The 247,533-nt window shown below is 45.7% G+C and overlaps 5 protein-coding genes across 8 annotated transcripts in view; 1 reads left to right on the top strand and 4 right to left on the bottom strand.

The window, feature by feature from the left end:
• LOC137327775 (centrosome-associated protein CEP250-like) overlaps nt 1–36,648 on the bottom strand; it is an 86,621-nt gene extending 49,973 nt beyond the window's left edge. Inside the window, exons 1-17 of the mRNA XM_067993582.1 lie at nt 36,418–36,648; nt 33,247–33,397; nt 31,129–31,239; nt 25,845–25,909; nt 24,156–24,348; nt 19,872–20,002; nt 18,006–18,221; nt 13,519–13,590; nt 13,337–13,425; nt 11,512–11,690; nt 10,339–10,497; nt 9,296–9,452; nt 8,812–8,935; nt 7,152–7,301; nt 6,023–6,094; nt 2,666–5,085; nt 1,305–1,425 (exon numbers count right to left, since the gene is read on the bottom strand). Of these exons, the coding sequence (XP_067849683.1) occupies nt 1,305–1,425; nt 2,666–5,085; nt 6,023–6,094; nt 7,152–7,301; nt 8,812–8,935; nt 9,296–9,452; nt 10,339–10,497; nt 11,512–11,690; nt 13,337–13,425; nt 13,519–13,590; nt 18,006–18,221; nt 19,872–20,002; nt 24,156–24,348; nt 25,845–25,909; nt 31,129–31,239; nt 33,247–33,351 (4,364 nt within the window). The 5' untranslated portion in view covers nt 33,352–33,397; nt 36,418–36,648. The remainder of the gene's footprint in view (nt 1–1,304; nt 1,426–2,665; nt 5,086–6,022; nt 6,095–7,151; nt 7,302–8,811; nt 8,936–9,295; nt 9,453–10,338; nt 10,498–11,511; nt 11,691–13,336; nt 13,426–13,518; nt 13,591–18,005; nt 18,222–19,871; nt 20,003–24,155; nt 24,349–25,844; nt 25,910–31,128; nt 31,240–33,246; nt 33,398–36,417) is intronic.
• Nucleotides 36,649–53,585: 16,937 nt separating this feature from the next.
• Nucleotides 53,586–135,720, bottom strand: gtf2h1 (general transcription factor IIH, polypeptide 1). Its single transcript, XM_067993766.1, has 16 exons — nt 135,603–135,720; nt 113,989–114,059; nt 110,967–111,143; nt 107,279–107,480; nt 105,502–105,664; nt 100,569–100,662; nt 100,247–100,396; nt 99,545–99,624; nt 96,445–96,566; nt 94,389–94,476; nt 90,278–90,366; nt 72,376–72,493; nt 68,947–69,037; nt 62,449–62,564; nt 58,047–58,139; nt 53,586–54,166 (listed from the first exon to the last, which is right to left on the bottom strand). Exons 3-16 carry the CDS (start codon nt 111,118–111,120, stop codon nt 54,080–54,082), a joined length of 1,647 nt encoding a protein of 548 aa, XP_067849867.1. The 5' UTR covers nt 111,121–111,143; nt 113,989–114,059; nt 135,603–135,720; the 3' UTR covers nt 53,586–54,079.
• A 13,824-nt stretch (nt 135,721–149,544) lies between these two features.
• On the top strand, nt 149,545–169,564 carry LOC137327877 (L-lactate dehydrogenase A chain). Its single transcript, XM_067993765.1, has 8 exons — nt 149,545–149,622; nt 158,484–158,617; nt 159,236–159,353; nt 159,793–159,966; nt 162,404–162,577; nt 166,259–166,376; nt 168,703–168,826; nt 169,004–169,564. Exons 2-8 carry the CDS (start codon nt 158,489–158,491, stop codon nt 169,166–169,168), a joined length of 1,002 nt encoding a protein of 333 aa, XP_067849866.1. The 5' UTR covers nt 149,545–149,622; nt 158,484–158,488; the 3' UTR covers nt 169,169–169,564.
• Nucleotides 169,565–176,347: 6,783 nt separating this feature from the next.
• tsg101a (tumor susceptibility 101a) lies at nt 176,348–216,299 on the bottom strand. Its single transcript, XM_067993763.1, has 10 exons — nt 216,156–216,299; nt 210,440–210,524; nt 202,891–202,956; nt 201,592–201,755; nt 196,118–196,244; nt 189,111–189,174; nt 187,652–187,755; nt 183,382–183,584; nt 182,295–182,534; nt 176,348–177,030 (listed from the first exon to the last, which is right to left on the bottom strand). Exons 1-10 carry the CDS (start codon nt 216,195–216,197, stop codon nt 176,941–176,943), a joined length of 1,185 nt encoding a protein of 394 aa, XP_067849864.1. The 5' UTR covers nt 216,198–216,299; the 3' UTR covers nt 176,348–176,940.
• A 5,526-nt stretch (nt 216,300–221,825) lies between these two features.
• uevld (UEV and lactate/malate dehyrogenase domains) lies at nt 221,826–245,663 on the bottom strand. 4 transcript variants are annotated; one of them, XM_067993760.1, is made up of 12 exons: nt 245,577–245,610; nt 243,403–243,569; nt 243,121–243,224; nt 240,748–240,911; nt 239,930–240,065; nt 236,168–236,286; nt 232,722–232,827; nt 231,919–232,089; nt 231,340–231,513; nt 226,075–226,168; nt 225,316–225,439; nt 221,826–223,738 (listed from the first exon to the last, which is right to left on the bottom strand). In XM_067993760.1, exons 4-12 carry the CDS (start codon nt 240,883–240,885, stop codon nt 223,574–223,576), a joined length of 1,227 nt encoding a protein of 408 aa, XP_067849861.1. In that variant the 5' UTR covers nt 240,886–240,911; nt 243,121–243,224; nt 243,403–243,569; nt 245,577–245,610; the 3' UTR covers nt 221,826–223,573. The 4 variants fall into 4 exon arrangements, with proteins under 4 accessions (XP_067849861.1, XP_067849862.1, XP_067849863.1 ...); XM_067993761.1 differs by having other exon boundaries at nt 243,125–243,224; XM_067993762.1 differs by having other exon boundaries at nt 243,504–243,569; nt 245,577–245,591.
• Between the last annotated feature and the right edge of the window lie 1,870 nt (nt 245,664–247,533).

The raw sequence follows: 247,533 nt of genomic DNA, 5'->3' as shown, positions 1-247,533 counted from the left end.
TATAGGGTAGATGTAGAGAAGATGTTTCCACTTGTGGGGGAGACCAGAACTAGGAGCCATAAATATAAGATAGTCACTAATAAATCCAATAGAGAATTCAGGAGAAACTTCTTTACCCAGAGAGTAATTAGAATGTGGAACTGGCTACCACAAGGAGTAGTTGAGTGACTAGCATAGGTGCCTTCAAGGGGAAGCTAGATAAACACATGAGTGAGAAAGGAATAGAAGAATATGTTGATAGGGTTAGATGAAGTAGGGAGGGAGGAGGCTCATGTGCAGCATAAAACCCACCGGCATGGACCTGTTGGGCCAAACGGCCTGTTTCTGTGCTGTAGATTCTATGTAATCCAATTCCCTTTTGAAAGTTATTATTGAATCTGCTTCCATCACCCTTTCAGGCAGTGCATTCCAGATCATCATAATTCGCTGCGTAAAAAAAATCTGTCCTTATCTTGGCTCTGGTTCTTTTGCTAATTACCTTAAATCTGTGTCCTCTGGTTACCGACCCTACTGCCATTGGAAACAGTTTCTCCTTATTTACTCTATCAAAACCACTCATGATTTTGAACACTTCTATTAAATCTCCTCTTAACCTTCTCTGTTCTAAGGCAAACAATCCCAGCTTCTCCAGTCTCTCCACATAACTGAAGTGCCTCATCCCTGGCACCATTCTAGTAAATCTCTTCTGCACCCTCTCTAAGGCCTTGACATCCTTCCTAAAGTGTGATGCCCAGAATTGGAAACAATAGTCCAGCTGGGGCCTAACCAGTGATTTACAAAGGTTTAGTATAACTTCCTAGTTTTTGTACTCTATGCCTCTATTTATAAAGCCAAAGATCTCAACTTGTCCTGCCACCTTTAAAGATTTGTGTACATACTTCCCCAGGTCTCTCTGTTCTTGCACCCCCTTTAAAATTGTACCATTTAGTTTATATTGCCTTGTTTTCTTTTGCTGGGGATCAAGAAAAGGATTGAGAACAGCACTGAAACCCAGCTGAGTCAACATTCCACAGCCAGAAATCTAACGGAGTAGGAAGTCTGCAAAAGGTTACGAAAGAAAGGGAGTGAGCTGTGAACAGACCCCAGATATATTATGAATACTAATGCAGGGACATCTTACCTCAATCCTAACAAAGTTTAAATCAGTCAAGTCTTGGAAGAGGGAAGTAGGAGGCAATGGAGGCTTGGGAAGGTGGGAAAGACGGGACCAGACTAACACTCCCAAACTGCAGGGAGAGCTGGGCTAGAGCAATATTCTCACACTGCTGCAAGGATGATTAATGGCGTACAGGGTGCAGGCTTACCTGGCTGCATGTGCCAGTAGACAAGAACTCGCTGACTGCTTCTGATCACCCAGTAATTTCAGCACTTTTCGCAGATCCCCATCCTTAATGACACTGGTGATTCGGTCCGACTGGGTTATCTCTGAAACAGACATCAATCAAATCAGAGTCAAGACACGCCTAGAGTCCGCCCTAGCCCCAGTCACAGGACCCGCATCAAACCAGTTCATTACAACACCTGCCCTTCCAGCACCCAGCATCAGTCACAGGACCCGCATCAAACCAGTTCATTACAACATCTGCCCTTCCAGCACCTGCATCAAACCAGTTCATCACAGCACCTGTACTCAACACCTGCCCCAATCCTAGCCACTCCAGGTCACGACCAGCCAGCTCCAATCATAGCCCTGACCCTGGGCCACTCCATTCATAGTCTGGGCTCCAGGCATACCCCTCGTCACCAGTCACAGTGCAAGTCCTCCTTCCACCACCACCACTGTTACAATGCCAGCTAGCATCACATCTACAAGTCAGTCCACTTTCTGTCATCAGTTGTGATTCTGGACATTTATACATATAGGTAATGCCGACATACAGCAGTCAAGAACTCTAAGGCAGACCGTTTGAACTAGATTTCAGCCAATTCTTTCTACGACTGATGGTTTTCTTTTCCTTTTTCTGCCCTTTTCTCTCAGTGGTGGGCATCACTGTCAAACACAATCCTGTCTTCATCAAATATCTGCATGCAAACATTTCCATCACTGGTTGCTGACTGACAATCAGGAGCAGGAACTTTGACTGATTTTCCTGTCCCTAACCCAGGGCACCAACTGGGTCAATTGTAGCCCCGTACTGTGGCCCAAGCTAAAATCAGCTAACTTAACATACAAAAGCATTTCCAGCAAAGGTTGAACCCAGGAACCCTCCTGGTCTGTACGGCTCAACTACTCACTGGATAAGCTTACCAAGCCTCAACTAGTATTTTTAACCAAAATAAATCTAGCAGTGTCCACTGGACACGAAGTCAGTGTAGGGATCAAAGTCAATATGTGCCTTTGATTCCAACTGAGTTCAGATCGCAACCAGGTCAGGAGACAGCAAATGGAGGCTCAGGCAAAAGCAAAATACTGCAAATCTGAAATAAAAACAGGTCAGTGGAGGCTCAGCAATGACCTAATCAGTAGTGGCGAGAAGGAATTATTCATCCAGACTGCTCCCCTATGGTCTGTGTGATCACACTACATGGATCAACAGGTGGCTGGGGCACAGAGCACAGAATAAGGAAGGGTGTAAGTGAGTGAGAGCGAGAGAGAGAAAACCAGCTAAGGAAAAGGAAGGACAGGTATGAAATCAGTGTGTACAAACCAGCAGTTTGCGGTTACCTTGTAGTCCCAGGATGAATGTCTGCCACACCAGAGGACTGGCCTGGTAGTGAGCTGTGATGCAGCACTTCACTCGCATTAAATCTAACAGGAAGAAATAATTCCGCAAATAAAGACAGGCCTGAGTAGCAGTGCTATCTGCAGGCAATTCTGTTGCTGTGGATATATCCTCTGTCACGCTTTCAAATATTCCCAGCTCAAAGCACAAAGTGGTCAGTTGCATCATATCCTTGAAGAGATCTGCTGGTATGCTGCAGACAGGGAATGTCACAAATGGCACATTGGACATCTCAGCTGAAACCGGCTCATCATCTACCAGCAGGGCCTTGAGAGTGGCTCCCTCCTCCACCATTTCTTCTCCATGGCTTAGGGCTTGCCCCTCCTCCTGCTCCTGAAGGTCAAATAGTGCTGACCCTTCCTTCTGCTCTTGAAGGCCAATTGAGTCTGAATCCACCTCTTGGTCTTGATGGCTTGGCAGGGATGTTGGCTGTTCCTGCTCCTGCTCTTCTCGATGACAGAGTGGTGTTGACCCCTCCTCCACCTCTGGTTCCTCCTCACCCTCTTGATGGCCAAATGTTGCTAACCCCTCCTCCTCTCGATCAAGGAGCGCTCCTGTCTGCTGCTCCTCTCGATCAAGGAGCGCTCCCGTCTGCTCCTCCTCTCGATCAAGGAGCGCTCCCGTCTGCTCCTCCTCTCGATCAAGGAGCGCTCCTGTCTGCTGCTCCTCTCGATCAAGGAGCGCTCCCGTCTGCTCCTCTCGATCAAGGAGCGCTCCTGTCTGCTGCTCCTCTCGATCAAGGAGCGCTCCTGTCTGCTGCTCCTCTCGATCAAGGAGCGCTCCCGTCTGCTCCTCCTCTCGATCAAGGAGCGCTCCTGTCTGCTGCTCCTCTCGATCAAGGAGCGCTCCCGTCTGCTCCTCCTCTCGATCAAGGAGCGCTCCTGTCTGCTGCTCCTCTCGATCAAGGAGCGCTCCCGTCTGCTCCTCCTCTCGATCAAGGAGCGCTCCCGTCTGCTCCTCCTCTCGATCAAGGAGCGCTCCTGTCTGCTCCTCTCGATCAAGGAGCGCTCCCGTCTGCTCCTCCTCTCGATCAAGGAGCGCTCCCGTCTGCTCCTCCTCTCGATCAAGGAGCGCTCCCGTCTGCTCCTCCTCTCGATCAAGGAGCGCTCCCGTCTGCTCCTCCTCTCGATCAAGGAGCGCTCCCGTCTGCTCCTCCTCTCGATCAAGGAGCGCTCCCGTCTGCTCCTCCTCTCGATCAAGGAGCGCTCCCGTCTGCTGCTCCTCCTCTCGATCAAGGAGCGCTCCTGTCTGCTCCTCTCGATCAAGGAGCGCTCCCGTCTGCTCCTCCTCTCGATCAAGGAGCGCTCCCGTCTGCTCCTCTCGATCAAGGAGCGCTCCTGTCTGCTGCTCCTCTCGATCAAGGAGCGCTCCTGTCTGCTGCTCCTCTCGATCAAGGAGCGCTCCTGTCTGCTGCTCCTCTCGATCAAGGAGCGCTCCTGTCTGCTGCTCCTCTCGATCAAGGAGCGCTCCTGTCTGCTCCTCCTCTCGATCAAGGAGCGCTCCTGTCTGCTCCTCCTCTCGATCAAGGAGCGCTCCCGTCTGCTCCTCCTCTCGATCAAGGAGCGCTCCTGTCTGCTCCTCCTCTCGATCAAGGAGCGCTCCTGTCTGCTCCTCCTCTCGATCAAGGAGCGCTCCTGTCTGCTCCTCCTCTCGATCAAGGAGCGCTCCCGTCTGCTCCTCCTCTCGATCAAGGAGCGCTCCTGTCTGCTCCTCCTCTCGATCAAGGAGCGCTCCTGTCTGCTCCTCCTCTCGATCAAGGAGCGCTCCTGTCTGCTCCTCTCGATCAAGGAGCGCTCCCGTCTGCTCCTCCTCTCGATCAAGGAGCGCTCCCGTCTGCTGCTCCTCTCGATCAAGGAGCACTCCCGTCTGCTCCTCCTCTCGATCAAGGAGCGCTCCTGTCTGCTCCTCTCGATCAAGGAGCGCTCCTGTCTGCTGCTCCTCTCGATCAAGGAGCGCTCCTGTCTGCTCCTCCTCTCGATCAAGGAGCGCTCCTGTCTGCTCCTCCTCTCGATCAAGGAGCGCTCCTGTCTGCTCCTCCTCTCGATCAAGGAGCGCTCCTGTCTGCTCCTCCTCTCGGTCAAGGAGCGCTCCCGTCTGCTCCTCTCGATCAAGGAGCGCTCCCGTCTGCTCCTCTCGATCAAGGAGCGCTCCCGTCTGCTCCTCTCGATCAAGGAGCGCTCCTGTCTGCTCCTCCTCTCGGTCAAGGAGACCTAGTGACCCTTCCTCTGAGGTGCCAGTGACAGTCACAGTTTGAATTTTCACCTTGAAGTGAAATGTTTTCTCCAAATGAGGGAGCCAGCATCGTAGTGCTTCCTTCAGAAGGGGCGTCTCAAACAAAACAAGGGGGTCCTGTAGTTTAAGTCTGTAAAACAAAGGACAACCCTCAACTCAAACTAGTCATAGAACAGCCTGCCTGCTCCAATCACAGATACAAGTATTATTGATCCAAGTGGTTACACATTAATCAAGTTAGACTCGAAACATAAGTGACACTAAATTCTTAATCAATCAGATTCATATTAAATCGATTAAATTTAATACATTTCAGTGCTAATAAATACAGAACAGAAAGTCCCAGGTTCAAATTGTGGTCTGTGGCAAATTAACTGATCTCAGTCAAGGCAGCAGTAGGGGTGCTACATTGTCTTTAGTGTCCTTGGGGTCGAGCTATTTTCTGGGGGTGGGGGCGGGGGTGAAAACGGTCAAGGTTCCCACTCCTGATCACTATCCTGTAACTCATGTTAGAAAGTGAGTATCATGAATATCAGATGATAGAATCAGCCTCAGCCGCGATGCCTCCCTCAGATTAAAGTCTGCTGATGCTCCCTGTCTATGTTAACACACAAGAAAGGCTACTTGGCCAAGGTATTATCCATGGAACTATACTCCAGGGCCTCTGGAGAGAAAATTGTAGTGGGAAAAACAGAAATGCACTAATTTATGCACACAGCACTGGCACTTTGAATCTACTGCCTCATATCTTACCTGGTCATGGTCGATGGGGCAGTGTAGAGGGGGGTTTACTCTGCTTCTAACGGTGCTATATCAGTCCTGGGAGTGATTGATGGGGCAGTGTAGAGGGGGGTTTACTCTGCTTCTATCGGTGCTATATCAGTCCTGGGAGTGATTTACAGAGCAGGGTAGAGTGTAATTTACTTTCCATTCAATCCGTCCTTTAACTCACTTGATGCTGACAATGGGTGCCCAAAATGGAAAGTGTTCTATTCCTTAGCGCTCACTTGAGCATATAACAGTCACAAAAAAAATGAACGAAGAGAAATACTCTCGTTCACACTCACACAGCCTCTGCTGTTGCCAGTCTCAGCTCCTGCAGTTTGTCGTCCTCCTGTGACTTGCCATCAGTGCTCAATCTGTGCAGATCAAAGAGCAAATCATTGTTATAATTAACATCCATCACCACAATCAGACAGGTTTAACCCTTACACTTTTGGCCTTGCCCTGATTGTTCGAGCACGCCCTCCCTCCCACCCTCCCCCCCTCAACCTCTGACTCATGGGTTTCATTCAACAATTACCCTTTTAAATTTAAATCATTTTTCCAAACTGAAGGGTCAAACGATTACAACAAACTTTTGTTTTCTGGGTTTTGTGAACGGCTTTCAGGACCATGGGTGGATCTGAAGCTATAAAAAGAGTGTCAGCTGTGCAGAGAGCCAAATAGATGAGAGAGATGGTGGAGGCCCCCTCCCTGATGGTAAAGGGGCCACCTGCTGCAGTACTAATGGCAGAGACCAAAGATCTGTGGTTCGATCTCCAGCCCGTGCTGAATTAGCTGATCACAGTTGGGGCACCACAACCAGCTTCATTTATCTCGCTCGGGGGGGGAGAGAAAGAGGAAGAGAAATCAGTCATAATTCAACAAGAAACATTTACATGGCGACTTTAATGTAGTAAAACGTCCCAAAGCGCTTCACAGGAGTGTAAACAAACAAAATTTGACACCGAGTCACATAAAGAGATATTAGGACAGGAGACCAAAAAAGAGTGGCCAAAGAGGTATGTTTTAAAGAGGAGAGAGAGGTGGAGTGATAGTATTATGATCCATGCTGGGAAGTGATCATGAGGGGTGGTTGGGAGAGCACCAGATCAAGCTTAGCTCTGATGTTTCCAATGGAAAGGATATCCTGCCAACACTCGAGGTCTATACTCACGTGGAGAGTGGCCAACCTGGAAACACGCTCCTGCAAGTTGAGGAAAGGTTAAAAAAGAAGATAGAAATCCTGACTTGTAGTAAAACCACAACCAGGATTGATTTCTGAGCCTGAGAGCTAGGGAAGAATAAGCATTTTGCAGAGTAGTAACTTTGTGACCAAACAGGTCTTAGGAAAAGGTTCTGGTTTCAGATCGATATTAGCAAACACATTTTATGTCAGACAGTAGGCTTTCATGAGAAAAATGGTTCTCTTACTCAGGCTCCAGGCCCTGTGAACATGCTGCTGGAGTGACCGCAATCTCACACTGTGGCTCGCCGTCTTTTATTTCTGGTTTGAACCGGAGGTCAGAGTTGGGATGAAGTGTGCCGATAGTTTCTTTTGTTTTCCTGACAAAACTGGAGACACTGTAAAACAGGCCAAAGGGTTGAAGAGACAAATATACACGGTGTTACTTCTTTAGAGGCACAGACGCTTTCGTGCACAAGGCGTGCACCTTGACACAGGCATGCACGTCACAAGGTGTCCTGCTCAGTCGTTCATATGGGCCTCAATTTGTCAGATATGTACACCCCAGGTACCCAGTCGCAAACACATGTATACCTGCAGTACCCATTCCAACACGATGCTGCCCACAAGACCCATAGAGACACAAAGTCCCATGCTCCAACACACAAACACACGCAGGGCAGCCAGCCAGACATGTTGCTGAGTTTATACCCGGATAGAATGCTTACTGTGCTGGCTCTCAACAACGGTCACAAGATAGGTTTGGATGAAGGCGGCTCTTCGGCCCATTTGATCTCATCCTTCCCAAACGCCAACCCTACTTTATTTCCCCCAAGACAGTGACTAGTTGTTTTTCACATGAATCAAATAGCTTGGCATCAAACATCTACCTGACAGCCCATTCCAGCTGTTACCACCCTGTACGTAAAGAAATACTCCTTGCATTTTTGCTAAGCTTGTTCCCCACAACCTTGAAGTTGTGCCCTCTCTTTCTGCTGTCTGGCACGACTCAAAGTACTCTACTGGGTTTACTGCCCTGTCCTGGTAAGTATCTTACATACCTCTAAAAATTTCCTCAAGACAGTCCCAGATATTCATTGTTCTCTGAAAGCAGACATGCAAGGGAGTATGTGCACAATGCATTTGAGCTCAACATGGGGGATGTGATCCATCAGTGCCCGTCAGTGAGGGCACAATCTTTCAGAAGGCTGAAAGGAGGAAATAATCCATCAGAAGCCCGAGAGCCCGACACGTGGGGGCAGCCCGCCAGTGCCCGACACGTGGGGGCAGCCCGCCAGCGCCCGACACGTGGGGGTGCCACATCTCCTTAGCAAAAGGAGCAGGCAGCGCTGCCACTATCTGCATAAGGGTGCTTCTATCTAATGGGTCTGAGTCCGTGGGAACCTTCAAAATTGAAGAGAATTTAAAATGGAAATTAACAAATATATTGAATTCATGAATGAAGTGCAGTGAACACAAAACAAGAGATGAGTTTTTTTTGCCAATGTTTCACCCTCCTCCTCCTCTCCTAACTCCTGCTTGGGGTACAGTTCCCCAGACACCAGTCACCTTCTTGTACACTGTCCAATCTTCACGTGCGAGACTAGATAGCAAGTGCCAGTGGGCTATTTGACCGTGGAGACAGCACAGCAGAGGCCAATCGGTCCTCGTCCAACATCGCACATATGAACGTTCCAGTAGCGGTCACTGGCTGATGTTTCTCCCTACCTAGCTCAGTTGCACTAAAACAAAACGCCCTAACTGCTACCTACCCTCCCAGGAGGTAAAGATGAGGAATCAATCCCAGGGTCTGGTGCTCACATGATTCAGCTAGGAGTAATTGCGTTTATCGGTGTCTCATGTCAACATCTGCGCTAGTTTTGGTGTCACAACGATCGTTAAGGTTACCTTTCCTTCATAGCCTGTAAAGAGACTCGTGGAGATGTGGAGCGGAATGACAATGGAAGATGGAATGGAATCAATGTCTCACTCCGATCACCTTCAATATTCAAAGAAGAATGGGAGACATTGTCTAATAAATGGAAACAGAAACAAAACATCAATGGATGACCACACAGGGAAGAAATACCTCCCATTTGGCACAGGTCCCAGCCATATACCATATAAAGTTCTATAATACATTTCAACTTAAATCAAGATTGCAACAAACAAATGTTCCAGGTGGCATATCCCTTAATCTGCTGTCAAGGTGGATTTAGGGCCAACGTTTGTTGGCAGTGCATGTTTCTGTTGAACTGACAAATCCCCTGATTTTCTATGTGGCATTTCTCAGCAGCACTGTCTCAATTTAACTAAATCAAGCAGAGTTCCAGCAAAGCTCAGATTTAGCCGCAGTTTAATTCTCCTCCTCAAGGGCATCATCTATCCTTACCCTGTTCACCTTGCTCTTCCTCCTGTGCTGAAGCAAATTCCCTCAGCCTCTCCTCTTCAGACAGATGGCTATGCAATGAGCCAGAGTCCTCATCCGACTGGCTCCCTCGACGACTAATCACGCGATAAATGCCCGAATCTAGGACATTAAAACTCTCCTGAAGGAAAGCAAGCATCAGAATTAAAACCCTGAGATGCTGCTCCATCTGGTATTTCGAGTTACATTGCAGAGACTTCACTCGTGTTGGCATAAAGCAGCTCTAAACCTCAGGCTCGAGAGCACGTTCCCCCTCCCCACCTCCTCAACTCTCACAAACAAAAAGGGAGACACCATCAACCAAGGCACCACGAAGGTACTCTCCCAGCAGGGAGACACCCCTCCGCCCCCCCCCCCCCCACCCAGCCTCAAAACATCACTGTCGTTGGGTAACATTGAAAAAGAGATGAGCAGAGAGGGGACAGCGTCAAACCGAAAGGGAGAGGCAGATGGTTACAATTTTCTTTTTTTTGTCTCCCCACATTCCCCCCTCTCTTCCCCCCCCCTCCCCCACCAAAGACATTGACTCCTTGCTGGGGTACAGTTCCATAGGCATTGGTACAACATTCAAGTGGCCGCATTTTCTGCGTGAAAGGTAGACGATGCACGTCAACAGGCTGTTCAACTCTGAGGTGCAGCACTGCCGAGCCCAATCCTGAAATTCACAAACAGCCATTTTCCAATAGAAGTCACTCAGTAACAATCACTAGCAGGAAGTCAGGCCAATTATTCCCCTCAATAGCTCAGGAGGTCTGCTAACTCGCCAAAGGCGGGGAATTAAGCCAGTATCACACTAGGTGCATTTATCCACCAAGTCAGTTCTGAAACTGTGACAGAAAGTTCTGAAAAGAGCTAAGGTTGACCCTCAGCAGGATGGGTCCAGGGCTTATCACTAACCTCACACGACCTTCTACACAGACCATCACCCCCACCCGAGATCCAGCAATCTTGACGTATCTTCCACTCGAACACTGCACTAGGGTGAACAGTCATCACAAACCACATACGTGAGAGGAAAAGCTGCTCCTGCGACTGCTGCAGGCCGAGTCAAAGGGCTCCAACTTCAACACCACCTCCTCCAACCGGGCAACAAGGTGGCTGTGTGTGGCAGCATCCAGCTGTGTCTTCAGATGTTCCAGTCTGTCCACAGGCAACAGCTTGCGGGTCTGAGGAGACAAGCACTAACAATGAGGCCAATCACCACAACACAACACGGCTCATATTTAAAGCTGCATCTTTGGCGGCCATTCCACCACGTGACTCTTTAATTACTCACCTCCTTAAACACTGCCATCCTCTGGGTCTGTATATTTTATAACTTCCAAAAGCAGTCTCATCCTTGTAATAGTGACCATATTACACCATAACCTTCACCTCCCATTTAACAGTGACTATATGACTTTATACCTTCATTCCCACATGCAATAGGGACTGCATTACACTGTGCCTCCATTCTCTTTCCTCCCCCCCCCCCAACCACGTAAGGGTTACCACATCATACAGAGCCCCCCATGCAACTGTGGCGCATATGAAGGACATTTAGGACTGAGATGAGGAGAAGTTTCTTCACTCAGAGGGTGGTGAACCTGTGGAATTCTCTACCACAGAAGGCTGTGGAGGCCAAGTCACTGAATATATTTATGGAGGAGCTGGATAGATTTCTAGACACAAAAGACATCAAGGGGTACGGGGAGAGAGCGGGAATATGGTATTGAGATAGAGGATCAGCCATGATCATATTGAATGGCGGAGCAGGCGTGAAGGGCCAAATGGCCTACTCCTGCTCCTATTTTCTATATATTACACCCTTACTCCCCATCCACATGTAATAGGGACACATTACCCTGTAACTCCTATGTAACAACTACATTACGTTGGAACCAAGAATTAAAGTGGGTTCCTCCTCCAATACAACAGTGTTCACCAAGACACCAACCAAGCAGAAGAACCCTTGAGCGTGCATGGTAAGAAACCCCTCCAAGTGCCAACAACCCCTCAACCTGCAGCCTCTGGGAATATTTAGTTCAAAACCTGTTACTTTTTCCAGGATTTCCACGTTAATCCTTTTTTAAAATGGCTCTTTAAAATTGGTTGAGGAGCTCAGAAACGTCAAGCGTTACAGACACGTTGCTAGCCCACGGTATCTGATTTCAACTGTAATGCCGGCAGCAGATGCTCACCCTGCTCGCAGTAACAGAGTGCTGGTAGAGGCAGCAAACTTGTGCAGCCAGTGTCCACATGTCCCGCCGAAGCAGACGCTCTGCGCACCGCTCGCCTGACAGCAGGCACAGGTGGGTTAGCCGCCCATCGCCGTGGAGACAGAACAGTTCATTCTTGTAGACAGCTACATTCTGCACATCTGGAATAAAAAAAGCGAGGACAAATCACAGACCAACAGGGAGCCCAGAGTCACAGGAAACTTGCTGAGCCTCTCACGATAAAGAGCAGCTCAGGTGTATTAGATTCACAGAGACATGTCAACGTCAATATTTGTGTGCTCTCAGGCTCAGCAAAAATGTCCAAACTCCACACCCAATGCAGGCTGAGCTTGTGCGGGGGGCTCTCAAACATCAGCACCCCTAACATTTAGCTCCCAAGTTCTAGTAATTAGGTACTAGGTTCTTCCAATTGACAAGGTCGAAGGTCCCCACCATCCCTACTCAAGTAATCCCCTGCGAGGGACAGCTCATTAATAGGCTTCAGTGTACCGGGCTACTAACTGGATACCAACACTGTTAGGAAATCATAGGAACGGCACATTGCTGGCCCTATGAACAAGGTTTGGCCACTCCCCCTACACCTAGCCTTTATTGGCAGCCCTCAGGAAACTTCAACTCTGCTAACATTGACAGGAACTACCTCCTCTGTAGGTATCACAGAGCAGGAGCAACACAGGGTACTACTGTGATCATGCTCCATGTTACAAGTAAGGCTACAGACATTGGAACAGTCCAGTCAAGAGGCTTCCCTCCATCATTGGGAGTAGGATCCTCCCAGATGAGTGGTAATGTATACTTTACTGCATCAGGAAATAGAGGCAGGTAGAACATAACTTACATGCATCGTATTCGGCTGGTTGATTCAGTGTGGAGCTGACTAGGACTAAGTCCCAACCTTCCAGTTAATACTGGCTCAAGTAGTCCAAATAGATAAGTACGGAGCAGAAAGAGACCACTCGATGCTAGAAGTCCCACCAATGCAGAGCAGCAATCAACAAAGCTAACAGGATGGTGAACTGTATAGCCAAAACAGAAGGCGACTGAGGGGTGATCTTATAGAGGCATATTGTTAAGGATATAGAAAAAGCTAACCAATAATATTACTGCAAATTAAACTATTTGTCACTATACTGTGACTCCTGCTGACAAGTGTGTGTGTGTGTGTGTGTGTGTGTGTGTGTGTGTACGTACATCAGGTGATGACAGGACTGACTCAACTATGTAGCCTCCACAGTTGAATGGCCTGCCAACACTTACTGCCTGAGCCCAGATCTCAAGAATGCCCACACTGGGTGGCTCCTAGTACAAGTGAACGGTGCCCCAGCAAGACTTGGGGAGAGGAAGGGATGAATGGTAAGAATTTAGATCAAAAAACAAAAGAAATGCAAAACAAAAACAGCATCGAAAGGCAACCGTTTAGAGCCTTCCCGCCATTGTATACCGAGGGGCTGCAATCAGGGAAAAACCCCCCTGGGCAGAATGTAAAATTCAAATTGCTGCAATGTACCTGTAATGAATCTGTAAGCAATAATCTGTATTGAGTATAATGCAATGAGACACCCCAGAGTGTGATGAACTGTAATTATGTACAATGTGTTCACTGAACTGCACTTGATGTAACCGGCAAATTGTATAATCTGTATTGTGTATGTTTGGAATGTGATATGACAACTGTTTTGTATGTATTTTGCGACAAATTTTATGAATAAAGTATATTTTTTGAAAAAAAAACAGCATCACAATGCTGAACAAAAGCAATTGTGCAACCCCCAGCTCAATATCTCACCTTTCAGCTCACTCCAGAGCAGCACCTGAACACTCTGCGGAATAAACACATAGATCCCTCGGTCTGTCCAGCTCAGAACATAATTCTCACTGTGGGAGGGAGACATTTGAAAATTAAAATGTTACCGTTGTTGTCCAATAATTATTCAGCAGTCTGTGAAACTTCTATTCTCTGCATCTCACCTCAAACACAAGAGCCTGGGAAAAGAGATGGATTGTGGAGAACAGGCAATCATGTTGTAGTGGAGCTCAGATCTGGAAAGGAAATGAAATGAAATGTTTTGCTGATTAAGTACCAAAGTGCAAATAAAAATGAACAGCAATAACAGCACACATTGCAATCAGTACCTTGTGTACTTTACAGGGCAAACGTGCCATTGGAGGCAACCCTGCAAACAACTGAAGAGACAACTGGGCGGGGGGCTTGCTGGAGCACCTGCAAAAGTTAGGTTGGGTCAGCCATTTTGTGTTGGCCACAGCAATGAGTTTCACTGATATTATATCGAGTCCACAGCACAGAAACAGCCCCATTCGGCCTAGCTGGCCCATGCCAGCATTTATGCTCCACACGAGCCTCCTCCCTTCCTACTTAATCTAACCCTATCAGCATACCCTTCTATTCCTTTCTCCCTCATGTGTTTATCCAGCTTCCTCTTAAATGTATCTATACTGTTCGCCTCAACTACTCCTTGTGGTAGCACGTTCCACATTCTTACCACTCTTTGGGTACAGAAGTTTCTCCTGAATTCCCTATTGGATTTATTAGCGACCATCTTATACTTATGACTTCTAGTTTTGGACTCCCCACAAGTGGAAACATTTTCTCTACATCTACCCTATCAAACCCTTTCATAATCTTAAAGACCTGTGTCAGGTCTCCCCTCAGCCTTCGAGAACCCCAGCCTGTTCAGCCTTTCCTCTCAGTTCTGCTATCATCCTTGCACATTCTCCAATGCCTCTATATCCCTTTTACAATATGGAGACCAGAACTGTTCGTAGTGCTCCAGTGTGATCTAACAAGGTTCTATCCAAGTTTAACATAACTTCTCTGCCTTTCAATTCTATCCCTCTAAAAATGAACCCCAGTGCTTGGTTTGTCTTTTTTATGGCTTTATTAACCTGCGTCGCTACTTTTAGTGATTTGTACATCTGTATCCGCAGATCCCTTCTCGGGATGTGTAGGATGCTAGACTGACAGTGTCCAACAATGCACACACAAATTTCACATTCACAGTGTCCGTTTATTGTTGAATCTGTTCCTCAGTGTAAATGGGACAGATTGAGTACCAAGAGAATTGGATATTATGAGCTGCTTTCAATAGAAACAGTTCTGTGATATAAATGGAATGACAGACCTAGTAACTAAAGGGAACTCAGTAGACGTTATATATTGTTGCACAGGAGAATGATCCACAAAGTCAGAGGCACAGCTTCTGGAGTAGAACAGAAATTGTCTCAATCACAGAAAGTACAGTGAGTTGCATCAGACAAACAAGATGTCTTGGGGGTCAGCATTAGGGCCGTCATTGTTAAGGTGGTAGACAAATGATTTGGAAGTCGGGACAGAAACAAAACTGTGCAAGACTGATTTTATATTACATGACCCTTGCTAGTCCTGATGCACACCTCTCATACAGCAAGCTGGAACCTAAGAGTAACTTTGCTAGGATTCACCAAGGTTGGGGGCCAGGAAAATCAGGTAAAAACCTTGGCAAGTTTAATTTTGGGTTGCAGCTTTTATATTGTGCAAGACCAACGCATCAGGACCTGGAAGCACCAGCAAGCGTCTTGGGGCTCTATAAAAGCTTAAGTTTGCTAACAATGTAAAGTTGAGGTGGAGGGGATGGGCTGCAAATAGGGAACAAGCAGACCAAAAGCAGAGTAATGTAATGTGGACACTTGCAAGGTGATGAAGCTGTGAAAGGTCAATAAACGATGAAAGGTAGCAGATTACAGGACACAATACAGGGGAGATAGCTGAGGGTACCAGCAGATGACTCGGAAGACCTTTGGAGCATATAGCCAGAGGTATAGAACACAAATCGCAAGGGTAATAATTAGCTTGTAAAGAGCACTTGTTTGGCCTCCACCAAAATCCTGGAACTCCCTTCCTAACAGCACTGTGAGAGAATCTTCACCACACGGACTGCAGGGGTTCAAGAAGGCGGCTCACCATCACCTTCTCAAGGGCAATTAGGGCTGGGCAATAAATGCTGGCCTCGCCAGCGACGCCCACATCCCATGAACGAATATAAAAAAAAGCTTTGTGCACCATACATACTGCAGTGGTTTTAGAGGGTATAAGAGGAGGGCAACTAAACTCATGCCATGGATTGGGAACCTAACCTATGAGGGAAAAAAATTGCTAGGGGATGTCGTATCAAAGTTTAACATTTAACAGGTGTAGGTCAACTAAATCCTAATAATTCTTTGGCATAACCACAGACTCTAAACTGGGGGCACAGACTTAAGCTCAGAATAGGAAAGGTGAACAGACAGTTTGGATTTAAATGCTTCACCAAGGGTGAAAAATGTGTCGAACAAACTGCTCAGGGAGACAACAGAGCCAGATAGCTTTTGTTAATTAAAAGGGTGCTGGATAGCTTGGCAAATGAACTGAATATCTTCTGAACTTCACAGTGGTTATTTATGGACTTGTACATTTCTCTGTTCCTATATCTAAGTGACACAAGCAGCAGGCAGAGCACACAGGACCAGTGAACACTGCAGTGCAGTAACAGGAGTACCAGATTGGACACACATGGAACGAACAGCAATGAGAATATTGCACCTCAACGAGACAAACACTAGAGTGAACACACATTAAAAGAAATGGGTGAGGAAATTGCAGATGCATGAGTCATCATTTTCCAAAGCTAACTAGATTCAGGAATTGTGCTTTTGGATTGGAAACTTGCAAATGTCACTATTATTTAAGAAGGGAGGGAGAGAGAAATAAGCTAACTACAGACCTGTCAGTTTAATATCAATTGTGGGGAAGTTACTGGAATCTATCAGACAGAATGACTGAGCACTTGGATAGGTATCAGTTGATCAAAGAGAGTCAGCATGGATTTGTGAAGGATAGGTCATGCCTGACTAATCTAGTTGAATTTTTTGAGGAGGATAGGGAAGTGTCTATGGACGTTGTCTATAAGGACTTCCAGAAGGCATCTGATAATGTTCCGCAGAAGAGATTATGAACAAAAATGAGAATTGGGGGTAATCTTGTGACATGGGTTCGTAATTGGTTGGGAGGCAGGAGACAGATAGCAGGGATAAAGGGTACATTCTCTGATTGGCGGGATGTGACAAGATGTGTTCCCCAGGGATCTGTACTGGGGCCTCAACTTTTTTTTTTATATATATATATATATATATATATATATATATATATATTAATATTTTTTAAAACTTAGATGAAGGAACAGAGAGTTGTATATCCAAGTTTGCAGATGACACTAATTTAGAAGGTACAGTAAATTGTGTGGATGAGAGCAGGAAGTTACAAAGGAACATAGACAGACTAAGTGAGTGGGCAAAAACTATGGATGATGTGGGGAAGTGTGAGGTTATCCACTTTGAATCAGAGAAAGACAAAATGGAATATTTCCTCAATGGCAAAAAGACTAGGAGCTGTGGAGGAGCAATGGGATTTAGATGTCAGTGTACATAAATCACAAAAAGCTAGTGCACAGGTACAAAAAGTTATCAAAAAGGCAAATGGAATGTTTGCCTTTATAGTAAGGGGTTTGGATTTCAAAAGTGAGGAAGCGATACTTCAGTTGAACAGAGCCTTGGTCAGACCCCATCTGGAGAACTGCGTTCAGTTTTGACACCAAACCTCAGGAAAGATATATTTGATTTGGAAGGGGTACCGCGCAGATTCACCATAACGATGCATTCGCTTGAGTTTAGAAGGTTGAGAGTTGATCTGATCGAGGTCTTTAAAATGATTAAGGGATTCAATCGGGTATTTATAGAGAATCTATTCCTTCAGGTGGGGGAATCCAAAACAAGGGGGCACAATCTTAAAATTACAGCTAGGACAGTCAGGACGCACTTTTTCCATACAAAAGGGTAGCAGAAATCCGAAACACTCTCCCTCAAAAGGCTGTGGATCCTGGGTCAATTGAAATTTTCAAGACCGAGAGCAATAGCTTTTTGTTCGATAAGGGTATCTGGATATGGAACAATGGCGGGTAAATGGAGTTGAGGTACAGATCAGCTGTGATCTATATGAATGGCAGAAAAGGCTCCAACGGCTGAACAGTCTACTCCTGTTCCTATGTTTCTATAGGGAACACCCGAAAGAAATGGCAGGCAGTGAAGGAGACACACAACACTGTGCCTGTGAGAACATCGGGACTTTCAGTATTGGCAGCGAGTAAATGAGACAGACAACAGCATATGGTGAGTAATGACAGGGAGCATGGGAGACATACTACAGCGTGCCAGTAGAAATGTCTAAAATAATCGGCCAGAGTGGTAGAGGCACAGATTTTAGGGGCATTCAAAACACAGCTGGATGCCTGGCTAAGACAGCTAGAATACTTGAGGGATGAGCTTTGGAGGGCTGAATGGCCTTTTCTCAGCCATAACATTTATTATGTTCTTATAAGCAATGATAGCGAATGAAGGAGACACATGCCAGACATGCAACTGGATACCTGTAAGTGATGATGGGAAGTGGAGGAGATGCCAATAACTGTTTGAATTGGTGCGTGCTCAACACCTCCCCCTCAAAGTTCACCTCCCACATCCGTGAACCAGGGCGTGCACAGAATATCAGTGGCTGCAGGGATCCAACGTTCTTTGCTCCTGGTAAGAAACAGGCTCCGAATTCTCCATCTCGCTCCTTGTTCCCAATTTTCCAGAACTTCTCTCTGCCATGCAAGAAAAATTGATAAAGTAGACCTGATTATGCCAATCTCTTCACAGTTTTATTGACTGTATAATGATTGTAGATATTACCCATCCAGTAAGGTTACAAGCCCTCAGCCGGTGCACAATCAGTTTATATCAGCACCACTCTTACTTAAACTGTCTCCTCCTCCTTATTTCACTGGCACTGCGAATTTAATAGAGCTTTCTCTTTCTTCCCCTACTTGTAGAGTGAAAGCAAGACAATACTATGGAGATAGAACTATTCCAGCATCCAAAGTGGTAGGGAAAGGCCTGCGTTAAAAGTAAGGCTTCTCCAGAGAGAGAAAACTGGAATTACCAGCACCTTGCATACACGAGTCAGATCAAGGCCCTGAATAGGAGAAATGGTGGGAAGTCATGATCTCACGCAAGGATCTGACACTGAACACAGGAGAGTTGGTCAGTCCCGTGTCCGTCTGACAAAGTAAAAGAGCAACACAGTCTCAACTGCTTATGAAAAATATCTTCAGAATTTTAATAAATTGATAATATCTATTATTTTTGGCTGAAGCCATAAACTCTTAGCCATAAGATACAGTTTGAGTTTCTCTTCCAATGAACCACCTTAAGCAACTGGCAATATAGTGTGACCATCACAGCTGGAATAATCTACATAAAACATTGGTTAAATACATAGCCCTGCAGACAAGGAAGTTTGCAGGTTCAATTCCTGGTCTGTGATGAGTGAACTGATCTCAGCTCAGGCAACAGGAAAGTTACAATTGGCCTCAGTGTCCTTGATTTGGGGAAGTTGGCGGGGGGGGGGGGGGGGGGGGGGCGTGGAGGGGGGTGGAGGGAGACACGGAAGAACACTGGTTAAGTTTTTCGCTCTTGAACATTAACCTGTTAACCTTGCTGAAAAGTGCAGTTACCTATGTAGACCAGGTATGGACATGATCAGACTGATGTGATTCCCTCCAAGGTTAAATAACCTCCAACATTATCCATGTAGGTTCAGACGTGAAGAATGGATGAAGTACTGAAGGGTGGTTGGTGCTCATATCCTAGCAAGAATTGGCACCGCCTGGAGGGAAAATTGGGTGGAGGGGTACAGGTGGGAAAAAGTTTTTTTGTTGTTTTTTTTTAAAAAAGAAAAGGACCATAAGGAGTGAGCAGGATGGTTGTAATACACTGAAGCATTGCCTCTTTCTCTTCTTTCCCCAGCAGATAATAGAAATTGGTGGATAATCGAGATCCCCCAAGTTAATGTACACTGCCCAACTATTCCGCAATTTCCCTCCTACTCACCGGCAATACTCATCTCTATTACTCCTGCTGGCAAGATCAACAGGCGCCACAACAGTTGATTAATCAGATGATCTGCATCTCCCCCATGCACCCCCTGCAACTCCAGCCAGCAGACCTGCCATATACTAGAGAGAGGCAGCAAAAACTGCAACCCCCAGAAGCAGAGATGAAGGTGGCATGAGCTCACCTCCAGCAATCTTATCAGCTTCCATAGCACTGATCCCAGCAGAGCTTCCGACTTTAAAATCAACAGAGCTGATAAGCAGGCAGGTTCCATGCTAAGAACATGAGAGAAGTCAACTAGCCCAAAATCACAGCGCAGATAATCAAGGTCCCAATGTGTGAGAAATACTGGCAAATACCTGTCGGTGTCACACAGATAGCAGCGAGTGAGAGAAGAGACCAGTAGCCTGCCCTCCAGATAGTCAAGCTGCACCACTCGCGAGTCCACTGTTGTAATCACCTGAACTGGAAACATCACAAATGCAGCAGCCTGAGACAGAATGAGAAAACAATCAATAAAGTGGCTCAGCATAGCCCATGCAACAGCAAGTCTGTGCACTCTTGCATCCTCCGAGTCCTGGCTCCATTTATCATGAACTTAAATTGCAGAGTAAATTCCTGGACTAACAGCCTTTCCTTTTCTCATCTCCAGCCTCTCTCTTGGCTTATTTTATTTGTACTACTATTTTATTAGTACTACTACTATTGGTACATCTATTTTATTGGTACTGCTGTAGTGATCGCTACTCTGCACTCTTGCATCCTCCGAGTCCTGGCTCCATTTATCATGAAGGTAAGAGAGGAGGAGGAGTTGCGTTCTTGATTAGGGAGAACATCACGGCAGTAGTGAGAGGGGATATATCCGAGGGTTCGCCCACTGAGTCTATATGGGTAGAACTGAAAAATAAGAAGGGAGAGATCACTTTGAGAGGATTGTACTACAGACCCCCAAATAGTCAACGGGAAATTGAGGAGCAAATATGTAAGGAGATTACAGACAGCTGCAAGAAAAATAGGGTGGTAATAGTAGGGGACTTTAACTTTCCCAACATTGACTGGGACAGCCATAGCATTAGGGGCTTGGATGGAGAGAAATTTGTTGAGTGTATTCAGGAGGAATTTCTCATTCAGTATGTGGATGGCCCGACTAGAGAGGGGGCAAAACTTGACCTCCTCTTGGGAAATAAGGAAGGGCAGGTGACAGAAGTGTTAGTGAGGGATCACTTTGGGACCAGTGATCATAATTTCATTAGTTTTAAGATAGCTATGGAGAATGATAGGTCTGGCCCACAAGTTAAAATTCTAAATTGGGGAAAGGCCAATTTTGATGGTATTAGACAGGAACTTTCAGAAGTTGATTGGGAGAGTCTGTTGGCAGGCAAAGGGACGTCTTGTAAGTGAGAGGCTTTCAAAAGTGTGTTAACCAGGGTTCAGGGTAAGCACATTCCTTATAAAGTGAAGGGCAAGGCTGGTAGAAGTAGGGAACCTTGGATGACTCGGGAGGTTGAGGCCCTAGTCAAAAAGAAGAAGGAGGCATATGACATGCATAGACAGCTGGGATCAAGTGGATCCCTTGAAGAGTATAGAGATTGCTGGAGTAGAGTTAAGAGAGAAATCAGGAGGGCAAAAAGGGGACATGAGATTGCTTTGGCAGATAAGGCAAAGGAGAATCCAAAGAGCTTCTACAAATACATAAAGGGCAAAAGAGTAACTAGGGAGAGAGTAGGGCCTCTTAAGGATCAACAAGGTCATCTATGTGCGGAACCACAAGAGATGGGTGAAATCCTAAATGAATATTTCACATCGGTATTTACGGTTGAGAAAGGCATGAATGTTAGGGAACTTGGGGAAATAAATAGTGATGTCTTGAGGAGTGTACATATTACAGAGAGGGAGGTGCTGGAAGTCTTAACGCGCATCAAGGTAGATAAATCTCCGGGACCTGATGAAATGTATCCCAGGACGTTATGGGAGTTAGGGAGGAAATTGCGGGTCCCCTAGCAGAGATATTTGAATCATCGACAGCTACAGGTGAGGTGCCTGAAGATTGGAGGGTAGCAAATGTTGTGCCTTTGTTTAAGAAGGGCGGCAGGGAAAAGCCTGGGAACTACAGACCGGTGAGCCTGACATCTGTAGTGGGTAAGTTGTTAGAGGGTATTCTGAGAGACAGGATCTACTGGCATTTGGAGAGGCAGGGACTGATTAGGAACAGTCAGCATGGTTTTGTGAGAGGAAAATCATGTCTCACGAATTTGATTGAGTTTTTTGAAGGGGTAAACAAGAAGATAGATGAGGGCTGTGCAGTAGACGTGGTCTACATGGACTTTAGCAAAGCCTTTGACAAGGTACCGCATGGTAGGTTGTTACACAAGGTTAAATCTCATGGGATCCAAGGTGAGGTAGCCAATTGGATACAAAATTGGCTTGACGACAGAAGACAGAGGGTGGTTGTAGAGGGTTGTTTTTCAAACTGGAGGCCTGTGACCAGCGGTGTGCCTCAGGGATCGGTGCTGGGTCCACTGTTATTTGTTATTTATATTAATGATTTGGATGAGAATTTAGGAGGCATGGTTAGTAAGTTTGCAGATGACACCAAGATTGGTGGCATTGTGGACAGTGAAGAAGGTTATCTAGGATTGCAACGGGACCTTGATAAATTGGGCCAGTGGGCCGGTGAATGGCAGATGGAGTTTAATTTAGATAAATGTGAGGTGATGCATTTTGGTAGATCGAATCGGGCCAGGACCTACTCCGTTAATGGTAGGGCGTTGGGGAGAGTTATAGAACAAAGAGATCTAGGAGTACAGGTTCATAGCTCCTTGAAAGTGGAGTCACAGGTGGATAGGGTGGTGAAGAAGGCATTCGGCATGCTTGGTTTCATTGGTTAGAACATTGAATACAGGAGTTGGGATGTCTTGTTGAAGTTGTACAGGACATTAGTAAGGCCACACTTGGAATACTGTGTACAGTTCTGGTCACCCTATTATAGAGAGGATATTATTAAACTAGAAAGAGTGCAGAAAAGATTTACTAGGATGCTACCGGGACTTGATGGTTTGACTTATAGGGAGAGGTTAGATAGACTGGGACTTTTTTCCCTGGAGAGTAGGAGGTTTAGGGGTGATCTTATAGAAGTCTATAAAATAATGAGGGGCATAGATAAGGTAGATAGTCAAAATCTTTTCCCAAAGGTAGGGGAGTCTATAACGAGGGGACATAGATTTAAGGTGAGAGGGGAGAGATACAAAAGGGTCCAGAGGGGCAATTTTTTCACTCAAAGGGTGGTGAGTGTCTGGAACGAGCTGCCAGAGGCAGTAGTAGAGGCGGGTACAATTTTGTCTTTTAAAAAGCATTTGGACAGTTACATGGGTAAGATGGGTATAGAGGGATATGGGCCAAGTGCAGGCAATTGGGACTAGCTTAGTGGTATAAACTGGGCGACATGGACATGTTGGGCCGAAGGGCCTGTTTCCATGTTGTAACTTCTATGATTCTATCTCTTATTCTAACTCATTCTTTCCCAGAAACAAATTATGTAAAACCTCTCTCTGTCTTCCCTTCTTCTTACTGACTTTTAAGACTCAAGCTTGGCATTGCCTAATCGCCACTTCTTCATTACCTCATTGTTTCTTCAATTATATTCTTTTCCACCTTGGTAGTGTCCTACACTCTGTGCCTTGGCCCTTCACCTAGGTGTCTCAATTTTAAAAAAGGCCCATAATTCAAGCGGAGAATAACAGCAACATTACAGATCACACTGACCAACAGTCTACACTACATTAATAACAATGCGCACACATCCTTGCAAATTCCCTCCACACACACTGGCACAGGCAAGGCAACTGCCCTGTGGAAACACTTGTCCACATTCACTACACATACACCCATCTTCATAACTGTCTATTAATCAGAGAAACCACAGCTGTCATGTGCCAATCACTATCCCATCCATTAACACATGGCCCAGTCGAGACTGAGCCTAATCATGCTTAGCTAGACTATAGTCCAACCCAATGAGCCCCATCCTGTCATTGGTACAGCTACATCTAGCCCCAGCACAGTCGGCACCAATAGTGCCCAACTGCTGCTGGTTCTCATCTTACCAATTTTTTTTCCCTTCCTGTCCTGAATGCACCAATTCCTTGCTGGGGTACTATTCTAAATGCAGTCACCCTCCAAAACCTTACTCAAGTGGCCATTCTTCATGTAAGCCTCAACGTAAATGCTGGCAGGCTCTTCAAACTGGAGGTGTCACCACATAACTTAATTGCATCTTCCACCAATGTCTACATACATGTACTTTCCAGCAGGAGTCACTGGATAGCAGGCAGGAGTAGAATCTCTTGCTGATTTTCTCCTCCCTAACTCAGGGGTTCTGAGGTCAATTGTAGCACCCAGCTGAGACTAGCTAACAACACACACCAGAAATTAACTCCACGGCCTGCTGGTCTGTATGGCTCAGTTACACCTCGTATTTACCAACTGAGCCATTGGGGAGTCCTTTAGAAATGTGAGGAATAATGTTAGGCCATGCATGTTGGGTGCAGTGTATGTCCCAGTATGGTGGTTTGTTCATCCCTCTCTACCACCACATTATGCACAAACATAGAAGGGGTACAGACAGTAAAAAAAAAATCACAGACCTTTCCCTGTTTGGAGGAATTAACCTTCAGGCCGGAAACTTTTCCCAGATTGTCTCCCACAAAGACACGGAGAGCAGTCGTGTCCCAGCAGAGAGCCGTGACCTGTCTGCCTTTGTGTTCCGATGACACGTAAATACGCTCAGGTTTCCCACGCCGCTCCTGATGCAGCTCCCACACAATCACATGACCCTGGCTGAACAAAGAAAACAAAAGGATAAAATAATGAGACTTTGTCACCCTAGGAAATTATTTAATGGAGACCAACAACAAATCACCCAGTACACAGAGCATTTCTCTCTATAGTGTGCATTTCCCAGTAGGTAAAAGATTTCCCTCGGCATTATGCATCACTCAGCACAAGCATTCTTGCTCTCTCTGCAATTCCCTTTATGCGGATCTCTTTCTCTGCAATAGGGCATCGCCCAGTATACATCTTACGATGGGCACATCACTCAGTTATGTGAAGTCATATCTTTCAATTTGCACAGATTTGAACAGGTGGAATTCTGCTGATGCTTGGGGGTAAATGTGGTTCCTGTAAAGCGAGCAAATCAATGATTTTCAAACACCAGATTTGCGTCCACTGCTGCTACTTAACATTGGGCCATCCCAATTAAAACAGCACATTTGAGAGGTACACACAAAGTCTATTTCTATAGCGTGCATTACTCTGTACACAGTCTTACATACCGTACTCTGTTATCCAGTAAATAAAGGCTTTGTACACACACTATGACTATGGGGAAAGAGCAGCGGTGTAGGACAAATTGGACAGCTCTTTTAAAGAGCCGGCAGAGGCACGATGGGCCAAATTGCCGCCATCTGTGCTGTATGATTCTATGACAAAAATGAAGCATTTCTGCCCAAGATTTAGCGTGGTATGAGCTTCATTATTTCTGTCATGGTACATAAGGGATTAAAAACCAGCTTCACTCAGAAATCATATCCCAGCTTAACTTGTTGCATTTGTTTCAACAGTTAGCTGGTTGTTATTTGGCTAACCTGAGGGAGGAGTTAAGCCATTTAATTTAAATACAAACAATGCGTGTGATTTCTTCAACTCCTTTGAATTGACAATGATTTAAGTTGACTGGGTCCCAGTCACTGTTTTGAAGGTATTTATCAATTTTTTTTTTTAACCAAATCAGTGTGTGTGCCTGGAAGCTTTCAAGAAAGTTAGTCAGACTAGAGAGCTTTAGTAGATAATGAGAGAGAAAAAAAATAACCACTATATAATAAAATTACCTCTGTTTAACATGTTATGAATTATTTATTATGAACTAATGCTAAGCTTAACATTTACTGTAAAAATGTGTTACTACTACTGGCTTATTCTAGAACTATAATAAATATGTCAGTTAAAGCCCAGGGCAAGGTTTAGTGTAGTGTTTATTCTGCCGCTTTCTGAACACTATGAGGATTCAATGAAGGCATGGGCTAGTTACCTGGGCATGCTACAAATTTTAGCTGGATATCAGGGCAAGTGAAAACCCTTTCTTGGACATAGGGAACCGACAAAAGTGGTATGAAATATGGAAGGAAAACATATCTAGAATGAAAAAAAGTTAAAGGAAACGAAAAAGTAACATTACCATTACACTATCTCTATAGAAAGAGTGAAAAAACAGAGGCTGCTACAGAGTACAGGAAGAATCCAGAATTGAAAGTCTAATAATAAAGTCCCCTTACCTAGTTGCTACAGCAACATAGTCCTCATCATGCTGACAGCAAGTAACATGAGTGAGAGCTCCTTCCTGAAGGACAGAAAGTTTATTAGAAGTTCATATCATTCATATGCCGATGTACAACTTCTCCAAGGCCCCAGCCCTTTTTTTTTAGCTTTTATATTATTGTTTAGCTTTCTCCGTTTGTCCCCATGCAGTTTTCCAGTAGTTGGAGGAAAAATGCTGCTCAAGGCAGTTGGGAGAAAATGGGGAACAGACTGCACCAACTGCACCCACTCAAAATTTAGGGTTTGGGCCAATGTGCTTTCCCAGCCTCTCCCCATATCCCTTGATTGCCTTAGTGTCCATAAATTATCAATCTCAGTTTTGAATAGACTCAATGACTCAGCATTCACAGCCCACTGGGGTAGAGAATTCCAAAGATTCACGACCCTCTGAGTGAAGAAATTCCTCCTCATCTCGATCCCAAATGGCTGACCCCTTATCCTGAGACTATGCCCCCTAGTTCTAGACTCTCCAGCCAGGGGAAACAGCCTCTCAGCATCTACCCTGTCAAGCCCTCTAAGAATTTTATACATTTCAATAAGATCACCTCTCATTCTTCTAAACTCTAGAGAGCATAGGCCCATTCTACTCAATCTCTCCCCATAGGACAACCCTCTCATCCCAGGAATCAATCTAGTGATCCTTCATCCCCTCTAAGGCAAGTATAACCTTCCTTAGGTAAGGAGACCAAAACTGTACACAGTACTCCAGGTGTGGTCTCACTAGAGCCCTATGTAATTGTAGCAAGACCTCCCTACTCCTATACTCCAACCCCCTTCCAATAAAGTCTAACATACCATTTGCCTTCCTAATTGCTTGCTGTACCTGCATGTTAACTTTCTGTGATTCGTGTACAAGGACACCCAAATCCCTCTGAATACCAACATTTACTAGTCTCTCACCTTTTAAAAAATATTTTGCTTTTCTATTCTTCCTACCAAAGTGGATAATTTCACATTTCCCCACATTATACTCCATTTGCCACCTTCTTGACTAATCACTTAACCTGATCCCTTTGCAGCCTCTTTGCATCCTCCTCATAACTTACTTTCCCACTTAGCGTTATATCGTCAGCAAACTTGGATACATTACACACGGTCCCATCATCTAAGTCATTGATGCAAATTGTAAACAGCTGAGGCCCAAGCACTGAACCTTACGGCACCAGTTGTCGGTATACAAAGAAGCATACCGACAACTGGACAACCAGGAACACTACAGACGGTTACCCGCAGATCCGACCAAAGAACACACTCACCAGCTCAACAAACTGATCAAGACCTTCGATCCAGACCTTCAAAGCATCCTACGCGCTCTCATCCCACGTTCTCCCCGCGTGGGAGACTTCTACTGCCTCCCAAAGATACACAAAGCCAATACACCCAGACGTCCTATCGTATCAGGCAACGGAACCCTGTGTGAGAACCTCTCTGGATACGTCGAGGGCATCCTGAAACCCATCGTACAGGGAACCCCCAGCTTCTGTCGCGACACTACAGACTTCCTACAAAAACTCAGTACCCACGGACCAGTTGAACCAGGAACACTTCTCACCACGATGGACGTCTCGGCACTCTACACCAGTATCCCCCACGATGACGGCATCGCTGCGACAGCATCAATACTCAACACCAACAACAGCCAATCTCCAGACGCCATCCTACAACTCATCCGCTTCATCCTGGATCACAATGTCTTCACCTTCGATAACCAGTTCTTTACCCAAACACACGGAACAGCCATGGGGACCAAATTCGCACCCCAATACGCCAACATTTTCATGCACAAGTTCGAGCAGGACTTCTTCACTGCATAGGACCTCCAACCAACACTATACACCAGATACATCGACGACATTTTCTTTCTATGGACCCACGGCGAAGAATCACTAAAGAGACTACACAATAACATTAAAAAGTTCCATCCCACCATCAAGCTCACCATGGACTACTCCTCAGAATCAGTTTCTTTCTTGGACACACGAATCTCCATCAAAGACGGGCACCTCAGCACCTCACTCTACCGCAAGCCCACGGACAACCTCACGATGCTCCACTTTTCCAGCTTCCACCCTAACCACGTCAAAGAGGCCATCCCCAAGGACAGGCCCTGCGAATACACAGGGTCTGCTCAGACGAGGAGGAACGCGATGGACACCTACAGACGCTGAAAGACGCCCTAGTAAGAACGGGATATGACGCTCGACTCATCGATCGACAGTTCCGACGGGCCACAGCAAAAAATCGCATAGACCTCCTCAGAAGACGCAACCAACAGAGTACCCTTCGCCGTCCAGTACTTCCCCGGAGCGGAGAAACTACGCCATGTTCTCCGCAGCCTTCAACATGTCATCAATGACGACGAACACCTCGCTATGGCCATCCCCACACCTCCACTACTCACCTTTAAACAGCCACCCAACCTCAAACAGACCATCGTTCGCAGCAAATTACCCAGCTTTCAGGAGAACAGCGTCCACGATACCACACAACCCTGCCACGGTAACCTCTGCAAGACATGCCAGATCATCGACACAGATACCACCATCACACAAGAGGACACCACCCACCAGGTGCATGGTTCATACTCCTGTGACTCGGCCAACGTTGTCTACCTCATACGTTGCAGGAAAGGATGCCCCAGAGCATGGTACATTGGCGAGACCATGCAAACGCTGCGACAACGGATGAACGGACACCGCGCAACAATCGCCAGACAGGAGGGTTCCCTCCCAGTCGGGGAACACTTCAGCAGTCAAGGACATTCAGCCACCGACCTTCAGGTAAGCGTACTCCAAGGCGGCCTTTGAGACACTCGACAACGCAAAATCGTCGAGCAGAAATTGATAGCCAAGTTCCGCACCCATGAGGACGGCCTCAACCGGGATCTTGGGCTCATGTCACGCTACACGTTACCCCACCAGCGAACAAATGTTATCTGTTTTTAATATAACGGGTCAATTGCTGTCTTTTCCTTCTGGATGTTTCTATGTTTCTGCCTCTCTCGCTCTGTTTTTTTCTTAATTGGCATCTCCACATCATCTGTTTTTTTAGTTCGGGCCGTTTGTATATTCGGTGGCCCTGTAGGTAACACCTGTCTGTCTGAACACTTTGGTTGCCTTGGCAACGGGCAGTTGAAAAGACTGTCTGTAATCACCAGGCATTGTTCTGTGATTTATAAATGCAATAGGTTCGAGGATTTCATTTCCACATTCACCTGAGGAAGGAGGAAGCCTCCGAAAGCTTGTGGATTTTAAAATAAAATTGTTGGACTATAACTTGGTGTTGTAAAATTGTTTACAACTATTTCTGGTATATGTTTTGTGTCTTCTACTGTGAAGACAGATACAAAATATTTGTTTAACATCTCTGCCATTTCCTTATTCCCCATTATAATTTCTCCTGTCTCTGCCTCTAAGGGACCCACGTTCACTTTTGCTAATCTCTTCCTTTTTACATACTTGTAGAAGCTCTTACAATCTGTTTTTATATTTCTTGCTAGTTTACTCTCCTATTCTATTTTCTTCCTCTTTATCAGTTTCTTGGTCATCCTTTGCTGATTTCTAAAACCCTCCCAATCTTCAGGCTTACTACTCTTTTTGGCAACTTTGTAAGCCTCTTCTTTTAATCTAATACTATCCCTAACTTCTCCAGTTAGCCACAGATGGATCACTTTTCCCATGGTATTTTTATTCCTCAAGGAAATGTACATTCGTGGAGAATTATAAATTATTTCTTTAAATGTTCACCATTGCTTATCTACCATCATATCTTTTAATCTAATTTTCCAATCAACCTTAACCAACTCACCCATCATACCTCCGTAATTGGCTTTGATAATTTTAAGACCCGAGCTTCGGACTTAACTACATCACTCTCAAACTCAATATGAAATTCTATCATATTAAGACCACTCTTCCCCAGAGGACCCTTTACTATAAGATTACTAATTAACCCTGTCTCATTACACAAGACAAGATCGAAAATAGCCTGTTTCCCTAGTTGGTTCCTTGACCTATTATTCTAGGAAACTGTCTCCAGTGCATTCCATGAACTCTTCCTCCAAACTACTTTTGCCAATTTGATTTGCCCAGTCTATATGAAGATTAAAGTCCCCCATGATTATTGCATTACCCTTATTACATGCTCCTCTAATTTCCTGATTTATATGCTGTCCAACACTATAACAAATGATAAGGGGCCTGTAAACTGCTCCCACCAGTGTTTTCTGCCCCTTGTTATTTCTTAGCTTCACCCATACTGATTCTAAATCCTGATTTTCTGAACTAAGATCCTTTCTCACTACTGACTTTATCTCATCCTTTATTATCACGGCTACCCCCCCCCCCTTTCCATTTTGCCTATCTTTTACATCCACCTGAACAAGTAGATGGGGCCTTAGTTTAATGTCTCATCAGAAAGGCAGCAGCTCCAACATTAAAGCACTCCCTTGGTATTGCATTGAAGTAGCAACCTAGATTAGGTGCTCAAATCTTAGAGTTTGAGCCTGTGACCTTCTTGTTTAAAAGCAAGAGTGCTACCAGTGACCCTAGTGGATACTCGCTGGGGTGCAGTTCCAAAGGCAGCAATACCTCACCCAAGTGGCCATTCTTCATGTTTGAACCCAGCCAGTGAGTGTTGGCAGGCTATTCAACCATGGAGGACATCACAGCTGAGCCCGATTCTATCTTCACACAACATCCACAAGAGAACATTTTCTTGTAGAAGTCATCTGATAGCGTGAAGAGCAGCAGGAATCCTGGTTGATTTTTGCCCTCACTAACCTAGAGGTGCTAAGTCCAATTGTAGCACTCCAACTGCTCACCTGGTTGAAACCAGCAGATTCAGTATAAATCGAGGACAGAACTGGGGCCTCTGGTCTGTGTGGCTCAGTTACGCACTGCACTTATTAAAGGAGCTATCGGGGAGGCAAAGACAATGCAGGAGTTCACATAGGCCCAGATACTTCACTGTACTTCTGATTCGGCCTTGGCCGTGTTAGAATGGGTTCTGCAAGATGATACACAAACATTTAATAATTCTGCATTTCTCTGACGTCACACACAATATACACAGGATCCTAAGAAACCAGACCTGTGCTTCACCCTTTTTAAGTTATGTGGGGTGGAGTGTGTATACATTGTGATACATAAGGTATCACAATTGTGTGGGACAGGCTAGATGGACCAGAGTGTCTTTTCCTGTCCATTACTGTTCGTATGTTTAACCTTTTCCCGCGCTCACCTTGTGCGTTAACATCAGCCTCTGCTTCCAGCCTTCCTTCTGAATGAGATGTAGTCCCCCAGCCGAGCTGCCCAGTGCCAGCCACTTCCGGGACACTGACAAACACGTACACTGAGAAAAGACAGGATCCTTCAAACCAATGTTTTAATATTTCCACAGCCACAATGTCAAAATCGTCTATTATTAATTCCACTACCCATCATATTGACTGTACTTTCCAACCCTCTCTTCATGTCAACCTGTCCCTATTACTCATTAAAGATGTAGTTTTGGACGATAGAAAAATCTCACTCCGCTCAATCTCTGAAACTTACCCTCAGTCTGTGACTAGTTTGCACCAGTTCAGGATTTGTTCCAAATTTCTATCCCCTCCCCCCAAAATTGTCAACAGTTGCTCAGGTACAGTTCCAAGAGCGTTGGTAAAGCCTCCAATACCCAGCCATGTTTCATGCGTTCAACACAGACGACAATAGCTATTGCACCACGGGTACATCACAGCCAAACCTACTCCAGTTCTCAGCCGTAGTCCACACTCAAGCAGTTTCCAGCAGGGACAACATTCAGGAGCAGGTAGAATTTCCGCTCCCTGGTCCAGAGGTACTCAAGTCAATTGTAGTACCCCTTTCCCTGTCTTGGGCTGAGATCAGATAACTCAGGACATTCAATTAGATCATGGCTGATCTGCGCCTCAACTCCATTTACATGCCTTTGACCCATGTTCCTCGATACCCTTACCTAACAAAAATCTATCAATCTCAGTCTTGAAAATTTCAATTGACCCAGCATCCATTGCCTTTAGGGAAAGGAGGTCCAGATTTCCACTACCCTTTGCGTAAAAAATGCTTCCTGATTTCACTCCTAAATGGCTTAGCTCCATTTTAAGATTTTGTCCCCTTGTTATGGATTCCCCCACCAAAGGAAATAGATTCTCTGTATCCACCCTATCGATCCCCTTTATCACTTTAAATATCTCGATTAGATCACCCCTCAACCTTCTAAACTCAAGGCAATGCAAGCCATGTTTACGCAACCTCTCATAAATGGTACCCCCGGTATCATTCTGATGATTGTGCGCTGTACCCCTTCCAGTGGCAATATATCCTTCCTGAGGTTTGGTGCCCAAAACGGAACACAGTACTCAAGATAGGATATGACCAAGGTTCTGTACAACTGAGCATAACTTCCACCCTTTTGTATTCAAGCCCCCTTGAGATAAAGGCAAACATTCCATATACCTTTATGATTACTTTTTGGACCTGTGCACTAGCTTTTTAGTGATTTGCGTACCTGGACATCTAAATCCCATTGCTCCTCCACAGCTCCTAGTTTTTTCCCCCCCATTAAGAAAATGTTCTGATTTGCCTTTCTCCAATCCAAAGTGGATAACCTCACACTTCCCCCACATCTGTCACAGTTTTGTCCACCTAATCCGACCATGTTCCTTTGTAACTTCCTGCTCCCATCCAAACAACTTACTGTACCTCCTAACTTAGGGTCATCTGCAAACTTGGATATACAACTCTCTACTCCTTCATCCAAGTCATTAATATATATGGTGAAAAGCTGAGGCCCTAGACAGATCCCTCGGGAACACCACTCGTCACACCTCGTCAATCAGAGAACAAACACTTTATCCCTACTCTCTGCCTCCTACCTCCTGACCAATTACCAACCCATGTCACAATCATATCTTTAACTGGAGAAATGTGGTTCACGCATCTTTGCCTGTAACAGCAGGCTGCATTGTACATACACACCAATGGCAGAGTGGAATGCGTTCAGTTTAACATGCCACTCTTCACCTATAACAGGAGGGTACAGTACTCCATACTCATCCTCCTCTGTAACAGGAGCACCTGTGAGTGGATTGAAATGCTGCTCCACTGTGTCTCTCTAAGTGGAGCTCTATAATTCCCATTGTTTCCTGAGAGCCACTACTGACAAAAACCCAGAACCACAGCAACACAAAACAGACCTCTGTATTACCCAACAACCTGAACACTTCAAAGCAGCTTAGTCTTGGATCAAAATACCCACATAACCTCCCTCCCACAAAAATATAAAACCTCAGCCCTTTAATTTAATGAGCTGTGTTGCGTGTGCCCTAGTCTCACTCACCTTCAGTCTGTTCGAATCTAGCCGGAGGGCAGACAACAGGGGATCCAGTGAGTCCAGCTCAGCCAGCACATGGCTACATGATTCTGGGAGCGTCGGCAGCGACATTGCAAGGGCGCGTGAATACTTTTCAGCAGAAAAGTGTACAGCAGCACTAGGAAAACACAGTGGCAAAAGTTACAATTTGCAGCCTCTGTAATCTTGTTCACAGCCTCTGTTATAGATACTTCGTGTTCATGCTGCGGATAATAAGCAGACACAATCATTTGTAATTAATTTGACTTTAGTCAAAAAATCTACTCCTCCCCCCAAAACAGCACAATTTAACATTCGCTCAAGACACAATTGGGACTTTTTTTAAAAAAAGTATAAAAATAGCCATTGCTAGCTCGCGGCCACAGAGAAAATGGCAAATTTGAGGCACTCCGAGGCATGAATATAGTGATCGGTGTCATGTCCATTGCTTCATTAATCATCTGGACGAAGGCATTGGGGGAACCTGCCACAAGTTCATGGACGATACAAAGAATTGCGCGAGTGTTAGAATCTTGGATGAGAATAAACAGCTACATCAGATCTGGACGCGATGGGGGAATGGGCCCGCATCTGGCAGATGACATTTAGTATAGATGAATGTAGTGTTGTGTACATGGACAAGGCTACCGTCAAGCATGTGTATACCATGCAGGGCTCTGAACAAGTCTGTTGAGCAGGATAGAGACCCAGGTGTTAGCGCACGAGTCTGTAAAGGTTCATGACCAGTGCTGTGAGGCTATAGCAAAAACAAACAGAGTATTAGGATGTATTGCGAGGATGATCCAACATTAAGCAAAAGGCACTACATTGTGCTTGTACAAGATTTTGGTTAGGTCTCATTTAGCGTCCAGTTTTGGTCCCCTCACATGGTGGGTGACATAAAGGCCCTAAAAAAGTTTCAAAGGAGGGCCACTAGATTCATACCTAGCTTGAAAGCCCTTAATTATAACGACAGGCTTATGGAGTCATTTTACTCTAGAAAAGCATAGACTCTAGGGAGATTTGATTGAGACCTTTAAAATCATAAAGGGACTAGATCATGACCATGTGGATAGACTATTTGAATTAAATAGGTCAGGGAGAACCAGGGGATGTGCATATAAGTTAGGTAAACATAAAACTAGGTTAGAGGTCAGAAGGCTTTTCTTTTTGCTGAGGGTCAAGAACCTTTGGAACAAGTTGCCGGCTCATGCAGCGAGTACTGATTCACGACGAGCGTTCAAAAGGGAGCTGGACGAGTTCCTGCGTGGGACTGATATCACAGCATATAAAAGGTAGGTGAGGTATTGGGAGACGTGGCTCATGCTCACTGTGTGACTCCTAAAACTCGTTTTGATCGGCTTCGAAGGACAGGGAGGAATTTCCAGATTTACTTTCCCCTGAATTGGCCTAGGGTTCTTTTTTAAAACCTGTTTGTTTGCCTCTCCCAGCAGGTTACGTGGCTGATGGTGAGGGTGGGGGGCATTAGGGATCATGATGCTTAGTTACACCATTACTGTATGGGACATGCTCAATGGACCAGCTGTTCTTTTCCTCTCCATCATGCTCACATGACTTGAGGCCCTGCCAGGGGCCTCATGATTCTAGTTTTAGGAGAACAGTAATTGGTAGATGTGAGAAGCCCTTTGAGATTTTCTAATCATGACTCCAGCAGGAGCTGCATGTGACGTCCATTTCCTTCCTCATACTGGTTACATAGTTTCTAATGACTTTACAGGTGTTAAACAATACTCACTGTAAAAACTGACTAATATCAAACACCATAGTACAGACACATACCAACCAGCCCACAGCAACTGACCCAGCATTGCCCCATGCTGCCCAACCAACTGACCCAACATTGCCCAATGCAGGCCCACAGCAACTGACCCAACATTGCCCCATGCTGCCCAACCAACTGACCCAGCAGGAATTTGACCGAACCAGGATATGCCACAAACAGATAACCAATAGGGTGGGCAGCGTTTCTCAAACATAGGCAGTGCAGGAGGGTGGGATTTCTCAGATGAAGAGTGTGGAAATGATCATGATAATCACATGGACAGAATGAGTAGCAAAATATGCCAACACATTTGCAGCAGAGAGGGGGATAGCACTTGCCGTTGAAGTGTTGGGAAGGGTGGAATATCTCTGTCAGCGAGCAGAGGGTGGTGTACAATATCTCAAAGTCAATGAAAAGGGAGTGGGATATCCGACAGTTGGTGAAGAGGGAGGTATTAAATCCAAGAGCTGATGAATGAGATGGGAATATCCCAGAGTGGGTGAGTTAAGAAGGGCAAGATATGCCACAGTGAGTAGGGTGGGACTATCACAAGGTCATCGGGGGTGGAAGAGGATACCTGACAGCTGGTACGTCAGGGAAGGCGTTACATGCCGAAGTCAGTGACCAGGACAGAGGATGGGATATCACAGCTGGGGGAGAATGGGAGTACATCCCACACTCTGAGTAAAGGTGGGGGGGGGGGGGGGGGGGGGAGACGGACAGTTTGTCCCGGGAGGGGGGGGGGGGGGGGGGGACAGTTTGTCCCGGGGGGGGGGGACAGTTTGTCCCGGGGGGGGGGGGGGGGGGACAGTTTGTCCCGGGGGGGGGGGGGGGACAGTTTGTCCTGGGGGGGGGGGGGGGGGGGGACAGTTTGTCCCGGGGGGGGGGGGGGGGGGACAGTTTGTCCCGGGGGGGGGGGGGGGGGGGGGACAGTTTGTCCCGGGGGGGGGGGGGGGGGACAGTTTGTCCCGGGAGGGGGGGGGGGGGACAGTTTGTCCCGGGAGGGGGGGGGGACAGTTTGTCCCAGGGGTGGGGGGGGGGGGGGAAACACAGTTTGTCCCGGGGGGGGGGGGGGGGGGGGAAACACAGTTTGTCCCGGGGGGGGGACAGTTTGTCCCAGTCGGGGCTTTGATGATAACTGAGGTGCTGGAAACCCCGCGGGCCCGGCAGCTCCTCACAGGCCAGGGAGCGGCTCCAGCGCCGAGTGGAGCCTCCCGGTAACTGTTTCAAGAGATATCGGGCCGGGGCCGGGGGGCCGGGGGGCCGGTAACCAGCGCCCAGCCCAATGAAGCCAGTAACCAACAGTCAGCCGCCCCCCGGGGGCCCTCACACCCCAGCCGAGCCCGCACTGCCCCGCCGACCCAGCCTGCATCTACCTGACACGGTCCCACAGGCCTCACACTCGCCGCTCAGCTGCTCCGTCCCCCGTCCAACTGTGAACTCCCGAGCGGCCGCGGACTTCCCCCGTGTCGGCCCCGCCCCGACACACCGGCCTGGGCACAGCCCCGAGGAGACGGCCCCGCCCCGACACACCGGCCTGGGCACAGCCCCGAGGAGACGGCCCCGCCCCGACACACCGGCCTGGGCACAGCCCCGAGGAGACGGCCCCGCCCCTCGGCTCTTCAACTACTGGAAGCATCACCGCCAAGCAGCTTCTTTTCCTCACCCCGAGTCCGTGTTTCATTTCCCATCAGGAGGATCAACATGGTCTGTTTTCTCCAGCTCAGAGGCTAATTGTTCTAGCTGCGATCAGTCAACTCATTACAGACCAGGGAGCAAACCTGGGATCTTCCTAGTTGTAAATCAGCAACACACTGGCTGGTGCAATCATTTACTGAGTCCTCGGATTACTGCTTCAGAGCTTTCATTGACTTTTGTGTCAGTTGCAGAAAAAAAAATCAGAGATTTATCTTAAAGAAGGTTTGGGGATAGATGCTTCCTTCCCTCAACAGATTTACCATGTTGTAGGTGTGTATGAAGAGAAAGGGCTTAATTGGCCAAAAGGTAATTAACTACTTTGTATTCTTAATTCTTCTAATAATATACATCTTCCACATGCCATATGAGTTAAGCCGAACCTAATTGATACTGTGTAAAGCACAGTATTTAGTATCTGTCAAAATGGTGTCAGAGATGGGTAGTGCTGCTTCTGGTCTCCGATAAAATCCTAGGATTTTAGCACTCATTTTGTCAAAAGCTAAGCTGACACCAACGAAGTAACTAAAAATATACACGTCATGTCTCCAACTAAATATTGTAAAAACCAAAGTCAGAGTTTTAACCAGAACTCTCCATCCTTTCTCCTCCCGACTGCTTGCTCAGTCAACACCCAACAGTCTACAACATTAGGTCCTATTCAATCCTGAATTGAGATTCAAACCCACATCCAGTCCATCTGGTTCCACTTCCACAACATCACTTGCCTCTGTCCCTAGCTGTTCCTCACCACCCTTGAAATCCTTATTGATACCTTCATTATTTCCAGGCTCGTTCTCTCCAACACTTTCCTAACCGAGCTCCACAGTACACAACTTATCCAGAACTCCACCATTTCCACCCTGTCCCGTACTAAGACCCATTCACCTATTACACTTGTCTTTGTCAATTTCCACTGGTTCCCAACCTCAAAATCCCCATCTTCCGCCTCAAATCCCTCCATGACCTTGCTGCACCCTACCTGTGCAACCTCCTTTAGCCCTACATCCCAGCTCATACCCTCTGCTGTTTTGAGTCTGGACTACTGTCTACTGATGACTTTCCTCTGCTCCACCACCAGTGGTAGGGTCTTCCCTATCACAGCCCCATTTTCTGAAATTCTCTGCCAAAAATCCACCACATTGCTTCGACAAAAGTGGGAGGATAGAGGATTGGGAAGTCTTCAAAAGACAGCAAAAAGTAATGAAAGGATTGATTAAGAAAGGGAAGATAGATTATGAAAATAAATTAGCAAAAAATATAAAAACAGATAGCAAGAGTTTCTACAGTTATATAAAAAGAAAAAGGGCGGCTAAGGCAAACGTAGGTCCTTTAGAGGATGAGACCGGGAAATTAATGGTGGGAAACATGGAGATGGCAAAAATGCTGAACAAATATTTTACAGTAGAGGACACTAAGAATATCCCAACACTGGACAAACAGGGGGCTCTAGGGGTGGAGGAGCTAAATACGATTAAAATCACTAAGGAATTGGTACTCAGTAAATTAATGGGCTCAAGGCGGATAAATCCCCTGGACCTGATGGCTTACATCCTAGGGTCTTGAGGGAAGTAGCAGTAGGGATTGTGGATGCTTTGGTAATAATTTTCCAAAATTCTCTGGACTCGGCAAAGGTCCCGGCAGATTGGAAAACTGCCAATGTAACACCCTTATTTAAAAAGGGTAGTAGGCAGAAGGCTGGAAATTATAGACCAGTTAGCCTAACATCTGTGGTGGGTAAAATTTTGGAGTCTATTATTAAGGAGACAGTAGCGGAACATTTGGATAAACATAATTTAATAGGACAAAGTCAGCATGGCTTTACGAAGGGGAAGTCAGGTCTGACAAATTTGCTTGAGTTCTTTGAGGATATAACGTACAGGGTGGATAAAGGGGAACCAGTGGACGTAGTGTATTTGGACTTCCAGAAGGCATGCGACAAGGTGCCACATAAAAGATTATTGCTCAAGATAAAGAATCACTGGATTGGGGGTAATATTCTGGCATGGGTGGAGGATTGGTTATCTAACAGGAAGCAGAGAGTTGGGATAAATGGTACATTCTCGGACTGGCAACCTGTAGCCAGTGGTGTTCCGCAGGGGTCGGTGCTGGGTCCCCAACTCTTTACAATCTATATTAACGATTTGGAGGAGGGGACCGAGTGTAACATATCAAAGTTTGCAGATGATACAAAGATGGGAGGGAAAGTAGAGAGTGAGGAGGACATAAAAAACCTACAAGGGGATATAGACAGGCTGGGTGAGTGGGCGGAGATTTGGCAGATGCAATACAATATTGGAAAATGTGAGGTTATGCACTTTGGCAGGAAAAATCGGAGAGCAAGTTATTATCTTAATGGCGAGAAACTGGAAAGTACTGCAGTACAAAGGGATCTGGGGGTCCTAGTGCAAGAAAATCAAAAAGTTAGTTTGCAGGTGCAGCAGGTGATCAAGAAGGCCAACGGAATGTTGGCTTTTATTGCTCGGGGGATAGAATATAAAAACAGGGAGGTATTGCTGCAGTTATATAAAGTATTGGTGAGACCGCACCTGGAATACTGCATACAGTTTTGGTCTCCATACTTAAGAAAAGACATACTTGCTCTCGAGGCAGTACAAAGAAGGTTCACTCGGTTAATCCTGGGGATGAGGGGGCGGACATATGGGGAGAGGTTGAGTAGATTGGGACTCTACTCATTGGAGTTCAGAAGAATGAGAGGCGATCTTATTGAAACATATAAGATTGTGAAGGGGCTTGATCGGGTGGATGCGGTAAGGATGTTCCCAAGGATGGGTGAAACTAGAACTAAGGGGCATAATCTTGGAATAAGGGGCTGCTCTTTCAAAACTGAGATGAGGAGAAACTTCTTCACTCAGAGGGTAGTCGGTCTGTGGAATTTGCTGCCCCGGGAAGCTGTGGAAGCTACATCATTAAATAAATTTAAAACAGAAATCGACAGTTTCCTAGAAGTAAAGGGAATTAGGGGTTACGGGGAGCGGGCATGAAATTGGACATGAATTTAGATTTGAGGTTAGGATCAGATCAGCCATGATCTTATTGAATGGTGGAGCAGGCTCGAGGGGCCGATTGGCCTCCTCCTGCTCCTATTTCTTATGTTCTTATGTTCTTATGACACTGCATGACTTCAAAAACATCCTCACAACCCACCTCTTCAACCTCTCCATCCCTACTTTTCTCCCAATTCATGTTTAGTGACCAAATTCACCCTCCATCTTTTAAGAAGTGCCTTTGGACATTTTGCTATATTAAAGGTGCTTTATAATTGTGAGTTGTTCTTGAAGTGCCTGAAGGGATAGTTGAGTAGGATTTTGGTGTATGGAGCATTCATATTATTTGAAAAATATCTTCCATAGCAATTTACCAAAGTATTAGCAAAGGGAAGGCCCCTGCAGAGAAGACTTAACAACAGTCACCCCGTCAAATCTGCCAAAAGACATTGTTATGTGCAGCAGTCTAAATTTACGTGGTAATACTTGGTAAATGTGTGAATAAGACTCCACGTAGTGCTTTGCAAATACTTTTAATCAGGACTTAATTGAAAGATGCCCATGAAGCTGCTGTAGAACAAGTGCAGTGATCTTCAAACTGACCTCCAAATCTCTTCCCTGTAAACTGATTAGTAGAATGTATTCTGCTCTTTCACTTTATTATCTATTGTTTGGTGACTGGTTTGCCATTGGTCTTTGAGCCATATGATACAAATAACTGTCCAAACTTTCAAGGACACATGACCGGACAGATGGTCTGAGAAAGCAGGGCAAAGACCAAGGGAAGTCTAGATTAAACTGCATTTATTTCAATGCTAGAAGTCTGATGGGCAAGGTAGATGAACTCAGGGCATGGATGGGTACATGGGACTGGGATGTTATAGCTATTAGTGAAACATGGCTAAGGGAGGGGCAGGACTGGCAGCTCAATGTTCCAGGGTACAGATGCTATAGGAAAGATAGAGCAGGAGGTAAGAGAGGAGGGGGAGTTGCGTTCTTGATTAGGGAGAACATCACGGCAGTAGTGAGAGAGGATATATCCGAGGGTTCGCCCACGGAGTCTATATGGGTCGAACTGAAAAATAAGAAGGGAGAGATCACTTTGATAGGATTGTACTACAGACCCCCAAATAGTCAACGGGAAATGGAGGAGCAAATATGTAAGGAGATTACAGACAGCTGCAAGAAAAATAGGGTGGTAATAGTAGGGGACTTTAACTTTCCCAACATTGACTGGGACAGCCATAGCATTAGGGGCTTGGATGGAGAGAAATTTGTTGAGTGTATTCAGGAGGAATTTCTCATTCAGTATGTGGATGGCCCGACTAGAGAGGGGGCAAAACTTGACCTCCTCTTGGGAAATAAGGAAGGGCAGGTGACAGAAGTGTTAGTGAGGGATCACTTTGGGACCAGTGATCATAATTCCATTAGTTTTAAGATAGCTATGGAGAACGATAGGTCTGGCCCAAAAGTTAAAATTCTAAATTGGGGAAAGGCCAATTTTGATGGTATTAGACAGGAACTTTCAGAAGTTGATTGGGAGAGTCTGTTGGCAGGCAAAGGGACGTCTGGTAAGTGGGAGGCCTTCAAAAGTGTGTTAACCAGGGTTCAGGGTAAGCACATTCCTTATAAAGTGAAGGGCAAGGCTGGTAGAAGTAGGGAACCTTGGATGACTCGGGAGATTGAGGCACTAGTCATAAAGAAGAAGGAGGCATATGACATGCATAGGCAGCTGGGATCAAGTGGATCCCTTGAAGAGTATAGAGATTGCCGGAGTAGAGTTAAGAGAGAAATCAGGAGGGCAAAAAGGGGACATGAGATTGCTTTGGCAGATAAGGCAAAGGTGAATCCAAAGAGCTTCTACAAATACATAAAGGGCAAAAGAGTAACTAGGGAGGGAGTAGGGCCTCTTAAGGATCAACAAGATCATCTATGTGCGGAACCACAAGAGATGGGTGAGATCCTAAATGAATATTTCGCATCGGTATTTACGGTTGAGAAAGGCATGGATGTTAGGGAACTTGGGGAAATAAATAGTGATGTCTTGAGGAGTGTACATATTACAGAGAGGGAGGTGCTGGAAGTCTTAACGCGCATCAAGGTAGATAATCTCCGGGACCTGATGAAATGTATCCCAGGACGTTATGGGAGGTCAGGGAGGAAATTGCGGGTCCCCTAGCAGAGATATTTGAATCATCGACAGCTACAGGTGAGGTGCCTGAAGATTGGAGGGTAGCAAATGTTGTGCCTTTGTTTAAGAAGGGCGGCAGGGAAAAGCCTGGGAACTACAGACCGGTGAGCCTGACATCTGTAGTGGGTAAGTTGTTAGAGGGTATTCTGAGAGACAGGATCTACGGGCATTTGGAGAGGCAGGGACTGATTAGGAACAGTCAGCACGGTTTTGTGAGAGGAAAATCATGTCTCACAAATTTGATTGAGTTTTTTGAAGGGGTAAACAAGAAGATAGATGAAGGCTGTGCAGTAGACGTGGTCTACATGGACTTCAGCAAAGCCTTTGACAAGGTACCGCATGGTAGGTTGTTACATAAGGTTAGATCTCACGGGATCCAAGGTGAGGTAGCCAATTGGATACAAAATTGGATTGACGACAGAAGACAGAGGGTGGTTGCAGAGGGTTGTTTTTCAAATTGGAGGCCTGTGACCAGCGGTGTGCCTCAGGGATCGGTGCTGGGTCCGCTGTTATTTGTTATTTATATTAATGATTTGGATGAGAATTTAGGAGGCATGGTTAGTAAGTTTGCAGATGACACCAAGATTGGTGGCATTGTGGACAGTGAAGAAGGTTATCTAGGATTGCAACGGGATCTTGATAAATTGGGCCAGTGGGCCGATGAATGGCAGATGGAGTTTAATTTAGATAAATGTGAGGTGATGCATTTTGGTAGATCGAATCGGGCCAGGACCTACTCCGTTAATGGTAGGGCGTTGGGGAGAGTTATAGAACAAAGAGATCTAGGAGTACAGGTTCATAGCTCCTTGAAAGTGGAGTCACAGGTGGATAGGGTGGTGAAGAAGGCATTCAGTATGCTTGGTTTCATTGGTCAGAACATTGAATACAGCAGTTGGGATGTCTTGTTGAAGTTGTACAAGACATTAGTAAGGCCACACTTGGAATATTGTGTACAGTTCTGGTCACCCTATTATAGAAAGGATATTATTAAACTAGAAAGAGTGCAGAAAAGATTTACTAGGATGCTACCGGGACTTGATGGTTTGACTTATAGGGAGAGGTTGGATAGACTGAGACTTTTTTCCCTGGAGAGTAGGAGGTTTAGGGGTGATCTTATAGAAGTCTATAAAATAATGAGGGGCATAGATAAGGTAGATAGTCAAAATCTTTTCCCAAAGGTAGGGGAGTCTATAACGAGGGGCATAGATTTAAGGTGAGAGGGGAGAGATACAAAAGGGTCCAGAGGGGCAATTTTTTCACTCAAAGGGTGGTGAGTGTCTGGAATGAGCTGCCAGAGGCAGTAGTAGAGGCCGGTACAATTTTGTCTTTTAAACAGCATTTGGACAGTTACATGGGTAAGATGGGTATAGAGGGATATGGGCCAAGTGCAGGCAACTGGGACTAGCTTAGTGGTATAAACTGGGCGACATGGACATGTTGGGCCGAAGGGCCAGTTTCCATGTTGTAAACTTCTATGATTCTATGATTCTATAGATTTCTATGTACTGAAACCAGTGTTACATCTCTAGCTAGAAAAACAACTTTTTGACTCAAATTAAATTGAGGAACTTTTTTTGTCAAGTATCAGCATTGGCTTTAGTGGTAGCACTCTCACTTCTGAATCAGAAGGTTGTGGGTTCAAACTCTACTCCAGAGACATAAGCATGTAATCTCGGCTGACTCTTTAGTGCAGTACTGAGGGAGTGCTGCACCATCGGATTAAACAGAGGCCCTATCTACTCTTGCAGTTGGATGTAAAAGATACCATGATACTATTTGAAGAAGAGCAGGGAAGTTCTTCCATTGTCCTGGACAACGGTTATTCCGCAACCAACACTGCCAAAACAATCAACTATCTTATTACCATTTGTGGGACCTTGCTTTGTGTTCATTGGCTACAACACTTCCCCACATTACATCAGTAATTATACTTCAGAAGTACTTAATTAGCTGTAAAGTGTTTTGGGACATCTTGAGCATGTGCTATATAAATGCAAGTTCTTTCTTTGGCAGAAACTCCGAGTGTGTCCTCATGACTGCCTGGTCTAAATGCCAAACCAAACATGATAGATTGACATTAAGGGCTTCAGTTCATTAATTAGAAACCAAAAACCAAGACTAAGAACCTTAGAGTATCTGGAAGGGGCATCAGTGAGTGTGGGAGGCAACGGTTTCAGGATCTCAGAGTAGCAGAAGTGCTACCAGAGTCTGGGACCATGTAAGAACAAGGCTCATGGGTTTGGGGGCACTGTAGGGGGTATCTTGGCCTCTGGGATTATAGTCCTAATATTTTGGAGGAAAGGATCTCAAAAGGTGTCTTGAAATCTTGGATAACTAGGAGTGGATTAGGGGATAACAGTTTTGAGAGGGGCTGCAAATATAAATGCAAGTAATACATTGATGGGGAAGAGACCTCAACAGAATGTGTTCCAACCCCCCATTAGACTGTTGGTCTGATAGCATGATCCGAGGGCTGTAAAAATAAGATCCCTTATTGGATACGTGACCTTGCCTGTGTTTCCGATGTGAGTTTCTCCTATCATCAAATTAGATGAATCACAACTTCCTCTCGCTCAACATTGGGAAGATTGGAGACTTTTTCTTTGGCCTCAACCATTTCATTAACCTCTTCCCTTTCCCCCGGCCACACTCTCAAGCTGAAACAGACTATTTACAATCTTGGCATCCCATTCAACCCTGAGCTGAGCTTTAAACCTCACACCACATCTATCATAAGACTGTTTACTTCCCTCCCTGTAACATTGATCAGCTCTCCCCAACCTCAGCCTCTCCACTCCTGGAACTCCCTCCCTAAACCCAATCACCTTTTTAAAAACCTGATCAAAAACCCAAATCTTTGACCAGCTTTTGGTCACCCATCCAAATCAATCTCTTTTTGGGTTAGTGTCCATTTCATTATTCCCCATTGGTGTTTTTTATGTTTAAAAAAATGTCATGCAAATCAAGTTGTTGGACCTGGCAAACACTGGAATCTGCACACTTGCTGTAAGTGGGCTGTGGGAATGTTATTACAGCGCAGGCAGTCTCTCACCATTGGGTAAACAATGTGTTACAAATTTCGGGTCTGCACTAGATATTTTCGCAGGTTCAATGTCACAGTCACTCCCATGAGCAGACTTTGCATCCCCTACAGTCTGGAGCATACTTTTACTGCCCAGTATCTAGTCAAACAATAGCATGATCCGAGGGCTGTAAAAATAAAATATCTTATTGGATACGTGACCATGCCTGTGTGTCCTATGTGAGTTTCTGCTATCATCAGAAGGTGGATTGGTGAGCACTCCAGTGAGACCAGGCCCAATGTAAACCAACAAGCTGGTTTATTTTACATGAAATATATGAGTGAACAGAATACCATTTTCACAACTAGATTTACCAATTTCCTTTCACTCCTTGTGACATCAAAAATAGGAACATGGGAACATAGGAACAGGAGTAGGCCATTCAGCCCCTCGTGCCTGCTCCGCCATTTGATAAGATCCTGGCTGATCTGTGATCTAGCTCCATATACCTGCCTTTGGCCCATATCCCTTAATACCTTTGGTTGCCAAAAAGCTATCTATCTCACATTTAAAAATAATAAACTACCCAAACTTTGCCTATGATATGGGCCTACCTTCACTTTACCACTAAGCATCTTGGAACTGATTGGTGCTAGCTTTAGAAAACTAGAGACTTCTCTACCTCTCTAACTGTTCCAGACCTTAACTTGCTGTGGACAGACTTTTTATTCACTCAAGAGAAAGCCAGAAGCTTTATCTCCAACCCCAACCTCAACTCTCTGTTTTAAGGATTGGCCCACTGAGCTGCCAGTCGAGGCTGCCAACTCCCCGAAGTGTGAGAGCCATTGTAATTCCATAGCCTGTTTAGTTTGGCCTCCTGCTGTGCTTGATTAATGAAAACAATCCAACATTGTAGATACAAACCTGTATGAAATATGCTAATGATCCTCCCCATTGTCTCAAACAGATATGATGTGGAGATGCCGGTGATGGACTGGGGTTGACAATTGTAAACAATTTTACAACACCAAGTTATAGTCCAGCAATTTTATTTTAAATTCACAAGCTTTCGGAGGCTTCCTCCTTCGTCAGGTGAACGATGTGAAAATGAAATCCTCGAAATGAAATCGCATTTATAATTCACAGAACAATGCTTGGTGAGTACAGACAGTTTTTTCAACTGCCCGTTGCCAAGGCAATCAGTGTGCAGACAGACAGGTGTTACCTGCCAGGTCTCACAGAATATACAAATCACCAAAAAAAAACAACAAACAAAAAAAAACAGAGATAGAGAGGTAGAAACATAGAAGAGACAGCAACTGACCCGTTATATTAAAAACAGATAACATTTGTTCGCTGGTGGGGTAACGTGTAGCGTGACATGAACCCAAGATCCCGGTTGAGGCCGTCCTCATGGGTGCGGAACTTGGCTATCAATTTCTGCTCGACGATTTTGCGTTGTCGTGTGTCTCGAAGGCCGCCTTGGAGTACGCTTACCCGAAGGTCGGTGGATGAATGTCCATGACTGCTGAAGTGTTCCCCGACTGGGAGGGAACCCTCCTGTTTGGCGACTGTTGCGCGGTGTCCGTTCATCCGTTGTCGCAGCGTCTGCATGGTCTCGCCAATGTACCATGCTCTGGGGCATCCTTTCCTGCAACGTATGAGGTAGACAACGTTGGCCGAGTCACAGGAGTATGAACCATGCACCTGGTGGGTGCTGTCCTCTTGTGTGATGGTGGTATCTGTGTCGATGATCTGGCATGTCTTGCAGAGGTTACCGTGGCAGGGTTGTGTGGTGTCGTGGACGCTGTTCTCTTGAAAGCTAGGTAATTTGCTGCGAACGATGGTCTGTTTGAGGTTGGGTGGCTGTTTAAAGGCGAGTAGTGGAGGTGTGGGGATGGCCATAGCGAGGTGTTTGTCCTCATTGATGACATGTTGAAGGCTGCGGAGAACATGGCGTAGTTTCTCCGCTCCGGGGAAGTACTGGACGACAAAGGGTACTCTGTTGGTTGCGTCCCGTGTTAGTCTCCTGAGGAGGTCTATGCGATTTTTTGCTGTGGCCCGTCGGAACTGTCGATCGATGAGTCGAGCATCATATCCCGTTCTTACTAGGGCGTCTTTCAGCGTCTGTAGGTTTCCATCGCGTTCCTCCTCGTCTGAGCAGAGCCTGTGTATTCGCAGGGCCTGTCCATAGGGGATGGCCTCTTTGACGTGGTTAGGGTGGAAGCTGGAAAAGCGGAGCATCGTGAGGTTGTCCGTGGGCTTGCGGTAGAGTGAGGTGCTGAGGTGCCCGTCTTTGATGGAGATTCGTGTGTCCAAGAAAGAAACTGATTCTGAGGAGTAGTCCATGGTGAGCTTGATGGTGGGATGGAACTTGTTGATGTTATCGTGTAGTCTCTTTAGTGATTCCTTGCCGTGGGTCCATAGAAAGAAAATGTCGTCGATGTATCTGGTGTATAGTGTTGGTTGGAGGTCTTGTGCAGTGAAGAAGTCCTGCTCGAACTTGTGCATGAAAATGTTGGCGTATTGGGGTGCGAATTTGGTCCCCATGGCTGTTCCGTGTGTTTGGGTAAAGAACTGGTTATCGAAGGTGAAGACATTGTGATCCAGGATGAAGCGGATGAGTTGTAGGATGGCTTCCGGAGATTGGCTGTTGTTGGTGTTGAGTATTGATGCTGTCGCAGCGATGCCGTCATCGTGGGGGATACTGGTGTATAGTGCCGAGACGTCCATCGTGGTGAGAAGTGTTCCTGGTTCAACTGGTCCATGGGTACTGAGTTTTTGTACCCACGGACCAGTTGAACCAGGAACACTTGTACAGGACAGGCCATGTGAATACACAGGGTCTGCTCAGACGAGGAGGAACGCGATGGACACCTACAGACGCTGAAAGACGCCCTAGTAAGAACGGGATATGACGCTCGACTCATCGATCGACAGTTCCGACGGGCCACAGCGAAAAATCGCATAGACCTCCTCAGGAGACTAACACGGGTCGCAACCAACAGAGTACCCTTTGTCGTCCAGTACTTCCCCGGAGCGGAGAAACTACGCCATGTTCTCCGCAGCCTTCAACATGTCATCAATGAGGACAAACACCTCGCTATGGCCATCCCCACACCTCCACTACTCGCCTTTAAACAGCCACCCAACCTCAAACAGACCATCGTTCACAGCAAATTACCCAGCTTTCAAGAGAACAGCGTCCACGACACCACACAACCCTGCCACGGTAACCTCTGCAAGACATGCCAGATCATCGACACAGATACCACCATCACACGAGAGGACACCACCCACCAGGTGCATGGTTCATACTCCTGTGACTCGGCCAACGTTGTCTACCTCATACGTTGCAGGAAAGGATGCCCCAGAGCATGGTACATTGGCGAGACCATGCAGACGCTGCGACAACGGATGAACGGACACCGCGCAACAATCGCCAAACAGGAGGGTTCCCTCCCAGTCGGGGAACACTTCAGCAGTCATGGACATTCATCCACCGACCTTCGGGTAAGCGTACTCCAAGGCGGCCTTCGAGACACACGACAACGCAAAATCGTCGAGCAGAAATTGATAGCCAAGTTCCGCACCCATGAGGATGGCCTCAACCGGGATCTTGGGTTCATGTCACGCTACACGTTACCCCACCAGCGAACAAATGTTATCTGTTTTTAATATAACGGGTCAGTTGCTGTCTCTTCTATGTTTCTACCTCTCTATCTCTGTTTTTTTTTGTTTGTTTTTTTTTTGGTGATTTGTATATTCTGTGAGACCTGGCAGGTAACACCTGTCTGTCTGCACACTGATTGCCTTGGCAACGGGCAGTTGAAAAAACTGTCTGTAATCACCAAGCATTGTTCTGTGAATTATAAATGCGATTTCATTTCGAGGATTTCATTTTCACATCGTTCACCTGACGAAGGAGGAAGCCTCCGAAAGCTTGTGAATTTAAAATAAAATTGCTGGACTATAACTTGGTGTTGTAAAATTGTTTACAACAATCAAACAGATATAGCACTGTAAGTATACACAATCCTGTTAACTATTTCACTAATGCACTCAGCTGGTGGAAGTAATCCACATCCTGAATAACTTAAGTTGCTGGGAGTTAACCTCTTGTGAGCCAAATGTATGTTCATAACAAACATAATACAAATTAACTTGAAATCCCTTGTTGGCTAAATAGGCAAAAGGTGATGCATTTTGGGAGGAAGAATGAGGAGAGGCAATAAAACTAAATAGTACAATTTTAAAGGAGGTGCAGAAAGTGAGAGACCTGACAGTTCACATGGACAAATCTTTGAAAGTGGCAAGTTGATAAGGCTGTTAAAAAGCATACAGGATCCTTGGCTTTGTAAATAGAGGTGTACAGTGCAAAAGCAAGGAAGTTATGCTAAACCTTTATAAATCACTGTTTAGGCATCAGCTGTGGAATATTGTGTCCAATTCTGGGCACCACACTTTAGGAAGGATGTCAAGGCCTTAGAGAGGGTGCAGAGGAGATTTACCAGAATGATACCAGGGATGAAGGACATCAGTTATGAGGAGAAACTCGAGAATCTGGAATCAACAATCTCTAATTGTCCTTAGAGCAGAGAAGGTTAAGGGGAGATTTGATAGAGGTGTTCAAAATTATATGGGGTTTTGACAGAGTAAATAGGGAGAAATTGTTTCAACTGGCAGGAGAGTCAGTAACCAGAGGGCACAGATTTAAGATAATTGGCAGAAAAAGAACCAGAGGGGAGATTTTTTTAAGCAGCGAATTGTTATGATCGGGAATGCATGACCTGAAAAGATGGTGGGAGCAGAGTCAATTGTAACTTTCAAAAGTGAATTGGATAAATACTTGAAAAGGAAAACATTGCAGGGCTATGAGAAAGAGCAGGGGAGTGGGACTAATCTTTGAAAATTCATCAGGCCAGCAGAAAAGACTCCGAATATCATCAGCTGTGCTTTGTTGAAAGTTAAAATATGTAAACACATTGATTAGTAACAGCTGTATGAGTAAGAGAAAGGGAAAGAGTCAGAGACAGAGGCAGAGAAGGAGAATATGCACAGGCCTTACACCAAAGTTCTCACAAACCTCAGGACCATTTCTCAAGTGCTACCAAAGTCCAGGATTTCATCCCAGTGCTGCTAAACTTCAGCCCAATCCTCCGCACTGTTATACACCAGATGCCTACCTCAATTTGCTGCGTATCTTATCCTTTAAAAATAGCAAGGGATAAAATTAAATACCTAACTAAAGGAATATTAAAGATCACATCCACCCATTTATGTTTTTCACAGAATGTTGCACTCGGTTGCAAATTCAATCCACAAAGCAAAGGTAAAATCCCAGAATACCATGTAATAAAAATGGAATTTGACTTATTCAGTCACTGTACATTAGTGGCCGTGATGTTAAACCATGCGTGGCATAAGACCCCCATTGTTATCAAACAGTGTATCCTCTGACTCACCACAGCAATGCCACAAGAGATCTGTTAATAATTTAGGAAGGAAGCAATTTGCATTCATATAATGCCTTTCATATGCTTGGGATGTCCCAAAGCGCTTCATACCTGGACTCCTCCATCTGGCAACTTATCCCCTCTTAATCTTTTCATTGGGAACTGCTGGCGTGATGTCGGCATTCTCAATTTCTCTTCTCCCTTCACTAACTCTAACCTACCTCCCTCTGAACTTACAGCACTCCAGTCTCTCAGGTCCAAACCTGACATTGTTATCAATCTTGCTGACAGGGGCAGCGCTGTTATTGTTCGGTGAACAGACCTCTGCCTTGCGGAGACCGAATGCCAACTTTCCGACACCTCCTCCTACTTCTCCCTGGACCACGACCCCACCATCGAACATCAAGCCACTGTTTCCCAGAGCGACGCTGACCTCAACTCCTCCGGAGATCTTACCCCCATGGCCTCCAACCTCGTAGTCCCCCAACCCCGCATAGTCTGCTTCTACCTCCTTCCCATGATCCACAAACAGGACTGCCCTGGTAGACCCATTGTTTCAACCTGTTCTTACCCCATGGAACTTATTTCTTCCTATCTCGACCATATTTTTTCTCCCCTTGCCCAGTCTCTCACAACCTACACCGGCGACTCTTCTGACGCCCTCTGCCACTTCAACATTTTCCAGTTTCCTGACCCTAATCATCTCCTTTTCACCATGGACGTCCAGTCCCTCTACACCTCCATCTCCCACCAGGACGGCCTGCGGGGCCCTCCGTTTCTCCCTTGAATGGGGAGGCCCAACCAATCCCTGTCGACCACCACCCTCCACCACCTGGCTGAACTTGTTCTTACGTTGAACAACTTCTCCTTTGACTCCACTCATTTTCTCCAAATAAAAGGTGTCACTATGGGAACCCGTATGGGTCCCAGCTATGTCTGCCTTTTCGTGGGATATATGAAACATGCTTTGTTCCAGTCCTGCTCAGGCCCCCTCCCTCATCTCTTCTTGTGGTACTTTGATGACTATCGGTGTCACTTCCTGTTCTTGCCCAAACCGGAAAATTTCATCAACTTTGCTTCCAATTTCTACCCCTCCCTCGCCTTCACATGGTCCATTTCCGACTCTTCCCTTCCTCGACTTCTCTATCTCCATATGTGGGGATAGGCTGTCAACCAATATCTATTATAAGCCCACCGATTCCCACAGCTACCTTGATTACACTTCCTCCCACCCCGTTTCCTGTATTCCAATCTCCCAATTTCTCTGCCACGTCTCTCCTGATGATGCCTCCTTCCAGACCAGTGCTTCCGATATGTCTTCCTTTTTCCTCAACCAAGGATTCCCCTCCATTGTAGGCCCTTGACTGTGTCTGTCCCATTTCCTGCACTTCTGCCCTCACCCTTTTTCCTCCATCCCAGAACGATGATAGGGTCCCTCTTGTCCTCACCTTCCACCCCACCAGTCTCCACATTCAACATATCCTTCTCTGCAATTTCCACCCCCTCCAGCGCAATGCCATCACCAAACACATTGTCTCTTCCCCTCCACTTTCAGCATTCCGAAGGGACCATTCCCTCCACGACATCCTGGTCCACCCTTCCAACATCCACTCCCCTTCCCATGGCACCTTCTTGTGCGAGCGCAGGAGAAGCTACACCTGTCCTTTCACCTCCTCCCTTCCCACCGTCTAGGGCCCCAAATACTCCTTTCAGGTGAAACAGTGAATTTACTTGTACATTCAATTTAGTATACTGTATTCGCTGCTCACAGTGCGGTCTCCTCTACATTGGGAAGACCAAACACAGATTGGGTGATCGCTTTGCTGAATACCTCCATTCAGTCTGCAAGACTTATGGCCGGCAAGGCTTATATGAATTTTACAGCAAAGCAGAGCAAACAGCAAAGCAAACAAAGTTTATTTACTCAGCAAACAGCAAAGCCAACGAAGTCTATTTCAAAAGTCTCTACGAACTGCAGCAATCCTCCGTAAAATCAATCCTGGTCTCTTACAATGTAATGGGAGAATTACCCAATCATCTCCAATCTGGTCGGGAATAATGGTGCCATTATATGCAGCCCCTTTCCCTGGCTCCGTATTTGCTTAAATTGTTAAATCTCAAACTTCTTCCAGTTCTGACGAAGAGTCATTGACCTGAAATGTTAACTCTTTCTCTCTCCATAGATGCTGTCTGACCTGCTGAGTATTTCCAGCATTTTCTGTTTTTATTTCAGATTTCCAGCATCTGCAGTATTTTGCTTTTGTCACACTAGTCTTATTTGCTGATAATGAGAACTTACTTTACTGTGTGAAAATTGGCTGCCACTTTCACCTATATAACAGAGACTGCACTTCAAAAGTAATTCATTGGCTGTGAATTGCTTCGGGACAACCAGAGGATGTCAAAGGCATTATGTAAAAGCAAGCTCTGCCTTTATTCCTTTCTTTCCCTGCATGGGCTTAATCATGCCACTGGCCTCAATGTGCCCAGGTATTCTCTGTCAAGTATACTGTAACAAGTTTGTACAGTAACTTCACGATTTTTTCTCAACATAAAAACAACAAAAACAGATGTTGCATGAGTTGGGCACTATGAAGGAGCCATTAAATGGAATTGGTACTGAACAGAGATCAAGGTAGCATCAACTGGAGATGAAATGAGGGAGGCCTCTGCAGTCAGTGCAGTGCAATGTGGTGCACAAAGTAATTTATGCAGGCAAAGAAGCTTCATAAAACTTTACAAAGAGAAACTTAACGAGAAAAGATTCACTACAGAAATGAAATAGCTCTAAGGGAAAGACTGTAGAAGAGAGTGAGAAAAAACAATGAATAGTTGCACTTTTCAGACAAAATCCTGGGTATGTTTGTGGCAGTTATGCAATCAGATGAAATTCTGGGTACAAGATACACAGATATACACTTGAACAGGACTTTGGGTAGGCACAATGCAGATGCAAGGGTAACTGGTACACATATAAGATCCTGGGTGCAACATTGTGCAGGCACATACTTAGAATGGGATCCTAGGTTATATGGGGCAGGCATATACTTTGTGAAAATCACCTCTCATTCTAGCATGTACCCAAAATAATACTGAGCACTGTTACAGAAATTGTGTTTAATCACAATACATCTTAAGATGAACAATAAATCATTTCTGAGAAAGATCAAATTAATTTCACATTTATTCTTTATTTAAAATATCCACATCTTCCATTCCCTCAGTTACAAACAGGATCCAAAAACAGAGGGCTACACTTCTGAAAAAGTTTCACATTTACATTGTGCCATTCTTGTTTAAAACTGTACACAAAAATGAAAAAAAGTTTATGCTAGAAAGACCGTTTCTAAATATACTCAGTTATCATTTGACAGAATCTTTGTGCACAGAAGCAGCACTGCCTCCCCAAGCTGTGTCACACAGGAAATTGTCCTGTAGCTCGCTCCCGTTTTGGTCAGTTGGTGTGAGTCACCCCCGAGTGGTCCATCTTACTGCATTTCTTTCTCCCAATGTGCAGCTCTGTAAATTACATTGAGTCTCTTCAATGTTGCAGGGCTCCCAGCTCCCTGTCCAGCATAGCAGGTTGGTGAGCTGGTAGCATGTTCTGCTGGGAATTTGCAGGTAACACTATCTCTCGCTCTCAAACATCTCTAAACAATGCAGCATCACGTCTTCTTCAGCATTCGCTTTGACTGCCAGGTATGGAACTTATTGAAGGCTACCTGTAGCATATCTTCTAAATGACCAGTCAACTGTAAGACAACAGAGAAAGGATTTAAAACATAGAGCAAACTTCACAATCCAAGTCAGGCTGGAATGAAATTATACCACCTGTATCACACAGTTGGCCTGCTCGAGAGACAGTAGTACAATCTGAAATGTGCAAATGTCCACTGCAGACACTCTGCTGCTCCAAGCCTACAAGACAGCAGACAATACTAAAACCTGATAGAGGGGCCAACAATTCACAAAGTCAACTCTGGATCCTTTGGTCTGTCTTCTTAGTCCACCCACTAAACCTAGTTTGTAGCAGCTTCCCAAATGACTCAGTTGATAAAGGTAGTGTGTAACTGAGCCATAGAGATCAGGAAAGTCCCGCATTTGATTCCTGTGGCAATTGGGGCATTACAGATATAGATAGGCTAGTGGCATAGGCGGACATGTGGCAGATGAAATTTAATGCAGAAAAATGCGAGGTGATACATTTTAGTAGGAAGAATGATGAGAGGCAATATAAACTAAAGGGCACAATTCTAGAAGGGGTACAGGAACAGAGAGATCTGGGAACACACAAATCATTGAAGTTGGCAGGGCAGGTTGAGAAAGCGGTTAAAAAAACATACAGGATCCTGGGCTTTATAATTAGAGGCATAGAGTACAAAAGCAAGGAAGTCATAATGAACCTTTATAAAACATTGGTTCGGTCACAAATGGAGTATTGTATCCAGTTCTGGGCACTGCATTTCAGGAAGGATGTGAAGGCCTTAGTGCAGAAGAGATTTACCAGAATGATTCCAGGAATGAGGAACTTTAGTTACGTGGATAGACTGGAGAAGCTGGGGTTGTTCTCTTTGGAACAGAGAAGGTTGAGAGGAGATTTGATAGAGGTGTTCAAAATCATGAAGGGTCTAGGCAGAATAGATAGAGAGAAACTGTTCCCATTGGCGGAAGGGTCAAGAACCAGACGACATCGATTTACGGTGATTGGCAAAAGAACCAAAGATGATATGAAGAAAAACTTTTTTCTACTCTGCGAGTGGTTAGGATCTGGAATGCACTGCCTGAGGGGGTGGAGGAGGCAGATTCAATCGTGGTTTTCGAAAGGGAAATGGATAAGTACTTGAAAGGAAAAAATTTGCAGGGCTATGGAGATAGGGCGGGGGAGTGGGACTAGCTAGATTGCTCTTGCAGTGAGCTGGTACGGACTCGACAGGCCGAATGGTCCCCTTCCGTGCTGTAGCCATTCTATGATTACAATTTGCCTCAGGGAGGGGGAAAAAAAAAAATCAGGGTTTCGCTCCTGATCGCTACCAATGACCCCTGCTGGAAAGTGGTTGTTTATGGATGATGGACAAAAAACTGGATTGCACTCAACTTCGATGCATTCTATGGTTCAACAAGCTGGCAATAATCACTGGCTAGGCTCACACAAAGATTCACAATTGGATGAGGTGCCAAAGGGTACCTTCCATCCATGGAACCATAACCCAGGATCAACACCTTCACAGAAGGAGAAAAAAAACCCCATCTTGTAGAAATACTGCCTAACCCCCCTACTAAACCCATACTGTATAAAGATCCCCATCCCAGACCTAACAACAACTTGCATTTATACAGTGCCTTTAACGTAGTAAAACATCCCAAGGCGCTTCACAGGAGCATTATCTGACAAAATTTGACACCGAGCCACATAAAGAGATATTAGGACAGGTGACCAAAAGCTTGGTTGAAGAGGTAGGTTTTAAGGAGACTTAAAGGAGAAGAGAGAGATAGAGAGACGGAGAGGTTTAGGAAGGGAATTCCAGAGATTAGGGATTAGGGATTAGGCAGCTGAAGGCAAGGCCGCCAATGGTGGAGCGAAGGAAATCAGGGATATGCAAGAGGCCAGAATTGGAGGAGCACAGAGATTGCAGAAGATTGTAGGGCTGGAGGAGGTTACAGAGATAGGGAGGGGCGAGCCCATGATACCCGCACTTTATCCATGCTGTATAGATATCCTCTCCCCAAACCTGCACTGTATCCATGCTGTATAAATATCCCTTACCCAACCCTACATTGAATCCATGTTATATAAACAACCCCTTCCCAGCCCTCTCAATGATTTCAAATATGCCCACATTGAACCCATGCTTTATACATACCCCACTCCACCCGAACCCACACACTGGGCCCATGCTGTGTTTTTGGCTGTCCTAAGAAATAGGTTTCTGGACAAGCTCTGGAGTTTAGCTCACTGAACTTTGATGGGGGTAGGACAGGCTTGGTAGGAAAGGTCACTAAGCATCACTGCTCCGTTGTCCTGGGTCATTGGGTAGAAGCTCTTGTCAAAATATGAGATTGTATTAATCTTCGGAGCAAGCTCAATTTGTTGACAGGGTATCAGTGATCATCCAATCATGGAAATGAGTCGATTTCCAGCCCAAATTCTTCTATTTGTCCACTCAAGCCAGATGTTGAGCTAGGAGAGTAATTTGGTGGACTAAAGAAACCCTGGCAAAGGAATGACAGAGTCCATATTCACTTATTTGACAAGTTTCATCAATGTGATCTCATGAGTTTCTTAAGCCCTGAACCAAATTTGGAAGGAATTGCAAGGCTAGAGACAGCTTTAGTTGGTTTACGTGCACTTTGGACAAGGTGAGCACTGGGTCCATCTGCGTCCCGTGCTCCTGGAGACTGATTTGCCACCAGAAAGATAGGATGGTGAATATACATGCAGAACACAGAATACTGCACAATCTGCATTTTTTTTTTAGCTTTTGATTATCTACACTGTAAAGGCAGTGTTCCCTGTTCAAATCAGCCTAGCCCTGCAAACAATTGCGAGAGGGAGGTGTGCTCCACTAATTGTTCTGTAGTCTGTGATCACAATGTCAGACAGAATGATCACTGACCCAGCAATTAAGTATCAGCCTCACTTGGATAAGCTCCCCCACTGACGTTGCTATTATTGAAAGCTGACTCCCTGGAACTTACACAAAATTATCTCACCGTGCCCCATCTCAATAGGCTTTGCAATCCACAGATTAAGAACCACATGGGGCAAGACTGAGTTCCTAGTTTTGCTATAAGTACAAAGCCAGCTGCTGCAATCAGGCTCAGTACTTCCACATAATGTATTGCTGGGAAGTACATGTTACAAGTGTCCTGATGTGGTCTAGTAGGAAGCCTGCTTTCAAAAGCATATGCCTATTAAGGACATGGAACTAACTTGGGGATTTTTCCAAGTTTTTCAGTTGGACCAGATCTGAAAACATGGACAGGACCTGAACTGCAGTCTCTTTACCTTCCTGTGTGAAAGCTCATTGTCACACAAGAGTCAAAAGATAGAAGAGTGGTCCAACCTTAAGGTGCTTTTAGTTGACATTAGGGTGCCAGGAAACTGGCACTGTGGCAGGAATCCATGATCAATGAGTACCACTCTCCATTTTTCTCTTTTGTGTGGTGACGGTCCTATTGGACCCCCTGGAGAGTCAACAGAATGGAGGTCTGCATTTTACAATGCCTCTCAAAGATGACCCGAGGACCCAAGAAAAAACAGGAACATAGATATCATCGGAGGTGCAACTGCCTTCTTTACACTGATAACGTGCCATCGCTGATGGGGTTAGCGTGTGTCTGCTGCTGACATATCATCAGTGTAAAAGCACTATTGGAAACACCGCTAATACAGACAGGCAGTAGGGGCGAATACATAAACAGCTGATAGACCAAAGTTAAGGATCTTGTATTTTATGCTGAGCCAAAAGCAGCCTACAGCATTAAAGATGTTGGGAGCTGAAACATCCTTGCCTAAGACAACTTAAAAATCAAATTTGCAGCACAGCTTGTTGCTCACGTTCCCTCTCTCTCCCACCAGTGTAATTTTGTCTAGTGTGCACAGCTGCCGAGAAGCACCTGTTTCAGACTCACGTTTGTGCTGATGTACTGCTTCTGCAGCTTCTCTCGGAATGGCCGTAGTTTTGTCATCTGAAACCTCTCCAGGTTATTCATCATCTTCCCAACCTGTCACAGCAGACAAAAAAGTTACACCCCTCCCATCAATAAGCTCCTGTTAAAAGCCAGCAAGGATTACTGCACACATTAGAAATTCTCCAAGCACTGGGACCACTACAACCAGATCAAAAGGTATTATTTATTCCAATAATTTCATTTTACGAATGTTTTTCAGACTGGACATTGACTCCTTTTACTGTACTGACACTCATATAGGCTTCCAAGAACAAAAATCAGCTCATGTACAGACCACACCCTCAACTTACTTTTTATTTGCTTTAAGACAGTGCGCCCTATATGCTTGTTTTATATAGTATTTTATGATATTTAGCATTGTAAATGTATTGGCAAGTTCCAGATTTGATCCACTGTCTGCATCATTAGTTGATCTCAGACAAGAGGCAGTGCTTGTGGCACTAGAAATGGGCTTAGCACGCCCAGGCTGGGGGCGAGGGAAATCAGTGAGGATTCTTGCTCTTGATCGCTATGCAGTGACCTGTACCTGGAACTCCTAGTGTGTGCATATTGCTCAAGGGCAGGACTGGACTCAGTTGCAATGCCCTCCACTATCAAATAGCCTGTCAACACTCACCAGTTAGGCTCACGCATGAAAAATGGTCATTTAAGTGAGGTACAAGAAGACTGCTAGTGCCCATGAACCTGCACCACAGTGAGAGTTGGTATCTTCAGGAGAGGGAAGAAAATTAAGGAAAGGCACAGAAAAGTATTAAAGTTAAATGATACAAATAATTTCCACATTGGGAAGTTAAACTGTATGGGTGCTTAGAGATCTAACCACATCAGCAGCACAAACAGTATTAATCATAATCTGTACTACTGCCCCTTTATTCCTTGTTACATTTTTGCAATAATCAAAGGAAGAGATCCCAGTACTGAGAAACAGGGAACACTTTTTCCATTCAGTGTCAGCATCAAGCACTCCCAATGTCAGGTGCAGCACAGTTAGATTCAGAGTAAAACGCCCTCTACTTTGCCCTAACAACGTCCCATAGTCCCACCTCCGAAGAACACCTTCTACTGCAACTAAGCAAATTTTAATTTTTTTCCCACACTGGCCAGCATGTGGCCTTTCCAAATGAGATTGCAAATTTAGTGCCAAATAAGGGCAGTTTTGCAATCTGGATCTATACCCATAAGGAATCTGGCTTGACATTGTCCAAAATTAAAACAGTAAATGCCGAAAATATACAGCAGCTCAGTCAGCATTTAAAAAGAGAAAAGCTAGGTCCCTTCAGTGAGTTAATGACAGATTTTAGTACATCATGAATACAGTGAAATGAGTTTTAAGGTGGCAGCGCAATACAGGTTGGTTTAATAGGAGAGTACACATAGGGGTATGGTAATGATGCAGTACACTGAAGTAAAATAAAAAACGAAATAAGAAACCTTGATGAATAAGAATTGGGATCTGAAAATGAAACCTTCTTTTGAGTTCTTTTCAAGAGTGAGTGCATGGAAATATTTTGTCACAATGAAAAGTATCAACTAATTTTTTTTTCAATGATCAGACATTTTCTGTTAGTTATGAGCTAGCAATAGATCCTGTGTAGTATTTCTGGACGGTTTTGCTGTTCCCATCCCAGAATTTGAAAATGTAACGTAGTCCAAGGTAATCGTAGAATCTTACAGCACAGGAGGCAGCCATTCAGCCTGTCATGCTTGTGCCAGCTCTTTGAAAGACCTGTTCAATTTCGTCCCACTCCCTAGCTTTTTTCCCCCATAACCCTGCAAATTAGTCCTCTTCAAGTACATGTCCAAATGCCTTTTGAAAGCTCCTATCGAATATGCTTCCACAGCCTTTCAGGTAGTGTGTTCCAGATCTTAACAACCCTCTGTGTAAGATTTCTCCTCATTCCCCCCCTCGTTCTTTTATCCATTATTTTAAATCTATGACCTCTGGTTACCAACCCACTTGCCAATGAAAACAGTTTCTCCCTATTTGCTCCATCAAAACCCCTCATAATTTTGAATACCTCTATTAGGTCTCCCCTTAACCTTCTCTGCTCTAAGGAGAACAATCCCAGCTTCTCCAATCTCTCCACATAACTAGTCCCTCATCCCTGGTATCATCCTGGTAATCCTCCCTGTACCCTCTCAAAGGCCTTGACATCCTTCCTAAAGTGTGGTGCCCAGAATTGTTCACAATACTCCAGCAGAGGCCTAACCAGTGATTTGTAAAGTTTAGCATGACTTCCTTGTTTTTGTATTCAATGTCCCTATTTATAAAGTCAAGTATCCCATATACTTTCTTAATCACCTGATCAACTTGCCCTGCAGCCTTCAAAGATTTGTGAATATGCACCCCCATGTCCTTCTGTTCTTCCACCCCTCAAAATAGTACCATTTAGATTATACTGCCTCTCCGTGTTGTTCCTCCCAAAGTGCATCACTTCACACTTCACACTTATCCGCATTAAATTGCAACTGCCATGTGTCTGCCCATTTCATCAGTCTGTCTATGTCCTCCTGAAGTCTGCTACTATCCTCCTCATTATTTACTACGTTGCCAAGTTTTGTATCATCCGCAAATTTCGAATTTGTATTCCCTATACCCAAGTCCAGGTCATTTATATATAAGAAAAGCAATGGTCCTAATACCGATCCCTGGGGGACCTCACTGCAACTTCTCTCCAGTCAGAAAAACATCCGTTCACCACTACTCTCTGCCTCCTATCCCTTAGCCAATTACGTACTCAAGTTACCACCGTCCCCTTAATCCCATGTGCTTCTATTTTCCGAATAAGTCTGTTATGTGGTACTTTATCAAATGCTTTTTGTACACCCACTGCACTACCTTCATCAACCCTCTCTGATACTTCATCAAAGAACTCAATCAGGTTAGTCAGACGTGCTTTGCCTTTAACAAATCCATGCTGGCTGTCCTTTATTAACCCATGCTTCTCCATATGAGAATTAATTTTGTTCTTGACAGTGGTCTCTAGTAGTTTTCCCACCACTGATGTTTGACTGACTGGCCTGTAGTTACCAGGTTTATCCCTCTCTCCTTTTTTGAATAGGGGTGATATTCGGTTATTAAAACCCTAATACCTGTGATGCCTTCTCCACTCCTGCCTCAGCTCATCTGCTGCTGTAATCCTCATCCATGCCTTTGTTACCTCTAGACTTGACTATTCCAATGCTCTCCTGGCCGGCCTCCTATCTTCCACCCTCCATAAACTTGAGCTCATCCAAAATTCTGCTGCCCATATCCTAACTTGCACCAAGTCCTGTTCTCCCATCACCCCAATACTCACTAACCTACATTGGCTTCCAGTCTGAGAACACCTCAGTTTTAAAATTCCCATCCATGTTTTCAAATCCCTCTCTGTAACATAAGAAATAGGAGCAGGAGTAGGCCATATGGCCCCTTGACCCTGCTCTGCCATTCAATCAGATCATGGCTGATCTTTGACCTCAACTCCACTTTCCTGCCCGATCCCCATATCCCTTGATTGCCTAGAGTCCAGAAATCTGTTTATCTCAGCCTTCAATATAGTCAATGACTCAGCATCCACAGCCCTCTGGGGTAAAAAATTCTAAAGATTCACAACCCTCTGTGTGAAGAAATTCCTCCTCCTCTCAGTCTTAAATGGCCGACCCCTTGTCCTGCAATGATGCCCCCTAGTTCTAGACTCTCCAGCTAGTGGAAATAAGCTCTCAGCATCTACTCTGTCAAGCCCCCTCAGAATCTTGTATGTTTCATTCTTCTACACTCGAGAGTATAGGCCCATTCTACTCAATCTTTCCTCATAGGACAACCCTCTCATCCCAGGAATTAAGTGAACCTTTGCTGCACCGCCTTTAAGGCAAGTATATTCTTCTTTAGATAAGGAGACCAAAACTGTACACAGTACTCCAGGTGAGGTCTCACCAAAGCCCTGTAAACCTCCTCCAGCCCTACTACCCTCCGAGATCTCTGCGCTCCTCCAATTCTTGCCTCTTGGGCATCCTCGATTTTAATTGCTCTACCATTGGCGGCTATGCCTTCAGCTGCCTAGGCCCTAAGCTCTGGAATTGCCTCCCTAAGCCTCTCCGCCTCTCTCTCCTCCTTAAAATCTACCTCTTTGACCAAACCAGTCCTAATATCTCCTTATGTGGCTCGGTGTCGAATTTTGTTTAATAACGCTCCTGTGAGGCGCCTTGGAATGTTTTACTACATTAAAGGCGCTATATAAATGCAAGTTGTTGTTGTTGATGCTTTTAGTTCCCAAAACGATATATAGACAGAGCTGTGTTAAAGTTGGTGTGTACTGCTGGCTTTAACTCTTAACACTAGGAGGATCTGTCAATTGCTCACCTTCTCCTCAAGGAATGGTGTATTAACAGGAAAGCAGGACCAGAAGTGCCTCAGTAACTCTGCTACAGCCACGTACAAATGTTTGAGTTCTATCTGGACATCACTTGGCACCATCTCTGCAACACAAAGTGAGAAAAGCAGAAGCTTAAGGTTTCTGAGGTCACACACCTTTAACCGATGTGAACTGATGCTATGGCTACCAACCCTCCTGGATGGGCTGGGAGTCTCGCAGAACTGAGGATCAATCTCCCGGGCGCTGCTGCTAGCAGCTCGGCAGAAATGTACTTTGTACTGGCAAGTTTGTGCCTCAGTGGTCTTTATTTGCATATCCTGCCCCCACCATCCAACCTGCCTCCCTGCTGCTCGAGGAGCCTGACAGTCTTCTATCTCAGCCATTCCCTGCCTCTCACTTCAATCAGTGCCTGTAATTTCCTCATAGCTGGTCCCGCCTCGTCACTGTAACTTTACCAGACATGTTGCTCGCTGCACTTTCGGCAAAAGTACAGTGTGGACCAGCCATGAGGAAATTTCTCACCTGCTGTCTGAGAATTTCAAAACATTGTCTCTCCTGCCAGTAGCTTGTGACTGGTAAGTGAAAATAAACAGTAAAGTGCACAAAGGAATCCTCCTGGAATATGTTCATTTTGTTAATACTGCACAATTATTAATGCTTAAATTCTGTAACCTTCTGTATAACTCTGAACTCACAATATAGTCTGCAGACATTTTAAAACAGTGGAGTGAAGTAATACAAAAAAGGCTGCCAGCAATGTGGGAGGAGTAAGGTTGCTTTCATGGCCACATTAAATCATGAATCCTGACATCTATGATTTAGGTTTTGTTAAATTTGTCTTTTAATTGCACTTTTGCTACAATGCCTAGTAATGACCTGGATTGTTATAACAATTTTAGAATAGAGTAATCATGATTTAATAGACATGCCCAGGCTTACCGTCATTATGGATTTGATGAAATGAATGGAGAGGAAATGTTTGGAGGAGGGGTAAGTGATGGTGATTTTCCACCTGGCATTAATAGTAAGGGTTGCCAACCTGCCCAGATTGTTCAGGAGTCACCAGGAATTAAAGATTGATCAATGATTGGGCACTGCTGATTAGCCGGGAGAAAACTACTTTGCTTTTGTGGTTCGCGCCTCTGTACTTTCATCTCCCACCCCCAACTATCACATCTGCCTCCCTGGCGCTCGAAGCTCTGCAGTTACAGCTGTCTGTCTGTAGGCAGGCTCCCAGCCATTCCCTGCCTCCCATTTCAAGAAATGGTCTGTGTAAGAATATAGATATGTTTTTACATTATTCTAATACAGAACAAGGACAGAACAGCTAATATAGCAGAACAGGTTTAAACTGATGCTCGCAAATTCTGTCTTTGACCCTCAATGATGTTGATAACATTGGAGAGGTTGAATTTCAGGGCCGAAGACATTGCACTGTAAAGCTAGGCACTTATAAATTCTTAAGTAAATAGGCTAGTTGGATATTATGGAGCTAAAAGGGATTTTAGGTTAAGACACAGGCTTTTAAAACACAGACTTTTGCTCACAGCAGGGGGGAGTGTAAGAGAGGAGATTGCTGCAATATAAAAGGCAGCAGATTCCTGTTGCATAACATCAAAGGTTTGTATAACAAAAACTATGACACAGGAGAAACAAGCATAGAGAGAGACGGTACGGTGTGGGGCCCCTCGTCCCTGTCCAGTAATCTGTTCAAAGAACTGGGGTCATAAAACACCCAATAGTGCTGAATCCATCAGGAACTAGGCCATAAAAGAAAATGGTATCAAAAGAGATACAACGTTTCACTCAGTAGGAGCTTTTGCCTTCAAGACCAGGTAACATGAACAGATTTGTGAATAAGCCACGCTCATGATTTCCCCTAGAGGTTCCCTGCACAGATGGTTTTAGACATAGGGCGAAATGTGTATTATTCTCTATGAAGGTTTAAGATGAATGTTTTGAAACAAGAATAAATAAAGTTAATTTGCTGACATATTCCTGCCTCTAGCTTTACGAATCTGTTAAAAAGATAAGGAAGGAATTGTCTCAACTGTCTGGAAATTCCTCATAGCTGCCTACTTAGTAAGAATTCCAACTCTTTCCTGCAATTGGTAAGCAAAATTAACTTTAAAAAAATACTGCAAATGCTGGAAATCTCAAACAAAAACAGAAAACACTGGATACACTCAGCAAATCAGGCATCATCTGTAAAGAAAGGAAAATGTTAATTTCTCAGGCATCAGAACATGAAGATATTACAGATGAACAGTTTATAAGGAACAGAGTGAGGGAAAGGCATGGGTAAAGAAGGGGACCCCTGGCTGGAGAGTCTAGGACTAGAGGGCATAGTCTCAGGATAAGGAGTCGGACATTTAAGACTGAGATGAGGAGGAATTTCCTCACTCAGAGGCTTGTGAATCTTTAGAATTCTCTACCCCAGAGGGCTGTGGATGCTCAGTTGTTGAGTATATTCAAGAATGAGATTGATAGATTTTAGGGCTCAAGGGGAATCAAGAGATACAGTTTTTAACATTTTATAAGCAACTACAGAGCCGGGGAATGAAGGGGGGGGGCAGGGGAAGGGGAGGAAAGAACAAAAAGGAAGGTCAGCGATCGGGTGGAGAACAGGACTCGTTGAATGACAGAAGAGATGATGATGCAAGGCAAAAGGGGGTGGTATTGCGACAAGTAAAGAAAAAGATGGGTCTAGAGGAGCTTATAAACTGTTAAATCTCTAACTTGTCCCAGTTCTGGCGAAAGGTCATCAACCTGAAACGTTAACCCTGTTTCTCTCTCCACAGATTCTGCTTGATTTGCTGAGTATTTCCAGCATATTGTGTTTCTATTTCAGATTTCCAGCATCCATGGTATTTTGCTTTTATTTACCCAAGTTGGAGGTGGAAGGTTCTCCCAGTTTCTCTGTCTCATCTGTTCTGACAATGCCACCTTCCACACCAGTGCTTCCGATACTTCTTCCTTTTTCCTCAACTGAGGATTCCCCTCCACTGTTAACAGGGCCCTCGACCGTGTCCATCCCATTTCCCGCTCCTTACCCTTTCCCCCTCCCGCCCAAAACCACGATAGGGCCCCTTGTCCTCACCTTCCACCCCACCAGCCTCCACATTCAACGGATCATCCTCTGCCATTTCCGCCACCTCCAGCACGATGCCACCACCAAACACATCTTCCCCTCCCCTCCCCTTTCAGCATTCCAAAGGGACCGCTCCCTCCGCGACACCCTGGTCCACTCCTCCATCACCCCCAACACCTGCTCCCCTTCCCGTGCAAGTGCAAGAGATGCAACACCTGCCCTTTCACCTCCTCCCTTCCCACCGTCCAGAGCCCCAAACACTCCTTCCAGGTGAAACACTGATTTACTTGTACTTCTCTCAATTTAGTATACTGTATTCGCTGCTCACGATGGGGAGACCAAATGCAGGTTGGGTGATCGCTTTGCTGAACGCCTCCGCTCAGTCCGCAAGCATGACCTTGACCTGTCCCGTTACCACCCTCCTTGCCATTTTAATTCTCCGTCCCATTCCCACTCTGACCTCAGTCTCTTACACTGTTCCAATGAAGCTCAAGGAACAGTACCTTATCTTTTGATTAGGCACTTTACAACCTTCTGGACTCAACATTGATTTCAATAACTTCAGATCATAACCACTGCTCCCATTTTTTCTGACAGCAGCATCTGGTAATGGTTCTGATGTTGCCATTTACAGCTCCTCTGGACCCATCTTTTGCTCCTTTACTTGTCCCATTACCATCCTCCTTGCCTTGCACCATCATCCCTTTTGTCATTTAATCGCTCCTGTCCTCCACCCTATCAGAGACCTTCCCTTTTGTTCTTTCCTCCCCCACCTCCTTCCCCTGGCTCTGCACTTGCTTAAAAACTGTTAAATCTCTCACTTCTTCCAGTCCTGACAAAAGGTCGTCGACCTGAAACGTTAACTGTTACTTTCTCCACAGATGCTGCCTGCTTGCCGTGTATTTCCATCATTTTCAGCAGGAGCCTGGGACTGACCTGCCTTTTTCTTCCACCATGCTCCTGAGCCACTGGAGCACACTCCACTTTGCAGGTTCTCATGGTGATCAAACCTCCAGGAATACAGTCCCCACCACCTATAGTGGGCACGTTTGAGCGAACGTGGTTTGCCCACTATATGCCAGTAGAACGTGGTAACATTAATAAAATTAAAAATCATTTCAGCTGGTTGTCCTCGAGTGGCTGCTAAGCAGAATTTGTATAAGCAAGAACGAGATTTGTTTGAACTCACATATTCCATTAAGTCTGGCAGTATCTTCCTCACTAACCAAATTTTTGTCAAATCCCAAGCCAGTTTGCATCATTGCACAATGTCAATGGGGAAAAAAGCAGCACCAGCAGAAATTCAAAACATATTTCATATAACACACAGTTGGGCAGCAGAGAGTTAGCGGCAGTGACCTAATCTGAGGGTTCAGGTACTAACAAGCTGCTGAAGTTCTACCCCCACAGTTCATAATACCATCACACAATGAGTTGCTGTCTTGTAATTCACTTCCTCCAGCAAACTATCTCCTGTGTTGTGGAACATTTTTCTGTGGGACTAAATCTGCAGAAATGGAAGCCTAAGGGAAGTGAAGTCTGCGAACTAATGTGTAAACACAGTTGTTTCTGCCCAAAATAAAGAGAGTACTTGAGGCTTCTATGACTGTCAATTTCTGGAAACGCACAAAGTCAACATACAGGTGCAACAGGTAATCCGGAAGGCAAACGGAATATTGGCCTTTCTTTCTAGGGGGATGGAGTATAAAAGCAGGGAAGTCATGCTACAACTGTACAGGGTGCTGGTGAGACCACACCTGGAGTACTGCGTACAGTTCTGGTGCCCTTATTTAAGGAAGGACATACTTGCATTGGAGGCAGTTCAGAAAAGGTTCACTAGGTTGATTCCAGCAATGGAAGGGTTGTCTTATGAGGAAAGATTGAACAGGTTGGGTCTATACTCATTGGAGTTTAGAAGAATGAGAGGAGATCTTATTGAAACATACAAGATTCTGAGGGGACTCGATAGGGTAGATGCTGAGAGGACGTTACCCCTCATGGGGGAATCTAAAACTAGGGGGCATAGTCTCAGAATAAAAGGTCGCCCGTTTAAGATGGAAATGAGGAGGAATTTCTTCTCCCAGAGGGTCGTGAATCTTTGGAATTCTTTACCCCAAAAAGCTGTGGAGGCTGAGTCATTGAATACATTCAAGGCTGAGTTAGACAAATTTTTGATCAGCAAGGGAGTCAAAGGATATGGAGAAAGGGCGGGAAAGTGGAGTTGAGGTAAAAATCAGATCAGCCATGATCTCACTAAATGGTGGAGCAGGCTCGAGGGGCCGAATGGCCTACTCCTGCTCCTATCTCTTATGGTCTTATGATTTCAACATTTCCGGTCATGCAAATGTATAATGGCTAGCGCTTTTTGGCCAATATCAGTGACTGCCCAATTTAAACGTGGATGTTTTAACTGGTAGGGACTGTTCAGCCAACCAGAGTTGACCGAGGTCAAGAATTTAAACATTTTGAAAGCACTAAATTTGACAGCTATTTAATTGAAAGAATGGGGCCTAGACATTTATTTCAACAACTCCCAAATTTTCTTACAAGTCAGTGCATCAAGGGTTAAAGGTCAAATCCTCTCCCAGCAGCTTTAACTTCCTGTTCCTAGTTTGTCCAATTCACATTTTCTCTACATAGACACACTAAAGGCAGTCTGCTCATACTGCTAGTAATGCTCATTGTTAACACTTTGATTTTTCTCTTTCTTTATTCAACACCCAGGTCTGACATCACTGTAAAATGGTCCCTCTGCAAGACTTGGAAACAAGTGATACAGCACAGAATTCCCCCTCGACACTTTTGTCCTCTTACCGATAGGTGCTAACTCACGCTTGGTTATGACTCCACAGACAACAGCAGTCCTCCTGTACGTCACCCTAGTTCCCACGCTTCCCTTGTAAGCCTCACACAGCACGTTTTGGCAGATTATTTGACTATTGGGTGTGCGAGTAGGAAAGTGTACCACAGCCAGGCCTAAACCTGTCCCTATGCAAAACCCAGATGCAAATGCACTTTCCAGGTAGAGTCAATGAATAGTTATCAGGAGCAGGAACCAAAGCTGAATTTTCTCTTCTCAATAGTCGTGCCTCCCCACCCATGGCCACCCCTGCTATGATCAGCACAGAAGTATGATGCAACCTGGGGTCTTCCTACTCTATATGGCTCAGTATTGCACAATTGAGTGTGCCATATCCCTGAACCATTGGAGGAGCTGTTTCTCTGCTGACCAGAAAACAAGAAGGATCATATGAACAGAGTGGCTGCATCACAGCATGTTTCACAGATGCAGACTGTGGGAACGGAGATGATACGTTGTAATATAGTCATGCACTCAACATTAGTGACAATGCACAAACCTTTGGCAACAGTGTGTGTCAGGGCAGATACTCACGGTTTATAGCTTGGGATGTTCCTCCCTGCATGAGCACTCCACCAGGCGACAGGTCAGTAATCGCACTACTGGCCATACTGCTGGACAGAACCTGACCAAGGGATGTGTAAGGAAGATGTCAGTGAAATGACCTTGGATTTTCAACTGCACTCCAATTTCAGTGGAAGAAGCAAAAAATCTGTATGCATAGTTTTAAAGCCGAATCTCTTCTTTTAAAATAAACAATTCTCTTGTCAGATCCAAGTAGAACAGTTATACCACAGTTTATATTTAGAATGTACTATACAGTCCAGTGCTGTTACTATAATGCCAATAAAGTATAATAATGGGAATGTGAAGTTTTCAAACTACGTCCACTTAAATTGTGAAAAATAGCCAGGACTGATTTTAGTGGAACAGCAACAGCAGCAGAATAACGACAATTGACAACAGTGCCCCAGGGCTAGGGAGGGGAAAAAAGTCAACAGCATTGCTGCTCCTGATTGCTATAGGGCAACTGCAAATGCACACGAGAACACAATCAGGCTTGTCTTTTGATATCTAGCTTGCCGTTACTCACTGTCAAAGCTCATATAGGAATGGCCAATTGGGCAAGGTACCAGAGGGAAATTGCTGCCCACAGAACCCTATCCCAGTGAGGGAGTCGATACCTTCACGTGGGGAGGAAAATTCAGCAGGGGAAAAAACTCCCAGCAATACATGTAGCACAGATTTTGTCCTTCCAAAGTTGGGTTGTGTCTGAGACCTGTGTAAGAGACCACTCTTATGGTCTCCAAAGAAACCATTTTGAGCTGTGTAATACCAGGGTGGATCACTGGTGATGGCAGTGATAGAGACAATTTGAGGTGATGGCATGACAAGAAACATAATGCATATAAGAACATAAGAACATAAGAAATTGGAGCAGGAGTAGGCCAATCGGCCCCTCGAGCCTGCTCCGCCATTCAATAAGATCATGGCTGATCTGATCCCAACCACAAATCTAAAGAACACAAGAAGTCGGAGCAGGACCCGGCCACATAGCCCCTGGGCCCTCTCCGCCACCCACAGGGCATTGACCGATCCGAACTCAGCTTCATGTCCAATTTCCTGCCCGCTCCCCATAACCCCTAATTCCCTTTACTTCTAGGAAACTGTCTATTTCTGTTGGCTTTAGTGTGTTCTTTCACTATCTACAGTGCATTGATACCATTATACTAAGTAGACATAGTGACAACATTGCAGTCAAAAAAAATCCTTCATTAAAACAAAACTGCTGTGAATCTGGTGAAGTTAAATATGCTGATGTTAACCTGTCTCAGCAGGGGCTTCTGCATTTTTCCAAAGTTATTTCTACATATGAAATCGTCAACAGAGAGAAAAAAAAATCCTTGTGATTTAACAACTATGTCAGATGCAAACCTCTACTTCCCTCCGTACTGCGAACCATCCTTGGGCACTTCCATTAATTAAAAGATGATAAAGGAATTGTCGTAATACATAATCAGTAGGAAAAACCAATTCCCACAAAGATTACTAGATGAAAACTAAGCTTACTCTTAAGATTTATGAAGCCCCTACCAAAGTACGGAACATTCTATCGTTATACTCTACATACAACTGAATTCTCATCTAATAGAAAACCTTCTGCTAAAAGATGTATCCTAAGAGACTATCACTATGGCAATCAGGTTACAAACAAACTGTGCATTTGTTTACCAGAATTACTTTAGGAGGAATCTTAGCATTTAGGCACCACAACTAACAATCCCATCCCTATCTCTGTAACCTCCTTCAGCCCTACTTCTCTCCCCCCTACCAAATCTGTTCCTCTGACTGTGGCCTTTTGTACAACCCCCCCTCCCTTCCCTCCACCATTGGTGGCCAGCCTTGAGCTGCCTTGGCCCCACACTCTGGAATTTCCTCCTTAAACCCCTTTGCCTCTCTCCTTTAAGACCTTCCTTAAAGCCCACCTCTCACCAAACTTTTGGTAAATTGTCCTATGCCTTGGCATCCATTTTTTTTTTATTATGTCACCGTCAAACTCCTTGGGATTTTTTTTTTAAGTTAAAGGCATTATATAAATGCAAGTTGTTGTTGCTGTTGAAGGACCTGCTGTGCATTTCTAGTATTTTCTGCTTTTAATTTAGATTTCCAGCATTTGTAATTTATTTTTATCTGTTCAAACTGAGTTATCAAGTTCAGTGCACATAATCTCTCCACCTCCACACAGTGGGATCTGTGTTCCATTTCTGACCAAGGCAGAGGTAGACAGAAGTCTGGATAGTGACATCCTGAGAGATGAAATTCCAAACAGTTTGCCAGAAGAATTTCAGATGTGGTATGAAAAGTATTAAATATGATCTTCCCTGGTATTTTTGAACAGTTTAAACTTCTCATATAAAGGATCAGGCCATCATCATATGAAGGGAAAGAATATAGGAGGCTATCCCTATGAAAGATTGGCATCACACAGGAGTCGACTTGATCTCATGGTCTTCTCCCAATCTCACTATAAATTTATCTTTGTTCTGGAAACCCATCTCCGTTCTTTTTTTCCCTTTCCAAATTTCTCCCCTCCTCTCCCAATAAGAACTCACGCTGTGGTTCAGTTCCATAGATGCCAGCAGTGTTCAGGTACCTTACCCAAGTGTTAATTTTTCATGTGCGAGTCTAGACAGCGACTATTGGTAAGATATTGAATTATGGGGAGCATCATAGCAGAATTCAATCCTGCCCTCACGTAACATCCACACACTTTCTATCAGAGGTCTTTAGACAGCAATCAGGAGCAGAAAACCAGGCTAATTTTCTCTCCTCTAGCTCAGAGGTGCTGAGGCCAATTTTCACACTCCAACTGTACCCTCAACTCTGATACAGACCAGGAAGAAAGCTGACGACTTTCTGATCTGTAAGCCTTATTCCTATAATACGCAATGCTTTCACCCAGCGTGCCATTGGGAGACTTAAAATAAAAGTACAAATTTTCACCAGGTCAGAAAGAGAACGGAGGAGCAGGTTGGAAGGAAGCTTTGTGGATGAAGGGTGAGGAAGATCAATACCATGATGGTGAATCCAATGTCCTTATTCTTTCAATCTCCAATTTGGCTATTTAATAGGAGGATAACAAATAAAAAACACAAGATGTGAATCGCTGCCAAAGAAAGCCGTGCGTCTTTGGCAATAGTTCACATTATCTTGTGATTCATTTGTTATCCTCCATATTATTTTGTCCAGTCAAATGGGAGATTAACACAATGAGCAAGGATATTGGATTCACCATCATAGGTAATGATGTTCCTCATTATCTCAATGTAGTTCAATTTTCATCTGTAAAGCTTCCTTCTACTCTGCTCCTCTTTCTGACCTGTTGAAGCTGCACACGCAGACAAATTGACCCCTGTGCTCAGCACAGGCACAAAACATTTCTGTTTATTTTATTGATCGTACCTGAGCAAGTCTGGTGCTGTAATTAGCCATTTCTTGTCGAATACAGTGGACTGAGTTAATGATATCCTGGCTAGATGCATATTGTTGAGATTGAACAGGAGTTGGACCATGAAAATATCTAAAAGAAAGTAGAAAAAGAAAGAAATTGAAATTCATTAAAAATATGAAGAGCTTTGTTCTGTTAGCTGTATTATTTTGGTTGCATAAGCAAGAGCTGTTGCCAGAACACTGTAAGAAGCAATATGCAGGGGTCTCTAGAATATGCTGAATTCCTCTCTTCATATTTCAATCCAATGTGGCTCACTCCAGTGAGTTATAATAATCGGCAACCATGCTCCACACATTCGTCCCTAGCTGCAATGTTACTGCTACAAACAAGACAGAATGCACGTGGTGCCCACTTATTATACAATGTGCAGCAATGGCCTGGAGTCAAGTACATAGCTGAGCGAATCTTGAGGCAGCATCTCACCCTACGGGGCAGGAAAGACCTTTTATTGCTGGCTAGATGGGCTTACAATGCCCCGTTATATCTGTATTTAGGTATGGCATGGTAGGAGATTTTGTTCAGTGGCACAGCTGGAATTAGTTACTGCCTTGGGCACTAACATCAGCCGAGTAATTTGGAGTGTCATCCAGCACAGATCCGTCAATTTACCGAGATCACGTGAATAGTCCACAGAGCAGAGTCAGTTACCTTCAATTTCACAGCAACTATTCCATTCCCTGCACGATTTTCAAACAATGAGAATACTGACATTTGTGATTTTACACTAATGGTAATTAGTCTCATAACCCAAGGGACCGTTGCACCCATCCACCTCAAAAATAAGAGCACCTGAACCCATTCCAGTGCAGCAAAATAGAATGAAGTGGTCCTTGAGGACAGATATAAATTTAAAAAGATGTAAAACAATTTGCTACTGTATAAATTCATGTATAATTTTAGAAAGTTAGGTCATTGGGGGTTAAAAGTAGTCTCACACGCAAGTCATTGTGGTGAATGGTACTATAACTCGCTCTGGAGAGCGCATGCAACTGTTCCTGGCCCTGGCCCAGACCCACTCCCTTCTCTATTCTGGACTCTCCAGCATCATTCATATTCCTCAGGTCCCTGGTCTCCAGCTCATTTCTCTCTAGATCCCAGTTTCACCAATTTCCCTTTCTCAGGCTTCTGGGCTTCCTCCTCATTTGTGGGCAGTGGCAACACTATGTAAAAAGTCAGCGCTCATAAAAAAAATTTCTGCTGTTTGCGACTGGTGGGGCGTCTTCTCCATGGATTTCAGGCCAGACGGTAATTACATGTAGGTTGCCTTATACACAAGAATATATGATGTGCGTGTGTTTTATTGTTTCTTGTTTTTTCTATCCCGCCAACTTTACGCCCCTATCCCGAAGAAGCCAACTCATGTTAGGACACAGTTTCACAGAGTAGACCCCCAATATATCGCCCAAGCAGCCTTTCATCTGTGAGCCTGGAAAGTGAGTGCTGGTGCTATATCTATTACAGAGGGCTTCACAAATGGGTTTGATCATTTCTTCACTCATTGTTCAAATGAGAACACTTTAACACTATCCAGTGACTTCAGCGGTAAAGAATAGCAGTTTTGGGTATTAGCTGCACAGGAGCAAGGTGAAAACCACAACTCCAATTTCTCTGCAGGAGCTTTAACGCCCTGGTTCTTTTGTACCTGTTTGTCATGGTGCATACTGGGTATTACAGGTGCAAAGTGAAAACATAAAAACCCAAGGATGCACCTCTCTCTCTCTCTCACAAACAATTTGTCCACAACAGCTGATATTTCCCAACACCAAGGCCAAGTGAAATTTCCAACTCAAGCTGTAGGCTCCAGGTGGCAGCACAGGCCCAGGGGGAAGGTACAACTTTCAGAAAGCTCAAACATTAAATACATCATTTCATTGGTAAGTTTAGTGATTTTGTTTTAGAATTATGGAAATTTTAATGTTTTTGTTAAAAATGTTATTTCCAACTGTATCACTCACTCGAGTGAAGAAAGAAAATAGCAGTTTAAAGCGATTTGATTGGCCAGTTTTGTGTTACTTGCAGATTCATGAATGATACCTTTGAAAAAAGAGGGATTGGAGTGCTAGTTTCCTGCTGGTTACTCACATAGGAACAGAAGTAGGTCATTCAGCCCCTCGAGCCTGCTCCACCATTTGATAAGATCATGGCTGATCTGTGATCTAACTCCATATACCTACCTTTGGCCCATATCCCTTAATACCTTTGGTTGCCAAAAAGCTATCTATCTCAGATTTAAATTTAGCAATTGAGCTAGCAGCAATTGCCGTTTGCGGAAGAGAGTTCCAAACTTCTATCACCCTTTGTGTGTAGAAATGTTTTCTAATCTCGCTCCTGAAAGGTCTGGCTCTAATTTTTAGACTGTGCCCCCTAGTCCTAGAATCCCCAACCAGCAGAAATAGTTTCTCTCTATCCACCCTATCTGTTCCCCTTATAAACTTATAATCTTATAAACTTCGATCAGATCACTCCTCAACCTTATAAACTCTAGAGAATACAACCCCAATTTGTGTAATCTCTCCTCTTAACTTAACCCTTGAAGTCCGGGTATCATTCTAGTAAACCTACGCTGCACTCCCTCCAAGGCCAATATGTCCTTCTGAAGGTGCGGTGCCCAGAACTGCTCACAGTACTCCAGGTGCGGTCTAACCAGGGTTTTGTATAGCTGCAGCATAATTTCTGCCCCCTTGTATTCTAGTCCTCTAGATATAAAGGCCAGCATTCCATTTACCTTATTTATTTTCTGCACCTGTTCATGACACTTCAATGATCTATGTACCTGAACCCCTAAGTCCCTTTGGACATCGACTGTTTTTAACTTTTTACCATTTAGAAACTACCCTGTTCTATCCTTTCTTGATCCAAAGTGGATGACCTCATATTTGTCTACATTGAATTCCATTTGCCACAGTTTTGCCCATTCACCTAATCTATCAATATTGCTTTGTAATTTTATGTTTTCATCTACACTGCTTACAATGCCACCAATTTTTGTGTCATCGGCAAACTGAGATATGAGACTTTCTATGCCTTCATCTAAGTTGTTAATAAATATTGTGAATAATTGAGGCCCCAAGACAGATCCCTGCGGGACTCCACTAGTCACATCCTGCCAATGTGAGTACTTACCCATTATCCCTACTCTCTGTCGCCTTTCGCTCAGCCAACTTTCTAACCAAGTCAGTACTTTTCCCTCAATTCCATGGCCTTCTATCTTAGTTAACAGTCTCTTATGTGGGACTTTATCAAATGCCTTCTGGAAGTCTATATAAATAACATCCATTGACATTCCCCTGTCCACTACTTTAGTCACCTCTTCAAAAAATTCAATCAGGTTTGTCAGGCACGACCTACCTTTCACAAATCCATGCTCGCTCTCTCTGATCACCTCAAAAATTTTCAGTAATTCAGTCACCCAATCCTTAATTATAGACTCCAGCATTTTCCCCACAACAGATGTTAGGCTAACTGGTTTATAATTCCCTGGTTTCCCTCTCTCTCCTTTCTTAAAAAGCAGAGTGACGTGCAATTTTCCAATCTAGAGGGATGGTTCCTGAATCTAGAGAACTTTGAAAGATTATAGTTAGGGCATTTGCAATGTGCTCACTTACTTCCTTTAAAACCCTGGGTTGGAAACCATCTGGTCCTGGGGATTTGTCACTCCTTAGTGCTATTATTTTCTTCATTACTGTTGTTTTACTTATGTTAATTTTATTGAGTCCCTGTCCCCGATTCAATATTAGTTTTCTTGGGATTTCCGGCATGCTATCCTCTTTTTCGACTGTAAATACTGACTCAAAGTAATTATTCAACATGTCCGCCATTTTCCCATTGTCAATGACAATATCCCCAATTTCAGTTTTTAAGGGGCCAACACTGCTCCTGACCATCCGCTTTTTCCTAATAGAACTATAAAAGTTCCTTGTATTGGTTTTGATATCCCTTGCAAGTTTCTTTTTGTAGCTCTTATTATCTGTTTTGTGACCCTTTGTTGATCTTTGTATCTTTCCCATTCGCCAGGATCTGTGCCATTTTTTACCTTTTTGTATGCCCTTTCCTCATGTCTTATACTGTCCCTTACCTCTTTAGTTGTCCATGGCTTTTTTTGGCAAGTAGAGTTCTTGCCCCTCAGGGGTATAAACCGATTCTGAAACACGTTAAATGTTTCTCTAAACATTTCCCACTGATCATCAGTCGTTTTACCCATTAACAGATTTGCCCAGTTTACTGTGGACAGTCTCTGTCTCATCCCATTGAAGTTGGCCTTACCCAAGTCTAGAATCTTAGCAGCTGATTCACTTTTTTCCCTTTCAAACTCTACATTGAACTCGATCGCTATTGGATAGATGATCATGCACAGTTAACTAAATCTGGTTCATTACTCATTACTAAATCTAGTATGGCTTGCCCCCTTGTTGCCTCTAGGACATACTGCTGTAGAAAACTATCCCAGACACACTCAAGAAATTAACTACCTTTCTGACAGTTGCTAGTCTGCTTTTCCCAATTTATGTGAAGGTTAAAGTCCCCCATTAAGACCACTATGCCTTTGTTACACGCTTGTCTAATCTCTGCATTTAATACAATCTAGCACTTCAGAGCTGCTGCCAGGGGTCCGATACACAATTCCCACAATAGTCTTAGATCCTTTCCTATTTCTCAATTCAACCCATAAGGTCTCTGTTGGCTGCTTACCTCTCGTTATATCCTCCTTTATCGTTGAAGTGATTTCATCTCAAATCACTAAGGCTACTCCTCCCCCTCTTCCATTTTCCCTGTCTCTCCTGTAAACCTTATAACCTGGTATATTTAGTTCCCAATCCTGACCATCCTGCAGCCATGTCTCAGTAATAGCCAGAACTAGCTGCGCCTCTAGCCAAACTGTTCCAGTACAGCTACAACACTGGCATCTACCCGACAATGTGGAAAATTGCCCAGGTATGTCCTGTCCACATTTGGCCAATTACCGCCCCATCAGTCTACTCTCAATCATCAGCAAAGTGATGGAAGGTGTCGTCGACAGTCCTATCAAGTGGCACTTACTCACCAATAACCTGCTCACTGATGCTCAGTTTGGGTTCCACCAGGACCACTCGGCTCCAGACCTCATTACAGCCTTGTTCCAAATATGGACAAAAGAACTGAATTCCAGAGGTGAGGTGAATGACTGCCCTTGACATCAAGGCAGCATTTGACCGAGTGTGGCACCAAGGAGCCCTAGTAAAATTGAAGTCAATGGGAATCAGGGGGAAAACTCTCCAGTGGCTGGAGTCATACCTAGCACAAAGGAAGATGGTAGTGGTTGTTGGAGGCCAAGCATCTCAGCCCCAGGGCATTGCTGCAGGAGTTCCTCAGGGCAGTGTCCTAGGCCCAACCATCTTCAGCTGCTTCATCAATGACCTTCCCTCCATCATAAGGTCAGAAATGGGGATGTTCGCTGATGACTGCACAGTGTTCAGTTCCATTCGCAACCCCTCAAATAATGAAGCAGTCCGAGCCCGCATGCAGCAAGACCTGGACAACATCCAGACTTGGGCTCATAAGTGGCAAGTAACATTCGCGCCAGATAAGTACCAGGCAATGACCATCTTCAACAAGAGAGAGTCTAACCACCTCCCCTTGACATTCAACGGCATTACCATCGCCGAAGCCCCCACCATCAACATCCTGGGGGTCACCATTGACCAGAAACTTAACTGGACCAGCCATATAAATACTGTGGCTATGAGAGCAGGTCAGAGGCTGGGTATTCTGCGGCGAGTGACTCACCTCCTGACTCCCACCATCTACAAGGCACAAGTCAGGAGTGTGATGGAATACTCTCCACTTGCTTGGATGAGTGCAGCTCCAACAACACTCAAGAAGCTTGACACCATCCAGGACAAAGCAGTCCGCTTGATTGGCATCCCATCCACCAACCTAAACATTCACTCCCTTTACCACCGGCGCACAGTGGCTGCAGTGTGTACCATTCACAGGATGCACTGCAGCAACTCGCCAAGGCTTCTTCGACAGCTCCTCCCAAACCCGCGACCTCTACCACCTAGAAGGACAAGAGCAGCAGGAACATGGGAACAACACCACCTGCAAGTTCCTCTCCAAGTCACACACCATCCCGACTTGGAAATATATCGCTGTTCCTTCATCGTCACTGGGTCAAAATCCTGGAACTCCCTTCCTAACAGCACTGTGGGAGGGACTAACAAGGCAAGGGAATACACAATGAATGGGAGGACCCTAGGCAAGACAGAGGGTCAGAGGGATCTTGGTGTGCAAGTTCACAGATCCCTGAAGGCGGCGGAACAGGTAGATAAGGTGGTAAAGAAGGCATATGGGATACTTGCCTTTATTAGCCGAGGCATAGAATATAAGAGCAAGGAGGTTATGATGGAGCTGTATAAAACACTGGTTAGGCCACAGCTGGAGTACTGTGTGCAGTTCTGGTCGCCACACTACAGGAAGGATGTGATCGCTTTGGAGAGGGTGCAGAGGAGATTCACCAGGATGTTACCAGGGCTGGAGCGCTTCAGCTATGAGGAGAGACTGGGAAGATTGGGTTTGTTTTCCTTGGAGCAGAGGAGGCTGAGGGGGGACATGATTGAGGTGTACAAAATTATGAGGGGCACAGATAGGATGGATACTAAGGAGCTTTTTCCCTTCGTTGAGGGTACTATAACAAGGGGACATAGATTCAAGGTAAAAGGCGGGAGGTTTAGAGGGGATTTGAGAAAGAACTTTTTCACCCAGAGGGTGGTTGGAGTCTGGAACTCACTGCCTGAAAGGGTTGTGGAGGCAGGAACCCTCACAACATTCAAGAAGCATTTGGATGAGCACTTGAAATGCCATAGCATACAAGGCTACGGACCAAATGCTGGAATATGGGATTAGAGTAGACAGGGCTGATGGCCGGCGCGGACACGATGGGCCGAAGGGCCTCTATCTGTGCTGTATAACTCTATGACTCTATGACTCTAAGGCGGCTCACCACCACCTTCTCAAGGGCAATTAGGGTTGGGCAATAAATGCTGGCCTCGTCAGCGACGCCCACATCCCGTGAATGAATTTTAAAAAATCATGTCATCCCCTTCAATTTGAATTTGTGCCTGTAATTCATTTAATTTATTCCTTATACTCCATGCATTTGTATATAGAACTCTTCGTTGGGCCACACACCCTAGCCTGTCCTTCAGCTTTGATGCTGGGTTAATCGCTTTACACCTTCTAGTTTTCACTTTATCTGTAGTGCCTAAAGTACACTCTCTTTCTGCTGCTCTACGCTTTTCGCTTTCACTTGTTCTTGAACAACTATTTGTATTGTAAATTTCCCCTGGGTCCTCCCCTCTCTTGCTGCTTTCAAATTTACTCTCTTCTGACTCCCTGCTCAGGTTCCCATCCACCTGCCACACTAGTTTAAACCCTCCCCAACAGCAGTAGCAAACCCCACTGCGAGGATATTTGTTCTTTATTGGTACTTATTGATTTATTTGCATTTAGTCAATCAAATTTGACTAATTAACAGATAAGTGGTTATTTGGGCTAATCACGATTCTTTGTCCTATGCAATTGTGACACATTAAGGCCCCACTTTCAAGTGAGTCATCTTTGAAATGTGCAACATGACAGATGCACTCTGGAGCATGGTGCACACTCAAAGTATATCCTCCATGGCACTGCTCACAGATTAAAAATTCAGTACATGAATAAATAAAGAGTTTCCTGAGCCATAGTAGGTAGGTAAAGTATTAAATCTATTCCCCTCACATAAATAATCTGTGCATGCAGCATGTTGTGGTTGCACAAATGAACAAATCCTCTTGTACAGTTACATTGCCTTTCCTGTCAAAGTTACTCAGATAAAGTTCATGCTTTACTTAGTTTTGATGTTTTTATACAAAAATAAATTCACAGTTGCCTTCAAAGTAATGGCTTTTAATGCCATGAGTTATTATAAACAGCAAGTCTTTGCAAACTCCGTGGATATTTTTCTTGCTATGAAGCTTAATAAAAATCACAGTGTACCAAAGTATGGTGTTATTCATTAGTCAGAAGGGAGGCACCCTTAGCCTTTTTGAGAGTTTTGTCCGCAGAGCGCTTGCACAGTGACACTTGTGCATTCTGGCGGTTGTAGTCTGCTAACTGTTTGAGTCTCTTCATTCAGCTGAACTCAATTGCCAGGTGTTTGAAAGAAGTGCGGGCCTTCGTTCCGTTGGGTGGTGTTCCCATCTTTAGAAGGCAATCATCTTTCTTTTATTCATTCATGAGATGTGGGCGTCGCTGGCAAGGCCAGCATTTATTGCCCATCCCTAATTGCCCTTGAGAAGATGGTAGTGTGAAAGACCCTATAATTGACCTTACTGGAATCACTGGGGATTTGGGGTGGAGGATATTACATGGTGCAGTGAACAGGTTGCTGAACCATTTCACAAACTCCTCACCTGATTTCTCCTTTTATGGTAATAAAGCTTTATTCCATCTCTTACTAGTCTCACGTGACAATCGAAGTAAACTACATCTACCGAATTGCCTCATCCAGTAGCTTAGTTACCCCTTCAAAGAACTCCAGTAGGATGTAAAGCATGACTATTATTTCTCAAACCATGCTGGCTACTTCCTCGGATACTTGTTGTCAGCCATGGCTCAGTAGGTAACACTCTCGCCTCTGAGCCAGAAGGTTGCGGGTTCAAGCTCTATGCCAGAGACTTGAGCATGAAATCCAGGCTGACAGTTCAGTGCAGTATTGAGGAAGTGCTGCACTGTCAGAGGTGCCATCTTTTGGATGAGACGTTAAATCGAGGCCCCGTCTGCCCTCTCAGGTGGGTGTAAAAGATCCTATGACACTATTTCAAAGAAGAGCAGGGGAGTCCTCCCCAGTGTCCTGGCCAATGTTTATCCCTCAACCAACATCACTAAAGCATATTATCGGGTCATTTATTGCAATGCTGTTTGTGGGACCTTGCTGTGCACAAATTGGCTGCCGCATTTCCTACATTACAACAGTGACTACACTTCAAAAGTACTTCAATGGCTGTAAAGCACTTTGAGATGTCCTGAGGTTGTGAAAGGCACTATATAAATGCAAGTCTTTCTTTCTTTTACTTGGGCTCTTTAAAAGCTCACTTACAGCATCCTGTAGAATACCCTCAAGCATTTTCCCCACTATGAATGCTAGGCATTGACCTGTAATTACCAGCTTTATGCCTTACTCCTTGTTTCAATTTGCTATCACCAAGTCCTTGGGTACTTCTCCAGTATTTATGGAGTTCTTAAAAATATCAAAAGGAGGAAAATAATTATGCTTTGATATTTTTAAAGAGCTCCATAAATTGAAAGCTCCATAAGCGTCCCAGAATCCTCAAGAAATTAAAGAAAGAAAGTAATGATGCTTTAATTCCTTGAGGATTCTAGGATATGTCTCAACTGGCCCAGGTACTTCATGGATATTTAGGTATAAAAATTCCTCATTTGAAAATCATGGGACAGAGCTGTGCAATTTCATAATTTTCCAGTTTCTGTACAGCACACTTTTTACTAACTTCTATATGAATCATTTAGCCCCATTTAGTGTGAGTGGAATTTGTTCTCCTTTGTGAAAACTGAAAGGAAGAAGCCACTTAATACATCTGATCATGATGTTACCCAATTTATCCTTTAACAGACCCAGCTGTTCTTTGACTTCCTTGCTACTGTTAACATAGACATAAAACTTTTTTGGGTCCTTCTTGCAGCCCTCTGGAATTTGTCTCTCTACCCCTCTCTTACTTTCATTTGCCCCATACTTCTTTTTCTATCTATCCATATCTCACATGATTTTACGTTCCTTCTAACAACCTTATTAAACCAACAGCTGCTCTTGTACTTTATTTTTATAAGTGGAATATACTTTCTTTCCTCATCTGTTGTTAAATTACCCTCAAATACATACATTTTTCTTCTGTTCTATTTTTAAATATGATTTCCCAATTAAATTGGCTCAAGGTTCTTTTCATAGCTCCAAAACTTACTTTTGAAAAGGCAACAGTATGGGCATGTTTAATGATTTTGTGAATTATGTATTTCCTTACGTGTTATGATGTTACAAACCTTATGTCAGCGGTTTCTGAGAAAACAAGATGGCAGTCAATAGATTTTCAAAAAATATTTTGAGCAGTTTCATTATCCTCCTTGCTAGTTGTTTTATTGGTAGCTGTTTGCTGACTGCTGATTGGTAGTTTTCAGACATCCTTAGTAGTTCTTGATTGGTAGTTTTCACTCCAACTTTTGACTGGTATGTTTCCTACCTGTTCACTTGTGATTTGTTGCTGTTTAATGAATTAGAAATTTGAACCAATCAGATGCATGCGTGACAAATATGAAAACTGAAGTGTGCAAACAGATGCAAACTAGACTCAGGAATTCTATAGATATATATATACACACCAGCAAAGGAACATCAGTATGTTACATCGAATAACATCGAAAATATAGCACAGAAACAGGCCAATCGGCCCAACTGGACTATACCAGCGTTTATTCTCCACATGTGCCTCCTCCCTCCCTACTTCATCTCACCCTATCAGGATACCCTTCTATTCCTTTCTCCCTGATGTGCTTATCCAGCTTCCCCTTAAATGCATCAATGCTATTTGCCTCAACTACTCCTTGTGGTAGCGCGTTCCACATTCTTACCACTCTTTGGGTAAAGAAGTTTTTCCTGAATTCCTTAATGGATTTATTGGCGACTATTTTATATTTATGACCTCTAGTTTTGGACTCCCCCACAAGTGGAAACATTTTCTCTACATCTACCCTATCAAATCCTATCATTATCTTAAAGACCTCTATCAGGTCATCCCTTCTCTTTTCTAGAGAAAAGAGCCCCAGCCTGTTCAGCCTTTCCTGATAAGGATATCCTCTCAGTTCTAGTATCATCCTTGTGAATCATTTTTGCACCCTCTCCAATGCCTCTATATCCTTTCTATAGTATGGAGGCTAGAACAGTGCACAATACTCCAAATGTGGTCTAACCAAGGTTCTATACAAGTTTAACATAACTTCTTTGCTTTTCAATTCTATCCCTCCAGAAATGAACCCCAGTGCTTGATTTGCCTTTTTTATGGCCTTATTAACCTGCCTTGCTACTTTTACTGATTTGTGTATCTGTACCCTGGATCCCTCTGCTCCTCTATCCCATTTAGACTCTTATCCAAGCAGTGTGTGGCCTCCTTATTTTTCCTACCAAAATGCACCACCTGACACTATATTGAAATTCATTTGTCAATTACACACCCATTCTGCAAGTTTATTAATGTCTTCTTGCATTTTGATGCATTCTTCCTTTGATTAACTACACTATTCCAGTACAGCTACAATACTGGCATCTACCAGACAATGTGGAAAATTGCCCAAGTTTGCTCTGTCCACAAAAAGCAGGACAAATCCAATCCGGCCAATTACCGCCCCATCAGTCTACTCTCAATCATCAGCAAAGTGATGGAAGGTGTCGTCAACAGTCCTATCAAGCGGCACTTACTCAACAATAACCTGCTCACTGATATTCAGTTTGGGTTCTGCCAGGACCACTCGGCTCCAGACCTCATTACAGCCTTGGTCCAAACATGGACAAAAGAATTCCAGAGGTGAGGTGAAAGTGACTGACCTTGACGTCAAGGCAGCATTTGACCGAGTGTGGCACCAAGGAGCCCTTGTAAAATTGAAATCAATGGGAATCAGGGGGAAAACTCTCCAGTGGCTGGAGTCATACCTAGCACAAAGGAAGATGGTAGTGGTTGTTGGAGGCCAATCATCTCAGCCCCAGGACATTGCTGCAGGAGTTCCTCAGGGCAGTGTCCTAGGCCCAACCATCTTCAGCTGCTTCGTCAATGACCTTCCCTCCATCATAAGGTCAGAAATGGGGGTGTTCGCTGATGATTGCACAGTGTTCCGTTCCATTCGCAACCTCTCATAATGAAGCAGTCCGTGCCCGCATGCAGCAAGACCTGGACAACATCCAGGTTTGGGCTCATAAGTGGCGAGTAACATTCACGCCAGACAAGTGCCAGGCAATGACCATCTCCAATAAGAGAGAGTCTAACCATCTCCCCTTGACATTCAACAGCATTACCATCGCCGAATCCCTCACCATCAACATCCTGGGGGTCACCAATGACCAGAAAGTTAACTGGACCAGCCACATAAATACTGTGGCTATGAGAGCAGGTCAGAGGCTGGGTATTCTGCGGCGAGTGACTCACCTCCTGACTCCCCATAGCCTTTCCACCACCTTCAAGGTTCAAGTCAGGAGCTTGATGGAATACTCTCCACTTGCCTGGATGAGTGCAGCTCCAACAACACAGCTCCACAACTACCATCCACAGAATGCAATGCAGCAACTCACCAAGGCTTCTTCGACAGCACCTCCCAAACCCACGACTTCTACCACCTAGAAGGACAAGGGCAGCAGGCAAATGGGAACAACACCACCTGCACGTTCCCCTCCAAGTCACACACCATCCCGACTTGGAAATATATCGCTGTTCCTTCATCATCGCTGGGTCAAAATCCTGGAACTCCCTACCTAACAGCGCTGTGGGAGAACCTTCACCACACGGACTGCAGTGGTTCAAGAAGGCGGCTCACCACCACCTTCTCAAGGGCAATTAGAGATGGGCCATAAATGCTGGCCTTGCCAGCGATGCCCACATCCCATGAACGAATAAAAAAAACTCCCCAATTTGGTATTGTCTGCAAATTTTGAAATTGTACTTCCGATACCCAAATCCAAATCGTTAATGTAAAGTGTGAACAATAGTGGTCCCAGCACTGACCTCTGTGAAACACCACTTCCCATCTTTTGCTGTCTGAATAGCAAACCTTAACCCCTACTCTTTATTCTGTTTTGTAGCCAACTTGCTACCCATTCTGCCACCTGTCCCGACTCCGCATGCCCTCATCTTAGGCATCAGTTTACAATGCGATACCTTATCGAAGGCCTTTTGAAAATCCAAATATATTATATCTACTACATTACCCTTGTCTACTCTTTCTGTTACTTCTTCAAAGAATTCAATAAGGTTGGATATGCATGACTTTCCCTTCTGAAATTCATGCTGACTATTCTTTATTATATTTTCATTCTCTGGATGTCTTTCTATTACATCTTTGAGTAAAGATTCCATTATCTTTCTTACCACTGACGTTAAGCTAATAGGTCTTTAGTTCCCTGAACTTGTTCTATCTCCTTTTTTAAATATAGGAACAACATTAGCCAGTCATTTGGCACTATTCCCTTTTCTGGTGAATTTTTATATGCATGTAATAGTACCTCTGCTATCTCCTCCCTAATTTCTTTTAATATTCACGGATGCAATCCATCCAAACCAGGGATCTTATCCTCCCTTAGTTTGATTAGTTTATCTCCCTCCTTTCTACCTTAAACGTTTTAATATCTTTTTTGATCTTTAACAGGGTATAATATTAAACTCAGAGGGACAGTGAAAGGACAATTCAGATTACTTGCATCTACTTCTTTGTTTAACACTGTTTCCTCAGATTTTTCATCAGCAAAGTGACTGGAGATCCACTAGTTTTTAAAAAGCCTTATATACATTATGTTTTACGTTCCCAGAAATCCTGATCTTGTTTTCTATTTTCTTGGCATGCTTCGCCTTATTCTTATACTGATCCCTGACCCCTCCCCCACCGGTCTACTTGGCTTTATAGCCTAGGAAACAACCACTTTTTATCCTTACCCCCTGCAGTACCTCCTGTCACTCACATCAATCTCCTTTTTCTCTAGTATAAGGTTACTTTGTATTGATAATAGTGTATCCCTGAAAGTGTTTCACTTTTCCTCTACACTCGCTCTAAAAGTTTAGTCCATTCTACTCCTCTCAGCTTGCTCCTCATTGCCTCAAAATCTGTCTTCCTGAGTATGTGTAATACTCCTTTCTTTCTGTAGTGTAAACTTGATGCTAAACTCCACCAAATTGTGATCATTATTTCTAAGGCTGTCTTTCACTGAAACCAGCTCCAGCATTGCCTGGTTATTACACAATATCACTACCCTGGAGGTCTTTCTTTTTAATCTATTCCCTAGCTCTTGGAAGACCTTGATGATGGTCTTTCCTATGTTGTTGATTCCCATAAGAACCCTAACCTTTGGCTGTTCACCCTGTATTTCCAAGAGTTTCTTTACCCACTCCATTACGTCTTCCATTACCTGGAGGCAACATACCATACAGGACTCTCAGTCACGAGTGCAGGATAGGCCATCTATCCTCCAATTATAGTTCCTTACAACTACTACCTTCTTGTTATCCTGTTTAGTTTCCCTCTCCTTCCTTCAGGTAGCCCTTTGCACCAATGGCAATGCTCCTCACTAACCCGACCCGACCCCCCCCCACCCTGCCCTGCAACGAGTCACCATCATTGTCCGCTCTAATCGGTATCAAAAAGCATATACCCAATAGACAATTCTAGAAGCTCAAGGATCCCCTCCACTTTGAACTCCTGTCTCTTCCTGTTCCCCGTGGGTGGTCATCCTCTCAGGCTTCATTGTCCAACTCGGATTGTCTCACAATCAGTGGGGTGACCACCATCTGGAGCGTGTGTTCCAGAAAATTCATGTTGCATATTGTTTACAACTTTTCCTTAAGCTCAGCAATTTTCTGCTCGAGTCACAATCCTCTGATGCTTCATGTAAGTATATTCCCCCTGGATACTTTGTGCGTCCAGGATGGTCCACATCATGCATATTGCACACATCATGAGCTGTCCCTGTGATCCTGCCATCTCTCTGTGCTGGTCCCTTCTAAATGTGACTGAACCACCTCCTATCTTACCAATCCAGAAATACAATTCTGAGCTCCCACTCAATACCAAACTCCCTTGGAAACAAAAACGTTCTCATTCATGCAATCTCCGCTGAATCTCCCAATCTTTGCTGAAGTGCTGTCTTTATTGGGGTTGCGGGGGGAGCAGGTGTTTGGGATATGGCAGAACTATTGAGGACCACCTATGGTTTGGTAGAACTGGGATGTGATATTGGGGGTGGGGGGGGGTGGAGTTGGCTTACTGAGTCTTGCAGCAATGGTGGTGGGAATCCCAGGGCTTGGCAGTAAAGGGGGATTGTCCAAGGGTATGGCAGCACTGTGAAGGACAGGAGGGGTATCCAAGAGTCTGGGAGCACTGTGGGAAGGTACTGGGATCTGTCATCATCACAACATAGTGGCACTGGAGAGGGTACTAGGGCCTGGAAGGGTCAAAACTATGTCAGAAAAATTCCAGAGTCTGGTTTAAAAAAAAACCTGGATTTATGTAGTGCCTTTCATGTCCTCAGGAATGACTTAAGCACTTTACAGCAAATGAATTATTTTCAAAGTGTAGTCACTGCTGTTAAGTAGCGAAATGCAGCATCCAATTTATGCACAGCAAAAACTCACAAACGGCAATAATGTAAATGAATAGTTAACCCATTTGATTGTGGTAGTTGAGGGATAAATGTTGGCCAGGGCACCAGGAGAATTCTCCTGCTCTTCTTGGTGCCATCTGAACAGGCAGTTTAATGTCTCATCTGAAGGATAGCACCTCTGACAATGCAATACCCCCTAAATACTGAACAAAAACATCAGCTTAGACAGTGTGCTCAAGTTTTGCAAAGGAGCTTGACCCATGACCTTCTGATTCAAAGATAAGATAACACTTGGCTTAGTGGTAGCATTGGAGAGGGGGATAACAGGTGTGTGGGAGCACTGCATGGAGTGGTGGTCTAGCTGTATTGAGGGAAAGTCACAGGGTCTAGCAGCACAAGGAAGGGGGATCCCTGGGTGTGAGAGTTATTGGCAGCGAGGACCTGGAATCCAGAACAATGGGGTGCTCAGAATCACTCAGTACTGTGGGTGGGGGAAGGAGGACAATCAGACCCTGAGATCAATGGGAAGTGGTAGAGTCCTGGTTGATGGCAGCACTGAGAGCAAGGGGTTGGTGGCACAATCTGGAGCACAAAGGCTTTAGTTGGGGTATCTCAAAAGTTTGGAGGGGTTTTCTGGAGTGTGCATGTTCCAAGGGGTAAGGGGTGGGAAGCACTGGAAGGGAGGACCTTGGATTTGGAAGGCGGCTTTGAGGGCACAGTACTCGTGAAGGGTCCCGAGGTACAGCAGCAGTGAGGGTGTCTTCGGGAATGGCAGCACTGTGGCAGGTGAGGAGGCCTAGGTTCATCAACACCAGGGGTGGAGAGTCCCATAATGCAGTAGCATTGGGGAAGGTGTTAGATTCTGGAACACCGAGGGAAGTGTAAAGTGTATTAAAACTGTGGGGGGGGGGGGGGGGGGCAGGTCTAGTAGCATTGCAGAGATGGGTAGTGGAGTGTGGTAGAGTTGGGGGGGGTAGGGGGTCTGTCTATTTGCACTGGGGGGAGCTCTCTGGGTCTGGCAACAATTGGGGCTTGACTGCAGTGATGGGAGGTAGAGTGGGGCAGCACTGGGGAATGGAGTGTGCTGGGGTCACTCTCAAACTTCACTCAAATTATATTGTACGCTAAATAATAGATAATTCGCTTGGCTGAGGAGAAAGATTCTTAACTATGCATGAGCTAAAATGAAGTGGGGAGGGGGCTTTCCACAGTGAAACATAAATTCTTTGATTTTACTTTGTAAGTCTGAACAGAAATGACAGCTGCTGTTTGGCTTTCTCTGAGGTAAATTTAAAAATGTATTCTCCAGTGTGTTCTGTCACAGGGCAAAGAGACTTCCATTTGCAGTGAAATATTCCCATGATGGGAAATTACAATCACTGAGGTCAAATATCAACTTCAAGCCCAGGCTTTTGACAGAGCCTAAGGCCTTGAAGTAAAAACGTTGATGAGACTATTCAAACACACTTTATTGGTAATCATGAATTGTGATTTTTTTTCATGTTTTTACTTTGTTTGAAACCTTATTTTATTCATTTGATATTTCAGTTACTGAGAAAAAAAAGGACTCAAATTTTTTGGTTGACCAATTTGATTGGTTCACTTGGCCACCCTTCTCAAATTAATAAATTTGCATACCAGCCAATCAGCTGGAAGAAACAGTAGGCTTGGAGTCATGTGGGAAGAACGAGCCAATCAGAAGTAAGAAGAAAGCATGACAGAAAACGTTACTTTACAGGAATTATGCGTTATGTGCAAAATCTTAATAGACATATACAGAGAAACAGAAAGTGCAAATACAGAAAACCAACTTGAGGATCTCTGCAAGAAGAAAACAACAGCTAACACTGCCGGAACAATTATTTCTGGAAGGTGTAAAAGGGGCTTAAAGGATTTCTCCTGTATGAAGTGACATTGCAGCACTGCTGCCAACCACAAGGAAAAAGAACTGATAACTGATCTGAGGTTACTATACACGTAGCAAAGGGGAGAAAGAGATCATGCATTTCTCTAAAAGCCGCCATAAGTGTACCTTGAGGAAGAACATCCAATTACGTACCTCAGGTATAATATAACCCATTCTAGAAAGTTCAGCCTCCATGTACAAAGAAGACACTGCCATCAATCCATAAATAAAAATATACCACAGTCACCATATCCCTGTAAGAAAATTGTAGTTAGGCAACCTTAAAATGTTGTTCTATATAATTTCTTATTCTGGGCACAGCCTCAGTTCTTTGCCTGGAAAAGAAGCATTCAATACCAAGTAATAGAAAGAACACTGGAAATATCACAGAACAGTGAATGGCTGTTAAAAAGGACAGTGTCCTCGAGATGGTGCCTGCCAAAGAATGCAATATGGAGGTTACTGAATCAGTTAGAATGTCAGTATTTAAGTTTGTGCATGAATAGGTGTATGATTCGTCTACCAGTTTGGGTCATGCAGTCCTACTCCATAATCACAACCCTACCTGTCAGCTTTCTTCAAGTTTAGTGCAACTGTCTTCTTTGAGTTCTTCTCCCCCAGGTCTTCGTATTCTATGGCTTCCTGTAACTTCACCTTCACAAAAAGAAAATCTCCAATAATCAAAGTGTATTACAAACTGTATCACACACTCCTGTATCACACTTGCTGTGCTCTCCTACACCATCATCTATCTGTCCCCTCCCCTTGCCGTTCTGATCCACAGACCGCCCCCGCCCCCCCTCTCCTCACCAAATGTACCATGGTGGATTTAGTGGGCTCAGTCTCATTTTCTTTATTGCTTATCCCTCTCAAACAACAATTTCCAATTGAATTAAACTTCAGTTTTCAGCTCAAATCTGATTAGCTTGAATCTAACAAACCTTCCCTCCTGCTGTCAGCTCCCAAGACACAATGAAACCACACAGCTGAGAAAAATTAGAAGAGAAACACCGTCACCTGGGAAAATTAGATCTTAAAACCAGGTGCTAGAGATCATTTGACCAATGAAGTTTCGTCTTGGCCACGACCTCAGCCAAATGAAACTTAAAAAGGTGCAAAGCAACAAAGTGCAGGAAATGAAACTTCAACAAGGTCAGAGAATCAGAACCTTTTTGCAGAATATGGACAACTAACAAAACCTTTCCAGAACTTCTGCAAAAGAAGAGCACTGGGGAACGACACCATTTTGAAGTGTGAGAAATGGTGATTAAAATGGACAAAAATAGACTTTTCCTGCACATCAAGAGAACATCCTGGAGCAGCAGGATAATTGGAGGTTCAGAGCAAGCCCCTATGTTGAATTAGGGCTGGGAAAGAACACATGGCCAAGATGACCCCACATAATATAAAACTATAAGAGGAAGCATCAGTAAATATTTTGCTCCATTGGGAATGGTGTGGAAGAGCAGAGGGAATGCAGGTTCACAGGACATTAAAGGCAGCACCTCAGGTTGATAAGGCTGTAAAACAAGCTAATGGAATTGCAGAATCTTTGCCCAAGGTATAGAATATAAAAACCAAGAGGTAATGATGAGCCCCTGTAAGATCTGTTACGGTACTGTGTGAAGTATTGGGCTCCACATTATAGGAGGATATTGAGGCTTTAAAGAGAGTACAATACAGATTCACTGGGATGCTGCCTGGTATGAGGAAATATTAATACAAAGGAAGACTAAAAATTTGGATCTTTTTTCATTAGATCAACACAGATTACGGGGTGATATAGAAATGTTTAAAATTCTGGAAAAATGGGACAGAGTAGACTGTTGAGGGGTCAATAAAGAGGGGCTATAGATACAAGAATAAATGCAAGTGATTTAGAACAGAGGGCAGGAGAAACTTCTTTACACAGAGTTGTGAGGCTGTGAAATTTACTTCCAGGGTAAGTGGTTGAGGCAGAAACGATGTCAAAATTCAAGATTTGATTGGATAGGTGGATGAAGGAAAAGAGGTTGAAGGGATATGGAAATAGGGTGGGTAATTGCGATTAGGACTATTTGCTCACGTGGAGCGTAAACGCTGACATAAACTGGTTGATCAGAATGGCCAGCAATCAGGAGCAGGAACCCTGTCTGATTTTCTCTTCCCCAACTGAGGTCCTGAAGCTAACTGTAGTGTCCCTACCTCCACCCCAGCTGAAATCAGCTAACTCAGCAGACCTTCCTCAGCATGACTCAGTTTCTCATTGTGTATATGCACTAATGATGTGGAGATGCCGGTGATGGACTGGGGTTGACAATTGTAAACAATTTTACAACACCAAGTTATAGTCCAGCAATTTTATTTTAAATTCACAAGCTTTCGGAGGCTACCTCCTTCCTCAGGTGAACGATGTGAAAAAAAAATATTTTTTTTTTCACATCGTTCACCTGACGAAGGAGGTAGCCTCCGAAAGCTTGTGAATTTAAAATAAAATTGCTGGACTATAACTTGGTGTTGTAAAATTGTTTACAATATATGCACTAAGGCACTGGGGAAGTATTACTTGACTTAAATTACTGACTGAGCATGCTGAAACAGAATTTCAGATCAAAGCTCTAAGTCCTGCCACATCCAGTCGTGAATGGTGGCAGTCCTGCCACATCCAGTCGTGAATGATAGTGGACAATTAAGTAACTAACAGGAGGAGGAAGCTCCGTAAACATCCCCATCCTCAATGATGGCAGAGCCCAGCACGTGAGTGCAAAAGACAAGGCTGAAGCATTTGCAAACATCTTCAGCCAGAAGTGCCAAGTGGATGATCCATCTCAGCCTCATCCTGAAATCCCCACCATCACAGAATCCAATTCGATTCACTCCAACTGACAGAGAAATGGTTGAGTGCACTGGATACAGCAAAGGCTATGGGCCCCAACAACATCCCAGCTGTTGTACTGAAGACTTGTGCACCAGAACTAGCCGCGCCTCCAGCCAAGCTGTTCCAGCACAGCTACAACACTGGCATCTACCCGACAATGTGGAAAATTGCCCAGGTATGCTCTGTTCACAAAAAGCAGGACAAATCCAATCCGGCCAATTACCGCCCCATCAGTCTACTCTCAATCATCAGCAAAGTGATGGAAGGTGTCGTCGACAGTGTTATCAAGCGGCACTTACTCACCAATAACCTGCTCACCGATGCTCAGTTTGGGTTCCGCCAGGACCACTTGGCTCCAGACCTCATTACAGCCTTGGTCCAAACATGGACAAGAGAGCTGAATTCCAGAGGTGAGGTGACAGTGACTGCCCTTGACATCAAGGCAGCATTTGACCGAGTGTGGCACCAAGGAGCCCGAGTAAAATTGAAGTCAATGGGAATCAGGGGGAAAACTCTCCAGTGCTGGAGTCATACTTAGCACAAAGGAAGATGGTGGTGGTTGTTGGATGCCAAACATCTCAGCCCCAGGACATCGCTGCAGAAGTTCCTCAGGGCAGTGCCTAGGCCGAACCATCTTCAGTTTCTTCATCAATTACCTTCCCTCCATCATAAGGTCAGAAGTGATGATATTCGCTGATGATTGCACAGTGTTCAGTTCCATTCACAACCCCTCAGATAATGAAGCAGTCTGTGCCCGCATGCAGCAAGACCTGGACAACATCCAGGCTTGGACTGATAAGTGGCAAATAACATTCGTGCCAGACAAGTGCCAGGCAATAACCATCTCCAACAGGAGAGATTCTAACCACCTCCCCATGACATTCAACGGCATTACCATCGCCGAAACCCCCCATCATCAACATCCTGGGGGTCACCATTGACCAGAAACCTAACTGGACCAGCCACATAAATACTGTGGCTGCAAGAGCAGGTTGGAGGCTGAGTATTCTGCAGCGAGTGACTCACCTCCTGACTCCCCAAAGCCTTTCCACCATCTACAAGGTACAAGTCAGGAGTGTGATGGAATACTCTCCACTTGCCTGGATGAGTGCAGCTCCAACAACACTCAAGAAGCTCGACTCCATCCAGGAAAATGCAGCCCGCCTGATTGGCACCCCATCCACCACCTTAAATATTCACTCCCTCCACCACCGGCGCACTGTGGCTGCAGTGTATACCATCTACAAGATGCACTGCAGCAACTCGCCAAGGCTTCTTCGGAGCACCTCCCAAACCCGCGACCTCTACCACCTAGAAGGACAAGAGCAGCAGGTACATGGGAACACCACCACCTGTACGTTCCCCTCCAAGTCCACACACCACCCTGACTTGGAAATATATCACCGTTCCTTCATTGTCGCTGGGTCAAAATCCTGGAACTCCCTTCCTAACAGCACTGTGGGAGAACCTTCAGCACACGGACTGCAGCGGTTCAAGAAGGCAGCTCACCACCGCTTTCTCAAGGGCAATAAATGCTGGCCTTGCCAGCGACACCCACAACCCATGAATGAGTTTTTAAAAATATCCTAAGTGGGATCTGAATAAATCTCAGATTGGTGATTTTATTCAATACTGAAGGCCTTGTTCTGAGTCTGTGTCTTTGTCTCCCGTTATTGGTTGCCATCCTGACTACTGTTTACCACACAGGAAAAGCCTGGTTTTTTTGCCCGCTAAATTAGTGTTTTTCATACTTTAGAATGATGCAATTCCCCAGTTTTTTCTTTTGCAGCATTCTATCTTGGTCTTGCTCTATCCTTACCTTTTTGACTGGTGGCTGAAAACAGTCGGAATCACGGGAATTACCATCAGTGCTGCTGTTCTCACTGTTCTGATCGTTTTGTGTTTCTCTGCAAAGGGGAAACAAGGGGATACATTACACAACTGCCCTCCAAAATCTCCATTTCTCTGACTCTGGCCTCTTGTGCACTCCTCGTCCCTTTGGCCCATCATTAGCACCTGTACCTTTAGCCACCTAGCTATCACTCTCTGGAATTCCCTCCCTAAACCACTGCCTGTTTCTACTACATCTCCTTCGAGATTCTCCTTAAAACCTACATCTTTGACTAAGCCCCCCTACCCCCCCCCACCATTTCTCTTCTTTGGCCCAGTGCCCTATTTTCCTCATGCCTTTATGAAGCACCATGGGACATTCTTCTACATTAAACGGTGTTACATAAATGCAAGTTGTTGTACATACTAGTAGATCTCTCTCAGAGTTGGAGGACACTGTTTCACAACAATAGGGTGTTATCAACAAAGCGTGACAGAGAAAGTGTGATGGGGAGTGTTACAGGTTGTGTGACACTTGTGCATGCTATAGACAAGACTTTTAATATATCAACAGTCGATGTCCCATGGCATTGCACGCAAGACGACCAGTGAAGCAGGGGCTAATTGGACCAGGGCATGCAGACGTAATTTAGTCGCCATTTTAAACTCATGCATTCTGCCCTTATTTTTAATATATTTCCATTATAAATTCCCATGTCCACACTGATAATGGAAACTTGTCATGCTATAATTATACCCTTCTGCTAGTGGTAAGTCTAATTAGAGGCTTGGTTTTCAAAATTCAACTTCTTTTAAAAACTGCACTTAAAAAACAGAAATCCAACTGAAGTGAGGAAAGAAACTGTCTGTGTCAATCAACCCCCTTCTCTCTTCCACAATCTGTCTCTCTCATTAGGTGATAGAAGTCAGAATCTCCTTTTCATATGTGTAACCCATTAGCATCAACTTGTTCTCAACAAAACATGAGATAATCATTTGACTTCAACATTCAACTGGTATTTTTTTAAAAACTCAACTAATATTAAAAGATGCTGTAACTTATGCATTCCCTTCTCTCAGCATAATAGAAAGAACTTGCATTCATATTTTAAGTTTATAGAACAAAAAACAAAAGCTACAACAGGTGTGTAATTAGCAGTCACATTTTCTCACACTCAGACACACAGCCTTCCCTGTTTTAAAAAGCACAACATAAATTTTATCTCAATAAAGCTTTTGAAATGTGTTTTCTTAAAATAATTTTGAAAAACAAGAGAAGTTGAGCAGAAAGTGCAGCTGACTAAATGACACTGATGTATCCTTAGAAATTAGGTAATCTGCATCTGTTCAGACTGCACAGTTCAAATTCAATTCACAGTAAACCTTTAATGAAGGCATTAAAAGATACAAAAGACAATTTAATGGATAATTTAATCATGTTATTGTGAAATGTCATTTTATTTATTTTTATTTTGCTTAAAACCTTATTTTGAGCATTTTGATCTTCAGTTACTGAGAAAAATGACATACTAATGAGCAAGTGTTGACACTTTAACTTTGCAGTTCCCATAGGACACATTAACAGAGCAGTTTTCAAAATAGCGCATGCATTACGTAGTAACAGAAAGTGATGCCCTGATGAGCTAGGCGATAGGTGGTAAAGGCACTACCAGTGTAGCAGTAAGCCATACAGACTGGAAGATCCCAGGTTATATTCCCAGTCTGTGCTGGGTTAGCTGAGCTCAACCAGAGCGGTAGTTGAGCTCGAGCTCCTTGTATCTGGGTTATGGAAAGGAAGACTCAGCCTGGATTCCAGCTCCTGATCTATCCAACACCCCCGTTGAAAAGTGCACGTGTATGGATGGCAGGTGGTCAGGCTTGGCTATGATCTCAAGCAAACCAGCTTCACTGGGGAGGGGGTTTAAACTGATCATCGACTGAACTAATCATTTGCCGCCAATTCATCATAAAATATCAGAATTAAAAGCTGTGAATAAACTAGAAGTCCTGCAAAGGGAGCTGAAGGAAATTGTATTGACACGTACTGTTTGCGGAGGACAGCTGCCAGCACCATGGCACTGTGATGATTGAAGCGACGGATTATAGCAGCATTGCTGCTCTCCTTGTTAGATTTACAGGACGACAGTGCTGACGAAGTTCCATAACCCTGTGAACAACAGTATTTGCTGCAGTGAGGCCGTTAGATAAACAGGTGACTTAACACAAACACCCCTCCTAAATTTAAACCACCAACCCAGTCTATTCTCTTTATTATACACTCCATCTCGGAGAAGGAACATTGCAAAAAACATACAACTCCGCATCCTAAAAGTAAAGGAATGCCCTTTATGGAGTCACCTCCCCCCAGTTGTAAGCACATACACTGGGCCCTAGTTTGAATATGTATAGTCCCCTGAATAAAGACCGATAATCTGTCCGGATTTTAAAAAAATTGTGTGTCAATTCGTTCATGGGATGTGGGCGTCGCTGGCAAGGCCAGCATTTATTGCCCATCCCTGATTGCCCTTGAGAAGGTGGTGGTGAGCAGTGAGATTGTACAACTGAGTGGCTTGCTAGGCCATTTCAGAGGGTGATTAAGAATCAACCACAGTTAATATTAACATAATTAATAAATAAAGAACGTGCATTTATATAGCGCCTTATCGTGTCCTCAGGATGTCCTGAAGCATTTCACATTCAATTAAGTACTTTTGAAATGCAGTCACAGATGTTATGTAGGTAAACTAGGCAGTCCTTTTATGCATAAACTGTAAATGAATTCAATGATCACTTAATTAGTTTTTGGGGATGTTAATTGAGAGAAGAATGTTGGCCAGGACACAGGCACAATGCCCTGCTATTCTTCAAATAGCGCCATAGTATCTTTTACATCCACCTTAACATAGGCAGGCAGTGCCTTAATTTAACATCTGTTCTAACCAAGAGAGCACCTCTAACAATATAGCACTGCCTTAGTACTGCACTGAAGTGCGCCACTCTTGATTATATGCTCAAATTATGGAGTGGTGTGAACCTTCTGAGATAGAGATGAGAGTGCTACAAACTGAGCGAAGCAGGCAGTGCATTTTTCGTGCATAACGACAGAGTACATGCAGTCTCATCCCAAGCGGGTATACACGCATGCATACACAGAAACGGTTTCCCTTGGTAATATATAAATCCACATACAGTTTCACTGTGGCCTGCGCAAAATACACACAGAATTCTCCCTCTCCTCCCCAAGCTTATACATGTACGTTACACGTGTACATTTGCATACACTTGAACCAACACACACATTGCCTAGTCTAATCCTGCATACTATTATTGCCTAGTCTAATCCTACACACTATTATTGCCTAGTCTAATCCTGCACACTATTATTGCCTAGTCTAATCCTACACACTATTATTGCCTAGTCTAATCCTACACACACTGCACAGCTCTGTTGTAAATGTGGACACAAACAAACAAATGTACACAAACACTGTCACATTTCAGGATTCCTGACGATTTCACCACGGAGGGATTTTGGTATAATTTAAATTAAAATGTTACTATGAGTTAAACCTAACTCATGAGGGGGTTAAATTCCTACAGCTGTCCAAAGTGCTAGGGTTGTGTGTTAGAGCTAGACAACTCAGCTCATGAAACGATGCCTCTAGCAAACCATTCCAACTTGAAACAATAGGAGTTGTTTCCGCAGATCATCCACGCTCACCAAGGTAGGATGGCCTATTCAATTGAGGACAGAAGGTGGTTTCTATGAACCTCCCACACGGATGTGGTAGCCAATTCAATGAGATAAATGGCTGCTTCATTAAGTTTTTTTTTTTGGAGTGTTGGTGGCAGCTCTACTTTCCTGGTCAAAGGGGAGCTGGAGGGGGTCATAGGCCCTTGGTTTCCTGATCAGAAGGATATGAGTTCAATCCCACTTCAGAATTTGAGCACGTAATCTATACTGGTATTTCAGAGCAGTACTATAGAAGTGCTACATCGTCAGAGGCAATATTAACTGAGGCCCTTTCTGATAAAGCAGGTCAAGTTCAGAGGAACTACTGGTCATTAAAGTTATATTAAGCCTGCTAACACAGACAATGTGGCATATTTCCTTTTTTTCTATGTCACGAGGAGCGTTACTGATTTAAGTGGAAGTAAAGTGAGATATACCATGCACATTCACTTATTGAATGCTAAATAAACCAACTTGTTGGTGGCCGGTGCAGGGTTACAGTATCCAGTTCGTATAAAATAGGGGTTTCACTGTTCAGGCCCCAAGTCACCCGATAGAAGGAGTAGATATTTGGTAATAAATCCTGATCATAAGGGTCACAGGATCTGCTTAAGGGAGAGAATAGTGATGCTGAACCTGATAGAATATATAGTGAAGACTCGATACTTGTTACATACATATACATTTTTATACACAGTCCTCACCATTTATACTGTCTACGCTTATCACGGGCAGCTGTCTATATTGGGCAAATAGTGCTAACCATGTCATAACACAGGAGTCAATTACAAAGGGACTGCTTATAACGTATTAAGCGTGCCGGCTATTTTGGGCATACTGTGTTGTGCCACTTTCCTTTCTTGCTCTGCCACTTCGTTTGTCTCCCGTTTGGTTGGATAAAAGGTGGTTTCCATGAGTTTCCATGCACTGAAATAGCTCTATTAAAGTAGAACTTTAATGGTACCCTTGGTCTCCTACAGTTTCGCCTTCCCTTCCCACGGGGCCTGCACTAATAACTCTCCCCGCCCGCCCTCCCCAGAGTTGCACGATTGAAGTCAGGAGCGAGGAAACTGCAGACACAGACGTGCGTCCCAATACTCCAGAGCGGCCATCGAGCAAGTGATTGACTGGAACTGTGAAAGGGAAGAATGTGGAATCACGGTTTGGAATTGCACATCCAGACTGGTCTCACTATTTTCCCAGCTGGTACAGTCAGAAGACAGGTGTAGTTAGTTGCACGGCTGCCTCTTACCTTCCCGCTGCTTGTTATACCGCCCACAACGGGCAAATCGCTTAAACACCAACGCGCCCGCTATAAGCGGTGGAGACTGTGTGTATTGCCTGTCAGTCAGCTGGTACACTATACACTGTTCACATGCCCTGTTACACCAATGACACAAAGTAATGGTCACCTCGCCCAGTGATTTGTCCTCCAGCGATGTCAAGTCCACTAGAGGGTTCCTCACCCCCTGGCTAACGAGGGTCTTCAAACCTGACCAAAAAGAAAAATATCAGAGCATCTCCTCTCTCACAGCACAAGTAGCACCACCAGAGAAGTCTACTGCAGAGTACAGATAATGTAACTAAAATTAGAGGACATTATATGGGATAACCACGAGGGGGAAGTAACATGTGCCCTGGTGACATCTGATCTATAATTCAAACTCATGTAGATTTGAGGATGAGAACACAAGACCATCAAAATCGCTGCTAGGGAGAAGCTTCAGATTCTATGGCAGAAATAAAACAGCTCAGAACATGGGCCTCTGCTGATATCAACCATCATCGCAGTTCTGATGCTACAATTAGACTCTGCCTGGGCTGGGAGAAATCACCCACAGTTCCTGTTCACGATCACTATCCAGTAATCATACATATGCGAATATGACTGGTTTTGGTGGATCAGCCTCATCTGTGATGCCTTCCATAGTTAAATAAGCATAATATGCATTAAGGAGAATGAATATTTACCAATCAAGACTGTCAGACAGATTTACACTCTCCCTGGTCTGGCACCAACCCCTCATACTCCTACCACTTTGTCGATGTGCAGATGCATATACTCGCCCTGTTTATCCATCCTGTGCAGTCTCTGCTTTGAGTTGCATGCTCACCTTTCTCATCAATCCTGGCACACTCGGAGAAGAGATCCTTCGACCCGGCATTGATTCTGTCCCTGTGGAAATAGTGAGACTGAAAGAAGCGGGTCCAGAATTCCTTCTCTGTCATAGTGTGAGGAACGTTTTCTGCATACTTCTGTTTCACTGTCAAAGAAAAAAAACAGACGCGGTTACACTATTGTATGGATCAGACACAGTGACTGCTCTGCACCAACACACAGAAACCACAGACTGGTTAACATTCGCAGAAATGCTCCCCTCAGCCCACAGTTTGTTCAACCCAAATTCATAAACTTCCTGTTGACATCACTCTCACCTGCAGGATATGTCCTAAAAATTGACTCGATGATGTCAGAGGTCAGATTATACCTGAGGCCATTACAGCCATCGGTCTGTGGTCGGATGTCAGCCTGTGATGAAAGCAGGAAACAATTACACATCTCACATCGCAGTAAACATTCTCAGGTGGTTATTTCAAACTGGATTGAAATATACAATTTTGAAAGATAAATTAATTTCTACAAAAATGTGGTGAGACTTTGCAAATACTGACACATGCACTCCTCCTGCCTGAACACTCCCAAATACCCAACCCCTGCCTGGAAACCTTCACATTCCAACTCCCATCCAAGACACTTCCCAAGTTCCAATTCACATTCTGGACATTCCCACACCCCCACCTCCCGGACCAGGCACTCATACCACCCCCCTCCCACCCTGGACCAGGCACTCATACCACCCCCCTCCCACCCTGGACCAGGCACTCATACCACCCCCCTCCCCCCCTGGACCAGGCACTCATACCACCCCCCTCCCCCCCTGGACCAGGCACTCATACCACCCACTCCCCCCCCTGGACCAGGCACTCATACCACCCCCTCCCCCCCCTGGACCAGGCACTCATACCACCCCCTCCCCCCCCTGGACCAGGCACTCATACCACCCCCTCCCCCCCCTGGACCAGGCACTCATACCACCCCCCCCCCACCCGGACCAGGCACTCGTACCAACCCCCCTCCCCCCACCCCGGACCAGGCACTCGTACCACCCCCCTCCCCCCCTGGACCAGGCATTCGTACCACCCCTCCACCCGGACCAGGCACTCGTACCACCCCCCCACCCGGACCAGGCACTCGTACCACCCCCCCACCCGGACCAGGCACTCGTACCACCCCCCCACCCGGACCAGGCACTCGTACCAACCCCCCTCCCCCCACCCCGGACCAGGCATTCGTACCACCCCTCCACCCGGACCAGGCACTCGTACCACCCCCCCACCCGGACCAGGCACTCGTACCACCCCCCCACCCGGACCAGGCACTCGTACCACCCCCCCACCCGGACCAGGCACTCGTACCACCCCCCCCCACCCGGACCAGGCACTCGTACCACCCCCCTCCCCCCCTGGACCAGGCACTCGTACCACCCCCCTCCCCCCCTGGACCAGGCATTCGTACCACCCCTCCACCCGGACCAGGCACTCGAACCACCCCCCTCCCACCCCGGACCAGGCACTCATACCACCCCCCTCCCCCACTGGACCAGGCACTCATACCACCCCCCTCCCCCCCGGAGCAGGCACTCGTACCACCCCCCCTCCCCCTCCCCCCCCGGACCAGGCACCCATACCATCCCCCTCCCCCCCCTGGACCAGGCACTCATACCACCCCCCTCCCCCCCGGAGCAGGCACTCGTACCACCCCCCCTCCCCCTCCCCCCCCCGGACCAGGCACCCATACCATCCCCCTCCCCCCCCCTGGACCAGGCACTCATACCACCCCCCTCCCCCTCCCCCTCCGGACCAGGCACTCATACCACCCCCCTCCCCCCCCGGGACCAGGCACTCATACCACCCCCTCCCCCCCCGGACCAGGCACTCATACCACCCCCCTCCCCCCCCGGGACCAGGCACTCATACCACCCCACTCCCACCCTGGACCAGGCACTCATACCACCCCCCCCCCCCCCTGGACCAGGCACTCATACCACCCCCCTCCCCCCCCGGGACCAGGCACTCATACCACCCCCCCCCCACCCGGACCACTCATACCACCCCCCTCCCCCCCCGGGACCAGGCACTCATACCACCCCCCTCCCCCCTTGGACCAGGCACTCATACCACCCCCCTCCCCCCTTGGACCAGGCACTCATACCACCCCCTCCCCCCCTGGACCAGGCACTCATACCACCCCCCATCCACCCCCCGGACCAGGCACTCATACCACCCCCCCCCCCCCTCTGGACCAGGCACTCATACCACCCCCATTCCTCCCCTGGACCAGGCACTCGTACCACCTCCCTCCCCGGACAAGGCACTCATACCACCTCCCCCTCCCCCACCCCCGGACCAGGCACTCATACCACCCCCCTCCCCCCTCTGGACCAGGCACTCATACCACCCCCCTCCCCCCCTGGACCAGGCACTCATACCACCCCCCTCCCCCCCTGGACCAGGCACTCATACCACCCCCCCCCACCCGGACCACTCATACCACCCCCCTCCCCCCTTGGACCAGGCACTCATACCACCCCCCTCCCCCCTTGGACCAGGCACTCATACCACCCCCCTCCCCCCCTGGACCAGGCACTCATACCACCCCCCATCTACCCCCCGGACCAGGCACTCATACCACCCCCATTCCTCCCCTGGACCAGGCACTCGTACCACCTCCCTCCCCGGACAAGGCACTCATACCACCTCCCCCTCCCCCACCCCCGGACCAGGCACTCATACCACCCCCCTCCACCCGTGGACCAGGCACTCGTACCACCCCCTCCCACCCCGGAACAGGCACTCGTACCACCCCCCTCCCCCTCCCCCCCGGACCAGGCACTCGTACCACCCCCCTCCCCCCCTGGGCCAGGCACTCGTACCACCCCCCTCCCCCCCTGGGCCAGGCACTCGTACCACCCCCCTCCCCCCCTGGGCCAGGCACTCGTACCACCCCCCTCCCCCCCCAGACCAGGCACTCGTACCACCCCCCCTCCCCCCCCTGGACCAGGCACTCATACCACCCCCCTCCCCCCCTGGACCAGGCACTCATACCACCCCCCTCCCCCCCCGGACCAGGCACTCATACCACCCCCTCCCCCCCTGGACCAGGCACTCATACCACCCCCCTCCCCCCCTGGACCAGGCACTCATACCAACCACCACCCCCAGACCAATCACGCATACGCACCACCCGCCGACCAGGAACTCATACACCACCCTGCCACCGCCACCCCCCCGCCCCCCACGAACAAAAACGCCGCCCTGCACCCCCTACACCGGCCAGGCACTCATATGCCCCCCTCCCCCAACCCAGCCACTCATACGCGTCCACCCCCCACCCCACCCCCGACCAGGCACTCATACGCCCCCCACACCACCAGGCACTCATAGGCCACCCCCCACCCCACCCCCGACCAGGCACTCATACGCCCCCCACCCCCGACCAGGCACTCATACGCCCCCCACACCACCAGGCACTCATAGGCCACCCCCCACCCCACCCCCGACCAGGCACTCATACGCCCCCCACCCCCGACCAGGCACTCATACGCCCCCCACCCCCGACCAGGCACTCATACGCCCCCCACACCACCAGGCACTCATAGGCCACCCCCCACCCCACCCCCGACCAGGCACTCATACGCCCCCCACCCCCGACCAGGCACTCATACGCCCCGCACACCACCAGGCACTCATAGGCCACCACCCACCCCACCCCCGACCAGGCACTCATACGCCCCCCACCCCCGACCAGGCACTCATACGCCCCCCACCCCCGACCAGGCACTCATACGCCCCCCACACCACCAGGAACTCATACGCCCCCCACCCCACCCCCGACCAGGCACTCATACGCCCCCCACACCACCAGGCACTCATAGGCCACCACCCACCCCACCCCCGACCAGGCATTTCTACGCACCCATTCCCGTCAGGATGGTTTCACACAGCTACCCTCAGACATTATGATGCCATGACCCTCCTTTACATGTGGAAGAGCCAAACCTTTTCCATAAACATGATTTGTGGAAGAGTTTCCTGCTGCCATCATAACATCCATGACAAGTGCAGTAAGTCCTAAAGACGGCCACTTTCCTTTACAATAGTCACAGTAGCAAGGGAAAAAGTTGGATCTGTGTACTTTCCCACTTTTTTTTAATATGATGGTATATTAGTTTGATTCTGAGAATTTAGAGACATTCTGTTAATATCATTAGTCGGAATATTTTCTTAATGGCAAGAGACGAGGGACCATGGAGGAGCAAAGGTTGGAGCATCCATGTACACAAATCACAAAGCTAGTGCACAAGTACAAAAAGTAACCAAAAAAGCTAACCAAATGTTGGCCTTTATCTCAAGGGGATTGGAATACAAAGGGGAGGAAGTTATGCTTCAGTTGTATACAGCCTTCGTCAGACCCCCATCTGGTGTACCATTCAATTATGGGCACCGCATCTCAGGAAGGATATATTGGTCTTGGAGGGAATGCAGCGCAGATTCATCAGAATGATACTGGGCTTAAAGGGTTAAGGTGCATAGGTTGTATAAATTTGGCTTGTAATCCCTCAAGTTTAGACAGTTGAGGGCTGATCTAATAGGGTACATACAGAGAAACCATTTCCTCTAGTGGGGGAGTCCAGAACAAGGGGGAACAATCTTAAAATTAGAGCTAGGCCAGTCAGGAGTGAAATCAGGAAACACTTTTCCAGTGTAAATCTGGAACTCTCTCTCCCCCAAAAGGCAGTGGATGCAGAGTCAATAAAAATTTTGATGATTGAAATGGATAGATTTTTGTTAGGTAAGGGTATCAAGGGATATGGATCAAAAGCGGGTGAATGGAATTGAGGTACCAATTAGCCATGATCTATTTGAATAGCGGTACAGGTTTGAGGGGCTGAATGGCCCACTCCTGTACTTATGTAAGTGCTATATCAATGTTGCACTTTGGCAAGCAGATCTGAACTGGTCAACAGGAGGGATTCTGTAAGCTAGCAATGAACTGCTGAATGCTACTATATGTATAGTTGTTTAAACTTATGTAATAAATATAGTTTTTCCTTTATCATTCAACGTTGAATTATTAAGAACCTTAATAAGAACACATCCTTCAGTAAACAGGACCATAAATCAAATATATGCACCAAGTAGAAAACAAGTCGTGCAAACAGCAGGTACAGCAACACGAACATGGAAAGAAAACTGACTGGAAGCTTGCAACGGGCTGTCTCGCACCAAGCCCACAATAAACCCTTACCAGGAATGCAGCAGAGATCCCAATATCCTGCTTGTTATTAGACACAGAGTTATCCACTGAATTCCCAGTCAGGCGATTGGCCCAGAACTCCTCGGCGCTGATTACCTGGCTCACAACCAGATCTTTGTAGAGTTGGAAGAGAACTGGGTCTTCCTGAAGCATTCTAGAATAGAGAAACAAAATAGTGACGGTTACAAATGGAGGACAGTGTTTGGATGCAACACTGCAGGGCTGCTTTTCCTTTAGAGCTTTCTCCCCTCTACTCTTCTGCTGAAGGAACTGAGTCTTGCTGAGGTACAGTTCCATGGGTAGCCAACAGCCCTCCAACACCTTAGTCAAGTGGCCACACTTCATGTGTAAACAGTGAGTGTTGGCTGACTATACAACTACCAAGGGTATCACAGCCAAACCGGATCCTGTCCTCACCAGACGTCAATGCATACTCACTTTCTAGTAAGGGTCAGCGGCAAGTGATTGGAAGAGGCTCACTTTTCCCACTCAGAGGCACGAAGGCCAATTGCTGAGATTAGCTAACTCAGCACATCTGGGACTTACACACTGCCTGAACCATCAAGAGAGCCCAAGATGATTTTCTTCAACATGTGTGGACAGAAACTAGGGTACAGGACACTTCAGTTGGATGAGAAGTTCAGCACACAGTGTGACAACACTACGACAAGAATCACTTCTCCGGGGATAGCTGTACAAGCAGAACACACTGGGGAAGATTGGAACAGCTGAGACATTCTTCAATACGAGGAGTGCTGCACAATTGTAAGCTCTTGTTACCTAGTGTCGAGATAGAATTTTACAATCATCATTGGAGATTCCCTCCCACACTCTAGAACGCGAGGCTCAGCTGTACGATTCTGTCAGACAGGAAGGAGACGAACAAAGAACTTTAACTGGGGCATCAGTACCTCCGAACGCAGATTGTTTATGCTAAAAATTGCTGACGTGGAACCTGGATGCTCTCAAATTGAAAAAGTATATTCCGGGCACCTACTTAGAGACTATTTCTTCAAAGCTCCTGATCAGTTTTATACAATGCAGCTATTTACTAAAATTACACATGATGGGTGTATTTTCCCATCATTCATAATATCAAAAATAAGCAGCTCGCTAATTGTAGGTCACGTGGTCCTGTGCTGACTTTATTTGCTGCAAATCCTCTTCCCTCAACTCATTGCTGGGGTACAGTTCCACAGACACTCTGGTACTTTGCCCAAGTGACCATTCTTTATCGTGGGAAGTATCACAGCCTAGCCTGAGTCTGACAATGCATGACATCCACATATGCACACTTTCCACCATGGATCACCAGATGGCCATCAGGAGCAAGAACGCTGGCCAATTTTCCCCTAACTAACCCAAGGGCAGTGAAAGCAATCACAGCACCCCAACCACTCTCCTGGCTAAGATCAGCTATCAGATTGGGAATCGAACCTGAGACTGTCTGGTTTGTATGGTTCAGTTACACACTGCCTTAATAACCTGAGCCACCTGTGCTAACCTTCAAACAGAAATACAGGATCACCCACAGCAAGAAAATTCACCACCTCGCCTATTAGGACCAATAAGATTTCCTCTCAATGAGTTTTAAGTAGTTTTGAGCTTCAAACGATGATCATGAGTTATTCAAGGTCAAACTGAAGCCCTCAATTGGATCAGAACCTTGGAATTTACTGAGTTGGACAGCTGAATCTGTACCTATACTTGAATAAGTTTAAAAAATGTTCTATACTCTTTCCCACCACCCCCCCCCCAACCTTTGTACCTGTTTTTCTCCTCCAGTTCCTTGTTTGCTTTTTTCTTGAACTTGGGGAGCAGCTGTTGGAGCAAGTCCTTAGCAGCATCACGGTCTTTCGCTGCTGCATTAGCACTGTTCTCATTGGTGAAATGAAAGATCGTAGTGTCACCTGTATGTAAAACCAGCTGAAGCTGAACTTTTGCTTTGCCTTCAGGGCTGATCTTCTGACCTGGAATTCAACCAACACTACAAATTCAAACTGATGAAATTATTACAACAGGTCATTTCAATGTACAGTGGATAGTGGGACAGAAGCTAAAATGGTATTGAGAAATTTCTACGGACTAATTTTTTTTAATTAATTTTCTTTTCATCAAGGTAGGGAGTGTTAATGCTGGGGAATTAAACACTTTCCATCAGGTGCTCAACGCCAGCATCAAGCACTTCCAGGCAAGTTATAACAACGTCCACATATGCAGCAATGTGCCACTTTCCATTTCCCACACCAGCTATCCTTTTAGCTTGAGTGAGATTCCTAATTTGGTACTAATTGGTGCTCATTTGCAGGCAATCTTGAATAATGGGCCCATATTCACCAGGAACTGGATTGTGACTAACTCATTTCAGCCTTAAAGCAACAGAGAAAGAACCCCCACAATTTAGGCTGGATTTGAAGTTGCAGAAATTAAAAACAAGTCTTGATCACGGAGGAGGTATAGCTCAGCCAAATGCAAAGTAAAGCTCTCTCTAGTCTTCCCAAACCATGTGTCTCAGCCCCAACCGTAGAAGAGCAATGAACTACTGACATTTTCCCCATTTCCTACCCCAATCATCCTGTGATCTCCCCGAGTGAGGCTGTCGATTAGTGCTGAATTAGAAATGCTTCTGTGCTGTAGCCCCATGCTGTGGGAAATTCATGTAAATATTAGATTTTAAAATGTTGGATCTTAAACTCTGGATGAACTTTTTGACTGCGAACTGTGTACGTACGTGAAATTGCTCATACTGGCTTAGAAGAGTGACTCATGTAATTACAAGGGCAGATCGAACCGGTTTTGGTCCATAACTGACAAAATATGCTTGTATGTACAAATCACATCAAGTACGAACCACATCACGTCACCCCTGGAAGGAGCCAGGACTAACTTAATCACATCAAGTACAAATCACATCACACCAAGGAGACCCAGGCGCTGGAAACTGTATAAAAGAAGCGAGCCAAAAGCCCTCGACACAGCGGAGAAGGAGATCATCACAAGAACACCTCGCTGTAGCACGAAAGCCGAAAACTACAAGCAAGAGAAGACCACGTGACGAGTCCTGGCATGATCCACGGTGAGAATGGGAAGTAAAAACCTGTCTGAGCCTATAAATTACTGCCTAGTGTTGTTAAGTTTTATACTTAATAAATCTTTCCAACTTGTTACAAGTTGACTAGTCTCGCTGTCGATTCCTTTGTCAAGTTCGAGCCCGAATTCCTTACAATGCCCACTAGGAACCAGAGCGAGACTGCCCAAACCCATTTCTTATACGACATATACAACCAGCAGAGAGAGGAAATTTTCATCCCATCAACATAGTCTGGGCTGGATTTGAACCTAGGTCTCAAGCGGGTCTAACCCACTGCACCTCCCAATTCTCCAGCAATGCTATTGACGCCCACCTAATAGGCAGACAGGACCTCCGCTTAACGTCTCATCCGATCAACAGCATCGCCAACAATGCAGCATCGCCTTCAATACTTCACTGGAGTATCAGCCTAGACTTAGAGCTCAAATTCACAATCTTCTGACCCAGGTGAAGATTCTACCAAGTGACCAAGCTGACTCCTTTAAAGACTTGGTCAGATCTATCCCTGCAGATAATAGCAGCACCTTACTAATCTACAATGAACAGAAGGGAGATTGTAGTGCAAGGAGGGAGCAAAGCGGTTTTTCTAAGTGTAGGTGGTCTATATCGGTGTACAATATTGAGCAGTGGGGTCACTGGGCTGTGGAGTAAGTGATATTGAGTAAAGAACTTATCAGGTAGAGTTGTGTATTGGAGTGCAAGTGTAAACAATGAATGGAGGGGGGGATACTGGGATTGCAGAGTACAGGATGTTGAATTGAGGGGATATCAAAGTGTGAGCACCACACAGACCCAGGACTGAACGTTTTGAGTCAGTGCTCCAATTCAGCATGGGTGAGGGAATGACGCCTGGAGTGGATGCCAGCAACAGAACAAGACCCAGAGCGTGCACCGCTGGGAGGCTGGAGTGGAACTGTCATCGACTCACTCCTCTCAGATACAGGTGAGTCACGGCGGCAAAGTGAGTCAGGAGAGTCTGAGACACAGCAGCCACTGACATGGACAAGTTTGACTGCAATAACATGCATGCACAAATCAAATCCAGTGTTTCAAATAGAATATTGAACTCTTGCTTTAATACAGTATTGATTTAAAACCTCGGTTAAAGTAAAGCAGACTGCACTGTTATTGTAAATACCCGAATGAAACCTTCCGTCTTAAAATCACAGCATTTCCCCTGGCTCCTTGTTCATTGCTAAGGGTGTAAACTATGTGAAGTAACACTTTGAGGATAGAGATTTAATCTAAAAATATAATTTCTTCATTATGGATGAACATGGAACATTCGCACATGATACTTCAATAGTGATTGGGGGACATGGTATACAAGTCTGTGAGGAGCTTAGGAAAAACTACAGGTTGCATGTGGTTGCCTAATTGCATTCCATCTTGAAAAGAATTTCAGGGAAACGTGTCCAAATGATCTTGCAAGAAAAGCCATTCTTTTGCCTCTTAAAATACAAGAACGGCCAGAGGCTCTGCCCCCTGCACCCCCACCGGGGCCCCCCGACAGGCCCCACCCGGGCCCCCGACAGGCCCCATCCCAAGCAAGTTTGGAAGCTAACTCACTGATTTCAATACTTAAAGGTTGACATCTCTGTAATCAGAGGGGGGATTGAGGGAATATATGGAGCCAAGGAGATATTTGTCTGTTGGCAAGTCCCCCCATACAGAGTGCCTACTGACAAATGTATTGTGGAATGGACACTGGTCATCTGCAGTCCTGAATGCCCATCCCTTCCAGCTGGAGCCAACAGAATGATGCACAAACCAGCAGTTCCCTTCATTAACCGCATTCATTAGATCATTGACAATCTGAAGTGTTTACACTAATATACTGCAGGTACTGAAGTTTTTTTTAAATTCAGAAATGTTGGCTGGGGTGCAGAACTACAAGCTGGATCAGAGAAATAAACTGGGGAGTGGGGGTGGCACTGCTAGTAATGGAGAGGCTGAAAATTATCAAGAGACAATTTAGGTTTAGCTTTTACGGAAGTCAAGTCACTTTGGGTAGAAATGTGCAATGCAAAAAGGAAGGCAAATTATTTACCTCATTGTTCAATACAAGTGTAATAATGCCAGCAAACCGCAGGGAAATCCTCTGGAATATTGTCCCTTTAACAAATTCTCACCCTGAACTAGGTGGACAGTAAAGATCCTTCTACACAGTTTTGTACTTTTGGCCAATGCCACAAGGAACTGGACTCATTTTATAAAGTTGATTTTACAATGGGATCCTTACAGCCAGAAGTAAGAGGAGATTTTCCTCCATCAGTTTGGACTGAATTTGGACCCAGGTCCAGGACACAATAGGCCAGTGTCAAACAACGGCACTACCCACTCTTCCTCTGACCAAAATACTTACAGCGGATGTCTGCATACATGTGGCTAATGACAAACCGATCCTTCCCCTCTGGTGTCCATGCTACACGCTCCGCCATCAGATATAAGGCCCCGTCCTGTTTTTTGTGCCGCACCTTCTTCACAATTAGCAGAACCTCCTCTGATGAAGTGGCCATGACAAACAGTTTGCAAGTGGATTCTGCAAAGAGAACGCAAGATAATGGCACTCAGTTTGCATGATTCATTCGAGGCTACAAAAACAACTAAGTCTTGTCTTCAAACAGCTCCCAATGTTTTATACATCTAATGTAAGCCAGTGTAATAACCCCATTGTTTCAGGATACCAACTGCTGCTAAACTATTTAACATGGTCCTTACCTCATTACTGACCCACTTCCTTCCAACAGTGAAGCATCCCAAAGCAGATCACTGAACATTAGAGGGACAAGCATTTATTTCTCAAGTATACCCAGCTTCAAAGAGAATCCTGCAGGAACAGGATACTAGGAAAAGTGGTTGAAGCTAGCTCACTGGATCCGTTTAACAAACAGCTAGATGCTGTAATGGGAAGTTGATGGGTTTGGTATTCTGGAAGGATGAGATCAAATGGACCAAAGGGTTTCTTCATCCAAAACTATCTTGTAAATCCAGTATTTTCTGCAAAATTGCGTCAAGTGCAGCTCTTTTAAAATGTGGTAAGTAATCATTAACTTAACTGCTCTTTTGTTTTTCTCATGCTACATTTGTTTTTTTAAAACAAGAATAATACTTTCGTTAAATGTTGACAATATGAAAGATCTGGTTTGGTTTAATGGTAAAAGGCCTGAATTAAAATACGCACAGCTAAAATGGTACAAGTGTTGCTAATGTACCGGGTTAATGACTATCAGTTTGCTTCCTGATTGTGATCCCTCTCACACCAGTCTTCAAACATGCTCTCTCCATTCCAACCTCTCTCATCTCTCCCTACTACTACAGTATTACTCCTCTGACCCTCTTTCATCATAAGCTGCAAATACACTCTTCCACATCCCTGCGTTAAAACCAGGCTCCTATGCCGATTCATTCTTTCACAAGAACTCTGGCACTTCTTTGCTCCCTGACTTATACATATTACATAGAATGCACAGCACAGAAACAGACCACACGCCCCAACAGGACCATGCTAGTGTTTATGCAGCACATGAGCCTCCTCCCTCGCTACTTCATCTCACCCTATCAGCATATCCTTCTATTCTTTTCTCCCTCATGTGTTTATCTAGCTTCCCCTTAAACGCATCTATGCTAGTCACACAACTACTCCTTGTGGTAGCAAGTTCCACATTCTAACCACTCTCTGGGTAAAGAAGTTTCTCCTACATTCCCTATTGGATTTATTAGTGGCTATCTTATATTTATGGCCCCTGGCTCTGGTCTCCCCTGCAAGAGGAAACATCTTTGCATCTACCATATCAAACCCTTTCATAATCTTAAAGGCCTCTATCAGGTCATCCCTCAGTCTTCTCTTTTCTAGAGAAAAGAGCCCCAACCTGTTGTGCCTCTATATGCTTTTTATATTATGGAGACCAGAACTATTGTCTGGAACGAGCTGCCAGAGGCAGTAGTAGAGGCGGGTACAATTTTGTCTTTTAAAAAGCATTTGGACAGTTACAAGGGTAAGATGGGTATAGAGGGATATGGGCCAAGGGCAGGCAATTGGGACTAGCTTAGTGGTATAAACTGGGCGACATGGACATGTTGGGCCGAAGGGCCTGTTTCCATGTTGTAAACTTCTATGATTCTATTCGATTCACAGTACTCCAAATGCGGTCTAACCAAGGTTCTATACAAGTTTAACATAACGCCCCTGCTTTTCAATTCTAACCCTTTAGTGCTTGCTTTGCTTTTTTTTTATCACCTTATTAACCTGCCTCACTACTTTTAGTGATCTGTGCATCTGTATCCCGAGATCCCTTTGCTCCTCTATCCCGTTTAGACTCTTATTATTCAAGCAGTATGTGGCCCCCTTATTCTGCCTATCAAAATGTAATAGCTCACCCTTATCTATATTGAAATTAATTTGCCAATTACACACCCATTCTGCAAGTTTATTAATGTCTTCCTGTATTTTGTCACAGTCCTCCTCAGTATTAACTCTCCTCCCAATTTGGTGTTGTCCACAAATTCCGAAGTCCAAACTGTTCATATAAATTGTGAACAACAGTGGTCACTGCACCAATCCTTGTGGAACACCACTTCCTACCTTTTGCCAGTCTGAGTAACTCCTTTAACCCCTACTCTGTATTTTCTGTTTTGTAGCCAGCTTGCTATCCATTCTGCTACTTGTCCCCTGACTCTACATGCTCCGACCTTAGTCATGAGTCTACAATGCGGTACCTTATCGAAGGCCTTTTGAAAATCCAAATATATTACATCTACTGCATTACCCTTGTCTACCCTTTGTTACTTCTTCAAAGAACTCAATAAGATAAGAAATCCCTGCTGACTATTCTTTATTATACTTTCAGTTTCTAGATGTTTTTCTATTACATCTTTGAGTAAGGATTCCATTATCTTTCCTTCACTGACATAAGCTAATTGGTCTATAGTTCCCTGGTTTTATTCAATCTCTCTTTTTATTCCTCTCTCCCCCATCGCCCCCTGCCCCCGCACCCCCCCCCCCCACCACCACAATCTACAATCTTCAGGCTTTTGAAACCAAAGCTTGGAATCACCTAATCACCATTTCCTGTTTAAAGTTGTTTTCTCTTTACAACTTTGTTGCTGTACTGCACTCTAACCTGGAGGCACTGATCACCCACATACAGTGGTCTCTGCAGACTCTGCACTGCATATGTAAGGAGCATATGGAGTTACCTGAACTGGGTGGAGCCATGGGGGTAGTACAGTTGGCCTCAGCATACCCCTGGACCAGAGACAAAAAGGGGCATGAAAAAAGCGCCAGACACCCCACTCCCAATTGCTATCCAGGTACTTTCGCTGGAAAATATGTATGTACAGCAACAGGCTCAGCCGAGCAGCCTGCCGAAATAATGGACACTTACCAGAAGATACCAAGGGGCAGCCAACCTTTGACCTTCAGCATTAGCAACGTCTTCAGGAGAGATGGGGGGAACTGGAGAGAGAAAAAAATATATTGTTTGCACGTGGAAAAGGTTTTAGCCACTTCCACTCATGCCTGACTGAGACAATGTCATTTGTCTTGAACACTTTCAGTGAAATCTGATAGGACTCTGCACTCTGGACCAGAATAAACAGCAGTCAGGCCTGACCAGGCACCGGACCAGTGCACACGTGCAGTCAGGTTAATCAATCCTGAGCCTGCTCTACTATGATATTTTAAAATTCAAACCCTTTATTACCTCAATTAGAAAAGAGACTAGGCCATGGATTTAAGGAACAATTACTATAGGACAGTCTCAGTGACATGGAAATAAGGCAAGATGGGTATAGGACAGCCTCAATGAAAGATATGGGGCAGATGGGTATAGGATCTGCTGAGTGACTTGCATTTATAGAGCGCCTTTAACATGGCAAAACGTCCCAAGGCGCTTCACAGGAGTGTTAAACAAAATTTGACACCAAGCCACATAAGGAGATAGCAGGTCTAGAGGAGGTTACAGAGATAGGGAGGGGTGAGGCCATGGAGTAATTTGAAAACAAGGATGAGAATTTTAAAAATTGAGGCATTGTGGACCAGGAGCCAATGTAGGTCAGTGAGCACAGGGGTGGATGGGTGAACTGGACTTGGTGCAAGTTAGGATACAGGCAGCAGAGTTTTGGATGAGCTCAAGTTTACGGAGGGCGCAAGGTGGGAGGCCAGCCAGGAGACCATTGAAATAGTCGAGTCTAGAGATAACGAAGGCACGGATGAGCTGAGGCAGGGGTGGAGACGGGATCACGGTGTAGAGCATGAACGGCAGCAAGTTGATTCCTCGGAAAGCCCGGCAAGTGACATCGTCGGACACAGTGTCACTATTCACTTTGTAATGTAAAAGGTGACCCCTCCCTCCCTTCTCCCCCAACCCCACTTTCTACCCAATAATGTGAAAACAATCCATGGCCTGTACACAATGCCCCATCAGCCACCACAGCTCTCTCCCAGAGTGTTTAGTTTGACGGAGTGATTAGCGACAGCGTGGGCCCTTCCAGTTTTCCATCGACCCGTGACCTCCTCCTGCACATGCGCCGGGCCACCCAATGACGTCACCCTCAGTGCATACTAAAAAGCTGCGGCTCTGTCACTTCCAATGATGTCACCCTCACCCATTCTCATTAAATGAAATGCACCCTCACTAAACCAAATTTGTAGCTCAAATTATGTAAAACAGTCAATGCTGTGTATTTTTCAAATTTAGCCTCAGAGAAACGGCTACAGCCCCCCGCATGGCAGGCAAAATCCCCTATGACTACTACATTTCTATATTTCACTGAGCGCCCTATGCAGTCCTTTGCCCCATGGTACCATGCTCAGGACTGCACTCCTTCAAGGTATTGTCACCCTCATTGGAATACCGTTTTGAGAGTGCTACATACCCAGATGATTCCTGCTCTGCCTGCCTCTTCCTAACCTTTCAAATGGCCACCCACCTGCTATCCTGAACTCTCTGTGGCTGCGGGGTGACCACCTCCTGGAACGTACGATCCAGGAAACCTACAGCCTCCCTTATGCTCTGCAGTGACTCCAGCCACCCCTCAAACTCAGAAACCCTCAAGCTTGAGCTCGAGCAACTGGAGGCATTTCCTGCACATGTGGCCCAGCAGGACACATGAAGCATCCTGAAGTTCCCAAATGGCGCAGGAATTGCAAGCAATGGGTCTCAGCTGCCCGTCCATTATATCACCTTGGTGAGCATCTCACCTTGTTCCACCCCTCTCTCCTCTCCTTTAAAATCCTCGTTCTCTACTACCACGCCAAGTTTCTCACCGAAATGTCTTCACTGCTTTCCTCCCTCAGCCTCTGCACCGAGTGACTTCTCATCCTCGGTGACTTCAACCTCCATCTCAACTCATCATGCTCTCTCTCCGCTGAGTTTACTGACCTCCTATCCTCTCTTAATCTCTCCCTCCATATAAACTCCCCTACCCAAATCCACGGCCACCCCCTCGACCTTGCCATCTCACGTGGCCTCTCTACTCCCATTGTGTCAATCACAGATAAGGCCATCTCTGCTCACTTCCTTGTATCTCTTTCCACCCACATCCCCCTTCCCCCTCCCAACCCCACTTCGCCCCTGGAAAAAACTCTCCCCAGGTCACTTACAAATTTTCAACTGTCGAGCCTTTGGCCCTCCCCATTCACCACGACATTTCTGCAGGTACCGATCTGCTCAATCACACCTCCACCTTTGATGCCCTTGTCACCATTAAAGCCATTACTCTCTCTCACCCTGGTTGTTTCCCCCTGGTACGGCCCTCATCTCCACTCCCTTAAGCCCTAGGGACACAGACTTGAACGTTTATAGCGGAAAACTGGTTTAGCCATTCACCGCCAGATCTGAATGGACCAGATAAAGCACTTTCGGGTCCTGCTCTCCTCTGCTAAAATTGCTCACTAGTCCAGGATCATCCTGGAATGCAAAGATAACCCCCAGCTTCTCTTCTCCACTACAAACAATCGTCTTAAACCCCTCTTCCCTGACTCCTCCGTCCTCATCTCCAATTATACAAGCGAGGAGCTCATGGACTACTTTGTCACTAAGATTGAGACCAACCATTCAGCTGCCTCTGCTGCCTCCCTTCCTTCCCCCAGCCCACCAAGCCAAACTTCCCCTACAGTTCCCCCCTGCCCGAGCCCTGAACTTGCATCTTTCTCTAGTATGCCCTCTCCGAGCTCATCTTGACCATGAGACCCAACTACTGTCCCGTCTCCAACCTCTCTTTCCTCTCCAAAGTCCTTGAATGTGTTGTTGCCTCCCCAATTCCGTGCCCACCTTTCCCACAACACCATGTTTGAATACCTCCAATCAGGTTTCCGCCCCGCCACAGTACTGAAGCGGCCCTTATCAAAGTCAAAAATGCCATCCCATATGACTGACCGTGGTAAACTATCCCGTCATCCTTCTCGACCTGTCTGCAGCCTTTGACACGATTGACCACAACATCCTTGTCCAATGCCTCTCCTTCGTCATCCAGCTGGGTGAGACTGCCCTTGCCTGGTTCCATTCTTATCTATCCTTCATAGTCAGAGATTCACCTGACTTCTCTTCCCACTCCCGCACCATTACCTCTGGAGTCCCCCAAGGATCTATCCTTGACCATCTCCTATTTCTCATCTACATGCGGTCCCTCGGCGACATCATCCGAAAACACGTCAGGTTCCACATGTACGCTAACGACACCCAGCTCTACCTCACCACCACCTCCCTTGACCCCTCCACAGTCTCTGATTTGTCACACTGCTTGTCCAACATCCAGTACTGGATGAGCAAAAATTTCCTCCAATTAAATATTGGGAAGACCACTGTCTTCGGTCCCCGCCACAAGCACTGTTCCCTAGCCACCAACTCCATCCCTCCCTCCCAGCCACTGTCTGAGGCTGAACCAGATCGTACGCAACCTTGGCATCCTATTTGACCCAGGGATGAGCTTCCAACCACATATCTGCTCCACCTCCGTAACATTGCCCCTGCCTCAGCTCATCTGCTGCTGAAACCCTCATCCATGCCTTTGCTACCTCTAGACCAATACACTCCTGGCCAGCCTCCCATCTTCCACCCTCAATATACTTGAGCTCATCCAAAGCTCTGCTGTATCCTAACTCGCAGAAAGTCTTGTTCACCCATCACCTCTGTGCTCGCTGACCTACACTGGCTCCCGGTCCACCAACACCTTGATTTTAAAATTCTCATCCTCATGTTGAAATCCCTCCATGGCCTCACCCCTTCTTATCTGAACTCGCGAGTGTCGGCGCTGTGCGTCCTCTGTAATCGGTAGTGTTAGCGCTGTGATTTCTTTGAAATTAGTAGCCTGTCTGACAATGACTGGATCAAATTACACATTCCAAAGAACTTGAATTACTCTGCAGCAGACTGGATCAAATTACACATTCCAGACAAAGGGTTGGGTGAGTACTCCCCTTGCACATCAAAAAAATATCTGAAATAGAAACAGAAAATGCTGGAAAAGCTCAGCAAGTGAGGCAGCATCTGTGGAGAAAGAAACAGAGTTAACATTTCAGGTCGAAGACCTTTCGTCAGAACTCTCCTTCCACATCCTGACGGTGGGAATGCAGCCACATTTCTTACGTGCTACTCTCAATTCAAACTGCTCTACCATCGTGTGGAGATGCCGGTGATGGACTGGGGTTGACAATTGTAAACAATTTTACAACACCAAGTTATAGTCCAGCAATTTTATTTTAAATTCACAAGCTTTCGGAGATTTTCTCCTTCCTCAGGCAAATGCCTGAGGAAGGAGAAAATCTCCGAAAGCTTGTGAATTTAAAATAAAATTGCTGGACTATAACTTGGTGTTGTAAAATTGTTTACAATTGCTCTACCATCAGTGACAGACCTGTAGCTACCTGTACTTCACCCTAGTGTTACACAGTCCCAGGTTCACAGACAACATCCTGTTTCTCACCTCCCCCACCAAATACACAGTGACTACTGCCAGGGACTAACGCACGCGCACTGGGACCCAGAGCGCGTTGGGCCATGCATGCGCATTTTAGGTCCCTAAATGCCCTCACTGCCGTTCACTAAAAGCACAGACTGAAGGCCCAGCACCAAAAATGCAGCCGATGCAGATAGTCATAAGGGTGGGGGGGGGGGGGAGGGGGGTGGGGAGAGGGGGAGGGGGAGGCAGAAACGGAGGGGGGAAATGGGGGAAACAGAAGCAGCTGAGGAAGGGGGGAGCCCAGAGGGAACAGAGCCGGGGGGTGGAGGGGAGAGAATGTGATCCAGATCTAAAAGTGGGGGGGGGTGGGGGTAAAGAGTGGGAGAACGTGGTCCAGACAGGGAGATGGATCACGTTCACCTCCTCCGCCACCAATCACCCTCTTCCTGAACGGCAGCGAGTTGATTTCTCGGAAAGACCGGCGCATGCACGGCCAGTGACATCATCGGAGGCGGTGTCACCATTCACTTTGTGATGTAAATTGTGACCCTCCCCCCGCCCCACTTTCTACCCAATAAACCTGAAAACAATCCATGACCCACACACAGTGCCCCATCAGTCACTGCAGTTCTCTCCCACAGTGTTTAGTTTGTCGGAGCGATTAGTGACAGTTTCCCATCGACCCGTGACATCCTCCTGCGCGAGCCCCGGGCCACCCGATGACATCACTCTCAGCGCATGCTAAAAAGCTACGGCTCCGCCGGTGACATCATTTCCAATTACGACACCCTCACTCGTTCTCCTTGAATGAAATGTGCCTCACTAAACCAACCTTGCAGCTCAAATTATGTAAAATAGTCAATGCTGTGGATTTGTCAAACTCAGCCTCACAGAGAAACGGCTACAGCTCCCCACATGATCTTGTGGTGCCCGTTCATGGGACCACATATTTGAGGGGACCCACAAATCAATTGCTGGGTTGGCCTGGCGTCGAGTATTTTCAGAGTCAAAGCGAGGTGGGAGGATACTCAATGTGGAGGCCTCATTCCTCCAGCAGACAGGGGAGTTTGGTGGGAGTTTTTAAATCAGATCATGCTGATAGCATTCAACAAGGTTCAACATAAGAGACTTTTTAAAAAAAAGAGAGCACCTGGAATTGGAGACAACCTATTGACTTGCCCTCCACAGCTGTCTCTGAACCTGGACATCAGTTCGTCGATGCTCCAAGCAGACTCCACCCTATCTACATCAACCTTATCCCACCATGGAACCTCTAACTTTAACTCTGGACTCACTCCTATTGTTTCCTCTCTATTCCCTGTTTATTACCAGGATCTATCCATCTATCCTAACCTTGCTATGTGACCACGCCTATGTAACTTGAGTTTCCCTGTGTCCATTCCCGTGCGCGTTTGGCTGCCTCTCCGGACCAGAGACCATTACTTTTGTTTCACCTTTTTTCTGTTTTTCTCTTTACTCCTCCAAGGCCCCTCTCTCCTGTTGTCATGCCTCCTTTCATTTTTCCTCTCTCGAGTACTATGCCCCCCCAAAACCCTACCCCAACCCTTCACCACTCCTCGACCTTCCCACTCTCTTGCTGCTGTCCCAGGCTTGACTCCTTTAGATAAGCCTACAGCTTCCCTCTGTGCCTCCCTTAGCATCCTCCGAAGGGCCCATCGAGGCACTTGTCGCTGCCTCCTTACGAGCAGCAACCCCAACTGCCCTATCCTACTCTCTCATCGACTTTCCCACCCAGTGCGCCCAATGGGGGCTAATCTTGCCAATCTCCTTCCCGTCCCACTCACCCCTCCCAGCGCTGTGGATTTTGCCAGCGGATCAGCTATCACTGCCCCCCGCCGTATCTCCCTCCAGAATCTCCGTTCACTTGTGAACAAGGCCCTTGCCGTCCATGAGCTTATTGTGGACGATTGCATCGACATCATGGCCTTCATGGAAACATGGCTGATGGGTGATAACACCTTCCCCCTTAATGAAGCCTCCCTGCCTGACTATATCGTCCACCACTTGACCACTGCAGTGGCGGTGTGGCCCTCATCACCAAATCACACCTTGGCCTTTCCCCCTACTCTTCTGGCACCTTCTCCTCCTTTTGAGCATCTCACCTTGTTCCACACCTCTCATCTCTACTTTAAAATCCTCATTCTCTACCGCCCACTTTCTCACCGAAATACCTTCACTGCTTTCCTCCCTCAGCCTGAGCGACTTCTCATCCTCGGTGACTTTATCCTCCATCTAAACTAATCACACTCTCTCTCCTCTGAGTTCACTGCCCTCCTATCCTCTCAATTTCTCCTCCACATAAACTCCCCTACCCATATTCACGGCAACCCCCCCCCGCCCCCCACCTTGCCATCTCACGTTGTCCTTATGCTCCCATCGTGTCAATCACTGATAAGGCCATCTCTGATCACTTCCTTGTATCCCTCTCCACCCACATCTCCCTTCTCCCTTCCCCCTCCCAATCCCATTTCCTTCTGCGTTCGTCCCTGGAAAAAACTCTGCCCCAAGTCACTTACAACGACACTTTCAAATTCCCAATTGTCTGGCCTCTGGCCCTCCATTCACCAGGACATTTCTGCAGCAACCGTTTTGCTCAATCACACCCTCACCTCCACCTTGTTGCATTAAAACCATTACTCTCTCTTACCCTGGTCACATCTTTCTTTAGTTTCTCTTCCTATCTCTCCCGAAGCCCTCTCGAAGCTCATCTGGACCATGAGACCCACCTCCTGCTCCCTTGACCCTATTTCTACCAAACTGCTGACCACTCAACTTCCCTTCCTGGCCCCCATGTTAGCTGAAATTGTTAACGGTTCCTTCTCCTCAGGTACTGTCCCCCTCCCCTTTAAATCTGCTGTCATCACCCCCTCCCCAAAAAACCCACCCTTGATCCCTCTGTCCTTGCAAACTACCGCCCCATCTCAAACCTCCCTTTCCTCTCCAAACTCCTTGATCGTGTTGTCGCCTCCCAAGTGCATGCCCATGTTTCCTACATGTTTGAATTCCTCCAATCAGGTTTCTGCTCATGCTGCGGTACTGAAAAGGCCTTTATCAAAATCACAAATGCCATCCTATGTGACTGTGACCACGGTAAACTATCCCTCCTCATCCTTCTCGACCTGTCTGCAGCCTTTGACATGGTTGACCACACCATCCTCCTCCAACACCCCTCATCCAGCTGGGTGGGACATCGCCTTTCTAGTTCCATTCTTACCTATCCAGTCATAGCCAAAGAATTATCTGCAATGGCTTCTCTTCCCACTCCAGCACCGTTACCTCTGGAGTCCCCCAAGGATTTGTCCTTGGCCCCCTCCTATTTCTCATCTACATGCTGCCCCTCAGTGAAATCATCCAAAAACAAGTCAGGTTCCACATGTACGCTGACAACACCCAGCTCTACCTCACCACCACCTCCCTCGACCTCTCCACTGATTTGTCACACTGCTTGTCCATCAGCAAAAATTTCCTCCTACTAAATATTGGGAAGACCAAAGCCACTGTCTTCGGTCCCCGCCACAAACTCTATTCCCTAGCCACTGACTCCATCCCTTCCCCTGGCCGCTGTCTGAGGTTGAACCAGACCATACGCAACCTTGGCATCCTATCTGACCCAGGGATGAGCTTCCAACTGCATATCCGTTCCATCACCAAGACCGCCTAATTCCACCTCTGTAAAATTGCACGTCTCTGCCCCTACCTCAGCTCATCCGCTGCTGAAACCCTCATCCATGCCTTTATTACCTCTAGACTTGACTATTCCAATGCTCTCCTGGCCAGCCTCCCATCTTCCACCCTCAATATACTTGAGCTCATCCAAAACTCTGCTGCAAGTATCCTAACTCACAGCAAGTCTTGTTCACCCATCACCCCTGTTCTCACTGACCTACATTGGCTCCTGGTCCACCAACACCTTGATTTTAAAATTCTCATCCTCATGTTGAAATCCCTCCACGGCCTCACACCTTCCTATCTGAACGTGGTAGTCAGCAGTGTGCATTCTCTGAACTCGACAGTATTAGCACTGTGAGTTCTCTGAACTCGGTAGTGTTAAAGTTGTCTGTTTTCTGAAATCAGCAGTGTTAGCACTGTGTCTTGTCTGAATTCTGTAGCCTGACAATGACTGGATCAAATGACATATTCCAGAGAATTTGAATTACTCTGCAACAGACTGGATCAAATTACACAGTCCAAAGGGTTGGATGAGTACTGTCCTCCCACATCCTGACGGTGGCAATACCAGAACGTGCTACTACCACCATAGTGGTGGCAGTTGACGCGGCCCATCAAATACTGCAACTCAGCAGCCTCGTACTGTCAGATAATCAACCTTTGTCATTGCAAAACTATTTCACCTTTCAGTCAGAGAGTCTGTCACACCTCTCTCCTGCAGAGAGAGATTAGCAAACAGAGCAATGGATCAGCAGAGAGAAATCTTCAAATATGAGATGGATAGAACATCAAATAAATATATAAGACGAAAAGAAGGTGCATCAAAGAATAGAGTTCCATGGATAAATAAAGGGATTAAAACTAAACAAACTTAAAAAGACATATGATAAAGTTAGAGCTAACATTACTAATGAAAATCACAAGGAATATAGAAAGTGTAGTGAGAATGTGGACAGAGAGATTTGAATGGCTTAAAGAGACTATGAAAAAATGCTAGCAGATAACAATGGAAATATTATAGGTTCTTGCAAATTAATAAAAAGTAAAAGAATTATTAAAAAGTGGGTAGGACCGCTCAGGAACGAAGGAGGGAATCTTAAGGGTGGAAAATGAAAGTATGGCAGAGACATTAAATAAATATTTTGCACTTTTTGTTTTACAAATGATGGTGGAAGGGAGAACATAGTTGTACTAGAGGAGGATATAGAATAAGTGATAGAGCTAACTGTAGGAAAGGAATTGGTTCTGCAAAAATTAGCAGTACTCAGGGTGGATATGTCAATGGGCCCTGGTAGCATGCTGTTGAAAAAAGTTAGAAAGGAGATAGCTGAGGGTCTGGCCACAATTTTTCAATCCTCCTCAGATATACAAATTGTGCTGGGGAACTGAAAGATAGCCAATGCAACAACTCTGTTCAAGATTGGAAAGGATTAACAAGGTAACTATAAAATAGTCTTACATCAGTTGTATGCAAACTTTTGGAATCCATAATTTGAGATAAAGTTAGGAAGCATTTAGAAATGCATGAGCTAATCAAGGACAGCCAGGTTGGATTTGCTAAAGGCCTGTAATGATTCACAAATTTAATAAAGTTTTTTTGAAGTGACTGATTGGATAAAGGGAATGTAGTAGATGTAGTGTATATAGATTTTCAAACTGCATTCAATAAAGGTGTTTCAAGCGAAGTTCAAGTATATGGTATAGAAGGAAATATAGCAGCATGAACAGAAAGATGGTTGATGGGACAGAAAATAAAGTTATGGTAAATGGGTGTTGCTCAGACTGGAGAAGGGTTGGAGGTGGTATACTCTGGGGTCAGGTCTCAATGCACTTTGGTTCTCAGTATATGTAGATGATTTGAACTGGGGCATAGGGAACACAATCTCAAAATTTACACAAAAATAGGGGGCTTGCCAACTAGTTAAGAAGAATATAAAAGATTTCAGAACAACAGACGGGTTAGCAGAATGGGCTGGCAGGTGGCAGATGCAACTTAATGTGGAGAATGTGAGGTAATACATTTAGAGAGGAAAAACAAGGAATGGGAGTATACAATTAATAGAAAGACTCTCAAGGGTGTGGATTAACAGAGACCTAGCCGATCAAAAACTTAATGTCCTGAAAGTGCAGATACAGGTAGATAAAGCCATAAAGAAAACCAACAGTAAGTAATAAGGTAGTTGTGATAAATTTGGACAAACATTAGGGTACAGTTAAAGTGCTGTGTGCAGTTTTGGGCACCCCCTTATAGAAAGGACATTAAAGCCATAGAGAGGGTACAGCGTAGATTTACCAAGATGATGCCAGGAATGGAAAACTGTAGTTTTGAGGCGAGACTTGTGACACTGCGACTATTTCCACTGAAGCAGAGAAGGCTAAGAGGAGATGTAAAAAGGCTTTTAAAATTATTAAGGACTTTAATAGAATGAATAGGGAAAGGCTATTTCCTTTGGTTGGGGAGTCGTTGACAAGGGTGCGTCAATTTAGAATTGTCACTAAGAGTGAGAAGAGAGATTAGCAGAAATTTCTTTACACAGAGGACTGTTGGAGCAAGGAATGCTTTCTCACGGGGGCGGTTGAGGTGGAGACCATTGCATCTTTTAAGGGAAAATTGGATAAATATTTAAAGCACAGCAAGGTACCGAGTTATTGGGAGAGTGCGGCAGTGGAGTTAGTTTTGGATTGCTCTAACAAAGAGCCAGCAGAGACACAGTGGGCCAAATGGCTACTTCTGTGCTATAAACTTCTATGATTTCTATGAGTATAGCCGACAGTCAATTCAATTAATTGGTCCTCATGTCATAAACCACAAAACTGAAGCTCAAACAGTTAATAAGTATCAAAAATGAGTGTCAGCAGGCAATTCAAACATGAAGCAAGACACAGCCCAGCCTGACTGTCCTCACTCGTCAGCATCACTAGATAACAATCAGAACAACCATCTACATTTATATAGCGCCTTTAATGTAGTAAAACGTCCCAAGGCACTTCACAGGAGCGTTATCAAACAAAATTTGAAACTGAGCCACATAAGGACAGGTGACCAAAAGTTTTGTCATAGAGGCAGGGTTTAAGGAGCATCTTAAAGGAGGAGAGGCAGAGAGGTTTAGGGAGGAAATTCCAGGGCTTTAGGGCCTAGACAGTTGAAGGCATGGCCGCCAATGGTGGAGCAATGAAAATCGGGGATGCACAAGAGGCCAGAATTGCAGGAGCTCAGAGATCTTGAAGGGTTGTACAGCAGGAGGAGGTTTAGCAAGACTGAGAGAGGCGAAGCCATGGGAGGTATGTGATGCCCAGTATGGTTCAATACGGTGCACCAATGCTCAAGGTTAATGTATGAAGAATGACCATCGGGGTGAGATACTGGAGAACAGTCACAGCCAGTGGAACCTTATCCCAGGAGAGGATGGGAGAAAACAGGCAAAGAAAGAAAGGCACAGCTGCATTTGCAGCTCACCTGTGGGAGATCAATGCAGGGTCGATGCTGGGGAAGGAGCCTGGGTGAGAGGTCTGAATGTTTGAAAAAAAATTGTGAAGTCAAAAATTCTCAATTTTACAAAAAGGCTACAGAGGGAGAGAGCTGTGGCCAGTTCCTCAATGATGCTCTAAGAATTAAGAGGGCTGACAGACATCACATTTTCAGAAATGTTGTTGCCCATAGTTATACACAATCATTTGGCACTAAGGAAAAACTTTTTTAAAAAATTAAGAAAAAATATTACAGTAGGAAAAACTACAGCAGAGTGGGACAGCATAAGAGCTGAGGCATTCAGTGAAAAGAACTATAGCATATAAAACAAGAATGAAAGACGGGAGCAAAAATTAAAAAGTGGGAGTGAAAGGATAAAAAAAAAATCAAAGAAAGATGAAAAGATTGAAGCCTTGGGTAAGAGAGGGGATTAAAGAAGCAAAATCAATGACGAAGTAAGAGTAGCTGTACCAGAACTGCTTGAAGACAGTGACGTTTTTATGAAATATAAATCCACCCTTTGTCCTCAACCACCATGCAGCCCCCGATCTCCCGCCGCCAGGCAGCCCCCCGACCTCCCGCCGCCAGGCAGCCCCCCGACCTCCCGCCGCCAGGCAGCCCCCCGACCTCCCGCCGCCAGGCAGCCCCCCGACCTCCCGCCGCCAGGCAGCCCCCCGACCTCCCGCCGCCAGGCAGCCCCCCGACCTCCCGCCGCCAGGCAGCCCCCCGACCTCCCGCCGCCAGGCAGCCCCCCGACCTCCCGCCGTCAGGCAGCCCCCCGACCTCCCGCCGTCAGGCAGCTGAAGATGGTTGGGCCTCGGACACTGCCCTGAGGAACTCCTGCAACGATGTCCTGGGGCTGAGATGATTGGCCTCCAACAACCACTACCATCTTCCTTTGCGCTAGGTATGATTCCAGCCACTGGAGAGTTTTCCCCCTGATTCCCATCGACTTCAATTTTACTAGGGCTCCTTGGTGCCACACTCAGTCAAATGCTGCCTTGATGTCAAGGGCAGTCACTCTCACCTCACCTCTGGAATTCAGCTCTTTTGTCCATCTTTGGACCAAGGCTGTAATGAGGTCTGGAGCCGAGTGGTCGTGGCGGAACCCGAAATGAGCATCGGTGAGCAGGTTATTGGTGAGTAAGTGCTGCTTGATAGCACTGTCGACGACACCTTCCATCACTTTGCTGATGGTTGAGAGTAGACTGATGGAACGATAATTCGCTGGATTGGATTTGTCCTGCTTTTTGTGGACAGGACATACCTGGGCAATTTTCCACATTGTCGGGTATATATGTATGGTGATAACATGCAGCTTTATCATTACACCTTGTCTTTTGATTTCAAGGCTATTAAATCAATCTTCCAACTGCCTGTCTAACATCAAAATGAATCATAATTTCCTCTAACTCAATGTAAGCAAAACTGAAGCCATCATTTTTAGGTGCCATCAGCTCACATGTCCCCCTCCTCTTAAATTCATTAATTTCTTGATTGCCATCTCAGGCCAAGTCAGGTAGCTCAGAATCTTGGCTTGTTGCTTAATCCAATACTTAGTTTCTTTCCCACATCTGTGCCATAACCAATACACACTTCTTCCACCTTCAAAACATCACCCGCCTCCACCCCCACCTCTCCCTACTGCTGCCAAAACTCTAATCCGTGCGTTTATCACTTTGAGGCTCAAGCTCTAATATTCTCCAGCTGGCCTTCCCTCTATTGCCCTCCTGAATTACAATTCACTTGGAATGCTGCTGTCCACATCCTTACCCACTCAAAGCCCTGCACTTCCATCAGCAGGCTTCACTGGACCTCTGTAGCCCTCACATCAATTTCTAACTTCAAATCTACATCCTTGTTTTTAAATGCCTCTTTGTCCTTGCGGCCTCCTTCATCTCCATGTTCCTGGGAAGCTGCTGCACCCTTACCGAAGAGGGAAAGTTTTCTGGACTGTAGAGTAACTGAAGATGGTCTAACAGTCTTGCCTGAGCATTTACAATGAAGATCCACAGCTACTTCAATACGAAGAATCAAACAAACATTAATGTTGAACATGAGTGAAGAAAAACCTGGATCTTCACTAATGTACCAGTTCATGAGACAATATTTGACAATGATCAGCATTATGTGTTAAAGGACCACCATGGCATCTGTGTCACAGCTCTACAACTAGGAGATGGGCTTAGGGCAGGAGGTATAAAATACATAAGCTGAGATGTAATGGTGAATCAACATAAAACTTTAGTAAGACCACATTGGAATAGTGTGTTCAGTTTTGGACTCCACACTATTGGAAGGATGTTGAGGCAATAGAGTAGAGCACAAATTCACTAAAAAGCAGTCTGGTGTGAGGAAATATAAATACCAAGGAAGACTTGAAAAATTAATGCTGTTTTAATTAGAACAGAAGGGATTACAGAGTGATTTGATCAGAGCTTTTAAAATTATGAAGGGATGGGATAGGGTAGATAGAAACAGATTGTTTCCAATTGTTGAGAAGTCTAGAACGAGAGACAGATATGATTAAATGTAAGGTATTTAGGGCAGAGGGCAAGAGAATTTTTTTATACAAAAGGGCTGCGAGACTGTGGAATGAACTACCAGAGTTAGTGATTGAAGCAGAGATCATGTCTACATTTAAGAATAGGTTAGATGGGTGGTTGAAGGAAAAGAGGATAAAGAGATTATGGAAACAGGGTGGGTACATGGGATTAGAACTACTGATTATGTGGAGGATAAACACCAACATGGACTGTTAGGCCGAATGGCCTAGTTCCATGCTGTAATTTCTATGTATATCTATGCTTGCACCCTGCAGTCCTCTGGTACTGCCTGTTCCTTGTTTCTCATTTACCAGCTGCTCCTTCAGCCACCTGCCCTCTGTAAATCCTTCTGCCTTACCATCTCCCTTCCCGCTTTTAAAAGTCTCCTCTCAAAAATTTTCTCTCACTTTTTTTGGCACAAACCCCCTAATTCCAGCTGCCTAAACTTTCCTTTCCTGCTCAGTGCTCATTTTGTCTTCCTTCTCCACACTTTATGGTTATCAGACACTTTTCTAAAATGTGGAACACTATAAATGCAAGCTGTTGTTACTGGCGACGTTCCTGTCTGAATTACCATTTTCTCCATCCGCCTACTACAGTAGAGGTACAAAAATCTGACAACAGAAGCATTTCTACCTCATTCGCTTGCCTTAATTTTTAATTTTCTTTTGTGTTCATCAACGTGAGGGATGCTGGTGCTGGAGAATTGAACTCTTCTCTTTCAGATATACTCTGTCAGTATCATGCATTCGTGTCAGGTATAACACAGCCAGATACAGAGTAAGACTCCCTCTACTCTACCCCCACAACATGCCTCATCTCCAACCTCAAGAGCACCCCCTCCTGCACCAGTATGACACCCCCCTCTTCCCCACGTTCCATAATTGTGGCCTCGCTGACTAAGATTGTCAGTTAGTGCCAGGTCTGCACTGTAGGCTCGTGTCCACTGGGAACTAGACTGAGATGGCCCAAATTAATTTCACATAGGACCCTTACAGCCAGCAGATTGAAAAGTCTTTAATCCCAGCATTCTGGACTGGATTTGAACCCAGGTCCCAGGGTGAAAGGCCAGTATCTAACCCACTGCACTACCCAGTTTGACACTATTCTCCTTAATTGTGAAGTCTTAACATTCATTATGGCCATTTTGTCCAAGACCTCAAAGCAGTCTAGTCTACGACTACGGGGTTTAAGCAAGTCACAGCGCTGATGCAGCTAGATACAGTTGAAGTATAGTTCTTCTTGTGACAACGCTGTACCTCTGCAACAGCAGATGACCAGAGAAAATAGGATCAAATACAAGGCCATCCTACCAGGAAACTACAGTGTCTATGTGCCTCTGTCTCCTCCCCCTTTCAGCAAGTATTCTTTTACATTGCTGTACTGTTGTAACCAAAATTTCATTAAAGCAATAGTCTATGTATGATGTTTTAAACGATGTATGAGATGTACACTCTATCCCATGTATACTGGCACACTGTTGACTGTATACTATTGTGGTGTACTGGCACACTAATCTGCATTCTATCCCATTATACGGGCATATTGTTCGATGTATGTTCTGTCCTGGGTATATTGGTGCACTGTTGTGTACGTGCTCTATCCCAGGTATGCTGGCATACTGTTACCTATATACTCATTGCAGGTATACCAGCCCACTGTTCAATGTACACTCTATTCTGGGTATAATGGCACAACTTTAGAGGTGCACTCCATACCAGCTGTACTGGCACACTACTAGATCGATATTCAACCCCAGGCATATTGCTATGCTGTTTAATGTACACTCTATCCTGGGTAAACTGTTTGATCTTCACTCAATTGTAGGTCAACTGCCAAACAGTGTGATATACTGCACACTAGTACATGTACAGTCTATCCAGTATATATCAACATACTGTTGCATGTGTTCTCTATTCCAGATATACTGGCACACTGTTAGATAAACACTTTATCCTGGTTAAACAGGCATATCATTACATGAAGGTTCCATTCTAGTAAATTGATGCACTGTCATATCCTGAGTATATGACCGAACTGTTCAATCTATACTCTTTCCTAGGTACACTGACAGACTATTATATGTACACTCCATTCAGGGTATAGAGCCACTCTGTTAGATGTACACTCTATTCCGGGTACACTGGCACTGTTAGATGTACACTCTATTCCGGGTATACTGGTACTATTAGATGTACACTCTATTCCGGGTATACTGGTACTATTAGATGTACACTCTATTCTGGGTATACTGGTACTGTTAGATGTACACTCTATTCCGGGTATACTGGCACTGTTAGATGTACACTCTATTCCGGGTACACTGGCACTGTTAGATGTACACTCTATTCCGGGTATACTGGCACTGTTAGATGTACACTCTATTCCGGGTACACTGGCACTGTTAGATGTACACTCTATTCCGGGTACACTGGCACTGTTAGATGTACACTCTATTCCGGGTATACTGGCACTGTTAGATGTACACTCTATTCCGGGTATACTGGTACTGTTAGATGTACACTCTATTCCTGGTATACTGTTACTATTAGATGTACACTCTATTCCAGGTATACTGGTACTGTTAGATGTACACTCTATTCCGGGTACAATGGCACTGTTAGATGTACACTCTATTCCGGGTATACTGGCACTGTTAGATGTACACTCTATTCCGGGTATACTGGCACTGTGAGATGTACACTCTATTCCGGGTATACTGGTACTATTAGATGTACACTCTATTCCGGGTATACTGGTACTGTTAGATGTACACTCTATTCCGGGTACACTGGCACTGTTAGATGTACACTCTATTCCGGGTATACTGGCACTGTTAGATGTACACTCTATTCCGGGTATACTGGTACTGTTAGATGTACACTCTATTCCGGGTACACTGGCACTGTTAGATGTACACTCTATTCCGGGTACACTGGCACTGTTAGATGTACACTCTATTCCAGGTATACTGGCACTGTTAGATGTACACTCTATTCCGGGTACACTGGCACTGTTAGATGTACACTCTATTCCAGGTATACTGGTACTGTTAGATGTACACTCTATTCCGGGTACACTGGCACTGTTAGATGTACACTCTATTCCGGGTACACTGGCACTGTTAGATGTACACTCTATTCCGGGTACACTGGCACTGTTAGATGTACACTCTATTCCGGGTATACTGGCACTGTTAGATGTACACTCTATTCCGGGTATACTGGCACTGTTAGATGTACACTCTATTCCGGGTATACTGGCACTGTTAGATGTACACTCTATTCCGGGTACACTAACACTGTTAGATGTACACTCTATTCCGGGTACACTGGCACTGTTAGATGTACACTCTATTCCGGGTATACTGGCACTGTTAGATGTACACTCTATTCCGGGTACACTGGCACTGTTAGATGTACACTCTATTCCGGGTACACTGGCACTGTTAGATGTAAACTCTATTCCGGGTACACTGGCACTGTTAGATGTACACTCTATTCCGGGTACACTGGCACTGTTAGATGTACACTCTATTCCGGGTACACTGGCACTGTTAGATGTACACTCTATTCCGGGTACACTGGCACTGTTAGATGTACACTCTATTCCGGGTACACTGGCACTGTTAGATGTACACTCTATTCCGGGTACACTGGCACTGTTAGATGTACACTCTATTCCGGGTACACTGGCACTGTTAGATGTACACTCTATTCCGGGTATACTGGTACTGTTAGATGTACACTCTATTCCGGGTACACTGGCTGTTAGATGTACACTCTATTCCGGGTACACTGGCACTGTTAGATGTACACTCTATTCCGGGTATACTGGCACTGTTAGATGTACACTCTATTCCGGGTATACTGGCACTGTTAGATGTACACTCTATTCCGGGTACACTGGCACTGTTAGATGTACACTCTATTCCGGGTATACTGGCACTGTTAGATGTACACTCTATTCCGGGTACACTGGCACTGTTAGATGTACACTCTATTCCGGGTACACTGGCACTGTTAGATGTACACTCTATTCCGGGTATACTGGCACTGTTAGATGTACACTCTATTCCGGGTACACTGGCACTGTTAGATGTACACTCTATTCCGGGTACACTGGCACTGTTAGATGTACACTCTATTCCGGGTACACTGGCACTGTTAGATGTACACTCTATTCCGGGTATACTGCCACTGTTAGATGTACACTCTATTCCGGGTACACTGGCACTGTTAGATGTACACTCTATTCCGGGTACACTGGCACTGATAGATGTACACTCTATTCCGGGTATACTGGTACTGTTAGATGTACATTCTATTCCGGGTACACTGGCTGTTAGATGTACACTCTATTCCGGGTACACTGGCACTGTTAGATGTACACTCTATTCCGGGTATACTGGCACTGTTAGATGTACACTCTATTCCGGGTACACTGGCACTGTGAGATGTACACTCTATTCCGGGTATACTGGCACTGTTAGATGTACACTCTATTCTGGGTATACTGGCACTGTTAGATGTACACTCTATTCCGGGTATACTGGCACTGTTAGATGTACACTCTATTCCGGGTATACTGGTACTGTTAGATGTACACTCTATTCCGGGTACACTGGCACTGTTAGATGTACACTCTATTCCGGGAATACTGGCACTGTTAGATGTACACTCTATTCCGGGTACACTGGCACTGTTAGATGTACACTCTATTCCGGGTATACTGGCACTGTTAGATGTACACTCTATTCCGGGTATACTGGCACTGTTAGATGTACACTCTATTCCGGGTACACTGGCACTGTTAGATGTACACTCTATTCCGGGTACACTGGCACTGTTAGATGTACACTCTATTCCGGGTACACTGGCACTGTTAGATGTACACTCTATTCCGGGTATACTGGCACTGTTAGATGTACACTCTATTCCGGGTATACTGGCACTGTTAGATGTACACTCTATTCCGGGTACACTGGCACTGTTAGATGTACACTCTATTCCGGGTACACTGGCACTGTTAGATGTACACTCTATTCCGGGTATACTGGCACTGTTAGATGTACACTCTATTCCGGGTACACTGGCACTGTTAGATGTACACTCTATTCCGGGTACACTGGCACTGTTAGATGTACACTCTATTCCGGGTATACTGGCACTGTTAGATGTACACTCTATTCCGGGTACACTGGCACTGTTAGATGTACACTCTATTCCGGGTACACTGGCATTGTTAGATGTACACTCTATTCCGGGTACACTGGCACTGTTAGATGTACACTCTATTCCGGGTACACTGGCACTGTTAGATGTACACTCTATTCCGGGTATACTGGCACTGTTAGATGTACACTCTATTCCGGGTATACTGGCACTGTTAGATGTACACTCTATTCCGGGTATACTGGTACTGTTAGATGTACACTCTATTCCGGGTACACTGGCACTGTTAGATGTACACTCTATTCCGGGTACACTGGCACTGTTAGATGTACACTCTATTCCGGGTACACTGGCACTGTTAGATGTACCCTCTATTCCGGGTACACTGGCACTGTTAGATGTACACTCTATTCCGGGTACACTGGCACTGTTAGATGTACACTCTATTCCGGGTATACTGGCACTGTTAGATGTACACTCTATTCCGGGTACACTGGCACTGTTAGATGTACACTCTATTCCGGGTACACTGGCACTGTTAGATGTACACTCTATTCCGGGTACACTGGCACTGTTAGATGTACACTCTATTCCGGGTACACTGGCACTGTTAGATGTACACTCTATTCCGGGTACACTGGCACTGTTAGATGTACACTCTATTCCGGGTACACTGGCACTGTTAGATGTACACTCTATTCCGGGTACACTGGCACTGTTAGATGTACACTCTATTCCGGGTACACTGGCACTGTTAGATGTACACTCTATTCCGGGTATACTGGCACTGTTAGATGTACACTCTATTCCGGGTATACTGGTACTGTTAGATGTACACTCTATTCCGGGTACACTGGCACTGTTAGATGTACACTCTATTCCGGGTACACTGGCACTGTTAGATGTACACTCTATTCCGGGTACACTGGCACTGTTAGATGTACCCTCTATTCCGGGTACACTGGCACTGTTAGATGTACACTCTATTCCGGGTATACTGGCACTGTTAGATGTACACTCTATTCCGGGTACACTGGCACTGTTAGATGTACACTCTATTCCGGGTACACTGGCACTGTTAGATGTACACTCTATTCCGGGTACACTGGCACTGTTAGATGTACACTCTATTCCGGGTACACTGGCACTGTTAGATGTACACTCTATTCCGGGTACACTGGCACTGTTAGATGTACACTCTATTCCGGGTACACTGGCACTGTTAGATGTACACTCTATTCCGGGTACACTGGCACTGTTAGATGTACACTCTATTCCGGGTACACTGGCACTGTTAGATGTACACTCTATTCCGGGTACACTGGCACTGTTAGATGTACACTCTATTCCGGGTACACTGGCACTGTTAGATGTACACTCTATTCCGGGTATACTGGCACTGTTAGATGTACACTCTATTCCGGGTACACTGGCACTGTTAGATGTACACTCTATTCCGGGTACACTGGCACTGTTAGATGTACACTCTATTCCGGGTACACTGGCACTGTTAGATGTACACTCTATTCCGGGTACACTGGCACTGTTAGATGTACACTCTATTCCGGGTACACTGGCACTGTTAGATGTACACTCTATTCCGGGTACACTGGCACTGTTAGATGTACACTCTATTCCGGGTACACTGGCACTGTTAGATGTACACTCTATTCCGGGTACACTGGCACTGTTAGATGTACACTCTATTCCGGGTACACTGGCACTGTTAGATGTACACTCTATTCCGGGTACACTGGCACTGTTAGATGTACACTCTATTCCGGGTACACTGGCACTGTTATATGTACACTCTATTCCGGGTATACTGGCACTGTTAGATGTACACTCTATTCCGGGTACACTGGTACTGTTAGATGTACACTCTATTCCGGGTATACTGGCACTGTTAGATGTACACTCTATTCCGGGTACACTGGTACTGTTAGATGTACACTCTATTCCGGGTACACTGGCACTGTTAGATGTACACTCTATTCCGGGTACACTGGTACTGTTAGATGTACACTCTATTCCGGGTACACTGGCACTGTTAGATGTACACTCTATTCCGGGTACACTGGCACTGTTAGATGTACACTCTATTCCGGGTATACTGGCACTGTTAGATGTACACTCTATTCCGGGTACACTGGTACTGTTAGATGTACACTCTATTCCGGGTACACTGGCACACTGCTCAAGGTCTGTTATCCCCTTACCTGCCCCCTGTCCCGTTCCCAGGTACCTGCTGACGCTTCCTTCCCTCGGGCTCCAGCTCCAAACTCGACTTCAACTTCTCTGACATCCACCATCAACAGCACCCTCCCGTCTCTCCGGACCCCCGGAACTCCACACCCGCAAAACTGGGCCGCGGACAAAGGTTCCTAGCGGGGGAAGCCAGCGGGCGGCACGTGACCGGCAGTGACGCGCAGGCGACGGCGACGGCGCCGCGCCGGGCCGGGCCGGGCCGGGCCCGGATTGAGCGTGAGCAGAGCGGTGGCGTGGCCTGGTCCTGCAGGCTTTTCCAAGCCTGATTCTGTCGGCGCTGACAAAGACCTCGCAGCTCGGGCTCGGTTTATGGTCGGACAGGGAGCAGTGTCGGGCGGCGCAGGACAGGGGGGTGATGGTTCAGTTCGCTTTCCTGGTGAAAATTCAGTTAAACTATAATTAACTGCTCGATGCTTTCACTCAGAGTTAGGCGGGGAGAGTGTTCGTCATGTTAAATACCAGACTTTGAGGTGCAATTTGCATTTCAGATATGGGACCTTACAGCACAGAGGGGGTCCATTGTGTCTGTGAGAATCTCTGAAAGAGATATCCAGTTAGCCCTGGGCTTTCCCTGTTGCCCTGCATTTTTTTCTTCTGTCTATACGCAGTTCTGTACTGAAGTGAATGTGCTTCCACCACCCTCTCAGGCAGTGAATGTCAGGTCATAACTTGCTGAGTTTTAAAAAAAAATTCATCTCTGGTTCTTTTGCCAATTATCTTTAATATGTGACCTCTGGATCCCCCCCTGCCAGTGGAAACAGTTTCTCCTTATTTACTAAAATCAAAATCCTTAGTCATTTTGAACAGCTGTTAAATCTCCCATTCACCTTCTTTGCTCTAAGGAGAGCAATCCCAGATTCTCCAGTCTCTCCATGTAACTGAAGTCCCTCATCCCTGGTCTCATTCTGGTAAATCTCCTCTGTACCCTCTCCAAAGCCTTGACATCTTTCCTAAAGTGTGGTGCCAGGAATTAGACACATTACTCCAGCTGAGGCCTAACCAGTGATTTTTAAAAGTTTAGCATAACTTACTTGCTTTTGTACTCTATGGCCCCATTTATAAAGCCCAGGATCCTGTATGTGTTTTTTTTAACAACCTTATCAGCTTATCTTGCCATTGTCAAAGATTTGTGTATGTGAACCCCAGGTATCTGTTCCTGCACCCCTTTAATTTCTGACTTAAACTTAAGATCATCATCAAGAATGAAGAGAGAGAATAGGTGAATATTTTTTATACACAGGGTTGTTAAGATGTGGAATTCCCTACCAGAAACAGTGGTGGAAGCAGAATCCATAATAATAACAGTAATTTGCATTTATACAGCGCTTTTAATGTAGAAAAAATTCCCAAGGCACTTCACAGAGGTGTTAAAAAAAAGAAAGAGGATGTCAAGCCAAAGAAAGATTTTAGCAGGGGTGACAAAAAGCTTGGTCAAATAGGTGGGTTTTAAGGAAAACCTTAAAGGAGGAGAGGGAGGTGGAAGGGTTTAGGAGGGAATTCCAGAGTGTGGTTGAAACACAGCCATCAATGGTGGGCCAAAGGCAGGGTTCGATGCGCAAGAGGCCTGAGTCAGAGGAATGGAGAGTTTCATGGGGATGTTGTAGGGCTGAAGGAGCTTAGAGAGATAGGGAGGGGCGAGGCTATGAAGGAATTTAAACTTAGAATCATAGAAGTTTACAACATGGAAACAGGCCCTTCGGCCCAACATGTCCATGTCGCCCAGTTTATACCACTAAGCTAGTCCCAATTGCCTGCACTTGGCCCATATCCCTCTATACCCATCTTACCCATGTAACTGTCCAAATGCTTTTTAAAAGACAAAATTGTACCCGCCTCTACTACTGCCTCTGGCAGCTCGTTCCAGACACTCACCACCCTTTGAGTGAAAAAATTGCCCCTCTGGACCCTTTTGTATCTCTCCCCTCTCACCTTAAATCTATGCCCCCTCGTTATAGACTCCCCTACCTTTGGGAAAAGATTTTGACTATCGACCTTATCTATGCCCCTCATTATTTTATAGACTTCGATAAGATCACCCCTTAACCTCCTACTCTCCAGGGAAAAAAGTCCCAGTCTGTCTAACCTCTCCCTGTAAGTCAAACCATCAAGTCCCGGTAGCATCCTAGTAAATCTTTTCTGCACTCTTTCTAGTTTAATAATATCCTTTCTATAATAGGGTGACCAGAACTGTACACAGTACTCCAAGTGTGGCCTCACCAATGCCCTGTACAACTTCAACAAGACATCCCAACTCCTGCATTCAATGTTCTGACCAATGAAACCAAGCATGCCGAATGCCTTCTTCACTACCCTATCCACCTGTGACTCCACTTTCAAGGAGCTATGAATCTGTACTCCCAGATCTCTTTGTTCTATAACTCTCCCCAACGCCCTACCATTAACGGAGTAGGTCCTGGCCCGATTCGATCTACCAAAATGCATCACCTCACATTTATCTAAATTAAACTCCATCTGCCATTCATCCGCCCACTGGCCCAATTTATCAAGATCCCGTTGCAATCCTAGATAACCTTCTTCACTGTCCACAATGCCACCAATCTTGGTGTCATCTGCAAACTTACTAACCATGCCTCCTAAATTCTCATCCAAATCATTAATATAAATAACAAATAACAGCGGACCCAGCACCGATCCCTGAGGCACACCGCTGGACACAGGCATCCAGTTTGAAAAACAACCCTCTACAACCACCCTCTGTCTTCTGTCGTCAAGCCAATTTTGTATCCAATTGGCTACCTCACCTTGGATCCCATGAGATTTAACCTTATGTAACAACCTACCATGCGGTACCTTGTCAAATGCTTTGCTGAAGTCCATGTAGACCACGTCTACTGCACAGCCCTCATCTATCTTCTTGGTTACCCCTTCAAAAAACTCAATCAAATTCGTGAGACATGATTTTCCTCTCACAAAACCATGCTGACTGTTCCTAATTAGTCCCTGCCTCTCCAAATGCCTGTAGATCCTGTCCCTCAGAATACCCTCTAACAACTTACCCACTACAGATGTCAGGCTCACTGGTCTGTAGTTCCCAGGCTTTTCCCTGCCGCCCTTCTTAAACAAAGGCACAACATTTGCTACCCTCCAATCTTCAGGCACCTCACCTGTAGCGGTGGATGATTCAAATAAGAGGATGAGAATTTGAAATTTCAGCTGCTGGAGGACTGGGAGCCAAGGTAGGTCAGCTAGGACTGAGGTGATGGACGAACGGGATTTGGTGCGGGATAGGATATGGGCAGCAGAATTTTGGGTGAGCTGAGGTTTACAGTGTGAAGAATGGGAGGTTGGACAGGGGAGCATTGAAATAGTCGAGTATGGAGGTGACAAAGGCATGGATGAGTGTTTTTGCATCAGTTGGGCTGAGGAAGTGATGAAGATGGGCAATGTTACGGAGATAGAGGTAGGTAACTTTGTGATTGAAGTTGAAAGCTGAGGTTGTGAATAATAGCTTTTAGAAGGGAATTGGATAAATACTTGAAAAAGGCAAATTGTATGAGGAATGGGACTAAGTGGATAGGTCATTCAGGGAGCTGGCACAGGCAAGATGAGCCATGTGGCCTCTTTCAGTGTGTTAAAATTCTATGACTCTGGGGTATGCCACCTGTCTGATTCAATACTGGACAAACTTGCTCTCCACGAATAGGAGAAAATCATGGTCAACATAAGAACATAAGAAATAAGAGCAGGATTAGGCCACATGGCCCCTTGAGCCTGCTCCACCATTCAATCAGATCATTGCTGATCTTCAACCTCAACTCCACTTTCCTGCCCTATCCTTTGATTCCCCTAGAGTCCAGATATCTGTGTATCTCTCAGCCTTGAATATATTCAATGACTCAGCATCTACAGCGCTCTGGGGTAGAGAATTCCAAAGATTCACAACCCTCTGAGTGAAGGAGATCAAAACTGTACACAGTACTCCAGGTGAGGTCTCACCAAAGCCCTGTACAATTGTAGTAAGACTTCCTCACTCTTATACTCCAACCCCCTTGCAATAAAGGCCAACATTCCATTTGCTTTCCTAATTGCTTCCTGTGCCTGCATGCTAACTTTTTGTGTTTCTTGTACGAGGACGTCCATGTCTCTCTGTGCACCAACATTTAATAGTTTCTCACCATTTAAAAAATATTCTGTTTTTCTATTCTTGCCAGCAAAGTGAATAATCTCACATTTCCCCACATTATACTCCATCTGCCACCTTCTTGCCCACTCACTTAACCTGTCTATATCCCTTTGCATACTCTTTGTGTCCTTCTCACAGCTTACTTTCCCACCTAGCTTTGTATCGTCAGCAAACTTGGATATATTACACTCGGTTCCTTCATCTAAGTCATTAATATAGATTGTAAATAGCTGAGGCCCAAGTACCGATCCTTGCGGTACCCCACTAGTTACAGCCTGCCAACCTGAGAATGACCCGTTTATCCCTACTCTCTTTCCTATCCGATAACCAATACTCTATCCATGCTAATGTTACCCCCAACCCTATGAGCCCTTATCTTGTGTAACAACCTTTTATGTGGCACCTTATCGGATGCCTTTTGAAAATCCAAATATACGACATCCACTGGTTCCCCTTTATCTACCCTACTAGTTACCTCCTCAAAAAACTCTAATAAATTTGTCAAACACGATATCCCTTTCATAAAATCATGTTCACTTTGCCTGATCATATTATGATTTTTCTAAGTGCCCTGTTATCACTTCCTTAATAATGGATTCCAGCATTTTCCCAATGACTGATATCAGGCTAACTGGCCTGTAGTTTCCTGTTTTCTCTCTTCCTCCTTTCTTGAATAGCGGGGTCACATTTGCTACCTTCCAATCCGCTGGGACCGTTCTGGAATTTTGGAAGATCACAACCAATGCATCCCCTATTTCTGCAGCCACCTCTTTTAGAATCTTCGGATGTAGGCCATCAGGTCCAGGAGATTTATCAGTTTTAGTCCCATTATTTTCTCAAGTATTTTTTCTCTACTGATATTAATTACTTTAAGTTTCTCACTCTCATTAGACCCTTGGTTCCCCATTATTTCTTGTATGTTTTTTAAATCTTCCACTGTGAAGACAGATACAAAATATTTGTTTAACGCATCTGCCAGTTCCTGATTTCCCATTATAATTTCTCCTGTCTCAGCCTCTAAGGAACCAATGTTTACTTTTGCTACTCTCTTCCTTTTTACTTGTAGAAGCTCTTACAATCCGTTTTTATATTTCTTGCTAGTTTACTTTCATATTCTATTTTCTCTCATCAATTTTTTGGACATCCTTTGCTGGTTTCAAAAACTCCCAATCCTCAGGCTTACTGCTTCTTGGCAACATTATAGGTCTCTTTTAATCTAATACTATCCTTAACTTCTTTAGTTAGCCACTTTTCCCATGGAGTTTTTATTTCTCAATGGAATATATATTTGTTGAGAATATTGAAATATTTCTTTAAATATTTGCCATTGCTTTTCAACCGTCATACCCTTTAATTTGGTTTCCCAATCTACCTCTGCCAACTCGCCCCTCATACCTATGTAATTGGCTTTATTTAAGTTTAAGACTCTAGTTTCTGATTTAAGTACGTCACTTTCAAACTCAATGTGAAATTCTATCATATTATGATCACTCTTCCCCAGAGGATCCCTTACTGTGAGATTACCAATTAACCCTGTCTCATTACATAATACAAGATCTAAAATAGCTTGTTCCCTGGTTGGTTCTAGGAAACAATCTTGAATGCATTCCATGGTTTGGCTTCAAGAGGAAGAGATTGGCACCTACAGACCATCAAAGGACAGGGAACCTATAAAGATTGATCATCACAGGACAGAGATTCTGTTATGTATAGAATGGTATTACAGAAAAGCATTCCTGAGCACATAGATTCCTATTACTGGACAGGGAACCTATCCGGATATATCACTATTCCAGGAAGGGAATACTATACAGAGAGAATATTATCATAAACAGGGATTCAGTACAGAGAGATGATATATTGTAGGATAGGGATTCTGTTATAGAGAGATCATTATTATAGAAGAGGGAGTAGTATGGAGAAATCATTATTACAGGACAGGGATCTTGTACAAATAGATCTTCACTGCAGAAAGGAGATCCTCTACAGATAGATCACTGTTACAATTATTTGGATTGATCACTGTTGTCTGGACTCAAATAGATCTTTGCCATTACACAGCAAGGACCCTGTGAAGTTAGACAAGAATCCAATTATATATAAATCACTAATCCAGGAAAGGGATCCTGTACAATAAGATGACACTGCAGCACAAGTATCCTGTGCAGAAAAATCACAATTAAAGAGTGTGAATTCTATCACATAGCTTACAGATTTACAGAACAGGGCTCCTGTACAGGTTAATCAATTATTTCCTCATACATCTCTGATCTTTCCAAGTACTTCCATATGTACAGGATTTTCTTCTAAAATGTCCTGCTTCTTGTCTCCACATTTCCATGTAAGATTAAAACTGCCTCCCATTTTCTGTCCCAGTCTTTGTCTTCAATTCCTTATCCCACACCTTATCTTTGTTTGTCACTATCTATCCCACACGATGTCTCTGCTTCCCATTTGCTATCTTGCCCCATATCACTGCCTCACATTCCTTATCCCATTCCATGTATGTTTCCTACTCCTTATCCCACTACATTCCCCACCCTCCCATTTCTTACTCCGTTTAATGACACGGGGGGATGGCGAGGGGAGGTGACCAAAGTTATGATCCTTGACTCCTTATCAGGAAAAGGCCATTAAGATTCTTCTGCTTCTTGCTGTTTTCTTCTGCTGCTCCATAATTAGACCTCTTTGGAGGGCAGTGTTGTGGAAGACAGAGGCAACAATAATCTTACAGGTCTTGACTGATCTATGCTGTAACCCCCCACCAATTTGGCCCAAGCAATGGCAATGCCATTTGATAATGCCAATGGTGGTTTCCAGTGTGACCTGATAGTTGCATTTCTGGCATCGTACCTCTCCTGGCCTCTTTTCCTTGGGTATCCCAATGTTGTCGTGAGCCATGGCTGCAGGGCATATCCTTAGTTGCCCCCAAAAAAGCTTACCCATATACCAAGGCTGATGAAGATACTGTTGAAAGCCTAGTTGGGACTCAACTATGAGAATAATCTAAGGTACAAGAGCTGAAAAGTCTAGAAGGATAGAAAAGACCCCAGTATTTAACGGCACCCACAAGCACCAGTCTCCAAACAGCAAAATGCCAATTTGTGAAAGCTGTACGTTTACTGATTACTACTCTGCAACTTTAATATTAGCACTCTTTAATACAATTAGAATGAACATTTAATGTTATAATGTTCAAAACCTGATGATCTGATATTTACATTTATATAGCACCTTATCAGGTCCCTCAAAACTGTCTCAAAGTGCTTTACATACAATAAATGACTTTGAAGAGTGCAGTGAGTGTTATGTAGGCAAATGTGGCAGCCATCTTGCACACAACAAGATCTGACAAACACTAATGAAATGAATGACCAGCTAATTTTTTTTTAGCAGTACTGGTCGAGGAGCACTATTGGTCAGCACATTGGGAGAGCTTCCTGCTCTTTGAATAGTGTCACCAGAACAGGCACATGGAGCCTTTGTTTAATGTATTGTTGAAAGGATGGAACCTCTGACAATGCAGCACTCCTTCAGTACTGCACTGGAGAATCAGGACAGATTATGCGCTTAGGTTGTGACCTTGAATTCAGGAAAGAATTTGCATAGTCGGTGAGTTTTGTGACTCAGCTTCACATGGCTGCTTGAGCTCCAATCTTCATATGCTACTGTCATCACAGACCGATCAGAACAGCAAGCAACAGGACATGTGTCCAATTACAGGGACCAATCTAACCGCTGCAAAAAAAATTGACTGAACCAAGATGATGGCCAGGAGATCAGGAAATATTAGTTTCTAGAGTTCCGACTGGTTGTGGCAGTGCTTCTGGGTCACAGCTAGTTGAGTTTTATGTGCTGTTCCATTACAATTGGGAGATGGTCATCTCTACATAATGGATAGCTCAGATTTATAAATCCTTTTAAAGCAGAGAGTATAAAGGTTTGTGCACATAGCCTTTGTATATCTTAAATTCTAGATATAGTTTTCTATACTGCCATCATTGATAGTTTCGCTTTGTGTACTCCGACTCATACATAAATAGGGTTTTATATCTGCCCTAAATGAAAATCCTCATAAAGATTTTTTTAAACTTTTATTTAGCAGAATGTTAATATCAATATGCAGTGAAAGTACACACTCTTTAAACCACCAGCAATGTAGGATGATACAGATGATGATAAAATAAAATGCAGTATTTAGCAACATAAAGTCCAAGGCAGGAAAAAGCCATTTGGCCAAGTGTCCATATATAATCATCCCTCTTCCTCGTTACTTGTTGATCCTCCTACATTAAAAAAACAACATGCATTTATATAGCACCTTTAACATGGTAAAACATCCCAAGGCGCTTTACAGAACCGTTATCAAATAAAATTTGACACCGAGCCCCATAAGATACTAGGCCTGGTGACCAAAAGCTTGGACAAAGAGGTAGGTTTTAAGAAGCACTTTAAAGGAGAGAGGCGGAGAGGTTTAGGGAGGGAATTCCAGAGGCTAGGGCCTGGGCAGCTGAAGGCACGGCCGTCAATAGTGGAGTGATTAAAATTAGGGATGCACATGAGGCAAGAATTGGAGGAGCGTAGAGATCTAGGATGGACATAGGGATGGAGGAGGTTACAGAGATATGGAGGGGCGACGCCATGGAGGGATTTGAAAAAAAGGATGAGAATTCTAAAACTGAGACGTTGCTGGACCGGGAAGCCAATGTAGGCCAGCAAGCACAGGGGTGATGGGTGAACGGGTCTTGGTGAGAGTTAGGATACAGGCAGCAGAGTTTTGGATGAGCTCAAGTTTATGGAGGGTAGAAGATGGGAGGCCGGTCAGGAGACCATTGGAATAGTTAAGTCTAGAGGTGACAAAGGCATGGATGAGGGCTTCAGCAGCAGATGAGCTGAGGCAGGGGCGGAGACGGGCGATGTTATGAAGATGGAATTAGGCAGTCTTGGTGATGGAGCAGATATGGGATCGGAAACTCATCTCAGGGTCAAGTAGGACACCAAGGTTGCGAACAGTCTGGTTCAGCCTCAGACAGTGGGCAGGGAGAGGGATGGATTCGGAGGCCATGGAACGGAGTTTGTGGTGGGGACCGAAGACAATGGCTTCGGTCTTCCCAACATATTGTTGGAGGAAATTTCTGCTCATCCAGTACTGGATGTAGGACAGGGGTCGAGAGAGATTTATTCGTTCATGGGATGTGGGTGTCGCTGGCGAGGCCGGCATTTATTGCCCATCCCTAATTCCCCTTGAGAAGGTGGTGGTGAGCCGCCGCCTTGAACCGCTGCAGTCCGTATGGTGACGGTTCTCTCACAGTGCTGTTAGGAAGGGAGTTCCAGGATTTTGACCCAGCGACGATGAAGGAACGGCGATATATTTCCAAGTCGGGATGGTGTGTGACTTGGAGGGGAACGTGCAGGTGGTGTTGTTCCCATGTGCCTGCTGCCCTTGTCCTTCTAGGTGGCAGAGGTCGCGGGTTGGGGAGGTGCTGTCGAAGAAGCCTTGGCGAGTTGCTGCAGTGCATCCTGTGGATGGTGCACACTGCAGCCACTGTGCGCCGGTGGTGAAGGGAGTGAATGTTTAGGGTGGTGGATGGAGTGCCAATCAAGCGGGCTGCTTTGTCCTGGATGGTGTCGAGCTTCTTGAGTCTTGTTGGAGCTGCACTCATCCAGGCAAGTGGAGAGTATTCGATCACACTCCTGACTTGTGCCTTGTAGATGGTGGAAAGGCTTTGGGGAGTCAGGAGGTGAGTCACTCGCCGCAGAATACCCAGCCTCTGACCTGCTCTTGTAGCCACAGTATTTATATGGCTGGTCCAGTTAAGTTTCTGGTCAATGGTGACCCCCCAGGATGTTGATGGTGGGGGATTCGGCGATGATAATGCCATTGAATGTCAATGGGAGGTGGTTAGACTCTCTCCTGTTGGGGATTGACAATTGTAAACAATTTTACAACACCAAGTTTGGTGGGGATGGTCATTGCCTGGTACTTGTCTGGCGCGAATGTTACTTGCCACTTATCAGCCCAAGCCTGGATGTTGTCCAGGTCTTGCTGCATCCGGGCTCAGACTGCTTCATTATCTGAGGGGTTGCGAATGGAACTGTGCAATCATCAGCGAACATCCCCATTTCTGACCTTATGATGGAGGGAAGGTCATTGATGAAGCAGCTGAAGATGATTGGGCCTAGGACACTGCCCTGAGGAACTCCTGCAACGATGTCCTGGGGCTGAGATGATTGGCCTCCATCTTCCTTTGCGCTAGGTATGATTCCAGCCACTGGAGAGTTTTCCCCCTGATTCCCATTGACTTCAATTTTACTAGGGCTCCTTGGTGCCACACTCAGTCAAATGCTGCCTTGATGTCAAGGGCAGTCACTCTCACCTCACCTCTGGAATTCAGCTCTTTTGTCCATCTTTGGACCAAGGCTGTAATGAGGTCTGGAGCCGAGTGGTCGTGGCGGAACCCGAAATGAGCATCGGTGAGCAGGTTATTGGTGAGTAAGTGCCGCTTGATAGCACTGTCGACGACACCTTCCATCACTTTGCTGATGATTGAGAGTAGACTGATGGGGCGGTAATTGGCCGGATTGGATTTGTCCTGCTTTTTGTGGACAGGACATACCTGGGCAATTTTCCACATTGTCGGGTAAATGCCAGTGTTGTATCTGTACTGGAACAGCTTGGCTAGTTCTGGAGCACAAGTCTTCAGTACTACAGCTGGGATGTTGTCGGGGCCCATAGCCTTTGCTGTATCCAGTGCACTCAGCCGTTTCTTGATATCACGTGGAGTGAATCGAATTGGCTGAAGACTGGCTTCTGTGATGGTGGAGATATCGGGAGGAGGCCGAGATGGATCATCCACTCGGCACCTCTGGCAGAAGATGGTTGCAAACGCTTCAGCCTTGTCTTTTGCACTCATGTGCTGGACTCCGCCATCGTTGAGAATGGGGATGTTTACAGAGCCTCCTCCTCCCGTTAGTTGTTTAATTGTCCACCACCATTCACGACTGGATGTGGCAGGACTGCAGAGCTTTGATCTGATCCGTTGATTGTGGAATTGCTTAGCTCTGTCTATAGCATGTTGTTTCCGCTGTTTAGCATGCACGTAGTCCTGAGTTGTAGCTTCACCAGGTTTTCACCTCATTTTTAGGTACGCCTGGTGCTGCTCCTGGCATGCTCTTCTACACTCCTCATTGAACCAGGGTTGATCCCCTGGCTTGTTGGTAATGGTAGAGTGAGGAATATGCCGGGCCATGAGGTTACAGATTGTGCTGGAATACAATTCTACTGCTGCTGATGGCCCACAGTGCCTCATGGATGCCCAGTCTTGAGCTGCTTGATCTATTCTGAATCTATACCATTTAGCACGGTGGTAGTGCCACACAACACGTTGGATGGTGTCCTCAGTGTGAAGACGGGACTTCGTCTCCACGAGGACTGTGCGGTGGTCACTCCGACCAATACTGTCATGGACAGATGCATTTGCGACGGGTAGATTGGTGAGGACGAGATCAAGTAAGTTTTTCCCTCGTGTTGGTTCGCTCACCATCTGCCACAGGCCCAGTCTGGCAGCCATGTCCTTCAGGACTCTTCCAGCTCGGTCAGTAGTGGTGCTACCGAGCCACTCTTGGTGATGGACATTGAAGTCCCCCACCCAGAGTACATTCTGTGCCCTTGTTACCCTCAGTGCTTCCTCCAAGTGATGCTCAACATGGAGGTGAGGTGGAGCTGAGTGTCATCAGTGTATATGTGGAAACTGATGTTGTGTTTTCGGATGATGTCTCCAAGGGGCAGCATGTATATGAGAAATAGGAGAGGGCCAAGCATAGATCCTTGGGGGACTCCTGAGGTAACGGTGTGGGAGCACGAAGAGAAGCCATTGCAGATAATTCTCTGGCTACAACTGGATAGATAGGAACGGAACTAGGCGAGGGTGCAGGAGGTGGGTCTTGTGGACAAGATGAGCTTTGGGAGAGGGGCTTGAGGGGAGAGAAACTAGAGAAAGATGCAAGTTCAGGGCTAGGGAGGGGGGAACTGTAGGCGAAATTTAGCTTGGTGGCTAAGGGAAGGAAGGGAAGTGGCAGAGGCAGCTGAACAGATGGCCTCAATCTTAGTGACAAAGAAGTCCTTTAGCTCCTCGCACTTGGTGGTGGTGAGGGGAGAGAGGTTTAAGACGACGGTTCGTGGTGAAGAGAAGCCTGGAATAGTGAGCACTTTTGGCAGAGGAGAGCAGAACCTGAAAGTGCTTTATGTGGTCCAGCCAGATCTGGCGATGAATGGCTAAACCAGTTGTCCGTCATAAACGTTCAAGTCTGTGTCCCTTGGACTTAAGGGAGTGGAAATGCGGGCCGTACCAGGGAGAACGACCAGGGTGAGAGAGATTAATGGTTTTAGTCGGAACAAGGGCATCAAAGGTGGAGGTGAGGATATGATTGAGCAGAAATGTGGTGAATGGAGGGCCAAAGGCTAGACAGTTGGGAATATGAAAGTGGCATTGTAAGGGAGTTTTTTCCAGGAGCGAGCACAGAAGGAAGTGGGGAACCAAGTTCCCCTACTCCCTACTGCTATTAATCTCTATAATTTTCAATTCCTCGTCTCAAAATTTTTCAATCCAGCTCCCTTGATGCTACTACATGCTTTTCGAGTCTGTTCCACACATCCAGCGAGAAGCTTTTTCAATCTCTTTGATTGAGATTTTTAAATAGGTTGATAAAAGCAAAATTCATTTCTGAATAAATCAGCTAAGATATAAAACCAGAATATTCTGAGACCTTTCCCTGAATTTCTCTCCCTCTATATCTCTCCCTGCACCTTTAAAGCACTCCTAAAAAATCCGTCTCTATGACCTAGTCTTTAATTACCCTCCTATTCGCTCCTCCTGGTTCGGAGAAGGAAATGAAATTCTACACAGGGGCAATTTCACAGAATGTTCAGCCACACCTGGGACACGAGTACACAATGCCGAACAAAAGGCCAACTAAACCAATCGGTTGAGGGAGGGGGGTGGGAGTAAGAGATGCATATTCACTGGGACAAAGTAAACAAATGTTTGAGATCAGACTGAGATCAGATCATTTCCACACCATTCACCTGAGGAAGGAGGAAGCCTCCGAAAGCTTGTGGAATTTAAAATAAATTTGTTGGACTATAACTTGGTGTTGTAAAATTGTTTACAATTGAGATCAGACTGTGTCGATATCTGTGATCCATTTCAAAGCGGATCCCCACCGTATCCGGATAACAGAACATGTCGATAAGACACACTGCACAAAGCACCAACTTCCTTGCACTTGTATTGGGATCCTCTCTGCCTGCTACTTATGAAGTTACACGAGGGTGACGTATATCTGTTGGAGGATCATGCAGATGACAGCACACGGACAGGACAGCCATTTATGCCGACGGGTTGGACGTGCGTTTACTAAAATTGGAAATACCCGCCAAAGGCTGATCCTCACAATCAGTAATATCTCTATTGCATATCTTTATGGAGACTCATCATGACTATGCAAATAACATATAGCACCAAATGCAACTTGATCTATTCAATTTCCCCCCCCCCCCCCCAGTATATTTATTAATATGTCTCACCCTAACCACTTCCTCACGATAACTAAAATCCCCTTTCCGATTCCGCTCTCTACGTGACTCCGGGCACGACCAGCTGCCCCCCCGCCACTCACATTCCGACGTAATCACGACGGCCGCTCGCCTGTGCGCGGCTTGGTTACGTGATATGCAGATGAGAGCGTGACGCATTATGACGTGCCGCTTAAATAAGGGCCGTCATTGAGGGGAGCGGGTCACTGCAGAGTCTCGCCAGAAGAAGCAGGTAACGGGTCGATACATTGTAGCGACAAACACAGCGATCGATCGTGCTGCCCGAATAAAGCGGCGTCGCTGCATGTACCTCGCCGCTATACGTGCGAGATATTAGATGTTGCATTCCTAGTCAAGATAAGATGCTTTATTTGTATAAAATAATACGTCAAATATAGCATAACCTCGTTTATATGTATTGTATCACACTGTTTTTATCTAAGATTGAATATAGATATCAAATGTATTTGTGTAGGAAAACAAATTTTGCAGGTAAATTGTATTATATTGTACTACTTTTAAAAAAATGTTCTTTTGCCAGCCGTACAATATAATACAATTATGTTTATGGTGCAGTTTTTATGTAGCTTATTGGTATAATTGTCGTGTAATGCCCAGTTCCTGGTGTGATGGCGCAGGGCTTTTGGTTGTTCTTTCCATTTACAGTAATCAATTTTAATGCGGCATCCGCTATTTAAATAGCTGATTAGTGGGAGTCCCGTTAGATGTGAGGATTTATAAATGAATTAACCTGAGCTCCCGCCGCGACCTTGGTGCTGACTTTGAGTGAAGCTCCAGGAAGGCGATGCTCGGGAATCGCTCTCGCTTCTAATCCAGTCTCTGGACGAGTCGTTTCATCCGAGACACAGCAACATCGCCAGACTGCGTGCGATGCCCTCTAGGTGTAGCAGTAGTCTTGTCACTGCCCCTCGTTACTCCGGGAGACTACAGCTGCCATAATGTCGTAGGATGGCACACGTGCTTGTTCAAAGATGCCCGCGGGCCATGCGACTGAGTTGGTTCTCGCACATGGGTTGGACACCTGAATCACAGTCCAGATGTTGACGGGAAATTCAGACGTTCAGAAGTTTTTTTTCCAAAACTCAATGTGACAGCATTAGATATTAATCCTAGGATACAAAGTGAGACAAGGAAAGGGTTTTGTGCAGTGTTGACCATTTTCTGAGGGAGGTGATGAATGCTGGAGAGATCTTACTAGGTTAAAATGAGTGAATATGGTGTCCATTTGCAAAAAAAAGATCTGGACATGAATATGGGATGAAATAATATAACTGATTATTGGAAGTAAACTTGAAAGTAACTTGCATTATGTTGTAGCCCAGAAGGGACAGATGTTGCCTGACAAGCCTTACCCTGAATCGACTGTATAGGTAGACTTTCAAAAAGCCTTTGCCAAAGTTCTGTGTGAAAGGTTACAACTATTATTTTGATGAGGAATTCAAGATAGAGTCATGAGACCAATCTGTCATGTTAAGAGAATTGATTTGAGGAAATTCTGCAGACAATTGGGTTTTTCAGCTTTTGGAAGGAGGAGATAGTCAAGGTAGTAATTAGCATAAGAATAGTAAATCTGGAACACTGCTTCAAAATGACAAGCCATGATGTGGAGATGCCGGTGATGGACTGGGGTTGACAATTGTAAACAATTTTACAACACCAAGTTGTACTGTACAGACAGACATATATAAATTATTAAAATAAATAAGCTAGTTGGGTAATAGAGCTTTAATGGGTTGTTAGGATTAAAACACAGGTTCCGAAAGCTTGTAGATTTCAAATAAAAATCGTTGGACTATAACTTGGTGTTGTAAAATTGTTTACAATTGTCAAAATGACAAAGCAGAGAAGAGTGGATTCAAATTACTGAAATGCAAATTCAGGACTGATGGGAAGTTTTTCTCCACATGGACTGATCAATATATAGAATAGGCTCCTGGGTTGGATACTTGAAGCAAAATGTTGGAATCACATAACTTAGCTGCTGTTATGACCTCTTTCTGGATGGATAGGCTGAATGGCTGTTGTTGGATAATTCCTTCCTTATCCTTTTAACAGATTTGTAAAGCTAGAGATAGTAATATGTCTGAGAATTAACTTCATTTATTCTTTCTTCAAAACATTCATCATTTAATATTTTATTCAGCATAGCACACATTTAGCCCCATGTCTGAAACTATCTCTGCAGGGAATGTCTCGGCGTAAATCGCGAGAATGGCTTATCCGAGCCTATTCATGCATGTGGTCTTGTCGGCAAAGCAAAAGCTCCTACCGAGTCAAATGTTGTGGCTCTTTTTATGCCATTTTCTATTTCCTGCTGGATGCAACACTATCTGGTGTTTTATGACCCCCAGTCCTCAGAACAGATAGCTGGACAGGGATGAGAGGCCTCGTGTCTTTTCATACCATACTGTTACTTCTTATCGTTGCTTTTCCTGAGCTGTAGCTTTGTTGTACAAAACCTTTGATGTCTGCTCTATAGAAGCCTTTTATATTGCAGCAATCTCCTTTCTTACACTTCCCTCCCGCCCCTCCCCCGCTGTGATCAGAAGCCTGTGTTTTAATCCTAACAACCCATTAAAGCTCTATTACCCAACTAGCTTATTTATTTTAATAATTTATATATGTCTGTCTGTACAGTACAATATTTTCGGCCCTGAAACTCATCCTCTCCAATGTGATCCGCTTCATTGAAGGAAAAAGACAGGATTTGCGAAAACACAGTTTAAACCAATTCTGTCCACATTACTGTTCTGTCTTTGTTCTGTATTAGAATAATGTAAAAACATATCTTTTGAGCCAATCAAATCTTAGGACTTAAACCATGCTTCCCCTTTGCCACCTGGTCCAGTTTTGGACTTAAGTTGGGAGCTCGTTACATAGTCACTTCACATGCAAAGCTTTGGTACATACTTGTCATAATTGGGTAGGACAAAAATTACTGTGTAGTTTCGCATGGAGGAAAGTCAGTTCCAATACAGAATCATTGGCCACAAATGCCCTGTGGAAGGCCAGGCCACCACCTAACTAGAAAGTCCTATAAACACAGAAGGGGACCAGTTGGCCTATTGGAGCCATCTACTGTAATCTCATTTCCTTGCTCTTGCTCTATATCCCTTTTTATATACTCCTCCTCCTCAAATACTTATCCAATTCCATTTTAATAGTTATTAAAAATGCTATAAATGTATAAAGTAACTAGGAATCTAAAAGTCTCATTTTAAAACTGATCTTTATCTTTCTCTGTTTCTTTTTGTGTCATTGTATGAAACCATTCATTCCTAAGCTGTCCAACAGCAGCAAAGGAATCATCAGAGTTCAAAATATGACCAAGCATCCCCTCGGTCTTCTCCAACACCATCCTGTCCCATTTTTATCTTTGCCATACTATTCAAATGTAATTGTCTTGTCTCACACTTGTTAACTTAGTGAAGATGTTGAACTGGAATGCATTTTGTGCTGTCTTCAGTTGCTATTGGGGCTTTTTTTTAAAGTCCTGGATACTATTGGTGGTGTGCAATTCATCTTTTGTATGATAAAAGTGGTGGCATTATTGCATGGAAATTGCCAATGGAAAATTATAAATGGCAAAACCACCATGAGGTTCAGTGCAGGGGCTGATGATTCAGCAGCATCCTGATGAGCAAGTTTTCTTCATGTCTTCCTCTTTCAGTGTGCAGTTTGGCATCAGCAAGATTTCAGTGACTGCTTGAACTGTAACTGATAATTTTACATAACTCTGTCACTGTGCTGAGTTTCAAATCTTCCTCTACTCAAAACCAGTCTCAGACGAGCACAGGACACATGGTACACTAGAAGCCCTGGCTCATGTTAAATGTAATCTTTGCCTGCTCCACCATGCCTTGGAATTATTGGGAGTGGTGGAAAGGTCAATCCCTAATACAGATAACATTCCTTGGCAAATTCAGTTTGCTTTTTATACCAGAAGACTGTGGGTGACATCTCAGATAATTTGTCTGTCAACCACTTTATTTTAAGGAACACATTGAAGTGTAACCTTGATGTGACCAATGTGCAATAATCGCTTATGTTTCTTTGCCTTGCTTAACTGTCTGTCTTGTGAAATTTTCTTCCTCATTTCTCACTGGGCTGGTGCCAATTGGCAGTAGTGAAAGGTTACCAATTACTTGTAGGTTTCGTAACCACCTCCCTCCTCGAAATAGATCTGTTTGAATAGTCTCTGAAACAGCTGAATGCTTTTCCACGTTTCCCTCCTGTTTCTTCCCCTCTCTGCCCCATCCCACCAGCCCCCAATGGCTGACTCTATTTAGACTACAATGTTTGAGGTATTAGAAGTTGGAACATGCAAGTATGAGTGGCCTGGAGCTGCACATTACATGATCGGTATCTGCAATTAGAACTGTCGGTATCTTTCTCTGCTGTCTATCCCATTAATATTTCACTTAGGTTGAAGGAGATAAAGGAGAGGCTTGTTGTGAATGTTATTATTCAGCATTGCTTGGGGTTTTTCTATTGTATGGGGTTACCTGCAGCAGTTTCAATTCAAATGGGCAGTGAATACCGTGGCACTGTTTGCTGTTGCATGATCTTGTAGAAATCACTCTTGGTTGCCACCAGTTTGATTTCTCTCAACAACCAAAGCTTGCCCCTATGTAGTGCCTTTTTTAATGTTGCGAACAGTCCCAAGGTGCTTTACAAAGCAAGACTAGCATTTGGGAGGAGTGTTATGAGGTGACGGTAAGTTTTGAGGAGCCTTTTGAAAGTGGGGATAGATGTAGCAAGGTCTTTAGGAAGAGAGTTCCAAAAGGACGAAAGCTCTGCCACCAACAGTTTGGGGGTGGGGAGGGGAAGAAGTGCACAGAAGGTCAGAGTTGGAAAAGGAGAGGTGCGCGTTTAGATTAAGGTTGCTGGGAGGAGGTTTCTTAGGTACGTGAGGTAAGGCCATAGAGGAACTTATAGATGAGGGCGAAGATTGTGAAATCCATATGTTGGGAGTCAGGATGATGATTGGTAAGTGGTATTTAAGTGCTAGGTAAGATGCAATTGTCAGAATTCTGATGTTAGAATTTGTCAGTGGAGCATTAGAGAAATGGTGCCTAGAGATGACTTAGACATAAATGAGAGGTGTGGAGTTAAAGTAAGGATAGAGACGGGTAATGTCATGGAGGCGGAATTAGCCAATCTTGGCAATGGACTGATTCTAAGCTTTGAAGTCCAGCTTGGAGCAAAATACTGTTTGGATCCAGCCTTAGTAGGTAGTTGGGAAGAGGGATGCCAGTAAAGGGTGTGGGGGAGTGGTTAAAATGCAAAGTTTCCAGCAAAGTTGAAAATAATTGATCTGTACCTGTTAACTGTTGAGCTCGAGAAAACTTTTTGGTTTATTCACGAATTGATATAGGACAGTACTGCAAAAGTCGGGGAATCCAGTCTGGTTGTAGGGAGGTACGGCTGGGTATTGGCTTGTATGTGGAACCTGACCGCCATGCTTGCAGATGTTGCAGAGGCAGCATGTAGAGGAGGAACAGGACTATTTTAATTGGACCAAGCATTGTAGGGGTGATCGTGAAGACTTGAAAGGGGGTGTAGTTGGTGTGCTGGTTACGTTGGGTTTGATAAGAGTAGAACAATGAAGTGGTAGTTTCACAAAGTTGCATCATTGAGGGGACTGTAGTGGTCCTGCATTGCTGAGGGTCATTAACAGTCCTTGCTTTCCTGTAACTTCCTGTCTGAAAGCTGGTGGCTTCATGGCTGGTAACTATTACAGATTGGAAAACTGTGGACCTAGAACAGCCTCGGGGTGATCTACTTGGAGTCTCTGGAAGGTTCTTAATTAGGATGTGGAGATGCCGGTGATGGACTGGGGTTGACAATTGTAAACAATTTTACAACACCAAGTTATAGTCCAGCAATTTTATTTTAAATTCACAAGCTTTCGGAGGCTTCCCCCTTCCTCAGGTGAACGATGTGAAGGAGGATTCTCACATAGGGCCATCTGCCTGGGAGCGAACTGTTTACAGGGGTTAGGGGATAGCAGGGTTGGCTGGGTGTACTGCTCAAAGCTATTTCCCACCTGGATGTAGTGTGATGTGGTAATTGTCCCCTTGTTGGTTTCTCAGACATGAAAACACATGAAGGTTCAACGGCCAGATCCAGCTATGGTTATAAAGAATTGGATAGGGGTAAATCAGGAAGTAGTGGCTTGGTAGTGCCAAGCTTGGGTATTATAAGCCAGTAGGTTGAACAAGGAAGGGAAGACTGAGGGAGATAAGGAGTTCCAAAGTTTTGAGGTCCTAGGAAAGAGGAGGAGGAGGAGGAGGAGGTGATGTGAGGAATCTTGCTTTCAAAATAATAAAAGATGTAGGGAGGAAGATTATAGGATGGGGTACTTGCAGCTTGAGAGGAACTACCTTGATAGAGGATTGTCTGCATTGTGAATTGTTCTGTGAATTCTTGAGATTGTAAACTCCTTTCTGTGCACACGGATTAAAGGATGAGCTATCTTGCAATCATTCAAATCCTGAAAGCTTTTGACATTTTGATATTTTATTCTGACCCTTGCAGTATAAGCTAAGGCTGGGTGCATTGTGAGCTTTGATGTTTTTGATGTAATGCTGCCAGGGATTTAGGTCATGTGGGGGGATGGGTCAAAAGTTAGTTCTCTGGGCGCAATACAAGGGGAGGAATGATCAAATTACCTCTATCCTATATATCTGATGCTATTAATCTGGATTGGCATCCTCACCTGAGGGTTGGGTCAATGGGAATATCATAATCCATTCCACCCTGCGGTATTGGGTGCGGTCTAGGATTTATCAGTCATTGGGATGAGGTGCTCAAATGCAAACTTTAAAGATTTGTGTATATCCATAGACATTTATTGCTGCCTATTGCTGAAAATTAAACTTGGATCATGCTGTAATCTGCTCTACTTGTCCAGTCATTTATCACCCGATCTGGCTTGATCACATCAAGCATTACTGTGCGTTGGCCAAAGCCAGCTACTACTTCAGGATCATCCTGGCGGGCAAGGATCAAAAGCAATCAGAAAGGCTAATGGAATGTTGACCTTTAGCTCAAGGGGCTGGAGAGAAGCACTAGTCCTATGGTAACTTCTCAAAAGCAAGAAACACATATGGGGTGCAAGACATTGGTTGAACTATGTGGGCTCCATTGTTTAGTGGATTAGGGGCTAAGTAGGGGAAGGCGAGGAGACTGACTACGTCCATAAATGACCTGGATGCAGAAACCAATTGTGAACTTGTTAAGTAGAGAACAGTGGAGCACAATTAATGATTTGTAAAAGGAAACAGAATTAGCAGAAGGAGACTTCAAAAGAGACCTGGGAGTAAATAACAGTGAACGGTGAGATAAGACAATATGGAGAAGCAGTTAGAAAAAAAACAATAGAAAGTTAGGATATATAACTAGGACCATGGAGTACAAGTATATGCAAGTTATGCTGAAGCATTTATAATGCACTGGGTCACCATATTCCAAAAGAAACATGCAAGCGTTGGAATGGATGGAAAGAAGAGCAACCAGAATGATCCCTGTGTAGAAACACTGGGAAGAACAGGACTGGAAAAGTCTCTGCAGTCCATTTGGCCAGTCAAAAAATTAACACTAGTCATATTGCTCACTCTCTCCAATATGTAATTCTCCCATAAATTTTTCCACACAATCTGCCTCCCAGACAGTCCATTCCACACATTTACCACCCTTTGCATGACGTAGTTATGTCTAAACTGCACCTTCCCACTTCTAAGCTTGAGCCTGTGTCCCCTCATTCTGGAGTATGTGGCAATCAAACATATTATTAGGGTTCAATTTACCTATTCCCTGAAGAATCTTGAATAATATCTTCCCTGAGCCATCCTTTTCTCCAGAGTAAACTATCCTACGCTTCTCTACCCTGCAAAATTCATGTCTTAAACTAGATATCTGGTTACCCCTTTCTGTACTGTGTCCAGTGCCTGATCGCCTTACAACCAGTGACCAGAATTGTATGCAGTACTCCACGTGTGGCAGTACAAGTGCTTTGCAAAGACTTCTCACCTGAGATTAGTGCTCTCCACCTTGGGGAGCTAGCCACCAACACCCCCAGATTCCTTTCCTATGTTCTGTAGCCTAGAGCAACTTAATTTGTATTAGTACTGTTTATTTCCCTTCCCTAGTCTCATTAAATTATGTTTGTCCATATTAAATACCACTTGCCAGTCATCAGCCCATCTTCCCAACCTATGTAGAGCCCTTTTTGATTTTTGGTTTCTCTCTTCCTTATTGTTTGAAACCTTGCCCCACCCCCAAAATTTGTCATGTGCAGTGTTTTCTCTCCCTCGCTTTAAATTATTTATATATACACTGTAAACAGCAGTAATCCTGGAACTGATTCTTATGGCACCATCCTTTGGCGTGTTGACAGCTTCAAACACAACCAGCCGTTGCAAACTTTAAGTTCACCTTGGGAGCATGTCCGTTATTCCATGCATTCCTGCCTTGTGGACTTGTAGCATAATGTCAAAGCCTTACTGAAATCTCGTATCATAAGGAATGAGCGTTTGGAAAAGATGAGTGAAATTTGAGCTCAATAGTCTTTTAAAAGTAGGTTCTGAGGGTACCTCATCAAGGTATATAAAAGATTAAATGGTATAGATGAGTAAATTGATCCCAGATATTGCTTCAAGCCAGTCAGGGCAGTGGGGTCAGAGGATGTAAATTTAAGTTGGTGAAATACATTTTTTTAAAATTTAAAACAAAACAGTATATTAGGAAACATTCTTTACTCTTTATTATTTAATTTGTCAGCCAATATAGTAGTATGAGATATTGAGAGTTCAAGATGTAGTTGGATGAGTTAGATCATATAGCAAGTAAATGTTGAGGGGCTGAATAGTGTTTACTCCTCATCGACTTGCGTTGTGCTTTTGTGAGGAGTGAAAGGAAAGAGAAAGAGGTAGTTGTATCCAGCACTTGCACACTTTGCTGTGATGGCTGGGCTCCAATATCAATCTGCTCTCCTGGTTGATTTACGATGCTGAGCTTCTGGGTTAAAGCGACCGATGAGCTGATACAAATTTTTATTTCCTTCGGCAGCAAAAATGGCCAACCTCAAGGACAAGCTAATCGGGCATTTGACGACCTCCCAGGCGGAGCGATCGTACAACAAGATAACAATTGTTGGTGTGGGCGCAGTAGGAATGGCATGTGCCATCAGCGTCTTAATGAAGGTAAGACAGGGGTCAGGTGATAATGTGGTAGCTTCTACTAGGCTGCAAGTTGAGATTCTGATTTATTTCAGACTGGCCTTTGGGGACCATGATTGGAGAATGGTAGGGCTTCTGCAGTTCTGGGCCTCTTAGGATGGGCAATCTGGTCTGCCCTAGTGTGAACACCATGGGGCATATATGGTTGCATGGTGTTGCCAACTTTGATTTTCCCCCCAATTGCCACCCCTGCATTTTCTATCCTCCTCTTCTGTAGACACTGATTCTTGCAGGTGGAGTGTTCCTAACCTTGTCCATGTGGTCTAGACGGAGTGTTTTGCTAGGCTGTGCCATTACAGGGGGCATCACAGCCAAATGAGTTCCTGATATCTGACAGCCACATGTGCTTTCCAACATATGTCATCAGGAACAGAAACTTTGGTTAATTTTCCCCCATCCTATCCCAGGGATGCTGAGACATATTGCAGTACCTATACTGCTACCCTGGCTAGGATCAGCTTACTGGAAATAGTATGACTGTCGAATCCTGACTACTGGAGTGCAAGGTTTACGGCAGCATGAGGCCCTTGGGAGCTGACTCTGATTGAATGTAGTTGTGACTCACATAGTTCCCTGTTTCAGGATCTGGCAGATGAGGTGGCTCTGGTGGATGTAATGGAGGACAAGTTGAAGGGAGAGATGATGGATCTACAACATGGTAGCCTCTTCCTTCACACTCCCAAGATTGTGGCCGGCAAGGGTGAGTAGAAGGCTGGGGGCGGGCGGTGGGTGGGTGGGGGGTGGGGAGGGGAGAAAAAAACAGAATTAGCCAGGGCTCATGCTGGAAATAGCATGTATGGGCCTCTTGTGACCAGGCTTTGAGATTGGAGCATAAACACATACATAGACCAGTTAGGCCAAATGACCTGTTTTTGTGCCGTAAATTCTGTGAGGGCTTGTAGTATGTGCATCTGCCAGCCTCCTGTGGTGGTAATGCAGGGGCTTTAGTGTATGGGACGAGGGGTTGGGGCTAGAATGTTTTGATTCTTGCACACGTAGTGTGTAATGGGGAGGTAAAAGTGGTGCAGTTCTTTCAGACAAGCTGTTGAGTTCATAGGATAACAGTGAGATGTGTAACGGTGTCTATGGGAGTAACCCTGCCTCGTGTTAGTGTAAATATCCTCTTGTTCATTTCACAGACTACAGTGTGACCGCTGGCTCCAAGCTGGTTGTGGTCACGGCTGGTGCTCGGCAGCAGGAGGGAGAGAGCCGCCTGAACCTTGTTCAGCGTAATGTGAACATTTTCAAATTCATCATCCCCAACGTCGTCAAACACAGCCCTGACTGCCTCATGCTGGTAGTGTCGAACCCAGGTGAGTGCTTTCCAACCTTATACAGGAGGGATCAGGAACTTGTTGGCTCACTGTGAGGGTGGGGCTAGGAGTATGAGCTCCTGTGTTCAAAAATACCGACTTTTAAAAAGGTGCTGCGCTCAAGCAAGGAGGTGCACAGTTGGAAAAAGGGTTGCCATCTTTTCTCAAGCCTGTCGGGGAGGGATCATGGTTTGAGATCTGCTTTGTTATTGACACAAATTCACTTGTGAAGTAATGCCTCCATATCGTAAGTAAGGGAAGTGCCCGACAAACTGACTTTTGTAACCTACCATGAAGTGATTTTAAAAAAAAAAATGTGACTACAGATCTGGTTAAATTGGAATTTAAGATTTAAAAACTGAAGGGCATTACTGCATCAGTTGTAGCTGAAGCCTATCCTTGGCCCAACCATCCTCACTGCTCCATCTCTAACCTCTCTGGTTATTGAGCGTGCCATTACCACCCAGCTCCATGCTCACTTTGCCTATTACTCCCTGTTCAGATCCCTTCAATCTGATTTCTGCCCTGTCCACAGCATAGAGACTTATTCTGGTCAAAGTCATTGACGTCCTTTGTGACAGTGGCACACTATTCCTATTTATCTTGCTTGACTGCAGCATTCGTCATGATAGACCAATCCCATTATCATCCCCTGGCACAGCTTTGTTTGATTCCACTCCTACATGTTTCGTTGTAGCCCGTACTTCTCCTGCAATGGCTATTCCTTGCATCACCGAGTCCATCCATGGGATAGCTTCTTCTACAACCAAGCCCTCTCATTCCTGGTTAACGTGCTTCCCCTTGGTGATGACATATAGAATCATTGAATGATACAGCACAGAAGGAGGCCATTCGGCCCAATGTGGCTGTGTCGGCTCGTTGAATGAGCTATCCAATTAGTCCCACTCCCCTGCTCTTTCCCCATAGCCCTTCAAATTTTCACCTTCAAGTATTTATCCAACTCCCTTTTTGAAAGTTACTATTGAATCTGCTTCCACCACCCTTTCAGGCAGTACATTCCAGATCATCGCCACTTGCTGTGTTTAAAAAAAAAAGGTTTCCTCTAGTTCTTTAAGTCATAAGGTCAGTTTTCCTCTGCATACTGCTGATGCTCAGCTCTACTACCCTGCCATCATTCTGAATGCTGTGACCACCACTTTGCTGACTAATGCCAAATTGTGGAAAAGCCAGAAGTTTATTCAAGTTAACATCAACAAAACAAAGCCATCCTGCTGGGCTCCTGCCAAAAAGTCTGCATCCTATCTTCCCAACCCCCAACTCTTCCCTCCCCCCTCCATTGGCTGAATTTGACAGAAGCCTTGGAGTTCTTTGGCCTTGCCCTGAGCTTCAAACACCATTTCATATCTGGCACCAAGATCCCAATTGGCTCACTGTCCCCAGTGCATTTAATTTAAAATCCTTGTTCTTGTCGACAGTACCTCCTTGCTTGTGCACCTTCTCCAGGCCTACTTGCCAGCACGTATCCTCTGCTCTTCCAGCTCTGGACTTTTTTGTTGCTTCTGCTTCAGTGGCAGAGCCCTCGGTGCACCTCTGGGTGGTGTGGCTCAGTGTACCGATGGTACAGGTTGATGTATCCTCTCGTACAGGTTGATGTATCCTCCTTATAATTGGGGAGGAGGTAGAGGGCTGCTACCTCCTCCCCAATCTGTACGTTTAGTGGTTTCTTGCAGATCCTCTCTGAGCATAAGTGAGTAAAAATGTGTAGAATGGTGGGGGGGGGGGGGGGGGGGGGAGGGAGGGAAGAGGGTGTTATCTGCTAAAGGAGTATGAATGAGAAGTGATAATGAGCCGGTGGTGGGGCGGGGGGGGGGGGGGGAAGAGAAGGGTGATTTCCCAGAATGGATGGTTGGTTGAATGTGCTGAGCAGGCTGCAGTAGCTCGCTCGAGCAGAAGTCTCATCTGAGACCGTTCAAGTTGTTCATAGTATGAGTACAGAACACCATCACCATGGAAACTACACAAGGCCCAGGGTGGAAATTGCCTCCACAACAAAGACTACCCATTGTCCGTGGAATTTACTGTTTTGTTTTTAGAACAAAAGATTAAAAGGAATGTATCTCTAGTCCTGAAGGCAAATGAGCTTTCCCAGCAATCCTACTGAGTAACGGCTGTGCTGTTAACTGTTTGAGTGCTGGAATTAAAATGTGAAGGAATGACTTAGCAGTAAATCTCCTTTGGACACACTTAACAAATGAAGGTCACTCTGAGCACTGATTCTGATGTCCTCTATTACTACAAATTGTTAAAAGTATCAGTTTAATGGAGAATTGCAGCCAGTCTGTCCAGTAAACTGCAGATTGAGAGGATGAGGTTCTCTGTTTAGGGTTGGGGGTTATGTTTTGGGGTGGGGGTGGGCTGAGGGGTTCGTTTAGGGGTTAATCTATATATAATTTTTCCCCCCGTTTTTTTTTCTTAGTGGATGTCCTGACCTACGTGGCGTGGAAGCTGAGTGGTCTTCCCATGCACCGTGTTATTGGCAGCGGCTGTAACCTGGACTCTGCTCGGTTCCGATACCTAATGGGGGAGAGACTGGGAATCCACAGCTCCAGCTGTCACGGCTGGGTGATTGGCGAGCACGGCGACTCGAGCGGTATGCCTGCAGGAGATGCTCCAATTTATGCTTCAGAGGTTAAGGTTGAAATTGAAGTAGGCCAAATGTCATATTGGAGCCAGTTGGCCTGGAACCAGATAGCTATATCACTGCTTCCCTCAGTCTGTTGCCAAAAGATGACTGCAGGCTGGTACAAGTCATTTTGCATAGTGCTGTCAAATATCCTCAGTAGCTCTTGCTGTAATGAGACATGATGTGGAGATGCCGGTGATGGACTGGGGTTGACAATTGTAAACAATTTTACAACACCAAGTTATAGTCCAGCAATTTTATTTTAAATTCACAAGCTTTCGGAGATTTTCTCCTTCCTCAGGCAAATGTTTCAAGATCTCCTTGAAGCCTACGCATTTATACATATTGAACAATAATAAATGGTGTTTACAGACTGCCTCTGCAACTGCCCGTTGCCAAGGCAATCACCGTGTTCAGACAGAGAGGTGTTACCTGCAGAACCTCCGAATACACATTCAATAAAAAAACAAACAGGGAAAAAAAAACAGAGAAAAAAAAAACACAGAGAGAGGCAGAAACATCCGGAAGGCAGAGAGAGCCAGCAAATGACCCATTATATTAAAAACAGATAACATTTGTTCGCTGGTGGGGTAACGTGTAGCGTGACATGAACCCAAGATCCCGGTTGAGGCCGTCCTCATGGGTGCGGTCTCCATCAAAGACGGGCACCTCAGCACCTCACTCTACCGCAAGCCCACGGACAACCTCACGATGCTCCACTTTTCCAGCTTCCACCCTAACCACGTCAAAGAGGCCATCCCCTATGGACAGGCCCTGCGAATACACAGGGTCTGCTCAGACGAGGAGGAACGCGATGGACACCTACAGACGCTGAAAGACGCCCTAGTAAGAACGGGATATGACGCTCGACTCATCGATCGACAGTTCCGACGGGCCACAGCAAAAAATCGCATAGACCTCCTCAGGAGACTAACACGGGACGCAACCAACAGAGTACCCTTTGTCGTCCAGTACTTCCCCGGAGCGGAGAAACTACGCCATGTTCTCCGCAGCCTTCAACATGTCATCAATGAGGACAAACACCTCGCTATGGCCATCCCCACACCTCCACTACTCGCCTTTAAACAGCCACCCAACCTCAAACAGACCATCGTTCGCAGCAAACTACCTAGCTTTCAAGAGAACAGCGTCCACGACGCCACACAACCCTGCCACGGTAACCTCTGCAAGACATGCCAGATCATCGACACAGATACCACCATCACACGAGATGACACCACCCACCAGGTGCATGGTTCATACTCCTGTGACTCAGCCAACGTTGTCTACCTCATACGTTGCAGGAAAGGATGCCCCAGAGCATGGTACATTGGCGAGACCATGCAGACGCTGCGACAACGGATGAACGGACACCGCGCAACAATCGCCAAACAGGAGGGTTCCCTCCCAGTCGGGGAACACTTCAGCAGTCATGGACATTCATCCACCGACCTTCGGGTAAGCGTACTCCAAGGCGGCCTTCGAGACACACGACAACGCAAAATCGTCGAGCAGAAATTGATAGCCAAGTTCCGCACCCATGAGGACGGCCTCAACCGGGATCTTGGGTTCATGTCACGCTACACGTTACCCCACCAGCGAACAAATGTTATCTGTTTTTAATATAATGGGTCATTTGCTGGCTCTCTCTGCCTTCCGGATGTTTCTGCCTCTCTCTGTGTTTTTTTTTTCTCTTTTTTTTTCCCTGTTTGTTTTTTTATTGAATGTGTATTCGGAGGTTCTGCAGGTAACACCTCTCTGTCTGAACACGGTGATGGCCTTGGCAACGGGCAGTTGCAGAGGCAGTCTGTAAACACCATTTATTATTGTTCAATATGTATAAATGCGTAGGCTTCAAGGAGATCTTGAAACATTTGCCTGAGGAAGGAGAAAATCTCCGAAAGCTTGTGAATTTAAAATAAAATTGCTGGACTATAACTTGGTGTTGTAAAATTGTTTACAATTGTAATGAGACAGTGTGACTCGGGAACTGTGATATGCGCCTACCTGTCGCTGCATGTAGCCCTGAACTGAGTTACACAGAATTAACGGGACAAGGGGTTACTCCCCTCCCACTGGAATTGCCTCTTGTTGAGTTCAGTGTAACCCAGTGGGATCTGATAGTTATTGAAAGGCTGAGGTAATATAATCTATCTGTTTTAACTAGAACTTAAACTAGGGTCATACATCTAGAGAACAGAAGCACAAAATTAGCAACCCTGTATGAGATTACAGTTCTGGTGGGGGATGGGAATCTTCAGTAGTAGGAATATAGTAAAGGCTTCAGTAAGTCAGTTTAAAAACACACAATGTCTAGTTCAGAATGGAGTTGGAAATTCCCAATTTCTATGGATGATCAGTTTACATCATGGATCACAATGGTTTCACTCCAAGAAGGTAACTGCAGTTAAACAGTGTTACAGATAGTGTGCTTTTTTAACTGCTTTCTCAACCTTTCCTGCCACCTTCAAAGATTTGTGCACATATGCCCAGGTCTCTCTGTTCCTGTACTCCCTTTCGAATTGCACCATTTAGTTTATATTGCCTCTCCTCATTCTTCCTGCCTAAATGTATCATTTCGCCCTTCTCTGCTTTAAATTTCATCTGCCATGTGTCCGCCCATTCCACCAGCCTGTCTATGTCCTCTTGAAGTTGATTACTATCCTCCTCACTGTTTACTACACTTCCAAGTTTTGTGTCATCTGCAAATTTTGAAATTGTGCCCTGTACACCCAAGTCCAGGTTATTAATATATATCAAAAAAAGCAGTGGTCCTAATACTGACCCCTGGGGAACACCACTGTATTCCTTGCTCCAATCCCAAAAACAATTGTTCACCACTATTCTGTTCCCTGTCACTTAGCCAATTTTGTATCCATGCTGCCGCTGCCCCTTTTATTCTATGGGCTTCAATTTTGCTGATTAAGCAATGTTGCAATTAAGCATCATGACTCCCCTCCCACCTACAGCCATGTCATCTCCTGGGAAAGGATTTTTAAAAAAAACCCTAGGCCAATTCAGGGGAAAAAGAATTCTGGAAAATTCTTCTCCAGTGTGATCAAAAACGAGCTCCAGGAGATGATGGTGACCACAAGGTGCATCGTCCAACCTTCCACTGACTTTTCACATGCAGCATTGTCTCTATATAGAGAAACCACGATCCTGCCTCGAACACCTTGGAAACTGACTTGAAAGGAACCTGGGTAATGAGCAGTCTGTGCTCTTGCCTGTTTAACCATGAATTCATGCCCTACTCATGGGGGTGGGGGGGTGGAGAGGAGATGTTGGGGAGAATACATGACGATGCAGAATATACATGACTAACGGAAGGAGCAGGCTTACTGGGTCAGATTAGCTTTTCAGTTGTAACTTGGACAGTTTGAAATGAGTTGCCCAATGCAGAAGTTTGCCATGTATGTCACTAAGATTTCAGTGAAGCATTATGCTTGCTGTGTGGCATTTTCAGACCATTATCCTGAGCTGTGGGAGAATACCCAAGAGTGCAGTTAGATTCTTTCCAAACTTCTTTTGTGCTCGCAGAGAGTATTTTGTGTTGTATAATAATAGGGTGATGGATGTTGGGATATTGGTGCTGGTTTTGTATTAATCCTGCTACATTTTTTTTCTTCTTGGTTTGTTTTATCACAGTGCCTGTGTGGAGTGGCATGAATGTTGCAGGTGTGAGCCTGAAGGAACTCCACCCTGATATAGGAACTGAAAAAGACAAAGAGAACTGGAAGAAGGTGCACAAGGATGTGGTGGACAGGTGAGGACTGGAGCAATCAGACCCATTGTAAATTCTAAACGGGGTGTGTGTGTGTGTGTGTGTGGCCATTCTCCATTGGCTTCCATATTGGCTGCTGTGGTCTCTAAACGGAATTTGTTAGAGAAGCTCGTTACAGTCCATTTTGGTTCATGCTTTTAAAATGCCGTGAAAACTCGAGTGCTTCCTGAGAGGGTCAAGATCTGCTTGTAAATTGCATTTGATTAGCACTTTTAAACTGGCAAAAGTTAGGGGAAAAGGGAGGGATGCACACCAAGCAGGAATTGGAAGTTTACTGGGAGAGAATGTTTAGAGGATATGACGAAAGGGTGGGTGCATTGCGGTATAGAAAGTGAAATGGGGTGTTGGAATTTGATGGTTCATCAGTGGAAAATACTGCTGCATCTTTGCAGAGTCTCGATGGTGCCTGGATCTAGTAATTAACCCAAGTGAGAGACATATTTTTCTCTGCAGCTTGACAAATTGTCTTTTTTAGTCCAAGCAGCAAGTCCTAATGATGGGGTAGACGTAGAGAAGATGTTTCCACTTGCGGGGGAGATCAGAACTAGGGGCCATAAATATAAGATAGTCACATAAATATAAGGGGCCACAGCAAAAAATCGCATAGACCTCCTCAGGAGACTAACACGGGACGCAACCAACAGAGTACCCTTTGTCGTCCAGTACTTCCCCGGAGCGGAGAAACTACGCCATGTTCTCCGCAGCCTTCAACATGTCATCAATGAGGACAAACACCTCGCTATGGCCATCCCCACACCTCCACTACTCGCCTTTAAACAGCCACCCAACCTCAAACAGACCATCGTTCGCAGCAAACTACCTAGCTTTCAAGAGAACAGCGTCCACGACGCCACACAACCCTGCCACGGTAACCTCTGCAAGACATGCCAGATCATCGACACAGATACCACCATCACACGAGATGACACCACCCACCAGGTGCATGGTTCATACTCCTGTGACTCAGCCAACGTTGTCTACCTCATACGTTGCAGGAAAGGATGCCCCAGAGCATGGTACATTGGCGAGACCATGCAGACGCTGCGACAACGGATGAACGGACACCGCGCAACAATCGCCAAACAGGAGGGTTCCCTCCCAGTCGGGGAACACTTCAGCAGTCATGGACATTCATCCACCGACCTTCGGGTAAGCGTACTCCAAGGCGGCCTTCGAGACACACGACAACGCAAAATCGTCGAGCAGAAATTGATAGCCAAGTTCCGCACCCATGAGGACGGCCTCAACCGGGATCTTGGGTTCATGTCACGCTACACGTTACCCCACCAGCGAACAAATGTTATCTGTTTTTAATATAATGGGTCATTTGCTGGCTCTCTCTGCCTTCCGGATGTTTCTGCCTCTCTCTGTGTTTTTTTTTCTCTGTTTTTTTTTCCCTGTTTGTTTTTTTATTGAATGTGTATTCGGAGGTTCTGCAGGTAACACCTCTCTGTCTGAACACGGTGATTGCCTTGGCAACGGGCAGTTGCAGAGGCAGTCTGTAAACACCATTTATTATTGTTCAATATGTATAAATGCGTAGGCTTCAAGGAGATCTTGAAACATTTGCCTGAGGAAGGAGAAAATCTCCGAAAGCTTGTGAATTTAAAATAAAATTGCTGGACTATAACTTGGTGTTGTAAAATTGTTTACAATTGTCAACCCCAGTCCATCACCGGCATCTCCACATCATGACTAATAAATCCAGAAGAGAATTCTGGAGAAACTTCTTTACCCAGAGAGTGGTTAGAATGTGGAACTGTACCACAAGAAGTATTTGAGTGCATAGATGCATTTAAGGGGAAGCTAGGTACGTAAATGAGGGAGAAAGGAATAGAAGGATATGATAGTTAGATGAAGTAGGGAGAGAGACCTGTTGGGCTGAAAGGTTGTACAGCACAGAAACAGACCAATGTAATTCTAATATTCTTCAGCAATATCATTTCAGGTCTTCTCTCATGCTATAAATAAGAGTTTCTTATATTATGGAGAGCAGTCAAATAATGCACAGACACTCGGTGTAGGATCATGCATGAATGGTTGCTTGGACAAGATGCTAGAGTGCTACCAGCACCCATGGAACTGTAAAGCAGCAGGAATCAGTGACATCAGGAGAGGAGGAAAGAAAGTTAAGGGTAGAATGATACATTGCGGCTTTGTGCTGCTGGTAGTGTAAGTCATGAAATACAATGTAGCACAGTACCATAAACTGTCTCTCTGGCTGGGAATTGATGCGATTAATGGGTTTTCTTACCAAAGAATTGTTGTTTGGGGATTCAGTGTGGTCCTTGTTGTTCTGTTTCTCCAGTGCTTATGAGGTGATAAAACTGAAAGGCTACACCTCCTGGGCCATTGGGATGTCCGTGGCAGACCTGGCGGAAACGATTATGAAAAACCTGCGAAGGGTGCACCCCATATCCACAATGGTTAAGGTAAGAGGAGCAATGTTAGGTGCTGAAGTGCACTGTGTATGGGGAAGAGTGGGACTTGTACAATCAGCTGTAAGCATTAAAACAGGACCGTTCACAACTTCCTGCTACACCTGAGTTGAAATAATGTTAACTGAGTAGCAGCTGTGCTCTGACCAACCTGTTGTTCCCTTCCTATAGGGTTTCTATGGCATTAAAGATGATGTTTTTATGAGCCTCCCTTGTGTTCTGGATAACCATGGAATCTGTAATATTGTGAAGATGACGCTGAAGCCAGATGAAGAAGGGCAGCTGCAGAAGAGTGCCAACACCTTGTGGGACATTCAGAAGGATCTGCAGTTCTGAACCTCTCCACTCTAGCCTTCCTATGCAGCAGTAACCTCACAATGGTCATAGACTGGTGATCTTGTTGTGTTAGCCCCTTTTAGCAAATGGACAGCTGCCTTGTCTGCTGTCATTTCTGTGATCACTTGCTTTTAGTGAATTTTAATAACTTGTTTTTTTTTTCTGACCATGACCTGTATTTTCTGATGCTGCATTGCTAAACAGCTCTCAGTATTACTGGGAGGGAGTTCGTCAGTATTTTGTGTAATGACAGTGTTTACCAATCAGACCATGTCGTCTTCCTCACCTGAGCACCTCACTGCTGTTAATGTCTTAACTATTTATGTAGAGCAGGCAGCTATGTATTTGAGTAAAGCCATCTCCTGTTGAAAAAAAAATAAAGTTTGATCAACTCCATTCTCTTTTGTTTTCTGAAGCTGTCTTATGATTAATCATATGATCAATATTTTTTTTAAAAGTTTGCAGCTCTGAATCGTGTTTCCAATCCCCAGAAACCCTCTGGTAATCTGCAACAATGCCCCTAAAATCCTGGAGAACTGTTTTTTAAATAATAAGCTGGTGCTCACTCATCAATGATGGAATTCTCCAAACCAATCTAAGCTGCAAAGGCTGCCTTTTTGTTGTGGGAACCCTTTCTCTGAATTATTGAGAAACCCAAGTCAAGGCTCTTGATATCACCAACTGTTGAAGAGGAGAGAAGATGGTATAAATCAAATAGTGATTGTTAGATGGTGCCATGCTTGGGTTTTAAAGGCCTGTAGATTGCAAGAAGGGAAGAATGGGTGAGGGACAAAAGGAGTTCCAGTTTTGAGATCCGGGGAAAAGAATGAGCAGGATTCCTGCTGATCCTTCAGAAATATTTGGGAATGCTCCCATTCACCACATGCGCTACCTGGTCCGTAGAGACCTGCTGTCAATTATTAAACTTAATCCCTGAAACCATGGTGGGACTTCAGACCGTTCAGGTACGGGCAAGGTGATCTGAAGGTGTAGTGCACTTGCAGTTTGTACTGTGGTTTCTTACAATTTCCTCTAGTGTGTGTCTCATTGAGCTAGTGAGCCATGGCACCATAGAGTCCAAAGTAGTTCTATTACCCCCTGCATATTTCCCAAGTAAACCCAAGAACCTGCTGGAGTAAATTTCTGCTGTCTTAACTCTGTTTGGCAAATGTCTATGCAGCCTGTGGGATATTCAAGATACTGCAGTCTACAGTGATCTCTCATTGCTGGGACTCCAGCAAAGACTGATGGGAAGTTGCTGGTGTTAAAGCTGATTTTTAAAGAAATAATAGTGAAGTTTACCTCAGTGCACATGGACCCTATCCCTCCAGCTTACTTGAAGAATTGGGTATGAGGGAAGGTACACCCATAAAACCTGCATACGCTTTCATAAATGGAGGGAGGCTGTATATTAACAACCTCCAGTGTTGGTCAACCCTCCAGTTCAGCTGTTGGCTTACTGTTCACACCAATGTGGAGTAGTTTTGAAGTACAGCAATACAGTACCTTGATAGGATGTGTTCTGGATCTGATCTAATGGCAAACAGTTAAAGAAATATTTCAACATTCTCAACAAATATACATTGCATTGAGGAAAAAAAAACTCCATGGGAAAAGTGATTCATCCATGCCTAACTAAAGAAGTTAAGGATAGTATTAGATTAAAAGAAGAGGCTTATAATGTTGCCAAAAGTAGTAAGCCTGAGGATTGGGAGAGTTTCAGAAACTAGCAAAGGATGACAAAAAAAAGATTAAAAAGGGAGAAAATAGAATATGAAAGTAAACTAGCAAGAAATATAAAAACAGATTGTAAGAGCTTCTACAAGTATATGAAAAGGAAGAGAGCAACAATTGTAAAGGGGTTTGGTGAGACCTCACCAGGAGTACTGTGAACAGTCTTTGTCTCCTTACCTAAGGAAGAATATACTTGCCTTGGAGGCAGTGCAATGAAGGTTCACTAAATTGAATCCTGGAATGAGAGTGTTGTCCTAAGAGGAGAGATTGAGTAGAATGGGCCTATACTCTCTTGAGTTTAGAAGAATGAGAAATGATCTCATTGAAACATATAAGATTATTAGGGGGCTTGACAGGGTAGATGCTGAGAGGTTGTTTCCTATGGCTGGGGAGTCTAGAACTGGGGCCTAGTTGCAGGATAAGGGATCGGCCATTTAAGACTGAGATGAGGAGGAATTTCTTCAGAGGGTTGTGAATCTTTGGAATTCTCTACCCCAGAGGGCTGTGGATACTGAGTCATCGAATATATTCAAGGCTGAGATCAATAGATTTTTGAACTCTAGGGGAATCAAGGGATATGGGCATCCGGCTGGAAAGTGGAGTTGAGGTTGAAGATTAGCCATGATCTTATTGAATGGCAGAGCAGGCTCGAGGGGCCGTATGGCCGACTCCTGCTCCTATTATGTTCTTACGATTGCCTTATGGAAGGACATATGACCTATGATGGTGTGGACTGTCGTGTTGGAAGAGGAATTACTTTTCACTGCTACTTCATGAATCTCTGATCTGCCTTTGAATTAGTATCTGTTTTGAGCTCAGCCCATGAAACTAAGGAATAAATATTAAAACCAAAGTTGTGAGATAATTATGGTTGAGGTGAGACCTAAACTACTTTTCAATTGCCTTCTAATTGTAATCATAATTCATGCTGCACCCTGCCACTGACCTAGAACATATCAAGACTGCACCATATTGAAATTAATAATTTTGTTCATTCTAACTGTTTAGGTTTAACATATCAACATTATGGACCACAAAAAAATTGTCTTCCTCTTCAAGTCCCCCTCTCTACCCTGTTTTAGAAATCCTTTTCAGTCTGCACGTTCCACTCCTTTGACTCCAGGTTTCTGCTCATCGATCCCACATTCAGAGCTCAACTCTATCTTTCAGCCACTACATCCCTATCTGCTGGAATTCCATTTTCAAACCACTATTTTTCTCCTTACCTTCATAAACCCTCAAACCTCATCTGATTGCACCTTCAGTTCGAAGTTACATTGTGATTACAACTACTGGCTTCTTACCAACCCTGTTGACGATCCTACAAAATAGGTTCACCTCCTGGGTAATACCTCCCAGGAAATGGAATACAAAGGCAACCAATAAATCTACTCCATGCAAATGCTGTGTATAACAATTGTGATAGCAAGCCTGTGGAGTGGACTCCTGAATGTTGATGCTATGGGACTCCATTCCTGAGGATAGCAGTAAGGGAAGGCAACAATGCAGGTCCTGTTTTGGAACAACATCGATTTTGGATGTGATGTTTTGTTGCGTATTGCTGTTACAGCTATTGAAATAGTGGAAGTTAGCAAGAGGCATCAGTAATAACATTAATGGGGATAACAGCTGCAGCTATATTGGAAACCAAATACATTCAGAAGGACAAAGGTGAAAATCTATTCCTTAAAAATTGTTTTACATGGCTCAAATCTCTTCCAATAAGGAACTATATTTCCCAAAATCCTTTGCACCAATTATCTTGACTAACAATTCAGATGAATCCTCTTTACAGTAACTTGCATTTGTATGACACCTTTAATGTAGAAAAGTAGGCCAAGGTGCTTTACTGAGGGGGAAAAAGGGAACAGCTGTCAAGTCATACTGAAAGAGCTGGGAGAGATGACTTACCTAAGTAACAGGAGCAGGAATAGGCCCTTCGAGCCTGCTCTGCCATAAGATCATGGCTAATCTTCCACCTTAACTCCACTTTCCTGCCCTATCCCCATATCTCTTGATTCCCTTAGTGTCCCAAAATCTATTGATCTCAGTCTTGAACAGACTCAACAACTGAGCATCCACAGTCCTCGGGTAGATAATTCCAAAGATTCACAACCCTCTGAGTGAAGAAATTTTTTCCTCATCTCGGTCCTAAACGGCCGATCCCTTATCCTGAGACTGACCCCTAGTTCTTGACTCTCCAGCCAGGGGAAACAGCCTTTCAGCATCTGCCCTGTCAAGCTCTCTAAGAATTTTATACGTTTCAATGAAATCACCTCTCCTTCTACTGAACTCCAGAGAGTATAGGCCCATTCTACTCAATCTCTCCTCATAGGACAACCTTCTCATCCCAGGAAACAATCTAGTGAACCTTCATTGCACCCCCTCTAAGGCAAGTATATCCTTCCTCAGGTAAGGAGACTAAAACTGTACACAGTACTTAGGTGTGGTCTCACTAGAGCCCTATATAATTGCAGCAAGACCTCCGTACTCTTTTACTCCAACCCCCTTCCAATAAAGTCTAACATACCTTCCTAAAGCCTTCCTAATTGCTTGCTGTACCTGCATGTTAACTTTCTGTGATTCGTGTACAAGGACACCCAATCCCTCTGAAAACCAACATTTACTAGTCTCTCACCTTTAAAAAAAAATTGTGCTTTTCTATTCTTCCTCCTAAAGTGGATAATTTTACATTTCCCCACATTATACTCCATTTGCCACCTTCCCAATCACTCACTTAACCTGTCGATATCCCTTTGTAGCCTCTTTGCGTCCTCCTCACAGCTCACTTTCCCACCTAGCTTTGTAGCATCAGCAAACTTGGATACATCACACTCAGTCCCCTCATCTAAGTCATTGATATAGATTGTAAACAGCTGAGGCCCAAGCACTGATCCTTGTGGCACCCCACTAGTTACAACCTGCCAACCCAAAAGTGATCCATTTATTCCTACTCTCAGTGTTCTGCTAACCAATCCTCAATCCATGCTAATATATTATCCCCAATCCCATGAGCCCTAATTTTTTAAAAATTCATTCATGGGATGCGGACATCGCTGTCATGGCCAGGATTTATTGCTCATCCCTAATTGCCCTTGAGAAGGTGGTGGTGAGCCGCCTTCTTGAACTGCTGCAGTCCGTGTGGTGAAGGTTCTCCCACAGTGCTGTTAGGAAGGGAGTTCCAGGATTTTGACCCAGCGACGATGAAGGAACGGTGATATATTTCCAAGTCAGGATGGTGTGTGACTTGGAGGGGAACGTGCAGGTGGTGTTGTTCCTTCTAGGTGGTAAAGGTCGCAGGTTTGGGAGGTGTGCTGGTGGTGGAGGGAGTGAATCTTTAAGGTGGTGGATGGGGTGCCAATCTTGTGTAGCAACCTCTTGTTTGGCAGCTCATCGAATGCCTTTTGAAAATCCAAATATACTAACTACATCCACTGGTTCCCCCTTATCTACCCTGCTAGTTACACCCTCAAAAAACTCTAATAGATTTGCCAAACATGATTTCCCTTTCATAAAACTGTGTTGACTCTGCCTAATCACATGATTTTCTAAGTGCCCCGTTAATGATTGATTCCAGCGTTTTCCCTGATGTCAGGCTAACTGACCTATAGTTCCCTGTTTTCTCTCTCCCTCCTTTCTTGAATAGCGGGGTTACATTTACTACCTTCCAATCCATGGGGACTGTTCTGGAATCTAGGGAATTCTGGAAGATCAAAACCAATACATCCACTATCTCTGCAGCCACCTCTTTTAAAACCCTAGGATGTAGGCTATCATGTCCAGGGGATTTGTCAGCTTTTAGTCCCATTAATTTCTCCAGCACTTTTTCTTTACTAATCTTAATTACTTTAAGTTCCTCACTCTATTGGACCCTTGGTTCCCCACTATTTCCGGTATGTTTTTTGTGTCTTCTACTGTGAAGACAGATACAAAATATTTAATGTCTCTGCCATTTCCTTATTCCCCATTATAATTTCTCCTGTCTCTGCCTCTAAGGGACCCACATTTACTTTCACTAATCTCTTCCTTTTTACATAACTGTAGAAACTTTTTTTATTCATTCATGGGATATGGACGTTGCTGGCGAGGCATTTATCAATTTCTTGGTCATCCTTTGCTGATTTCTAAAACCCTCCCAATCTTCAGGCTTACTGCTCTCTTTGGCAACATTGTAAGCCTCTTTTAATCTAATACTATCCTTAGCTTCTTTAGTTAGCCACGGTTGGATCACTTTTCCCGTGGAGTTTTTATTCCTCAAGGGAATGTATAGTCATTGAGAATTATGAATTATTTCTTAACTAAAAGCTAAATTATTCCTTAACTAAAAGATTAAAAGCCTGACTGAACACGTGGATTTTAAAGAGGCTTTTAGAGGTGGAGAGAGAAGATGATATGGAAAGATTTAGCAAGGGAGTTCTAGAAAGTAGGGCTGAGGCAATGGTGGGCGACAGAAGTGGAGGGGTGAATTCACAGGCCAGAATCAGAAAATCAACGGGCAGATGTGGGGGATACCATACTGCAGTAGGTTGCAGAAGTAGGGTGGGGTGAGGCTATGGAGGTACTTGAAGAGGACACGCAGGATTTTAAAATTCAAGGCAATGAACACAGGGAGCCAACAAGGATAGGGCATGATGAGCAAGTGAACTTATGTGGCACAGAATGTAGGTGATAAGAATTTTGGACATGTTGGGGTTTATGAAGGGCATTGCAGAAATTGAGTCCAGAGGTGACAAAAGTTAGGATAAGAGTTTTGGCAGTGATTGGAGCAGAGGTGAGCCATGTCTTGATAAGTTGTGGTGTTTGAAGCTTGGCTCATGTTCAAACAGGATGCAAGGTTTTGCATGGCTCAAGATTCAACTTGAGTGAGTAACCAGGAAGTGCAAAGAGTCAATGATAAGGGAGTATGGTGGGCAGGGGGCCTGGAATTATTTTATTTTTCCCAACATTCAATTGGATGACATTTCAGCTCATCCACAAGGTGCAGGCAGTCTGACATCACAGAAACTGCCTCTGTGTCCCCAGATAGTGTCAACAAGCAGCAGCACGTAAATGGAAGAGCAGGAGACTAAGGATAAAATCCTTGAGGAATTCTAGAGGGGACTTCAGGGGGAATGGAAAAGTTATAGCTGAATATGGACTGGCAAAGGGGCAGTCCCATAGAGCTGGACAATAAAGTGATGGAGGAGGATAATACAGCCAATGCTGCCATGGCATAGCAACATAACAGAACGTATTGTTTTGAATGGGTTCATGGATTGATGTGGTTATGGAAGTGGTAAGGCTCAAGCATGCACATTGAGACAGTGTCCCAGGGCAGCAACTCCCAAGAAACTCCCTTCTTACAGGTTTTTAAAACTTTTTACATCCAATTTTCCCCCTCTGCCTCTTGCTGGGTAATGGTTCCACTGGTGTTGGTTGTCCTCTAGTACTTCACCCAAGCAGCCGTTTTTCATTAACGAATGTTTATTGGCTGTGCGACCGTGGGGGGCATTACAGCTGAGCCTCATCCTGTCCTCGACCAATGACCACACAAGCACTTTTCAGCAGGGGTCACAATGTGTCTTGCCTGATCTTTCCCCTCCTTTGCTGGGGGTGATAAGGTGAATTTTCATGCCATAGCAACAGTCTTGTAAGAAGTCAGCTGATTCAGCAAAGGCCAGGATCAACGGGACATACCAATTATTCTGTATGACTCAATACAATGAGCAAGGATATTTTTCTTTCTAAATACTACAACAGTTAGAATGAATAACTTGGATAAAACCCTCCCGACACACTCCAGCTGTCAATAAGCTTGGAATTTAAAGAATCTTTATTCCAATTCCTACATTTTTTTCTGACTGTTACAGGTAAATACAAAGTGCCTTAACAAAAAGCTGTTTATAAAGGGAAAAAAAAAATCAGAAAGTCAACATAATTTACAGCTGGAATATGCAATAACTTATCCTTTCTTCTTTCTATGAAACTGGTTGGATGCAGACAGACAAATAATAGAGAAAAGGAGCCAGACCTAGCTCTAGAGTCACACAAGGAATCGCTCAGTACAAGTCACTAAGGCCAGCTGTCTTTCTTGCTTTCTGCATCAATGCTCGAAGCTGGAACTGTTTGCGAGACAAGAGGCGCACATGCTGTAGAGAGGGGGAAAAATACATTAGTGACTTCTGCAGTGGCAACAAATTAGAAAATCCAAGTTCACGCACAGACAGTGCCACGATTCAAAGTCAGGTGCTCTGTGGTATTAGGTTAGAGATATAGATTGCTTTCTAAATTCTCAGAATGGTAACTGAACTCAAATGCTAATTGTGTCTGGGCTGAAAGGTCATCAACCAGGTTGCTCTGCATTTTCTTTAATTAAAGTTTGTCCTAGTCATTGTGAGGGATGCCAGTCTTGGGCAATGCAGCACAACTTCCTAAGGCAGTTAGGTATAAAATAAAGCCTTTACTTGCCCAACATCTAGAGCCCTAGGATCGAACAAAAAACCTTTGTTATTGTATTCTGGCTTACTGATTACATCGTGCTCACATGTGACCTTTAACGTTGGGCGGCGGTAGAATAAACATTTGCTGGACTGACATATCTGGCAGTTTATAGCCTAACAGTAAAACAACAATGATACATTGTAAATTTACAGTAATTACTAACTTAACTACTCCCCACCCTTTCAGAAGATAGGAAAATAAGAATTGCATCTGCTGTGTCCACGTAAACTGACTAGACACAAGGTCCCTGAATACTATGTAGCAGTTTGATGCTGACCATTCACGGAATCTCTCAGGCCTTTCATCCTGATCACTTCAGGAATCCCCTGCATATTGACCAATCATGTGTCACACGTAAAATGGACCGCTGCTTTGCTCAGTGGATGTGTTTACCTGACAGCTTTATCTAAAGTTTTGTTATAGAACCAAAAAAATAGCTGGAATGCTAAAGTTCTGCAATCAACAAAATGATACTTTCCAACAAAACACATGGTGGCAAAATGACAGTGTTGAAGTTTTACTTATGAGATAAAAAACTCAATTTGGCATAAACTTCAGCAATTCTGGTGGGGGGGGGGGGATTTAAATAGGACAGTCTTAATAATGGATCCCCCAACAGAGCATGAAGGTCACAAACCTTAATAGAAACAATTTCCAACCTTCCTGAACCAGTTACTCACCAAAATGTGCGATCCTAATGAAGTGCAAGGGGCAACCTTCCTGGACAGTCTGCCGCACCAAAACATCCAGCTCCCTACTAGCAACTCTGATGGCAGCAAGGCAGGTAATGATCGTGCTAGGGACAGTTTTCAGCATCTGCTAGTGCTTCTTAAAAATCCTCCTGCTTCACCTCCACCTAAGTACTATGTAAGCAGCCTCACTGTGTACACTTCCTCCCTGATCAGTACTGTTAGCAGCCCCACTGTGTACACAGTCCCTCCCCCGATCATTAATGTGTGACCAGCCCCACTGTGTACACACTCCCTCCCCGATCATTACTGTGTGACCAGCCCCACTGTGTACACACTCCCTCCCCGATCATTACTGTGTGACCAGCCCCACTGTGTACACACTCCCTCCCTCGATCGTTACCGTGTGAACAGCCCCACAGTGTACACACTTCCTCCTCTGGAAGCTCCCCAACCCATATTTTCCTGAAAAGGAATCTCAAACCTTTGCACCTACTGGAAAATCAGAATTTTTTTTATCGTGGGTGTGTCAATGGAGCTGGATTGCTGAGATGCAAAAACTCCACTAAATTAAGGCCATCAATTGCAGATTGTTGCAAAAGTATCTACAGTAGCAAGAGCATTGCCTTAGGAGCCTTAGTCAATATTGCAGTCATTTCTTGAACAAACTTAACCATTGGAACTTGGCAAGACAGTCCTCATCTGAGCCCGTCTCGTGCAAACATTTTACCTCAAATCATTTTATTTTTTGCAATTTAATAGGAGCACACAGGTTGTACCTGGATAGGTGATCTGCCACTTAGAGAACAGCAATGGCGACATTAAATGCTAAGGTTGGTTTGATAACACTTCACTGGGGGGGGGGGGGGGAGGGGGCGCGCGGGAGCGGGGGACGTGGGAGTGGGGGACCGGGCATGGGAGCAGGCACCGGAGTGCAGGAGCTCTTGCCATCCATGAGCTTATTGTGGATGATTGCATCGACATCATGGCCTTCATGAAACATGGTGATGACACCTTCCCCCTTAAATGAAGCCTCTCTGCCTGACTATATCGTCCACCACTTGCCCCATCCAGACTGCCCCAGTGGCAGTGTGGCTCTTATCACCAAATCACACCTTGGTCGGCCCTTCTACTCTTCTGGCACCTTCTCCTTTGAGCATCTCACCTTGTTCTACCCCTCTCACCTCTCCTTTAAAATCCTCGTTCTCTACCACCCACCCAAGTACCATGCCAACTTTCTCACCGAAATACCTTCACTGCTTTCCTCCCTCAGCCTCTGCACCGAGCGACTTCTCATCCTCTGTGACTTCAACCTCCGTCTCAACTCATCATGCTCCCTCTCCTGAGTTCACTGACTTCCTATCCTTCTTTAATCTCTCCCTCCATATAAACTCCCCTACCCATATTCACGGCCACCCCCTCGACCTTGCCAGCTCACGTGGCCTTTCTACTCCCATCGTGCAATCACTGATAAGGCCATCTCTGCTCACTTCCTTGTATCCCTCTCCACCCACATCCCCCTTCCCACTCCCAACCCCACTTGCTTCTGCGTTCGCCCCTGGAAAAAAAACTCTCCCCCGGGTCACTTACAACGGCACTTTTGAATTCCCAACTGCCTAGCCTTTGGCCCCACCATTCACCACGACATCTGCTCAATCACACCTGCACTTCCAACTTTGATGCCCATTAAAACCATTACTCTCTCTCGCCCTGGTCGTTCTCCCTGGTAGGGCCCTATTTCCGCTCCCTTAGTCCAAGGGTGGCAGACTTGAATGTTTATGGCGGACAACTGGTTTAGCCATTCATCGCCAGATCTGGCTGGACCACATAAAGCACTATCGGGTCCTGCTCTCCTCTGCCAAAACTGCTCACTATTCCAGGAACGTAAAGATAATCCTCGCCTGCTCTTTTCCACTACAAACCGTCGTCTTAAACTCCTCACCCCTGTCTCCTCCACCCTTACCAACAACAAACGCAAGGAGCTCATGGACTACTTTGTCACTAAGATTGAGACCAACCATTCAGCTGCCTCCCTTCCTTCCCCCAGCACACCAAGCCAAACTTCCCCTGTGGTTCTCCCCTGCCCTAGCCCTGGACTCGCACCTTTCTTTAGTTTCTCTTCCTATCTCCCCTCATGCCCTCTCCGAGCTCATCTTGACCATGAGATCCACCTCCTGCTCCCTCGACCCTATTCCCACCAAACTGCTGACCACCCAACTTCCCTTCCTGGCCCCCATGTTAGCTGATATTGTTAACGGTTCCCTCTCCTCAGGTACTGTCCCCCTTCCCTTTAAATCTGCCGTCATCACCCCCTCGTCAAAAACCCTCTCTTGATTCCTCTGTCCTTGCAAACTACCATCCCATCTTCAACCTCCCTCTCCTCTCCGAAGTCCTTGAACGTGTTGTTGCCACCCAAATCCATGCCTATCTTTCCCGCATGTTTGAATCCCTCCAATCAGGTTTCCGCCCCTGCTACTGTACTGAAATGGCCGTTATCAAAATCACAAATGACATCCTATATGACTGTGACCATAGTAAACTATCCCTCATCATCCTTATTGTCCTGTCTGCAGCCTGACATGGTTGACCACACCATCCTCCTCCAATGCCTCTCCTCCGTTGTCCAGCTGGGTGGGACTGACCTCGTTTGGTTCCATTCTTATCTTTCCGGTCAGAGCCAGAGAATCACCTGCAAATGGCTTCTTTTCCCATTCCCTCACCGTTACCTCTGGAGTCCCCCAAGGATCTATCCTTAGTCCCTTCCCATTTCTCATCTACATGCTGCCCCTCGGCAACATCATCTGAAAACACAACATCAGGTTCCACATGCACGCTCACGGCACCCAGCTCTACCTCACCACCTCCCTCGACCCCTCCACTGTCTCTGTTTTGTCACACTGCTTGTTCAACATCCAGTACAGGATGAGCAAAAATTTCCTCCAACTAAACATTGGGAAGACCGAAGCCATTGTGTTCAGTTCCTGCCACAAACTCCCTTCTCTAGCCACCGACTCCATCGCTTCCCCTGGCCACTGTCTGAGACTGAACCAGACAGTTTGCAACCTTGGCGTCCTGTTTGACTGAGATGACCTCCGCTCCATCACCAAGACCGCTTAATTCCACCTGCGTAACATCATGCATCTCTACCCCTGCCTCAGCTCATCTGCTAAAGAAACCCTCATCCATGCCTTTGTTACCTCTAGACTTGACTATTCTAATGCTCTCCCAGACGGCCTCCCATCTTCAAAATACTTGAGCTCAACTAAAACTCTGCTGCCCGTATCCTAACTCGCAGCAAGTCTTGTTCACCCATCGCCCCTGTCCTCACTGACCTACATTGGCTCCCGGTCCACCAACACCTTGATTTTAAAATTCTCATCCTCATGTTGAAATCACTCCATGACCTCGCCCCTTATCTGAACTCAGTAGTGTCAGCGCTGCGCATTCTCTGAACTCGGTAGTGTTAGCGTTGTGCATAGTATCCATAGTGGTGGCAGTAGACATGGTCATCTCTTTAATCCTAAACAGCTACTTACTGGGCCACATTTTTCTAACAAACCAACAGTTCAAGAAATAAAAGACATTTTAGATCAGTTTACAAATCCTGCTAATAGCTACTGTGCTTAACACGGTCAGGAAATCACAGCCCTCAGAGAGAACGCTCGGCAGGCACTTATAGCAGTAGTTAATTGCATTAGTGTGTCCCACAGAACTTGGAAAACATGGTCTCTCATCTCCCCTGAAAATGACAGGGCTAGGGATAACCGCATGCAATAGGATATCACCATGGTTTCTGCAGATTAAGGATGTATATTCCTCAAACACCAAACTTAGACATACCACACACCCTCTGGGCAAACAATATTGCCTCGCACTGTACTCATCAGAGAAGGGAGTGGACAGATACTGGGCTGCTCAAACAGTATTGCTCCAGGGAACGAATGTGCAGACCCAGACGCTGCTCTCAAAATTGGACTAGGGAGATGGAGGTGGACAATACAGGGCCTCAATACAGACACAGTTCTTTGGTCCTAACAAGGTGCTGGCAATTTTAAACTTGGTTTCAGTAAATCATGGCCGGGACTCCACTGCCCTCCCTTCTTGTAACACAACCACTTTTGACACTAATAATGTTAGATATACTGAGACCTCACCCCCCCAAGTGGGGGGGGGGGGGGTGGGAAAGAGAGAATAGTTACCACATCAGTTCAGACTTCAATTACCTTTAAGAAGACTTCCAGATCAATGACATCACGTCTCAGTGCTTCACCCAGGTAGAAAATGGTGTCCTCAATGGCATTCTCCTCTGCATAAAGATTTAGGATCTGTTTGTAGAGGGGAGCTGTTGGCACGACAATCTCATCAATGTCATTATTTTCAGACTGGTTCTCCATTTTTTCCAGTGCGATGCTCAGCTCGTCGTCCTTCTTCCTCAGTACTTCAATATTCTTGTCTACGTCAGACTGGGAAAGTGACAGACTTTGAGTCTATGAATTCTCAAACATGACAACAGCTGGAGTAATCAGATTTTTATAAAAAGGTTGTGAAGTAGATATGACACATTACAGGAATATAATTTACAAACCACACAGATGGACATTCATGGGACAAATTTCAAAAACATCTGAGAATCAATTCAGAGCTGTCTGTTGACAGTGCTACCCTGAGTCATGCCTACATCAGTCCAATAACTTGCTCTATCCTCTTTCCTCTGAGGAAAGCTTTATGATAAATGGAATGTAGAGTGAAGGATAGAGGTTAGTAATCGAACAGAGCTGCCATGAGACTGGATCCCAAATTGTGAGCCAATCTTTGAAAGGAAGAGGGGAAGCTAAGGAAATTTGCTTAATTCTGCAACTAGGGTATTTTGCTGGTGCCGTCAGCCAATGCCAGACATGTACATAAATTGGCTGAGAGTTGAGTAATTCTGTTATGTTCCAAATTATAGGGCTTCTCCAGACATTCATTATTGCACATACTAAATCCTAGATTTGTGTGGCATCTCTGTACAAAGGAGAAGGCTCTTCTCACATTCTCTGATCAAATATGCTCACACAATTGTTGACCAAACAGCCCTCTATCATGACTATCCCAACTGATAGGATGCATCTTTAGTAAGGGAAAAGAATTGCAGAGTGTCACTATGACCTTTAGAATCTGCCTTGGTAAAATTGGATCAGAAGTAAGTTAAATGATTGACATGGTCTTTCTAGTCTCTGAACTGTGGTATTGCTGATGAGACCAGCCACCATTATGTGAGATTACCGGTTTTGAAAGGCTTAGCAATCCTGTTCAGTGGTTCAGACTTACCATTTCTTGGTCCAAGTGACTGACCATCATCTCCAGCTTCTGGTGGCCTTTCTTCAAGTCCTCTTCTGTTCGTTTGAGGGCATCAAGTTCAGCCTGAGCACGATCCATTTCTTCTTTCATCCGCCAGCGCAGTTTATCACTAACCGCAGAGATCAAAGAAGCACGGATCGTATCCTCGCTGATGGTGGCATCTCTGGCAGGACCTGTAACACAAACAGCATATTGCCCCATCACTGCCGTCAAATACCCTGGGATCTGATTGATTGTCTATTTTTTTTTATATAGGCAGTTCTTTGAACATTGTTGGAAACCTCAACCTACTGTGCTTGAGATTTAGAGCAGATTCCAAATTATGACTTTTTCCCTCTCTTTCCTGGTCATTTCACACTCCCCTCCCCACGTCCCCACCCCCCAAAGGAAATGACTCCTTGCCAGGGTACGGTTCCATGGGCATAAAGTTGCCACCCAGTACCTCACCCAAGTGGCCTCACCGGTGGGTATCTGCAGCCTATTTGATCATTGGGGCCATCGCAGTCGAGCCAATCGTGTCCTCATCCAACATCAACACACACATGCACTTGTGATCAGGTCGATTTTTACTGTCCTAATTCAGGAGTGCTCAGACCAAACATAGCAGCCTAACTGAGATCAGCTAACTCAGTACACATTTGTGACTGAAGTGTGGACCTTCCAGATCTCTGTAAATCAGCTACTCACTGGATAAACTTGTTGAATCACTTGGAGAGCAACAGAGAATTCAAGACCATGGGGACCACCAGCCACGTGTCATTCAGAGCAGCAAGATCAACGGACCCAGTTTGAGAGATTTCTGTGCTGCAACTCTTGACCGTTGAGCCAGCCAGAAATACTTGCACAACATCTAAGGTGACATCAACCTCTCTCCAAGGAGCTCAAAGCCAGATGCACTTCGCACCACACAGCAAAGATACCAAGGGATTAGGATAAGAGCCAGAGAAAAGATGCTAGGCTGCAGAAAAATCGTCTGCTTTCTCTGCTGGACAATAATACAGCCCATCTCAATCTGTGCTCTCAAAGCAGGACCAGTCCCACAATACTGCAGTCTCTGAAGTGCCTAGCTTCCTTTTTTACATTTCCACTGCAGGTCTTATTCTGAAAAAGTGTCAGGAGAAACGCACAGAGCGAAGCCCATTATCTTTCAGTGTTGCAGTTATCTTCAACAAACTTTCAGAGAACTGTGTGAAACTTCATAATCTTTGATGCTGTGTTTCTATGAAAGACAATGAAGTAACTTTGAATGATCACCTGTTGCTGAAAGGACCTTGTGGCAGGAAACACAAAATGAAAACCCTGGGATGGGCATGAACTGGAGCCCTTTTAGCTTCTCAACTGTGGGATGGTCAATAAATGAAAAATAAATATAAGTGTTTAAAAATACCCTTTGACCAGGTCAAAGGTACAATACAGAATCAAATCAAACAATGTTGAAAATGAAAGGCTTTTAAAGAACTGGTGTCAGTGAAATCCCACTCTTGACTAGAAAAAAAGCACTTGTGTGGACTCCTTTACAGTGAAAAGTGGAGGGGAGGGGGTGTGGAAAGGAGGAGAGGAATCATCGCATGATCCTTAAATGAGTTCAGAGTAAACAAAACTCCTGGAATGACCCTACCTCTTTGATTTTCCATTAAAGCAAATAGCTATTCTAAGAAATATGAAAAATAGAGTGGTTTAGAATTGCTAGTTTTACACTAGGGGCCAATCTCAATCGGGATTTCTGTACATTGTGTTGTAGTTGCTTTAAGAACGAGAGACAAGTTATCCAGTGCAGATCGGTTGCTGCAGTCGCACAAGCTTACTAGACTCAGCAGAATGCAGAAGATTCCTTTCTGTTAAACTTAATCGGCTTCTGATGCATGATCTGTCGGAAGCCAGAGGTCAGCTCCCAATATAGCACAGTGACATTAAGAAGCTGTCTCAATGGCCTTGTGGTTAAAGGCTGCGCCATATAAATCAGAAGGTCGCAGATTTGATCTCATTTGATGAGTTAGCTGATCTCAGTCAGGGTACTAATTAAGGTATCACAATAGGACTCGAGACTCTTGGGCTAAGGAAGGGAAGGAAAAGAAAAATCAGCAAAGGTTCTTGCTCCTGATCCCTGCAGGAAAATGCAAATGTGGACATCAGATGAGGACAGGTAGGAACTGGCTTTGCCTACATGATCAAACAGTCAGCCAACACTCACTGCCTCAGCTCACAAACGAATAACGCCCACTTGGCAAGATACTTGAGAGATTCTGCGCCAATGGGACTGCACCTCAACAAGTGATTTTGGCAGGGGACTGGCTGGAATATGGAGGATGCTGTACACTGTTTGTGGTTGGGGGATATGAGCCTGAAGGGGAATACGGAAATCCAGGAAACTCACTGGAAACAGGAAGGAAAAATAAGAATTTTTTTCTCAGGTGAGAAAATTGGTGGAAAAATATTGACAGAGCCAGCAACACTCTGGACAGACTGGCCGTCCTGACCGTCATTGGTGGAGACGGGTTCTAACACTTGCCAATACTAAATGCAGCTGCAAACCCTTTCCCTCCAAAATGGAAAAGCAACCCGAGCCTGTGTACTGTCCTATAGAATCATAGAATGGTTACAGGCCAGGAGGCCATTCGGGCCATCGAGACCATGCCGGCTCTTTGTAAGACCAATCCAGTTCGTCCCATTCCTCCACTCTTTCTCTGTAGCCCTGCCAATTTTTTCCCTTCAAGTATTTATCCAATTCCTTTTTGAAAGCCACGAGTGAATCTGCTTTGACCACCCTTTCAGGCAACACATTCCAGGTCCAGGTCGCCTTTGGCCAATCACCTTAAATCTGTCTCCTCTGGTTCTTGACCCTTCCACCAATGGGAACAGTTTCTCTTTATTTACTTTATCTAAATCCTTCATGATTTTGAACAATTATATCAAATCTCCTCTCACATTCTCTACTCAAAGGAGAACAACCTCAGCTTCTCCAGTCTATCCTCATAACTGAAGTCCCTCATCCCTGGAATCATTCTAGTAAATCTTTTCTGCACCCTCTCTATGGCCTTCACATCCTTCCTAAAGTGTGATGCCCAGAATTGGACACAATACTCCAGTTGTGGCAGAAACAGTGTTTTATAAAGGTTCAACATAACTTCCTTGCTTTTGTACTTTATGTACAAAGCCCAGGATCCAGTGTGCTTTTTTTAAAGCCACTTTCTCAACCTGTCCTGCCACTTTCAAAGATTTGTGCACATATATCCCCAGGTCGCTCTGTTCCTGCATCCCCTTTAGAATTGTATCATTTAGTTTATATTGCCTCTCCTCATTCTTCCTGCCAAAATGTATCACTTCGCACTTCTCTGTTAAATTTCATTTGCCATATGCCTGCCCATTCCTCCAGCCTGTCTATATTTTCTGGAAGTCTATCACTATCCTCCTCACCGTTTACTACACTTCCAAGTTTTGTGTCATCTGTAAGTGTTGAAATTGTGCCCTGTGCACCCAAGTCCAAGTCATTAACATATATCAAAAAAAGCAGTGGTCCAACCACGGATCCCTGGGGAATACCACTGTATAACCTTCATCCAGTCCGAAAAACAATCGTTCATCACTACACTCTGTTTCCTGTCACTTAGCCAATTTCGTATCCATGCAGCCACTGCCCCTTTTATTCCATGGGCTTCAATTTTGATGGCAAGCCTATTATGTGGCACTTTATCAAACACCTTTTGAAAGTCCATATACATAACATCAAACTGCATTGCCCTCATCAAAAACTCAATCAAGTTAGTTAAACACGATTTGCCCTTAACAAATCCATGCTGGCTTTCCTTAATTAATCCACACTTACCCAAGTGACTATTAATGTGTCCCGGGTTATCGTTTCTAAAAGCTTCCCCACCACCGAGGTTAAACTGACTGGCCTGTAGTTGCCAGGTTTATCCTTACTCCCTTTTTTGAATAGTGGAACATTTGCAATTCTCCAGTCCTCTGGCACCATCCTCATATGCAAGGTGAATTGGAAGATTATGGCCAGCACCCTTGCAATTTTCACCCTTACTTCCCTCAGCAACCTAGGATGCATCCCATCTAGACAGAGTGACTTATCTACTTTAAGTACAGCCAGCCTTTCTAGTACCTCCTTTTTTATCAAAGATCAAACTGCGAACAAAAAAAGCTGATAAGACTTCATCACATTTCTGCTTTGTTACAACACAATTACTTCCAGCTACTTAGCGTATAAAATGAAGGCTTTCTTTTCTCTTACCAACACCTGCGGCAGGAGACTGGCTGGGATACGGAGGATGCTGTGCAGCGCCTGTGGTTGGTGGATATGAGCCTGAAGGGGGATATGGAAATCCAGGAAACCCACTGGAAACAGGAAGGAAAAATGGAAAGAGTGAAAGTATTGTTGCGCCATTAAAACACGACAAAGAAAAAATACAGCGAAGTACAACACCTGAGCAGCAGGCTGGCACGGGCACCAGCTGTCAGAGAGAAACATTAAGCAAGATTGTGAAAGATACAAGGGCCCAACAACTACACAACTGCATGATCAACATGGATTGTTTTCAATGCAGCTTCTAACTGTATTGTTAAAGCACACAAGCATTCAGCAACTGGAAAATAATCAAGGAAACGTCAGCACCAATTTCATTAAAAAAAAATATTTGATAAGCTGGTCGTCACCACAGTGTCTGCATCTCTGTATGTTAAATCTAACCGTAGCCTGCAAAATCATTCCGGCAGATGCTGGATCAGCTACAGAACTTGAGCTGCAAGTAGCATTTGCACACATACAACTAAAATTAAAACTGTGTCAACGTGAACAGGTGTTGCAATTGAGTCATTGTGGCTGCAGTGTAGCAAGTTGCCAAGGCTTTTTCAGCAGCACCTCCCAAACCCACCACTTAGCAAAAGTGCAGCAGGTGCATGGGAACACCATCACCTCCAAGTCTCATATCATCTTGACTTGGACATATATCACCGTTCCTTCATTGTCAGTGGGTCAAAATCCTGGCACTCCTTACCTAACAGCATTGTGGGAGCACCTTCACCAGATGGGCAGCCCACTACCTTCTCAAGGATAACTAGGGATGGGGAATAAAGGCCAACCTTGGGATGCCCACAGCCCAAGCATGAATTTAAAAAAAAGGACAGGCAGCAGTGCAATAGCAAAGGGTATGGATCTTTGATGAAAGAATCAAGAGTTCCTACAGCAGAGATATTCTGAATACTGGTTACTGAGAGCAGACCCCACTTTCACAGCAGAAAGTCCAGGGCTATGGGGTGTCAAGAAAATGCTATCATAGCAGTAACCATTCACCTCCTTCCTGACCTCTGACTCTGAGGACTTAAGGTTGTGGATTTGCTTTCACTGAGCCCTGTTCTAAAACACTGCCAGCTGTTAAAGCGATCCTTTAGGGTCAGGCTGAATTATTTTCAAGAGAAAGACAGTGTTTTACACCAGTTTATTGATGATCTTGCTCAAAGCATGGTGAGCCTAGCCTTCATTGGAGGATTGACCACTCTTCAAATAGTACCATGGATCTTTTACAGGTAGAGGGGACTTCAGTTTAACATCCAACAATGCAGTACTCCGTTAGTACTGTGCTGGAGAATATCAGCCTAGATTATGTGCCCAAATATGGCACTCAAATAAATAAATGCATACATAGCTTTAAAATACAAATCTGTATTACAGCTCTGGTAAACATAAATCATACCCAGTATTGGTGTGGCCTGACGGATATGGTGCGACTCCAGCTGGCATTCCAGGCATGTAAGAAGCTGAAACAGGGAAAAAAAAACTCAGCAATACACATTAAAACAGCACACGCAACTGTCTGCATATCTAAAATCATCACAATAAGTTTTTCAGTGGTAACCTTACCAAAAACTTCGTCATGTGCTGTGCATTAGACACTTATACAGTGCGTATGGCTCAGAACATCAGATGAGACCAACTTTTACCCCATGTATATGGAATAAAGAACTTATCACCTGCAAATACCACCAACCTGATCATAATTATTTGGCCATAGTTAGTTTATTTTGGTCCAGCGGGAAGTTCATTTTGAAGGTATTTTCTCTCCTATTCCCTTTCGCAGGTTCCTTTCACATTACACACCATCACAAGCTTCCAGAAGACATGCAACATTGCCCGAGTAGATTCTCCTTTGATGTTTCCTTCCCTATGCGATAGCGTCTTTTCTCTGCAAATTGCCTCGTGTGTGTGGAGGTTGCAGCCACAACCATGCACCCTATTACTTCACAGCAGACAGCATCTGCCCAACATGATGGGCCACCAGAAGTACAGGTTACACACCGTCTCATCAGCAAGTGCTAGTTGTAGCCATGGAACCTCTGAGCATTTGTGAGCACTATTAAAGAACCAAAAACTTGTTCCCACTAGAAAGACAACAAAAATCTACTTAAATAAAAGCAAACCAACTGTGGCAAAAATGGAGTATTTTGTCCATGGTTTAGTTTTCTGTATTTCTTTGCAGTATTTCTTAGTTTGAAAAGGCCCTCCTAAAGCTGGAAGCTTTGAATTTATTAAGCCAATGTATTGTCTAAAGTACAAACCACTTTAGAAACTCTGACAAAAAAAAGTGCGCTTAATATTTTAATTGTAGCTATCAAGAACGAACTACATCCACTTAAACTACTGAGGATGAGTGCTTGGTTCAAAATTACAAAAAAAATTCATGGCCAAAAAAACTCCATTTGGTCACAGTTTGGTTTGCTCTTAATTAAATGTTTTTTTAATCCTTCTGGTGGGGTCAAGCCATTTTCATTAATGAGACAAACTCTACTATCCTTTTCTTCACAATCATTACTGTCACCAGAATACATTGGGTACAGAGGAGATTTACGAGGATGTTGCCAGGGCTGGAGAATTTTAGTTATGAAAAAAGATTGGATAGGCTGGGTTGTTTTCTTTGGAACAAAGGAGGCTGAGGGGAAGTTTAATTGAGGTATATAAAATTATGATGGGACTAGATAGAGTGGATAGGGAGGACCCATTTCCCCTAGCAGAGGGGTCAGTGACCGGGAGGCATAGATTCAAAGCATTTGGTAGAAGGATTAGAGGAGCTGAGGAGAATTTTTTTTTCACCCAGAGGGTGGTGAGGGTCTGGAATGCACTGCCTGAAAGGGTGGTAGAGGCAGAAACCCTCAACTCATTAAAAAAGTATTTGCCGTAACCTACAGGGCTATGGACCAAGTGCTGGAAAGTGGGGTTAAACTGGATAGCTCTTTATCGGCCAGCACAGACACGATGGGCTAAATGGCCTCCTTCTGTGCCGTAACTTCTATGATTCTATGATTAGTAGTCTATACTGTAGACCCTGCCTATTGACAATTCTTAGCAAATACCGCAGATAGCCACCGTGGGGCGATTTGTGTTTGCAATTGGTGAATGTAGTGGGAATTGAGCAGGTATTGCGTTGGGCTTGCACACTGACTTCTTAAAGATGAGACTGCAATTCAAAAGGGTTTTATGGCGACAAGAATTGGATAATGATATTTCAGATAGTTTTGATTTTGATCGAGCTGCACCAGGTGCAGAAACACAATGCGACTCTATGGAAGAGACGCTCACGTAATTCAGGAACATAATGTAACCAGTAGGGATCAAATAGCTACTCCTTTTCCAAGAAATATTTGTCCATTGCATTTGTTTGGAAGATCTGCAAATAAAGTCATTCAAAGGAACTCAGCTGATTGGTTCAAAAGTACTATGAAGAGCTGCAAGACACTTTTTCGGTACAGTCAACCTACTTTCTGTGAAATGGAAGTTTAATTATTGTACTGTTGTTATTTAATCTACCTTTCTGCTTTTGTGTATAATTTTTATCTAGAAATAAATCTCAACTGTAGTTTTAGCCTATGCACAGTTGCCTAGAAAGGTGCCATTTTCAGCCTTCTGAGGTGACGAGAGAACACAGTGGACATCCCACATATCGTCAGTAAGGGATTTACAAGGTTAATCGTTATCATGACAACACAATCCACACCCAGCAGGGAACAGAGACTCAATCTAGTTAGGGAACTGTAGTCTAGCCATAAACATGAGAAAGGTATTGGGGAAGAAAAGGTCAATAAAATAAATAGGCAATAAGTTCTGTGCTGGTAAATAAGCAACCAAGGGATCATATCAGTAGTCTGTTTTGTGAACCCAACATATCCTCACTAATCTGCACCCTGTGTTGCTCTTGCACAATGTTCAAAGATCAGCCTTGATTTTAAAAAAAGCTTCACTGAACCTAGCAACCCTTTGTCGTCCTCGGCTTTTATTATGTCATTCCTGCCCTGTTGTAAGTTGGACCTCATTCTCAAATTACATTCCTTTTTTTTTAAAAAGGAATGTAAGTGGAGTTCTGGTGTGATCCGAGCAACAGTGAGTACATGTTGACCCGGCTCCACCACCCTAACTGCGTCTATCCAAGAAGCTGCAAACAAAATCCAGCGGAGTTCTCCCTTACCCCTGCAAAATTCAGGATCAGGGCCTCCCACAAAGAGCACCAAAACATCTACCAACATAACAGGGACTTCAGAAATCAGCAAAGACCCACCAACCCCAGCACAGCACAACACAACACAACGTAAGCCAAGCAGCTGACACAGCTGAATGGGAGTGCAGGACCACCTCATCTGACTGCCTCCAGGGCTGGCAGAAAGCATAGGTACAGGTCCACAAGACCCACTCTGCCCTCGCCGGAGCATTCCACCTAGCACTCAAAGGGAAGCACTAACGCCCGGACTCAGCCCACTGGGGCTTTGCAGCAATGTTTGCCGAGACCAGATAATTTACAGCAGTGATGACTGCCTGCCATATGTACAGAAATGGCAAATGGAGAACCATACAGAAACGACAGAGGCATGAAGCAATGCAATCAAAGACTGCCTACTCAGGCTGGAACACAGGCATGGCATGGACCAAATGGTCACGCAGAAACTGGATAGTCTTGACAACAGGAGAGAAGCAGCACAATCAGAATCTTCAGTCAAGAAAACAGTGGTCAGCCGAGTAACAGTCCCCATCACCCAAACAACCCTACCAGACTTTAACCAAGTGGATGTAGTGATCGAATGAGCACCCCAACACCAATCCCAATCCAAACATGGACAATCGGGAAGTTAAAGGTCTTCTATTCCATTTTCCCCAGCTCAACAGTGACAGCAACTAAACAAGCCCCCAGACAACACGCAAAGGAAAAACAGATATCCCAACAGATTCAGACCACTGTGAAGACTGTTCTCTGAAACAACCTGACCAGAAACCTGACCAACTGCCACTCCACAAGTAGTTACATCCAGAGCTCAGACTCTGGGACTACAACTGCAGCCCACATAACCATTCACTCAAAGGACCACAACCTTGCAGCCCTCACCTGCCACTGATCTCAAACCTGAAACTAGAACAGCAGCAACTTGGTCAGCCAGCAGACACCAGATGACTCATTGTAGGAGAACTGCCCCAAAAATTGCATTAAAATGTGTCCTCAAAATGGAGTCAGTAGTCAGACCGAATGTTAGGAAAGGGCTAATGCTAATTAAGCCATGAATACTTATACAAACAAAACATTCCTTACCAGGGACAGAAGACAACCTATCAAGACCCACAGGGCTGGAGGCGGCTCGTTAGGTGGACCTAAAGATATCCTGCTTTATCTGGGCCTATGAGGGACTTCTTTTCAGCAAAGGCCTGAAAAGCCAGGGAGTAAACAAGTGACTTGGCATATGTAGGTGCTGCTGCTTCATTGATTTGAAGGTCATCAAGGGTACCAACAGAGCTATGTGAGGTGACTGACACCAGAAGGGCTGAACTCTTCTAACAAAGGATCGGTGCTGGGACCATTGGTCTTCACTATTTACATAATCAATTTGGAGTCGGGAATCGGAAGTACAATTTCAAAATTTGCGGACAACCCCAAATTGGGGGGGGGGGCGCATAGTTAATACTGAGGAAGACTGCGACAAAACACAGGAAGACATCAAACTTGCAGAATGGGCATGTACTTGGCAAATTAATTTCAATATAGATAAGTATGAGGTGGTACATTTTGGTAGGAAGAATAAGGAGGCCACATACTGCATGGAAAATAAGAGTCTAAATGGGGTAGAGGAGCAGAGGGATCTGGAGGTACAGATACACAAATCACTAAAAGTAGTGACGCAGGTTAATAAGGACATTAAAAAAGCAAACAAAGCAATGGGATTCATTTCTAGAGGAATAGAATTGAAAGGCAGGAAAGTTATTTTAAACTTGTATAGAACCCTGGTTAGACCACACTTGGAGTACCGTGAACAGTTCTGGTCTCCATAACAAGATATAAAAAAGATAGAGGCACTGGAGAAGGAACAAAAAAGATTTACTAGGATGATACCAGAACTGCGAGGTTATACTATCAGGAAAGATTGAACAGGCTGGGATTGTTTTCTCTAGAAAAAAGACTGTGGGGTGACCTGATAGAGGTCTTTAAAATTTTGAAAGGGTTTGATAGGGTAGACTTGGAGAAGATGTTTCCACTTGCACAGCCTGTTTCTGTGCTGTACATTCTATGTAATTCTATGTATGTGTCACTCAGACCAGTCAATAGAATAGAGGAGGTTTCTATGGAAATTAAGGTTATATACGATAGTGTTTTTGACACTACAGTCTTCAGTCTTACAGTTCTTAATTTATTTCTAGTTCTTTTAGTAGTTCTTGAAGTAGTCTTTGTAATAGTCGGTGTAGGAGTACTTTGTCTAGTACACGTAGAAGGGCGTCTCTGCAAAATTGAAAATGCAACTCCAACAGGGAAGAGAGAAATGTTACAGAAGTTAAGATTATACAGATAAAGCAGCTAGATGCATGTGTCACTTAGATGTGTACGTTTTCCCCCGAGATCAAGGAAAGTGAGATTTAAAACAGTTACAGTACCAACATGGAATATATCCAGGAACGGAGGAACTAATAGCATCTCTACAGATGGAAGATTAACACTCTGATCACAGAAGGCTAAGATCATCCTCCCAGAGGAAAGCGAGGCAACCAGTTCGTCCACACAAGCTCGTAAGCACAAAGTCGTATAAGTTCTGGAAACATTGCTATCTACAAGCATATAAATTTTAATCTATTTATTAGACTGGCTATCTAATACTGTTAACTTGTCAGCTATCTAAGGAGTCTAATCTTAAATCAATCCCAGACACTGATCTCAACTATAAATTTATCAGCATTCCTATGTTCCTAAGCAAGCAGTTAATGCTGAATTAATATGACATAACTGAACTACCTTTGTAGGTATTGGATAAACAATGCCCTTAAACATTACCTTCTGAGTGGCTGCACGCTGTTCTAATGTGAAAACTGAACTGTCTTTGTAATCCATTATTTATTGTAAATTAACACCATCTACAAATTATTTGCATACTATGTACTTGAGGGCTGCTAACTATGATTCTGAGGTTAATAAGCAAGTGTTTGACTTTGTTGTCTGATGACTTCTTGATAATTGGCAAGAAAAATTCATTCACTCAGCACCTGAGCAGATCCTGATGGGAGGTTAGCAGTGTAAACACTAATATAATCTGAATTGGTTGACCTAGATCAGTTTGGTGAGCAAAATTCAGGCATCATTAACGCATAGGCATAAATTAAATGGTAAACCCCAAATGGTGCCTTGGCGTGGAGCTAAGGTAAAAGATTAAGGATTCGTCTGGAGCTCTTCTGCGATCGAGTCTCTGTTTGCACAACAAAGCCCAGCACCCAACAACGAATCACTGCAGTATAGGTAGGCACAGACTAGAACACTAAAAAAGCGAATATAAACCACCTTCAGAACCACTTTCATCTGTGGGGGAACCCCAAATGTGATGGATCCTGACAGGAAACAGCAACCGAGGAAGCATCGCAGGAGGAGGTTTGCAGAGCTGAAGATATAAGAGTCAGTAATTATAGGGCTTCTCCTGATGTCCCACTGTACTTCAGTGGAAGATAGTCAGAAACCCTGGAGAAACAGCATAAGAGGGAGATTGAAGAACTCTCACGGAAATTCTATCTCAATATCTTTTAAAAGCACAGGATTTTCCAGGACCCACTCTCCCCTGGGATTTTTCCATATATTCAGCTGATAATAAAAGGTGCAGTGTAAGCCAGAGCTAAAAATTACTAGCAGTTTATAGCTCTGTAGTAAAACTGAGAACCAAAGTCTTCAAAGGGTAACACGTGCAATCCGAGACATGTAAAGCCAGTGTGTAACTGAGCCATCCAGACCAAAAAGGTCCAGGTGCTACTCCTCATTGGTATTAAGTTAGCTGATCTCAGCCGAAGCAGCACTATTGCCAATATTGGCTTCAGTGTTCATGGGTTAGGGAGGAGTCAATCACTGAAGCTTTCTTCTGCTGATAGCTGTCCACTGGCCTCGACGAAAAAGGGGCATGTTGATTTAGTGGGTACAGACAGGATTAGGTTTCGTTGTCAATTAGCCCGCTAATACTTACTGCCTAGGCTTTCACATCAAGAATGACCATTTAGGCACGGTCTTGGAGCTCAACTATGGATATGCACCTCAACATGAGTTATTGAACTCTCACAACAGGAGGGGAGGAAAATGAAGCAAAAGAAATAGGTCAGAAGCTACCAAGAGACAGTCTTACATGTTCATGGATTCAAAAGAATAAAATTTAATCTACCCTACATGCAGTTTTAATCACACACAGTCTTTCTCAGAAAGCTACTTACTGGTTGGAGGTCCTGTGGCTTGGTACTGTGGAAATGTTGGAGGTGCAGCTGGCCTCGAAAAGACTGGAGGCTCCTCCCCAAACATGACTATCATCACTTGAATCAGCCCATACAGGTCAGAATGTGGCTGAAGGAGGAAAGAAAATACACAAATACCTTCATTAAAAAATTTTTGTTTAAACATCTCACTTCCACAATGGGGCACAATGTGAGCTAAAGGAATTGAGGATGCCACCAAAGATTTGCATCATTTATACAAATGTGACAGATGAAAACAATGCCAACAAATGGAAACAACAAAGTGCAATACAGTATAAAATGAATGGAATACAATTAGTACAGGGAGACTCAAGGGGAGCTGCAAGCAATCGTGTTCAATGTCCAATGTAGTACGGCAATTTAAATAAACTGATAAATGCTTCTATATACAGCCAGCACAGTAGAGTAGAAGTTTACCGAGGTTATGCGGAGGCTGTGCAATACACTATTCAGGCTGTCATTTTGTAGCATGCAGACCAGTACGGTACACAGTACTCAAATGATGTGAAGCATTGGAGAGGGGCAGAGAAGAGCAACAAGAATGTCCAAATGTAAGGGGTCTGATCGAGGAGAGCAAAGATTAGGGGCAAAAACCCTCAAACATTACAGTCCAGAAACGAAGAGGATCCTCTTTAGAAGCATGTGAAAGGTAAATCCTGAATATTTAAAATAGGACAGGAGAGCAGAGCCAGGGGTCACATGAACGTCAGCCTGCATTTATATAGCACCTTTTATGAGGAAAAATGCTTCACAGAGGGGTAATCAAACAAAAGCAGACACCGAGCCAAACAAGGAGATATTAGGAGAGGTGTTACATCAAAACTACAGCACAGAAACAGGCCAGTTGGCCCAACAGGTCTATGCTGGCGTTTATGCTCCACATGAGCCTCCTCCCTCCTTCATCTAACCCTATCAGGATACCCTTCTATTCCTCTCTCCCCCATATGCAGTACAAAGGGATCTGGGGGTCCTAGTGCAAGAAAATCAAAAAGTTAGTATGCAGGTGCAGCAGGTGAGCAAGAAGGCCAACGGAATGTTGGCTTTTATTGCTCGGGGGATAGAATATAAAAACAGGGAGGTATTGCTGCAGTTATATAGGGTATTGGTGAGACCGCACCTGGAATACTGCATACAGTTTTGGTGTCCATACTTAAGAAAAGACATACTTGCTCTCGAGGCAGTACAAAGAAGGTTCACTCGGTTAATCCCGGGGATGAGGGGGCGGACGTATGAGGAGAGGTTGAGTAGATTGGGACTCTACTCATTGGAGTTCAGAAGAATGAGAGGCGATCTTATTGAAACATATAAGATTGTGAAGGGGCTTGATCGGGTGGATGCGGTAAGGATGTTCCCAAGGATGGGTGAAACTAGAACGAGGGGGCATAATCTTAGAATAAGGGGCTGCTCTTTCAAAACTGAGATGAGGAGAAACTTCTTCACTCAGAGGGTAGTCGGTCTGTGGAATTTGCTGCCCCAGGAAGCTGTGGAAGCTACATCATTAAATAAATTTAAAACAGAAATAGACAGTTTCCTAGAAGTAAAGGGAATTAGGGGTTACGGGGAGCGGTCAGGAAATTGGACATGAATTTAGATTTGAGGTTAGGATCAGATCAGCCATGATCTTATTGAATGGCGGAGCAGGCTCGAGGGGCCGATTGGCCTACTCCTGCTCCTATTTCTTATGTTCTTATATCTAGCTTTCCTTTAAATGCATCTGTGTTATTTGCCTCAACTACTCCTTGTGGTAACACATTCCACATTCTAACCACTCTTTGGGTAAAGAAATTACGCCTGAATTCCCTATTGGATTTATTAGTGATTATTTTATATTTACAACCTCTAGTTTTGGACTCCTCCACAAGTGGAAACATTTTCTCTACGTCTACCCAATCAAACCCTATTATCTTAAAGACCTATCAGGTCACCCCTCAGCCTTCTCGTTTCTAGAGAAAAGAGCCCCAGCCTGATAAGCTGGAATATTGTGTCCAATTCTGGGCACTGCACTTTAGGAAGGACGTGAAGGCCTTAGAGAGGATGCAGAAAAAATTTACTCGAATGGTTCCAGGGATGAGGGACTTCAGTTATGTGGATAGAATGGAGAAGGTCAGGTTGTTCTCCTTAGAGCAGAGAAGGTTAAGAGGAGATTTGATAGAAGTGTTCAAAATCATAAAGGGTTTAGATAAAGTAAATAAAGAGAAACTGTTCCCATTGGCGGAAGGGTCGAGAACCAGAAGACACAGATTTAAGGTGATTGGCAAAAAAACCAAAGGAGACATGAGGAAAAACTTTTTTATCCAGACAGTAGTTATGATCTGGAATGCACTGCCTGAAAGGGTGGTGGACGCAGATTCAATTGTGGCTTTCAAAAAGGAATTGGATAAATACTTGAAGGGAAAAAATGTGCAGGGCTACGGGGAAAGTGCAGGGGAATGGGACTAAATGGATCGGTCTTACGAAGAGCTGGCATGGGCTCAATGGGCCGAATGGCCTCCTTCTGTGCTGTATCCTCTCAGTTCTGGCATCATCCTTGTGAATCTTTTTTGCACCCTCTCCAATGCCTCTACATCCTTTTTATAATACGGAGACCAGAACTGTACACAATACTCTAAGTGTGGTCTAACCAAGGTTTTATACAAATTTAACATTACGTCTTTGCTTTTCAATTCTATCCCTCCAGAAATGAACCCTAATGCTTGATTTGCCTTTTTTTAAATGGCCTTATTAACCTGTATTGCTACTTTTAGTGATGTGTATCTGTAACCCCAGGTCCCTTTGCTCCTCTATCCTGTTTAGACTATTATCCAAGCAATATGTGGCCTCCTTATTCTTCCTACCAAAATGTACCACCTTACACTCACCTATATTGAAATACATTTGCCAATTACATGCCCATTCTTACATTTTAACGCATTCTTCCTTTGTATTAACTACACCCCCTAATTTACTGTCGTCCTCAAATTTTGAAATTGTACTTCCGATTCCCGACTCCAAATAAGTAAAGCAAATTGTGAAAAGTGGTCCAAGCACCGATTCCTGAGGAACACCACTTCCCACCTTTTGCCAGTCTGAGAAACTACCCTGAACCCCTACTTTCTGTTTTCTGTTTTGTAGCCAGCTTGCTATCCATTCTGCTGCCTGTCCTCTTGACTCCACATGCTCTGACTTTAGTCATGAGTCTACAGTGCGATACCTTATCGAAGGCTGTTTGTAAATCCAAATATATTACATCTACTGCATTACCCTTGTCTACTCTGTTACTTCTTTAAAGAATTCAATAAGGTTGGTCAAGCATGACTTTCCCTTCTGAAATCCAGGCTGATTGCTCCTTATTATATTTTCATTTTCTAGATGTCTTTCTATTACATCTTTGAGTAAAGATTCTATTATCTTTTCTACCACTGACGTTAAGCTAACTGGTCTATAGTTCCCTGAACTTGTTCTATCTCCCTTCTTAAACATAGGAATAATATTAGCTGCCCGCCAGTCCTCTAGAACTTTTCCCTTCTCTAGTGAATTATTATATATGTATAATAACGCCTCTGTTATCTCCTCCCTAACTTCTTTTAATATGGACCAAAAGCTTGGGCAAAGAGGTGGGTTTTTAAGGAAGGTCTTAAAGGAGGAGAAGGAGGTGGAGAAGTGGAGGGTCTTAGGGAGGAAATTCCAGACTGTGGAGACTAGAGCGCTGAAGGAACAACCGCTAATGGTGGGGCGAAAGGAAGGGGGATGCACAAAAGGCCAGAGTCAGAGGAAGAGAGTGTTCGGGGGGGGGGGGGGCAAGGGTGAGGGTTGTAGGGCTGGAAGAGGTTACAGAGATAGGGAAGGGTGAGGCTACGAAGGGAATTAAACACGAGGATGAGAATTTTTAAATTTTGGGGGACCGGGAGCCAAAGTAGGTCAGCAGGGAGAGGTGGTAAGCGGGACTTGGTGCAGGGAGCAGAGTTTTACACGAACTGGAGTTTACAGAGGGTAGAGGATGGGAAGTCGGCCAAGAGAGTATTAGAATAATCGAGTCTGGAGGTGACAAAGACACGGATGAAGATTTCAAGGGCAAATGGGCTGAGATGGGGACGGAGAAGGGTGATGTTACCGAGGTGAAAGTAAGCAGTCTTTGTGATGGAGAGGATATTGGGTCGGAAGCTCAGCTTGAGGTTAAATCGGATGCAGAGACTGCGAACAGACTAGTTCACTCTAAGATTCTATGAGCAATTACTGGAGAGGCTCTGGCTACGATTGGATAGGCAAGAGTGGAACCAAGCAAGGGCAATTCCCCTGAGCTGGACAACAGAGGAGAGGTGTTGGAGTAGAGTGGCAAGGTCAAATGTGTCAAAGGCTGTAGAGCAGTCACGGAGGGATAACGTATCGCGGTTACAATCACAGAGGATGGCATTTATGACTTTGGTTAGCGCTGTTTTAGTGCTGTGGCAGGGACAAAAAGTACAAAATAGTGGAAAATAAATTTAAATAAAACATAAGAACAAACTGAAGGATGGTAAAGGCCTGAAATTCCTGCAGTGGGTAACAGCTCAAATCGCCTGCGGGCAGGCAGGAATTTGAGGCAGCACTTGGATCCACCAGGTTTCCGCCCCATTTAGGAAAATTCTGATCTGCCCAGCCACCACACCCCCCTCCAACATTAGCAGCTAGCATTACGGGAGCATCCAGGGGCATTCCTGGACTGCACCAGGAATTCCGTCTGGTATGCCACTTTACTGGCCCAACTGAGCCTTAAGCAGGCCCCAAGATTGCCAGTAAAAAAGTTAATTGATCCCTCAAGAGAGGAGCAGGCAAAAATTTTGGGACCTTTTCTCCTTAGTCCTTCAGGGCCCTGGGGTCCCTCGTTGGAGTGGCAGAGTGCAGCTCCGACTTCAGTCATCTCATCAGGCCGAGCGCTTCTGCTGCCTCTCTGGAGGCGTTGGCCAGCTACCCCAACTATGTAAATAACCTCGCCCTCAGAATTTGGGACAGGGTCAACAGTGGCAGCCTGAAGTTCAATCTTGCTGCACCTCCGGGGCATCAGGAATTTTGGCTCTATACACTTCGGATGCATTCAAAATGCATTGGGACAATGGGAGAGTTAGAACAGAACAGAACAGGGCCAAGCTTTAATGGGTCAAATGGCTTCTTCTCGCTCTCAACTCTCTCATGCTTCATGTAGAGAAAAGTGCCCAGCCTGCCATTATCCAACAGCCACTTCCTGGGAGTGCACAGCCTGCCACTATCCAATAGCCCTTTGCAAGAAGTGCTCAGTCTGCCACTATCCAACTCCTTCCCCCGCACCCCAAAGTGCCTAGGCTGCCAGTATATGCATCTCCCTGGAGACAATGGCTGCCAATACCCACCTCTTCCCCAGTATACAGATGCTAGTATTTGCCTCTCCTCTGGGACATGGAGGTAGAGGTTGTTTTAAACAATACGGTCCCTATGATACTCACGTGTTTCCACTCATGCAGGTAAGGAAGGTAGATCTTCCCATTGGCATCAACGTGTTTTCCCGTTTTAATCATCATGGTGCTGGTGGGTTTTACAAAGCAGATTGGAGGGTTGTAAGGGTAAGTGTCCAGTAACCAGAGACACACAGGGATATTATACATAGTTCCTGCAAATATAGGGGAAAAAAAAGATTGAAACTGAAAGCCACACAGCTTCCAAAAAAGTGACCGCTCATTTAAAAGGGATAAGTCTGGAGGGATCATTATTTATTCCAAGTAGTCCAACACTTAAAGTTATTTTTTTTTTCTCACTATAAAGACAAGAATCAAATTTCTCACTCAGTCCCAAGAACTGACATGTTGGTCTCCTTGCTGCTGGGCCAGGCTGGTGACGTCCCCAATGATCAGCAAAGGCTGCGACTTCGGACCTACCTGAAAGCCGGTCTGGAGCCTCCCCTATTCACCCCTCCCCTGAAAGAAAACTCCTGGAAAACAGCTGCAGGCCAATCATGGAGCACACCTGTTCAGTAACATGATTTTCCAAGGTAGGGTGGCTCCAAATTAGCTTTCAGGTTGTTTTGAAGTCAGGGCCCTGCCATTGCAATCAATGTGTTGCTCTGGGATGCATGGAACTCTCCCCTTCAGTGATATCATTGGAGCAGACTACCAACATGGAGTCTTCTTGGTAATGTAAAATGATATTTTGAATGTATTTAATATAAAATTATTTACTCCTCCAAAACTTCCCTTCCTATTTCATTTTAATGCACATAAATTAGTAAATAATGAGCAACGCAAACACCACCCCGCCTCCCTCAGATTACCAAACTTTACTGGAGAACAAGCAGGAGAGTGAAAAGGACTGCACCATCCACCACACAAGGGAGGGGGAATGTGTATTTTACACACAATTGATGGCTATAATCTGGAAATGGTAACGGCAGAAACATTTACATGAGCAACTCTCTCATCAGAGCAGACGTGTAAGCTACTTAGAGGTCAGACAGCAACAGAGTTCAACTGGGGAAAAACAGACTTTCTAAAAGTTGCACTGGTTTAGATTAAAATATTAGACATGCTGCACACACCCAAGTTCTCACTAAGTCTCCCAGTCACTCCTTTCAGACATTCCCAAAGCCTTCCTGAGTTACACTCCCCACATCAAGCTTGCCTTTGTTGTCACAAATTCCCTCACCGATAGCCCATCTGCACTGTCCCCACCCAACAGGCTCTTACATTGCAACACTCCTGCAAACCATACCTTACATCCAATTTGGGACTTTTTCATCACTCATTCCTTACCTCGGTAGCTGACTGGGATAGTCCCGGTGAGACTCATCAGCTCCTGAGATGAACCATTGTTAAACACTGAAATCAGACAGGGAAAAAAAAAATCAGTTACATTCAACCACAAAGATCAGTGGAAACATTTAGCTAGGTGCACTAGGTGGCGTGTTTAACAGTTAAACACTCCACCTAGTGCCGCACTAAGAGGTTGCAGCATGGAGAGCAGTAAAAATTCTGCAACTGGTGCAGCACCTCTGGACTGGGGAGAAAGGGGTGGAAAAGGGGGAGGGTGGGATTATATAAAACATTTTCAAAAGTTCTCACTCATGATTGCTACCCAATGACTCCCACTCGAATGGGCACCGAAGGCAGCTGTGATACCCCTACAGTCAAACAACTTGCAATGCTCACTGTCTGGGTTCACAAACGAACAATGGGCATTTGGGTGAGGTAATGGACAGCTGCCACTGACATGGGTCCGTAATAGTCTGCAACTTTTGGGGGGGGGGGGGGGGGGGGGGGAGGAGGAGGAGGAGAGGAAGAGTGTGTCAGATTCCACCAGAAAATAAAAAGTTGAGAACTCTCAGTGCAACTTTTCTCAGTAGGCACAGTATAATGGACAGGACTTCCTCGGCAGCATTTGCACATACTGCTAGACAAACTGGCATTTAATAAAAAGGATCCAAGCAACAATAAATCTGGTATTTAAGTGACTTGCAGATAGATTGAAGTCACTGGTAGAAAAATTAGCCAAAGCACCTGAAGGAATACAGAATTCAGTAGGGCAATTTAGAGAGGTGGGAAAGATGATGGCCCCTGAATAATAGCAGTACATTGTAAACAGCAACATTCAGTACACAGCAACTGCTTTTATACTGATCTTTGGCTGCTGGCTCACGTAGCCCGGATCTCCCATAGCCGGCGGCCAGATGAAATCAAACTGCCAGCTTAGTTAGATCGGTGTCCAGGAACACCAGTTTCCCCGTCACTGTTACTCGAACTCTGACCAGTAAAAGAGCTGCACTGAGTGCAGTGTGACCGTCAAAGAGGCCTGGATGACGTAACGACACACACACTGTGCACGTGCAGTGGCCAAATTACCATTGTCGTCCGCTCGTGCCAAACACATTTGCCACTGGTTCAGACGGAGACCAGCAGCACAACTACAGTGTAGATTCAGGAAGTAGCATCACTCTTTGGACCCAGCACATAATATGAAAGAGCTTTTTCACATAACCAATGAGTAACACCAGTACACTGCAACACCGACAGGGAGTGAACGCCGGTACATTGTAACACCGACAGGGAGTGAACGCCGGTACATTGTAACACCGACAGGGAGTGAACGCCGGTACATTGTAACACCGACAGGGAGTGAACGCCGGTACATTGTAACACCGACAGGGAGTGAACGCCGGTACATTGTAACACCGACAGGGAGTGAACGCCGGTACATTGTAACACCGACAGGGAGTGAACGCCGGTACATTGTAACACCGACAGGGAGTGAACGCCGGTACATTGTAACACCGACAGGGAGTGAACGCCGGTACATTGTAACACCGACAGGGAGTGAACGCCGGTACATTGTAACACCGACAGGGAGTGAACGCCGGTACATTGTAACACCGACAGGGAGTGAACGCCGGTACATTGTAACACCGACAGGGAGTGAACGCCGGTACATTGTAACACCGACAGGGAGTGAACGCCGGTACATTGTAACACTGGCAGGGAGTGAACAACACCGGTACATTGTAACACTGGCAGGGAGTGAACAACACCGGTACACTAAAACCGACAGTCACTCAGTAATACTGGTACATTGTACTGAAATCCTGAGTAGATCCTACGAAGGAACACTTTCTTCCTCTTTTATCTCATCTGAACTTTTAAAAGACACATCGATGGAACTTTCCAAGAACCCATGCCACCGTGGGACCTCGCACACAGCAGGCAGTTTATCAGAAACCGTCAATTGTGTGATTATCTGATAAGTTACCAGCTGTTTATGAGTCTCGCCGGTCGGACAGGTCCTCAGAAAGCTCTGCCCAATGTTTCAGGAGTAGAAGTTAGGACAAGAATATTTGGGAAATAGAAAGACCTTTAGACCCAACAAGCCTATGTATTTTGACATATCAATGTCACCCACTTCTCTCAACCCTTCTCTTTAAAAGTTGTGTCCAATTGTCTAGAAATATTGTGGGAAACTGTGGACACTCTGGGAATAAGGAAGCTGTCATTGCCTACGTGGCCTAGAATGTTAGGCCTTTTCAAAATAAAAAAATCATATTGAGGGGGATTATACAGCACCCATTCCATTCAAAAGAGTCTCCCATTCCCCCTCCCAAAGCAGCACCACTCCTACAAAACTAATCAAAGAAATTTTATTTAAAAATTATTTTTGTTGAAAGTGCAAGTGCTAATCTCTGTCCAGCTGGGGAACTGTGTCACCTAAGTTGTGATGTGGAGATGCCGGTGATGAACTGGGGTTGACAATTGTAAACAATTTTACAACACCAAGTTATAGTCCAGCAATTTTATTTTAAATTCACAAGCTTTCGGAGGCTTCCCCCTTCGTCAGGTGAACGATGTGAAATGAAATCCTCGAAATGAAATCGCATTTATAATTCACAGAACAATGCTTGGTGATTACAGACAGTTTTTTCAACTGCCCGTTGCCAAGGCAATCAGGATGCAGACAGACAGGTGTTACCTGCCAGGTCTCAGAATATACAAATCACCAAAAAAAAACAACAAACAAAAAAAAAGAGATGGAGAGGTAGAAACATAGAAAAGACAGCAACTGACCCGTTATATTAAAAACAGATAACATTTGTTCGCTGGTGGGGTAACGTGTAGCGTGACATGAACCCAAGATCCCGGTTGAGGCCGTCCTCATGGGTGCGGAACTTGGCTATCAATTTCTGCTCGACGATTTTGCGTTGTCGTGTGTCTCGAAGGCCGCCTTGGAGAACGCTTACCCGAAGGTCGGTGGATGAATGTCCATGACCGCTGAAGTGTTCCCCGACTGGGAGGGAACCCTCCTGTTTGGCGATTGTTGCGCGGTGTCCGTTCATCCGTTGTCGCAGCGTCTGCATGGTCTCGCCAATGTACCATGCTCTGGGGCATCCTTTCCTGCAACGTATGAGGTAGACAACGTTGGCCGAGTCACAGGAGTATGAACCATGCACCTGGTGGGTGGTGTCCTCTCGTGTGATGGTGGTATCTGTGTCGATGATCTGGCATGTCTTGCAGAGGTTACCGTGGCAGGGTTGTGTGGTGTCGTGGACGCTGTTCTCTTGAAAGCTAGGTAATTTGCTGCGAACGATGGTCTGTTTGAGGTTGGGTGGCTGTTTAAAGGCGAGTAGTGGAGGTGTGGGGATGGCCATAGCGAGGTGTTTGTCCTCATTGATGACATGTTGAAGGCTGCGGAGAACATGGCGTAGTTTCTCCGCTCCGGGGAAGTACTGGACGACAAAGGGTACTCTGTTGGTTGCGTCCCGTGTTAGTCTCCTGAGGAGGTCTATGCGATTTTTTGCTGTGGCCCGTCGGAACTGTCGAACTCCTGTGACTCGGCCAACGTTGTCTACCTCATACGTTGCAGGAAAGGATGCCCCAGAGCATGGTACATCGGCGAGACCATGCAGACGCTGCGACAACGGATGAACGGACACCGCGCAACAATCGCCAAACAGGAGGGTTCCCTCCCAGTCGGGGAACACTTCAGCAGTCATGGACATTCATCCACCGACCTTCGGGTAAGCGTTCTCCAAGGCGGCCTTCGAGACACACGACAACGCAAAATCGTCGAGCAGAAATTGATAGCCAAGTTCCGCACCCATGAGGACGGCCTCAACCGGGATCTTGGGTTCATGTCACGCTACACGTTACCCCACCAGCGAATAAATGTTATCTGTTTTTAATATAACGGGTCAGTTGCTGTCTTTTCTATGTTTCTACCTCTCCATCTCTGTTTTTTTTTGTTTGTTTTTTTTTGGTGATTTGTATATTCTGTGAGACCTGGCAGGTAACACCTGTCTGTCTGCACACTGATTGCCTTGGCAACGGGCAGTTGAAAAAACTGTCTGTACTCACCAAGCATTGTTCTGTGAATTATAAATGCGATTTCATTTCGAGGATTTCATTTCACATCGTTCACCTGACGAAGGGGGAAGCCTCCGAAAGCTTGTGAATTTAAAATAAAATTGCTGGACTATAACTTGGTGTTGTAAAATTGTTTACAATCACCTAAGTTGGACACAGACAGTACGAGGGAACTCAAACCACATAACCAGATTAACCCACAGCTCTTCAACGACCTTATCCTTTTAACTTGCTGCATTGTTTTCTCCACAACCTCAGAGCCAGTCAGTAACTTCTCCCAGCCTAATGTCACATTCAAAGAAACCAACTGGAGTAGATGCTAAATACAAAGGCTATCAATTAGGGTGCTTTAGAATTACTTTCTTTTGAAACACGTCACACTCCCACTAATTTGCTCTCCCAGGCTCATACATTCTTTGACAAGTAATACCCGAGTGATGTCAGCACATTTGCCTGTAGATAAGGAGTGTGGACTATTAGAGTAAGTTTAAAAGGAGGCGGGATGCTATGGCAGGAGTGGCCCAGCCACTTTTCAACCTAGAGTCCTCATACTTTGCTTCTCCACGGTGCATCCTCCACCTAGGAAATGGCAGGGAGAGAGGGAAAACCCACTCCAAATTTGGGGTAGGTAAGTCGAATACACACCTCTCTAACTGGGAGGGCACCACCCCAACATCTGACAGAGAACTATTTTCTTAAAAGTACTTCCCCCTTTTCTCTTGAAGATACTGACTCATGCCGGGGTATAGTTCCATTAGAAACCAACACCCTCCAGTACCTCACCCCAAGTGGTCTTGGTTTGGATAAGAGTGAAGACAGTGACTGTTAGCAACCTACTTGAACTTGGAAAGCACCTCAGTTGAGCCCAATCGTGTCCTCGTTCAACACTGATATGTGCACTTTTCAGCAGGAGTCACTGGATAGACACCAGGAGTAGGAATCCTCACTGAATTTTCCTTTCTTGGGCCCAGGACCACTGAGGCCAATTGCAACGCCTCTACCCTTCCCCCTCCTGATTACCGGGGATCGTCCCCAAGGGTCCCCGGCTGCAGCCTCCTGCCGCTGGTTTTCCCTCCCGGCCGCTGGCCAGCCCTGGCTGAGATCAGCAAACTCCGCACATACTAAGAACCAAAGCTGGAATCTTCTGGTCTGTGTGGCTCAGTACTACACTGAGCAGTGTCTTTGCACAATAGGCCATGGGCAAAGCACTGGTTACTACTTTCAATCTATGTCTCACCTCTCCCTTAAGTTAGTGTCCCAATTCCAATTCACACCGAGGGATGGATCTCCACTTACTTCAGTGCAGATCGTACAATCCACAGTATCTCCAGAGCTAACAAGTTCAGTAACGTTAGGGGTGCAACAGCCTGTGTTAAACCCATTTTTCTCCAACCCCCACCCTCCGCTGCGACTGCTCTCCAACAGCCAGCTAGCACTGGAGTGATACCAGAGGAGAGAACCATCGGGAAAACACAGAACTAATCTAAGCCTTGCTAAATTCCTCCTGGTTTTACAAAAGAAGATAATTTACAGAATGGAAGTAAAAACTCAGGGTATGGTGCAATCCATGTGGTGGTGTGCGTGCAAATTCCATCTAAAGTGAAATAATATAAATAAGGTGCTTCAGAAATACTCCACAAATTCTGTGTCGCATAATAATAAACCACCCAGCCACAGATCTGTGTTAAGATCTCCTGTCCTACCATTATTTAATTAAGGCGGTTTTAACTCATTTTTTCTGAAGGCTATAATCTCAACCACTGCCTTGCTGAAGGTGCTCTCAAGAATTCTGGAACACACTGCACCAGGGCGATGGGACACAGGTTTCCAACCGTGAGCCCAATTTCTATCACGCTATTGGGGGCAGTTGCCAATTGGAGGCCCGAGGAAGAGAAAAACATACAGGACCAAGATCACTATTTTAATTGAGGCCTTTCACTTGCTGTGGAACATTGGATAACCATCTCCTAATAATATTCCCGTACCCTCGCCACCAATTCCATCCCCCTCCCTGGGCGTTATCTCAGGCTGAACCAGACTGTTCACAGACTCGGCGATCTATTTGACCCTGAGCTGAGCCTCCGAGCCCATATATTCTCCATAACAAAGACCGCCTACTTCCACCTCCGTAACATTGTCCCTGCCTTGGCCTATCTGCCGCTGAAATCCTCATCTACACTTTTGTCATCTCCAGACTTGACCATTCCAATGCTCTCCTGGCTGTCCTCCCATTATCCACCCTCCATTAACGTCAGCTCATCCAAAACTCCACTGACCTTATCCTAACTCGCATCAAGTCCCACTCACCCATCACCCCTGTCCTCTCTGACCTACTTTGGCTCCCTGTCCCACAATGTTTGAGATTTAAAATTCTCATCCTTGTGTTTAAATCCCTTCATGGTCTTGCCCCTCTCCCTAACTCTGTAACCGCCTCCAGCCCTACAACCCCCCCTCCCAAGTCTCCACTCTTGACTCTGGCTTATTGTGCATCCCCCTCCCTTCACCCCATCATTGGTAGCTGTGAATTCAGCCGTCTAGGCACATAGTCTGGAATTCTCTCTCTAAACCGCTCCGCCTCCCTCTCCTCCTTTCCCTCTCTAAACTGCCTCTCCAACTCCCTCCCCTCCTTTCCCTCTCCAAACCGCTCTCCCTCGCCACCTCCTTCTCCTCTTTAACCAAGAGTTTGGTCACCTTTCCTAATGTCTCCTTTGTCTCGGCATCGATTTTTGACTGATTACGCCTCTGCGAAGCACCTTGAGATATTTTTCAATGTTAAAGGCACGATAAATGCAAGTTGATGATGTTGTAGTAGCTTTCTTTTACTGGGGAGCCAGCGGGAGCAACACTGAATTCCAGCTGGAGAAGCTGAAGAGCACGGTGCCAGAGAGGTACGGAGCAACAAGTCTGCCACAGGCTACAGATGAAGGATCACCAATGACCCAACACTGTGTAATGAGTACCTCTGAAGGTGGAGTACTCTGGAAGTATATCAGCAGCTAACTGAGTGGGTGGGTGAAGGGTACCCCCACTTTATGTAGTGACCAGACTTTTTCATAGTCAATTTTCACCTTTCCTCCCCTAAAGGTGTTGACTCCTTGTTGGGCTACAGCTCCACAGGCACTAATTGACTTCTGGTAGCTTGCCCGAGTGTAAGTCTATGTAGAATATTTGACAGCAGAGGGCATCACAGCCAAACACAATCCTGTCCTCACCTATAATTTCCTGCCAAAATTCACAGGATGGTATTCAGGAGTGAGGTCCCCTATTTCCCTTGCTATTCCAGGACAGCAGGTTCCAATTGTCCCGCTCTACTGCTAAATCAACAATGAGCTCGAACATGGCACCTTCCTAATACCCGTGCTCAGCTACTCTTTGCCTTAACCAGCCAAGCCATTAGGGGAGTCCAAATGCCCTTCAATGAAAGGATTGCATGTGCGTAGATTTTCACATCACTCACCATATGCATCCATCACAGGCTTGAGGTCTTTGTAGGTAGAGGTAACAATCAGGATTTCCCGCACTGTCAGATCCCTGTATTTGTACTTCGAGAAAAAAAAAAGTCAGTCCCCAGCAATGCAACCTTCCACTATTTCCAACACTCAGACAAGTCATCGTTCCCAACACAAACTTCCAAAGTTTTCTCTCTATATCTCTTTCTAGCAATTCCTCTCTCCCGGCCTGTCTCCATCTCTGGCAGTCTCTCATGCTCTCTCTCTCTCTGGAAGTTTCTCCCTCCATGTCAGTGTCTCCAGCTCGCTCTCTCTTCCCCTGACAGTACTCTCTTCCCTCCTTGGTTGGTCCGGCAGTCCCTTTCTACCCCTCCCCTCCCTCCCCACACCACCCTGGCAGTCTCTCTTTCCCTCCCCTTCCTCTGGCAGCCTGTCTTTTCTTCCCCGCCCCCCCCCCACCCCCGACAGCCTGTCTTTTCTTCCCTCTTCACCCCCCCCCCCCCCCTCCTTTGGCGGCCAGTCTTTTCTCCCCCCCTCTTTTTTTTATATTTGTTCATGGGCGTCACTGGCAAGGCCGGCATTTATTGCCCATCCCTAATTGCCCTTGAGAAGGTGGTGGTGAGCCGCCTTCTTGAACCGCTGCAGTCCGTGTGGTGACGGTTCTCCCACAGTGCTGTTAGGTAGGGAATTCCAGGATTTTGACCCAGCGACGAAGAAGGAACGGCGATATATTTCCAAGTCAGGATGGTGTGTGACTTGGAGGGGAACGTGCAAGTGGTGTTGTTCCCATGTGCCTGCCACCCTTGTCCTTCTAGGTGGTAGAGGTCGCGGGTTTGGGAGGTGCTGTCGAAGAAGCCTTGCGAGTTGCTGCAGTGCATCCTGTGGATGGTACACACTGCAGCCATGGTGTGCCAGTGGTAAAGGGAGTGAATGTTTAGGTTGGTGGATGGGATGCCAATCAAGCAGGCTGCTTTGTCAAGCTTCTTGAGTGTCAAGCTTCTTGAGTGTTGTTGGAGCTGCATTCATCCAAGCAAGTGGAGAGTATTCCATCACACTCCTGACTTGTGCCTTGTAGATGGTGGAAAGGCTTTGGGGAGTCAGGAGGTGAGTCACTCGCCGCAGAATACCCAGCCTCTGACCTGCTCTTGTAGCCACAGTATTTATATGGCTGGTCCAGTTAAGTTTCTGGTCAATGGTGACCCCCCCAGGATGTTGATGGTGGGGGATTCGGCGATGTTAATGCCATTGAATGTCAAGGGGAGGTGGTTAGACTCTCTCTTGTTGGAGATGATCATTGCCTGGCGTGAATGTTACATGCCACCTTTCAGCCTGAGCCTGGATGGCGTCCAGGTCTTGCTACATGCGGGCACGGACTGCTTCATTATCTGGAGAGGTTGCGAATGGAACTAACGGCCTGTCTTTTCTCCCCCCCCCCCTTCCTCTGACAGCCTGTCTTTTCTCCCCCCCTCCTCTCACAGCCTGTCTTTTCTCCCCCCCCCTCCTCTCACAGCCTGTCTTTTCTCTCCCCCCCCTCCTCTCACAGCCTGTCTTTTCTCTCCCCCCCCTCCTCTCACAGCCTGTCTTTTCTCCCCCCCCCCCCCTCCCCTCCTCTCACAGCCTGTCTTTTCTCTCTCCCCCCCCCCCTCCTCTCACAGCCTGTCTTTTCTCCCCCCCCTCCTCTCACAGCCTGTCTTTTCTCCCCCTCTTTCCTCTCACAGCCTGTCTTTTCTCCCCCCCCCCCCTCCCCTCCTCTCACAGCCTGTCTTTTCTCCCCCCCCCCCCTCCCCTCCTCTCACAGCCTGTCTTTTCTCCCCCCCCCCCCTCCTCTCACAGCCTGTCTTTTCTCCCCCCCCCCCCTCCTCTCACAGCCTGTCTTTTCTCTCCCCCCCCCTCCTCTCACAGCCTGTCTTTTCTCTCTCCCCCCCCCCTCCTCTCACAGCCTGTCTTTTCTCCCCCCCCCTCCTCTCACAGCCTGTCTTTTCTCCCCCTCTTTCCTCTCACAGCCTGTCTTTTCTCCCCCCCCCCTCCTCTCACAGCCTGTCTTTTCTCCCCCCCCCCTCCTCTCACAGCCTGTCTTTTCTCCCCCCTCTTTCCTCTCACAGCCTGTCTTTTCTCCCCCCCCCCCTCCTCTCACAGCCTGTCTTTTCTCCCCCCCCCCCTCCTCTCACAGCCTGTCTTTTCTCCCCCCCCCCCCCTCCTCTCACAGCCTGTCTTTTCTCCCCCCCCCCCTCCTCTCACAGCCTGTCTTTTCTCCCCCCCCCCCTCCTCTCACAGCCTGTCTTTTCTCCCCCCCCCCTCCTCTCACAGCCTGTCTTTTCTCTCCCCCCCCCTCCTCTCACAGCCTGTCTTTTCTCTCCCCCCCCCTCTCACAGCCTGTCTTTTCTCTCCCCCCCCTCCTCTCACAGCCTGTCTTTTCTCCCCCCTCTTCCTCTCACAGCCTGTCTTTTCTCCCCCCCCTCCTCTCACAGCCTGTCTTTTCTCTCCCCCCCTCCTCTCACAGCCTGTCCTTTTCTCTCCCCCCCCTCCTCTCACAGCCTGTCTTTTCTCCCCCTCTTTCCTCTCACAGCCTGTCTTTTCTCCCCCCCCTCCTCTCACAGCCTGTCTTTTCTCCCCCCCCTCCTCCTCACAGCCTGTCTTTTCTCCCCCCCCTCCTCTCACAGCCTGTCTTTTCTCCCCCCCCCTCCTCTCACAGCCTGTCTTTTCTCCCCCCCCCTCCTCTCACAGCCTGTCTTTTCTCCCCCCCCCTCCTCTCACAGCCTGTCTTTTCTCCCCCCCCTCCTCTCACAGGCTGTCTTTTCTCCCCCCCCTCCTCTCACAGCCTGTCTTTCTCCCCCCCCCCTCCTCTCACAGCCTGTCTTTCTCTCTCCCCCCCCTCCTCTCACAGCCTGTCTTTTCTCCCCCCCCCCTCCTCTCACAGCCTGTCTTTTCTCCCCCCCCCCTCCTCTCACAGCCTGTCTTTTCTCCCCCCCCCCTCCTCTCACAGCCTGTCTTTTCTCCCCCCCCTCCTCTCACAGCCTGTCTTTTCTCTCCCCTCTCCCCCCTCTCCTCTCCCCTCTCCCCCTCTCCCCCTCTCCTCTCCCCCCCTCCTCTCACAGCCTGTCTTTTCTCCCCCCCCTCCTCTCACAGCCTGTCTTTTCTCCCCCCCCTCCTCTCACAGCCTGTCTTTTCTCTCCCCCCCTCCTCTCACAGCCTGTCTTTTCTCCCCCCCGCCTCTCACAGCTGTCTTTTCTCCCCCCCTCCTCTCACAGCCTGTCTTTTCTCCCCCCCCTCCTCTCACAGCCTGTCTTTCTCCCCCCCCCTCCTCTCACAGCCTGTCTTTTCTCCCCCTCTTTCCTCTCACAGCCTGTCTTTTCTCCCCCCCCCCTCCTCTCACAGCCTGTCTTTTCTCCCCCCCCCCTCCTCTCACAGCCTGTCTTTTCTCCCCCCCCTCCTCACAGCCTGTCTTTTCTCCCCCCCCCCTCCTCTCACAGCTGTCTTTTCTCCCCCCCCCCTCCTCTCACAGCCTGTCTTTTCTCCCCCCCCCCTCCTCTCACAGCCTGTCTTTTCTCCCCCCCCCCTCCTCTCACAGCCTGTCCATTTTCTCCCCCCCCCCTCCTCTCACAGCCTGTCTTTTCTCCCCCCCCCCTCCTCTCACAGCCTGTCTTTTCTCCTCCCCCCCCCTCCTCTCACAGCCTGTCTTTTCTCCCCCCCCCCTCCTCTCACAGCTGTCTTTTCTCCCCCCCCCCTCCTCTACAGCCTGTCTTTTCTCCCCCCCCCTCCTCTCACAGCTGTCTTTTCTCCCCCCCCCCCTCCTCTCACAGCCTGTCTTTTCTCCCCCCCCCCCTCCTCTCACAGCCTGTCTTTTCTCCCCCCCCCCTCCTCTCAACAGCCTGTCTTTCTCCCCCCCCTCCTCTCACAGCCTGTCTTTTCTCCCCCCCCTCCTCTCACAGCCTGTCTTTCTCCCCCCCCTCCTCACACAGCCTGTCTTTCTCTCCCCTCTCCCCTCTCCTCTCCCCTCTCCCCTCACTCCCCTCTCTCTCCCCCCCTCCTCTCACAGCCTGTCTTTTCTCCCCCCCTCCTCTCACAGCCTGTCTTTTCTCCCCCCCCTCCTCTCACAGCTGTCTTTTCTCTCCCCCCCCTCCTCTCACAGCCTGTCTTTTCTCCCCCCCCTCCTCTCACAGCCTGTCTTTTCTCCCCCCCCTCCTCTCACAGCCTGTCTTTTCTCCCCCCCCCTCCTCTCACAGCCTGTCTTTTCTCCCCCTCTTTCCTCTCACAGCCTGTCTTTTCTTCCCCCCTCCTTTCCTCTCACAGCCTGTCTTTTCTCCCCCCCCCTCCTCTCACAGCCTGTCTTTTCTCCCCCCCCCTCCTCTCACAGCCTGTCTTTTCTCCCCCCCCCTCCTCTCACAGCCTGTCTTTTCTCCCCCCCCCCTCCTCTCACAGCCTGTCTTTTCTCCCCCCCCCCTCCTCTCCACAGCCTGTCTTTTCTCCCCCCCCCCCTCCTCTCACAGCCTGTCTTTTCTCCCCCCCCCCTCCTCTCACAGCCTGTCTTTTCTCCCCCCCCTCCTCTCACAGCCTGTCTTTTCTCCCCCCCCTCCTCTCACAGCCTGTCTTTCTCCCCCCCCCTCCTCTCACAGCCTGTCTTTTCTCTCCCCTCTCCCCCTCTCCTCTCCCTCTCCCTCTCCCCCCTCTCCTCCCCCCCTCCTCTCACAGCCTGTCTTTTCTCCCCCCCCTCCTCTCACAGCCTGTCTTTTCTCCCCCACCCTCCTCTCACAGCCTGTCTTTTCTCTCCCCCCCCTCCTCTCACAGCCTGTCTTTTCTCCCCCCCTCCTCTCACAGCCTGTCTTTTCTCCCCCCCCTCCTCTCACAGCCTGTCTTTTCTCCCCCCCCCTCCTCTCACAGCCTGTCTTTTCTCCCCCTCTTTCCTCTCACAGCCTGTCTTTTCTCCCCCTCTTTCCTCTCACAGCCTGTCTTTTCTCCCCCCCCCTCCTCTCACAGCCTGTCCTTTCTCCCCCCCCCTCCTCTCACAGCCTGTCTTTTCTCCCCCCCCCCCCCTCCTCTCACAGCCTGTCTTTTCTCCCCCCCCCCTCCTCTCACAGCCTGTCTTTCTCCCCCCCCCCTCCTCTCACAGCCTGTCTTTTCTCCCCCCCCCCCCTCCTCTCCACAGCTGTCTTTTCTCCCCCCCCCCCTCCTCTCACAGCCTGTCTTTTCTCCCCCCCCCCCTCCTCTCACAGCCTGTCTTTTCCTCCCCCCCCCCTCCTCTCACAGCCTGTCTTTTCTCCCCCCCCCTCCTCTCACAGCCTGTCTTTTCTCCCCCCCCCCTCCTCTCACAGCCTGTCTTTTCTCCCCCCCCCCTCCTCTCACAGCCTGTCTTTTCTCCCCCCCCCCTCCTCTCACAGCCTGTCTTTTCTCTCCCCCCTCCCCCCCCCTCCCCTCCCCCCTCCCCCCCTCCCCTCCCCCCCCCCCCCTCCCCTCCCCCCCCCCCTCCCCTCCCCCTCCCCTCCTCCCCCCCCTCCCCTCCTCCCCCCCCTCCCCTCCTCCCCTCACCCTCCCCTCCCCCCCTCCCCTCCCCTCCCCTCCTCCCCCCCCTCCCCTCCTCCCTCCCCTCCCTCCCCCCCTCCCCTCCCCTCCCCCCCCTCCCCTCCTCCCCTCCCCCCCCTCCCCTCCTCCCCTCCCCTACCAGGCTCCGCCACAGTCTCTCTCTCTCTGACAATCTCTTCCCCCCCACCGCGGGCAGTCTCTTCTTACCTTGGACACCATTTTTTTCAGCGCCCCTTCTGCGGCCGCCATGGCTTCACTTAGTTCTCGCTCTGTTTACTGTTTTTTTCTTCTTCTGATCCCCTTCAGCTTCCTTTTCCGTCCGGTCTAGATCGAACCGGAAGTACCCATTAGGTCAACCATTAGACTGGGACATGCGCATTTCATCGGGAGGGGCTCGGCTCCGGCTGTGGGCGTGGCTCGGCTCCGGCTGTGGGCGTGGCTCGGCTCCGGCTGTGGGCGTGGCTCGGCTCCGGCTGTGGGCGGGGCCCGGCTCCGGCCGGGTTCCGTGGCTGCCGCCTCGATAATGAGGGTGGGCGGAGTTTACAGCGCGGCGAGAGGGCCATTCGGCCCATCGTGTCCGTGCCAGGAGCTAAAACTAATCCCACTGGCCCCATATCTTCCTCTGCTTCAAATATTTATTCAATTTTGAAAAGAGGCACAATGGTCTGCTTCAACCAATCTCTGTGGCAAAGCATTCCCTCTTCCAACAACCCTCTGAGTAAAGATGATGTGGAGATGCCGCTGATGGACTGGGGTTGACAATTGTAAACAATTTTACAACACCAAGTTATAGTCCAACAAATTTATTTTAAATTCCACAAGCTTTCGGAGGCTTCCTCCTTCCTCAGGTGATTCCACACCATTCACCTGAGGAAGGAGGAAGCCTCCGAAAGCTTGTGGAATTTAAAATAAATTTGTTGGACTATAACTTGGTGTTGTAAAATTGTTTACAATTACCTCTGAGTAAAGACATTTCTCTGAACCTCTCACCTCATTCTCTGAGGATAGTTTTAAGTTGATGAACCATGGTTACCGAATGTTTTGCATGGACAGTATGGCCGGATCTTGCTGGAAAAATAACGGCGTGTTAACGACGCAGGCTATTATTAATGCACAAATTGGCCAACAAGGTCGGGGAATTAAGAGATATGCCGTGAATGCGAAGCTCCAGAACTTGCTAGTTGATTTAGGCCGGTCCACCATTTGCTTCACACAAGCAGCATCTCGCCCTGAGCCTCCCTATTATTTTTAAACAACTTGCTGGATTTGCACATTATTTGCCCATTAAACTCGCCACAGAAAGTTAGGGCTGCAACGTAACAGCTTAAGTACCTTTTTAACGTGATAATTGTTAATGCAATTCCACTCTGGCCCAGAAAGGGAACAATTTAAACTGTTCAATCTCATATCAATGATTTGGATGAGGGAACCAAATGTAATATTTCCAAGTTTGCCCCGATGACACAAAACTAGGTGGGATTGTGAGGAGGATGCAAAGAGGCTTCAAGGCGATTTAGACAAGTTGAGTGAGTGGGCAAATACACAGCAGATGCAGTATAATGTGGATAAATGTGAAGTTATCCACTTCGGAAGGAAAAACAGGAAAGCAGAGTATTATTTAAATGATGATAGATAGGGAAATGTTGATGTACAAAGGGACCTGGGTGTCCTTTACACCAGTCACTGAAAACAAACATGCAGGTGCAGCAAGCAGTTAGGAAGGCAAATGGTATGTTGGCCTTCATTGCAAGAGGATTTGAGTACAGGAGCAAGGATGTCTTATTGCAGTTATACAGTGCCTTGGTGAGACCACACCTGGAGTATTGTGTGCAGTTTTGGTCTCCTTACCGAAGAAAGGATATACTTGCCATAGAGGGAGTGCAGCGAAGGTTCACCAGACTGATTCCTGGATGGCAGGACTGTTGTATGAGGAGAGATTGGGTCGACTAGGCCTGTATTCACTCGGGTTTAGAAGAATGAGAGGGGATCTCATTGAAACATATAAAATTCTGACAGGGCTAGACAGACTGGATGCAGGAAGGATGTTTCCCCTGGGTGGGTGTTCCGGAACGAGGGGTCACAGTCTCAGGATACGGGGTAGGACATTTAGGACTGAGAGGAAGAGAAATTTCTTCACTCAGTGGATGGTGAACCTGTGGAATTCTCTACCACAGAAGGCTGTGGAGGCCAAGTCACTGAATATATTTATGGAGGAGCTGGATAGATTTCTAGACACAAAAGGCATCAAGGGGTATGGGGAGAGAGCGGGAATATGGTATTGATATAGAGGATCAGCCATAATCATATTGAATGGCGGAGCAGGCTTGAAGGGCCAAATGGCCTACTCCTGCTCCTATTTTCTATTCCTACATGTTGTCAATCGTTGTTAAGAGATATTAAAAGTGTCACATTTTAAATTTTATTTCATACTTTTCCTTTGTCTCTTTTTTCTCTCTCAATCCAATCTTTCACTCTCTTTATTTCTTTCTATACATGATTTGACTATAATTCACCCTCCTTCTCAGTCGTGCCTCTGTTTCTTTTTCAATCCTTAAATCTCATTGGTTATGGAGATAGATGGTCGGTCTCGCCGTTCACTAAGCTCGATATCAGCTCGCACTTCCAGCAAGTTACAGTGCAAAAAAAGCTCGAGCTGAAGGGTGGAGAAAAAAAGTGTAAAAGTGCCACAAGATGCACCACTCCAGCAAGATCCGGCCCATTGTTTTCTGACCTCCATTCATGCTGCTTGCCCCAAGTCTCAAAAACTCGCTATTTTAAATCACCCTTAAATTGCCACCTAGTCTATTGTGGATTACCTCTTCAGCGTATGCACAGATGAAATCCGGGATAGAATTAGCAGTCACTTGGACAAGTGTGGATTGATTAGGGAAAGCCAGCAGAGATTTGTTAAAGGCAAATTGTGTTTAACTAACTTGATAGTTTTTTGATGAGTTAACAGAGAGGGTCAATGAGGGCAATGCAGTTGATGCGGTGTATATGGACATTCAAAAGGCATTAGACAAAGTGCCGCATAATTGTCATCAAGATTGAAGCCCATGGAATAAAGGAGGCAGTAGCAGAATGGATACAAAATTGGCTAAGTAACAGGAAGCAGATAACAGTGGTGAATGGTTGTTTTCTTGGATTGGAGGGAGGTGTACAGTGGTGTTCCCCAGGAGTCAGCATTAGGACCACTGCTTTTCTTGATATATATTAATGACTTGAACTTGGGTGTACAGGGCACAATTTCAAAATTTGTAGATGTCACAAAACTTGGAAGTGTAACGAACAGTGAGGAGGATAGTGATAGACTTCAAGAGGATATAGACAGGCTGGTGAAATGGGCAGACACATGGCAGATGAAATATAACACAGAAAAATGCAAAGTGATACAGGTAGGAAGAACGAGGAGAGGCAATATAAACTAGAAGGGAACAATTCTAAAAGGGGTACAGGAACAGAGAGATCTGGGGGTATATGTGCACAAATCGTTGAAAGCGGCAGGGCAGGTTGAGAAAGCGGTTAAAAAGCATACGGGAGCCTGGGCTTTATAAATAGCGGCATAGAGTACAAAAGTAAGGAAGTTATGATGAACCTTTATAAAACACTGGTTTAGCCACAACTGGAGTATTGTGTCCAGTTCTGGGCACCGCACTTTATGAAAGATGTGAAGGCCTTAGAGAGGGTGCAGAAGAGATTTACTAGAATGATTCCAGGGATGAGAGACTTTAGTTACATGGATAGACTGGAGAAGCTGGGGTTGTTGTCCTAGGAACAGAGAAGGTTGAGAGGAGATTTGATAGAGGTGTTCAAAATCATGAAGGGTCTAGACAGAACAGATAGAAACTGTTCCCATTGGCGGACCAGAGGACATAGATTTAAGGTGATTGACAAAAGAATCAAAGGGGACATGAGGAAAAACATTTTTACGCAGCAAGTGGTTAGGATCTGGAATGCACTGCCTGAGGGGGTGGTGGAGACCAGATTCAATTGTGGCCTTCAAAAGGAAACTGGATAAGTACTTGAAAGGAAAAAATTGCAGGGCTACAGGGATAGGATGGGGGAGCGGGACTAGCTGGATTGCTCTTGCATAGAGCCAGCGCAGACTCAATGGGCCGAATGGCCTCCTTCAGTGCTGTAATTTTTCTATGATTCTAATATATAGAGGATTATGGGCCACTTTCATTGGTCCCTGGGGTCCCCTGCACGAATGGGGTTTGGAAACATTGACAAGTTTGATTCATGCCATGGCCTCATCTACTCCACACCTTCTGCCTTGGACTTTGGCCACTCTTGGTCAGGTAATCTTTGCTGGTCGAATGGCTTCTGACCTTAAAGTGCTTATAGTGTTGATACTGTCTGCCCTTGTCCTCTCGCAGGCTGTCCTGGAAGGTGGGTAGGAATTCTAGACGAATGTGATTTCTAGTTTTGCTGGATTCAACTTTTTCCCCCATTCACTGTCAAAACCCTTCACAATTTTGAAAAACTCTTGAATATTCCCAGTATCTCAACCTTTTCCTCATAACTATTGTTTTCTATCCTTAGCAAATCTACATTGTATGCTGTTAATGACCCTAATATCTTTTCTATAAGGGTGCACCCAAAATTGTACATAGTTTACAGTGACCTAACCAAATTTAGTACAGATTTATCATTCCATCCTCACTCATGTACACTATGACCCCATTTATAAATCCACAACTCTCAGCATCTTCCCATTGGGAGTATATTTCTTATTTTTCCTCCCAAAATACGTTCCCTCACATCTTTACACATTAAATTGCATCTACCCAATGCGTCTAATTTTTCTGCATCCTCCTGAAGTCTTTTATAGTCCTTCTTGCTATTTGACAAATCCTCTACATCCAGCAAATGTCAAGATTGTGCTCCGTAAAGCCAAGTCCATATCATCAATAAATACCACAGACAATTGGAGCCAGCACTGACCTTCGGGTTTCACCACTTCCAACCCTTCTACATATGAACATAAGAAATAGGAACAGGAGTAGGCCATAAGGTCCTCGAGCCTGCTCCACCATCCAATAAGATCATGGCTGATCTTCGACCTCAACTCCACTTTCCCGCTGTCCCCACATCCCTTGATTCCCCTAGAGTCCAAAAATCTCTCAGTCTTAAATATACTCAACGACTGAGCATCCACAGCCCTTTGGGGTAGAGAATTCCAATGATTCACCACCCTCTGAGTGAAGAAATTGCTCCTCATCTCAGTCTTAAATCGCTCCCTTCTTATCCTGAGTCTATGCCCCCTAGTTCTAGACTCTCCAGCCTCTCCACATCTACCCTGTCAAGCCCTCTAAGAATTTTAGACGTTTCAATGAGATCACCTCTCATTCTTCTAAACTCGAGAATATAGGCCCATTCTACTCCATCTTTCCTCACTCTCTCCAACTCAAACAACCACCATTTACCCTAATCTTCTGTTTCCTGTCTGTCAACATCACCCACCCTCCCCTTGCCCATCGTCCCATTACTGAACAGACAAAATTATTTGCTTCCCTATAATTACCCTCGTGCTGAACCACATCTCAGAGAATCGTACCGGGGGAGGGGAGAGTGCAGAGTGCAGAGCTGGAGATGTGAGAATTTGGGGACTGAAAGCTCAGATGATCTTTTCAGAGACTTTTGGAGAACGGAGAGAAGTAGCAAAGCAAAATGGTTTTGAAAGAGCGTTTTAAGAAGCAGGAGCACAATAACTGAGCGACTGGCTCCCACTGGTGGAGCAGGGAGAACAGGAGTTTAAACAGTAATCCAGAATTTGCTGAGCTGACGGTGAATGCTGGAATATACTGCTGGATAAGACTGCTTAGGGTGAGAGCATGGGGAATACTGAAATCAAGCACCTTGAAGTCAAAGTGGCACTGTGCTATGATGTTTAGTATTTTACTTTCAAATGCAATAAATTACATTATTTTTATGAGATAGACACAATATGCAACCTAATACTTCTTTTATATTTGACATTAAAATAAGCAGTCACTTTCTACTTTTGAAGTATTAAGATGAGTCCTGTTTTTGAGCTAGCTGTGAAAAGGCTTTCAGTTTGAGATCTGGTGGCATTCTATCCATGGCAGCTTAGACAGTAGGCAGCAATGAACTATCTATCTCCCCATGCTGAAAGATTGATTTACAAAATTATCCAAACCTATTTTGGGACAGTTTAATAGGTTGCACCGACAGCACAGCCAGAATTTGCTGGGCCTGGATCGGAGACAAAACATATACATGAGTGGCACTATCCAATCTGGTCACGGCTCCTCAATTCTATTATTGCTTTATGGATTTAAAATCATTCTACAACAAATTGCAATAATATAGTACCAAATATCCCAAGGCACTTTCCAAAGGAGAATCAGACACCAAGCAGAAGTTGGGAGAAGTATTAGGGGAAGTAATTGAAACCGTAGTCGAAGAAGTAGGTTTTGAGCAGCCTACTGAATGTGGGAGAAGAGATGTAACAAGGGGTTTATGGCTGGAGGCTCTGTCCTGGATCGTGCAACAGAGAGGTGGGGGGGAACGTACAGTACAACCGAGTAGAAAGAACGGAGAACGAGAACTAGGATGTAGGGCTGGAAGAGGCAGCAGAGATAGAGTGCAGCAAAGCCTCCTCCTCCCGAACAGCACCACATACTTCCTGGTATTCAGTCGCTATGTAGGAATAACTGGTAGAAGGGGAAAAACAGTGTTTACAAGTGCAGGGGATATCTATTTTGGCCTCCAGCATGGGGGAATGGTGCATAGTTCTGGAAGACCTAAAAAGGCAGCAATGTATTAAAATCTGCTGCTGAGACTGCAGACTACAGCAACAGTATGGCTATCTTTACTGCAACAACACTTCTGCAGCAACTCGTACAAAAGTCTTACTTCCTGACTGGTTTTAGCCGGTTTTCCATCCCTTCCTATAAGTCCTGCCCGGGAGCAGGGGGCAGTGGATCCCAGGCCTGCGCCCATGCTACTGATTGCCCAGACCATGTGTGTCTGTACGCAGTGCCATCAGCTCGATGCATTACACACTCGCTGTTGGGGTGGGCAAGTACACACAGGGCAAATATGGCTCGCAGCGGCACGTTGCTGGAGGGTATCTACAGGGCACATGGCTGTGGGGTAAGAGAAAAGACCTGCATTTACACATCACCTTCATCATATCTCTTAGAAACAGCTGAAAGCAGCAATTTACCTTGAAATTTAGTAACTGATACGTATGCAAATGCGGCAGCCATTTTGTATGTCAGTAGATCCCACAAAGAGCAATGAGTTGAATTTACCAGTTAATCCGTGTCCTTTAGTAGTGTTTAAGGGAGGAATGTTGCCCAGGGCACTGGCAGAACTGCCTTCTCTAATAGTTCTACAGGACCTTTCAACGTGCACTTGAACAGAAAGTGCTACCAACTGAGCAAAGCTAACAACCTTATGTTGAGATAAATAGAGGACACATAGCGGTGGTTATATAGAGAGCACATGGCTGCAGGTATATCAAGGCTATACGGCTGCCAGTCACATGGTGTATGCTTTCTGGCCACGACCAGGGCATTGCTGAACACAGGAAGTCGATGCAGATTCCTCAGCTTCGCCATCAATCATTCTTACACTTGTTCCGAACAGCAGGCTTAAATCTTTAGCTGCTGGAGAAAGTTTTGGAGGGTTGCTGCACTGTTCTGCAGCTTTGCTTCCTCGTCCTCCGACAGCTTCAGTGCGGTTACATTCACCACTCCAGCAGCGGTCAGCGTACACGGCAGGCTGAGGAACACCTCGCTGCTGATTCCATACCAGCCCTGTGGGGAGAATACAACTTGGGTTAGTGCTCACAGAGTGAACGACGCCAGTCCCTGAGCAGGGAAAGGCTAAGCAATGACACTGAGTCTCGCTTCTACCTTCTCCTCCTACACTCACGCACCCTGTCCTTCAGGACTCCCAGACCTTACAGCCAAGCCGGCCTGAAACTGTTCACCAGTCTGGTACAGTTACGTGTTTCAGACAACTCCAATTGCAGAACCAGAATACAGTCCGTTTCCTGTTGTGCCATTGGCCTGTTTACACTGCAGGATAAACTCACTAACATTGAACACAAGAACAGCGAAGAATAAGAGAAGGCCATTCACCCAATTGATGCTCATTCCCCTCGTACTCCATCTCACCCAGCCCTGCATCTGACTGCATTTTGAAAGTCCTTAGATGTCTTTGACTCTACTACCTTGCATGGTGCATCATTCCAAACATACACCACTCTGAGTAAAGAAGTTCTTCCTAATAATGGATTTAAGTTCACTTTTCACTAATTTCTGTTTCTGTCCTTTGGTCCCACAAGTCTGACTTGCTTTGAGCTAATATTCTGGGTTGACCTTATCCATATCATCTAATACTTTATGTACCTCGGTGCAATCCTCCTTAATCACCAACTCTTATGGACTACAGAGCTTGAAGTGTTCTAATCTTTCCTGACAGCTCGTTCCCTTTATACTTGGGATCATTCTTGCTGTTCTTCCCTATACCCTTTCCGATATTTCTATGTCCCTTTTGAAGTGTGTTGATCAAAGTTGCTCAAAGTCTGATGAGCAATATGAAGCCTCAGTACCTCCTCCTTAGACTTGAATTCCACTGTTCTCATCATGTATCCCCACATTGTATTTGTTTTAACTGCTTCTGCACATTGTCTACCTATTGAAGGCAGTGAGTCACCATTCCTTCAGGACCATATCCCACCTGTTTATACTTGTGCTGAGCATTTTTTCACCCAGTATGTAATACTTCACATTTCTAAACATTACAATCAAGCAGGGTTGGTGCTGCTAGTCCCTTGACTGCTGCTGGAAAGTGCACATGTAAGATGTTGGGTGAGAATAAGATTGGGCTACACTGTGATGCCCTCCACGGTAGAATAGCTCGCTGACTCTCACTAGGCTCATACGTGAAGAATAGGCACTTGAGTGAGATACCAGCGAGCTGCTGGAGCCAGTGGAACCATGCCCATACATGGTCCTTCAGGACTATTTTAATTGGTCCAGAAAGGATGGTACTAGGAACCCAGTGTCACCGAGATAGGGATCAGCACCATCAGCCCCCTCAATCCGAGGAGGGCACCACGACTAAAACACTCATAGAAATGGTTCAATCGAACTAAAAGTGGCGTAAAATAAAACTCAACTGCTATCTCATTCTCACGATCGATTACGCAGTTACCGATAAACGACGCATGGTCCCCTCTCCAGGACCACCCGGGCGTGCACATAGGCCATGGCAGCCAGTCAGAGCCACCCTCCTCTAATCACCTTTGTGACTGTGGAAATGCTGCGTTCTTCCAGACACTTCGTCATTCAGCTGTGGGCCTGGAAACTGATTGGGTTCCACTCACCTTCACCAGCGTGGAGACGGAATGCGATCGGCCCAGATTTCTCAGGATACTCTCCGTTAGATCGGCCACCGACAGCCCAACAGACCACGACCTCCGGCCTTTCTCCTTTACCCCTTTAAAAGCCCTGATGAACGCAAAACAAAAATGGATCTGAATGCGTAACCACGGAAAAATAATTTTTGACAAGACATTTGCCAATCTGTTGAAAGGATATTTTTGAGACTGGACTGAATTAAATCCCAGCAGGAAGTTTCAGTTGGTGAAATTGAGCCATACAAACCAGGAAGTCCAAGGTTTAATATCTGCTTTGTGCTGAGCCGGCTGAATTCAACCAAGACTGCAGTCCAGACACCACGGTCAGCCTCCGTTCCCTACACTGCAACAGTGACTGCACTTCAAAAGTACTTCTTTGGTTGTAAAGCATTTTGGGACTTCCTGAGGTCGTGAATACAAGTCTTTCATTCTTTCAAAGGGACAGGAAGGGGTAAAGTTACCAAGCTTCCCACTCCTGATCACTATCCGGTGACCCCCACTGTAAGTGCTTGTATGTGGAAGTCCTGTAAGTTCAGGATCAGGATCAGCTGTGATGTCTCCACTGCAACTCTCAATATCTAGTCTCACAAATGGAGAATGATCACTTGGTCAAGGTACCAAAGGACGACGAGCGCCTGTGGAACTGTGCTCCTTTGGAGAGCGGGAATCCCAGGAGAAGCTGAAATATTTTACTGTAATTGCTAGAATTACCACAAAGCTTCCTACCTGTGAGCCAGCTGCTTGTGCTTGTCATGGTCTGTGATTATGTCTGGGTTGTTATTTTGCATGACGTCCATCTCCGAGCCCCTCCACACAGCCACTGAGAAACAAAAAAATAGATCAGAAGCTGTGCCGAGGATTATTGATCACTACTGGGCCCTAATGTCAAATATTCTTATTATTTTGCCTCATGATGTCAAATCAAATATCCCAATACAGAAAAAAACCTCACTATTTATTGAATGAAAATATACAGCACATACCCCAGTAGGCAGAAAAATAAAAGTTCTATCCCTTTACATTTCCCACATGGCTGGTCCAAGACATCCATGATTCTATGCACTTGACTCAGAGGAGGAGGAGGAGGAGTCAGCATCTGGAACTAAACTCTTATAAAGGGAGCTTCTGAGCAAAGCTGTAACTTTTGCAGTTCACTGGGAAACACAACTGGGTGAAGCTTTGTGGAAACATTTCCCGTGATTGGCAAGCCTGCTGTTAAGAACATCTGCAATTCTGCTTAAGACATTTATAGACAAAGCTGGGAGAGCAGACTTCGTCCCACAAGTCTGGGTAGGATTTGAATCCAGATCCCAAAGGAGAAAGGACAATGTCTAAACCAAGGGAACAGCCCAATCCCCACAGTACACAGCTTTCCAACAGGCACAACTACAGTTACCTAAAAGGCAACCCTCTAACAGTCACATAACAGTACGCCCACCGACTCCCACAGCTACCTTGATTATACTTCCTCTCACCCCGCTTCCTGTAAGGACTCTATTCCCTTCTCCCAGTTTCTTCATCGCCTCTGTTCTGACGATTCCTCCTTTCACATCAGTGTTTCCGATGTGTCTTCCTTTTTCCTCAACTGAGGATTCCCCTCCACTGTAGTTGACAGGGCCCTCGACAGTGTCCGTCCCATTTCCTGCACTTCTGCCCTCACCCCTTCCCCTCCCTCCCAGAACTATGATAGGGTCCCCCTTGTCCTCACCTTCCACCCCGCTAGCCTCCACATTCAACGTATCTTCCGGCTCCATTTCCGCTACCTCCAGCACGATGCCACCACCAAACACATCACCTTCTCCCCTCCCCAATCCGCATTCTGAAGAGACCACTCCCTCCGCGACACCCTGGTCCACTCTTCCATCACCCCCAACACCTGCTCTCCTCCCCACAGCACCTTCACGGAGATGCAACACCTGCCCTTTCACCTCCTCCTTTCCCACCGTCCAGGCCCCAAACACTCCTTCCAGGTGAAACACTGATTTACTTGTACTTCTCTCAATTTAGTATACTGTATTCGCTGCTCACGATGGGGAGACCAAATGCAGGTTGGGTGATCGCTTTGTTGAACACCTCCGCTCAGTCCGCAAGCGTGACCTTGACCTGCCGCTTGCCATTTTAATTCTCCGGCCCACTCCCACCTCGGCCTCTTACACTGTTCCAATGAAACTCAACAGAAGCTCGAGGAACAGCACCATATCTTTTGATTAGGCACTTTACAACCTTCCGGACTCAACACTGATTTCAATAACTTCAGATCATAACCACTGCTCCCATTTTTTCGGACAACGGGATCTGGTAATGGTTCTGCTGTTGCCATTTACAGCCCCTCTAGACCCATCTTTTGTTTCTTTACTTGTCCCATTACCACCCTCCTTGCCTTGCACCATCATCCTTTTTATCATCCTCCACCATTTGTCCTCCACCCTATCACAGACTTTCCCTTTTGTTCTTTTCTTTCCTCCCACTTCCCCAGTTTCTGTACTTACTTAAAAACTGTTTAATCTTCAACTTCTTCCAGTTCTGATGAAAGGTCATTGACCTGAAACGTTAACTCTGTTTCTTTCTCCACAGATGCTGCCTGACTTGCTGAGTATTTCCAGCATTTTCTGTTTTTAGTTCAGATTTCCAGCATCCCCAATATTTTGCTTTTGATATTATACAAGAGTACGTGGGCTGTCCATCAAGTACTGGGCACAGTCTTTCTCAGACATTCTAGACAAGGCAATTAGCAGCTTGAGCCCACCCTCACCAACAACATTACACACTGTTGGGCATTATGTTCACCCGCACCATTTAAAGTATCAGCTATATGACTGGACCTTACTGTTTGGATCCTACAATTGAAGGAAACAATTCATCAGGTCCGTGGATCAGAACATACCCGTTCTTTTGTTAAATGCAGGTCAATGCATTTATTACAAAGAAAGCAAGATTGCAGCAGTGACAGAGTGTAGAGAGGGCCAAGCGACAGGAGGGATTGGGCACAGAGAGAGGGCCAAGCGACGACAGCGATGGGCACAGAGAGAGCGCAAAGCGACGACGGCGATGGGCACAGAGAGAGCGCAAAGCGACGACGGCGATGGGCACAGAGAGAGCGCAAAGCGACGACGGCGATGGGCACAGAGAGAGGGCAAAGCGACGACGGCGATGGGCACAGAGAGAGGGCAAAGCGACGACGGCGATGGGCACAGAGAGAGGGCAAAGCGACGACGGCGATGGGCAGAGAGGGCAAAGCGACGACGGCGATGGGCAGAGAGGGCAAAGCGACGACGGCGATGGGCAGAGAGGGCAAAGCGACGACGGCGATGGGCAGAGAGGGCAAAGCGACGACGGCGATGGGCAGAGAGGGCAAAGCGACGACGGCGATGGGCAGAGAGGGCAAAGCGACGACGGCGATGGGCAGAGAGGGCAAAGCGACGACGGCGATGGGCAGAGAGGGCAAAGCGACGACGGCGATGGGCACAGAGAGAGGGCAAAGCGACGACGGCGATGGGCACAGAGAGAGGGCAAAGCGACGACGGCGATGGGCACAGAGAGAGGGCAAAGCGACGACGGCGATGGGCACAGAGAGAGGGCAAAGCGACGACGGCGATGGGCACAGAGAGAGGGCAAAGCGACGACGGCGATGGGCACAGAGAGAGGGCAAAGCGGGTGACGGCGATGGGCACAGAGAGAGGGCAAAGCGGTGACGGCGATGGGCACAGAGAGAGGGCAAAGCGACGACGGCGATGGGCACAGAGAGAGGGCAAAGCGACGACGGCGATGGGCACAGAGAGAGGGCAAAGCGACTACGGCGATGGGCACAGAGAGAGGGCAAAGCGGCGACGGCGATGGGCACAGAGAGAGGGCAAAGCGGCGACGGCGATGGGCACAGAGAGGGCAAAGCGACGACGGCGATGGGCACAGAGAGAGGGCAAAGCGACGACGGCGATGGGCACAGAGAGAGGGCAAAGCGACGACGGCGATGGGCACAGAGAGAGGGCAAAGCGACGACGGCGATGGGCACAGAGAGAGGGCAAAGCGACGACGGCGATGGGCACAGAGAGAGGGCAAAGCGACGACGGCGATGGGCACAGAGAGAGGGCAAAGCGACGACGGCGATGGGCACAGAGAGAGGGCAAAGCAACGACGGCGATGGGCACAGAGAGAGGGCAAAGCGACGACGGCGATGGGCACAGAGAGAGGGCAAAGCGACGACGGCGATGGGCACAGAGAGAGGGCAAAGCGACGACGGCGATGGGCACAGAGAGAGGGCAAAGCGACGACGGCGATGGGCACAGAGAGAGGGCAAAGCGACGACGGCGATGGGCACAGAGAGAGGGCAAAGCGACGACGGCGATGGGCACAGAGAGAGGGCAAAGCGACGACGGCGATGGGCACAGAGAGAGCGCAAAGCGACGACGGCGATGGGCACAGAGAGAGGGCAAAGCGACGACAGTGATGGGCACAGAGAGAGCGCAAAGCGACGACAGTGATGGGCACAGAGAGAGCGCAAAGCGACGACAGTGATGGGCACAGAGAGAGGGCAAAGCGACGACAGTGATGGGCACAGAGAGAGCGCAAAGCGACGACGGCGATGGGCACAGAGAGAGGGCAAAGCGATGACGGCGATGGGCACAGAGAGAGGACAAAGCGACGACAGCGATGGGCACAGCGAGAGCGCAAAGCGACGACAGCGATGGGCACAGAGAGAGCGCAAAGCGACGACGGCGATGGGCACAGAGAGAGGGCAAAGCGACGACAGTGATGGGCACAGAGAGAGCGCAAAGCGACGACGGCGATGGGCACAGAGAGAGGGCAAAGCGACGACAGTGATGGGCACAGAGAGAGCGCAAAGCGACGACAGTGATGGGCACAGAGAGAGCGCAAAGCGACGACAGTGATGGGCACAGAGAGAGGGCAAAGCGACGACAGTGATGGGCACAGAGAGAGCGCAAAGCGACGACGGCGATGGGCACAGAGAGAGGGCAAAGCGACGACGGCGATGGGCACAGAGAGAGGGCAAAGCGACGACGGCGATGGGCACAGAGAGAGGGCAAAGCGACGACGGCGATGGGCACAGAGAGAGGGCAAAGCGACGACGGCGATGGGCACAGAGAGAGGGCAAAGCGACGACGGCGATGGGCACAGAGAGAGGGCGAAGCGACGACGGCGATGGGCACAGAGAGAGGGCAAAGCGATGACGGCGATGGGCACAGAGAGAGGACAAAGCGACGACAGCGATGGGCACAGCGAGAGCGCAAAGCGACGACAGCGATGGGCACAGAGAGAGCGCAAAGCGACGACGGCGATGGGCACAGAGAGAGGGCAAAGCGACGACAGTGATGGGCACAGAGAGAGCGCAAAGCGACGACAGTGATGGGCACAGAGAGAGGGCAAAGCGACGACAGTGATGGGCACAGAGAGAGCGCAAAGCGACGACAGTGATGGGCACAGAGAGAGCGCAAAGCGACGACAGTGATGGGCACAGAGAGAGCGCAAAGCGACGACAGTGATGGGCACAGCGAGAGCGCAAAGCGATGACGGCGATGGGCACAGAGAGAGGACAAAGCGACGACAGCGATGGGCACAGCGAGAGCGCAAAGCGACGACAGCGATGGGCACAGCGAGAGCGCAAAGCGACGACAGTGCTGGGCACAGCGAGAGCGCAAAGCGACGACAGCGATGGGCACAGCGAGAGCGCAAAGCGACGACAGCGATGGGCACAGAGAGAGCGCAAAGCGATGACGGCGATGGGCACAGAGAGAGGACAAAGCGACGACAGCGATGGGCACAGCGAGAGCGCAAAGCGACGACAGTGATGGGCACAGCGAGAGCGCAAAGCGACGACAGCGATGGGCACAGAGAGAGCGCAAAGCGACGACAGCGATGGGCACAGAGAGAGGGCAAAGCGATGAGGCACAAAGACGGTAAAGTAGCACTTTACATTGTCTTGATATGAGGGATCAACAGGTACAGTAAGGATGCTGTGACCCATAGAACACCTACCTTCATTATCTCCATGCTCTCCAATGATCCAGGCCTCCTTTCCAGCTGGTGATGTTTTTAAGGATTTCCCCAGGATGAACTGGAAGCGTTGAGTGTCCAGGTTACAGCCAGTCCCAACCACACGGTGCGAAGGAAACCCACTGAGCTTCCAGCCCACGTACGTCATCACATCAACTAACAAACCAGATGACAAACATCAAACACTGAGGCAGGGGGTGATAATGCAACTCACCCCATGTAACCAGTAACATGCCCATCATATGTAAAATGGTCCTTCTTATAAAGTACCTGTGACCTGTACCCCAATCCTGTAATGTCTCCCACGTGACCACCACTCCCTGGAACCCAAAAACATCCTTTAAACCCCCACCCTTTATCCTAGACCTTCCACAAGACCCGGTATAACTGGTAACACCTTTCTACTAAGATACTTGTGACCAGCATCCCCACTCCATAAGGTGTCCTATGTAACTGGTACACCCTGCAACCAGTACCTACCATAAAGTGCCTTCCTACTGTCTAATCAATCCTCGTCCCACCTCGCAGTAAATTGACTATGGTACACTGATGGCTGTGTACCTGGCTGGGAGGCAATGATGAGCACACAGTTGGGACTGTATCGCACCGTGTTGGAAACGATTGTCCTGAACAGATCCACATTGCTTTGTATTGCTTTCAGGTAGGACTCCTCTCCGCCCCAGGTGTTAGCGGTGACTATCACCACGCTGGAACCCGCCGAATCGGAGAAATCTGGGGAAAGAGAAAAGAAAGGCTGGCAGTTCAGAGGACAGTCCCAACAATCCCCCTCTATCCAAGGGTTTGAAAAACGTAGGGCCCAGAAATAATGGGGAGCGATTCCCTGCTTCAGAACCCGACGCCCAGGTGTATCTTCGCTGTAAACCATGTTGCTGGAACAGACCCTGAACACAGTATCACCATCGCCACTGAGACACCAACAATGAGAAACAAAGATCGGACTAACGTTGCAAGTTAATTCCACCCAGACCTCATCTGTGCTCTCTTAACTGCCCACGCACACTTATTTTTTGACATTTTATGATGTGCGCCAGCCCTCAAAAATAAAGAAAATTCCCTTTGATTATCCGCAGTTTCCACTGCCGAGTAGTTTTGTGGCCGAAGGCTGGGTTAGGTCATTGTTTGAGTTCCTGTACAAGCACTGGTTGTCCTAAGATCACTGATGTGGCCTGCTCAGAGAGCTTGTATTTTAAAAGCCAACTAAACCCCTTTGAAGTAAAGAAAAATCTCATCTTGTTAACCCTTGTTTGAGGAGAATACACGACCGTTTTTTTTTGCAAATTGTGTGTATGATAAAAAAAAAATTGTAATTTTTGTGCTGGATTTCCTAATTAGACGACACAAACCTTTGCTGATTTCAACTCTGGGTAGACTGAAGATCTCCATGTCCAGCGTCCCACCTTTCATGGGATTTTCTGATACCGGAATAAATGCTAATTTTTCTACGACATCCTAGAAATAAACAAAAATCTGCATGATTTTATTTTTCCAATTTTCTCCCCTATTCTTGCTTGCTCTCACTGGATACACCCACTGGTATTGGTAGCCCTCCAGTACCTCATCCGTTCTTCATGTTCAAGTCTAGACAGTGAGTTTCAGCCGGCCATTCGACTGTGGCGTCTCAGCCGAGCCTGATGCAGCCTTCAGCTGGCATTCTCACACCTTTCCATTAAGAGTCACTAGATAGTGATCGGGAGTGGGAACCCGACTGATTCATATTCTGCTCCCTGGACCAGAAGAGCTCAGGCCAATTGCAATACCTCAATTAGTGCCTCAGCTGAGATCAACTAGCTCAGCACAGGTCAGGGACTGAACCTGGGATCGTCTCCATTTTTATGGCTCAATACTATGCCAGACGGTGCATCTACCCACTAACCCATCAGGGGGCAAGAGGTATTATTTAATCCATTATAAACTGATTAAACTTTCGGCACCAAAGTTACGATGTCATTATTTCAGCCTAGTCACCCAGCACCAGCAATTCAGCGAGATTTCAAGATTATGAAGGGGTTTGATAGGGTAGATGTAGAGACGATGTTTCCACTTGTGGGGGAGTCCAAAACTAGGAGCCATAAATACAAGATAGTCATCAATAAATCCAATAAGGAATTCAGGAGAAACTTCTTTACTCAGACAACGATGAAAATGTGGAACTTGCTACTACATGGAATAGTTGAGGCGACTAGCATTGATGCATTTAAGGGGAAGCTGGATAAGTAAATGAGGGAGAATGGAATAGAAGGATATGTTGATAGGGTGAGATGAAGTAAGGTGGGAGGAGGCTCGTGTGGAGCATAAACACCACTGAATGGCCTGAGTCTGTGCTGTAAAATTCTACGTAACTATGTTTCAAAGGCCTTTGTACATTTCACCGCTTTATAATTACCATAACATATTTACCAAGAATCTTTTAGGGATGTCATTTGACCAATATTTCACCAGCTCCGTCAGCTGGGTTTTTCAAATTGATGCCAGTTTGGACAGTTCCAAAATCACCAGTATATGGGAACAACAGACATTCGGCAAACCTCATCTGGTACCTCACAGCATTAATACCTCCCTTTAGACAAGTCCCTTTCTCTATTGCTGCTCGGAGCCTGATCGTGTGGCCTGGTCTTGGTCATACTTGTTGGCCAAGGACTTGTCTCCCTATTGCTGCCCATGGATTGACCATGGTCTCACTCCTCCTGGTCTCACTCACTCTTATTACCCACTGCCTGGTCCTGCTTGCTGCCTGCGGCCTTGTCCTGAGAACATTTTCATTCTAGTTCAGAGGTTTTCAAAACTTTCCACATAAGGGATGCCCTGCAAGTATTGACGGACTTTTTGGAACGACCTACAAATGTTGACACAATCCTGGGGACTCCCCCACCCCCACCCCCGACTCTCCGAAAGATAAGGTCAGGGTAAACTGCACTGTTGGCAGAAAATATTAACAACGTACATGACAAGAATTTAATAAATATGGAAAATTTTAGAACTGTGACAACAGGCAGGAATATGATTATCTTTTTTCCAATTTTGACTAAATCTAATTGTAAGAGTTTATTATCAGATTTAGTGCTGGCAATCCTATGTTCTCAAAACTGGACTTGCAGATTTACAAATTCTTCACTGTGAAGCGTGATAGATATTTGGGACAAATCACACACGTCTGTCTGTCTGTCAGTAAGTCAAACCGTATTGTTCAAGATCAAATACAATGGGTTTTATTTTTAATGATATAGAATTGTGGCAATTATCATTTGTTTCATTGCATCAAAGCAAGGTTCTGCAAAACTAGCAACACTTACCCAAAGAATACAGAATAGATGGACTGAATTACAAAACACAGAACTAGCCCTTTAAGGTTGGTTTGTACTGTTGACGGACTGGGCCCTAAATGCCTCCTCCCCACTCAGCTTTTATTTTTCTGTATTTTATTAGTTTTCGTGCTTTTTACTATCTCCCGTCGCTGAGTTGATCCCAGAGCTGATAATGACTTTAGTTAACAGTGAGGGTGAAGGTGGATGCATCAAACTTCAGACATGACACTGGTTAGTTAAACTAGTACGTTATCAATGCCTAAATAGGTAATGTTCATCAGCATTACTGACACAGGGACACAATTAAATGTTGACAGTAATGGTATAAATTCAGCTTTGTGCCCATCTATTGGCAGAACGTCCATATAACGTGGCTGTCCTCAGATCCTTGGATCCAGCTGCTGTGATTGTGATGTCCACTCAAAATACATTGAGAAATAATAAATAAGCCAAGTACAGTCAGCACAGAAAATTACTCACAGTCTCCCCTTGCCTTTAAAAGACGGAATGAATTCTCAATTAAAAAACGTCACTGAACTCGTCCCTACCTTTACAGAATGAAAACTAAGAGCAAATTGCCTAAGTTGGCAGTGTGAAAGGACACGGTGAGGGGGGGGGGGGGTGGGTGGGAATCAAAGATTACACAAGACCAAGGGTGAATATCCCTCAACAAACTCCACTTTAACCACTGCTTTCAGACCAGTTTATTGATGATGTTACTAATCTGTATACATCGAGGGCCACCCTTTAAGAAGTGTTGTTAATGGACCGTTATTCCTCCGATTTTAAAAGAACAGGGTCACCCCTCCTTGCTCTGCTGTTTAAATCTGACAAATTGCGATGAAGAGCCGAGAGCAATTGTGCAGGACACCACTGAGGATGAGAGGGATAAGAGATGATCTAAACCAGGAAGTGACGATTAGCTGACACCAAAATTGTGTTTTAAACACCTAAAGATTGTAGCAAAAAGGGAATAATGAGGAAAGCAGAGTTCCAGAGGTGGTGGGGGTGTTCTGATGCACCTGCTCCCCTTGTCCTTCTGGGTGGTGGAGGGCTTGGTTTGGGAGGTGCTACCGAAAAAGCCTTGGCGAGTTGCTGTAGTGCATCCTGTGGATGGTACACACTGCAGCCATGGTAGTCGGTGGAGGGGGTGGATATTTAAGCTGGTGGAGGGGGTGTCGATCAATTGGACTGCTTTGTCCTGGATGGTGACGAGCTTCTTGATTGTTGAAACTATATGCACATATTAAGCTTAAGAGGAACAAGAGAAGAAAGTTCAGAGAACAATGACCATATATTATGATTAATAAAAGAGAGATGAAAAAGGCTGTGATGCAGGAAGCTTAGAGGCTGGAGGGGTGAGAAGAATCATCTATCAGACAGTAAATGTTTACTGATATTAGAATAGCCTCCTCAGATAGGATAGCAGTAATCCAGTCTTGGATGGACTACATCTGGACATGGATATATTATTTTAACTGGTTTACCTTTGCTAAGATGCTCATGGCACATGCCATTCCCAAATCACCATCACCAAGCACCGTAACTTTGCCAAAGTGTCGGTCACCAGCTTGCGTTTTTGGCTGAAGGCTGATGTCAGAGAGACCTGTACGAGAAGATTAGAATCTCGTCACACAGTCTCACTCGCATACATGAAATACTGCTTGTTAAAAAGACAATCTAACACTTTCTTTCTTTTTCTCCTTTCCACGTTTTCTCCCCTTCTCTCCTGAAGGTGCTGACTCCTGCTAGGGTAAAGTTTCACAAGTATCAGGAGCCCTCTGGTTCCTTACCCAAGTGGCCATTCTTCACCCATCAGGATGGACTGTTTGGGGTAATTTTGTGAGGCAAAGTGCCCGGCCTGGAGCCTTGCTGGTGGTGAGGGTGCATCGGTAAATCAGAACTACCTCCACCACCATACTGTGGCCAAGAGCCTTGCCGTGCAAAATTACTAACTGCGTCAGTGGAATATTCAACTACGGGAGGCATTAGAGTTGAAGCTGCACTTATCCTTCCCTGTGATAGAGGTGGTAATGTCTATGCCCCACCTCAGTCTGTCTGCTTACTCCTCCAGCACCTTTCTCTTGTTGCAGAACCTTCTCCATGTTCAACCATCTCACACTCTTTCAAAGGTCTTTATCGTTTCCAGTTGCTAAGCTCTCTGGTGACTTCCTCGTTGCCCTCACTTAGCCTCTGTACTGAGTGATTCCTTATCCTTGGTGACTTCAACTGACATTTAAATTACCCTGCCCTCTTGCTTCTGACTTCTCCGATCCCCATCCTCAAACAAGCTCATATTAAACACAAACTCTCCCAAACACTCCATGGCCATCCCCTTGATCTCACCATCCCACCTCCTACGTCAGGATTACTTACAGGGCCTTTTCTGACTAGTTCCTCGTCTCCTTCACCATTCACAGCTCCTTACCCATTTCTAATACTTCTACCCTTTTCCTCCACTCCTGGAATAAACTACTACCTAGCTCTCGCACTAGTAGTCTCTCTAACTCTCAACTTCCTTACCAGTGGCATTCAAGCCATGGAGGTTTCTTCAGTTTTTCCTCTTTTCCCAATCATCTGCTGCTAGGGATCAGTCTCAGTTCTTCTCTTGGACCTCCTCCAGGGCTTATATGTCTTGGTGATGAGAAATGCTCAAGGTGTGGTCCAAATAGAGCATTATGTAGTTTGAGCAAGACTTGCTCTGACTTGTACAGTTCTGGTTATGTAGTTCAGCATTCTATTGGTTTCGTTAATTGCTGCTCTGCAGTGACTGGACATGTTGAGTCTTCTAAGCTCCCTAGATCTCTTTCAGTTCATCCTGTTATTTCAACACCATTCACTGAGTACTCACATCAACCATTTTTCTTCCTCTGTGCAGTACTTTATTTACACTAGTTTGGGTTAAATTTCATCTTCCCACTTACATATTTTATCTTAATCATTTTGAAGCCCCTCCTAGTTTGATATCATCTGCAAATCAGACCAATTTCCATTTTGCTTCTGAATCCAAATCATTAATACAATTTAGGAACAGTCGGGGTCCCAACACTGATCCCTGGGGTACCCCACATAGCACTTGCCCCCAATCCAACTCTAACAATTACTTGCTGCTTCTTGCCCATCAGACAATTTCTTATCCATTCCCAGTTTTTACCCTGAATCCCCACAGCTTTAAGCTTTAATAATAGCCATTTGTCCTTTACTTTGTCAAATTCTTTCTATGCATCAAGGTACACCACGTTGTAGGGCTTTTCACAGTCCACTTAAAATTGAGGACGTTGGTCAGGCAGGATTTTCCCTTCTGAATCCATGTTGAATGCCGTTTACTAGGTTACGATACAGATAATCCTCAAGTTTACTCCTGATGATCGAATTCACTATTTTACCCAGTATTGATACAAGACTAATGGGTCTGTAGCTGCCTGGGTCTGTTTTATCACCTATTTTGAAAATGGAACATGAGCCTGTTTCCCACATACTGGGACCTCCCCAGTGTTCATCAAGTCCCTGGTAATCACTGTTAGCACCTCACAAATCTCATTCCCCGTCTCCCTAGGTACTTGGGGATAAATGCCATCCATTCCTGGGGATTTGTTTTGGACCCTTTTAGTCTGTCTAGGACTTCCATCCAATTGATGTCAAAGTAGTTAATTCTATTAGATTATCACAGTTTAGGGAGGGCATATGGCTCATATCCTCCCTAGTGGATATTTGGGGGAAGTAATGATTTAGCAAATTAATTAGCTTATGCTCATCCTCATTTTCAGCCCAGTTAGCATCTTTTAGAGTTCTCACTTCCTCTCTGATTTAGTATTCTAACAGGAAGAAGCCAAAGAAATTCTTACTGCTGTTTTGCTATGTTTTCCATATCTCTCTTTCTGAACACATTCTTAAATGTGTCTACATGCTCATATTCATCCAGGGACCCTTCCAGCTTTCTCTTGCAGGCTTTGTAGGTATTGTTTATCCTCCTACTTTACTTCTGATTAATTTATTGATAAAGTAAGTGGTAAGTGCAGCAACGCATGGGAGGAAAAAGGTGACTTTGGACCTGTGGTTTCCAAAGCTCTCCACCTCTGGAGTTTTCCTCGTGTCATTTCTGGGACTAATTAATAGAGATTGATTGCTATGATTAGTCAAAACCTCCATCATTGTGTCTTGCGACTAACTAGGATGGTAGAAAGTGAACTAGATGGACCTTGGTCTTTTCTTGTCTAGCAATTCCTATGCTCCTATGATCATCACACCTGATTAGTCTACGTCTGCCAAAGACAGCCGTGGAGTCAGGGCTATCACAGCATTCTTGTGGTGGTGAAAGCCCTCTCTTAAATCTATGTGAGAAGAAGATAAATGGTGTGGGCTTCTCAGTACAGACGGACTACGGTCCATAAACCAAAGAGATCACAATTTTTAGGCAGAAGATTGTAATATCCTGTGTAAGGTTCCTGCTGAATGTTGGTAAGTAGGTTGGCCTGTTCAAATCCAGGGCCCAGTCATGAAAGGACAGAGTGATAACCAACTATCCTACCTGGTTTTAGTAGTTAATGGTTTTGAGTTTTTAGCTGTCCTTCATTTCCTGTTAGTCCTATCTTTAGGTCCAGGGGTACTAGTGGATATTCTTTTGAAACCATTAGCAGGCAGATGAGATCTTAGGATGTATGGCCAGGTGGACACAATACCAAGTCCCAGGGGGCTGGTGTAAAACACTAAATCAACCGCAGGAGTACAGTGTACAATTCTGGTCATCATACTACAGTGGGGACACACAGACATTAGAGATGGTACAGAGGTGTGTAACTAAAATGATCGCAGGGATTGAGTACCTGAGTTATGAGCAGAGAATAAGGAGCAGGGAATGTTTACACTGGAGAAGTGAAAGCTCATGAGACCTTATTGAAGTTTTTAAGATTCTAAGAGATGTACATAAACTGAACGCTAATAAATTGCTTACCATAACTACAAACACTAATCGGGGGACATGGACTCAAGCTCAGAAGAAAGGCGGTGACCAGCTGGTTTAGATTTAACTACTTCACACAGAGGGCGGTGAGTGTGTGCAACAGACTGCCCAGGGAGACAGTGGAGCCAGGCAGTGCCAACAAATTCAAGAGGGAGCTGGATAGATTTTTTTGTGAAAGAAATGACCGAGGGTTATAAAAGACTTTTGCGACTGGGCAGATGGCGCACAATGGTGTCTTCTGGTCCTATATGTTTTCACATCTGAGTAAAAGTCAAAAGAATTCACAAACCTGAAGAAATATCAGCCATGTAGGCGCTGAGCTCCACCAGGGATGGTCCATCGGCAGAGGGCCTCGAGTACAAGGGCGGAGCTTCCTCAAACTTTGTGATCATTTCATTTATCAAACCAATGATATCTGTCTTTGGCTAAAGAGTAAAAAAAAATTAAATTAGTGCAGTTTTCAAGAAAAATGGTTATTTCCCCTTCCTTTTGACTCTTCTTCAGGTCACATCACATATTGTGTGCAGCAGGAAGAGCAGACAGCTGCCTCGGCCACTGGTGGCCAGGCCCAGTCTGTCTCCTGCCATGTACCTTCCAGTCTGTCACTGGTAGTAGGATGGTGCTAATGAGAGCCTGGCATGACACTCCATCTCATTTTCTACTTTACTGAGAAACATCTTGAACAGACCAGTCAGGTTCAGAATTTTCTCACTGTGAAGCCATGGCATCAATCTCCACCTTACCCCATCCAAGGCACAGCCTGGGTTCTCCTCTGTGGGCAAGGCTTCAGAATGACGGCATACCTACAACTACCGACACCCCCTGTAGATCAGCGGTTTGTACGTGTTGCCCAGAGCCTGCAGATCAACACTGAATGTCATTTGCTCCCCGCAGACCAGCACCTCCCTTGCAGAACAAAAGCATTCATGTGTCACGAGGCCCTGCAGATTGATATTTCACAGTCTGTGCCACCATTCCCGCATTGGCGGATCTGAAGACTAACATTCTACGCCCATGTCACTGGGTCCTGCTGCCAAAGTTTCCCAGTTTTATTGCTCACTCTGACGTAATAGCCAGCGTGCTGCTGGTGGGGATCTGGTTTCTTACATGACTCCAGTGCTGCAGGTACGGTAAATAAATGCGTCCTTGCACATCCACGTGTTTCCCCTCACGAATAACCATGTTCGAGGTTGGTCTCAGGAAGCACAAAGGGGGACCAAAAGGATGAGAGTCAAGAATCCACATTCGAATGGGAATATTATAGGAAGATCCTGGATAACCAAGGAAAGAAAAACAGATCTGTACTTCATTTAATAGATTTGTATTTCATTGCACAAACTGCACAGTTTACACAAAAAAAAACTTTTTAACCTAAAGATTTTCCTAACAGTCAAAACAAAGCTGAGACACAGAAACCAGACCAAACACTGGATTAAACAGGATACACCAACACCAATTTCAAGTAGTGACAAGAGCTACAGTCATAGGACATCTTGTAATAGCGACATCGAATGGAGATATGGAACCTGATAGTGAGATACAAAATCAATCTAAGATAAATAAGATTCATAGATCCTCCTACACCAAGAGCATATGAAGAAGGGTGTATCCAAGTAGTTTGGTCTGGGCCATGGTATCTAGCTACCTATTCTGGTCACAACCATATGTCTTCTGAATTTTGTAATAAGTAGGGGTCAGATTTTATTCAAGCCCCAGAGATGAATATTTGGGCACTTGCTGTTTAAATGACTCTTTTTGTGAATTTTGTGGCCCTCAAGGTGGGGAATGGAAACTTTCAATTTGGGAAATCCCTCCTGGCCCGGTTACCTTCTCTACGATTCTGGAGTGTCAACAGTCTGGCTTGTAGCACCCACAATGGCTCACTGACTGATGTGGACCAGATGGGTCTAGGTTCATCCCTCTATCAATGCTGAGGTAGCTTACCTTAACTGGGGCAGCAGTTGGGCCTCAGTGCCCCAGGTTAGGGAAGGAATAATCAGCCAGGGGTCCTGTGCCAATCACTATGCAGTTCCGTCTGCTACAAATGCACGTGTAGACATCAAGAACAGGACTGGGTTTGCCTACGATGCATCTCATGGTAAATAGTCTGGCAACATTTATTATTCAGGCTTTCTAATGAAGAATGGTCACTTGGGCAAGGCATTGGAAAGTGTGCATTGGCAAGGAACTGTACCCAGCAGGAGTCAGGGCTTCAGGAGAGCAGGGGATAAAATTGGTACAAAAGAGAAAAAGCCTGCCTTATTTAATAACATAATGTTGGGTGGTGGGAGCGTGTGGAAGGGATACTCAAGATCACTGACAATTAGTCTAAATGCCCTCAACTGGTTAACCCATGGTCGAGAAATGGCGAAGGTACCTCCGACCAGAAGCTTTGTATGGCTTCTCTATTCATCGACAATCCTGTTTGAAACCATCGAGAAGACCCTTCTTTGTACCCTTAGTCCTTGCAGACAGTAGAAGTTGGGGGGGGGGGGGGGAGATTTTCCACTAAAGTTCCTTGCTACTTCCAATCCATGAGCAATGTAAACCTGCTGTTTAGATGTTTTCAGGGGACTCTTGCTACACTAACCAGGGTTCTGTCACCCCTGCCACAGGAATGTGTCCAGTCATTTTTTTTCCCTGCTGGAATACCATGGATTCTGCAGTGGGCTTTGCAATCAGGATTCTACTCAAGGCTCGGGTCATTCTAATGGACTGGTTTGGTTCAAAATGTCTTTGTCTTGTGCTAAGTCAAATGTCATTCTCAACCAAGAAACACCAACTCTGGACAGCCGTCTCAGGTCCCTGTCATTCCTCACGTGAACCACAGCCATCCTGATGGAATTGGCCACTCTGAAGGTGAATTAATGCAAACAAAATTCCTGTGGACTTGGGCAGGGTTGCATATTGCTCCATCTTCAGATTCTTACGCTGAACTGCCATGCTGACAGTTCCCTAATGATGCAACAGGTTTAGCTTTCTCATACAGGTGGGTCTTGTTTCTCTAGCTCAATAGATATCACATGCTAATTTGGCCAGTAATGGGCTGCTTGGCCCACCCAGCTTTTAGGGATTGGAGCTAGCTGATTCTTAGCCTTCTACGACTACTGGTATCCCCAGTATAAACCAGGTAAAGTGTGGGGTAGATCCAGCCCTGTTATTCCCCCACACGCAATAACTGTCGAATCAGATCCACCAGGCTTGATTCTACACTGGGCCGGATTTTGCAGTAAAAATAACGATGAGGGCGACAGCGCTCACCGTTATTCATGTGCAAACTGGACAGCAACTTCCAGCGACCGCACATGCGCAGTTAAACGCGGAAAACCGGAAGTTGCTGTACAAGATGCTTTTTGCTGGATGTGGTTCATGGGCTCGGCGGTCCCTCCTCTCCCCAGTACCTTGTCCAAGTGGCCACTACATTAGGATTTCAATAAAACAATGATAGCCATGTGAAATTTTCATATTATATCCTCTTACATACGGAAAAGCAGCCAGTGGTACAGATTGTTTTCATCCAAACTTGGGCTTTGTTTGAAAAGAGCATTTTGAGCTGTAGAAGACTGGAGGATACAGATCTGTCACTATGGTGGGAGAAATATGAAATGATGAATTAAGAGTGCGACACAAGATTGGTAATGCACAACTTAAAGCATATTTGTCTGAAGCGCATATTTTCCTTTAGCATATTGCACCATATGTCTAGTAACAATACCAGATTCTCCAACAGTCATAATCCCCTGTTGATGGGATAAGGCTTACCTTAGCATTTAAAGGGACAGTCCTGCTCTCTGACAGGGTGGGGCTTACTTTGGTATCCAGCAGGAACAGTTCCCCTCTCTGACGTGGGGAGGGGAGCTTACCTTGGTATCTAATAGGAATGGTTCCGATTAAATTCAGCAGATCTTTCTGGGAGCCATCGCTGAAAGCTGAAAGTTAAACAGAAGTATTTTAGTCCCATTCGGCTGCTGGAATCACACGGGATCAGTGTGTAAAATATTCACTTTAGAGTGACCCACTCTTGTGCTTTTCATCACAAGACATGACTGCTTATTCACAAACAGGACATCCAAAGAGGCCGTGACTAAAATTGAACTCAGGCAAATCACGCATGAACTGGAAGAGAAACACATGTTGTGTATCTGACACGTCTGGCTGTCTCTCAACGCTTCAGTCCCATCTGTGTCTGGGTCAACCTCTGCCAGTTCTTTATTTTTTTAAGCCCAACTTTCCCTTCTCCTCTCCTTACTTACTCTTGCAGGGCTAGTTTTCTGCAGGCACTGGTACCATACAGTACCTTGCCCAAGTGACCAGACAATGAGTGCTGGCCGATTATTTCATTATGGACAGCCTCACACTTGGACACGATCCTGCCTTCATCTGACATGCACACCCGCACTTTACAGCAGGAGTCACTGGGATCACAAGCGAGAACCTTGGCTGAATATTTTTTCCTTTCCTGGCGGAGCAGGGCTGAGGTGTCACTTAAGCACTGATCTCTCAGTTTCTTTCAGTGTAGCCATCATTAGGCAGTCAAGCCAATTGTCTCATTCTAACTGCTGCTCTGGCTGATATCAGTTAACATCACAAGGCAAGGATTGAATTTGAGAGCTTCTGGTCTGTAGCTACCTGTTTCTAAGTGCAATTTTGGGATCTGACGAGTTTGCTGAGTCTGCCCATTAGTGGATTTACACTGTCTCAACACCATACACACAGACAGACATGAGACATCACTACATGGGGTGGATTTACACTGTCTCAACACCATACACACAGACAGACATGAGACATCACCACACAGGGTGAATTTACACCGTCTCTCGTAATGCCAGAGTGATTCTGGCAGGTGTGTTGAGCTCCTCACAATGGCTACACTGAAAGAGAGAGAGCGATCAGTGCTTGCGTGACACCTTAGTCCTGCTCCACTAGAGCCAGACTTTTACAAGTGAATGAAGCAGATCACCGTAAGCCAATAGGGCTCTTCAACCTCATGCAGAGGGGTTCGCTCAGGAGCAAGAAGAGGAAGATCCCCACTGAAAGCTCCCAACTCCAGGCTGCCATAAAGACAACATTACTTGTTCACGTGACAGGGGTAGGATATGTATGATGTGTGAAATACAAAGCATTCTGTACGTGTTTGAGCAAACTGTATTGGACGCTGACTGGATGCCTCACAGCCAGTGTTAGAGAGGTCTCTGCTTCCAATCCCATTTATATGGGCTTCTTTGCTCAAATCTGACACATTGGCTAAACACGGCTACTTTACACTTTTGTTTAATAAAGTTTTACACACACACAATTTTCTCCCTTCCTCTCCTGGAGGCACTGACTCTTGCTGGGATTCCAGGGGAAGCATCACTCTACCAGCTCAACCTAGTAGCTAGTCTTCATTTGTAAGCCTAGGCACAATAGGTGTCGGCAGGCTATTCAATTTTGTGGGGAAACATCAAAGGCAAATACAAGTTCAATCCTCTCCTTACCTGACATCCACACACCTCCGTTTTCCAGCAGGGATCAGTGGATAATGATCAGGAGCAAAGAGCCCTAGCTGATTTTTCTCTTCCCTAGCCCAGTGGCCTGGGGCCAGCTGTAGCATCACTTACCCACCTCACCAGCAGCGATCAGCTCATTCAGCACAGATCAGGGACTGAACCAGAGAAATAAAACACAATTTTCTTGCCCTCATTGTGATGCACTGTCTCCATGGCTGGTGGCAGACCGATCAGCCACAGGCTTCTGCCAGTGCTGCTCTCTAACCTACTGCCTGAAGTCAGCCCTGCTGATGTAACCTTCCAATTATACTCTCCTCAGCACCTCCTTACAGCTGACGTGAATTCACCTCGCTGGTACATCACCACCTTATAGAAGTACATCTGTTTGATAACAGGTAGCCATAAAAATGGCAGACTTTCGTGTGTTTGATTTGAAAGGCTTACTGTACGTGTCCAGTGATGATTTAAGTTCAGGGAATTTTTTGTGCACATTCTTCAGCTCCTCGATGGTCAGGTCCCGGAATTTATACTGAAAGAGATAAGTTCAATGTGAATCTGGACAAGATCAAATGCAGCCAGTATATTATCACCCCATACCCCCCACAATGTGTGTGTCTCAATCTCTATATCTATTTCTCTCCATCTATCTCTCCCTCTCCTTCAATATGTGTGTCTCTCTCTCTCTCCCCAGTGTGTGTCTCTCACCCTCTTCCCCAGTGTCTGTCTTCTCCCGCAGAGAGTGTGTGCTGTGTCTCTCTACTCTTCCCCCCACCGTGTGGCACGTCTCTTTCCCCCCCACCGTGTGCGATTCCCTCTCACCCCCCCCGCTTCCAGGTGTGCACGTCTCTCTCTACCCCCCATTCCTATGCGACTTCTCCCTCTCCTCAGTGTGTGTGTGTGTGTGTGTGTGTGTGTGCTCCCTCTCCCCCAGTGAGTGTGTGTGTGTGTGTGTGTGTGTGTGTGTGTCTCCCTCTCCCCCAGTGTGTGTGTGTGTGTGTGTGTCTCCCTCTCCCCCAGTGTGTGTGTGTGTTGTGTGTGTGTGTCTCCCTCTCCCCCAGTGTGTGTGTGTGTGTGTCTCCCTCTCCCCAGTGTGTGTGTGTGTGTGTGTGTGTGTGTGTGTCTTCCCTCTCCCCCAGTGTGTGTGTGTGTGTGTCTCCCTCTCCCCCAGTGTGTGTGTGTGTGTGTGTGTCTCCCTCTCCCCCAGTGTGTGTGGTGTGTGTGTGTGTGTGTCTCCCTCTCCCCCAGTGGTGTGTGTGTGTGTGTGTGTGTGTCTCCCTCTCCCCAGTGTGTGTGTGTGTGTGTGTGTGTGTGTGTCTCCCTCTCCCCCAGTGTGTGTGTGTGTGTCTCCCTCTCCCCCAGTGTGTGTGTGTGTGTGTGTGTGTGTGTCTCCCTCTCCCCCAGTCTGTGTGTGTGTGTGTGTGTGTGTGTGTGTGTCTCCTCTCCCCCAGTGTGTGTGTGTGTCTCCCGTCTCCCCAGTGTGTGTGTGTGTGTGTGTGTGTGTGTGTGTCTCCCTCTCCCCCAGTGTGTGTGTGTGTGTGTGTGTGTGTGTATGTGTGTCTCTCCCTCTCTCCCCAGTGTGTGTGTCTCTCCTCTCCCCCAGTGTGTGTGTCTCCTCTCCCCCAGTGTGTGTGTGTGTGTGTGTGTGTGTGTGTGTGTCTCTCCCTCTCCTTAGTGTGTGTGTCTCTCCCTTAGTGTGTGTGTGTGTGTGTGTGTGTCTCCCTCTCCCTTAGTGTGTGTGTGTGTGTGTGTGTGTGTGTGTGTGCGTGTGTGTGTAAGTCTCTCCCTCTCCCTTAGTGTGTGTGTGTCTCTCCTCTCCCCCAGTGTGTCGGTGTGTGTGTGTCTCCCTCTCTCCCCAGTGTGTGCGTGTCTCTCTCCCTCTCCCCGTGTGTGTGTCTCTCCCTCTCCCCCAGTGTGTGGGTGTGTCTCCCTCTCTCCCCAGTGTGTGCGTGTCTCCCTCTCCCCCAGTGTGTGTGTGTCTCTCTCCTCTCCAGTGTGTGTGTCTCTCCCTCTCCCCCAGTGTATGTGTGTCTCTTCCTCTCCCCCAGTGTGTGGATGTGTGTGTGTGTATGTGTGTCTCTCCCTGCTCCCCCAGTGTGTGCGCCGTCTGTCTCTGCACCCCCCACCGTGTGCGCCGTCTGCGTCTGTCCCTCTCTCCCCAGTCTGCTGCTCTGTCCCTCTCTCCCCAGTCTGCTGCGTCTGTCCCTCTCTCCCCCAGTGTGTGTGTGTCTCTCTCCCTCTCCCAGTGTGTGTGTCTCTCCCTCTCCCCAGTGTGTGTGGTGTCTCTCCCTCTCCCCCAGTGTGTGGGTGTGTCTTCCTCTCCCCAGTGTGTGGATGTGTGTGTGTGTATATGTGTGTCTCTCCCTCTCCCCAGTGTGTGCGCCGTTTGTCTCTGCACCCCCCA

This window comes from Heptranchias perlo, chromosome 12 (genome assembly GCF_035084215.1).
Source record: "Heptranchias perlo isolate sHepPer1 chromosome 12, sHepPer1.hap1, whole genome shotgun sequence".
Lineage (NCBI taxonomy): Eukaryota > Metazoa > Chordata > Chondrichthyes > Hexanchiformes > Hexanchidae > Heptranchias > Heptranchias perlo.
This window is presented reverse-complemented; position numbering and strand designations above follow the sequence as displayed.

Bases quoted from the DNA above. Each gene is read 5' to 3' on its own strand.
- LOC137327877 (XM_067993765.1), top strand. From the start codon at position 158,489: ATGGCCAACCTCAAGGACAAGCTAATCGGGCATTTGACGACCTCCCAG. The intron at 159,354-159,792 runs GTGAGTAGAAGG...TTCATTTCACAG, and splicing joins CAAGATTGTGGCCGGCAAGG to ACTACAGTGTGACCGCTGGC. The intron at 162,578-166,258 runs GTATGCCTGCAG...GTTTTATCACAG, and splicing joins CGAGCACGGCGACTCGAGCG to TGCCTGTGTGGAGTGGCATG.
- tsg101a (XM_067993763.1), bottom strand. From the start codon at position 216,197: ATGGCGGCCGCAGAAGGGGCGCTGAAAAAAATGGTGTCCAAG. The intron at 182,535-183,381 runs GTAAGTCTGAAC...TCACTTTCCCAG, and splicing joins GTCACTTGGACCAAGAAATG to TCTGACGTAGACAAGAATAT. The intron at 177,031-182,294 runs GTAATTGAAGTC...CCCTCTCTACAG, and splicing joins ATCTGGAAGTCTTCTTAAAG to CATGTGCGCCTCTTGTCTCG.
- uevld (XM_067993759.1), bottom strand. From the start codon at position 245,624: ATGTGCACAAAAAATTCCCTGAACTTAAATCATCACTGGACAC. The intron at 243,570-245,581 runs GTACAGTAAGCC...TTTAACTTTCAG, and splicing joins CTTAAATCATCACTGGACAC to CTTTCAGCGATGGCTCCCAG. The intron at 226,169-231,339 runs GTAGGTGTTCTA...TTTGTTTCTCAG, and splicing joins AGAGCATGGAGATAATGAAG to TGGCTGTGTGGAGGGGCTCG.
- gtf2h1 (XM_067993766.1), bottom strand. From the start codon at position 111,120: ATGGCCACTTCATCAGAGGAGGTTCTGCTAATTGTGAAGAAGGTGCGG. The intron at 94,477-96,444 runs GTACGTGTCAAT...TCCCCTTTGCAG, and splicing joins GCAGCTGTCCTCCGCAAACA to AGAAACACAAAACGATCAGA. The intron at 90,367-94,388 runs GTAAGGATAGAG...CTTTTTGTGAAG, and splicing joins TTCAGCCACCAGTCAAAAAG to GTGAAGTTACAGGAAGCCAT.